The sequence below is a fragment of the Pithys albifrons genome, chromosome 4 (genome assembly GCF_047495875.1).
Source record: "Pithys albifrons albifrons isolate INPA30051 chromosome 4, PitAlb_v1, whole genome shotgun sequence".
NCBI classification, from domain to species: domain Eukaryota; kingdom Metazoa; phylum Chordata; class Aves; order Passeriformes; family Thamnophilidae; genus Pithys; species Pithys albifrons.
Genome location: NC_092461.1, coordinates 74,977,895 through 75,266,252, shown reverse-complemented (window position 1 = coordinate 75,266,252; position 288,358 = coordinate 74,977,895). Strand labels below are relative to the sequence as shown.

General features: G+C 39.3%; 1 protein-coding gene across 1 annotated transcript; it reads right to left on the bottom strand.

Annotated features, from left to right (window-relative positions):
* Positions 1–148,405: 148,405 nt before the first annotated feature.
* Positions 148,406–265,863, bottom strand: CDH2 (cadherin 2). Its single transcript, XM_071554625.1, has 16 exons — positions 265,043–265,863; positions 254,388–254,502; positions 186,569–186,795; positions 184,645–184,791; positions 183,399–183,554; positions 181,506–181,650; positions 180,281–180,453; positions 174,914–175,051; positions 174,394–174,579; positions 172,305–172,561; positions 170,801–170,943; positions 169,361–169,594; positions 168,804–169,037; positions 167,428–167,567; positions 156,900–157,064; positions 148,406–149,823 (listed from the first exon to the last, which is right to left on the bottom strand). The coding sequence occupies exons 1-16, from the start codon at positions 265,115–265,117 to the stop codon at positions 149,617–149,619; spliced, it is 2,742 nt and encodes a 913-aa protein (XP_071410726.1). The 5' UTR covers positions 265,118–265,863; the 3' UTR covers positions 148,406–149,616.
* Between the last annotated feature and the right edge of the window lie 22,495 nt (positions 265,864–288,358).

The window sequence follows — 288,358 nt, the reverse complement described above, 5'->3', positions numbered from 1 at the left end:
CTTGGTGAGCATGCCTAGTTTTTATTTCTTTTTGTAGAAGTACAACAAATGTGTAATTATTCAATGCCATTCCATCTCTCAACATCCCCTTTGGCATAGCATATTCCATTTCTGAACTCCTCTAGACAATAGCTAACCTTTCTTCCCATGAAAAATACTGGTCCTAAATGCTGCAGCAGGAATTCAAGTGTTGACAGAGCTGTCAAGAAACAAATACCTTTTTCCAGACCTGACAGCTTTTCTTGTGAAAATTCAGTTATGGACTTATGGAGACAAACAGGAGCAAACACAGACCCAAATGTTCCTTTTTCTCTTTTAAGATTAAAACAAAACAAAACAAAACCTTAATGGAGAGAATATTTTTTCTGACAGAAATTTTTATTGCAAAACCATGCAGTGACAGCAGGGGTCAGATGGCCCATCCAGGTCTCATTCTGCTCTGCTGCTTCACAACAGGCTAGTCTTATACCAGTGCATATTTCTGCTATAGATCCTGTAGTTACAGTTGCAAGGTGGGAGGGATGTCAAATCCTTTATGTATTATCTCATTCTGGGCTGCCAGATGTCGGATACCTGTCCTAGTCTTTAGGTAACTTTAGGCTGAAGTGCAAGGAGACAGAGAAGCTGTGTGCCTGACTGAGCAGAGATGGTATGGTTTCCAGGAATGGAAAGCACTGGTGGGCAAGGGATGCCTGCACACCTCTGTGCAGGCACAGAGCATGGATCACAGGGTACAGGAGGAGATTTCTGACTTAACTGTTGAAACAGTTGATTCAGCTGAACAAAATCAAGTTCATGCAACACAAGCCTGACAGGGAATTGAGCTGGAAGAAAGGCAAGGCATGCAGGCACTAGGAGCATATTCATCTTTAAATATCAAAACTGTATCAGAAGAAATCTAAAATCTTCCAAAGTCACAGGGGCACAACTACAGCACAGGGTTCACTCACTCCCTGCTAAGTCTGTCTTCTGGGATATATGATAACTGCCGGCCACATGCTGCCCCTGTGCCAGGAAGAATCCCAGGTGTGCACTGTTTTCCTTGCCCTGATTTCCCTGGAGAAGAATGTAGCAGCTGGGAAGGAGCTGTGTTGCACTCCCCTCTCAATGTTGGGAGGCTATGGGGGGTATGGGATAAGCTGAATCAAGCACTTCCTCTGCAATCTAGATGTAGGGCAAAGATTTTAATTTTTAAGGGCAGAAAATCTGTGCACATCAAGTTGCTTCTTACAATCTGGAAAATACAACCCCACTGACCCCATTGAGCTGTATGAGATTGCTTAGCAGAGAGGAAATGGAAGTAGTTCATGACTATTTTTAAATTTCATTGTAAGAAAGGCAGCTTCACCTTGAAAAAGACATTCATAAGACCTTAGGCACAATAGGATATGATAGTATATGATAGTAGGTGAAAGATTAAGACATACATGAATTCTAAGAAGATAAATATCTCTGTACTTCTCTTGTACCTTCCAATAGGTCACTTAATGAGCAATGGTAAGTCAAAGAGCAAGACCGCTCTGACCTTGTATGCCATTTTTAATTAAATGGCAGGACAAATATTTTGAGTATTAGATGTGGATGCTCACTATGGTATCCCCCCATGGATATAACAAAAATGATTGTATGTTTGTTTATCTCTCTCTAAATTGTCCACTAAATTCCCATGTCTCACCCATCATTCTTCCATTCCAGTGACATTTGCAGCCTTTACTCACTCTCCACTTACCACATACCACTTTGTTTCTCTGCAATATTCACACCAACCTGCTCTTCCAATCCATGCCCCCAAATTCTTACAAAACTATTGTGATTATCTCTCCTGGACTTAACAGCTGAAGAAGCCGAACCAGTCCCTAAAAGACTTCATAGAATCTGTGGGTCCAGACCCATTGCAAAGGTCCTCTTCTGATCCCTACAATTTCAAGGGCAGGACCCATATAGTTCTCCAAAATGGGAAGGCCACAAAAGTTATTTGTGTTTAGTTCTCTGAATTGAAAGAACGGAGAACTGATTTTCTTCCCTAGATAGATACTGTTTCTTTCCTGCAATGTCAGTGCAATAGCAAAATAGTGTAAGTATAACAGCAAAATAGGCTTGTATTTGGAAAGAGGAGCACAGAGACAAGCAATTGCATTGCAACAGCATCCAAATATCAATGGCCTCTCTCACTGTTTCTTTAGAGTTGGTTATCATCATCATCATTACCCTGTTTTTCTGTCCTTCACCCTTAATTACCCATGGTTCATCTGAAGAAGATGATAATAACTATGGAAATGCAATCATGTGCTTAACAACACCAAAAATGGTCATTCTGAAAGATTCACACTGCATGTTCAGTCTTACAGGTGAAGCAGCTGAGATCTCAGAGCTATGATCTCATAAAAGCCAGCTGCTCAGAAGCCAGCTGAAAAACCTCCTCCTGCTTTCCCCATTTTTCTCAATCTCCTCTCTCTGTATATTTAAATAATGTGCATTCTATGCACATCTCCCCAGTATTATATTAATTCCTAAGAGAAATATTTCTCCACTAGACATTGCTTTTTTCAAGAACAGATCCTTGGAAGAAAACAGAGAGTAGGTGTGGCAGTTAGATGGGCTAGACCTGAAGCAATGATGCGGAACATCAATGCCTCTGGAGGAGCTCTAGGAATGAGTTTAGCTTCAGTTGAGTGCTTAAATTTCTGTAGTAGAACTATGTAACACCTATCAATATCAAAGCTTTAGAAAAGCTTTAGGTACGTTTTGTGCATCTCTTCCAATAAAATGGTGTTTGGGTCTTAAGAGGAAACAAAGTAATGTTTCAAACTTATTTTCCAGAGATTGCTAAGAAAGAAAAATACTATAATCTCACAGATACACATATTCAATTACCATTGTTTTGAAACTGTCTGTAATACTACACTTCTATTTTTTACTTTAAGGCACTTTCAAATATTTGTTTTCTTGCACTGTCTTTAACAAGCCCTTTCAAGCACTACATAAACTTCACTCTCTGGTTTTGAGATATTTCAGGGTACCAGGCTGCACTACTTTCATCATAAAACATGATCTTATTCTTGCAGACAGCCTAGTGAAGAAGAGGAATGCCATCTACTCTATGCCAATATGGAAATTCCGTTCTATAGCTATGGAATACTCTTTTGCTGGTGGTAGTTACAGCACCTTTTTGTTTGGTTGGTTTTTTTTTTTAATTTATCTGATGTTTGTTAAAAGTCTACGATACTTTGGTTTCCAAAGTAACTCCTGCTTTCTAATTAAAACTGGCACTTCTTGTGCCACAAGTTAAAATTGTAAGTCATCAATCCTCTTCAGAAAATAAATCTTTACTGTACAGCTTCTAAAGTTAGCAAAAGTAACTGAATATTAAATCAATGGCTCAGCAGATGAATAGATAATATTTAAACAAGTTATATTCTATTCAATAAAGAAATATTAATGCTGAGAATGTAAACATGTTAGATTCAAAGAAATTCTTCAATGCCATAAGCAAGAGAACAAGTCAAGGGCAGTGGTCTCTTGCAGACTTTTCCATATGGTTTGCTCCTCCACTTCAGCTATCCTTGATAGGTATGCTTATAGTTTGCTCCTGTCTTTTCTGTTTGATTTCAAAAATCTTTTCTAGCTTTTAGCATAGCTCTCCCATGCACCGATGACCTTTTAAATAATTAAAATTCTAACAGTTCATTCAGCTATTATGCAACACACTCTTCAAAGTAGCAAGCAAAGGATCAAAACTGGGAGAAAGAAAACCTTTCTGTGCTACTTGGTTTTGACTTGCTTTGTTTTCCTGACAGGTCTGTCTGAGGAGACCAGAGACGTGTGCTTTGTTACTGGTTCAATAATCAGAAATTCTCAGTCTTGTGTCATTATTCATCTTTACTGTTTTGATCATTTAAGCAATCTTTTCATGTTGTTTTCCTTCTGGATATATTATCTGACATGCAACAACCAGATTTTTCATAAAGCCCTTTGGTGCCCGTGGCTACACACATAGCTGATGCTTGTTTAAATGGCAGTTTCACAACCTTCAGAGGCATGCTGTGTCATCTGAAAAACAACAATTGCAGCACTATAAAGCTCAAGACACTCTTAAAATCATTTGCTCAAAACACTGACATAACTAGGGAGGAGAAGTGGAATCTAGGCAAAGTACAATGCTAAATTAAATACTTTGGACTTACTTCTGAAAATACACCATTTATTTGGTTATATCAAATCAACAGGAATCTAGAAAAATAAATCTAGAAAAGTAAAATGAAGAGATCTTGATGTAGAAAAAAGAAGCTGGTAAACTTAAAAACCAAGAGATACAGAAACATTTTCTTCTTGGCTAAATAAAAGAACATGAAGGCTAAGCTAGGTACCCATAAAAGTGGACAATGTTTCAAAAATGTTAGCACAGCTGCTCCTTCCCAGATAATGGGAAGTGTCAGTGCTGAGATGCCACAGTTCTGCTACAGTGAGAAGTGGTATGTGAGTCTTAAAAATGTGCAGGATTGGGCAAATAAACAAGGGTTGTCTAAAGAATCAAAAAAAAAAAAAAGTGTGTTGATGTGACTGGTACCCCTTGCTCCTGACAGTTACTTTTATAAATTTTGATAGCTGCACATGCATTTATGCCTCTATAGAATCACACATATCAAGACAAAGTAATTTGGATTACTTCTGGAATGAAATTCTTCTCAGAAGCAGGAATTCCTGCTGCATATCTCCAAGGTCCCAGGAAAAATTACCAGATAATAAAACCTAGATAGCAGTTTTGCATATTATGTTTTAGGCAAGTGTGTGTTGATATCCAGATTTTCACATTAATTTTTGCATTTCAAGTTCTACTTTCACCTTGAATGTCTTAGCTGTGAGAATGCCAAGCCCTTACAATTCTGTATATATGTATGTACATTCTCTTGCTTCAATACAGCGTCAGCAAAAGAGACAGCCACCATTAACTTCATTTTACAAGAGGAAAAATGCATGCAGAGCAATGAAGTAGTTTAACCAAGTATATTCATAAAACCAGTGGCAGTGCTGGGATGGAATGCAGGAATATTGAAACATTTTTGAAGAGTTCAAAGTTAATCATAATGGCATCGTTATTTTAGTAGTTAACATCTTAGGAAGTCAACATGAGGATATATGTTACACACAAAGGAAAACAAATAATTTAATGACTCTAATATATACATGCAATATTTTAACATGGAATTAGTAAGAACTTAAATAAAAAACCCAGAAGAAACTAATGAAATTTGGACTAATGACCACTTTCTCAATAACTTTTCTTTCTTTGTAGCAAGACATTTGAGACCAAATGAAATATAAACATTTCTATAAACGTGATGCAGGCCCCAGCAGTATCTTCTTGGCTGAGAAGACTAATTGATCTCCAGGGCATTTAAGTCTAATATCAGAAGAGTCATTGCAATATAGGGAAATTATAGAAAACTGTCGGAGGAGACCAGACTGATGAGGAATTCACCAAGTGGCAGATATATTACAAACGCTGGGTAGACGAAGATGCGGAGGTCCAAGACCCTGGGAAGCATGTGCAGCGGCTGGATCAGGACCGTGGGGGCTTTTGGATGGACACTTCCCCAGTTTAAATGTTATACCCTTAATGTGGCTACCCTGGTTATTTTTCCCTTAGTCGTTCCTTATCCAAGTTTCCTCTTCCCACAAAACCTTCTGGGTCGCAGCCCCCTGTCCTGGCGCGCCCTGGCCAAGGGGGCGGTTGCTGGCAGGGCCGCCCACGAGGCACTGCTGGAGCCCGGGCGGGGGCTGTCCCTGCCTCGGAGTGCCGGAAGCCCTACGGTAGAATTTCCCCGCCCACCTCATTCTCCTATTGGTCCTTTTGCTGCTCCTCCCCTCCCTGCTTCCCTTCGTTTGCATGCACCCAATGAAGTGCGTTACTCAGCCCCGTCTCTGCCCCTCTTCCCCGCCTACATCTGGGGAATTCCCATGCTCTCCTTAAAAGCTAGCGTGCACCATTAAAACTGGCTTTTCCTCATGGACCTCCGGCTGGTGTGGACTTATTCCGTTCGGGGTGGTTGCCAGGCTGAGAGCGGGAGGAGCCGACCTCGCTTCTAAGGGGCCTGATCCTAGGGGGGCCCTGCTTGCCGCTTTGCTAGCCTTGCTCCTGGAAGCAGAAACCTCTCCACCGTATCAGTGGGCCTTTTACAATCCGCTGATAGAAAACTAGTTAAAGACTCTCAGTGGACACTATGACAGAATTCTGTTCTGTCTTGTAACTCTCCTGCTGCCTAGATTACCCAACAGAATGAGATGTGGCATCAGGGCCAAGCTTTCTATGGGATGCAATCCCTGAAATTACTATAAACACCTCTTGCTTTTCTTGAAGTAGTGACAAGGTGGTCATTCGAATTATGAAGACACTGGTTTCTAGAGGCCCAGCCTGCTTTCTGAAGGCCAACATGACATTGTGGCTGTCATAAAACAAAATAAAACAAAGCATTCCCTTCCACACCACAATGTCTATCGAAAGAAGGCAATAAACATTAATCTCTAGGCAAAAAAACCAACTAAACAAGCTCCTAAAACTTTCTGTGAAACATAGTCTGAATAGGCTTGTTGTATGCACTGTCTTCTAAATTCAAGCTGATAATTCAGTATAAAAACACTACATCAAATTCTTTTATCAGTAAAAGAACCACTCTCCCAAATTATATACCAACATTACAAATGACATTTTATCGTAACTCTGAAAGGTCAGTGATTTGGCTTCTTCTAGAAACATAATGCTGAACAAAACAGAATACTGTGTGATCCTATGCATTTTAGTTCCAATCCATAGTTTTACCTAACATTTCTGCTTATTTTTTTCAGGACTTCAGCATCTATGTTTTCAATTCTTGGGATTGCTAGATTCATAATGGTTTTCACATCATAGACCTTTTTGAAAGACGTATCCCTGTGTCCCTGAATCTCTGCCAATACCTTATTTGTAACACATAATTTTGTCCAGTTCAGTCCTAAAAGCAGGGATTTTCATCACCCCCTCAAACACTCAGTTATTCTTTAATTTAGCAACTGATTAGAACCCTAATTTTGTGTGCTGGTTTAAAGGTAAACTGGCAGGAGAAACGAATCCAATTCAAAGAAAATTGCAAATCAGAATTACAAATTAATAAACAGATTACAATAAATACAATGATACAGAGGAAAAATTGGTTTTAACGCACAAACCCCAGATGTATAACCCAGCACTCTGGGGCACAAAGAGAATGATTCGTTAGACCCTGTGCTGAGACCCACATGGTCCCCCTGAGTACAAAGTAAAAGGAAAGGAAAACCTGTTGGTGAGGATGATGGTCGCGGTCTGGTCAAGAGTGGCAATCGCAGTCCTGTTGAGGTTCTGGTCCTCCTGTAGATTGAATGAATGGTATCCAAAGTCCCTAAACCCCAAGATTATATATGCTTAGGTTCAGATGGGAAAGCCCAGTATCTCCCCCAGGGTGAGGAGTTTCACAATGGGTGATGTACTCCGTGAGTCATGGGGTATTTTTGGAATCTTTGATGGCCCATTGGCAGACCTGATCCCTCAGGCTGGATGTGTGTCTTGATTTGAGGGGAAAAAACCAAAATGTTTTACCCACAAGCAGGGGAGGGGCCTCCTCCACGATAATCACACCACTCTTTATCAAATTTAAGAAAAGGAATTTTAATACAAGAAGGATAACTGCTATATATATATATATATGTAAACAGACTAGTGCAACCCACTTCCCCAACACCACAAGAGAGAGAAAAAAACCCAACAAAACAACAACAAAACCCAGCAGGTTTTCCTCCGGGAGAAAAGGTTATACTTAAGTGTCCATGTCACAGCCCGGCTGGCTGCAGAGTGAGTTTCAGTCCCTCTCCAGCGAGACAGACGAGCAGTGAGCTTTCAGATGGACTCAGTCTCTTCCCCCTGTGTTCCCCGTCCAAGAAGCAGAAAGGTACGAGCAACCAGCAGCAAATCCAAGGCAGGCAGCAGCAGCAGCGCGGCACAAAAAGTAGTCCGGAGTAGGCAGCAGTGAGACAGCCAGGAGAGCCCCAGCAGTAACCAGCAGGGCAGCTGCCTCCTTGGAGCCCCCACTCCCGCGTTCCGCTGAGCCAAGACTGGGAAGAATATCCAAAAAAAAAAACCAAAAGAGACAAACCTGCCCCCACCCGAGCGATCAACAGTTAATTGCTTCTTTTGTTAACTGCTGGCCTGGGCAGTTAAGTGGCAGGGGAGAAAATTTACATAATAATCCCAAACTACAACAATGTGAAGGTGCTAATGCCTCCCCGGAGGGAAGTTATCACATATTGATGTGAAAATACTCCCTCATTTCCCAGTGTTCTCTAACACCCAGCTTGCAGCCTGAGGTGTCAGGTGTGTCCTGGTCAGCTGCTGTAAATGATCCATTATTAACAGTTCAAGAGAAATGACACAAAGGGTGTAGAATATAAAGTTTTGGTTACACCCTCATAGTGATAAACTTGGTCAACTGCTGAATTACGACACTTTGTTTCCCACTTAATTGGGACTTTTGTAAATCTCAGCAGCCTGCTCTTGGTTAGCATTTCTCCATTTACCCTATTTTGTCAGGCAAGGAATAAGGGTCAAAGTCTCAAAAAGGTCAGCCTGGTCTGTGAGAAGCACCAAATGCTTCACCATTTCTTTGCTTGTTATTCTTTGCAGACCACAAAACCTAGAAATAGTCGAAAGGACATGAGCTTTGGTGAAAACAGAAAGAAATGAAACATTCTGTGCAGGCTTAATTCCTGCAACTGGTAACTGCAGATGCTTAATAATGCCTGCGTCTGTTGTGTGTATATGTTTCATTGTGCCATGGATAGCTACAGATGACAGATTTTAGAATGGAATTTTCTTTTTTTAAGATCGTAAAGTAGAGAAAATAACTTCAAGAGTAATTGAATTAGTAAGTTCTTCAGAAAATAACTAATTTACATATAGAAAACAAGTCAATACACTGACAAACTGATACAGTCTTTAACACATTTAAGAACATACTTGAACTATATGTATACTATAAGAGATTTGAAACCAATTTATCAAAGGTCTTATTAGAAGACCCTTGCACTTATTTAGGTGGACTTCCAATTTTACTCTAAAGCTCTATCATCTCTTTTTGCAGTAAGTCACTGCTTTATTTCTTCCACAAAACTGGTTTTTAAAAGCTCTAAACCTATTTACTGAGTTCTTCTCCAGCAGAAAAGTTTAAACTCAGGATATAATTTTACATTTTGGAGGCAGCCTCTTCTGAAGCTCTCAGGACCATAACACTGACAGGCCTTATGATACAGACAGGAACAGTAATGTAATTGGCTTTGTTGGTGTCATTGCCTGACATCAGATAGAGCAGGGAGGATTGTAGAGACTGATTCCTTTTTAACACAGAGCTTGTCAATTTTTTTTCCTGGAGGAAAGGTAATTTGCACTGTTTTTGTTGTTAGTCATTAATGGGTTGCTGCAGTGTGTAGTCAAGCTTCTAAACAGTATTTGTTTTGTTTCCTATTCTTGCCTGGATTCCCCCTTTAACCTTATTAAAGCAGCTAAATTTCTTGAACCTATCAAGCTGAACTGTGGCAGCATCTTTAGATAGTCACTGTTGACATGGCTGAGCAAAGCTGAATTGATCTTACAACCCTCAGGACATCCTGCGCAGCATGTATGCTCTATACTACCACCAGATGCCTGATTTAAAATCCAGACCTTTCCAACTTGTTGGCAAGGTAAAATGGTTTGTAACACTAATGATATTTAAGATCATTCTGTTGCCACAAATGTTATCCCAGTAAGTTAGATTGTATGCTGAAGATGGAAAAAGAGGACAGTGATGACATGCTTGTTTGCATTAAAAGCAAAACAACAAAAAATTCCCAACCTTAAACAGTAACAACAACAGAAAACATGGTTCAGGTTGAGCTGTACCTGTCTATCTGAGAGACCAGCAATAAAACATGGCTTGTTACATCAGAGAACAATGTGTGGCTGACAAAGCTTCCAGCTACTGTCCATGAAGAACTCTACAAGTGAATGGCTGTTTTCCAAGCTGTTAGGCAGCCGAGTTACTGCATATTTGCTTGTATACTATGTTTTCCATTAGCAGGCACATATGGTGACAGTAACCCTTAAATCATAAGGATCCTGTCCTTAGCACCGTGAGCACAAAAATGCCTGGATTTTGAAAAATATGTAACTTCATAACCAGGTCACCAGGGTCATCAAGAAGCTTAGCCTGAGAGTATCAAACAATCTTAAGTACTGATTCTGTTTACTTCATTCCTCAATTATATTCATATCTCCTAACTTTTGAGAAACAGAAGAAAATTCTCTTAGAGCAAAGAATCACTTTGTTTTTCAAAGGGTCTTTGTTTCTATATTTACATGCCTATCTGCTTGTGTGCATTTTAATTAATGTCTGTTTACAGAGTGACCCCAGAGAGGTCACTGACATTTATCAGTGAGCTAATTTCAATGCAACTACTAGATGAGTGAAAAATGCTTAAGCTTGTATAGTGGTGTCCTATGAAGCAAGGCCATTGATAATAGGCAGAAAAAGTTACATCTGAAAAACAAAGGACCAAACCTCATCACAGTGTTTAATGTTCCTGAGGGAAGATGGATGTGCAGAAGACTGCACTGCTTCTTGAACAAAATGGAGCACACTGTGCTTCAGCCTTAGGGTTCCTCCATTACTAAAGGCACTAGTTTGGGCCATCAAAAACCTGTGAGATTGAGCAGAGTTTACTAGGGCTCTGTGTGCCAGAGGTGAACCACTTGTGCTGGGATGCAGATGAACCACTTGTGCTGGGGTGCATAAAAAATACTGGCCACACTGCTACAGAAGCAACAGCAATCTGGATGTCTAAGCAGTGTTGAGGGGGTAGGAGACAGTGCCCACAAGCCAGAGAGCACGAGAGAAAAATGTTCACTCAGGGAGACTCATGGCCAGAACTCTTCACTCTGAAATCCCGAGGCTTATATAGGGTTCTGAGGGGAAGGTGCTGGAACTGGGACAAGATTGAGTATGGGCTCGAGTGGAAGGGAATGAATTAGGTACCAGCTAGCTAATAGGGAAAACCGAAGTATCAAACCCAATAGAAACCCAGGGATTGGGGATAGACGGGTGAGATAACCAATGGGGTTAGGATGGAGACAGAAACCGACAGGAGGAGAGGGCGTGGCGCCCACGGCTACATCGGCATCTCGAGGCAGGGCGATGTTGATACAGTGCCGCCCCCATCCTGACTGGTGGAGGAAGCCCCAGCCGGTCCTGGCTGCTACCTGCAGCAGCAGCAGCAGCAGCCACACCAGCAGCTGAACTGGGAGTGAGGAGGGGGAGGGATGCCTCCCAGGCAGGGCAGTCCCGACCCGGGAGACAATCTTTTGCACCTCAGTGGCGTGGTGACTCAGAAAAAATGCCACAGGGGGAAGACATGAGAGAGGTGACAACCGTGCAGGGGGCGTGACAATAAAACTTTTTGAACTCAAACCCGTACAAGTAAAACGAATAACTTTTAAACTCCCACAACAAGTGTCTCATGTTTGTAGCTGGTCAGGTCCAGCTGCTTCCCAGTACCGTTCTTCATGTGGGTCTATATTAGACCTTGTTCTTTCCATATTTTGTAGTCTGGTTTGTTCCCCACAGATGTCCACTTTGCAGAATCTAAATAATCATTAAAGAAATGAAAAGCAGCAACCTTACAGCAAATTTCATATATTAAAGTTCTATTTATATAACCATAGACAAAAGTCTCTCCTTATGTTTTTTAACTCATAAGGTCTTTGGGATGCTTTTTTAGTGCAGTGTTAAAATGGAATGCCGAAGAAATGGAGTTTGTCAAATAAGATATGTGCACATTCTCTATGCAGCAATTGCCCAGAGAAATAGTCTCCTGAAGTTCTTAAATTATATAGGAAATGAGAGCCTGTATTTTTTTTATTTTTTTATTTTTTTTGTGCTAGAACAAACAAGCTACTGTGACTTGGGAATCTGGCAAGCAAAAATATGCCTGTTCTCTGACTCAGTGAAGACATGCCGTCTAATATCTCAGAGAAAATGGAGTAAATAGCAGTGAAAACCTGTCCTCTGACACAAACCAGAAAACAAATAGTGATTAACAGAGCAGGAATTAAGACAGATTTGAGGACTGCTTCTGAAATGGGAATTTTCAGCTTGTGGAAATGAGAACATTGTAATACCAAATCACAATCATGCGTAATGGGTACTATAATGTCAATCATCTTATTATCAATAAATAGACTGGTGTTATGGAACAATTCATTCATCTCTCAAATTATGACTTACTGGAGCATTCTGATTTCAGAACTTGATTTCAAAAGCATTTCAGATCTCATTTTCCTTAACACCAAGGAGGACTTTCATTTATATATTACTCACTTTCACCTAAAAATCAGTGTTTAATCATCTTTCATTATGCTTTTATTCAGAGTCAAGGAATACACTTTACCTCTTTCACGGAGCAGAAGGTCTCAACTAGAACTCTATTAACTTGTATGGATGTAAATGGTTTGGAAAGTAGTTTTATTTTTATCTACATTGTGGTTCATGATTGTGATTATTCCAGAATCCACTTGTTGGAAAATTTATATTAAATAAAATATACATTATGATGATAAGTTGTCTTGTTTTCCCTCCCTTACTTAACCAGAGTAGGAAGCCGGTTAAAGGTAGTGAAGATTTGTAACTTTATCTCTGACTGCAAAGGCAGTGATTTCCTTAGTAAGTCAGTTGTTGGGCATTCAGGTTATAGGCAATAATAACTTGTGCATTATCCTTTTGTTTGCTCAGTCATAATGCTAATCTATAAAATTCCCTAAAATCTAAAATCACTGCCAATGCATTCTGCACTGGAATTTTTCCAGTGATGCAGGAAAGAATCAAAACAACTGGAGTAAACACACACCCCCCAGAAAAAATCACAGTAATAAAATTAGGAGCTTTGGTCCGCAATTCACCTATAATTTGTAGAAAATTGCTAATGTGATAAATTATTGTGTATGAGCAACACATAAAACAAAAGTGCAAGTTGTTTTTTTTGTTGATCCATAGTTACAGAAGTAAGCAGTTCTGTACTTTTACCCTCAAAATAGTAAAGGAAGCCCTGGGGCAACTGAATGGTGTGACTTGCACAGAGGCAGCATTAACATTCCAAGGAATTTGGAGGAACAACATCTCTCAGGTAGACCAGCTCATAGATGTTTCCAGGAATATAGTAAATCAGTGGGATTTGAAGACAGTTTCTGCAGTAAAGGCGTAGCCAGACCAACTGATACTCCCTGGCATTTAATCATATTAAATCATGAGTTTTGGTCAGCCATAAAACTAGTGTTTGCTGTCAGTAGTGGCTCTTCCTACTTGGACTTTGGAAGAGCCAATATTGTCACAACAGTTAACAAACCCCCCTAAAAATCTTGTTCCCACATGGCCTCTGTACTACTCAGCTATTGAGAGCTGGTGAAAAACAACACCTCAGAACTACTCCACTTACGGTGTATTTAATCTCTCATGGAGAAAAAAAAATGAACTGTTGTGGTTTGAGCAAAGTATATTCTTCTACTGAAGTATCTGCTCAGGTGTTTGATCAGGTATCAATTTCAGGTGTCAATTTCTCAAGAACAGTTAAATGGAGAGATTTGTAAAACACACAGTCTGTCATACATGAAGTTTTTACTGCTGTCCCATATCTTGCATGTATTTAGAAAGTTTTATTATGATATTTTCCTGGCTTGCTGCAATGGGTGAAGAGATCAAAGGAGGACAGTATATAGTAGCCCTGTGTCCTGAAGTGAAATTATGATTCAGTTATTAGCTCTGCTACTCAGAAGCATAAATGAAGTAATGCAGCATCTATCCAGTTTGCCTTATCTATTGTGACAAGCCTCTGGGGGGCTGATCCACAAGAAATTCATTTCACATCTCATTCACTGAGTGCCTGGGATTTGAAATACCTTTCTGCTCTTCTAGGTTTCAATAAGACAAACTGCACAAACTCACTGCCAGCAAAAAGTAAGAAAGTAAACTCCTCTATAGGGATGGTGCTTTCAAATTTCCTGTGATGCACTGACATTCATTTCAGGATTTGTGCACCTGTGTACCCAGACAAGGATGACTAAGACAATAATCATACTTTTCAGACCAATGGAAATATATTCATTTTTGTTACAGACAATATTGAAGTTTATATCATATTAAGTAAGAAATATAAAATATTATATTCAGTCTGAGATGTATGACAATGAAAGCTGATCTTTTTCCCTAACTGAATAAAAATGCCCATGCCTTCCCTTAAGAAAGTTGAACTATTCAGTATTTGGCAGTTTATACTCAATTTCTCTACAAGTTTTACTGATGAAAGCAGTGCAAAAAAGAGCACACTATTTGTCCAGAACTTTACTTTTCATATTTTTACACAAAAACCTAGGAGAGGAACAATATTGCTAGAAATATTAGGGGATTTCCTTCAATATGAAAAGGCTTCACCAATAAAACCAATTCCTCTCCTCTTTTCTCTACTCCTTAATCAACCAAAACTCACTGCTGGAACACACAAATCAACACCTCCAGCAACGTATAGGCCTAAAGGAGATGGGAAATTAAAGGTGTTTCCCTGTCTTGCTGAACAAATGAATGATTATCAGAGGCCAAAGTGTGAGCTACTGTATGTTTTTATGCACTATTGCTAAATCAGTTTGTCAACTAGTACAAGACTTAGTTCTAGGGACCTCACCTACAAAAAAATATGCACCCAAAAAAGACTGAGATGGACATTAGTTGCCTTCATTTAAAGCTGATGTATTTTCAGATTGCCTGTGTGTTTTCTCACCAGAATTGTCCTCAGAGTGTGGATAGAGCCCAGATTACCCCATGCTGGGGTTCACATCAGAAGGCTAAAGAATCAGGTTTAATCTTGGCTTTTCTAGTTCAATGAATCTTTCAAAATAAATTCACCTATTGTGTCCAGTTAGCAGAAACAAACACCAAAAATGCAATAGGGATTACTGACAGTCTGTAGCTGGCTGGAAGCACTAGCAAAGGCTCAGTGTTATTCAGCTGAGAGATCTATACAAACCAGCTGAGTTACATGGGATAAGGAAGGGAATTTAATAAACCTGGATCCTGAGATTATCAAAGGACTGCAGTGGCAGACTTATGGTAGTCAGTATCGACAAGAAAACAAACTCATTCTCTGTGACCAGGTTTTCCTTTTACATCTTTACCCTCAATATTTGTCCAAGGGATGAGAAGAGGAGGAGGTTTCATGGTCTCATGTCTGCAAACCATGAGACAGAAGCAAGCAAAAATGCTTGCTGCCAACTCCTGAATTGTGAATATTTCACACATAAAGAATTCTGAGGTGATACTCTCCTTCTCCCATCATCTGCTGGGCAAAGGAAAACCCCTGCAGGGGCCAGGCTGCAAGTCTACTTGAAGCAATGAGGAGAGGCAGTTTCTCAGTGAGAGCTGAGTCTGTTCTATGATCCTCACTTGTGTCTGTCCCCTTGTCCCCTGAAATTACCTTGGGTGCTCAACAGCTACCTTAGGAGACCTATAGATGGAAGTCAAGATCAGAGCCCTTCTCTCCTCAGTAAAACAGGCCAAAATCAATCCTTAAGGCATCATACAATATAATAAGCAAAATCCTATCAGTGAAGTAATTTCCTTCAGCTAGATAATAAGTGCTCAGTCTAAACCTGGAGTTAACAGTACCACTGCTGGAGAAATGGGAATTCTCTTATGAGGTATTCTACAATCCCCAAAATAGAACACATTCTGAATATTTTTTCTAAATTCTTATAAAACAAAATTTAGAACTAAATTTGTCTTTAATTTCAGTATCAACAATTATTTAATTAATTCTTCCTAGTCAACTCTTACATGCAATATGCTCTAATATAAATAATTGTAACATTCACAGTATCTCTAATAATGTGTTCTAGGGGGTTTTTAAATAGGAGTTATCAAAATAATTTTACCATTTGACCATGTGCAATTTCTTCAATAGTTCCTAAATTACAAAACATGCAACTTAAAGATATCTACAAATAAAGAAAGGAATGCAACAAAACCATGGGACTCTCTTTGGATAATGGCCTCCTCAAAAGTGTAATATTCTTCTTAAAGCCCTTTTGTGTTTCTTAGTCTCCAGCACTTGTTCACACACACACATTCTGTTTTCTAGTGCTGATTTTATAAATTAGTGGTAGATCTTCACAACACTCCCTTTCTTTAGGCACTTGTACCAAGATTGTACCTTCTATCCTTATATCTTGCAGTTACTTTGTTTATAATGTTTTTCCAGTTGCTAGCATGCATACACAGGTTAATGTGCAACTCATTATATGCAACATTTTTTTCTTTAATCTTGAACTTATGAACCAATTTAAACATTGATTTCCCTTATAATAAAACACAAGTTTTGCTTCCAATGCAGTCATTTTTTCTTCATAAAATGGGATTGAATCAGCATGAGACTGCACTGTAATCTTTCAAAAACCTATAGTTAGTGAATTGAGATGTTTCCTGGCAAAACATGCATTATCTAAGAAGTTATTAGCAATTAAAACAGTTAAGCAAATTATCATTGTTAGAAGTGCTGTATTGCTATTGAATTGTTTGGTGTATGTACTACATAGACCTGATTCTTAGAACACTGTACTGAAATACTGTGACACTTCCTTCAATGTGGGACAAAACTAATACTCTCTTGTAACACAATAAATTGGAGAATATCTATGTTGTAGTTTGGGATTATTATGTAAATTCTCTCCCCTGCCACTAACTGCCCATGCCAGCAGTTAACAAAAGAAGCAGTTAACTACTGATCACTTGGATGGGGGCAGGTTTGTCTCTTTTGATTTTTGGGGACATCTTTTTTTCCTTAGCTCCGTGGAAGGCAGGAGCGGTGGCTGCCGAGGAGAGAAGTGGCTCTGCTGGCACTGCTGGGGCTTCTGGCTGAGCTGCTGCTTTTTTCTCCTCGCCGTGGCTGTTTCTCCCGGTTCCTGCATCTGGGATCCCGGCCTCTGTTGCAATCTGACCACCGCCTGCACCGTCACAGCCTGCCCGCCCCGTCTGGGGCAGTGACCCAGGAGAGAGAGAGGTTTGCAGCTGCTTTTGCAGGACACGTGGTGGTTCCCCAGTTTCAGCTTTCTTTTTCCTTCATCTGGGACAAGAGACACAGAGTTCATCTGGGAGCTCACCACTCGTCTGTCTCACTGGAGAGGGACTGGGAACTACTGGGAACTCACTCCGCAGCCAACCGGACTGTGACATTTGACACTGCTTAAGTATAACTTTTCCTCCTGGAGGAAAACCTGCTGGGTTTTGGTTTTTGTTTTTTTTCCTTTCTCTTGTGGTGTTGGGGAAGCGGTTTGCACTAGTCTGTTTATATATAGCAGTTAAGAACAGTTATCCTTCTTCTATTAAAATTCCTTTTTTCTTAAATTTGATAAAGAGTGGCGTGATTATTGTGGAGAAGGCCCCTCCCCCGCTTGTGGGTAAACATTTTGGTTTTTTTTCCCCTCAAACCAAGACAATCTAGTAACTGGTTCTTTAGCTGACAGTGCAAATCATATGAAAGCACATACACATATACTTTAAACACCTCTCTACAAAGTCTTTACACACTTAAGAAGATGTTCACAAATTGAGAAAGTGTGCTCTATTAGTATATTAAAAGTTTATATTTAACCTCTTGATGGTTTAAGGGGAGCATCTCAGTCCCTGGAGGGGTGCTCCCAGGAACCATTGTCAGAGGCCAAAGAGACTCCAGTGGCTCCCTGAAAGTGCTCAAGTCATATTTATGGGGTTACAGAAGAATGGAGCATTATGAAAATGACATGGCCCTTCTTCGCCACAGCCTGTGACACCCTGTGGAGATCCAGGGAGCCAGCCCTCAGGCATCTGTCTATTACCCCCCAAATAGAAATTATTAGTGAGTATAATCACTCAACCTACCTAAATAAAAAGGGTACAAAAAGAGATTGGACATGAGAAAAAATTGGGGAGAAAACTTCCACCATCTCTGGGAGGGCAACTAATGCGCTATCCTGTCTCCCCCCACCCCATCGGACATTGCAGGGGTGAGCAAGCAATTCTTACTCTGTTTCCCTAAGCCTTACTAATTAGACCTTGCTATAACTCATCAGATATATACATGTTAGTGGGAAGCATCTGTATTCTTCCTTTTGCTTTTGCTTTGGGTTCCTGAGTGTGTTTAAATGTGGTGCTAAGCTGTTGTGTTTCTGGTTAGTAGTTTCCTGTTGTTAGTTAAGTGTGGGGGGTGTGCTGCTGGAGTTGCCTGTAGAATGTGTTGTGTGCTGGTTTCTTTGGGTTTTTTTGTCATCAATTAAATACAGTCATGCAGCTAAATGTTATCATCGACTAAGCAACCCATATAGGCATTGTCACATACTTGTATTAAAAGTTATTTTGGGATGTCATATAGAGAAATTTATTTTCTTGCTATTAAGTGTGATCTCATAAACAGAGTGTCAAAGACTTTTCCAAACAGTGTACTGTCCAGCGTTGTCTCTTTAGGTGAGATGCAACAGGCTGATCTGGGCTATAAAGTTTTAATGTTCTGGGGACACTTACAGCTAATATCTTCATAAAGAAAGTTCCCCCTGGCTGAAGTGTGGCACTCACAAGAGTGTTGATGACTCATCCAATCTGTGTTCTATCCAGTGTTAGGCAGGCAATATTCGATTCATAAGGCTTCAATATTCTGAGGGCGCTTATAGCTATTAACTTTGTAATAATACAGGTGGGACAAGAATTCTTTGCATTTCTGTCCATCCTTTTCATGTGACAATATTCTACATAGATTTTCATGCAAGGCAGATAAACATGGCCATTTCTTTCTGTACTGTATATTTACCTTCTGAGATTGTGCTCTGCACAAAATTAGTGGGGTCATGCTCTGAAAAAACATATAGTATTAGAGAGCAGTTTATTGTGCATACAGGCAGACTTTATACTACCTTGAACTTTTCAGTTCCATGCTTTTGGGCTTATGATTTTCTTATGAAAACATGTCAGATACATCATGTTGGTTCTTACATTTAATTTTATCTTGTAATTTAGCTTTTTTTTATTTAAGTCCATTACATTGTAATTTTTTAAATGAAATTTACTGAAGTTAAAACAACATAATATTTGGAAATACACTGCATGGAAAAAAATAGGGAAAAAGCATTTGTCATACATCTGAAAGTTCAGTATCCCAAGCACTATACAAACCTCTGATTCACAACTTCTTAAAAGGCACGAATTTTTGCCTCCATGGAGGAGGGAACAATATGGAGTCTTTTCCTCCATCTTGTACAAAGTGTGTTATCTGTTGATACAGGAACCTGTGTTTACCCATATTTTATTAACTCAGGTTAACTGATTTATCTAAGCCTTACATAAAAAAGGTAGCGTTTAAGAATTGAGGCAATCCACCTTCTAAATTAGCTGTTGTGTCTGTATACACAGACAAAACTGTGGATACACCAAGTGCACTAAGGCAAAGACTGAGGGGACACTTCATTGTAGTTACAACTTCCTTGTGAGGGGAAGAGGGACAGGCACTGATCTCTTTGTGGTGACTAGTGACAGGGCCTGAGGAAATAGCCTGAGGTAGTGTCAAGAAATTTTAGGTTGGATATTAGGAAAAGGTTCTTCACCCAGAGGGTGGTTGGGCACAGGAACAGGCTCCCTAGAGAAGTGGTCACAGCACCAAGCCTGATGGAGTTCAAGAAGCATTTGAACAATGCTCTCAGGCACATGGTGTGACTCTTGGGTATGGTTTTGTGCAGGGCCAGGAGTTGGACTCAATAATACTAGTAGCTCCATTCCATCTCAATATATTCTATAATTTGGTGAAATTAAGCTAAGAAATGAGCTCATTCCAAGCACAAAAGGCTGGGCAGCGAATGGATAGAGACTAGCCCTGAGTAAAAGGAAAGAAATGTGCCCAGCAGGTCAAGGGAGGTGATTCTCCTCCTCTTCTCTGCTCTTGTGAGACCACAACTGGAGTACTTTACCCGACTCTGGGACCCTCAGCACAAGATCATGGACCTGTTGGGGCGAGTCCAAAGGAGACCACGAAGATGATCCAAGGGCTGGAGCACCTCTCCTATGAAGACAAGCTGTGTTGGGGCTGTTCATCCTGGAGAAAAGAATGGTCCTCAGAGACCTTAGAGTAGCCTTCCAGTACATAAAGCAGCATAAAAGAGAGCTGGAGGAGAATTTTTACATGAGCACATAGTGATAGAACAAGAGGGGGTGGCTTTAAACTGCAAAAGGGTAGGTTTAGATTATACATTAGGAAGGAATTCTTCACTATGAGGGTACTCAAATTCTAGAACAGAAGGCCCAGAAAGGTGATAGATGCTGCCTCTTTCGAGTTACACAAGATCAGGCTGGGCGGGGCTCTGAGCAACATGATGCAGTTGAAGATGTGCCTGCTTACTGAAGAGGAGTTGGATTGATGATCTCAAAAGGCCTTTTCCAACCCAGATGATCCCCTGATTCTATGATTTTGTCCCCCTCTATCAAGTATAGAATGCGGGATTTTCTGATACACTTGAGGGTTCAAAATATGTCAGTGTCTGACACTAACCTACACTAACACAAGGTGAAATTCCTGGTGAAACAGCACCCACCTGGACTGCTGGAATTCTCTTAATACCATGTCTGCAGTGCAGACATAACTTTTAAGTCTCTTGATTTGACCAGAATACATGGTTGAGAAGAAAACTACCCCCTGGGGAACATGTTCAGAATAAGTAACAGAAGTGTCTCAATCTGTTGTAAAGAGCTTGTTAGGGGACTAAAAGGACAATTAGAGCTGGGGACCACCTTTTGTGTGCAGTGCCATAAGCAGTGACCAGGCTGTCATTCTCAGGAGCTTTGTGAGCTGCTGTTCCACAGCTGTAGTCGCTGTTGGCCAATGACATTTCAGTTCTCCTCCTTTATAGTGGTGGCACACCATTCTCAGCATGGGCTGTGTGCACTGACCCGATTCTGAGATGGAGACCTGAAAGCAGGTAAAACAAGACATACGACTTGTATTAGCAGAAGGAGACAGCATGATCCAAGTTATTTTAATACTTTAACATGTGCTGTCATCCCTTATCTAAACAGCAAAAAGGCAGAGAGTCCTGAACCAAAATGTATACTTCCTGCTGTAATAGAGCTGTAGCAGACATGTGGATGTGTTCATCTCCTACTTAACATTACCCCAGAGGACAGTTTTGTATTCAACACTAAGAAGTATCAGCATAAGCAATGTTTTTCCCCTTTAGCATTACAGAGTTCTTTCAAAGTCTGCTCTGGCTCCAAATTTCAAGTGTGGTCAGTTTCTCTGAGCAGGTACCTTGAAAGAACAAGCCCCAAAACATCTGTTATTCTGTGCTTTTATTCCTTTTTCTGCAGATTTGAATATATGCAAGGCATCGTTTGTCCAGGGAAGTTTAATTAGCTAAGATCACAACATAATTGTTAAGATTAAATTGCTTGTGTATATCTAGCACTGTGATATTTATTTATAATTAGTATTGAATTTCTGACATAAAAGCATTTCAACTAAAAGCACTGTTATCGTTCAAATGCATATTTATGTATTTCAAACCCCAAACCTCCAACTATGCTGAGAAAACGTTTAAAGTCACAGTAAGACTCAAAACAAAGGAAATAAATAAAACATTAAGGTTGAATATGCAGTCACGAAATTATGAGCTTCTTGGAACTAAGGCTTTCCTCCTTATGAAGTATCTCGTGAAGTGTCTAGCAGTGGGTATTACTCAACATAATTGTTATCCTCTTAATGTAAAACTTTAACATCAGGTTTTCTGTGGGTTTATATTGTATTTTTCTTACAGAATCACACTTTTTGAAAGATTTCTGTTAGACCCTGAGGACTGTACAGGAGCCTAGGAGCAATTCTGAGGCTCATGTTTTTAAACATTTGGGAAGGTCTTGGTGCAAAGCCACTGGAATATATGGATAGAAAATGCTAAATGAGTTTTTATTTAGATATATATCACTTAGGGCACAAATATCACTGGCTTTTGCTCACATAATAATGCTTCTTGGAATTTTCTTATTGCACATCACATTTTCTGAACGTCTGCCCAATATTCCTCGAGGATTTTCTGAATTTTTTGCCCTGACTCCTACAAAAATATGAAGAGTTTTCATCTTCATGGATTAGTGCTCTACAGGACTTCTTTATCCTAAAAATGTGGCTGTGTAAGGACCAAGTATTTGGGAATCTGTCCCCCAAAGAACTAAGGACAAGTTAGGCCTTTATCTGTTTTGAGAATCTTGGCCCAAACCACAGTGCTTCCCACGCTGTTGCTGCATGCTGGCTTCCAGTGAAAACTACGGAGAAACATAATTCAGTATGAGGAGGAATTCTCAAAGACAAAACACAACTCAGAAAATTCCCAAGAGGCTGTAGACTGTGAGGTGTCTTTTCTTGGTGTATAATTCCCCACATTCACATTTCAGAACCTCCTGAGTTGAGATAGCCTTGAGTTTCAGCAGGTGTCTCTGTCTTTCTGATACTTCGTGATCCCCACTCATTTAATGTAATCTTCTCTTTGTGCTCAGAATTCCAACTGGGTTACACAAATCCATGTATTCAGTTACATATTTCAATACACCTAAATAGAGTCATGTCATCTATGTTAGATATAGAAAGAAGGAGTTTGCTTAATAAACAGTGGATGGTCAAGACTGTCCTCTTTGCATTGCTTTCAGCCAGTATTCCAGGCTCCTGTGTGGAAATGGCTGGAGACCATCCTCCCTCTAAATATTTGACTCAAATATTACCCACACATCCACATAGTTCATTGGCACAAGTGTAAGCCATGTAAGAGCTGGAAACCAACTGGCTGCAAATCACACTGCTGCTAAAGAGAAATTAACATCTCCTTCACTGCCTTCCAGCAAGGCCTAGGAAGAAAAGCAAACAAACAAACAAATAAAGTAAAACTTTGTCCATAGCTATATAGTTTTTAAAAATAACACTCTCCAGTGGCTATGCATTCTTCATGAAACATTCTAGGTTTTCAAACTGAGGAGATTTGCTGTTGCAGTGTTAACACACTCTCCAAGGAAACTTTATAGGCCATAGGAAAAAAAGAAGCCAGGCTATAGGTAATCCTGAACAGTCACTCATACTATTAACCTTTCCTTCACAAAATGAAAGACAAGTGCCAGTAATATTGTGATTCTTGCAAATCCAAATGCTTTCCCCTAAAAGCATGAGTGACAGGTGAAGGTATGTAAGAGACAGATGTAGAAAAGCTGGCAAGACTCGGTTTTGCATAGACCATGGCTAAATTTTAGATTTCTGGAAACATGAATGTTGATGAAACATCTTCAGCATGGCAGTTAGAATTATATTCTAAATTTTATTAAATGAATATTTACTCATAAACACAATGAGAAGTTGCAAGAGTGAACCAAAAAAGTATTCCCAATACATTCACCAAAATTACTTCATGAGAATCCAGAATAGTCTATTAGCAAAATTAGGTAAGTGAGCATCAGTTTCCCCTGTAAGATATTTCTGACCAGAACCAATTTTCGCTGTCCTAGCCATAACTTTAATATCTGACCTTTCAGGGCATGCAGAGAAAACTCAGGGGACAGATTATATTACCAAACAGAAAATCCTGCTCAAAACCCGAACCATGAAAAAACTTAACACCTTTCTTCCTTGAGGAGTTTGGACATACACACTCTTAAAGAATTTAGTTTATCTTTTGAAAATGGGAATTCTGCAGAGAAAACCCTATGTTATACGTGAACATGCTGTTGTGAACAAAATATCAGTGATTACAATAGTGCAGAAAGATGGGACATGCATTATTTGCTCAAGCAGTTTCTAGAACAACCAAGAGTAATGCATGATTCTGTGGGGCAAGCATGAAAATTGCTGAAAGAGGAAGTCAGTTTGACCTTCAGTCACACACTTCAGAAAAGCTTAGCATGATGATAAACACTCAAACTGAGAACTGCTGCACGTATTGTCTGTCTTAATCTGTTATAATCTTGGATTACTTTTCAGTTCTTCCCTGGTTTAGCAGCATCTGTCTGTTAGGCTGTAAATAAAGGCGTTCTTGTGGAGATTTCTTTTACCGGTCATGGAGATGTCACTTGTTCACTGACTAGCTGGCAGGTTTTCCTGGCAAGTCTGCTCAGTCACTGGAATTTGTGCCTGTTGCCTAAGTGAACAGTAATCCACTTGAAGAACGAAAAGAAGTTACTGAGGTGCCAAAGGACTGTGTCTAGAAGTGAGAGATATTTGACAGTGGAAAAATAGGTGTTTGTGGTGGTGTTTGGTTCATTTTTCCAAAGAGACTTGAAATTGCAGAAGGCAGACTGAGATCACTAAAACTCTTTTGCGCATGGATGAACTTGTAATTCACTTACTCATGCATGTGGGAATACAGCTACTCAGGCCATCTTCCTTCAGCAATAATACGGTTTTATGCTTCTGCGCTCGTGTTCTAATAAAAGTCATGAGATTAAAAATCCTCCCTAGTGACTGCCATCTCAGAACTGAAAGGTAAGAAAATGGATTGTATGTGGTACCTAGAAACCACAGTGACTGCACTTTTAGAAAAAAAATAAGAGATCAGTTGTAATGTGACGTGGCTTCTCATGGGATATACTAATCCTGCTCAGAAGAATTAGCTTACTTGACTCAATTGCTCCTTTGGGACTTACAAATAATGTATATTTAACTGATACATATTTGCATGGTATCAAGAACAGTGTCACTTATGCTTTAAGGTGTTCCATAATGTAAACTCTAGTTAGGGAGAATATTCTAATAACATTAATATAGCCATATACTAAAGCAGTAAATATTTTACAGAAGAAGCAATAAACTTTCTTTTACTTAGTGTTTATATACATTCTGGTCTGAGACCATAAGAATAAATATGGACATTACAGTTAGATAAACAAATCATGAGATTTAGAGGTTACAGCAAATCTCTGCTCATCAAGGTGCTTAAGTTTTAGTTCTCCCTGCCCTAACTAACCAAATTAGTCATTCAACTATGCAGAACTCTGCCCTCTCACTTTTAGAGCAGCATCTTACCCATGTCTTCATGATTGCACTGCTCTTACTCTTTTGAGTAGTGCCTGGTAGGTGAGCAGGCCCATAATTCCTAGTAGCAAGAGAAACTACTTTGTGTGAGAGAGAGTGGTAGAGTGGATCCTGAGAAAGGGAAGAATATCTTTACCTTTTATTGGCTTGCTGTTGCTCTGACAGCTACAGATCTGAGCATTACTATGGGAAGCCACGTGAAAAACAGATTTAGGGACACACACACTCGAGTGTATTTCATGAGAGACATGGAAGAACAAGACAGAGGAGATAATCTCATTCTTTAGGGAACATAAGACAGGCTGTTTAAAACAATGTAGCATTATCTGCTTTAAGTAACGTGCTAACGCACAATAGAACAACCATTGTTTACTGTAGGAAGCTTAATTACTCTTCAAAACTTATTCAATACAAAATTTCTCAAGCTGATTGCTTCAGCTCAATACCAATGCATTATGTCCTAGCAACTTCAGTAGAAACTGCAAAGTAACAGCCAAATTTTCTCCTGGTCTGTGGCACTTGATGAAAAATTATTTCATGAGCTGCTGCAGTCTGCATCTATGTAAATAACTTCCATGTAAACATGCATTATGGATGATCAATGTGGCTTGCCCAGTGCTGAGAATAGTCAGCAGTTATGACTGCATGAAGTGCTTAAGGCTGTTGTGAGAAGATGGAGATTTAGAGTGGATTCTGCAGTGATTTACATTGATTTAAGCTTGGCTTTCTACAGACCCTCTCTCCCCATCCCTCCAGACATCCTTTCACACATCCTCCTCCCTTTGGCTACTGATGAGGCTCTGACCTCACCTTCCTTTCACATGAGTGCTGTCCGTGGCACCAGAGGTGCACAGATCTGCAGCTGCCAAGTAACTCACACCACAGAAGAGATGTGTGGTGATGGACAGGGATGCACAGTAGGGGCAAGGCAGAGCAGGCAAAAATGAGTAAGGAAATACAGAGAAATATCAAGAAGAAAGAAGATTCTGGGAGAGGTGGCAGCCTTGTGGTGCCACCAGCAAAATGGATTAGGTACTAGACTAGAGACCTGGTGGATGCTAATGTGGGCTTCCCAGGGGACTCAAATGGAAGGATTTGTGGGGTACCTGAAGCACATGGCATGACAGTGGGATAGAGGTGGCACAGAGAAACAGCATGCTCTTACTATTAAGAGTAGCAAACCATAGGCAGAAGGCGACATGGAAAAGAGATGACATTTCTGAGCCCCTTCTGCCCTGTTTTAGCACTATGCAATGTATGTTCTGCAAGGTTTGCAAATATTTCTGAGTAGAAGTCTTGCCTGTTGTTTCTTGTCAGCCATATAGCCAGCATATATGCATAAATACTGGGACGGTCCCATGGTGTAAAGGAGAGCACTCCAGACACTGAATTCCAAGGACCTGAGCTCGAGTCTCAGTGGGGACCATCTCCTGGGCAGTTAAATGCCTCCCTGCCATCTGAGCCTGTCAGATCTCAGATGCAGGGTCAGCCCCGGTTAGTATTGGGTGTTGTAGACAGTCCCAAGGACTTCACTGTCACTGTCCAACCTCACTTGGCCATGGCAGATGGACTTTATGACTTAAACGGTGGGGCCAGTTCTGCACACGCTGTGCCTCACCTAAAGAAAAATCCACTGCGCAAGCTGGAAGGGCACACCTATGTGGAGAGAGCCCTTCACAAATCTTCATTCGCGAAGTCTGGCCATACATGCATACCATAAATCCTATTATACTGTACATAACATATATTTCTATTCTTTTAGGAACAGAAATCCATCCTCAGATCTTGTTTTGACATGATATGCAGCAACATTTTTCCCATGTGAGGCTGAACCCAACTTTCACAGCACATATACTTGTGGTGTTGCTGCTGGTAAAACATAAGTAAATTCAGTTTCTTCGTGTCCAATTTGGTTGTCTAAACATACCCACTTCTCAGTACTTGACAAACAAAACAACTGGGTTAATCTTAATTTTTAATCATTAAGTCCCAACAGACTCTGAGATAAACTCAGTTGGTCAGAACATGGTGCTAATAATGTCAAGGTTATGGGTTTGGTCTCCATACAGGCCATTCACTCGAGTTGGACTTGATGATCTTTGTGGGTCCCTTCCAACTCAGAATGTTCTGTGATTCTGTGGCATTGCAGAAAATTAGTTGTTCATACTTCTGGTCACTAGTACTGTATGAGTAGCCAAATGTTTACATTTACCAACAGTATCCTTATGCGTATTGCACCTAATTATGTGTACCTTCAAGTCATTTAGGATTTGGGATTATCCACATTGCCATGAACTGAATGGGCTCAGATTCTGTTCCAATGAATTTTGAGAGAAAAGAGAAGAGCAAAGAATTTTTGGAAGGCAGTAGATGACTTTCAAGATATTAGCTGTTGAACTCAAGTGTTTTCACTGCAGACAGTCACATCACCAATCTCTGTAAGAAAAGCTCTAACTGTGTTTTGAACTGTGGCCTGACCACATTGAAAGCCTTGAATTTTCAAGAAGATTTTACAGTATGCACAGGAATCTGCTACTATGAAAAGATTTTGGTTTTACAGACATTGTTGTCATAACTGCTTTCACTGGCACTCATGGTTTTTGGGCATTAATCAGCAGCAAAAGCAAGACATAACATGTTACTCTGTTGGACCTATGTCAGCTAAACCACTGAAAGAGAAGTCTGAGCAACTAGAGGAGTATGAAGTACTTGGATAATTTTTGTCTACTCTCGTGAAGGAAAAACCCCCAAAATAATATCTTGAGCCATGCTACTGCACCACTGATATTAAGAAACAAAGTTTATCCTGTTTGTGCCTGAAGTCTGCTTAGGTGAATGGTGAAATGTATTCTGAGGTGTGTGGTTTCAAAATTCTACATCCCCCACTCATCTCCATCCTAGAGTATATTTCAGTCTCTGTATTTCTAGAAAGCAAGTGCATCTGGGAATTATCAGAACAACAGGCAACGTGTAGGTCCGAAAAAGTAATAGGATGTTGGCTTTGGGGTTTGACCACATCCTAATCCTCCTCAGAAGGAAGAAAGCAACTCAACAAATTGTCTGTGCCCAGGGCTCTGCTCTCAAGTACCAAGTGATGTCCGCTCAGATGGGACCTGTCAGGTGATGAAAACTCCCTGTTAGAAGACAACAGTTAGCAGGCAGCTTGCTACCCAGGTCTGTCATCTGCCCAGCAAAGTTTGCAGTAATTACACAATAAGTTTGTGAAAGGGTTTCTTGTATTATACTTGTCACAACTCTGACATGTTAAGCAGGACAAAGACCAGGACAAACATGATGTATACCCTAAAGACAAATAACTGTCCAATTTTCCTCCAGCTACAAAGCACTGGCAACAGTCCCAAATTGTCAGCAGATGATACATACATGACACATCCTCCTGTATGACAAACCCCAACAAGTCTGTCATTTTTACAGCAATTACAATGTTAGGTTAAGCTAAAAGAAGGAATCTAGGACTGTGAGGCATGAACAAATGACAAACTGAAGAAATTTGGCGTTGGATAACATGCCAAGCACTCTATTCTGAAATCAAAACAAAATGAATTTCTACGTCTTCATTACTTGTGACTACAGCCTCACTATAGCTCAACTCACTGGTTGAAAACCCACTGCTGCCACCCGGTGTTATTCTGCCAGCATCAGTCTGCATTTACTGGAAGCAAGGACTGGACTTGGCATGCAACGCTAGGAGTTCCAAGACAGGTGTTTACAGATTCTAGCAAAATAGAGAAAAAGGCAATGTATGTACATATTTGTGTATGTGGATATTGATTCCAGGTATCTAAGGCATCATGTTGGGATAATCTTTAAAAAAATATATTGCACAAAACAAGAGGAAATAACTGTGGTTGTTCAGTTATTGTCTATGAGAAGCTATCAGTAGATAGACTATTTTATTTAATTATCACATGCAAGTATATTAAATCTTCATGAAATGAATGAGTAGCAGGTGACTAACAACAGCATACCTTTTTCATTAAAATAATCCACTTTCTTTCAAGTTTCATTTTATGAATTTTCTTCAGTAGTGCTGCTTTGCTAAGCAAAACCTAATGCATTTGTTACAGCCTGGGAAATGAGCTGGTGGTTGAAAGGTAGATTGAGAAGAAAAGCATACATTCATTGTGATTTTCCAGGTGATCAGTAATACTCAGGAGTCTAACTTACCTTGCACTCCAGATTGATTGTTTTACCCAAGATAATTAAAACCTACATTCTCTGAGTGCAGCAGCTGCTTGTGAATGTCAATGTTTTGGCCAGAAGCCTTTTCTCAAGACAATTCACAATGCAATATTGTTAATATGCTGTCCTGTGGGGAGCATGTTGTGATTGAGAGACTTCTGCTCATCAGACCATCCTCATTATTATCAGTTTTGCACTGAGTTATTCTTCTGTGACAGGTATGGTTTCATTTTGTTCAGAGGAAATCAAGCTAAACATTGTTTTCTATCACATCCTCTTGAGAAGGAGCAATGTAGGAATGCAAAAATAGGGAGGAGAAATTTAGCTCTATAGAGCTTCCTGGGCTTTTCTTGCTTGAAATAAGAGAGCTGCTTGATTGCTTGAGCATAAGGCAGTTTGTAATAGAAACCTCTGTCATCCTTAGGAATGGCACAGGATGTAGACTGCAAAAAAAATTAAAAATAAGTTGCAAAATATTTTATATTGTGGAAGACACCTCCAATTCTTAGACTTTCCCAAGCCTGCCATCAAATTTGACAAAACCACAGGCAAAACAGGAGAAACAGCTTGGGTCTGATTCTTCCAGCTGGCTAAACCAAACTGCTGTCTTCTAGCTCTTCCATCCTAGCTGGTGAGTCTGCTTCCCTTGCACTGATTCCAGTGACTGGTCCGTCCTCTAGTGAGTCAAGTCAGTTCACTAGAATAGCAAAAATCCACTCAATGCTCTATTATGCCATCTTTAGCAAGCTGCACTGGCTCACAGAAGTGCTAGATAAGCCTTGCAAATGGCAGGCAGAAAACAAGGCAAGGGGCAAGTACCTCTGCTATGGTACTCCAGTCATGCAACTCCTCACTGTCAATACTTTGGTTACAGTCTTATTAATTGGTAGGTAGAATTTTTGAGACTGCCCAAAGACAACATTAAACACTGACAAGACTTTCCTTCTGGGCAGAAAGTTACAGAAGAGTATGCTGTCAATACAAATTTACTTTTGGCTTTAGAATCTGAGCAGAGATTGACAGCCGCACCAAAGAAATGGTGACATCTTCACTGATGTTGGTGTGATTGGAGGTGATTATCAGCTCTCACAGCAGGGAGTGTATTTAATTTTTCAGGAGGTATTTTGACCTTGCCAGCTAAGAAATAACTCAAGGAAGATACCTTCTTATGAAAGTTTATATAAACATAACTACCTTGCAGCTTCTGCATTTCCAACTGCACACTCTTCTTCTCTCTTGGAAGGAGGAGAAGGATAACCAGCCCTGGTGAACACTGAGTTGATAATCTTTTAAGCTGTTAACTAGTGAATTCAAATCATCATCTCCTTGAGACAGGAAATCATAGAATGGCTCATACTTGACATACACCTGGGGTAATTTCCTCCAACCCTTACCTCTCAACAGGGAAGTCTGATTTTCTAGGGCAACGTTAAGTGTGATGGGGAAAAACAAGGGGAAAAGCTCTAGGAAAAAAGGTCTTGATAAGGAAATGTCCCAGATACTTTGTAAATTTAGCGTCCAGGCCTTCAGAGCGTAGTCAACATCTGGATGTGTCTAGAGAAGGACAATGAAGCTGGCAAAGGGTCTGGTCTGGACCACAAGTCTTATGAGAAGTGACTGAGGGAGCTGGGGTTGTTTTGCCAGGAGAAAAGGAGGTTCAGGGTGGACCTTACCACTGTACAACTACCTGAGAGGAGGTTGTGGCAAGAAGAGGATCAGCCTTTTTCCCAAGGCAACAAGTGACAGGTCATAGCCTGAAGCTGTGCCAGGGAAGGTTCGGGTTAGACATCAGGAGGAATTTCTTCATGGAGATTTCTTCATGTTGTGAACATTGGAAGGGAATGCCCAGAGAGGTAATGGAGTCACAAAACCAGGAGGTGTTCAAGAAATTATAGGATGTGATACTTAGTGCTGTGGTTTAATTGACATTGTGGTGCTTGGTCATAGGTTGGACTTAATGGAGGTCTTTTCCAATTTTAATGGTTCTATGATTCTATGATCAAAGCCATTAATGGAATTCAAGCAATTGTCTGTAGTAGTTTAATCAGAGCTTTCATAAACCCAGGTAGCTCCTATAAAAATATGGCTGAGGCTCAATGTTCCTGTTAAGCTTCCAGTCACAAGCAAGTCAAGTCTTCCTTTGTGCTTTTCCTTCCTCCCACAATTCTGAAAAGTTAACATTTAAATTGAGGCTTTATTATTTCTGTAGAGAAAGGGGCTTCAAAACAACATGAATACAGCATACAGGCAAGACAATAAACACACATGATAGAAAGTGATAGCACTGACAGCACATACACAGATTTGTATGCAAAGAATGACATTTTAAAGTCTAAATGTAGGTGGTAAAATATGGGTCAATGTTCATGTCTTGTTGCATTTATATTGGAATGCTATTCATAAATAAGTATCAAAACGTTTTACAAAGAAATGTTTATTATCAGTTTTGCCTTTTGTTTTACATAAAAGAAAACTGAGGCCCAGACCTTCCTAATGCCCCAGTGACCAGTGTTAACAGTGTGTGAATTCTGAAATCTTAGCACTTAAAAGACTGAAGGAAATCTCTTACAAAACTCCCTCTCTTCCTCCCATTCTGCAAGAGTAGATCCTGGAGTTAACCAGCTCCAGTTCTGTTTCCCTGTCTTGTCTCAGCCTTCATTCATTTTGAAAGCCCTTTGGTAATACTGTTTCCACAGAAGCTTTGGCTCTTCTAAGTAAAATGAAAAGCTGCTTCTTCATGGCAAGTTAGCTCTACTTGCTCTACTTGATTGATAATAAACTATGATAGACCATGTAAGAACTACCTGATGTAAAAGTAAGAAGGATGTAAAAGTAAGACGTTCACAATTAATTCATACTAACAACATATAAAGTCTTTGCAATGAAAGAATGATTCAGGGAACAATCTGAAATGATTTTTTATTGCATTATTTTCATGACACATCAAAACCCATAAAAATGTAACAGGAAAAATTATGTCACTCTCTGCTAAGCATGGGCATGTCAGATTTGATCAATAATAATTCAAGGAGCCTTCTGCAATTCCTGCCTAAAAGAGAGAATGAATCTATTTGGCAAACCCCATATCAAGTTGAGGAGAGAAAACCCCTTGGACTAAAAGAAAAAACCTAATAGAACACCGCATTTACATTTGAGCAAAAAAACCCAAAAACCCATGACAGGACTCCAAACTGGCTGGTCAGTGAATATTAAACGTCTCCAAGACCTACCTTGTGATTATCCAGAATTCTTTTTGATTCTGAGGCGGCACAAATATCCATGTAATATTTTGATTCACCAGTAGAGGCCACCACACGCTTCACAAAACTATCAGACCGCCTGGTCAATCAGTTCACTCATTGTGAAGGTGGATGAGAGTTCCTTGCTGGGTCCCAGCAGGGCCATGCTACCATTCTCATACTCCAGTAGAAGTACCTGCTTCTTCAGAGGCAAATTTTTTCTCTAGTATTTTCCCCTTAATTTATCTCCTTTCTTCTACACCCCAGAATCCAAGTCCATACCAGTTCAAATTAATTCTCAAGACCCCATCTTTGCAATCTGTTCCCTTGCATTTGCTGAACAATTTCCCTCACGTTGTAAGTGCAATATGGCAAGACTTGTCTGCGTGGCTTATCAGTGTTCAGTGGGAAAGATGGCAATCCTTTCTCTTCAGACAGTGATATACAACAAAAACCCATCGCCAAAACTATGGCTCATTTCCCTCACACATTCTATACACAAGCTGGAGTTTTTAAGGTCCAGTAATGAAAAACATTGTTTTCTATTTATGTTCATCACACAACCTCCTAAAGGATAGTAGCAGTGTTTGTTTCAAGCAAAACAGTTCTCCAAATATACATACAGGCTCTAAGTTATATTTGCACTATATTCATCAATACATACCAAAGATTATTTTCATACTTATTTCCATTACACAGACATGTTTGCACCTGTAGAAAGGCTCTCTTTTCAAGGTTTATCTTGGTACTAAATAAAGGATGGGAAAAGGCATTTTCAGGACAAATACAACTGAGATATTTTAAATTTTCACTGCCAGTTGAAATTCATGCATTGAATTGCACTAAAGCAGTATGCTGGTCTAAAGGTGAACCAGCAGGGGAAATGAACTCACCACGAGAGAGATTATAAGTCAGACCTAAAATTTAATAATAATATTACAATAACAACACTGACACACACAAGGGAAATTGCTTTCAACTCACAAAACCCCAGCAGTATAACCCAGTGTCCTGGGGCACAAACCCAAGGGGGTTTGTTTGCCCTTGTGCTGAGACCCCTGTGGCTCCCCCAAGTCCAGAGCAAAAGGAAAAGAAAAACCTGTTGGTGCAGGCGAGGGCTGTGGTCTGGGCGAGAGCGGTGATCTCCTCCTGTCAAGGTCCTGCTGCTGCTCTGGATCCGACGAGAGGTTCCCGAAGTCTTCTTACCCACCCCTTATGTACCCTCAGGGAGCTCTCAGCCCCTCCCCCTGGGCGGGGACTCACACAATGGGTGATTAACTCTGGGAGCCAGGGGGTGTTGAGCTGTTGATGGCCCATTAGCAGCTCTGCCCACCTCAGGCTGGGTGTGAAGGTGATAATGGCTCCCTGGGCAGCTGCTGCTAATGGCCCATTGACCTTGGGGAATGAATAGAGGGGGTGGAATACACAGCTTTGATCACCCCCACACAGGGTTAGCTGGTCCCTCCTGCTGAACTAGGACAAGCAGCCAGTTAACAAACACAGCCTAAAAAAGAAGGAATTTTTCTGCTGTCTCTAAAGTCTATTGTTACTGTTATTGTCTAAATCCAGGGCATGTTTGGGAGTTCTTATTGACAAATACTAGACTGCAAACACACAGCTGTGTCTGCTGAGTGTAAAATGGGAAAATGCAGGTGTGTCTAAAAGTCCAGTAGACAGTGAGACAGGGCCTTTGATTCTTTAAAAGATGCTGTCAGGACCCCAGTAACTTTGAAAGAGCTTCTGTAATCTATTAAAATACACCTTCTCTTTCAGGAGGAAGGTGTAAGTATCTTGTAATTGAAGTACATAACACATATAGAGGTGTGGCTGCACTATTATAAAGACCAAAGTATGTCTGTGATACTGAAATGCCAGACAAATAGAAAACTGAGTAGTAGAAGGATTAACAATGAGTGATAAAGATGGTAGACACTCCATAAATGCTGTTTCTGTATAGAATTATTGAGAACATGAAGCTGAAACCATTTAATAATGTACATCCCCACAGTGAAATGAGAAAAATGCACCCAGTATTAGGCTTTCTAAGCCAATGTACAAAACATGAGGAATGTCTTTTCACTAGGCAAAGAGCAGCATTATGTCGTCTCGTTCAGAATGTTGTTTCCGTTGTGCTTTCAGAAAAATACGAAACAGGAAGAATAAATAAGAATTTTAAAAGATTATTTTGATTTAACTTTAATACCTTAAACTCACTTAGTTTCCATGTAGAATGAATCACACATACTTACAGTAAAAGCCTGAATGGGCCTGAAGTCTAAAAGGAAATACAGAGTGTGTGTGTATCCATAAATGTGGGGGTTTTACCTTGTTCTGTTCAGTAAATGCTATCTGCTCTCAGAAAAGAGAAAGAACTGGGAATTTTCTGCTGCTGAAAACAAATCTTTAAACAATCTGCAACAATTCCTGAGGGTTAGCTCTTCAAAATAGTGATTACTGTGCTTAAACCATCTGTATCTTAATTTCAAGTACAATTACACTTTGAACTTTGTGAGAATGCAGTCATAAATTGGTCAAATGTATTCAAGAATGAAAAAAAATATGTCTAAGTTTAAGGTACTTCTATGGATGTAGAAAATGGGTTTGAACAGATGTAGTTTGTTAGGTCCAATAATCTGCTGTTCTAGAAACTATGTTTTTCTTAAAACTAGGTAAAATGTTTTCAGAACAGTTCTACTTTTTTGGTTTTCCTAGTCCCTATTCTTAATGGAAGATCACACCAGACCTCATTTCTCTTACCAGAAGTCAGTTAATTCTAATTTTTGTTCTGAATTCTTTTGCTGGGAAACTGCCAAAGTTCTCTGCTACCCTAACTTTTATTTCCTGTCAGAATTTACTTGTGTGGTGCATGAAGAGTGATATCCCTTCTCCTCCTTGTCTATATCTGATATGGTTCCCTTGTAAAACAGGATCTTGTAAAATATGATCTAGAGGTTAGATCATTCTGATAGCTCTTTTCTGAATGTGTCCCAGTTTCATACATCTTGTAAAAAACCACTGCTGTGTACAGCTTTCTGATCAACTGTGCCAGTGTCTTGCACAACAGCATCATGACTTTTATTCTCTCTGCCAAAAACAATCTGCCCAATGCATATGCCTTTTGTATGTTTACTTCACTTTCTATAGGAGATCCTGCTCTACCATCTTTAATTGATAAGACTTTGAGCTTAGATATTGTTGCAACAATTAGTTGGTGTATTCCTTGCTGTTATCTATGATCTCATTTCACTTACTTTCGTTCTCACATTTTTTTAGCTTTTGTTCATGTGATTTTGGTTCCCTCATCCAGCGCTGCTTATGCCTGTACTTCTCAGCATTGTGTCATCCACACATGTACTCATTACCGGTACATTTATCTTTTCCTGCTTTGAGCTACTAAAATCTAGCTTTGAGGTAGACCACAAATAACTTCTCTGTGATAATTTCCCTTGCAGAGTGTCTAACAGTGTAACTGTAGAAGTTAAAAAGATATCACACATCTCCTTACTGTGATGGCTGCTGCTATACAGAAAGTGTGTCACCACGTCAGTATCTGGATGAGCTGCTCCGGGTATGCACTTTAATTAAAGAAAAAAAAGGAACTTCTAAATTGATGGCAATGGCATCAGTTGGAAACAATATGTATTTTCTTGGACCTTTCTCCTCAGCACTTCATTTAGCCTTAAACTTTCATCAGCCTTGACAAAAATCCAAACAAAACAAGATATTTTATGCTTTCCATCTGTAATAAAATAAGACAAAAAGTCTGCAGTCTTCTAAAATCAAATTCTAGCATATAAGGTGCAGAAGTTCACCTTATGCAGAAGGGATTTGGAAAGGAGAAAAACACCAATAAACATGCAGTATCTCAGCAAAGCCAACTGTATGTATTTATAAATCATTAGCAAGGTCTACAACACCTCTGGTCCCCCAGGACATGAGTTTAAAAGCCATTTTAATTCAGTCCCATAAAACCTAAGGAAATAAGAGATTATGAAAGAGGCAAATGTACAGTATAAAAATATTCATATGTGTTGCTTAACTATAAAAATGCATCTAATATAAGTGCTACTGCTGATCTGCCTTGCTTTGGATTCAACTTTGACTGAAGTCTATGGAATCAGAGGAGCAGAGAGGAGGCCAGGGAGGTCCAGCAAGCCAGCTGCAATGCCAAACGCTCTTATGTCCTGCCTGCTGGAATCCTCCGTTTTTTCATTTTAAGAAATTCATGTGATGGGTACCTGGGTATTGGGGGAATGTCTGGGTTACTCAGGCATGAGTAGACTGTTCCTATCACAGTCTTGCACCCCAGGAATGACAGAGAAGGTCTTTGATTATGTCCAAAGGTCTACATTGTCCTGCTACACTGCCTTCAGGCTAATACCATTTTCATATCCAGGAGGCATGAAATGGAAAATTTTTACAAATAGATATAGAGAACAATTCTGGAAATATTAATATTCTAGTGTGATATATATTATATAAATAATCCCAGGGATATAATTCAGGAATCCACAGAGAATAGCTAGTCAGTGCTGGATAGCAAACATAAAAATGGACCCTCATAACTGCTTGGGATTGATCTAAGCTCGTACATCAAAGGGCAAATGGAATGGAAGCAGCAATTTCATTACCGCGTCTGTCAAAAGAATGTATTAATTGATCCAAATTCTTTACTGTCTTTAATGGATTGAGCTGCCAGAGAGAATTAATGTCTCACAAATTTGGGTGAATTATAGGTTAGGATGCACACAAGCTTGTCAGAAGAAAAATTATCTCTTTACAATGAAACCGATGGCTAAGGTTAGTTTCTCCAAGTGCTAAAAAGAAATTGTGCTCAATGAATATCTTTAAAATTGAAAACAAAAGGAATAAAGGAAACAAGTCTTTTGCTATCCAACCTTACTTTAAATAACTTGATTTCAAATTTAACCATCCATTTCATAAAGATCTGAAGTACAACACCACTGCAGGCTGATATTTAAAGGAATCATACTGTTAAAGGTTCAGACACAGGAAGGTGGTGTTGGGAGGAGCCCCCTCAGATTATTTTTCTCACCATACCAATACAAAAGGTTTAGGTTTGGAGTCCCAGGAGTGAGGACAAAAGATAGCTGATGACTTTCAGACTCAAGCTGAATGGTGGGGTGGAGGTGAAAAAACAGAACCCCAGCACCTGGGGGTGGGGGTAAGTTTTTCTTTCTTTGTTCCCTGTGTGCTGGTTTGACTTTTTGGGGGGTTTTCTTTGAGGTAGCTGCAGAAAAGGAGCCACTGCTCACTGGTGAGCTCTCTTTTTCTGGCTCTGCTCTTTGCTTTTCCCTCTCCATCTCTGGGCACCCTGAGCTTCAGAGAGAGGAAATGGGAGAGAGAGTGAGGAGAGTCACGGCTGCTTCAAGACATGCTGCAGACTTTTGTTTTCTTTTCCTGGGGACCGACTTAGACTGCAAGGAGATTCCTGGGGATTATCACTATTTCCTCCACTCCCAGCCTTTCCTTCTTCGTTTGGAACAAAGGACAAAGAGAGAGAGAGAGTCCACTGAGTGTCCAGTCCTAGTCTCTGCCTCGCTGGGAAAAGACTGAGAATCCATCTTGCAGCTAGCCAAGGTGTGACACTGACACTGTAATAAATATATAAATATAAACTGCTCCAAGAGGAACCTACAGTTTTGGGCGTTGTTCTGTTTTGTTTTTACTTTTGGTGTTGGGGGGGTAGTTTGCTCTGGTCTGTTTACAGTTATATCTATATCTACATATATATGTAGATATATAGTAGTTAAGAACAGTTATCCTTCTTATATCCATTTTCTAATTAAAGTTCCATTTTCTTAAATTTAATAAGAAGTGATATGATTATTGTGGAGTAGTCCTCTCCTCTGCTTTTTGGTAAACATTTTGGTTTTTTCCCTCAAACTAAGACACATACCTTCTGAATGGACTAGAAGACAAAACTTACCATTACTTACATGCAGGGAATTCACACTATTTTCTTACAAAATAAGGAAATTCTGTGCATAGAAATAGTATCCCTCTATGGACTAATCAGATAGAAACTGAAAACAATGTTCATAGTGAAAAATGTCACTGACAGATCCTGCATATAGACATATGACTTGCTTTCTGTGTGTGGTTCAACGTCTTAGCTTCTGACACCTTTAGAGCACTCAGTGCTCAAGGACAGGCAGGGATCTTGAACTGATACGGTGCATGGATTCTTTCCTAAGGAATGCACTTTCTGTACTACTGCTATAGCCTGCCTGTGCAACTCTCTCCTTATAAAGGCTTTGTTTGATAGCCTTTCTTCCTCTGTTGTCCCATGTTTTGGGCAGTGATGCTTGTTTTTCTGTATTTTGGTCAGAGAGAGAGAGAGAGAGAAAGCCAGAAAGAAGTGGGACTGAAATGAGAATAATCTTTTGATGTGTAGTGCTATTTGTCCCTCTTTACCAAAAACAGCAGAGGTGTGGAAAACATTAACTGTCTGGAAAATTTTTTCCCACCTTGTAACAAGAAGTCCTTATGATGCATGATCTGCCAGTAAGTGGGATTTTGGTATAAAAGAGGTCATACAGAACTCAGACACTTTTATTTAGAAGTCTTGAAATGAAGCTTCATAGTTAGAGTCAGCTAGCTGCTTTCCTTTGTGTAACCACCTTCTTATTGGAACTACATATATGACCATGTGTCATATTTTCCTCAGTGAAATCCCTGCCCTTGGGGAGGTGTAACAGAGGACAGTCACCTGGGATTTCTGAACCATGGAGGAAATACAAGCACACTATAATGCAGAAAAAAAGAAAAAGAAGGGAAAAAAAAGGAAAAAAGAAAAGAAAAGAAAAGAAAAGAAAAGAAAAGAAAAGAAAAGAAAAGAAAAGAAAAGAAAAGAAAAAAGAAAAGAAAAGAAAAAAGAAAAGAAAAAAGAAAAAAGAAAGAAAAAGAAAGAAAAGGAAAAAGAAAAAGAAAAAGAAAGGGGCAGGGGCAGCAAGGCAAGGTTTGGAAAGGCAAGGTTTGAAGAGGCAAGGTAGGGAAAGGGAAAGGGAAAGGGAAAGGGAAAGGGAAAGGGAAAGGGAAAGGGAAAGGGAAAGGGAAAGGGAAAGGGAAAGGGAAAGGGAAAGGGAAGGATATCTGGATCCAGTTCATCAGATTTGCCCAAAACCAAACATTTCTGCCAATTAATTATCATTTTTTTGAGGCTGGTGTCAGTATTTGCACACATTCTTTTCAATCAATTGCTATTTGCACTCTTAGAAATACTATTAAAGGTGGTGTTGATGTAAATTATGTTACCTCTCGAGGTTCGCCTGACAGCGGATCCTGGTTTTATAAACATATGTTGGGATGACAGGTTCTTGTCATCTCCCTGCAGTCTTCCTTAGGGTACAAGGACTTGAGTACCAGTGGAATAGGGAAACATCATCAATGGTTCCCAGGCAAGAAAATCATGCTGTCTCTCTGTGGTCCTGCTGTGAAGACTTCTTGGGATCCATTACAGATCTCCCCAGGATGGGGAGGGCTGGGATGTCACAGGTGACCTGGTACTCACTAGTGATTTGCCTCCTTCATAACTGAAATTTTCTAGCAACTCCTGGACTAAAACAGCTTGTTGCTTTTCACAGGACAAGGCATACAGACTGCACTTGAGCTGCTCAAGAATAACTCACAAATGTCCACTCTTGCCCTAAACTGAGAAAATCATTGGACTCCTCTCAATATTTTGTACGGCCTTCAAATGATATTAAATAGGTGGAGATTTTAATTCATAGCCATTAGCTTACATGTTGTCAACCTGTTAGAGAGGCTGACATAAAGAGCTGAATGTTACATCTTGTCTACATTGTTCACAGGGTTAACTTTTGTCTTTGAAGACAAACCCAGTTTTGTCCACAGACATTGGAAATCAGTGAATACAGTCTGGTTGCTGCTCACTGACGCCATAGTCCACAGGCAAAGAGGTGGACACTGACATAACTAGGACCTTTCCATTCAGGGATTTAAACCTGAAGAAAGACACTTTCAGTCCAAACAAAAAGTGCAAATAGGTCTAAGAAAAGCAAAGAACAACTGGCTCTCTTAGCTGTCTGGTTTGGAAAATGTGCATCTGCATCATAGATCAGTTAAGCTTTCACAGAGGTAGTTTTGGTACATCCAAGAAGAAAGGGTGGCAATAATCCATATTCTAGAAAAACAAAAATTTGGATTACAGAGGCTTGGTTCCTCTCTAAAGCTGTATTTCTTTGCTGTCCATGACCATTCTGTTCAGTGACTGTAATAAGCACCAAAGAATGGAGGAAAACTTGAGTGACTGAATCCAGTGCTATAATCCCATCTGTGAGGCTATGCATGCACATTTTTCCTCTCACCAATGATGCCCCCTTTTTAAGAAGTTACAACTCTCATTTCTTTGCCTTGAACCAGGTCCTTTCCACCTCAAATCCTATTTTTCAGTGAATTAGAATACCATTCATGTTTGATATTTAAGACACTGTAAATGGATATTATCTTCTGTGACACAATATTACATGTAGGTTCATCGAAACAAAGAGAAGTGGAATTCAGCAGATGTTTTCCAGGTGAGAGCTTTTGAGGGAGGAGGTAGAGGAAGTTCCTAATAAGCAGTCTCAAATCTCTCAGGCAAGTCAGCTACATCAAATGCCATGTAAGCTAAAACAGTCATAGCAGCAAGGGCTCACCTGCTGGTAGCCCTAAGCAGATCATCTATCAGTGGCAAAGGACTCTCTGTCTCTAGGCCTAGACGAGCAAGAAACCTCCCTGGCACTCAGAGAAGCCTAATGTTGCAAAATGTGCTCCACCACCAGCGCTTCAGTGCCGATGTGAAACAGGACATTGCTGGGACTGTGAATGGCACAGTGGTCAAAGTGATGCCTCCTAGAAACAGGAGGTATAAGTTAAGAAGGGGCAAATCAACAAGGAGAAAAGAAAACAAGAAAGCCCACAAATAGTTTCAAAGCCCTTACCTAATCTGTAGAAGCTGAGCTGCTATTTTAACATAATTTTTCTGTGAAGCTAAGCAGGCCCAAGGCTAAATTAAAAAAGCAGAAAATCCTAGCAGGATAGCGAAAAAAATGCACCAGTGAAAGAAGGTCTTGGAAGAGAAATAGATGTCCAAGTTTTCAAAGTCAGTGAGAGTTCACTAGCATAACAAGAGAATTCATTCCCTGGCCACCAAATCATGGTATCTCTTTTTGCAGCTAATTATCATCTCTGTCCGAAGTTTGAAACTGAACTGCAAAGCTTAAAGCAGTGGCTACATATCAGCCTCCATTTCTCAAAAATGCTTCGTGATTTAGAACTACAAGCATAAAAATTTTATTGAAAGATAAAGCCTAGGTATCTTACCAGGAACTTTGTAGATTTGACTTCTGCAAAAGTAGCAGGCCCATGTCGACAATAATTTTCAACTTTAGCACTTGGAAAAGTCCTAAAAACATATTTACACTAATGCTTTTCTAAGTTTTGTTAACTCTGCTTGCTCAACAGCAGCTCTGTTCATTTTAAGTTTGGAAAGTAGCTAGAATGGCCTTGGCATTGTCAGAATTTGCGAAGCTGTGCTCTAAAAGCTTCAGACCAATTTTCATTTCAGCGAAGGATGATTGGCAAATGTCGGCAGGCTGAGGGCATTTAAATCGTGTGATGATGAATGCCAAAAACATTAAAGAGGGCCCCTGCAAAATTTAATGGCTGCTTTAGACACCTCATTTCTTATTAGAAAAGGTCACCTATTGTCTTAGCTCACATGATTAATGTGAGCTCCTATTGCTTTACAGGGTATTTCTACCATATGTGCTTTGTTTGTTCTTCATTTCAGACTATTATCAAGGTTTGCTACTCAATGTGAATTTAGATTTGTTGTTGAATATAGGCATTTTCCTCCCAAGTTCATGTAAGCCATCCTACTGGGAAGATGCTTATGTCTGGGGCATTAACAACACTTGCAACCCACTTTACTTCTCTGGGGACACCCCCTTGTCATGGGGGAGAAGCTTGCATGCTGTCATGAGGTTGTGTGCTATGCTGACGGTGGTATGTGCCTCCGGTAGGGTCTCCCATGCCAGACAAGTCTCAGCTGAAGGGTCAGAGAAAGTGTGTCCATGGGAAGGATGGACTCACTAGCCCTCTGGCAACCATCCTAGGAGAAGGACAACTCTAACTCCAAAACTGGGCAGATGGGGCTCGCTTAGCCCTATGAGGTCATCCATCTAAGTGAAGGATACTCTAACCAAATCTGTGTCCTGAGATATTCGCTGTCACCATCCAAGCTCACTAGGCTCTGGCAGATGAACCTTGGGAGTAAAGGGTGGGGCCAGTTCTGTGCATGCTGTGCCTCACATGAAAAATCCATTGTGCAGGCTCGAAAGGTTCACCCACATTGCAAAGCCCTGTAAACGGCAGGTGATAAGAAGCAGCTGGAAGCCACAGACCCAACCCTGCATGCAGTTGGTTCAGGATATGGGTCATTAGAGACTTGACCCCAGAGATGACAGTCTCTTGCGGCGGCATCCTGAATGACCAAGCAGCCTTTTCTAGGGACAGCACTGCTTGCTCCACACAGAGAGGAGCCTAGAAAAGGTGGCCTAAATGAAGCTCATCTCCTCACCCAGCTGGATAACCGCAGCCAACCGGCATCTTCAGATGTGGTCCAACAAAAACAAAGACAAAGAGAATTCAAAGGCTTACACCTGCCTCCAAAGGCGTGTTCAAATTAACACTTGCATGTTGGAACATCAGAACCATGTTTGATACTGTGGATAGTGGACGTCCTGGGTGTCATTCTGCTCTAATTGCCCATGAACTGTCACGACTCAACATCGACATTGCTGCTCTCAGTGAAGTTCATCTTCATAAGGAAGGCAGCCTTAAAGAACATGATGCTGGCTACACACTCTACTGGTCAGGCAAACCCAAAACCGAAAGTCATCTTTCAGGAGTTGGCTTCATGATTAAAAACTCCATTGCCTCCAAACTTGAAAATTTGCTGACAGGTCATTCCGATCGCATTATGTCCTTACGCGTCCCTCTACACAACAAGCAACATGATGTTCTTTTTAGCGTATATGCCCCAACTCTCCGAGCGCACCCAGCAGAAAAAGACAAATTCTACACCGACCTGCGCCACCTCACCCAAAAGGTTCCTGAAGATGGTAAGATCATAATCCTTAGTGACTTCAACACCAGAGTAGGTAAGAATTCTGAAGCCTGGAAAGGAGTCCTGGGCAAGCATGGCGTTGGAAACTGCAATGACAACGGATGCCTCCTGCTAGAGTTTTGTGCAGAACAGCAGCTCATCATCACCAACACTATCTTTCATCACAAAGACAGCCTGAAGACAACCTGGATGCATCCTCGATCCAAGCACTGGCACCTCATTGACTATGTCTTAGTGCAACAGAGAAATGTTGGTGATATCCCTCATACCTGTGTGATGCCTAGTACAGAATGTCAAACAGACCATCACCTTGTGCATTGCAAACTTAACCTCCACTTTAAGTCCAAACCTAAGAGAGGTGGTATTGCAAGGAGGAAGCTCCAAGTTAACAATCTTCAAACAGCTACAGTGAGAGACAGCTTCCAGGGAAACCTTCAAACAAGACTTAACGATAGTCCCATAGGTCCCTCTCCTGAAGCGCTTTGGCAACATATTAAAAGTTGCATCCTGCAGTCCTCTGAAGAGTCCTTAGGGTTCTCCTCCAAGAAAAACACAGACTGGTTTGATGAGAACAATCAAGAGATCCAGGAATTGCTGAAGAAGAAGAGAACTGCTCACCAAGCACACCTTGCTCAGCCATCTTGCCATATAAAAAAGCCGCCTTTCGTCTTGCACGCAGTAAGCTCCAACAGAAACTTCGAGACATCCAGAACAAATGGTGGCTCAACCTAGCAGAAAAGACCGAACTAGGCACAGATTTGGGTGACCACAGAGGATTCTATGAGGCCCTGAAAGCAGTGTACGGACCCAAACACCAGGGTCAAAGCCCCCTACTTGTGACGTTCAGATCTGCTTAAGTTTTTATGCAGATTGAACTACAAGTTCGAATCATTCTCTTGAGCAAAATTAAAACTCAAACAAGTTATCTGTAAATACCAAAAACTGATTTTTATTAATTGATTGCGAGAGAGATGCGAAAGGAAAAGAGGAAAAATAAGAAAAGTTAGGAAAAATGCTTAAGATTATTTATAGAAGCAGAGAAAAGATACCACCATGAAAAACTACTTGAGTGCCTCATCGATGTAACTGAGAGGAAGGGGGGGGAGATGCTGATGTTCTCTCTATTTCTGTCACGATGTTATCTCTTGGCTGCAAGGGGATTGTGAGTCTTTGAAATGCAAAATGCAGTTATTTCCCCTCACGACCGGACCGGCTTCTGGAGTAGCTGCAAAAGAGGGTGCTTTATTTTAGCCTGTAAGAGAAAAATTCAGAGAAAGGATATACCTCCACAGACAGTCACAGACTCTTCAAGCTGGCAAGCAGTCTCGTTCTTAGGCCGATGCCCTCTCTACAGGCTGACAAGCAGTCTCTCCTTCGAGGCAGATGACAGCTGGTGGTGTTGGAAGAAAGGTAAGACGAGCTGAGAGGAGAGATCCGAAGAAGACTAGGCGAGGCTTCCTAGTTTCTCCTCGTCTCTTGTTCCTCCAACTTCTGAATTCATTTTCAGGTTTTTATAATGCTTTCTTAATCTCTACACATGTTTTTTGGCACGTAGTCAGGTCCAGATGTGGGAAACTGATCACAAAAGCAGGATTTTCTGGCAGGAAGTATTTCCTTGAGAAAGCTTTTCCACTAAAGCTGACATGGCAATGCTAGCAGAATGTATTGAGAGGCAGAAAACAATGGAGAAACATATTTTTGACTTGTTTACCCGCTACACTACTCAGTGCAGATGGTCAAATGCTTCTAACAGATAAAACCCCCATCCTGAACCTATGGTCTAAACATTTGCAGACTCTCTTCAGTGTCCTCCGTGTAGTCCAAGGCTCACCAATTCAGCACATTACACAACAACCAGTGAAAAATGAAGTGGACATAGCCCCTACTGTGGGAGAGACACTTGAAGCCATACAGCAGGTGAAAACTGGCAAGGCAGTTGGGGTTGATGGAATTCCACCCGAAATCTGGAAGCATGGAGGTCAAGCACTCCATGCTAAATCTTGCAAGCTTGTTTTGCGTTGCTGGGAACAAGGGAAACTACCACCAGATCTCTGTGACACAATCCTCATCACCTTGTACAAGAAGAAAGGAGAAAAATCAGACTGCTCAAATTACCGAGATATTACTTTGCTCTCCATTGCTGGTAAAATCCTTGCAAGAATACTTTTGAACAGATATGTACCTGCTATCACAGAACTTCTACCTGAAAGCCAGTGTGGTTTCAGAGCCAATAGGAACATCACAGACATGGTATTTGTTCTCAGACAACTGCAAGAGAAGTGTAGGGAACAGAACAAAGGTCTCTATGTAACCTTTGTTGACCTCACCAAAGCTTTTGACACTGTGAGCAGAAAAGGCCTGTGGCAGATTTTGGAACGCTTAGGATGTCCCCCCAGGTGCCTCAAAATGATCATCCTGCTACATGAGGATCAGTGTGGACAAGTCAGATATGGCGATGCACTCTCTGAGCCCTTTCCAATAACCAGTGGTGTGAAACAAGGTTGCGTTCTTGCACCGACTCTCTTCACAATCTTCTTCAGCATGATGCTCCAAAGAGCCACAGCAGACCTTGATGAAGAAAACGGCATCTACATCTGATATCGTACCGATGGAAGCCTCTTCAACCTAAGGCGACTGAAGGCCCACACCAAGACCCTGAATCACCTTGTCCCTGAGCTGCTTTTTGCTGATGATGCTGCCCTCGTTGCTCACACAGAAGCAGCTCTGCAGCACTTAACATCCTGCTTTGCAGAGGCTGCTGAGCTTTTTGGGTGGAAATTCTCCACCAACCTGCACCTTAGGAAGTCTTCCATCATCCTCACATCACTATAGGCAATTCAGAGCTTAAGTCAGTCCAGCAGTTCACCTATTTGGGAAGTATCATTTCCTCAGACGGTAAGATTGACAAAGAGATAGACAACAGGCTAGCAAAGGCATACAAAGGCTTTGGAAAACTCCATAAAAGAGTCTGGTCCAATAAACACCTGAAGAAAAGTACAAAGATCAGTGTCTACAGAGCCACTGTAGTGTCTACTCTTTTATATGGGTCTGAATCCTGGGTCACCTACTACCACCACCTGTGGCTCCTTGAATGCTTCCATCAGTGCTGCCTCCGTACAATCCTAAACATTCAGTGGTCTGATTACGTGACCAATGTGTCTGTTCTTGAACAGGCAGGGGTCAGCAGTATCGAGGCCATGCTGATGAGAACGCAGCTGCGCTGGGCAGGGCACGTCTCCAGGATGGAGGATCACTGCCTCCCGAAGATTGTACTCTATGGTGAACTTGCCACCGGCTGCCGCAAGAGAGGAGTCCCGAAGAGGAGATACAAGGACTCCCTGAAACAACACCTCAGCCTTGGCCATATTGACTGCCACCAATGGTCCACTCTGGCCTCTAGTCGGGATTCCTGGAGTCACACCATTCACAATGATGCTGCTTCCTTTGAGAACACATGCAGAGTCAGTCTCGAGGAGACAAGACAACACAGAAAGAACTGTTCCTCGCCAATATCACCTAAGGAGAAGTTCCACTGTGCCTTTTGTGACCAGACTTGCCTATCCCGTATCGACCATTTTAGCCACCAGCACGCTTACAGCAAGCGTGGGTAGTGCCCTTCCCAAATCTTCGTTTGTGAAGCGTAGCCATGATGATGAACCCACTTTAAGACAATTTATTTCAGGGCGATGGCTGACATTTATGATTATAGTGCCATTTTAAGTAAAAAAATTACTAAATACCTATAGCACTCATCTACCTGAATTCTGTGAACTTGAAACAGGATTTTTTTTAATCGTTATTATTTTCCTGAAGTCTGCACAGGTTAATGCCATCCATACAAAGGGAAAGCATTAACAATTCGTAGTTTCCTCATTCCAAAGACTTTTACCTTATATCAACAATCTTAACTCTTTTACAGTGTCTTATTTCTGGGATATTGAGCAAAGAAAAACTCGTTTCTTCTAACAGGAAGGGACGAGGGACTTTGAACAAGAGCTGGGACAAATTGGTAAGTAGGAAAGGTCACATTTGATGTAGGAACCTTAATTTGAATTAGAAACCCTCAGTCAACTACTGTAAAGTACAGTTCGCACTTAAATACTTAGGCTCAATATCATTTACTCAGAAGTCAATCTCTAGACAGTCAAAAGGAGATATACAACAGTGAAAAATGGAAGACAACAGTGAGTCTAAAAGCCATGAGATCTTTAAACTGACTACACTTCCCAATTCAACCATATTCCTTAATTATTTCAGAGTCAAATTACATTTACATAAGACCTATTCTACCCACAGTCCCTCAATCTGTACTTAGCAACAGTATTTTCCCCTTTGCCTCACAGGCTTTACAAAGGGAAGGCACTAGACAAAGTCTAAGAGTTGAGCTAAATATCTGCCACAGAAGTTAAAATTATATAAGGTGTATGTAATACAGCCATATCCACAAGATAAAACATAATTTTATGACAAGCTAATATCAAAGACAGGTTATCCTTCCAAACTCCTGAATTATTAATATGTACACCACTTCTAAAACAGGCATTTATAAAACAATTTTCAGGTTATTAGAAATAAAATAGAAATAGGGGTAGAAAATAGAAATAAAATAGAAATATTTCTATATAAGAAATAAAAGAGAAATAGAAATAGGGATGAAATGTTTCATATATATTATGTCTCAGCCTGAGAATCTTCAGCTTGATTTCGCTTCTGATTTTTGAGCCCCAAGCTTTGTTTAGCCTCCATTTATTGCTGTAGCTACACATACACCTAATCCAGCACAAGCATTAAAGCAAAAGAAATGACTCAATGCTTTTACTCAATATTCTACAAGGTTTTACAGATATGTCTCCAATTAAAATAAGACTGGCTTATGTTGGTATACTAAACTGCTGAATATGGATAGCAATTATTTACCACAATTTAAAGACATTAAGGACTTGTCAGAATCAAATCAATTCATGGTTAAGTAAGGTACATTAATAATTGCCAGTTGATGAAACTAATATGGATTTTATTTTAAACTGAGAGAGAAAGAAAATATTCATCATCCTTGCCATTTTTATGGAGTTATTCAGAGAATGAATTATTGATTATAGGTACAGGACAAGTGAATAGAATGTAGATATTTAGGTTCTTGTCAAACTAAGAAGTAGGGTTGCAGTCAAATGCAGAATTGCAACAAAACAGGTGCAGTGTCTGACAGCTCAGTGCTAGTGGAGAACAAGTACACATGGTTTGAAGTCATTGTATAGAACCAGACAAAATAAGATAATTTGTTTTAGAGTTCTGCACAATTCAGGAACAAAGGGGTAGTGTCAAAACAATACCAAAAAGATAATCCTCCCTCCCCTATGTTTTATGTTTCTGGGAGAAACATCCAATTCACGACTAGTCTCCAAAGCAGCCGCCCTGTGACAATACAGATCTTCTTGTGTTCACAGAGGAAGGAAGCAAGGGATGGAAGGAGAAAGCAGAGCTTGGGTAGTCACCTGCTCTGAAGTTTTGCTTTGGCACTGCAACTGTCCTCATGGGTAGGTCAGATGCAATTCCATAGCCATAGGTCAGTGTACATTGATTAGGGATCAACCACTAATTTTTGTGCAAGTGCCTTTCCTGTGTTTTTATTGTATTTGAGGGAATTATTAGAAAAAGGTTGCCTTTAACTGTTTACTTGCTATCAAAGGCCATGCTCTCTGCATTTTGGGCTACATGTTATAAGTCATGATCTTTATGAAATAATCTCTTCACTAATTCTATTTTGTCAACTCTGCTTATTAATAGTCACACAATGATGTGATTTAGGCAAAAGTGTAATGATAAAATAAATTGTCACATTTGGCTGCTGTTATAATTTGTTGGTGCAGCTATGCATGTGTGGTTTGAGTGACCATATTCACAGAACTGTCTAGCAAGCATAACTTTTGATGCTAAAAAAGATCCCAGTGTTGACATTACAACTGGAATGTTTTCTTGAGGCTGCTGAGTGACATAAAAACTACACTTGGAAAGGTCATACATATGTGTGTATTGATTTAATATTAGAGTTGCTTTCAGCAATCAAGAGGTACAGGATTCTGCAAGCATCTTTTAAAAACTCCACATGGTTCCTTTTATAACTGCAAGTACAGTGTTCACAAAGCTAAACTAAAACTGTGATTTAATTCTAATTATGTATCTGCCCTTTAAGAAGTATGGAACATTGGGAAGAAATTCAAGCTCATTTTTGTTTGGAAAAATACATCTCAGTAGTTAGACCACAATTACAGTTCTGCTTTTGGTCACTGATCCACTGATAGAGTTAAGCAAATAATATTTTACTATAGAACATTTACACCACCTGTAATGTGTTATATTCCAATATATTTCAGACCACTGAACTGAGATTTTTTAAAGCCAACTATATAGATATACAGCTGCATATATTTGAAAATTTAGGAAGATGTGTTCATAGGAGTTTACCATATAATGGGAAAGACTCTAAATTTTCATTTGCACAAATACCATCAAAATGAGATAGTATATACTTGTCAGTTGCAAGTAAATAAATCCTAATCCTTCAGGGTGAAATGGGCATTGGATTATCCAGTGCAATAACTCACTTGTCAGTGTATTGGATAAACTGATGATTAAGGAAAAGCACTTTGTAATGCATGATTTAACCCTGCTGATTTGATTATAATGATCTGAATGAGACACATATGATGAAATGACTTAAGTCTCATGAATCTCTCAACTGTAAAAGAAGAAAGCAATCTGTAAAAGAAGTCTGGTGAGACACGATCCTACATACACAACTTGAGAACCTGCTGATCCTTTGTAGGTTTGTTGTGGAGGAAAATGCTGAGGGCTGGAGCCTAAAGAGGACTTTTTGCCAGTGGAGGTGTTACATTATTTAACTTACAGTGCTTGGTCCTCCAAGCCTGGCCCATAATGTTGCCTGTAGTGACAATACAACATGCAGGAAAATTAGATGCCTAAGAATGAGATTCACAAAAAGCTTTCCAATCAGCTCAAACTCCCTGCAGAAAATTATTTCCATAAAAATCCAGGGGGAAAAACCCCATGTTATTGCACTTTTATATATTAATGTTGGTGAGGTAGCTATTGCAAGAGTGCACCAGGCTCTGTGCAAGCTTCTCTGAAGAGAAAGAAAACAAATCATTACCAGATTTGTGCACGAACTGGGATCTGGACTGCTTAACCACATCTTCTATGTGTTCTGTTCATGCTCAAAAGCAGATCCCGATCCAGAGGGAACCTGCAGCAGCCCAGGTACAGTGGAGCTGGGCAGCAGCCCAGCTGCAGTCCTGAGGATTGCAACTTTTCATTGAGAACCGTAAGATATACTTAAGTGACTTTTGGTATTTTTGCCCAAGTTTCTTTCTGGCATTTTCTCTCCAGCTTCCACATATAACTGGAGGGCTTTTTAAGGGCACTTATAAAAAGGCCACTGAGGGGGCCAGACAGCTAAGACTGATACGGAATGGGAAACATGAATGAAGTCAAAGGCATAGCTGATGGAGGCTTGAACTGCAATGCACCCCAAGGCCGCAGTGACATTATTTCCAGTTGCCAGTGTTCCTACACTGGTTGCTTAGCTGTCACAATCTTCTTTGTAAGCTCTGCAGAGGCAAATATATAGAGGTGAAACTAAATGTTGTTCCTGAGTTCAATCCATCCACTGAACCCAGACCCCACTCCTAACTCTACAGCCATGGGTACAAACTATTATCTGTCATCATGTGTTCATCTTCCTGGGACAGATTCTTCATGGTTGGAGAAAAGAATCTGCACGTGGATTGGTCTTTTCAGGTATATAACCTCTAGGGCAGAATCCAATTCAAAAACATCTTGCCCCTTTTCTTTATATGCCCTTTTAGTAATTTCAAACCTGTACACCTTACCTTCTTTTTATGGCTGTTTTTCATACAACTTTTAATTAACAATAACTTTTCACATTAAAATTTAATTAATTTTTCCCCCATAGTGAATCATTGGTCAACATTTCACAGCAAGTCTCATTAAAATCCGATATAATTACTCTCTGCACGTCCTGAGAACATTACAAACACTTGGTTCTTATGGTCACAACGATTAAGGAATTGAATTTGCTGAATATTATTATTGAAGCTTACTCATCCACCAAATCAAATGTATTGGTCTTTTGTGTTAGACTTGTAAAAACTCCACTTCACCCAGCCAAGTTACTCTGCTAAATCCTTTCTATCAGATTGGAATTGGAAAGGACTGTGGAGTTTGCAGGAAAACTTGTGAGTGCCATTCTTCTTTTTGTTCTTACTGCTTGGATTGCCAATTGTATTCTCCCCTGTCTGCCTCGCTGGATTTTCCACCAGGGATTTACAACAGCTCACCATATAAAGCAGGAAAGAACAGAATAAGTAATGACCCATTGATGCCTGCCAGTTCTGAAGAGGTTATTTACCCGAGGCTTTCATGTATTTCATAATTATGTGACGCTATGGATGGCTTTTGCCAAGTTCATGTATTTCTGGACGCCTGCTGCAGACTGCACAAATACATTCCAGGGTTCCAATTATGCACCAGCTCAGCCCAACACGTAGCTCTTCCACTCAATTTACAATGCTAACAGGTATTCCCTAGGATTCAGTGTGCATTCTGCCACTCATCACATACCTGCCATCACTTCTTGGGTGTCAAAGGCTCATTTTGCCTTCTTTGTCCCTCCTCACTCTCCGTGCTTGCACATAAATCACCTGTATGCTGGCAAACCACAAGATTCTTGTCGTGGTGCTTTGTGGAGACCTCTTCATAATGAGCATAGAAAATAAACAGGTAGAAATTAATTATTTTAAATATAGAAGACTTCTGATCTATGTTTCTAAGAGCTGGCCCACATTTTCAAAGCAAAACCCCTGGTTAGAAGACCTATAGTAAATGCACAGAAGAACTCCTCAGCATCTGGATTCTCAAAAGCATTTAAGACAGAAAGACTCCCACGCTGCCGAGTGAGGATCAGTGCCCTCCCAAGTTTGAAGGCAGAGTGCATTGCTCTTGCTTTCCTTATAAATGATATGTGTTGCAGACCCTTCACATCCATGTACTGCCCTACAGGTATTGACATTTAACCCTGCTCTCTTTCCAGATGGCCTTGACATTGTGCTGGTAAAGGTGTCTTTTTGGGTATCAGTGCAGGTGATGAGGACATTGGAACCTGGATTTACAGAAAAGAAGATACACAATCTGTCTCCATTCTCAGGTTAGTAGCAAGTTTCAGATCTATATACAGTCTCTGTATAGTGACAATAACAACAGTAATCTAATAGGCAAAAAGCTAACACATCCAGTCTGTCATAACAAAACGAGAATTAAAAAATGTTGCCTTTGCCACCAGTTTCAAAATTCAGTGTCAAGGCATTTAGGTGCAAAGATCTTTGTGTTCAAATTATTCACAGAACTGGCAAAAAACAACAATAGCCTTCAAATTTCTAACCCTTTAATGGAAGAATCATGCTAGAATGACTGACAAATCCCTCTATATGGACCGCTCCCTATGAGCTAGGTGTTTCTTTCAAAAAGAGGGAAGATAATTTCTGAGATTTTTGTCTAGTGGACATTATCCAGAGGCAGATTTCCTAGGAAAAAATTATAGTGCATGTTTGAAAAGATGACTAAGAGATAAGGGGGAAAAATACCCCAGAAAACACAAAAAGGAACTGCTAAGTCATGCTACTACAAAGTTTTCTTCCAGTCAAGATCTCACAAAAGAAAATGTATTAAACCAGCCACCAGGGGAAACGATTGCAGTGAGCTTGTGTGCTTTTTGCTGGTGTTGTTTTCCTTCACATCAGTGCCTTCACTATCACTTATTAGGCCATTCCTGAAAAAGCAACATAACCAGGAGATGTATTTGGACAGAGATAGAAATGTAACAGGGAAGGACAAGATGGCAGTTTTTCACAATGATTATCTTTAGATCAAGTAAGTAAAGATTGTAGAGAGGACAAGGGACTGGAAAAGGGGGTTATATTAAGTAGGACATGAAAAATAATTTCCTACCAGAGATTTAAACTAACTAGTTTCTTCTTTCTCTTTTAATGCCCTCCAGTATTAACTATTTTCTTGAAATCTGAAAGTTTGATCAGGTTTCATCAGGAATTTTTACTTGCAAAAGGAAGAAAAAGACATTTTCTAAATCACAGCTAAGATCCACAGTTGCTGATTAAAAGAAACCAAAACCTGCATTTTGAGGACAGACAGAAAAGCATGATGACAAAAGTTGTGTGAAACTTGGTAATGCCAACAACAGCAGTCTGCAAGGCTGAGGCAGGGTTTTAAACACCTTTGCTCTCTGTGCAAGCTCACAGCAATATTCATTTCTAGTTTTGAAAGTTGCAAAAGAAAAATTACACCCTTTACCTGTGAATGAAATTGCAGAAAGGTACTGTCAGCCCGTGGTAAACTTTCAGATGGAGGAATTCTACTCTTCCAAACCTGCAATGCTAGGTGAGACTTGCACATCATAAGCAAAGCACAATGCAGCTGATAAGATTTTCCATCATGTGCTTTTTAGCACATGAACTCTTGCGTCTTTAAAAATACTTACATAGTTAATTTTGATGCCTGTCACATGAGCTCTTAATAACAGGACTAGAAGATGGTACCAACACAGTGAGTTGCAAGCCACACTATTTTATTGCTAAATATTAAGTGTAAATATTAAAATGGGATTGGAACAGACCTTGCTCAGTGATGTTTAATATCGAGTTTAAACTCTTCCCTTCAGAGAACAGGTAACTTGTTTCTCTTTCCACATCAGTCTTCCCTTATGTGTGTTTGATAGGTGTGTAAGTGCATTCCTCAGTCCTCATGAACAGGTGCTCATATAATACCCTCAGAAGGGCCACCTTCCATTGAGAAAGAAATGACAGCAGTGGCAACTGCAGAATGAACACAAGTTGGCTGCTGCGGTATTGTCAGGGCAAGGATTAGTCTTTATGAGAACTTTATTACTGTTTGTCATACCTGTGACTAGGCAGCTGGGAAAACATGTAAGAAGCCCACACAGATTTTCCATTTCCTGCCAGCTCACAAAACCAAAACAGTGTGGCTGGGAGAAATGGGGTACAACATAAATTATGAGGTAAAACTTAGCAAGCCTGTTCAACTTCATGGCATGCTGCAGGATGGAGAAGCTCATGATGTTTGTAGTTATCTAATTCTCCAAGGCAGCTAAGTTGAATATCACTCAATGCTCCATTGAGGGAGCTCTTCTTTTAGCATTGGTGAGCTGGGGAGCTGGAGTGATTTCAGCCTATAAACTCCCCAGTACATGCCGATCTTCATCTTAAAACTTGGTGACAGAAGCCTTTGCTCATTCTGGATTCCAAACATATTCCAGGCCCACCTCTCCCTCCTTGATTCTTGGGCTGGAAAAGCTGGTTATGTACAGCCTAGCAGAGAGTGCCCTGAGCACCTGGTTATTTTCATTTCCCATCTACACCTTTCCCACTTCTCTCACTGCTGCTCTGATTGCCTAGCACAGCTGCAGAAGAAGATTAACAAATAGAAACAAGCTAAACGAGTCTTCTTTAAAAAAGATATGAGTATTTCACTGCAGTTTCATCATCTCTGTCTTCAGCCCTGAGGTAGCAGCAAACTGAGAAGAAAAAGCAAAAGGAGTAATAGAAAGGAAGGAAAAAGTGGTCACTGCTGCACTACAAATTCCCTTAACACCCTAATCTCCCACAAAACTCTGCAATTCCCTTCCTCTGTTCCTAGGTAATGAATATAACAGATACCCACCTGCCCACAAAAGCAGAAGGCTTTTACTAATGCAGCCTGATAAAATAACCTTCAGTAATTCCTAGTGGGTTTTTCCCCCTCAGTGAACAGAACTTTCTCAGGAACTTATCTGAATAGGTTTTCCAGTGAACTACAGGCAATCCTAGCACTTTCATTCTCCCCTAGGAAGTGTACAGTAGCTTGCATATAAAAAAATGAAACAAAAACCCCTTAGCAACCAAACAAACAGAAGAGACATTACTGTCCATGCCCTTCTGCAGAAGAACAAAACAATTACAAGACAGATGGTAGACAGGTCACTTAGGAAATGCAGAAAATGCTCAAAGGTTTTGCTTGTGAATGAAATATAAGACTCTGTGGAACAGAAAATAGAAATGGAGGTTGAAGATTTCTATGGGATGGTTGGTTGGGTTTTGGTGTTTTTTTCCCAGAAAATTGGAATCATGTTCCCAGTACTGAATATATTAAGCAGCTTCATTTTCACTTCACTTGTGTTGACTATGCATCTGAAAGTCTACTGAGATGGCATTATTTTGAATTTCCTAATTTCAGGACTTTACTTGTTTCAGGACAGTTGCCAGAAAATCTAATTGAGATAGCCTGAGATGATTTTAACATGTCCTTAAATATCACTGGGCTGCTGTGCATCTATCACTTTCCCTTAATGAAGTCACTGCAACAGAACATTCTGTCATCCAGAGCAGCAAAGCCTCATTGCATAATGCAATAATTTAAGCTTAGCTGTTTTTTAAGATTTAATATCTTTCCTCTTTTTTCTTGCTCTGTTTCATCTCTTTAAGTCATGGTGAGTATCTACATTAGGAGTTTAGTTCAGCTGTTTCACTACACAGATCTGTTCCTACTGAGCTGCATTTCCTTGTGTATCAGCGGTACCCATTACCTCTACTAGATCTGTCCCAGCTGTTTTACTGAGTTTAGCTTAGTACACTTTGTCAAATTGTTATTTTACAGTGTATTGCCTGTTTATTTTTTAAATGTGTCATAGAACTTCCCTACCTTACTCTAGAAGGAGACCCTATTATTAGTGGTATTGCTTCACATATTATTCCCACATATGTTACAAACTATGAAGTAGTCCCAACAAATATGCCAGTGAAAGCTGTTCTCTGATCAGTCTTTCTTTTTCTGCTAAAGAAGTTTCTTTTTTGGACAAGAAAAAGTCTTTAGGGATATTTTCACTCAAGTAAGAAAACAAGTGAGCAAAAGGTCGAATCAGAAAAAACCAACATCAGATAAAGTGAAGCCACAGACTCCAAATAAATTACTGTCAATAACTTGTTATTCATTTTATTGTTGCCAATCTATTAATTTTTCATTGCATAATATTGAGATAAGAGATTATTGTTGGGAATTGCAAGAAGGAAGACAGGAAGAATAACATCCAGCTATTCAGGCTGTAAACAATCTTGAAGTCAGGCTGCATTTGCAAAAAACTTGGCAGTGGCATTAAACTATACTAGGATCATGAGAGCAGCATAAAAATGCCTTGAATGAATCCTGTGTACCTATCTGCCTGACTGGAGGCTAAGCAGTGACAGGTATAGGGCAAGGACACATCAGTCTCCTTTCAGTATTTCCCAAGCTACAAGCAGCCCTCAAACACAGAGAGCAAATAAGGTATTTCCAGGCTGGAAAACTGCTAGGAGAAACTCTGCATCACAATCCTCCATGCACATGTTGTAAAACTATGAGGTAATCAGGAGTGAAGAATGGTAACCCTGTTTAAGCTCCCTGTGAGCAAAGGGAGGAGTGGGCTTCAGACAGGTCAGTCTCCCATGTGGCCATTGCTAGAGACTGAGGGCCAGCAGACTGGCAGGTTTTGCTCAGTCCATGACCCTTTGTGTTATGTTAAGCCTAATCACATGGCATGTGCACGCAAGAGAAGACCCAGAGCTCTCTGGATTTAAGCAAGTCTTTCTGGCCTTCAGGGAGTATGTGAACTTCAATGCAGCTCTGCCATGAAAAAATAAACAGAACCGTTCTACTATTTGTTTTTTAAACAAGCAAGGGAGCAAACAAACCTCTGTGTGTTTCACATCTGTGAAGTAATTCTGTGCATCTGGCAGGTTGAGAGCATGTTCTCCACCTGTGAGACGGTAGATATCCTAGCAGTGTCTCTCCTTGAACAGACCCTGGGGCTTTTACGGTAGCTGAAGTCCTTGTCTTTCCAAGATAGCTATTACGGTAGCTATTCCTGTCTTCCCAGAAGTGATCACAAACCATGTCAGACAGGGAGAGAGGTTTGATATAGCCTTCATGCAAAGGTAAACACAGAGAAAATTGTAACTGCAGTATCTCGGGATAGTGATAAAGACTAGATTAAAATTCCTTGAATAAACCTCAGACTTCCATGCAAACTACTAGTATTTGACATCTTCTTGTGATGATTTGTAAGTGTTGATTCAGAACAAGTAGCTGGAGAGGATTACCTGACTCCTCTGGTCCCTTTCCGCATCAACTGGACTTCACAGTCAATGGCTGGATGCAACAGGTGGACTTGAGGATCTTAGAGCTCTTTTCCAACCTTAAAAATTCTCTGATTCTAATTCATACAGCCAGGATAGCAGTGATGTCAGTCCATGCAGGGAAAATTCACACCCCAGCTCCAAATTGCAGTCTGTGTTGTACACGCACAGAAGATAACCAGCAGATTGATGTAAGTTCAAAAATATTAAGGGCTTTGCATAACATGCAGATAAAGTTGAAAATAAGACTGCGACTACACAACTGGCTAAAAAAACCTATATTCAAGGGAGCTAGTAATGACATCATTACAGTACTCTGTAAGTATCTGTCTTGTGTCCGCTAGCTTTCCATATTGTTGTTAATGGGCTGGATAACAGAGAAGATAATGATTCCTAAATCTACAGGTTACACTAACATGGAAAGAGAGAAAGCGAAGAAAGAAATGAAAATTTGGACAAACTGGAAACACAAACTGAAAAAATAAGATCCACTTTATTAAGGACAAGTAGAAGGTTCTAAACTAGGCAGAAACAATCACTTGCATGAATACAGCTGGTGAAAATCTGGACAGATAGGAGTTTTGCAGAAAAGAACTTGGGTATATGTCATATGAATAATATCAGTCTGTTGTGAAAAACAAGCAAATAAACAAAGCTTGTTGCACTGCATAAACAGAAGAAAACCTAAATGAAAATTATGTTTTTCTTTCCTTTGGATTGTAAAGATTCAGATAAAACACTGTATATATATTTTAGATACTGTGTTAGAAGAAGGGTAGAAAAAAGAGTGATAGTGAATAGTAATAGATGCATCTTGCAGCACAAGATCTTTGGCATAGACATCAGGGAAAATATTTCCAGTGGTAGGAATAGCAAGGCACAGGGATAGATTTTCTGGAAAGCCTCCCAAAATAGATTGGCATATGTTAGCTAATGTTGTAACTGCAGTTGACTGTTGTGGGTAAAAGGATGGATGGGAGGGTCTCCTTATTCTCTAATTTTTGACAAAACACAACATTTAACTTACATTTAAGCAAAAGCAAAAAATGCTACTGATTTCAAATGATCATGTTAAATTGCACGGCTTAAACTTCAGTTTAAAGGAAAAGCAGAAGAGTTTTACAACTTATTTTTAATTATTTTTATTTAAAAGAAAAATGCATAATGAGTTATGCATAAGTTCACATGCATTATGAGATGTTACCATTTAAATGACTCCAACTGTGCACTTAATCTCATATCTTCCAGGGAATAAGCAGTGTCCTCTCTTTGACTAACTAATATTTGCCTGGAGAAAAATTATGTGTGCACATGGCTGTAGTCTCACAATGAAAGACAATCAATGTAATAAGAAGAATAATGGAGTACAAAGTGCTGGAGGAACTATTATTATTATTATTAATATATCTTTTTTCAGATAGAGGAGTGGTGTGTTTGTACTTGTGTGAATATGTGTACATGCACACATGCACAGGTAGTGTTTCTATGAATGTACTCATTCATAACTACATTCATATTGAATAATGTAATGTTTTATTTTGTTGGGGTTTTCTTTTGGAGGGAAGAGGGGGTTGCTTGTTAGTTTTTGTTTTAAATGATATTAAAGGACTCTGACTTTACATCTTCATACCATTTATACATTGCTAATGGCAATTTTAGCGTGTTGGTCTCAGTATCAGCCTCTTTTCTGCACAGGCAGAAGAAGTTTTTATAGAGATGGCTGGAAATACTTCTTTGCACCGAGTTACAATCTAAGCAAAACACTCATTGAACACACACAGAGGTGGTCTTATTTTAAACCTTTTTCCTTCATCTCCAGCCAAAGAAATCTCTACCAGTTGCTATATCCAGGTCAAGCTTTCATCTTTAACTTGTTGTGCTATATTATTCTACTAGAAAAACATAGGAAGAATATTTGGATAATGGATTATACTTTTCAACCTGAGGTAATTCAAAAGGTTGAAGGGATTTTGCTCAGTGTTACATACAGTAAACAGAGTATCACCTTTCAGCACAGCCAAGAATGGAAATGTTCAGCTGAAAATGTAAACATGTTGGTAAGTTATGAATGTGAAGAAAGGAAATGATTTTGCTTTGCTATGAAGCTTCAAAATAACGACTGAAATGGCTCTAAGCAAACCTCAAATCTTCCATTCTGATGCAATTGTCAACACTTCTTATTTACCTTGCTGCTAGGACTGAAACAAAACTAAACAAACCCAAAAAACCAAACAAAAAGATTTTTATATTAAACTGCTTTTCTCTTTTAAAGAGAGATTCCAAAATGCTTTAAGGGCTCGTATACAGAAATCAAAGACAGCTATGGAATGAAGCCACAGTTTTAGATGTGCACAGACTGTATGCACCAGTTTTCCTAAATGCTAACTAAAACCTGAAGTTGCAGACCCAGTAAGGGCATGGCTTATCACCCGGGTGCCTGGAAAAACATTCTGTTACTGTGACATGAAGCTATGGGCTGCAGGGTCATGGCAGGCCAGGTTCTCAACTCATGGCAAGGTTCCCTTGATTAACTAAATAGTCCAGCTAAGAGATCATTTAAATTTCCTCCAACAGTTCTGAAGTCTACAATTTCACAAAAAAAACAAACCTGAGCTAGGGTGTAGGTCTTGATAACCATATTCCTGAAACTGCCTACAGTCCCTAAATGATAAAATCTTCAAAAATGCTGACATTCTAGTGCTCCCTTGGAGGAAGTTTACTGCACAATATGCTAACAGTCAACTCCTGCACCTATTCCACTCACTGCCACATCTGCTCAGATAGGTTCCACCCTTGTGCTTGCACAGATCCAGGGATATTTTGGCTGGAAGGGGCTGCTGGAAAGGATGGTACTATCTGCTCAAAACAGGGTCCTGGTCCAACCCTAGGTCCAGGTCAGTAGCAGGTGATACAAAGTTTTTTTACATATTTTCCTTTTTTCATCTCTCTCCCTCTCTGTCTTGGCTGGGCTTCTTAAGGTAGTCAGGAATTTAATGAACACTCAGACCCACAAATACGTAGTTTTCTGTACCTCATGGTGTATTCTATATACAGATTTATCACTGAGCCATTGGCATGAACAGCTAAAATAGTGATAATACACCTCGTTACTAAATATGTATGAATGGCTGCTCAGGTATGCAGGAGGGAGTGGAAACTCTCACATTTGGACCTTCAGGACTATTAAAGTGACCTCTTATTAGGCTGGCACAGTCTGTAAATATCATTCATTCATTTTATCAGCTTATTTGTTAGAGCTTGAATCTCTTTCTGATATGTTTGCCTACTCCCAATTTTCAAAGGTCAGTTTAGCTAGTATGAATTGTATTCATGATTCACAGAACTACGTTCTTCCACACTGCTGCCAAGAAAACAAGCTGAAACACAGTATAACAGCCCTAGGACTAAAATTCAGTCTTTACCACTTATTCTGGGGGTTATCTCTAATGCTGCAAGAAGAAACCACTTCTATTGCTACCATGAGTATAAAGAAGATTCAAATTCTGGTGAGAAAGCTTTCTTTAAGCTTGAATGGCTACTGTTGTTCATCCATTAACTGTAGATCTTACTCATAGTGTCCCTTCATGGTTACTGAGTTTTGCTTGCTTTGGCTGGGTGTAACAGAGAGACTGTGGTTGTTATCAACAAACACTGTCAATCAGCTTATTTGTTGACTTTGGTGCAGAAATTCACTGGCCTGCCTCCATACTCTGTACACAGCCCAAGTAGTGAATTGGTCTGTAAAACAAATGTGTTCCTCCATAATCTCCGTTTTTGTTGCCAAATCTCATAGATACTGAAACTGTGTCCTGCTATATGGTGATAGAAGGAAACACACAGGCACCACGTTTAATCCACAGTATTTTGTTTCTTCATTTTCAGTTTACAACTGACTGTTTCCAAATGATGGATCTATCAGAGTTTACCTTCAAATTAAAAGATGTAACTGCCTGGAATTTCACCACTAGATATGAAAGCCCTGTAGTAAACATATTGCCTTTGGATATGAAGTTTAATAAGCTTAGTGTTATTGCTCTGTACCATTAGGGATTAACTTGAATGCCACTATATTTCTAGATACAGAAATGTTTGCCCATTTAACATTATGTATTAAAGACATTTACTGCAGCCTGGTAGTAAGGTAAGTAAATATTATTTTTCTCTCCCCAGTGCAGTTATCAAGGAACATACTGTTTCATTAACCTACTATGGACAGTCTGCCTGCACCCAGGGCTGTCTGTCCACGCCCCACAGCCATCTGCCTGCGCCTCATGCTGCCTGCTGGGCATCCCACAGCCTTGCGCAAGTGATAGGCACCAAAGACATGGGACTCTGACACTGAGTGTCTTCGCTTCACTGTGAAATTGAGGTCTCATCTGGATCATAGCAGTTCCTGCTTAGGGTTTCTCACTATATTTAAGCTTTTCTATTTTCTCTTGCTGTGCTGCACAGAATGCTGTGCAACTTCAGTTTTCTAAGTGTCTCCTTTTCCAAGCACTATGCATGCCTGGCTGCCTGCAGATACCTTCCCCATGAGTGTGAAGTGCCAGAAAAATATTCCTTGGAGAGGTTTTTGTTCCTAATGGTCTTCTCAGACAGGCTAGAGTGGAATTAGGAATCAGCACAGTGATTTAATTGGACAGCTTGCTTTATATTCTACACACTAGAGATTTTCCCTCCCTCTTCTTTCATGGGAATCAAAACTACAATCCTTAAATGGAGGAGCTGATCTGAAATTAGTGTATTTTACTAGCATGAGGGTTAAGTAGAAAAGAAAAAAATCCCATATTCCGAAGTATTATTTCTAGATTATTCTCAGAGAATCAAAGCTGAATGCTGTGAACTGCCATTTTGCTCTTTCTTACCTTGGTACAGACCAGGGATACCTCTTCTTCAGCCAAATTTCACATGGTGACATCTGAAATGTGGCACGAAATACCCTTGCTGGACTTTGAAAAAGACCTGAACTCTTTCACTCTGTCAGTGTTAACCCCTCAAGCTCCCTTTTCACATTTGCAGAGTCCTAATGCTTCATGGTTTGCCGGTGATTTGCAGTGCTAATAAGTAGTAGTCACTTGAGAAATAAGAAAGTATATAATTATGCCAGATCTCTTCCCAGCTATGTTTAATGATAGGTTAGCCTGTGTCTTAATACTCAAAGTGGATTGTAGCAACAAACCATGTCAGGACTAAGTGCAGAAATTGGCTTAATTCAACGGAACATTTTATATGAAGGCAAGGGCTAATGCTACTTTGACAAAGTTAAGATAGCATTAAATCAGAGATGGACAGCTTCATGGAGAGCTAACTAGATCTATTAATATCCTGCTTTATATAAACTAACTTTTTCTATAAGAAAATATCTGCTGATAGACTAGTTCTATTTTATTCTTCAGTCAGAGAAAAAAATATCTCTGGATTGATCGAGAACATTTCCATTTTGAACCACATTACTTAGCAGACATTGATTTTATTAGTCACATGATGTTGTTCTATTACCCAGCTGAGTGCATATTCAAGCTCCTTGAGCAACAGTGCTTGCTTTGGAAAAACACAATATTTGGTTTTCAAGGACACTTTAAAATAAATTGCTAAAATTGTTTTTCTACAGATGTGGAGGACAAAATCCTTTTCACTTGAATGTTCACAGAAAGAGAAAACAAAAAGAGAAAACAAACATTTTTGCTTTCAACCCAGCTCTACATTACAGCAAGCAAACAGAAAATGCTTTTATTGTCTCCAATCCAAGGTTTCAAATGTCTCCCCTTTCTGGATTAGGAAGGAAAGAAAACATTTCAAACTAGGATGAAAAAGAAGTCTCAAGACCGGGCAGTGAGGGGCTCTGGGGGATCAGATTGAGCCTCAGTAACCATGTTAACTTCACAAAACAGAACTGGTGACGGAAGATCTCAGTTTATACTCTCACAGCACAGCTGGTGGCAAAGGTTTTGGTTACTGATTTGAATGGAGGAGTGTAATCCTGAAAGCCCCTGGTTCTTGTGCTAGCATAGGGTTATTGCTTATCCAAGGACAGGTGCCTTGTTCCTTCCAGAAACTCCTTGTTCCCTTGAAAAATTATGAAGTTGAAGAAACAAAAATTCCCAGCAAAACCCCACTTTGTCAGATAGCAGCTATTTTAAAGGGAGAAGATTGTGAGTTATGTGAAGATTGTCCCCTTATACCCAAGCTAAAGTATACCAGTGGATTTTGACATCCAGTCCTGAATGAATATAAGTGTGACAGGGAAAGTTACTTTCTAGAGGAGGACAAACAGCATTTTTAAATTGTTTTGCATACAGATGACTTGCTATATCAGGATGGTGCTTTACATGGATACTACATAAAATCAGCCTTTAACAATCATACTTTCCACTCATCCGAAGGCAAAAGATCACTCCTGATATGCATTAGGAATGGAGTCTTCAACACAGCAACAATACCAGAAATATTTTCTTGTTTAACTCTGAGTATTTCTAAGCTTTACAATTTAATAGATGAAACCTCTTCAGATGCAAAGCTTTCTACACAAAACAGGCACCATTAATAAAACGTTCTGTGACATTTGGCAAATCAGGAAGCTTCTGGCAATATTAATCAACAGAAAGCAATCACTTCAAAAATCCATATTTCTGACTAAATGTGTGCATGCTGAATTAATGTAAATGGATAATAAAAAAATATTTTCACACTTTACTGACAAGTAATGGTAAAAATCATTATCCTAATGGCTTATGAACTTTTTATGCTAGACTGATGTACAGTGGAAATATAATGACTTTCTATTCTGCACTTGACATAATAAATTAGTGGAAATTATTAATGCACAGCATTTCATTTCTGTGTATGTTTTGTGTTATTTACAGAGAAAATACAAGTGATGTTCTGTCCCTCAGCATGTCTTCACCTCAAATCTTCACTGACACTAGCATAACAGGCTCTCTAGCTACAATGGACTAAAACCAGCACAGCTTCTCTAATGTGGATGCAGTTCTATCTTTTATACCCATAGAGCTGTTCTCACAGGACCCAGAGAGTAAAGTGGTTTTATATCTTATCCCTATCTGAATGTGTGCCATTGACAATGGAGACCTTTTTTATTTATTTATATTTCATTTATTTATAATTGTAATGTGATTGCCACTTTTGGCATATAAGAATAGCTTTTGTGGTTGCATTAAACTTCAGTTTCAAATTGACATTCGTGTTTTTCCATTTCTGCCTCTACAAGCATATATTAACTTCATGCTGTGGCTAATGTTTTCACCATTGATATTTAAGACAAGCATTGCTGTGCTGTTGGGAATAACCATTGGTGTCCACAGGGACAGTGGAATTGTTGTGGCTTAAACAACCCCCTGTTACTCTACTATGTTTGGACATGCAGAAATCTTGAGTTATGTACTTTGCTGGAAGTGTTTAAGGTGACGAATGTTATATTACCATAACTTTCACACCCTCTGCTTGAGGTGGTTCTGCTAGTAAAATCCCAACACAGACAGTTAAAACCTTGATATTCTTGTCAAACTCCCTTAGGCTCTTCTGCTGCACCACCATGAACCACTTATCTATTATACAGGATTCACCTGTAGTTAAAATGCCACTATGAATATATTAAAAATTAAGTTCTATAGGATCTTTAGCTCATATATCTTTGCCACATTTTTGGGAAATGGAGACCGTGTACCAGCAGAGTTATAGCAGAGTAAAGAATATTGCTTTACAGTCTGTAAAAGAAAATTTTGGGGGCCAGCTGTCTGAAAGAAAAAGAAGGGTGTTGAATTTTCTGCCACTGTCCTGATATGTTATTGATGGAAAGTAAGAAGAATACAACCAGCTTCATGTAAAGAAAAAGAAAAGGAATAAAAAGAATAAAAATAAAAACAAAAAGAAGAAAAAAAAGCAAAGGGGAAAAAAGAGAGAGAAAAATAGAATCACTTGTCATATTTTCAGAAAGATGTGGTGATCTTTGCAAAATCTGTAAAAAATTACAGCACTTCAGTTAGACCAGAAGGTAAAAAAGTTTGACATTCAGAATCTCTCTTCCAAACAGCTTCCCCCTCAGCATGTCCTCCCAGGTAGGTAACCAGCATGATAGGTCAAGGAAGCTCTTGTGCTCCTCATGACAGCATGATCCCAGTGGCCTGTGCATTCACAGCCAGAAGTGGACAGAGTAGATGTCACCTCTAGGGATGCTGACAGAAATAGCCATTTGTGTGTAGGGTTTTGTTCTTAGCAGCAGGAGAAGGCCTTTGAGGAATAAAGCCCAGGTTGCACAAAAGCATAAAAGCAGAACTCCTTTTTTTGTCTGCAGGTACTTCCACTAAAAAGTTAGGGCCTGCTGCTCACATAGGTTTCTGCATAAATGAGAGTCTGCCCTCGTACCACTGTGGTGGAAGAAAGGAGTCTCAAAGCAGACGTTGTCACGCACCAGTGTTAAAACTCCTTGCAAAGGCCATGTGGACAGCAAAAGACATGTGCAAGGTGCTCATTCCTTTCATGTATGTTCACACACAAGAACTGGGCACTGAGCTTTGCCCTGGGCAGCCATGACCATGTTCCCATTACAAAGCCACACAGCAGCAGCAGTGGCATGACACCACAGCCTAATAAAAATATCATGAATTACATGGCTTTCATGAGACAGGTGACTCACAACCAGCTTACACACAGCACAGTGTTCTTCCTGCACTCAGCTTTGAAAAAGTACCCTTGGAGACACTGCAGACTGCTACTACAAACAAATAAATACAGACAAGGAACTTTCTTTTGTAAGTTTCTGTCTCTTCCCTTTATTTATCTACCAAGTGTTTTTGTCTTGCTGTGTATTTCTCAAAAACCAGGAAAGACTAATTTTAGATTCTCTCAGGGATAGACTTAGAATGAGAACATGCACAGTACTCCAGGACAAAGAAGAAAAAAAGCTTTTCTGGCTCACATTATGTTGGACTTTTTAGTTAAATACAAATTCTCTGCAATTATTGTCTGGTATTTCAGCTGACTCAGCTACTGTCTATAAACACCAAAGGATGTTGAGCCTCTAGAACAGTCAATTTAAAAAAAGGCTTGGGTCTTGCAAAAACATGGTCAGAAACAGCAGCATTTAACAGAAACTGAGAGGAAATAAAGCAGTGACTTAGCGCTGAAAGACTTTGCAGAGAGACAGTTCTGCTTCATTCACTGAAAGAAGGAAACCTCATGTATATCACACAATTTGAAGATCAGAACAATAGGCAAGAGTTCATCAGCTAATACTGAGCAAAGTCCAAGGTGTTGCTTTACAGCTCAAGAAGACAGACAAGGATGATACAATGTCTTCAGGAATCTTGACATGATTCATATGTGCCCATATTCCCAAGTGTAACAGTACAAAATAAAACCACAAAAAGTAAACTCTAATCAGGGTGTACAATAAGCACAGTAGCAGAGCTGGTTGCATTCCTGCTTTGTCAAGGCAGGAAAGATTGGCTAACACACCAGTGGGCGCAGTGCTACTTAGCTAACATAAGTGAACTCTGCAAAGTTGCCATTAAATAAAACAAAACAAAACAAAACAAAACCCCAAAACTAAACAGTCTGTCAAAGTACTATCAAGAGAAGAGGCAATGTCAGTCTGGTTGCCACCAGGCATGGCTTGATGTTTGTGGAGAGTGACATTGTGAAATGCTCCTAAGAAATCTCCCTTTGGCATGGGGAAGAGTTTTCACATTTACCCTAGAACCACTAACTGAGCTATTTACACTCATTGCCACAAGAGTTTCTGTCAAGAGGACAGCTGGGAGCTCTGGCAGAAAGTGTTTCTTAGGGTGCCATTCACTAAGAAATACATGATACAAGCAATCCAATTTTTCTGGGTTGTTTCAACTGTGATGAAAACATTACCCCGCTAGAAAACATGGAGATGCTCTGGATGGAAAGTAGAATGTTAATGAGACTATAGTGGAGCCAAAACCAGTGAGTGTCAGGAGGAACATGTACTCCTTTTGCCCTGCATGATAAGGATGAGTTAGTGCTTCAAGAACCTTTCTCCTTTCTGCAGTTCCAAATTGTAATTAAAGGGAAGATAAAAATATTTTCGTGAGGGTGAGGAGGAAAGAGGAGGGTTATTTACTTGCTTGTTTAAAAAAAGAAAGCAGCTAGTTAAATAATAATCTTGGAAACAAGATGAAAGGCACATTTCCAAAAATGCCGCCTTTTTAGAGACAAATAATCTACTGCTTGGTTTACATATATCCTAATACATGGTCATTTTTAACTAATGCTTATAATGTGGATCAACATTATTAATAATAAGTAGTCAATGCAACTACTGAATGGTGCTTGACAAGGTGAACTGATTAACCGTGTTGAAAAGTTATCTGTCCCTTGATTTCCTAGACTTATAGGTAGCTGTTTTTTCAAAAATTGATGGTTTTAATACCATATGTCTAAAGCATCATAGTCCAGCTGATGTGCTACTTAAATGTTTCTGTTCCTCTAGGTCATGCTGGGTCATCACCTGACTGCACAAAGTTCCATTCTCTAAGTGACAAAACTTCCCATGCCTTTGGATACAGAGTTAGGCTTTCAGAACAAATTGCTTGTCTTTTGCCAAATTATTGTGCAGAAGTGGAAGCAGCGTGTCTGGGCATGTTAGACAAAACCTTGCACTTTAATGCTCTCTCTCCTTCACAGTTCTTTCTCTTTAAGCAACAAAATCATCTATAAAACATGCTTTCTATTAATTAAGACAGTGATTTTGGCCTTGCTGCCCTCCGTACTTCGTTTACGTGATCTATTGAAAGTCTCTCTGCTAATGCTAATCACATACTGCTTTGTTGGCAATCTGATTTCTGCTCAGATAATGCACTTAGATTGTAAAAACCCTAGATTTCATTTGTCTAGCACAAAACCCAATGCTACCTGCAATTATTCCCAGACCAGAGTGCTTCATTGAGGTATTAGTTAACTTCTTACTTATTGTCCTAATGCAACAGCATCAGGTAATTGCTATTTTGAAGCACTCATCCCAAACCCTGGTTGCACAATTCACATGCTCACTGTATATCCCCTCTGGATTTTAAAAGGTAAAAGCAATGGGGTGTATTTGCAGCTCTGTAACAGTGGGAATTAAAAGCATAAATCCTCACCTTGTACAAGAGGTTTGTAGCTTAGTTGCTCTTAAGTGTGTGAAAAATTTGGAATAATCAGGCCATCACTGAGAGGTACAATTTGCAGGGGGGCTACTCAGAGTAAAATATAATAGGACTTTTTGCCTTAGTTTGACTCTATCAAGCTATTTAAAGGATGTTAAGCGCTTTGTTCTTTGCAATTCACAGTCCATAGCTCATATCCTCTCTTTTATCTCTGAACAAAAAGACAAGAAAAAAGCAAAAAGGAGGGGGGAAAAAACTGCTCCATCCTCATTACAGTCATATGGCTGATGCTAATGCTTTTTACAGAAGTGTCACACCTGGGATGTTTTACTCTTTCTCCTTCGACTGATGTTATTAAAGGTCTTTGGAGATACTTTTGTTTCATCCTTCTGTTCTAGTTTAGCAAGGGTGATGACATACCAACTGAAATGTCTGGAGGCTTGTTAGCAAAAACCCTGTCACTGGGAGGGATCAAAGTGTTTTTGTGCTGAGTCCCTGGGGCTCTGATCCTGGCAATATAGATAGACTCAGATGCAGCCTCCACATGGTCTAACATGACAAACATCTGGATCTTCAAGCCAACAGATGGAGAGTTGTTTTCTCAGGACAAATAGTGTTTCCAAAAACCAAGAGGTGAAATGAGCACCATTGCCAGAAAATCTTAATTTCTTTTGTGATATAAGGAGAAAAAACCTTACTTCTTTAATCTTATTGAGAAGAATAAAATGGTTCCATTCTCTGAAAAAAAAAGAAAAAAGAATGAGGATCTGAGCAAACTCATCACTGCACATCAAATTTTTGAACAAGAGAGTTAGGAACAATTCACTACTTCCATGAGGCCAACCCTCTGTGTTGATAAGTAATGGTTTTAAGCTGAAAATAAGCCCAACACTCACTGTTAAATGTATATGTAATTTTTGCAGTCTAGTTGAAGGACAATCCACAAACACAAGCTGGCTGTACGTCCGTAATAAAATAATTGACTGGCTGACAACTGAAGCTGGTATTTGGCTTGATGCCCCTGACTAGACAGGAAATGGCATTTTCTGCATCTTGATAAAGTAGATGTCACTTGGTCCCTCCAGCAAAATGCATGGCACCAGGGGCATATTTAGTAAAGGTCTCTTCCAACACATGTCATAGAGGTCAGTTAAAAAATATCCTCCTGCAGTTTCATTAGGCAGTAGCTTTTAACAGGCTAAACATTAGAAGAAAAAATTATGCAACAGATATATCTTCATAGCTGACTACATCTGTTGTAGTGCTGCTTTCCCAAGCTAGTGTTCCTGTTCTCATTTAGTTTGTGCCCTTTCCTGTGGACACACTCCCTCTTGCACTGAAACACAGCACTTTCTCAGGAAAGTGGGTATACAGCAAGGACTCATGAGTTCAGGGTGACTTGTGAGTTAGTTACAGCTTGGTAGTCCTAAACTAGTTGTTTTGCAATCTGTCTTGGTTTCCATTAATTTAACCTACAAGCTTTCATTCTTTGTATGGCTTCCAGGTGCAGAAATAGTAACTATTGACTGCATTTAGTAAATAGTATATGATTGATGTGTTCCAGTTTGAATATGTGCCTTTCTCTGAAAGTTTACTAAATAGACATGGATTAAACTTAAATCCCTAAGCCACCTCACACGTTGTTTATTTGATTGCTCAGCACTTCAGAAAGTCTCATGGAAGGTAGAGTCGGCCTCTCTGGGGATATCCAGACATGTGGAGGAAGCACTGTGCAATACACGCAAGCACCAGACTCTTCTGTTTCTATGATTGCTTTTCAATTGGTTTAATCCCTTGGACCAGCTCCCCTCAAAATCACACAAATACCAGCAAGGTAGGAAAGAGAGGAGATGAAGAAGGGCCAGGGGGTCAGCTGCAATTCCAGATGACCGCTCCCCCTGTGTATGTGAGACTGGGCTTCCAGCAGACCTCTATTTATAGACTTTCCCAGAGGGAGGGGAGGTAGTTTACTTTTGGCCCTCTGGGAGAAATAACAGCGCTGTGATTTTGCCAGAGCTCAGTGCTATCAGTCTGTTTTGCCAAGGAGCATTTGGGACTGCAAAGAAGATGTTCCCTTGAATCCAGTGCACATTCTGTCTGTGACAGCAGACGGCACAGGTTCTTCAGAGACTAAAGTCCTCGTTATAGGCAGTTTAACAGCCAATACAGTTCTAAAAGCCAGTATGCAGACAAATCCCTGCAGTTTTCACATTTGGAGTTTGCAAAAGCTAAAGCTCAAAGCTGACCTTAGCACTTGGCCTAGAAGAAAGTGTCAAAACCTCATTACCTTCAGAGCTTGTGCAACTAACAAACAATAAAACAGAATGAGTACTAGAGTTATCTGCACAGTTACACAGGAGTGCCCTTAAAAGACACAGCCTTTACTATTACATTTAGAGGAGACAGGTACCTCTTCCTGGGGTTGCTTTTTTGATTCCCACTCCAGGTGCAGGTGTCTGAAAGCATTTCTCCAGGATGAGTTCTGCAGTACTCCAGATGCAAAACATAACCCCTGTGTGATCCATCAGGCTGGTTACGGCACTTGGTATGCTGCAAGAATAGCTAAGCTGAACCTGAGGCAAAAATCGATTCATAAACAACGTTTAGATTTGAAAACTGTCCAAATGTTTACTGCTTGGGTGAAGATAATTGTACTTGCATGCATTTCTGAAATCTATGACCAGGGTGAAAACAGGTATCATTCAATAACTCATCTCTCAACAGTAGCTGTAAATATAGTGGTTGATCTATAAAGGTGGCTTAGATTACTTTTTTGTGTTCCTTCCTCCAATAGTTCTTCATTGCCTCCTTTTTCTTTATTCTCCTCACCTCCCTGGAACTCGTTTTGATTTGCACAATCTCTGTAGTACAAGCATGTCATACACTTGCACTGCAGCCTGTTGCCACCCATATGATGAACAGAAAAGGCTCAAAGCTGTTACAAGCATTAATGTGTGCAAGCAACAACGAACAATGCGAAGGACTGATTTGGAAACTGGAGGCAAGATCTAAGGGGCTTTTCATTCTGGATCAATGGGACTTATAGAGATTTCTAGGCATGTCTTTGGACTAAACAATGATTTAGGCATAGTCTGTAATCAAGGGCTGTATATAGCTCACTTCTGCCGGGCCAGAAACAACATGAAGCACTCAGAATGTTTAATGAAGCTGTGATTCCTTAGTAGATGATGTTGATCCAAGTCAGCTGTGCCCCAGCCCAGCATTGCATTCAATAGCTCTGCTCCCAGCTGTGATCTTGCCCACTCCATTGCACCAGAATTGATACCAGACAGCTGCATGAGATGCTTGTTTGGGGAGCTGAAACTAACCGCATAAAGCTATAAAAAAATCTTCGGGAGCATTCAGTTAGTTCAGATCTCATGCCATGACCTTACAAGCAGAAGCAGCAGCAAAAAAAGGAAGGATAGGAACATAAAATTGGGGTCAGAAGGAATAGAGAAATCAGAGCAACCCTGTTTCAGAGTAGCCTGTCCTGCATAGCATTATATCTCACCCACTTCAAGGCCTACACTTAAACTTTTTTCATCAGACAGAGAGACTTTAGCATTTACCAGAGTCCCCCTACCTCAACACATAAGGGTCCCCTCATGCCTCCAAATACAAACAAATGTGTTCCCTTGAAGGAAGGGACTTGAACCAGGCTTCTGGTAACACTGAGGATAATGTAGGGGTTTGTGATGGTTGGTGCCCCTAGTCCAGGAGGAGAGGTGCAGTGGGAGATACAGAAAGGCATCTGCATTGGTTTTGCCTGTGCACCCCTAGTCTACAGTTCTCCTACTTGCATATACGTATCACCTTGAGGATACTCAATTAATGTATAATTTTTTTTTATAAATTCTTTTCATTACCTTTACTAACCCATTCATTAGAGCAATTTCCATCCGATGATCTGCAGAAACCTGGTGGTCTATACCACTTAATCAGAGTCTACAAGGCAATTGTGGCTCTAGGGCTTAAGTCACCATAAACTTACCTTGCCACGAGATAATTACTAGGACAGCAGATTTGCTTGCCTACTTTGTTTTTTCATTCCCGTCCCCACATCATTTTCTCTTTTGCATGGGATGCAAGAAAGGAGGTGATGTAGAGGCAGGACCAAAAGGCTGAAGTATGGCACAGCTTCATCTGGCTGTGGTACTGGTCTTACGCTATCTGAAAGCAAATGTGAAATAATAGACTAAGAAATGGGTATATTGCTGTAGGCTAAAATTTGCTGAGGATATCCTGCTCCTCTAAAAATACTGTCTATGGGTTCACAGAATAGTGGAGGCTGTAACTCCATGGCATTGCACTATTCTGTGTGTATCAGGGCTGCTTCAAAGAGGAGGAGAACAACTGCCTTCTGACACAATGCAATCAGACCTTTGGTTTCTTCTCCATGCCTTCGGGATTTAAGGTCTTTCAGTTTTTTTTAACCTTCAATTCTCCTGTAAACCTAATCTATCTCTTATTCTACACAAGCATGTAAAGGTTAAGTTTGAGTGACACAAAGTTCATAGAGAGGCAAGCATCTATTATTACTTCTATGCATCAAAAGTCAACTTGCTTCTCTCCTGTCCTCATGTTAACATTTCACCTTTGTCTAACACAAAAAGAGTTCTGCAAGACAGCACAAAGCACATGGTAGAAGCCACAAGTATATGTTAAACTAGGTGTATTCACTGCTTGCCTCTCGAGCAGGGTGTGAGGTACTAACAAAATGCTTCATGTATTAACCTGGTTTGAAGTGGTATAAATGACTATGTGGCAAACAAAACAACTGGGGTAGGGGGGAGAAATACAGATATGTTGTATTCCTTAGCAGCTCCTCTCTAACATGAGTTCCACAGTGCTGTATTACTGCCTGCAAACTGCCCAAATCCTGAATTAAACAATCATGTACTGGACTGCTGACCACTACATTCCTTTGCAGGCTGGGGCCACAAATATTCATCCTGTTGTCACTTCTGTTTAATAATAAAAGCCCTTTCTGCTTTGTATTGTGCTACGTGCAAAACCAACAACAGTGAATGAACATTGTGGCACAAAGACAACTGTTCAAAGGTTAGGAAATGGCAGGTTCAAGATTTTCTACTCCCCTTCCACTTACAATACAGCCTTTCTTTATAAGGCCACATACTATTTTTTCTGATGAAACCCTATGCCTCACTCAGTGCAATAGATGGTGCCAATGCACAGCTGTGCAATGGATGGTTTTATTCCCTTCACCTACCATCTAGTTCCAGCCCCTGCTTAACTGTGCACTAACCAAATCCCTTCCTTCTGCATAAAATAATTTATCTCTTCATGGACTCTCCTGTGGTGCTTTTCAATATGCCACTTGAATGCTTCAGAAGCAAAAGTTAATTTATCTTTAAATTAGAGAGGAGTTTATATTCCCTCCATTTTAAAGATGGGAAGCTGATGAAGTGAGGTGGCACTTACAAAGCATAGCGACCCACCAGAATGTACCCTCACACACCATTTCCTCTAGTCATCTATCCATGCACCCTCGCTGGACCACACTCCAGTCTCAAGGTGTGCACACAGAGTTGGGTATCCGCCTACAGAAAGGGGACTGTCAGGAGGGAGGCAGATACCTCCACTTCACCTCTCTGACACGACGCTGCAACACAGCACATGCATCCCCTGATGATGTGCACTCCTGTCTTATACACTAACCAGTGAAATGAATTGCAAATGCCAGCAGATATTTTTCAAGAGTCACACAAACAGATTCCAGATTTTTAGCGACCTTTCATTTCAGCAGTGTCAAATACGACCACTTGTGATCTTATGTACAGCCACAGCACTGCATTTTGGTGGAGGGTTGTAAAATCTCCAAGATTTCCAGTCAAGGAATTAAGGAGCACAATCAAAGCCTCTCTGCTGCTATATTTAGTCCTGCATTTTTCCAAATGGAAGGGTATCCTCATATAAAATACAGACTTTTTAGAGTGGGTCAGACACTTCTGAGTGGCTTAAACCCTCCTGAACAGTCATGAAGAGCAATAGATGTACTGTTGCTGAAATGGAGAGAGAGCCTGTGCAGAAGGGCAGTGCAACCATGCCACAGTAAGATGGAAATCTCCTGAAGTAGCTCCATGACCTCAGTGGCACAGGTTATCAGGGCCCTGGAGTCCAGACAACTATCATGAGCACCTTGGTTTGCAGCAAATACCTCGTAATAATGACCTGACCATTTGGTAATTAGATCAGCAGCAGAAAACACCCACTTCCTCTGAAGGAGGATTCATGGATGTTTCTTAGCCTCAGAAAAAGATCTGTGGATCCCCTCCCAAGCACAGGTCCCCTTCCCATGTGTCCTGATGGCCATAAGCACTCTTCTTTGTCCTTTTGATGCTAGCCTAGACAACAAAGCCTGAGTTTGGCTCTTCCCTATGCTGTCCATTTTTTCTAATATAGCGTAAATAAAAAGCATGTGTTTAGTTACTCAGAATGGAATTTTTATCACATGGTTTCCAGGCCTTTTGTTAGTGTGGTTGTTTCCCAATGCTTACACATTGTTCACCTCAATGACTTGTAAGAATCTTCTTCCCTTTCAGATCTTTAATTATCCTTTATTCATTTTTTGTTTTGTCTGCCTGCATCTCTTCCCTGAAAGTGCTGACTTGACACTTTGTCACATTAGTTTTTCTAGATTTGGGATTCTTTCAGAGGTGGTCTTTTTTATTTAACCTTCAGATCTCAGAGTCTTTCATAGCCTTATTGACTCCTCTGTATCATCTGAATTTTTAATTTACAATGAAATTCTCTTCAACAAGACTGTAATTATTGTTGCATTTATAACCTAACCTGCTTTCACCTTCTGACATAGTGGTCTGAGCACTGTATTTGGTACCCACAGCAATTCATTCCCTGAGTAGCTGAGTTTATTGAAACATTTTGCTTCAGCCATCGCATTGCTTCCTTGCAACAGTCAGAGAGAGACTTTAGGGAAGACTCCTTGCACTGAAAACCAGTCACCTTTCATTTTCAAGCCTCTGAGATTTCAGAGACTCCTGTAGAGCCAGGAGGCAATGCTATACTAAAAGCTGTAACATCTTAAATAGCAGCATTAAAACAGCTTGTGCTTATTATACCCATAGCCCTTTCCACTCTCAAATCAAAAGGCAAAAGATACTTTTTAAGGTCTGTTCCTTTTCCTGAGAGCCTGTTAGGTGATGTTTATGCTAGAGGAAGGAATCACTGTAATACTCTTTCTTTGGTAGCATTTACCACACAACTTGATGGTTCCTACCCCAGTGATGTGTGTGATCTGGCAGATCTTCCTTTCTACTGTTCCTCCCCCATCTCTAATGAGTGTTGTCCTCTCAGTCCTAGCAATCTAATCCCAAGTTTTCCACTCATTTTCACCTCCCTGTTTCCAGATTTTATTCCATGGTGGTGAGCGGTAAAGTGATGTCTTCCCACTCCCTCTGCATGGAACAGGTGCTCCACAGGTCATTCTGTCCAGGACTGGTGAATCTGTCATTTAGTGTTGATTTCTTAATTTTCCTTTTAATTGTCTGTATTTCTGTCACAAAGTTTGGGGCACATTTTCTATTTCTCAGTTTTGAATTTTTTCTCTTTTCCAAATGAAAAAAAAAAAGCGTAGTGGTCAAGTGAGACTCTCCCCTGCACCACATCACTCAATAACAAAACATGCATCTATCAAGCTTCCCAAAATAAGACAGAACGTCCAATGAGGGAATTACCTTCCCTGTGGTCACAGTTCCTTTTCACCCCATAAACAAGACTGCTCCTACTCAGTCTCCAGCTGCGCCCAAGACAGCTGCAGCAGTGGCATGGCAGGATCCACAGCGTGTTTCTGGGCATGTGGTTTGCCATGCAGCCAGCAGCTGGGCATGCAACTCAACACAGGTGGGACAACAGGGCTCTGCTTGCCTGCAGACAAAAGGAGAGGAGAACTAAGTTTTGCTGATAAGCAGAGATGATAAGAGTGAGAGGAGGCAACCTCCGCAGAAAGGAAGAGGGAGAAAGGATTGAAAAGCAAGAAGTAGTTTTGGAAGGAAATGAAAAATAGAACCTCTTCTTAATTTCTAGACAGTGTCCTTCCCAGCCCCCTCCACTTATCACCTATCACAGCAACTAATGATTTCATCAGATCTCTCAGAAGGAGGAAAAGTTGGAAAACTAGGAAAGCAACAGATTGAATCCTGAGAAAAAGTCTCTGCTTGTAACCTGGCACTTCTCTCACATTGCTGCTGGCTGACACTAGTGCTTTAAGAGAGTAATAACCATCTTTGCATCTGTTTATGTGGAAACTGTCTAATCCAATCACTTCATCACAAGGAACAGGCTCTGGCACCCCCACCCACTCCAGCATGAGTCTTTCTTTTGCCTTCCTTCTTCATGTGGCAGCAGCAGGATCTTGAAGTAGTCTCTTAGTCCTCAGTTCTCTACCCAAGTCTCAAAAGTCATATTTCACTGTAACAAATACTAAACATGAGGTGACATTTAATTTTCAGCACAGGTACCATTCTAGTGCAGTGATCTACAGATCTAATACCCTGATGTGTGCTGTGTACCTGTTCAGATTATAACCATACATTTAGAGAAATACCATGGACTCACCATTCAGCTATTTTAAATTAATTAAAAGTAGACTCAATTTTCACATCTGATCCCAAATCCCTTTGCAAATTTGTAACCTCACATTTCTTCAGACACTTCTGTTCTCCTTCTCACAAATATTACCTTTCTTGGAGTACAAGAGATGCAAGATAACAAATTAAAGCTGACTGTTGAGGAAGAAGCTGTGTGAGTGAGCATTCTCACTGGTTGGCCTTTCTTTTGACTCACCCCCACAATATTGTTTGGAGCTCATCTTACTGCATCTGCTACATTTTAAACCCTCAGAATCCAAATAGAAACCAAACTTCAACTTTGGTTAAAAAAATGTAGGCCCATTCCAGGGATGCAGTTCATCCACAGCTTCTAGTTTATCAGTGTATATGCACTCCCCTCCTGCCCCAAAGATTAATCCTGACTTTTCTGGCGTTGGACTCCCAGGCGTTGTTGATTTACATAGATATTCCTGAGGAACTTGAGATGGTCAGCTTTTTCATGCTTTTTTTCTTCTCCTGAGTGTCTGCGCTAATGGTTTGAGCCCTTACAAAGAGAAAACAGAGCAGTTGTACTTCAGTGACATCAAATGTCCAGCAAGTCCAGGACCTCATCTTTAACAGAAGGCGATGTCAGATGCTTATTATAAGCTGTTATCAGTTTATATTAATATGCCAGGATGCACAAATCACAGCTGAAGCCTCTGACTCATCATCTATCTTGTATTTAGGGGCCCTTGTTACAACCCTTACTTCTGCTTTTGGGAGTGGATGTGGTAGGGAGAAAGTAATCAGTTTAGCTGCAGCTATATGTAAGGAGAAGTGAAGCACAGCCTGTAGATTTTTCCAAATTGTTTAAATGTGAACTCCTTCTTTTCAGTCAGAAATTAAACTCTGCCTCCAAATTGCTATAGCTATCTGCCTATCTTCAATCTCCTGCCCTGATCTCAAAAATGAAAGTATTTATTCTAAAAATTTACATATCGTAGAATCACCTGGGAAAAGAAAATGTATTCATGTAAAATAAACAGTAGATTTAAAACACATGGCTGTTTTACCTTTGCTGGCCTGTGCATGCAGGTACTACTTGCAGTAATAAAAGCTGGAATAAACACTGGAAAATTTTCAGCTCAAGGTGATATTTAAGTTGGAAGATGTCCCTTAAAATTATCCCTTTTAGAATAGGATTTCACACATTTGACAGGCTGCCAAATCCCTCAGAAATCCTCATGTATTGTCACCACTGGGAAAGGCTGTGAATGTACAGCTTTCCATAGAATGAGCATTGTCATTTGGAAATGCAGCTGGACAGAGCAATGTTGCCTGGTTTTAGGTCATCTGGTAAATTTTTATAATGGACTTGTATGTGCATCAATAAATTACAAACTCTGATATATCTTGATGAAGCATTGTCAAGTGTTACTTCTTCCAGAAGAAAGATATCCCAAAGGATATGCAGGAAAAGAAAATGTACAAAATCTGACCTGGGTAATATGTTGTAAGAATAGCTTGGTTACTAGCAGATGGCAGGATGGGTTAATATTTTGAATTTAAACTCATGAACTTCATGGACAAGCAGTGGAACTTTAGCACTGGTCCTGAAACCACCACTGCTTTACCACCTTTCCTTTGTTTGGACTTTGGAAGACTATAGGGAAGCAACGTTAGCCAAATTCTGAATGCAGTACTAGATAAAAATAAGAGGTTTGAGCTAAAGGGATATTTTCACAGAAAGTATGCCTTCTCTTGCAATTTTTTTTGTCATTGTCAAAATAACCAAACACTTGGACAGCACCTAAATTCTCTCAATTCATCTCTGAAAATCATTCCTTGCTCTTCCCTACTTTTCTAGACAGAAAGCCCTATATTTTTCCTTGCATGGAACCTAGTTTTCTAGCCATGGCCACTAGTAGATCAAAATTTTTTACTGCTTTAGCATGTGTATAAATAAAGAGGCTGTGGGACTTGCATGTACTCAGTTTTTTCAAATACATTATCTTCCTTGGTTACACCATTTTTCTTCTCTCTACACCTTATGCCTTCTTTTTGCTACACTGTAAACATTCAAAAACGTCTATAAAACTTGAAGGCAAAATTCATAACAACAGCAGGTTGGAACAACTGTCAGCTCCCAAAAACCATTGTTTAATTGAAAAGTTATAAAGTAAAAGTAAGTAAATGAATAGTTGAAATTGTCTGCATGAAACATTTATAGTGAAAAACTCCATGCCATAAAGATAGATGGAATGACATCTTTTATGCAAAAATAAAACAATTTATTTTCCTGCAAAGCTGACATCTGAGAATGTCTCTGAAAAACAAACTGGAACACAGAGCTGCAGAAAAATGCAAACCCTACTTGCCAAAGCATTCCTACATCCACATGAGTGACCTAAGGGAGGGGATGAGGAGCCAAAGGTGGCACAGAAATGTAATGAATTAACCTGCCTCATCCCATGTGAAGAAATGTGAATAAAAATCAAAGGGATCTTTATCCCACTGACAATATGGTATGCAAGGTCACATGGCCTAATATTTTAAGAGGATTAAAGCTAAATCTCTGCAAACTTTGAAAAGGCCCAACCAAGCCTGTAAGCTTTTCAGTTTAAATGGGTGCACAGCATGACTTCTGCGATCAGCTGGAATTTGGTAGGATGAGATGTAGTGAAGTGGACTCTGAAACAATTCAATCCTGCAGGGATAGGTTTTGCATTGTATCTGTTAATTTGGAGCTGTGCAGGAGTTGGAAACAAAGCAGATCATCAAAAATCAAGCCCATTATGAACAAAATTTCTGTGAAAAGGAAAAAAAATCCTTCATATTTATTACTCATCAAATTAGAACAGCATTTCTGTAGTCCTGCTTCATTTCTAGGAGAACTGCAAACACCTGGGTCTAACTGGATTATACAAACCATTTAAAAAGCACTTTCATCACTCTTAAAGCCATAGTTCTCTGCAAATATGAAAAGCCCTACGTTTGACTGTGAAGAACAGTCTTTCACCAAAACATTTCTATTTGAATCTCAGATGCTATCACATGCAAGATACATGTGGAGTAAATCTATTCACCATATGGGGAAAATTGCTAATTGTCCAGCAGAATCCAGCCACCAGCTGGCAGGCAACTACTGACAAACAAGAAGCAATCCCAATAACCACACATAAAAATAGCATAACAACATGCATTCAACCTGAACCATCAATTGTTGTTAGGGGCACAGCTGACAAAAAAAAAAAAGAAAAAAGGAAATAAATAAAAAACAAAAGAAAGAAAAACATCTGCTCTGAAAACACCATGTCAATTTATGTGCTTGTGTTTTAGGAGTATTGTGAAATTGTTCATTTAGGCTGGAGGCTTAGTTTATTCTTGCCTCAAATCATTGTCAGAGATGCCTCCTCAAAGTAAATGCGATCTGGAATACTCAGATTTCTTGTGCCCACAGTAACAGCCATGTCCAAAGACAACTGTCCTGGACTTGGAAAACCTGTCTCACAAAATGGGACACTGGGGTGGTACTTCTTGATGCATGGCCACTGCTGCTACATTGTTTCTTTACGTGCAAAGTAAATATGACATTATGTTTGCCGTCTTATTTATGTTTTTCCATAAGCAAGTAAAAAAAGTTCCGTCTTTCTAAAATCCTGGCTTCCTTCCAGGTATCTCTGGATAGTTACCTCAAAACTTGAGGCATTGAAAAGGCTGCTTTTTCAAAAAGAAGTCTTTTTTGAAAGGCCCTGCGATATATATTTAACTTAGAACTATAAATATCTTCATTGGACAGCACAACAAAATAGTATTTGAAAGAAACCAATATATTTTCAATACTGAAGAGGCAGAATACTTTGTACTAAAATTACAATATTGACTTTTTTGCCATTACCTCCTTTCATTCATAAGCATTTGAATCCTTCACCTCTGCAAGGGACATCCAGACAGCAGCATTACAGAGCATAACTTATTTTGTTTTGTAACTTTACATGGTATCAACATAATCCTACCTGAAAAAATGTAAGAGGATGTAAAGAAAGGCTGCTAAATTAGTTTCTCTGGGGTTAGAAGTGCATTATGGGTAGCAATTAGAAAATGCCTGCACTAACCATCAACCAAGTGAGCAGATTTAGCACACCACAGAAATTAATGAGTCTCTATGTAAAAGATTATAGCAATTCTTTCCTCAAAACTACCTCCTTGCTTGCAGCACAGCAAATGCAATTTAACCTCTTGACACAACAGGGATGGTTTTCACTGAAAGGCTGAGAGAAGTGAATGCAGATGCCATAATCTCCAATGCCCCAACCTGCTCTACCTTCCTGCTGCTGCCTAAAATGTATGGAAAAAACTTTCCAAGACAATATAATTTGGGTAAGGTAGAGAGGAGTTCTTCACTTACAGGGTTTTAGGTGTACAAAGTATAAAAAGCATACAGAGAGACACACGCCTTTTGCCCAATACCGATCTTGAGTTCTTCAAGCAAGTCTTGAGGTTCTTCATGGCTCACCTGGAAGCCGGAGGGAGGAAGTCCTCCCCCACTATGGGGATACGTGCTACAGATGGGCAGATGAGCCAAGGATCATCAGTTCTCATACATGGGTATTACTAATTTATAACACTACTTGATTATTACATCTAAAGGTCATACCCAATCTAAAAATTGTCTACTCTTAGACCACCTTGGTGTCACTCCCCAAACCTCCCCTGGGTCTGCCCCTTGACATACCCCCATTAGAATTTGGTCTGGGGTCCTGAGACACCTTACTTCATCTTCTTCTTCTTCATCATCATGACACTTTTCCCTCATTGGAGCTTCTCCAAGGTTCCTGGGCCCTCTTTCTTATTTTGACTAAAATGGTACCTTATTATCTTAGTTTTGGTACATGAGTTTCAGGCAAGATATTCTAGCTATTATTTTCCCCATGACACAGAGATCCAGAAATGTGTCCCAGAAGTTAGAAGCTGTTAGCTACCACTTTAAATATAAGAAACTACATAGCTATATAAAAATCTACAAATATATAAAATTCAGTGCAACACTGCAGCTTGACCTCACTGGCCCAGGGGCTCCTAGGCTGAACCCCTTCAGGTTTTATATGCGATGTTCTCAGCAAGATACTTATTTGGTAGAATACTTGATCCTTTCATGCTGTAGTTCTACCTCCCCATTCTGCTAGTGGAATTCTAGATAAGGTCTTTATAAAGGAAAAAAAAAGAAAGGAAAAAAAAGTTGGAGGGTTGGAGGAGAACTAGCAAAGGAAATGAAATCAGAAAACTAAAATATAAGACAAAACATGGCCTGGCCTTGTGCAATTGAGATTCCCATGCTGGTTTATTTCTAGACAATATCAAAGTTCCCCAGGACACATTCATGTGCTAGAGATGGTCCACCTGAAATAAACACCCTGTCTCCTCACAGAAACTGTCACAGGCCTAGAAAACAATCAGCCACAAGGGACTGAAATAAAATGATGGGAAGAGTGTAGGGATCATAGCAGTAATAGAAACACTGAACCAAGACAAAGCAAAGGAGTTTGGAGCATCATCACCTCTTTGCAAGGAACCTGAAGGGAGAAGGCTAGCAGCTTCCAAGGGAAAAACTTCTGTTTGAATGCTCTGCAGGGGCTGGGACTTGAAATAGATCCCTGACACAAAGCAACTGCATATCAAGCTGCTGTCCTCTAATTAGGCAGCTGGCCATCTCTCTTGGTAGTAAGAAGCAAAGGAGTGGCAAAAAGAACTAATATATAGAGTATGAAGACAGAAATTAAACAACTGTGAGACTGTGATTTCCTGTTTCTTACCTCCCATGAAAGATACAATTGTCCAAGGAATGAGAGAATTTTGTCATAATAGTACACAGATCTTGACTGAGGAGTTATAAGGTCAGGAGTTTGTCTTGAGAGATGAGTGGAGAACTGATCTGAACAGAAATATTTAAGTATATTTAAGAATTAATATTAACTATAAGACAATCTTCCATTACTTCCTCATTCCATTATCGACAGTGTCACTGTAGTTGTGCCATGAGAGAATGTGTTTCTAAGGGTTTTTTTTAGCACAGGGACTCTCTTTCCTCATGTGGTCTTTCCCCACTAATCACTCCAAGCCTTTTCTCTCTGCCCTCTAAATATCTTGCTCCAACTGGTTTCACCCTTCCTGAACAGTGGTTTCCTCAGCTCATGATGCATTCACACCTTTCCCCATCTCCTGCAGCCTGCACAACTATGCCCTGCCGCTCCAATTGCTCAAATACTTCACACACACAGCAGTTGCCTTTCTACCCAACTTCATCATGCAGAACTGTGAAATCCAGGAATTAAACATGATATTCTGCAAGAGAGTGATTAGATTAGTGCTCATTCAAAATAGGATTGATGGCAGTAATGTACCATTCAAACAAGGACAGGTGATGGCAGAGCTATGTGCATCAAACATTGTTACAATTGGGATTGGAGGCCTTGCCTGTTAAAAGTTCTACTACTCAATTTAAAGAACAATCAAATAGCTTTCTTTGCCTCTGATGAGTCTACTGTTTGTCTGCCAGCAGTCATACTGTCTCTATCTAAGGGAGCTTTTGCACTTGGAGATTATAAAATATACTTCTTTGCCTTTATAATGAGATAGATTACACTATGCTGAAGTTATTTTCAGACGTGTACTCAAGGAAAAAATAAATCCAGGTCTCCAGAGAAAACCTTCACCTTAAAATGAAGCTGCATAAATGGTGTCTATCTTTTTCCCCAAACCATATAGCACAGTCCTGCAGCAGAGTTTATGGTGGTATGTTTTTACCATTTGTTTTTGCTTCAATAATTATGAGCAACATATAGGTGTTTAGCTTAAGAGAAGAAAAAGTGTTAGGCATTTCCCTCAGTCTGTAATTATGGGTTTGGCCAGATGGGCCTAAATTTAGGTTTTAAAAGTTCAGCTAGGCCTGGGAATTGTCAGCTGACTTGAGCTGGACTGAGCTAGCTAACAGCTGACTTCTTCTGGCCAATAATATTGTATTCCATACCATATTGCATCATCTCAAAAGGGGTAAGAGCTGGTGTGTGGGTGTGGCTAAGGCAGTCGCTTCACAGCTGTGGTCCCAGCAAGACACTCTGCTGTCCCAGGAGGGATGGGGAGGCCCAAGCCTGGAGTACCAGCTTACCATCATGTTATCTTAGGGAAGTAAAATGTTTGTTCTTAGCTTTTCTCTCTGCTTAAGTCTGTCTCTGAAGAATTGACCTCTCTAGAATGATTTGTAGTTAAGATGGTAGAATTTGTGTTTACTGGGAAGTGGGAAATTATTCCTTGTTATATATATGTAACTTGCGTAAGTGTGTGTTATATTGTAGTTTCCTCTTAATTTTCTCCTTTCTGTATTAAATACATGTAGTTAGTTTCAGCATAATCCTGCTTTGAGGGTTTTGTTTTTCCCTCTCCCTCTTCTCTTCCCTTAGCTGGTTGGGGGGAGGAAGAACCCTCTTCACTCTGTCCTGGACAGTTGGCATTTTGCCAGCTCAACCCAGGACAGTAATACATAAATGCTTTATGCACAACATATACTTCTAGTGGAGTAGAAAAGGTTTGTGAGTTCTCAGTATACAAGAATCTCGTCACCAAAATACATTTGCGTCTTAGACAAGCCATGGAATGCACAATGCATTAAAAGAGTGTTGATTTTACCAAAGCAAAACAGTGGAGGCATGCTTTTCTACTCTGTGGCTTCAGTGGGCCAACTCTATGTTTTTAACACTTCCACAACTGGATGATAACAAGGTGGGGAAAAGTATGTTACAACAGAAACAAGGACAAATATTATCGGTTTGAAAACCTATTCAAACAACAGCACCTACTTCAGCTACATCTCACATAAGAGGAAAACTCATCCAAAATTTGGTCCCAGGCTTGTACAGTGCTCCATACAGATGGTTAAGATGGATGTGCAAAGCTATTAAGGTCTACAGAGCAAGGCCACATCAAATCATTCATCCATACTTTCTTCCAAGCAACTTGAAAGGCAAAGCTATATTAGCTCATTGTCAAGCAAATCATGAAGACCACAATGACACAAGAGAAGAGAGTATTTTCTGCTGCCACTTCCAACTGTGTAGACTAGTCCAAAGAGAGAACCAAAGGCCAGAGGAAGGTTGCCTTTTGTCAAAGCCCTCTCCAAGTCAGGTTACAGTTAGAAATTAAAGAAGTGACAAGAAAATTACTGAAACAATTATATATGTCCATGGTGAGAAGAAAAGCAGAGTGCCAGTGCCATCTGTATTGATAAATCATTGCCTAAAACACATCTAGTGTATTCTTACAATCAGGACCCAAGAAGTTCCTTTCCTAGTCATGTGCCTGGTTTTCTGGGTAAAGAGTAACATTTTCCCAAGAAATCTTATTTCATTCTTCAACAAGAGAGGCAGAATATTATCCCCAAACAGCCTGTTTGTTGAAGTAGTCTTGTAAAAGGCAGGCATTTAAAATTACTATCTCTTCAAAAATGTGCTTCACCCAGGCGTCTGATCTCCTGGGTGGATGCTATCACAACTATGCAACTGTGTAAAATTGAGGCAGCATTCAAAGCTTCAATGCTTTTTAGAAAGGCTTACCAGAGTCCTTGTGTTTTGCACAGAACACAAAACTCCTGGCAAATGTGAAAAGCAGGTGCATCAGGAAAACTGGCCACAAACTCCTAAATTTTTAGCTTGTGACCAGGTTTAGGTGGGAGACAGATGCTGAAGTGATGCTGTCAATACAGCAGAAGCCCTGCAAGTTTCGTCACTGAAGCTGCGTATGAGTTATCAAATACCAGGTCAGAGTACAGGCCCAGAGTGCCTTCCAACTACAGAAACACATCAGCAAACAGCTCCAATAAAAATTATTTGTCTGGACAATCCAGGAACTGCCTCCTAAGGCTATGATGCTAAATTTGGATGCGGTAGTAGAGAATTTTGCACAAGAAAACAAAACTGACTACAATTTTTCAGATGAAGAATAGGATAGGCTTTAGGCAAGATTTTTTTTCTACTCTTAGGAACGAAAGTCCTTTTGTGGGGTTGGGTTCTTGTCATGTAATTATGTGGTCCCATATAAAAGATGATATGTCTGACATTCCTTCACCCCATCCAGTGCCTCAGAAAGGATCCACAAGGCACATCACAGGTCAGTGATTACCTTGCTGCATATGCTCAGCCAAGCCCACCTGGCTGGGTGGTGCAGACAGGGAGACAGCAGGGTATTCACCTTCTAAAAAAGAAGCAGTAGACTTTTAGTAGTTGACAGCCGATTTGCTGGGGCCCACATCTTCTCATTGCTGTACTAATGGTACTTTTTTTGTGGACTTAAAATGAAAAGGAGAGTAAATTAAACTGCTGTAGTCCCACTCTTATGTGCTGGAAACAGGCAATATTCAGCAATCAAATTGCACATGAAAAGCTGGGACAGGATCCATAGTCCTGCCAGATTTTAGTTGAAGCTCCTGGTTTCGTTTTTGTACACTTGACGGGTTAAGCCAAAGTTGTCTGAAAAGTGGTCTGTGACAGAGGCCAATCTTGGAAGTACCGACTAACAGCCATGGTTTGAGCTTAACAAAGGATTAAATGACCTCTGAGGGATTTGAAGATAATCATCACTGGCTAAGATTGGGAATAAGATCCTTCATGGCCTCCAACCCTATGTTGTGACACCAGTTAATTACTTTCGTCACAGGGCAGCCAGTGGAGGGTGCTTTTTTTAAACCACAGGGGACCTTCACTCCCTCATTGCTTACCTTGTTTCACCACTTGCTCTTGAAAGCCCTGTCGGAGACTGCAGGACTCCATGGAGAACCAAAACAAATGTGGCAATGAAGGAAATGGAGAAGGAGGAGTGGAAATATAGTGCTATTGTATTTTTTAATGAGAGTGAAAGAGCTTGTTACAGCCCATCATGACAGCAGTTTCTTCTTTTGGCCCAGCTGCCACCTCTTTATTTCCTTACTCTGTTTCTCCCTCTTCAAATTTCTTTAGTCTCAATTTTTCTCCCCCAACAGTGTATCTCCCCTCATTACTGTGACTGAAGCTTGTATCTATACTCAAAATACCTTGAATCTGCAAACTTGCTGTAGCTCAAAGGCAAAAACAAGCTAAGGAGATGGGTAAAATATGCAAGAAGCCACACAGCTCCCAGTAGCTAAGCTAGTGACTTTAAGGCCATCTTAGGTCTCCTTGCAGTTGTATACTGTGCTGTCACTATAGCTGCAGCAGTATCTTGCAGTAATTGGCATTCATGCTTGGATTTTAGTTAGTTTTTTCTTAGTATTTTCAAAGTATTTACCATGAAGGGGTAAGTCCTGTTGGAGAAAACCCCATAAATGTATAGCAGTGGTATTCTCTGTGAACCACTGGTCTATAGGTATGAGAGTCAAATGAATAAGGGAAGTTCAATCTTGTACATATATATGTGTGTGTATACATATATGTAATCTTCATAGAGTTATAGAATGGTTTGGGTTGGAAGGGACCTTAATGGTCACATAGTTCCAACCCCTCTGCCATGGACAGGAGTACCTTCCACTAGATCAGGTTGCTCAGTATGTAATGTATATAATATATATAATATACAAGTATATACTCATATATATGATCCATACATGTATTTTATTATATCCTAGGTCCATGCAAGGTGACAACTGGTCTCACACGTTCTTTCCCTCCAGATTATCTGGCCTCCACATAAACAGAAAGCTCGGGTGCTGAGGCAAACAGGAGACAGAGCTGACTACAAGAGGCAATCAAGAATCAGCTATTTATCTTTTTTTCTTCAAATCAAGTTTTAGAAGACTGTTCATAATCAATTTATTCACATAAGTGTCTGTTTCCTCACTCAAATTCCAGTCATCTGTGGTACAATTAAAAGCATGAAATAAGAGATTTTTCCATGGACAATACTAAATTACTGTCTGCTGGAAAGGAAAGTTGTTTTGATAAAGGCAATGCTGTTGATCTACATAGGCAGAAAGGCATATCATGCCAAGTTTTATTTATGTATGTTTTTATTTTTTCGCTGTTTTGTCAAGCACCCTGCAGCACAGTTCAGTGATAGCGGGTAGTGTTTGAATGAGTGGGTAAAGGATGTCAAACTGAGTACAAGAATGAAAGCACTGGCCTTGACTATGGAAGGTCTGGTTGATTTAAAAGCTAATTCAATGATACAAGCCTTCACTCAGCTTGTTTGTTCAAATATTCAAGCAGATTTTTCTTGTCTTTTTTTCCTTCTTGAATGTGTGTTGCAGGCCTCAGGCATCTGCTCACAGGCTTTCTCTTTCTTCCCATGGAGAAAAAGCTTTTCACCTGTCTGAAAGACAGAGTTCAGACACCACACCACTCTAATTAGTTGTGAAAGAGTTTTCTTGCTTCCTTTTGGTTCTGGGCATGTCTTTTCTTCTGTGTTGCTCATACCTCCAAAAAATCCCTCAGCTACATCACCTCAGGACACTCACAGCCTGCTACAGCAAGTTGTGAGATGCTCAGCATTTGCCTCTGATCATTGCTGGTCCTCTGCGACCAAGCTGTGAGAAGGATGGAGTGGGCATGAGGCAGGGACAGGAGCTCTGGCTGCTCAGGAATGAAGCCAATCAGCTCCTCCTTGATCTTGTTTCCAGCCCACTGGCCTGCAGAATGACAGTCTGGAGGTCATTTGCTGGTCTAGATCTCCAGCTGGGCTCATGATGACACCTAGTTGAGAGCTGGGGCTGTCTCATTCTTTTATATTTGAATCAGTCTTCTGACTTATCTGGACAATGGAGAAGTTCTGTAACATTTGTATATTCCAATACTGTATGGACTTGTCACAACTGAAGTGACCTGTTCATGTAAGAAAAAAGGAAAAGAATAAATCCTTCAGATCCTGCAGGATAAAAATGGCCTTGAATCAATCTTCATCTGATGGTAGTGTAATTATTGATTATTTACCACAGTCCAGCCTTCTACTCACAGCACAAAATTGCAAAGGTGCCTGGCACTAGTAAATTAGATAACAAAGAGGGTGATTTTTCATTACTACAGATCACTAATTCTTTTCAAGTTTAAACTTGCCCTTTCCAAAACCAGATTTCTTTTGAGTGTCTAGAAGATACAACATGCTTCATGCTTGACCCAACTGGTGTGGCTAATCATTGCAGTGGATTCATTCTTCCCTCTCCCCAAAAAAAGCATTAAAAGCTCTATAAAATGTGAACAAAGAAAGCAAGCCACAAATGGACAAATAAGCCTTTGCCTACAGAGACTGTAAGGTCAGGAACTTTATCAGCAGCCAAAATATGAAAAGTACAGTTCTTTCACCTGTTCCTGTGACCAACACATCCTCTGTGCCCTGGCCCTTTAAGAAAAGAGAGCTCTTAATGGGAGATATGAGAAAAATTCGGAGGTCTGACAGAACGGTCTGAACTGGACCACTTGGAAATGATGGCATCCTAAAATCCTTTTCCTTGCAGATGGGAAAGCGTTACTGTGCTGCCCTCTAATGCTCACAGCCTTCATTCACTCATGAATAGTGAAAGCCGAGGTTAGTGTTGCTTAATAAGCAAGCCACTGCTTTTTTTTTTGTCTGCTCTCATCACATAAAATTCAAAAAACAAGGCTTTATGCTAAGTTCAGTGTCACTTTTCCTATGCAAGCACACTTGTTATTATGCAGTGAAAGCATGAATTACTGAGCACTTTGGGGTTGTAATCTAATTTGTGGATATTTCATTTAAAGTGTGCCATGAGTGAATTGTCCTACAGTGATGTATTGATAGGCCCTAGGCTGATACTGTCAGAATTAAAATAAGGCAACTTGGTACAACTGGAAAAAATAGGGGAACTATTGTTTTACGAAATCATGATAGACATGTTAGGTTCCTGTGCCTTTAAATTTTGGAACACGTAGAAATTATGCTCCCTGGTCCATTATATCTTACAGAAACATTTCACAGGATCACTTAATCTTTTTCAGGAGCTTCCCTACACTGAGTTTCTTATTGTTCTCCCTCTGCATCGCCTAAAACACTGTCAAAATTTAAAACCAGTATCCTAATCCAAGACTGACTACCCAAGCTTTGTGCTTGCATACATCCTGTTTTGCACTTAAATAGATGCCAGCAGAGCCTCCTCTTATTTTTCCTTGCAAAGAGGTACAGAAAAGGGGGAGGTGGAAGTGGTCAGGAGCTCCAATTTAAGGCTGATGATCATTCAGCTCTCTTCTACCTACAAAACTTGACCCCGAAGTCTGAGAGCTACGGCAGCAGCCACACGATTATTACCACGATGGAGGTGGAAGGAGGAAGAGAAGAAAGAGTAGGGGTGCAAGCAGGAAAATATTTCCACAGAAACCCAGTGAGGGTCAGGATCTAAACTAGCTTATCAAGTTACATAAATATTAATCGTATCATTTAAGATTATATTCTGCTCCATCTGCAGAGTTTCACTGTAAGTGGTGTCTCTAATAGGGCAAGATGTCTCCAAGCACCTTTTATTAATAATTAAAACACTATATCTCAAATTTCCACCCCGTTCATGGAAGATAATGCTGTGTTGGCAGTGTCAGGCAGGGGAGATCCTAATGTATAATCCAAGGTGAAGGGATTAGGTATGCAGCCTTCTACCTTTCTCATTATTTACATTTCAGTGCTTCCTAAAAGCCATGAGATCATGCCCTTCTTGTGCTAGACTCCTGCTCCACTTCTTTTGCCCATCTGCAAAATGACAATGCTTTCATTTGGTAAGAGTTTTGAGACTTATCAATGAAAACACCAGGGATGAGCTGGCCTGAAAAAGGACTTGTATGCTCAAGATCTTGTTTGTTAGAATATACCAGTGGAGTCAGTAAATGCTAGCACCAACAAATTTTGCCTTGACTGTGGCCTTAGATTGTCACAGGCACATACTAAGAGGTGGTTCTGGAAAAAGAAAATACACATTAAGAAAAGGAAATATACACTTAAGAATTCCTTTCTGCCAAGCAGGAATAGGAGACAAATGTAGCACAGTGATTCAGCAGCACTTCAGCAAGGAGTAATGAAGGGCACTAGCAAGACTCAAGTGGTGACTGTGGAGGAGTGTCAATTTCATGGACTGGCCAGAAAGGTGGAAGTGTGAAGCACCAACTCATCGTATAGCTTGTAGCACACAGAAATGCATGTGTGACCAGCAAAAGCCCTTCCTCAGGGTTCTCTGCCATAAGAAATGAGAGCAGAGTAGTAACAAAGGGAGAAGATGCCATCAATCCAGATAAAAAATATTTTAATTTTGAGTTTGGGCTATTTATTTTTCCATTGGAGGTGAATTTGCATCTGGAAACAGGCACAAAAGTATGCACAAAGGCAGGTGCTAGGCTACTGGTCTGCCATGACAATAAAGTGAAGGGAATTAAGTAGAAATGGCCACACAATGCAAAAGCAACCTTGGAACAAAGATGTCTAAGAAAATGATGATCCGAGCATTATGGTTAACATGATGTCATCCCTACTCTACCAAGATTATGGGTTTAACTCTGGGTGTAGTGATGCTTGATTGATCAAGACTCTGCTAGAGTGTGGCATTACAATGCACCCACGCGTGGAGTGACTTCTCCCTGTCCACTTGTGATGTCCCTGGATCACTCTCGGCTCTGTTTTTAATCCAAAATTAGCAGAGCAGCTCAATTTGTGAGCACCTGTAGCTCAGTGTAGAACACTTAGATCAGTGCAAGTGGGTCTTGAACCTAGTCATGTTTGAAATTCCTCAAGTCAAAAATCTATTTTTCTGTCTGGAATGGTGTAAAAGGATTTCAGAACTGAGCTCACATTGTTTCCAGAACAATGTCTACAACATTTTTAATTACTATACAGATTTACTTTACATGGGGGCATGGGGTGAATCAGTGATGAGAGTTGAAGTCAACAATGCAGCTTTTAGTGAGCTACCTGATTTTTCCAGACACTGAAAGCCACTTGTTCTCATCTGCTGTAGTCATAGCATTACTTTAATTCTAAAAGGGATCTGGCTGCTAGATTTATTAGTTAACAAATCTGGAAGAAGTAAAAGAAATCCCTAAGAAGCAGATGCTGATGAGATTGTTTAGAAAAAGGTTTGTTTAGAGCAGACAGTACAACAAGGTACTCACACAAATGGAGATGAAACTTTATATTTGGTTTTGGGTAACTATTTTGGCACACATTACCTTTTTTCCTTCCCTTTTTTGCTCCTCTTGTCATTGTTTTCTAATTCCATTTTCTTGGATAACTGGTTCACAGGAGGCTCTTAATCTTTTAGCTAGGTGTTGCAATTCTGTGAAAATGAATTAGATAGCTAAGTTTAGGGACAAGAGAATTAAGGGACATGTCTGAGGTCACACAATAGGTTAATGGCTAATCACAGTTTGAATCCAGGAACTTCTAGTTATTAGACTTTTTTCTGCAATCAATTGTGTTGTCATCTGGAACTCTGGAGTGCTACAAAATCACTTAAAATTGATGTAAGTGTTGCATAGGTGAAAATTAAAAATGTGATCAGGAGAGAAAATTTGAGTTATTGGGAATCACTAACAAGCATCCAACACTGATCGTTTCTTAAACAAATAGACTGGACTCTGATAAGACATATTTGATACCCTCTGAACAATTAATCAACTCTCGAAAGTGGCAACTGTCAGTAATAATGTCTTACTTATAGATCACTGATTATTCACTGATGACTGTGCTTGTAATAAAGTCTTTCTTCCTTTTGTTTCCTTGGTGGAATATGTTGGCACTTACTGCTCTGCTGGGAATGTTATTTGGGAGAAATAAGGAAGAAGGCAGAGTACTATTCTCCTTTACTTGTCTCCTTTCAATTAAACCTCCATGGATTTATGTCTTAATGAAATGGCAATTATACTTTCTTTTTTTCAATTCATCTTTGCTTTTAAAAAACCGCTACTCCAAACATAATAGATACTATCTGCAGTCGCTTAAATTGGACATAAACATTTATTGCCTCCTTAGCTAACAAATGCAACTGTGCTATTCACAGGAGTGAGGAAAATTCCACTCAAGGTCAAGGGACCTCGTGTTTTCAGGCAGCCTCATTACACACATTAGCACTGTAGAAGATGAGGCAGAACATCTGGTAGTGCCATAAAAAAGATAGAGATGTGTATGTTTGCTTTATCTCTTCATGTCAACATTGAGCTCATTGCTCCCATTTTGGGGCAATGTTCTGAAAAACTGCTAGAGTCTCAGTGTTTAAGATTAAGCTCAAAATGTTTCTTGCTCTCTGAACTTCCCTATGTCCGAAACAAAACCATGGAGATACTGAAATTGTCATCTTTTGCTTCTTGGCAACACTACCAGATTTCAGGCAGAGATGGCTTAGGCAATCTGATATGCATTTTGTCTCCTGCATCTGACAGCTGCAAGGTAGCTCTTTACCGAGAGCTATTAGCAATCATCTGTCATCATATCTATCAATGAAGTTTTCTCACCATAATTAAAATTAGTTCCAAAACTGGAAGAAGAGAGGATGACTTCACAGCATGACAATTTCTGTGCTCCTTTCTTTCTGCCCTCTAATGATTTTCTGCCCCAGTGGCTTTGCAGTATGTTTTTCAGATTCTTAGTAGGGTGTGGAAGGGCAGCAACATCTCACCAGTTCCTGCAGGAGCAACCCTCCTTATCTCATTTGAGGTGCACAAGTGGAATTTAAAGAGCTTCTTGGTTTTTTTGCCTGACTCCTACTCTCATAGCTCTGGATCTATTTTGCAACTGTAGGTTATGGTCACACACTGACAGCTGAAAGACATGTCTTTCTGGCTTTGCATTCCTCCTGAAGTCTGACACATCTGAGGTGTGGAAAGAGGGAATTGCAAGATCTGGCTCTACAACTCCTTGTCATATGGAAACACTGCTGTTCAGAGCATCTTAGTATTGAACTTAGAAGAGCTTCACCTCCCTTACAGGCAGGGGAGCACTGCAGAAGAGTGGTGTTGGGTTGAAAAGCTGCCTGAAATACATCTACATCATGGCCCATCTACACTGTGTGACTGCTTTGTATCCCATTAGCACTCCAGTTCATTTCAGTACAGTGCAAATGTCTCTATTCAGCTTTCAGAAACTCCTGCTGCAGGTGCTATGACCATCAAAATCTGGACCTTTTGTAATCAAAAGACCCCAGAAACTTACTCCCAGAAGGTCCAGAAACAAGGCAATGAGAACAGAGAGTTATCTACCAAAGGGTTGCTGTAGTATGCTGTGTTAGTCTGGACCTGTGATGTAGAAGGCAGACAGGAAAAAGGGGAGAGCCTGGTGGGGAAGTGTCAGACATGAAACTTGTCCTCTCCCACTCTGACTCATTCCTTACCAAGCTGTGTGTTTTCAGCTAAAGTGTAGAAAGGACAGGAAGATCATCCTCCACTGAAAATATTTCAGCCTCAGTCATCATATTGTTCTCACCAGGGACAATAAACATGAGTTCTATACACCTCTGATGACTGGTTGGAAACTGCTGTAGGCAGGAGCATAGGAAGTGTACCCTGTAATCAACAGTGGGTGATGCTGCCTTTTCCAAGGTGGCCTCAGTGGATGTCCATGCAGAGATGTGAAAGCAAGATAATATAAACCCACTATTTTACTCCATATGTTGTATTGCCTCTAGCACACTTCCTTACCTGTATTTTAAAGTGCTTAAATTCAGAGTAATTTAAAACATCAGTACTCACTAGAGGGTTGGAGTTTAGAGCCTCAGTTAAGTCCATGTGGATGAGTAATAGGAGAAAAAAATCACAGTTTCCAGTGAAGAAAAAGAAAGAAAAAAAAAGAAGAAAAAAGATTCTATAGCCTAGCTATTCAAAAGCAATTATATTTTTAGTTACATGGAGAGACATTTTCAGACTTCTAATTGCTCCAAATCTATCTGCTAAAGAGTCATTACATTCTATTTTAACCTCTCTCTGACACCAGGAACTAATGCTGTAATTGAACTGTGTCACCAGTGATCTCAGTTCAAAATCATTAGAGGAGTTGTTCTTTTTCATATTTGCTCTAATATTGCTGCTCATTGCTTACAGGCGTGGGGCCAGATTTGCTGCCAGCATATGTGGGTACAACGCCACTGAGATCGATACTGTTGTGTTCAATTAGGCCTGTGGTGAGGTTGGCCCCATGTGTTCTGAGCCTTCATTAACCAAAATATTCCCATTACAGACTGTGATCTGTTCACCCAACTACATCATCTTAAACATGTGGCATTGCACTAGAATAAAACTCAGTAAGGTCATACTTTCAAATTCTCCTCATTTTTTTTTATATTGGAACACCATCTTTGGGCAATTTCACATCCACACATGATTCTGCTCAATAAAGGAACAATATTTTAAAACCACTTGGTTGCAGTGTGCTCTCGGATTCCTTGTTTATATCAATGTGTATATGTAAAGCACCCTGGGTTCATTTTCTTTCCATGGATCCTGCTTGAAGAATGAAAGAAACTGGATCAGAATATCATGATAAACATGTTAATAAGGGTACATCCAGTTTACATATTAAAATACAGGTTTTGTTGTACTTATGAAAAAGAAACATTAAAGGTCAGGGACATTGCTAAATGCAGGCCTATAAGGCGATATTTAACCATAAACAGCATGATAGCTATTGGCAACTGATAATGTGAGTCCTATAGCATCCAGCTAATTAAGATTCTACACACATTTCTAGTTTAAACTCTGCAATAAAAATATGCTTTGTACTATAATCTGGAACACAGATTTTAGCACAGCAGTGCTTTTTGTTTGTTTTGTTTTTAACTCCAAGAAATCATTCAGCCATTTTATAGCTGAGAAAGACAAAGCATAAGCTAGAAGTTTCCAAGCCCTCCGTTGTGATCTTTCACAACTCATCTGAGCTCAAGATTAATGCTTGCAAATGCAATAACTCAGTCTCATTCCCATGGCATTTGACAGCTTAGAGCCCAGTATTTAGTCAGCAGGTACTGGAGGGGGTTGCTGGTGCCAGTGTCTATCAAACCATTTGATTCCTAATTCGCCTTACCACTCTGAGCATGTGTAGTCCAGACATGTCATTATTTATGACCTGCCTTTGCCTGTGGACCCTGTGATGGAGTGTACACCATTTGGCTGTGTTAGCCCATACTGCAGTGCTCTTGTCAATATAACACTGGTTTAAGCGCAGTCATACAACTAACCTTTATTGGCTCACATCTGATTAGCTCAGAGGACAGGAGAAGGTGGTTTGTGACCATCTATACATGATCGTGTAGATAGAACTTGAGGAGAAACAGCTTTCTGGGCCAAACTGTGGCCAATGACCTGTTGGAAGGGTTACTCTGAGTTGAGTATCCCCATTTCCAATTTTACTTTCCTCATATTGAAACCAGACTCCCTAGGGAGAGAAAACTGAGATTGTATCTGGGCCAAGATTCTGGCTAAGTAGGTCACCACTGTGACTGTGCCACCTGCAATCAGCTTAGCTCCCAGGGGAACACCAAATGCTATGCAGTGACACACGCAATGTCACACATGCATTCAACACTGCCATCAAACAAAACAGTCCTGCTTTGCTCTGACTCAGGCAGCTGGTGGCTGAACAGCCCTTTCCTCTCTGAGGAGAGAGCATCAGTGCTAGTGGAGGCACACGGTGGCATGGAGTGGGAAATAGATCCTGAGTAAAAATAACCTGGAGGCAAGTCAAAAAAGAGAGGACATAAAAACCATCTGGATTTAACCTGCTTGTATTCCCAATCTTATTCCCTTTCAGCTACACCAACACTTACGGCCTCATCCACCGGTAAGATCTGACACCAGTCCAGTAGGGGAGTGAAGCTGAGGAGAGTGTAGTGTAACCTGCTGTAACAGCACTACTGACTGACGGCAATTTAATGTGTACAGGGAAATAGGGAAAATTCAGATGGAATGGTTTGGAGATGACCAGCATCACTCCCTAATCCACTGTGTCTCTTTGAGAACCCAGTTTTTGAATCAGGCTATGACCGATACACAACAGAGTTATATGTGATTGACTTCGCATACCTTTGTACTGGTTCAACTTGTTTCTTTCTTTGAAGCTTAAGAAGAGATTTTACATCCTTATTACACTATATTTACATAAGTTTTATTATTATGTTACTACGAAATCAATATGGTCTTTTCCAGTATTTGCTTAGCGTAACAAAACCTGAAAAATTAAATAAAAAAGCAAAATTAAAGAAATTCCCCAAGCAAAAAATGGAATTAAAAGACTATAAAGACTACATATTCACATCTCCTTTCACTTTATGTAGACATTAGCCTGAGCTTTTCTAAAGCCCTCAGTACCATTTTAGCTTACCCCTGCCCAAGCTCAGCACCCATCCACAGAAACAGCCCTGGCCCTTTCCTGGCAACTGGGGGGCAGCTGTGTGAAACATTCCTAACAGCACCACTCTACAGCAGGTCACAGACCTGCTTTTCCCCCATTTACTTCATTCACCGAAAAGATAGCTTCACTTCAGCCTTACTAAATGCACCGAGATCATACAGGAGGTGAGACACCAGTATAAATGCAGAGTGTTCTTATTAGCTGTTGGAAAATAATAATTATCATTACTTTTCCAAAATTAGGTTCCACATTAATGTCTTCCTGTGGTGCCCTTTATATTACACCATAGAGGTTTAATCTGCAACTAGTTCTTCTTGCTTCTATGGGATTATTTTATCACCTCAATGTTCCTCTAATAGACAGTATTTTTGCCATGTGAAATGATGAGTGTGTATTGTAAACCAATTAGACTTATTTAAAAAAGAAACTGTGATGGGCCATGAAAAGCATCATGAAGCACTGAGAAATGCCTGAATTTCTTGATAGTTCCTGCCATCAGAATCTGTCGTTTAGCCAATCTGCTAAACCATTGGAACAGTTTTATTTTTAGATTATATGGCTTCTGTGCTAACATTTTTCTTGCTCTATAAAACTAATTAGCATACCATATACTATTGTATGTACCTTCAATTTAAATCAAAATTTAGGTTTATTCAGTGATTCTTTCTAAAAGAACAGAAGACAAAGATATACATGCCCTTGAACTAACATTGTTCTGAGGAAAATTCCATTTTACCTACCATCATATTTTAAAGAGTTAATTTCCATTTTGACTGTGTTTTATTATAGGCCACTGGAAGCTTATAAACACTTCAAGGCTTTTAAGAGTGTGTTTTTGTTAAAATGATTAATTATGCAGTGTTATGTATTATGATGCCCTCTTTTCCATGGTTTCTGGACTTCTTGCTTGTTGTCATGTAGCTCCAACAGTTTGATGAACACAAGAATATTTTTTCCCCTGTGTGTTCTAAAAGAAAGTGTGGTTCTTTATAAAAGACATATTGCAAATTGAAAACCTGCCACTCACACAGTCAGGTTGTCCTGTGGTGTATATCATATGTAACTCCTCTATACTTTCCCAAAGACTAGTTTAGTACTTGTGCAAGACCCCAGACTATCAGCTGCAGAGACTGACAAGCCTAAAGTCAGCAGGGACAGTGGTAATCATCAAGACTGATTTCCCACAGAATACATGCTATATACATTCCCTCACTAATTCTGGCAAAGGAGACAATTTTTCTTCCTGGAGCTTAAGAGCTGTTTTATCTCTGCGACAGCAAAGGGACAGTGTTACCTTCTACTATGTTGCCTCATTTTTTTCTGAAACAATGTCTGAATAGTTTCTTTACAAAAGGGGTTCTTAAATTCTTTATGGACCATGTGAACTGGAGCTGGGTAAATCTTGAAACAGGTTCTTAATTACTAAAGACAGCATGTCCCAGTCCTCCTAATACAGATATATCTTTTCTACTGTCTTCATGAGTATATCACAATCAGTGGATTTATTCCCAGGGGTATTAGTGATTTTGTTCAGTAAACAGACACTGCAGAGAAATTACACAATTAATTGCAAATTCCCACATTAGAAACCTGATCTAACAGGCCTGCTCGACTCTGCTTGAAGGGCATCCTTGCATTGCATCAAAACTGTTTTACAAATGCAGGAAGAAGACAAGTGATATGCCAGAAATTGTGCATTGATGTTGCCTGTCTGCAGGGTGGTGTGATGGCCAAATGCATTCATGAGCCCTGGGGCTGCTTCACCGATGAGGCATCAACAGAAAGATGCACTGATCATGAAGAATCACATTTTGACCTGGCCTGTCCATCCATGTAGAGAAGCATGGCAGGGAGGTAGAGAAATCTCTTGTTCCCCTCAGGATTTTTCTTGTTAGAGGAGACCAGCAATTTATGTCTTGTACAGTAAACAGGCAGACAGGAGTGCCCATTCTTCTTGTCCCTGATATAGCAGCAAGCTCAACTGAGCTTTCATGGACAAGAAAATAGAAGAGCCTAGAAGGCAAAAATGACCTATCTCCTCTCTAGTTTAGGACTGAGGGAGGAGGGGGTTGCTGTGACCTATAGTCTGGCACGCACTTTTCACACAAAGCTGGACAGCCACATGAAGCCTTTCCTCCAGGGACTCTGGGAGATGCAATTCTTATCTACCATGAACAGTTAGCATAGAAGCAAGCCATTTACTTTGTTTCATAGCTAAAAGGAAGCAGCTATGCCTGCCATCACTCCTCTGTTAGAATCGGACATAGCAATTCATAATCACGCTTTGGCTTTTCTTTGTGCTTTTCACCCTTATTTTTGGAGTAGTTTGCACATGTTGATGAATTCTACCTTGCATGAAAATCAGAGAACAGCATCAACATCATGTTACAGACACCAGAGGCAAAGCATGCTGACCAAGACAGTACAGACATATGCTGATGATGGCCAGGCTTCATGAACAAAGATATGGGAAGGGCTCTACACACGTGGGTGAGTCCTTTGAGCCTGTGCAGTGGATTTTTTAGGTGAGGCACAGCATCAGCAGAACTGGCCCCACCATTTAACTCCTAAGGTTCATCTGCCATGGCCGAGCAAGCTTGGACGGTGACAGTGAAGTCCTCAGGACTAGAACCTTCAGCCACTGTTATTCCTAGGAGGTCTCCCATCCAAGTACTAACCTGGGGCTGACCCTGCTTGGCTTCTGAGATCTGACGGGATCCAGTGTCAGGGTGGCATTTAACTGCCTGCAGATATATGACACCTTTAAAATATACCTAAGCTGACAGAAGGAGCTGCTGCAGCTAACCCAGTGCCATGGTGAATCACTGCTCTCCCAGTAGAAGCTACTGCTCCTTCGGGCTCCCTTACCTGCTCATGGAGAAGCTCCCCAACACATTTCAGCCCAAACAAGTGGGTCCTGCTTTAGAAGGCAATGAGTAAATCTCTGCTAACCCATTTGGGTTCAAGCATACTCCCAAAAGCAGCTCAGGCTGGATTGCCTGTAGTGAGGATGGGTAGCTAGGAGGCAGGGTCAGGCTGGTAACCTCTTCAGCTGGCAACGCTGCTACAGCTGGAAAAAGAATGTGTGTTCACACAGTGACTTGCCCAGGGTCAGACTGTGGTGTAAACAGACTTACAGTTGCTCTAGTTAATAAGCAGAAGATAAGCACAGTGAAGGCAGGAAAAAGTTCACAGCAGAACTTCTGCCATGCAGTAAAAAGAGAAGAAGCAAGGGAAGCAAAGGGGAATAAAAGTTTTTCTTACTAGAATTAAGTCCCTTATTCAATATTAGAAGAAAGCACTTTTTCTGTGATTCTTCACTTCTTGCAACAAAGTCTTTACACAAACAACTCATAGTTTTATGAGGCAGCAACCAAACAATCCTTCGCCAAAATTGTCAGACAGTGATAATTAAAGCTGCTTTTGAAGAGACTGGATTTGAACCACTGCTTGACAGGGAGAGAGTATTATGCAGTACCCTGCACTCCCTCTGCATCATACAACCCTTCTGTTGCAATGAACTCACTAAAATGAAAGTTAAATCACATCAGAAAAACACATAATGAGCTTGTTCTGCAATGTTTAATAAGTTAATCAAGTATGTTAATGATACATATTTACAAGAAAGGACTGACTCAAAATCAAGTCAGGAAACAACAAAGGCTAGTAATAAGAACGGCTATGCATTGACAAAGTCCAGATGAATACGAGATAATTTAGGCATCAAAAAGGGACACAGAGAAACTTGTAATAGTTGGAGCCATGAAGAAGAACTGAATTTCACAGCATACCCAATTACAAAAGGCATTACTGGTGGGAATAGCAAAACAATTTGTCTATACAGTATATGAGTAGAACTCAGTGGATAAAATTGTCTAAATCTGTACCACATTTCATATTTATTTTTAACAGTGGCTAGATATGTGGAATTTGAATCTGAATCCCAAAGTCTTGGAAGATCTGGAATGTTTCAGGTATTTGGTTGGTTCATTAGAAACTAAGGCAGTTGTAAGTTTAGGGTTTCAAACTTTATTTCCCTCTTTACAACATAAAGCATGTTTGTTGTGTCTCAGATTGAGGTGTCTGTTTTTCTGGTAAATTCTCATGTCAAAAAGAAAATTACCAGAGTAGAATCATCTCGTCATGAAAGCTCCCATTTTAGATAAAGTGATGGACTGACCCTGGCTAGGTGCCTGGTGCCCACCAAAGCCACTCTATCACTTTCCTCCTCAGCTGGGCAGAGGAGAGAAAATACAATCAAAGGCTCATGTGCCAAGATAAGGACAGGGAGACTTCACTCAGTAAATTACCATCATGAGTAAAATAGACTCAGCTCGAGGAAATAAACTGAATTTATTACAAATCATAGCAGAGCAGGATAATGAGAAGTAAAATCAAAACTTAAAACACCTCTCCCCCCTCCCCCCCCTTCCATTTCTCAACAGGCTCAACTTTGTTTCTACATTCTCTGCCTACTCCTTCCAGTGGCACATGGGGACAGAGAATGGGGGCTGTGGTCAGTTCATCACACGTTGTCTCTGCTGCTCCTTTCTCCTTAGTAGCAGGCCTCCTCATACTCTTCCAATGCTCCAGTGTGGGATTCCTTCTACCGGAGCAAGTCTCCCATGAATTTGTCCAACATTCCTCCCTCCAGCTGCAGTTGCACTGGGTTTCTTCTGTTTTTAACTCTGCTATCCAAGAGGCACTACCATAGTCACTAATGAGCCAGTGGTGGGCCCATCTTGGAGCTGGCTGACATTGGCTCTGTTGAACATGGGGGAAGCTTCTAGCAGCTTCTCAGAGAAGCCACCCGTGTAGAACTCCCAGTACCAAAACCTGGCCATGCAAACCTAGTATGGATAAGAAACATCACCCTCTCTTAATCTCGTAACTGTGAGACTTATTTAGATTGTTGCAATAAAGGACGACAAAAGGGCATCCCAACAGGAACTTAACTACATGTCTTTCACTGAAAAGAATTTTGTTTCTACTTTCTCTCCTTTAAGGAGGAAAATTATTGGTCCTTTCTGTCTTAAGAGTTTAGTGTTCTTAATTTCAAAAAGGCATGGGAGGAAAGAACTCATTCACTACTGCAAAAGTGTGAAAAAAAATGGTTTCTTTCAGTGACATCAGTGTGCTGGGTGCTGGGCAGATTGACAGTGAACGCAGTGGTACTGTGAGGCACAGTGGCCTCCCTTGTGTACTACCCTGCTGTGTGGCACTCCTACCCCATCACATGTGGTTGATTCAAGATGCATGTTCATAGGCCTTGGTGTCCCTCTGATGTGAGGACACTACGGTCGATCAGAAAGCTTTGTGACTCTGCCAGTCTACAGTACCTATTTGTCTGCATTCAGTAACATATTGATGCAGAAATATTTCTTCTCCTTCTGGTGCTAGCTTGAACTAAATCTGAGCAAAACACCTCTGAGCTCAGATGCAGGCCTGTTATACTGTATAATCCATTTATACCTGACTCTGGTTGCACCCACTTTGCTCAAAGGCATGGTACTGGGGTCAGATGGATCTCGCCTACAAATGTGTATTTAAAGAATCCACATTATCCTTCTTCCAAGTCTTTTTCTCCCTTGAATTTACTTAGGTTTATTGTCAAGGGTAGTAATTCAAACTTGGAATTCAGTGGTGCTCCAGCATTTTGAATTTTTTACATTTATGTCTATTATCTTGCAGAATAACATGTATTTTGATCTAGTAATCTGGTTTTGTTTTGCAGTATTTGTTGCCTATAAATACCCATTGAACATCCTCCCAGGATGGGGGCTGTTCTCAAACAGCCTTTGTGACTGGTTAACTGAATGGTAGAGATTGTTTCTGCTCCTTCACCGGTGGGTAGAAACGTTGCAACCTGGACAGTAAGGAGTAAGAGAGCTCTTTGGATATTCAACATCAGTTGTGATTGAGTATCAACCATTCCAAAGGACTGATTTATTTTTCAACATTAACATTTTTAACAAAGTGATTGTGAGCTGCCTAATGTTTTATGTCTGAAATTCAGCTTTACTTGTATGAGAGGCTGCACTGACAGCTACTAGCCCTTCATCAGAAAGCTAAACATCTCACTGAAGGGCGAAAGGCATCGTGACAGTGCTTGAATGGTTAACAATGCATTTCTCTAGTAAACTTCATAACCCAGGTGTTAAAACCACTTGGAGCTCTAAAGGATGACTCATGTCATGATCACTGGCTTTCAAATGGCAGCTTCATAAAATACCACTGAAGACCAGCAGTCAGCAGGGTAGGTCATCTGTGATGCCTCTGAAAGGTTTTGGTTGTGCTGCTTTGATAGCCAGAATTCAGCATGCCTCAGACTCTGTCAGAAAGGGAGACTGCAAGCGACTGTCTGCATAAAGGAATGGAAGATTTCCTAGTTCTGCTTCTCTCTTCCTTTGTTTCTTTCCTGTTCTCATCTTGAAACTATGTTCACTTGGTCTTTTTGACAGCTGCACTTTTGCCTCCCTGTTCCTCTCTCATCGGTTGTTCTGCTTTTTAGACTAAAACACATAGACTAGGTGGCAAGGAGATGTTTTATGAACTGCAGTGAATATCTTTTTCCTTCAGGGTTAACCTCGCTAAGCACACAGAAGTTTTCCTGTACTGTCCTTGGCTTCTTTTTTACTTTCTCTACACTTAGCCTCAAAGTACGTTTTTCTCTCAGCTCTTGCAACAGGGAAAAAAAAAAAAGCAGCCATGCCATAGCTTTAGTTTTTAAATTTCTTCCAGTTGTTGGAGAGACTATTTCTTTTCCACTAATGCAGACTGTCTGTCTATGTCTAGCTAAAAAATAATGGAAAATAATAGTAAAGCAGTTAAACGCATTGAATATTTGTGCAAGGCATGCACTTCATCCCAAGTCTTTTCTGCTCTTCATATGCTCTTATTTAGTCTCTGTTATTGTTCACTCAGCATTTTACAATGACAAGCATATAAACATTATAGAACTGTGCAGCTGGAGCATGCCTGAATGCAAATTACCTTGCACAGGAAATTGTGTAACACTCTCAGTACCTGAAAATGAAGATTGAGATAATGAACATGGAGAGAATTCTTTGGATGCAAGTGGAATTACACTAATTTACAACAGCTAAGGATTTGCTTATGCATATACATCAAAAAGCAGGTGAAAACCAGCTATTCATAATTGGTGTCTTTCTTGGCACAGTTCCTCCCTCACCAGCCCCCCAAATTTAGATGTAAATTTCCACCCTTCCCTCAAGACTGAAATGCTGGGGCTTGAGGGATTTCACTTGGACATGATTTATTTAAGTGCACAGATGTGTCAATCCAGCACAAAGGTTAAATTTCTTCAGGGAAAGAGTCTTGTCCCTTGCCTTGAACCGATGTGTCCTCCAGATAAAACGCCAGACAGTTCAGGAGGAAAGGAGCACATTTAGAAAATTGCAATGAAGGGAAGACAGACTCTTCAGCAAGAAACAGATGCACTGTAGCCACTGGAAAAGCATGTCAATTGAGCTATGATGGCAGAAATTGAGCCCTTCTCAGTAATTCCTTTCTCTCCCTGTGCTTTACAAAATTTAAAAGGTTTTATTATATCCCCTGGACAACTAATAAAAGCAGACCTAAAATTAATTAAAATAGAGACACCTTTCACAAAGAAAATTAGTTTTGCACCAAAGCTTCACAAACAGTTACTGTTTCAGATATAGGAAATGGTAGTAACAAACACTACAGAGAGAATAGGTTGGGCTAAAGTTTCTGGTGATTTGGCTTGTACCAAATATGTGCTTTGTTTTAATTACTGATTTGTGAAAAACTCCAGTTCCATCACCATAGAAGCCTTAAGGAGGGATTTGTAGTGTTTCTTGCCCTTTGGTTTTCCTCATGGAAAATGTTGATCTGTCTGCCTGAAGAGCCATTGAGGTTCTGAATCTAGGCAAGAAAGGAACAGAAAATACCCATGCCTTCTATACTGAGTGGCTGTTTACACTTCAACAGGAGCAGACAAAATCAAAATGACACTTTCTGATACTTTGTATTATGCAAATTATTCCACAAGGGGTAACAATAAGATCCAAAGACTCACAGAAAAAGACTTGCACAGTAATTAAACGTGAGCTGAGTGAAAGGCTACTGGTAATTCATAGGGTGAAGGGCTAAATGTCTTCATTTTGAAGCATGTGGAGGAACATTCAGGAACAAGACAGCCACTTAGAGGAAAATACAGCCTTCACATAAGCCTTTAAAGACATTGCACAGGCACTTAGAATGCAAGAACTATGTCATAGCAGAATACATTGTCCTACCATCACACAAAAAAATTCTCACACCTTTAATAAAATGAGTGGAGATATATTCAAACGATAGGTATGAATTCTTCTGTACCAAATTGCCTGGAGCATTATCATCCTTGGTTCATCATAACAGCAATAAAAAGCATGTTGCACACAAACAAACATACAGCAAGTTTTGCTGTATGTTGGGGCAACAAGGTGTCTGAGAGCATAACACACCCACCCTGCATGTCTCCACTCTTACTGTATTTTCATAAGTTTTGTTAGAAACCCTGAATTCATTCACACTCTAAGAGGGACTTTGCATGTAAAGAAAACCAGAATGAAATTCAGAAGTTACATGGTATTACACACAAGCAGTATCCAAGTAATATTTCACCTATCCAAAAATGTAGCAGAATATTAATTAGAAAAACACTTAAATAATGAACTTCAAAACCTAATCTTCATCACCATGTAAATGGTATTCAGTCATGATATACCTCAATCTGACCTGAAAAAACAGCCTGAAGGTTCAGCTGGACTATTGTTATTCCTTCTTCAAACAGACTTGAGATAAAAGTGAGGTAGAGAAAAAAAAGGAAAAGAAAAAATTATGCTCTTGAATGTCTGTCTATGTCTCTTGGTAACATGACACCAGTTGGGTGAACATGTTGGTTTTAAATTGCTTGAGTGGTCACTAAGCAAAAAGTGCAGAAAAGTCAGGGTAGCACAAAACTAAAACTGATTCTGTTGCTACTTCTGTTCTTATCAGCTTTCTAGCAGGAACTGCTATTTCAGCCTCAACAAAGAGCAAGAGACAAGCAGAGCTTCTTTCTGAGCTTGTCCTCTATGGCACATTCATAATTTTAGTTTATTTTGGAAGACTCCTTTTGTTATACTACACTAGCCACCAAGACACTTTAGCTGGCTTTTGGGGTAAACTGTATATTATCACAAAATCATAGAATTGTTAAGTTTGGAAAAGACCTTCAAGACCATAAAGTCCAACTTTTAATCCAACACTGCCAAGCCCACCACTAAACCATGTCCCCAAGTGTCACATCTGTACACCTTTTATATGTCTCCAGTGATGGTGACTCAACCACTTTTCTGGGCATCCTGCTCCAATGCTTGACAACCTTTTTGGTGAAGAAATTTTTTCCTAATATTCAATTTAAGCCTCCCCTGGTAAACTTGAGGCCATTTCCTCTTGTTGTATTGTTTGTTACCTGGGAGAAGAGCCCAATCCCACCTCAATACAAACTCTTTTCAGGCAGTTGTAGAGAGCAATAAGGTTTCCCCTGATTCTCTCCCTGAAGTCCTTTTCTACCGGGCAGTTTTCCAGACACTGTGCCCCCAGCTTGTAGCACTGCAGCAGTTGTTGTGACCCAAGGGCAGGACCTGACACTTGACCTTGTTGAACCTCATACATTGGCCTTGGGCCATTGATCCAGCCTGTCCAGATCCCCCTATAGAGCAATGTTGCTCTCCAGTAGATCAACACTCCCACCCACCTTGGTGTCATCTGCAAACTTACTGAGGGTGCACTTAATCCCCTCATCTGGATCATTGATAAAGGTATTAAAGAGAACTGGCTCCCATACTGAGTCCTGGGGAACACCACTGGTGAATGGCTGCCAACTGGATTTAACTCCATTCACCACCATGCACTGGTACTGGCCATCCATCCAGTGAAGAGTGTGCTTATAAAACCCATGAGCAGCCAGTTTCTACAGGAGAATGCTATGGAAAATGGTGTCAAAGATTTTACTAAAGTTCAGGTAGACACCATCCCTCATGCACTAAGACTGTCACCTTGCCATGAAGCCAGGATGGCTGGGACTGATCCCCTGCTTGTTCTGTCTGTGCTGCATGAGGGCACTCAAGACAATCTGCTCTGTGACCTTTCCCAGCACTGAGGTGAGACTGTAGCTCCCCAGATCCTCCTTGCAGTCCTTCCTGTAGTTGTATATTATACTGTAATTTAGTGTATTGAAATGTGCATTTATTTCAAGTTCTATAGGGTCAGCTGAAGACGATATTATTAAAAAAATTTGAAGAGTGGTATGAATAGCATGGCATGTTTCAGGGTTCTATGGTGGTCCTGAATCCATTAACATTTATGCACAAATTGTTTGTGATAAACAAGAGCAAAATCATATAGCTAAACTTAGCGGGTGGTCATAGGAAGAGCCAGCAAGGCATGTTGCAAGATCAAAGCTAATGCCCCCTCATCCTTGGGGAACTTATAGTAATGGGAAAACAGAAATGTGAACACGGGATTTTTCTCCACGGTGCCATCAAATCCCTGTTCTGTTTCACTTGATTGAATGGGATCTGCATCAGGGACTTCTTATACTTCTGCCTGATCAGGTGAAAATACAATGAAAGATGTGACTAGCCATCTGTAGGGAACAATTTCTGGGCAAGAGATAGGAGCACACATTTGACTTGCTATAAACTAATTCAGCCCAGGATTCATCACCCTTCCTGAGGCCCTGCTTCAAAATTCACTGTGATGGATTATGTATGCCATTACCAAAAACATTTGAGAACATGTCCGTGTGGGCTACATTTATCAACAGAAATACAAATATTCTTGGTTACAATGGATCTCGCACCTAGTTGAGGTAGAAATAAGGGTGATTGCTGCAATATCTTGGATTTTTGGAGCCTTTTATAGTGGGATTGCAAAGACATTTAGGAATGAAAGTTATTGTTGCTATTATTTTATTATTATTATAATTATTATTAGAAAGGAGGCATAGGCCAGTGAAAATAGAGATCCCATGAGATCAGATGTGAAATGTGCCCAATCAGTCACTGAATGGTTGTTTCAGATAGTGGAAAGAACAGAAGGAAGAATCTGCCACCCACTTTGGAGACATATAGAGAAGAAAAGAGAGGAAATAAACCCAAGAGGTGCAAAGAATAGGCTGAATTCAAGGGAATGTGGTCTTACTGTGTGTCCTGGATTGAGCTGGCAAAACGCCAACTGTCCAGGACAGAGTGAAAGGGTTCCTCCTCCCCCCAACCAGCCAAAGGAAAAAGAAGAGAGAGAGAAAAGAAAAACCCTCAAAACCAGGTTTATGCTGGAACTAACTACATGTATTTATACAGAGAAGAGAAAATTAAGAGGATACTACAATATAACTCACACTTACACAAGTTACATATATATAACAAGGCATAACTTCCCACTCCCCAATTAATACAAAGCCCATTACTCTAAATTCATAAGCACTCCAAAAGACAGTCAGCAAGAAAGTATAACAGCAAAATGTTTCTACTTCCCTGAATGCAAACAAAATGCAAGCACAGGAACAGGAGCAGGGCCTAGCATAGTAGAGGAGCTGCTAGATGTCTTCCTCTTAGTGCAGCCATGATGGAACTAACTAAGCCACTCCCACACACTGGATTTTACACCCTTTGAGATGATGTAGTATGGTATGGAATACAATATTATTGGCTGGAAGAAGTCAGCTGTTAGCTAGCTCAGCCCAGCTCAAATCAGCTGACAATCCTAGGCCTAGATGAACTTTAAAACCTAAATTTAGGCCCACCTGGCTAAACCCATAACACTGTGACACAGCTGGTTAAGAGAAAAGGTTTTGATTGACTGAGAGATTAAGTGATGTGCAGTTCTCAAGCAGCAGCTTTCCACATAAAGCAGAGGTTTTGTTTTATCCTGTTCTTTGTGCTGGGGATACAGGTGTCTCCTCTATTAGCATGTGAAATAATACTGCAAGATAGCACACAGTATGACTAAAGAAAACCTTTCAGACATGGGCCCAACAGTAAATAGCTACTTTTTTTACCATGTATTCAAAATACTTGTTGTCTTTGACACAGCAATGTCTTATGATATGGCTTCTGTGACCATTTTCCGCAAAAGTACAGTCATTTCTTTTTGTTTTAAGTCTCTGAAATAGGACTAGAAGATGTAGCAACTTGTAGAATCCCACAGCAAGTTTGTGAATGATGTATGAACCAAAAGCTCTCTCTGCCTTATGCACAGAGGGAATATTACACAGGCTTGGAAAACAATTGCTGGGCTGGGGTGCTTGATGTGATATTCAGTTCAGGAAAAACCAGGAAAGTCCACAAAGTACATTAATTTCAAAGTATATGTGCAAAAATACAATGAAAAAATCCAAGTGATAATGGTATTACATTGTTTGGCGTAGCGGGTTTTCCCCCCACTTCTTCCCTCTCACTTGCTACCATTCCCTTTCCCTAGGCATCTGCCTTCACAGACAGGGTAAGAGTAAAGAGTTTTCATCACTCCTTAAGGTCTTTAGAAACCTGTAAGGAAATATGCCTACTAAATTTCCAAACAAGGCCTTTTGCTTAAAAACAATGTTCTGTGACCTTTTTAATAATAAAATATCTCAACATATTGCTCATACTAGTAGAGAGATCTAAGAAGCACTGGAAGTTATTTTTGTAGTGAAAAAAACCTCCTTATATTTTCCCCAGTTTTTTCTGCCTTTTTAGATGAAGGAACAAGCAGTGGTAATAAACAACCCAGTTCATATGTACATGTATCTAAAAATATGGGTTAATTCTTAAATGATCTCCAAAAGTGATGCAAAGCCCAGTGAAGTCAAAAGGTCAAAAAGTGTCTTTCAACTTCAAGGTATTCTCTGTGAAGATTTTGTTTACACTATTTTATACATCACTTGGAGTTCTAAATTCTAAGTCACAGAAACCTTGTCTACAAAACAACAATGGAGGTAGAAACTACACTAGAAAATATTGTCTTTTCTACCATATATTTCAGCATAGGTAATTGTTAGTTACCAAAACCTGTTATTGGTTAATAAGCATTTGTAATAGCCCTTAACTGAATTGCTTGTGCCATTGGAGACAGGTGTGAAAATCAATGCACCTGTGAGTCCCAGCAAAGATGGCAAATCAGCAGGCTGAGTAAGTCACTTTAACATGCTTGTGAAAAAGCCCAAAATGGAAATGTATTTTCTTGATGCTGATGCACCATCAAATATTCTACATCATCTAATCTGAAAAAAAGCCCCACTTTTGCTTCCTGCTTCCTACCTCTCCACACTGGTAATTTTCAAAATGTAAGTACTAAGATGGACTACTTTCTCCAGCATTTTGTCAAGATGCTGGGCTGCAAGAACTTTTATTAGATTTATGAAACAACTAAAAAAAAAAATTAAGTACAGATTTTGGAGTTCTGGTAAGAAGCATCATGTTGAAAAGAAAGCTAGAAACAAGTTAAATGTATTTGCTCATGGTTTAATCTAATTTTGCTAATTGATTAGATCACTTGAGAGGAAAGCACTGACAGAGATGTGACGCACACTAGCATGAAGAGAGCTGACAGATCTTATAGAACAAACACAAAAAAGAAACCATTCATGTCCATGAAAATAAGGTCAGATGGCAAGTTGTAATCACACATAATGCAATAGCTTCATTATTGTCCTTTTGAGTAACCAAAGGAACTACAAATTTTAATTCTAAACTTATTATTTGAAGAGATTCGTAGGTCTCCCTTGACGTTTGCTACTGAGGAGCCAGAGTTGCTTTGTGAATAATACTAGAACTGAAGATTTCTACCCTTTATTTGCAAAAATTCTTGTTTCTGCCCAATTTCTGCACATTCGAGTTTTAAATGACAGCACTGGCTGCATGGGATATCACTTTTCAAGATGAGTATATGTAAAATCCAACTATTTTGATGGGTCAATTTATGGGAAAATTCTAGATGTATTCATTACATCATCCAGAAAGGTTTGGGTTAATTTATTTACATCGTCCAGAAAGGTTTAGGTTCATTTATTAAGTATTAGTGCGTGAAAACTTTTCAAGAATTTGTTGAGGATGACATTGTTTGAGAAGTAGAAATGAAATTCTGGAAAGTGGTATTTACATGCATTTCCAAGGTCCCACTTCTGCTGTACAGTGCAGAATACAATGCCTGTATCTAACAGTGGCTAGGTAGAGCTGTGGCTGGAAATAAATTATATTGGCAGATGAAAATGGTACATTCCTTGCTTTTCTATGTCAGTGCACAATTATATTTGAAGTTTGGCCCTTCAGTGGGGGCTGGGTACCTATTTGGTTTTTTGAATTTTTTCCTGGAAATGGCTGCTCATTCTTTTCACTGTGTAATGGCTATCATATTTGAAGCTCTGAAGTAACACAATTTTAATTCAGAGGTGTGAGTGCAGACCAAAAGACAACCTGAAGGCAGTAAACCTTGGGGCAGTTCCTATATCACAATACCCCTCCAAGGCTGATCTTAGTAGCATGGAGAAAAAAGAAGTAAAGCTAGATACTACACAGTACAAAGTCCAGTACCCAAACCCAGTCTCTGGGTATTCAACATATTCCCCTGGAGAGATGCGAACTGACACCTTCAGCAACCCTGCATTTAACACATCTGACACAAAGCAGCAAACTAGCCAGCTGCTTCCAGCTGGCGTTGTTACTGGTCAGGAGAGAAGAAGAAAGGAGAAAGTGGTGTAAAGGAATGCTTGCTGAGATAAAGACAAAAAGGGTGAGAACAATTAACCTCTGACATACAATATAATATACTATGGTCATCACCAGCTCAATTGACTGTGGAGTCTGCATCAGGAATATTCTCTAACATGTGCGTAAACTTTGCAAGGTTCATTTGCAAAATGCCATGTCTTTGCATTGTCTGGGAGTAATTTGCATTTCTGTTCCCCAGTCATTTTCAGACAGGTGAATGCTAATAAAGCTTCCCAGGTAACAAAGTATTAAGAAGATTTAGAATGTGAGAAAAACAATGTGGTTAAGGGTAGTAAGGTTAAAGTGTGGGTCATCTTATAGTTTAAAGTAGGATGCAATTCTCAGGAAAATGTCTCAGGAAAACCTTGCTCTTGAGACGTTCCAGTGACTTGCACAGACCAGCACATAGTATGTTATCTTGAGCCTGGATACCAAAATCATCTTTCTAGATCCATCAGTTGTTTCATTTCCTTGGGCATGATGTTTTTCTATTTATCCTGGGGACAGGGAAAATATTTGTACACAGACGGATTCTTCACCTCCGCACACACAAAGCATCTTGCTGACAGACACAGAACACACTTCAGTGAGCAGGGAAGAATGGGTAATCTGGTGCAAGTACATGGAAGCTGGCAGTAGATGGGTAATATCTGATCAGGTCTTTCTTCAGATTCCTTGTCTCTAAAATGGAGCCATTGAAACTTCACTCTATTATCATACAGTTTCAGTTCATGGGGGTAAAAGCACAACAAAATGTTTGGAATTGCTTGAATTCTGCGTACTAATAGAGTGACCTGCCATCTGCTTCTCTGCCCATGCTTTAGGGCTGTTGCTCCATACTTAAGCATCCATTCACATGAAAGGAATGTTTGTGTGGCAGGCAGCTAGGACTCTATTGTATAGGTCTTTACAAACATTGCACTATGTTTTCCCAGGCAAACATTGCAGTGTGTTTTCTTAATCTGTCTCCAAACACATAAGTTTGCCTGTGTGGCTTTGTTTTGTTGGGCTTTTTTTCCTCAAGGAAAACAAATCTCACCTCTTACTGAGACACTAAGTATTTTCCAAATGTAGAGATGCACACATACCATACATGTAATATTTTAATATATATTTCTATGCATATATACATATGTATAAAAGTATAATTACAGAGAGATGGGATGAATATCAATTTCAGAACTAAGTCCTGCTGTAACTGACTCTAGAGGGAGACTTTAGGGGTAATTATTTGGTTTTTTTGCTGACAAAACTGCCTTGGGAAGTTTCTCAGCACTGCCCTGACCCAGCTGCTGCTCCCCCTCCACTGCAGTTTGCTGTCTCCTTGTCGGAGGCAATGCAATTGTTGGTGGAACGCTCTGTGTCTCAGACCCTTGATACAGTCCAGGGCAAAAAGAAAAACACCAGAAAAAAAAAAGGCTTTTGTCCTTGTTTTTTGTTTGTTTGTTTGCTTTTCAGCACAGATCTCTCTAATCTGGTCCACGAAATGATCCCATGAGCAGTTGTGCTGGCACATCTAAATGAGTGTGGGAGCAGGCATAAAGGGCTGAAGGGCAGTGGAGGAAGGGCAGCTCATTTTGCCACCAAGAAGCACATACCCTGTAACTAACCTCAACAACTCTCTACAACAATGAACCAGAACTTCAAACCTTCTAAACTATTTACTATATTTGATTCATATATTCGATGCTTTAAATATTCTAAGTGTGTGGGTGTATTTTTTTAAAAGATGAATCTCTTTTTTTTTTATCATGAAGGCGTACTGACAAGAGACTGTTTCTTCCAAAATAGAGTGTCAGACAGAAAAATGCAGCTTTAAATGAAAACATTTTTTTAATGTAACATCTTTCTTGACAGTGAAATAAATAACCAGCATGTATTTTCAGTTGGTGCTCAGTTCTGCCTCACATTTGAGTCAGATCTTGTACATTATTATGTGAGTGCCATTGTTCCTGTTTAACATAGGCAGATCACTGGGTGTTTGTCCCTTAGACTTTTTCCTCTAGGATAAATAATTGTGGCCATTTTATTTATGGAAATCTCAATACTGAACATGCTCATCCTAGTCCAGCAAATAATATAAGTGTGTGCTTAACCTCGGGAGTATAATTTCTGCTGCACTCATCAGGGACAATATTTACATGCTGAGAGCAAAGCATGAGTCTTGCTGGATTACAGCCAACATGTTCAGGACGTCCCAAAATTGAGCTGATAACCAACTGAAGTTACTACACGCACTTCAGTAGGAGTTAGTTACCTAAATAACATCAGAGATCTAAGTCCTCTTTGGAATTCTACTAATCTCTTTTTTTTAGTCATGTTTTACATCAGTTCATACAGAGATGTATGCTGTTTATGCTCCCAAACCCACTTTTTTAACAGTTTTAAATTGCTTTCCTTTCCCTTTATGGTGTTTCTGTATTTTTCCATTATGAGAGTAAACAGGTGCTTCTGTCTGACCTTCTCTGTTCTAGTTCATACTGGATATATTTATGCTATGTCATAATTTATTTTTTTCTTTCTAAAGCATTCACCTTTATAATCACCATGCACTCAATAGACATCTTGCTATTCCTCTGATACTTTTTTCTTGCCCTTCTGTGGATGCATTTGCTTTACCCTTTTTGAACTGCTATGCCCAGAATTTTAAACAGTATTCAAGGTGAAGGTACACTCTCAGTTTACATTATGATATTTTCTTAGTGGCCTTCTTTATCTTTCTTAAAATAGACTTGTTTATTTTATTTGAATCTTGCCTTCTGTCAACAGGTGGTTTTCATCAAGGAGACTGTGATGAAGACTTCTTTATTTTTTTTCTGCAGGCATACAAACTTGAACTGCATATAGACTTATCAGTTCCAGTATTATAACATCAATTTGCTTCCCTTCAAATTCTTTTACTACTAACATTTTGTCTTGGATTTAAGTAGCTCCTTCTCAGGCCCTTCTCAACCCACAGGTTCAAACATGGAGAAACAATGGTGCTCATCCACACACCAAATTATACCTCAATTACCATTTAACGTATCCTTCTTTCACCTATTCCCCAGTACGCTTAGGTCATTCACCACATACACATCCAACTGAGGTGACAGTCTCACTGAAAATACAGATAATCAAATCCTCTTTCCCTTCCATTCCCTACACAATGCATGAGGATAAACAAGGAAACAAACAAAAGTCCAACACACACAGATCTCATCATTCCCACGATGCAAGTTCTTTTTCAGCGGCAAGTTCCTCTACCCAGGAATGAGGGGCTTCATTGTCCAGAGATATGGCACAGTGTGTGTTCCTAAAACAGTGCATTCCTTTTTTTGTTGTTGTAACAATTGTATTTTGCATTGTTCTCAAGCTTTGCCTTATCCTCCTTTGCTTCTTTACACAAACACTGATGAATATGCTGAACCCTTCCAGTGAGAGGGGTTTTCTTTTTTTATTTATTTTGCAAGTCAACCCCGCCCCAGGCTGAAACCAAACTGCTTACTACAGCCCGTGTTGCTGACATATTAGCAGTTTCTAATTAATTATATGGCCCTTCTTTCTCATCCCACAAATACAGAGCTGCCTTTATGGTCTCCCAAGGGACATTGTCAGGAAATCTGAAGCAGGTGGGAGAGCTCATGTGTCATTTCCTACAAATGAAGGCTGAGAGACTACTTACCCAAGCTCAAGCACAGAAAAGTACCCTAAAATTAGCTGGGCATTTGGTGGCAGCAGCTGTATGTTGCAATGCAGTGCAAGATGTAGAAACAGATGGCACAGCAGAAAACATTGGTGTTGTGTTTTGCTTTCTGACTGGAGACCTCTCTGAGTCCTTCCTGTAACAACCTCCCAGAGTATTTTGGGGATAAAATGGGATTCCCTTTCTGCCTCTCTTTCCACTGCTTCTGTACTTAGCTTTCTAGAACTTCCCTCCATTCAGAATTAGTCATTGCTACTGTTTGTTTTCTGCTTTTGACTTGTTTTATATTAGAGCCTTCTTCTTTTACATGTACTTTTGCACTTTTTGCATGACTTTCACTTGACATAGTAGTAAAAGTATGATTCCTAGGGGATGCTGACATTCATGATGGAGGAAAGTGTACAAACCAGCATTTATCTCAAAGCAGTAATCTTAAAAATTTTAAACATTTATCCTGAAGGATGCATATGGATGCATGTTCTGCAAAAAAACCCCACAACCAAACCCTGTCCTGAATACATAGAGAAAATATGGATAAAATTTTGGTGAGTTTTTTGTTTGTTGGTTTGGTTTTGGCTTTTTGTTTCATTTGTTTTTATTGCGAGGTTTTTTTACTTGTTTTTCTTTTCTTTTTTTACGGAAGAGAACCAGCAATGGGAGACCTGTAAATTTTTGACGAAGTTCTGGCAAAGTTTCCAATTACTTTTTTCTAAATGGAGGAATTTTTTGCCATTTAGTTGAATTTTAGGACAATTCAATTCAAAGAGATTTCCTCAGAACAAGTCCCTGAGCTCATTCAGCTACAGATACTTCAGACCTGGGACATTCGTTGGCTTTCTTTCTCCAGTAGTGGTATTACACAGCACTTTTTGTTGGAGAGGGAAAAGAAAAGCAGAAAAATTGACTAATTAAAATTACAAATTTAAGAGAAAGTGAGAATATCTACTGTGTCTAAAGGTGTAAGAGAGTGTAGTATACACCAAGGTAAGTGTTTCATGGCCTTCAGAACACGTAGGAGCAGATTGTTGTTTCAAATGCCCCAGCTTAGCTGATCCATCCCCACAGGACACGGTGGCACAACCTGCAGGGAGACCAGTGCTATATAGACATTTCAGCCCAAAGCCTAGCATAAACACACAAAACCTGAGTAAAACACCCATCACTTCCATAGAGCTGGTGGTCTTCCCTCAACAGGATCAAGACCATTCCTCTCCTCAAGAAGAAGACAGCAATGCTGCAGCTAAATCTTCTCTTTGGCCTTCTGCACCTCCACTCTACTGCTCTATGCCTTCCTGTGCTGGTCTTCACACTTCTCCTTTCATACCTTATTCTCCTCACCCTCGCTAAGAGTCCTTCCACGGCATGGCTTTGTGAAGTGCCGCTGGCCTCACTCTGCTTTGTGAGTGCTGATACCTCTCCCAATCTGGTGGCCATATTCTCCTTCCATAGGAGCTGCTTCACAGCTCCTTTATATACCCTCTTCCCTTTGAAGTCCTCCCCTCTGTGAAGGGCAGAAGTTAACTGTGTCTACCCATGAGGGTACAGGGACACTGAGAAGCATCCTGGCAGGAAAATCAGTGGGTGACAAAGGGCAGCAGAAGACCCTCACTCCTTTGCTTCTCCACTTCCTGTGCTGCTCATTGCCTTCCCAGGAAGAGGATAAGGTTAGCTGAGACTGGAGAAGAGTGTTTTACCCACATGCTTTTAAGTGCTCAAATCCTTTTTCTTTGTGATTCTTTTTGTTTATTTGCAATGAATTAAGTAAAATTTCCTCACTTGAGACTACTTTGCCCAGGACACCCTTGCAACTGACCCTGCCCATGGGACTTCCAGTCTACAAAGTGCCAGTATATGTGGACAAAAATGGGGCTACATTCTTATGCTCCATGCCATAGCTTTCCCTGAATACTTTTACCTTATAATAGCTACAGATGTAAGTCCTGTGCACTTGCAAACTAGACGACAAACTTGTGTTCACATACTCCTAATAAATACAAACCACAAAATCCCCAGGCATTTACCAACTTGCTGAAAATTGTTGTGACCTTCACTCTGACATAGGATAGAGTGGCTGGGGGCAGAGAGGACTTGCTGATCTGTGATTGCTTTTGAGGCAGTGAATCATACTTATGTTATCCCAGAACAACAGGGTTGCATATCTTCCAAATCACTGAAAATTTCAATTCAATCCATGAGAGGCATTGTATGACCTGGTTTGATAAGAGCTTCTACCTATCTTTCCATTATTGGAAATAACTAAACTGCAGTCTTCAGACACTTTGCAGTCTTCTTTTACAATTTCTACAATCTTTTCCTGTTAATTAAAGTCTCTAAATGCGATTTATATTGCATTCCAAGATATTCAGCATACAAAAGTCATGTGTGATATTGTTTGTTAACCAGCATGAATATTAGGAACCACAGCAGTGAGGGCTATTTTCTTGTGGAGAACAAACTCTGTGGCAGAATTTGGGGCACCAATTTATAAGTATTTTCTTTCAGTTTAATTTTGGAGAAGTGTTAAGGGTGAAACTGCTTTTGTTTCAGCATGTATAAAACAAAAATTTACATCTTTCCCAAATTCTGCCAGAGTACACAATGAACATAGAAGAAATATACTAAAATTTATAAGTGTAGGCATACCTTAAGGAATTGGATATCAAGGTATAAATGCTTTCTGTTCCTTAGGAAAAAAATATTGTTGCAATTACAGGCTGCAGAAACTAGCAGTTCTTCTGAAACTTAAAATAAATGCACTTTTTGGCTATAAAATATGTATTATTCATTTTGCCCTGGTTAACTTTATTTTTCTTTTAAAGGAGCTTTGACAGTTTAAACTGGCATTAGTGAATTTAGTGTAAATCTTTGCAATATTGACCAGGTGACAAGCTGGCTGCAGAAAATGAGAAATATGACCTGTGGAATAGTTCATTTAAACAGAAGCAGGAGTTAGGGTACAACCTACATGTAAGCACTAAACAAAGTGCTCAGACATCTTTGCACTGCCTTTCTACAGACACTGCTCTATCCCAGTCTCATAGTAGTTCTAGACTTCTATATAAATTTCTTTCTTTTTTCAATCACTTTCCTAAGAAATAAATTTTCAAATTAATAGTGCTAAGTAAAAATTTCCTGAGGATAATCACTTAAATAAAAAATTGAATTAGGTCTGACCATGTTCTAACCCATTTTGCCTTTGTCTTTCAGATGCCTCTAAGCAAGTAAATTTTGCTAACATAGCTGCAGAAGAAGAGTTTTGAAATTCACAGTAGGGACAGTGCATTTTAGGACATTCAATGTTGTTTACTCAGAAAGTGTCTAACCTTCCAAAATCCTTTCACACATCCTTAGCGCAGAGACCAGGTGATGATTCAGGAAATGTTTTGGCTACACCTTCTAATAATTGGGAGTCCAGATGTAGCTATATTACCAGAGTGGTAATATGTTCATTGCAAAGTTAATGTGGGGAACTAGGATTAGGAAGCAGAAAAAAGCAGGTTGAAAAAACAGAGTATGTCAGTACCTCTACTAGTGATGTACGTGTATTATTTTTCTGTATCATATATTGCTGTTGCTTAAGGCTGCAGAAAGTGGAGCTGCTCCATCTCAGTGAAATATTGGAGAACCCATCTGTCTTTTAAACAAAATACTAGAACATAATCAGGAGATAATTAGGGTTTTAGATTGGGCACTGAAGATGTTTTCCAATAAGAGCACTCTAAGCGCACCAAGAGTAGAGTCACAGGGTGGGAAAATATGGATCCCAATCAATTCAGTTGCTGCTCTTCCTTTGTGGTCATAAAACCATACATCTCTCATGTAGAAAACATCTTACTTTTCAACCAATACAGAGACCTCTGCCTCCCCACAGAAGTAACAAAATGAAGTCATTCAGAAAATTTACGTGGGTGACCATGGCTGGTTTGAGTGGGTTCATCCGTGAAACAACACAAGGAGGAACATACCCTTTTTTTTTCTATAGAAACACTATCTTGAGAAAAATCAAGAACTTGAAGCTGAATGTTAACTGAAACCCACTTCAAACTATGAGCAAAATGTATTGTCTCCCAATGTTTAATTTTTTCTACATTGAGCTACATGAGCAGAAAGGGATTACCTAAAAGATACCCATCTCTCTCGTCCATTTTTTCTCCTAACAGTAATGCTCTGAGACCCCAAACTTAGGCAAACAGCAGAGGTTGAAAGGGTCTCTTCCTATACTAGCTGCAAAGAAAATGTAAATGAGGCCAGGCAAAGGATGTCAGATATCACATGATGAGAGCAATAAAAGTGAAGAGGGGAAATTATCCAGCCAAGCAGCTAAGACTAGCAGAATATCTGGTGAAATACAGAACAAACCAAGCAGACTATTCCAGTGCACATCAGCACAAGAGAAAAAGGACTCCAATGGTGAAAAACTGAACTCGCACTGTGCAGGAAGAATGGGATTAAAAAAAATTCATTCACTTTTGAATTTGCACAGTATGAACAAAATGAATGTTACAATCAAAATATTAGAAGATTGTTGCACCCATATGAAAGCGCTGCATTTGCCCATCTGTTTCCAGCAGTAGGCAAAGGAAGGCAAGGCATCTGATTCCTTTGGAACAGCCTTTCAAATATCTTTCATATCGATGTTGTAACATCCTGTAGAAGAAATAATTTCTAATGGAATTAAAGATGATTTTAAAAATGACATGGGTAAGGCAGCGGTAACACAGACTAGAGCATTTATAATCTCCATAAAGTGCATGGAGGCACACCAGGTAAAGAAAAATTTGTGCATGGCACAAGAACAAATGCAAAGGCTGACATAATATTGCACAGTAATCTCTGTTTAAAAAGAAATTGTGTGATAGCAGATCAAGGAAACAAATGCACTCTTGTGTTGAAGAAAGAGAATGAGCTGAGGCAAAAGTCCCCAACAAATCTCAGAGCTGTGAGCAGCTAACAAGATCCTCACAGATGACAACTTTGAAGAAAAATAGTTTTACAGGAAAGGCACTGGGCTGACCCTCAGGAGGTCGGTGTTCCCATTGCTATACTGCTGCATATGTTCTCTGGGACTCGAGAGGGGAAAAAAGATTCAGCAAAGCTTTCCTTTATAGAATGGAGAGAATATTTCCCTTCCCTGACATCCTTTGCCTTATGTATTTATGAAGCATGAACATCTTTGCATTGTGCTCTCAGCTGAACCTGCCAGGAGTTACTGTGGAAAACAGCATTCCAGGGACACCTTACAGAAGAAAGCATGTACCAAGAGAACTGTTCAGAAAACCTGCAGATTCAGAAGGAGAAAATGGGATTATGACTGCCACTTACACAGCGGATATCTTTCATGGAATTGAGGGAGGCTGAATCCACTTGCTTCCTTTCTTGTCAGTCTAGGTACTTTTATGCTCTACAGATTTTCAGCAGGTAAACCTTACAACCAAAATGGGGTTTCTTAAGTCCATTGGCATACATTTAATGAAAGGGACCTTAAATGGTCACTTTGACCCAGCTGTGAGCAGACTGAAAGACATCCTGAGGTCCATTCCAGCCCAACTGATTCAGTGACTCTATTGTTCTATTAAATGTCCAGAATAAAGCGTAAACAAAATTAATGACATGATTTCTGTCTAATGCATGGCACAGTTAGAGTCTGAACTTTTTACATGGCCTGAGAAAAGTAGCATAACACTTACAATGTAGAAAGTCCAGCTCCCCTCCTGAATATCTCCATCAGTCCTGCTCTTAGTCATGCTCTCTTACTGCCCACTTCGAGGTGACTCTTGTAGCAGTAAGTCACACAGCAAGCCACAACAGCCCAATAAGGTGGCAAAAAAGGACATTACAAGGAGTTTCATTTGAGATCAGATGAATTATTGTAAAGAAATAAGGGGGGGAAAGTTGGAATCTGGGATCAGAGATGGACAGGGGAAATGGGAGAGAAGATGGTTAAAGGAGGAGTCAGAAGAAATGTTACCACAGTTTTGTGCTTCAGTCAGTGCTGAACTCATACATCAGCGTGGCCATACTGTGAAAACATATCCTAAAACCGGAGTTAATTTAATTCTGAAAATCATCTCCAGATTATCCCACTCTACCTGTATCCCATCAAGTAGTTGTATGCAGCAAGCAGGGGCTTTTGGACATCAGCAGAACTCCAAAATTAAGTAGTAGGAACAATGCCTTACACAGCTGTTGCTCATCTGTGGCTCCAAAATTAAGTAGTAGTAACAATGTTTTACAGAGCTATTGCTCTTTTGTGCTGTATGATGGCACTCTGACATCATGAAGGAAAGGTCAGGAAAATGAGAATGGCAGTGAAAACTTGGTCTGAGGGGATCAATCCTTTAGAACACAAAGTGTTATGAGCTAGGATGCAGAAGAAACTGAGTTTTAGATCAAGGAAAGGCCTGCAGGACTGAGCTGGACCACAATTTGTCAGGAGCAGAGGCAGACTGCAATGACAGGGCAGTACAGGACAGATGGTAAGGCTATGAGGAACATGCAGGTGTTGGCACAAGGAAGCTAAGGCAGTTACCACCCGCACCTCTGCCTTCTTCCTTGCCAGGCCCAACTAGCAAAGCCGGCCTTCTTGTCATTGCCTGCTACTTCTCACCAGAGGCAGATTTATTTTCACACCCTGCAACCCTGCTACTGATGCTGTTTTCACACAACAGAACAGCTTGTTTTGCTGCTCCTTATAGGCAGCTGCCTGCTTTATTTTTTCCCTGAAGCCAGCCCTACTACCAAATCTATTCCTACCCAGAAAAGTGAATCTGAAGAAGACAGTACACCCCTACTCACACTACAAATTCTGCAAGGTTTTCCAGCATCAATGTCCTCATTGATGATGTCCTTATTGCCCTGAATATTCACAGCACTCCTAATTATACACTTTTCTCTCTGATTAATTCTGAATGGAGCAACATGATGACTGCAGTGCAGTCCTCTGTAACCTCATAACAGGATATGTCTTTCTCCAATGACCTGCCTGTTGCAGGCAAACAATTTTGTGTATGTATTTGTCTTTGATCCCAAGGTGAGGCAGCAAAAAAGCCCCTAACCCCAAAATGCACTACAAAGGCCATAAATGGAAAAAAACAAGCCTTTGACACAGGAAAAATTATACACTCAGTCAAAAGCTCAGGATAATCTAGAGCTGCTGAAATAATGATAATTGGTACAAAAATGTTGGTGATAATGGATACAAACCTTGCTAGGCAGAAGAGCACATGCTGTGTAGAAATGGCTTTGTGAATAAATGGCACAGTCAAACTAGAGATACAAAAGACTATAACCAGTGAGAGCGGGTTGCATTGCAAGGAAGCATCTTCTCAGACAAAATAACCCCAGAGCTCCAAGTATACACTTTGTACTATTAAGGAAAATTTAATTCCAAATAACTGAAAATTACTCACTCCACAATAAAAGGGATGGATTTAGATCACCGAGCTTGCTTCTAAATTTGTTCTTCTTCAAAATTTACAAGCATTTAAGAGCGTGCTTTCAAAGCAAATCTCCTCTTGCTTATATCTGGTAGCTGTGGGACCAGTAGAGCTTAGTACCAGAAAAGGACCACCTTTTGGGGCAATGAAAGGTGGCTGGCTAGGGAAAAGCAAATTTCAAACAGCCTGATTCATGTTGGGACTTAGCATAGGTTTGGTGCACTGATGACTCTATGTCTGGAAGCAAAATTGTCTCTGTTCTGTTCCCTTTAATGTTGTATACTGCCTTCATCTGTTTCTCTTATTTACAGATTATCCTCAGCTTCTTCTTCTCCCCAGTCTGGATATGTGGGATAATGCTTGAGAGGAAGACAAACCTTTCTTTGGTTCAGCAAAACATATGGATTCCTTAACTACCACAGTCAAGTTGCTTTATTTTCTTCACTTTGCAAATGGCACCAGCTGGTGCTAACACAAAAGAACTCTGTGGTCAGCAGCACGGTAGCCTTGAAAAGTTCTAGCAGATGAGCTGAGACCAGTTTTGCCACAGGAGTGCAGTTGGTGCCTCCAGATGCCTGCTCTGCCCTTCAGCTATCCACCCCAAGGCCTCAGAGAACATTTCTGTGCCTCAGAGGTACCCACTTCACAGTCCTACATGTTCATCTGATCTACCAGAGGCAAGTTCGGAAAGATTGCTGGAGAGGACTGTAGTTGTAACACATGGCCCTTTCTATTTTGAGGTGAAATCCTCTGGTAGATGGGCTACAGTGAACAGCAAGGGGAGAGTAATGCCTTCAGGGGCCACAAGAGTTTTCCCACTGAATGAGTGAGCTAGACCTGTATGGGATACAAAGACTGAGTTGCTGCTTGAGCAAGTAATTTCTTCAGAACAGATATGCAGCACATTCTTGCCAAGAAAAAGCACTAATGTGACTTTTCAAAGTTTTTGCCCCCTATGAGGTCAGCTCAGAGAAGAGTTCTGCAAGCCCAGAGCTCTATTTCTTGTCTCTGGATGAATGGCTATTCTAAGTTATTAGTGAGGTGCAATTTAGGAGTTGGTAATAGATGTGCCGAAGTCTCCTCTGTAGAATCGATATTAGCTTGTACTCATAATAGCATTTCAAACCATCATGTACTGAAGTCCTGACCATCTGGGCCAGGAAATGGCAATAGGATTAGCATTTCTCCTCTGCTAGCCCCCAGTATGCTACCCTGTGGCTATTAAAGCCATCTATTTTGCATTTTGGTTCCCCCGTGATATCGCCAATAAACAGTAAAACAGTGCACTTGGTAATAACTTCTCCAAAGGAAAAGGGAAAAAACCCAAAACAACCCTCAGCAAAAAAGCATAATGTAGACACACTCTGTAGGAGTTTCCAAGATGGTTTGCAGCAGCTACTCAGGCATCAATGCCAAACAAAATTATCTGAGTGATAGAAAAAAGTCCCCAAACAGCTGCCACCAGCTGTAGCAGGCCAAGATAGAAATAATGAAAGGAAGATTTTTTTTTCCCTGAGCATTACAAGGAATGGAAGCAGAACTACATCAAGTGTCTGCACCTTCTAAAAACTCTTTTGTTGCACATAATCTTTATAGCAATTTACATATGTCACCATCTGCTGGTACCCTCCAATACTGCATTGCAATATTATGTTACTTTATGAGAAGATGATTCATAAAATTCCCATGACTGTGTTTAGAAAAGAGTGGATTGAAGATGTCAGTGTAATGAAAATGGCCAAACTGGTGTGAAACCACCAGAGCTTGAGATTAGTTTGCAAAAGTTCAGCATATACTTTTGCCTGGAGAACTTCACAAGAGGTATTAGAAAGCCGTGCCTGGGAATGGGAAAAGGGACTGCCACCCAGCATAACTTGCTACAGAACGATAGAGGGATTTGTTTGATTGCTTGTTATGGATGAGAGAAAGGAAAAGGCCTACAGGCAGCCAAGGATAAAGCAGCACTTTAATCAGTTTGCTGTCTGGTCCCTAGAATCCTAGCCTCTCCTTTTCTGTCCTTTTTGCTTTACATCTGCCTGAGTTCATGTCCAAACCAAAGCTTGCAGTCACTAGTTCCAATGTTTTTTGGTTGTTTGGTTGGTTGGGGGTTTTTGTTTATTAACCATCTTCTTCAAGTTATTTCAGGAGATCTTGAAGAATGGCTGGAAGATCCACCTCATAACTCTTTTGGACAGTAAATCTGTCTAGTAATGCTTTCCTTGTCCAGAGATGAAAACGGTCCTTAATGCAATTCCTCACTGTGGATCACTGCAGTGCTCAGAGCTTAATATAGTGTAATGGTGAATCCAGGCATTTTCAGAGGCTCAACATAAAATAATCCTCCATAAATAGGTCTCTGAGTGAAAATATAATACAAAAAAATAGTTAAACATGCCACATTGCAGCTTTGTTCTCCTGCATACATAGGTTTACTTTGTCCATATTCTTCAGAGCTTCTCTTCACAACCAAAAAAGGTGCATTTCTAGATGCCGAGAAATGACTAGAAATGGGCCACCCAGTGACGACAAGTTGAATAACATTTCCTTTCAGGTAAATTTACTCCAGTCTTAACTGAAAGTTGGAAATGGGGTTGGTCTTGGTGAATTCATTATGGTTTTTCTTTGGGATAGAAAATGCTTCCTAGATCAAGGTAAAAAACTCTGCTGGTTTAGTGATGGAGACCAGATGCCAGAGAAGCACTGAAAAAAGAAATTGAATGGCAGAACAGAAATCTCAGAGGACAAAATGTCAAAAATACACCACAATTGCTTGGTTGTGCCATCTTTCTCATTGCCTCTGAAATACACAAGGTGTAATAAAAATGTAGTTTGGGGATTATTTTTCAGTGATGGGGGTATCTTTCCATGGATTTGGATGGAATATCCATTCAGGTACTCCAGGCTTGAAATCAGCTGCAAAACACTGCAACTTCAAATCATCTCTTTAGTTTCATCATCACTTTATAGATATTAGATCGTTTTTGTCCAGGTCTCATTGTATTTTACAAGGATAGAGTTATTTCACCTTTTTGTAGTTTTTCACATTCAGCAGATATGCTCTAATCTTCAGGTAAGATTCAAAGATAACAGTTAAATTCTGTACTTTATTTTAAAGAACAAGTCACGTTTCAGGAACAGCTCTATCTGGAAAAGAATTTTAATTTTTCTGTAGCTTATCATGTTTCTGTTGTATTCAGGCAAAATGTTACCCATTTGCTCAAAGAAAGAAGAGAGGAAACAACTGTGAACTCTCTCATTAGCAGTAGAATCTTCACTAACTTCTTAACATCAGTCCTTCTCCAGAGCAGGTACCATGGATCCCAGTCAAGGAAAATAAGCTAAATAAATTCATTAAATGCTGAGAAACTTTAGAGTAAACGCATTGTTTGTGGCATTAAAAGATCCAGGTTTTTGCAAGCTCAAATATTTTCCTTCACCAGACCCTCCACAAAGTGCAGTGTAACCGAGAGTGCTGCACTGTTGAAAACGAAAATTAAGACCAGTTAGCACGGCGTTGTAGATTAAACAAGAGAAAATGTTAGGTAATTAAATGCTAATGACTCGAGCTGGGTGCTTATGTTTTGGATTACTTGCCTAATAATGTTAGCATTTAAATGGTCAGCTTTGAAGTTAACAAACAGCCCATTAAGATGCAACCGGGGAGTTGTGGGCTCTTTGGGTGCCATTGTTTCAGTCTGGCTGGCTGCAGACTCAACAAAACAGCAGCGATGGGATTTACACAGCGAAGACTATTTTTGCAATTGGAAAGGCTAGAAGTTTTTTCTTTCTTTTAATGAAAGCTCGTATTATTGAGAACACAGCATGTGGGAAAAGCCTAAATCTACTCATTTTCTTCTGAGTCCTGGGATTTCTATTGTCCCTGCTGACGGCTAAAATACAAATCAGTTGGTTCCCAAGCTCTGTACAGTGATCTCCCTGCTGCAGCCATCAAAATTCTACCAGATTGCTGACTCCAAGGTGGTGTTGCTGGATACTTGCAGGGGTTAATATAAAAATACACTCCTGACAGTGAAAGTTAAAGGAGCTTCAGTGATGAAAATTGCATCGCGTAATGAGAAATCCTCAGAGCAGTGGCTACTTAAAGAACAGAAAGAGATAATTGTCAGTTGAACAGAATATTATCCAGGATAAGGGGCTCCTGCAGATGCAAGAATAGCATGGCAAAGCCAAAGCATTTATGGGAAATAATTAGCATGGTACGGCTCAGGTTCTTTCTTCTTCAAAGTGTACAACACTGATCCTGTGGCAATGGTCTGTTATTCTAAATTATTGATGTAGACTTAATTATTTTATGTAATAGAGGTTGATGTGGGAGTTACTTAGTATGCCACTGTACACCTATTGCATTTGGAGTGCCTCTGAAGACAAAGGCCCTGTGGATTTCATCAACTGTTTTGTTATCTCTACTGTGACTGCTAGTCCCAGTACTTTCCATGTGGTGTTAACCAAGGAGAGGTAGTTTAGTGCTATCAAAAGGTAGTTGTGACAGTTTGATGTTGCTTGGTGGCAACTGTAAATGTTGACATTTTAGTGATAACCACAGTGAGAACTGTGATGCAACACGTTAAATGTAATGGGGCTTTTTCACTGAATTTGAAATGAGTAATTTCAAGCCCTTTTTTTGGTGCAGTAGGAGGAGAACTGTTATTAAATTGTCTTTGTTTACTGATGTCTTCAACATGATTTATAAATGCCAGAGCAACCTCCTAGTAAAACTATATAACCTATTGGATTTGATCTTTTGTGGCCTGCTAAAGTGCTTATTAAAAATGCCACAAAATATGTACAGCTAGCTGTCAGATCTTTATTGAAGAAATAGGTGATCTGGGTGTTTAACAAAGACTTCTTTGTGCCAGAAATATGAAATATTGAAATAGTTCTTAGAAACATAAACCAGTTGCAGTAAAACAATTCAGTTCAGTTATTCACTTGCTATCTTCGTGCTTGTGATGTAATTTGTGTTACTTATAGGTTTTTTTCTGAGAAATGTTAAATAGATTTTCTCTATTTATTGTGGTCTCTTGTTCCATTCTGTGTTAACTTAGGGAGACTACTCTTTAAAGGCTATTTCTACATCTTGCCACCCACACATGACATGACCAGCAAAATGATGGTCGTTTTAATGCTGTGTGGGCTGCCTGTAGCTACATATAAGTGCACAGATTTAGTTCTCTGTTTTATGCAAAGGCTGAATGCAATAGCTTAGCAGATTATGTAAAAACAAAAGGGAAAAAAACACAGGAAAAAAACCAAGTTCAAAATATGATAATGACATAGGCAAAGAGAGACCAGTAGTATGGTTAAAGTACTAGCATCCCACTGTTTTATTTCTCAGTGTCTACAGCTGTTATAGTGAATGCCTGATGATTTTTCAACTAGGCCAGTTTTAATTGGGTAGGTGACTGAGAGAGTCATGTAAAGCCTTTTTGACTCCTTTTCTTTTTTTTTCTTTTTTTTTCTCAATGACATTAACAGCACAGGAACAGTTCTGTGACCTGATGCAAGGCCAATCTGCAAAGTACCCACCTCTGTCAAACCTTTTCCAGACATCTCCTTCGAACAAATTATCTTCTTCAGAGATACACCCAGCCTGACTATCAGGTAATTAGCTAGGAGATCACTACAAATAATATGTGATTTTTAAGCTAAAATGCATCTTTCTTTATTCCTGAATGGTTTGGTTCTTCTGTTACTGTTATAGCAATGTCCATAAACTTCAGTTAGGGATGCACAGAAAAGTTTGCTATACTTAGCTTAAGCCCTATATGTGAATCTGACTGTTGGCCTTAGTGAAGATTATGTCATCTGCATCTTGAATTTAGCCTACTTTGCTCCTAGAGAAGTTGATCGTATTTTAGTGCAGTGTATTTACTTTATATATGATGTATTTGTCTATTTCTGACAATTAAGAATCTCTGAGCATTACTTTTGAACAATTTGTCAAACCTTTTATATTTACTATAATTTCTCCAGCACTGTATGGATGACACAAGTAATATAGATTACTGCTGTTTTTCTGTACTGAAGATTTATTATATGTTACAGTCACAGTCTGGAGTCTGCCTCTGAAAGGCCAATTACAAACCAGCTCTGTCTGTCTGCCTGCTAAAACCATGTATTTCATGTTGAAGCTGGAAACTACTGCACTGGCTTCTGTAGCACTTTTTCATGAGTATACGTCATTCCCAGGTTCCTATTCCAAAGATGCAATTTCTTTAATTTTCAGCATCTTGATGGGGTGACTGAAAATGTTTTGAGGACCACCTGAGTATGTATATTTTTCTTGGGACTTCCCAGACAGATAATTTGCAATGCACTCCACTGCTGACACATTTATCCACTGAATAACTAATGTTCTCTACACCGCCTCTTCTTCAAGTCCTTTCTCCTCTGCCAGAATATCAGACTGTGGGATTTAAACAGCTGCTGAGAAGAAGTGATAAAACAAAACTCCAAAGAGCAGCTTTCAGGTGGGAAGATGCAAGCAGTCTGTGAGAGTGTGGCTGCATGTCATGCAGAAGTTTGTCTTGCTAAATTTGCTGTTGAACACACTCATAGATGATGATTTTAGCAGTACTTATAAGATGGGTCCTACACTGCAAGGCTGAAGTCTATTGTCTTCAAGCCAAGAAAGAGTCAATCTAGGATAGTATGTTTCTGCAGGAGTCCCATTACCAAGCTGTTTAATATTTAGACCTTAAACAATTACCAGCACTGCTTATGGTGGCTACAGAGACATTGCCTCCAGAACAGTTAATAATTGACACATAAATATAAACAAGCTATTCTCTATGGCAACTATTGACTGTCCACCTTCAACAGGTATAGATAAAAGCTATATATAGCCATCACCATCCCTTCATTTGCCTTATACTATGCAAGGAGATGTAAACCAAATAAATACAGCCAGAAATTGCCAAAAATGTTGCCATCAAACCTGCAGTAATCACAATTTGAAAATTAAAAAAAATGCAGCTCTTAAAATACTCATTTCTTTGTTTTCTGTTTTACTCAAGGCAGAAAAATGATACTAAAGTTCTGATATTTTATAGTTTACCTGATATTAGGAGAAAACTAGATGTTCTTCTGTTTTAGTTGCAGCTCAAAGAGATAGCAACAAAGGCTGTTCATCCACAAAAAACACTTTTAAAAATACAAAGTAAGTGCTTCAAAATGTTACTTTCTAGGGTAAGGTTATGGAATACCAGCCCAACTGTGTTCTCACTTGGAGGCAGTGGAATGGTTGGCATTGATGTCAGTGGAAATAGTTTAGTAGGTCTAACAGTTGCTGCACTGGGTATAAGAGAAGATAAGGTCAGAAAGCACAAAACTGGAATTTCTCATGCCCCTCTCACCCACTGTTTCTTCAGAACTGTCACTCAGTGCTTTTGCCTTTTTGGCCAGGTCTCTCCTGGTTCCACTACAATACTTTACTTGCCTCTACCATGAGTAGATTTGAAATGTCTTCATGCAAAGTGGCTGACTTTCAAGCTGTTGTTCATTTGGAATCACCAGTGGCTGGGATTGAGTCATTAATTAAAAAAAAAAAAAGAAATCTTATGAACAGATTATTTATCAGCTTAGTAAGATGAAGGTAAAATGGGAGAGGCCATTGGCCCACAGGAAAGCTGTGCCCTCTGGAATACCTGTAGTACTGATGTTAGAGGCACCTGCAGTGGAGGAGAGCCCCCCACTGTTATGTGTGATAGTCAAGTGGGAAAACAGCTGTGCCTGTGACGTTAGGGCCCCTCTACAATTGAACAAACATATCAAAGGGCTGCATCAGATTCTGAAAAGCAGAACTACTTGAAGCAATTCACTCTACTGCCACTCTGTTTTGATTGATATGATCAAGTCTTATCTTCAAAAATATGTGCAGCTAAAGCAAGTATTTCTATAATCACTTCAGATTGCATCTTAGACAGAAGAAAATTTTGCCTCCTCCCTGCCCCTCCTCCTCCTCTCATGTTCCCTCCACTCTGAAAATGTCTTATGCATGGCTAAAACATATGCTAAATGTGGGAGGAAAAAGGTACATTCCAAATCTTCATGTCTGTGACAGCAAAGAAGCTGTATATATCCCTCTTCTTTAACAGTATGAATTAGGGCTGAAGAACTACTACTCCAAAATCTCTTACCTTTTGACAGATCACTTCATGTGTTGTGGCTGTTTGTCATCACCAGTTTGTTAAATTTGAAAGAATATTTGATACTGAAGGGAAGTTCCATCTTTTCTTCCTTTAAAGAAGAAGAAATCCAGGAGGGGAATGACTGTGCTGGCCATGCACATATTTTCATTTGGCTCATCTGAATCACAGAATATTCCAGTTGTAAAGCAACCCACAAGAATGATTGAGTCCAGCTTTTAAGTGAATGACCCATACGGGGATCAAACCCTCAACCTTGGTGTTACTAGCACTGTTCTGAAATCAACTGAGGGCTCTAACAGTCCTTATGCAACAGTACAGATCTTGCAGGCTTTAAAAGGCAGAGTTGCACACTCAAGTATGAAATCCCTACTTCTATCAGTCTCGGTACAGAGACTCAATTCTTGGTCCAGACATGGCAGCAGTGCTAGGGCACAACACTTGCAGTATTGAAAAAATTCCTCCCACAAGACATGTTGAATGTGACCATGGCTATACAGGGAGTGAATCCAGTCCTCTATTTTCTAAATAGGTATTAAACTGATTTTTCAGTCAGGCAATAAAGATTTTGGTTTTAAAAGCTGATACTAACAAAGCAAAAACCTCTAAATATCAGGAGCTGACTATGAAAGCTTTAGGGAGAACAAAACAGGAGACCAATAGCCACAGGAGGATATAAAAATGCAGCAGATTCTGATGAAGAAAAAAGACCTCTAAAGGAACAGCTGTATTTAAAAATAAAGATGAAGAAAGTAGGCAAAGAAATAAAGAGAGTTAACTCTAGGTCAAAGCTGGTTCACAGAGGCTGACCAACTGTATTCAATTGCCCTGTTGGTGGTCTTTAAATAAAGGTCAGACAAAATCGTACCAAAATCCACAGGGGGATTATTTAAATGCTTATTTAAGACAGTGGGTTGCCTGTGGTAGGCAGTGCTAGTTTCATTATGTTTCTAGGAGTGTATAATTAATTTATTATTGCATTTTAAGTTACTCCCTTCTTAGAGAATTTTAAGTCTTTTTGTACTGTTCAAAACTCTCTTCCATCCACATTTCTTCCTGGGCCTGCAATAGAAACAGAAAGATTTTAGTTTAAATTCTGTATCTTCATCTTTGTATCTTATCAAAGTTCTTAGGCCTCACCAATAAGCTCCTATGCAAACAATCAATCAAAATATTACCCTTTGCTCTATTTGTCAATGCTTATCTTCTGCTCCTGATATTGATGCAACATGTCATGCACTCCATGCACTTCAGAACCTTGTCATTCCAAGACTGATGATGAAATCATGGCTGTTTACCTTTTGGCAAGCTTAGTTATCAAAGGCAAGGTGATAAAAATATTTATCTAGAAGTGTCTGCTGACCTTCTCTTCACATAGAAGTTGGATAATTGGAAAATGTGCAGTAATACAGTCTGTATGGTTGCACAAGCAACAAAAGGCTGTGAAGCTTCTGAACGTAACCTACATAGGTTGAGAAGACTCTTTGGAGCACTGATAGCATGCCTGTATATTCTCCTTGTTTCTGTAACACACAGCAATGCTTTAAATCAGGTATACATATTTGGGAACAATTTCCCAGTGGTTGAGAATTCAGTGTCTCCTTGCTAAAATACCTCATCTCCTTATCCAGTTAATGGAGAAGCTGAAACCTTTCAAAAGGTAGTCCTGTATGTGATTGTAGACCATCCAAAATACTTTTTTTCCCCCACTCCTGCTCCTCAGACCTGTCCAAGGCTTTGCAGCCAGACCATTTCAAGCCTCTGGATACAATTCTTCAGCCTTCCAGCACTTAAAGAAGAGCTAAAAGAAAGCTGGAGAGGGACTTTTTACACAGGTAGATAGTGATAGGGCAAGGAAGAATGCCTTTTAATTGAAAGATGGTAGGTTTAGATTGGATATTAGGAAAAAAATCTTAACTGGCAGTATGGTGAGTCACTGAAAAAAAAGGTTGCCCAGAGAGGCTGTGGATGCCCCATGTCTGGACCTGTTCATGGCAACATTGGATGGAGCTTTGAGTAATATGTTCTCTCCATGGCAAAGGATTTGGGACTAGATGATCTTTATGGTCCCTTCCAACCCAAACCATTCTCTGATTTTAAAATTCTATGAATAAGTGAGCATAATGGCATTGTGAAAGACTTATGCTGGAAATGTTGCACTTCTTCAAGCAGCTTAAAATGCATTGGGTTTGATACTCAAAGAGGATCTGTGTTTAGCCCACACAGATGTCCTTCCAAAACTTGTTCTCACGTTTGTTGGGTAGCCTTCACAGCCTAAGAGCACCTCACCCCCAGCACCTGGCACCATCAGTCTGCTCAGTGCTGCAGGCACTGGGGGACTGGAAGACACTATTGAACAACTGTTGTCACTGCCCATCTGACACAATGAAAAATGGAGGGAAAGAGCATTCCATGAGAAACACAGAGATAGCTGCTGCTTGGACAATTGCCACGCTCCTATTCCACTATGTTGTCCAGTGCCAGGTTATGTGCAGGATTTGAACTCATTGGATGTAGCATGTTGTTTCAGACACTCATCTTTTTCTCCTGGCAATAAAGTTGCTGCTCACTGCAAGAAGCACACTGAACTATCCCTAAAAGTGCCAAAACTAAGCTTGCCTTGAGAAAAGTCTGTTCTATTAAGGAGAAGATATTTTTTAGGCATATTGGTGTAGGAAGTTAGCCTCTGGTTGTAGAGAAGAAATCAGCCTGAACAATACTTTATAATGGAGCTACAAAGAGCAAGCATATGAACATCCTGGAAGAATTTTATATTTTGTTTAAGCTGATGCATGTATTGTAGGGTCTACCTGGATCTTTCAGGACAAAAATTCTCAGGATTTGAACAAACCAGTCTCCATTATCCCTACTGGGAGTTTAAGCTTAATATTACACAGGGCCTGAAATGGGACTTACCTGTTGGGTCCTTGTACTGCTCACTGTGATATAAGTACATAAGGAGCACAGCAACATACAGACCTACTTTAGGATTGAAACTACTCTGAAAATTGTCCTTTAAGGCAAAATTGATTTCATAATATGTGAGTACTGCAGGGAACATTTTCCCCTTTTTTTTACAGATAATGTGCAAGTTGGTCTCTATCTTTCAGAAAATGGTATTGGATATGAATTATTATTAGCTGAAAAAGATAATCTGTTCAGTGGAACATGCTCATTTTCTGGTTCTAAATTCTCTCTGCTCCCTAAAACCACCAATCCCACAGTAATTCGGATCACAGGCTCTGCTAATGTTATGCTTGATGCACATATTTATCAATCTGATAATTATGCTTAAAATGAGGGAGGGAAACAAAAAAGGCTGACTAAGAAAGAATTCCAATCAAATGCTAGAGGCAGACACAGTCCAGGTCTGCTAACCCAGAGGTTTACAAGAAAACAGAAAGATAAAATGCAATCTTACATTTTATTCAGTGATGTTTATTCAGCTCTTTTTCCCTAGGAATCATTATCAATATTCTGAAGTTATTTATGCTCCCATTTCTGATGAAACGTGGGCTGAGTCAGCAAATCTTTTCCAGAATAAAGCATTCTTTTTTTTTATATTTGCTCACAGATGTTTTAGGATGAGATATTGATTATCCTGCAAATGGACAAGAAAGCACTTGCTTTTGAACCGGAGGGTTGTTTTCCTCATTACAGCTCTAAACCACTTGCTGTTTTTTTAAACCTATACATTCCCCTGGTTCTGTTTCATCATCTTCCCTTCAGGGTTGTCTTTTCTTTTTTTGGCCTCTCCTCACTCAAATCCTTAAGGTTGCAAAATTCCTAGGATATTTCATTATTTTATTCAGGCTGCACAGAGCTGAGAGAACTAAGGTACAAGTATGTGTTTTTGTTTCTATATATGTTTTGAAAAGTTAATGATGCAGTGATACTGCCACTCAGATATTATTGGTGGTATGTTTTTGTGGTAGGCTGACCTTGGCTGGCACCAGGTGCCTACACAGCTTCTCGTTCACTCTCCCTTCTCAACAGATGGGGGAGAAAATAAGACAGGGTCATGATACAGACAGGAAGATCACTCACCAATTACTGTTATGGGTAAAACAGATTCAACCTAGGGAAAATTAATTTAATTTATTGACAGTTAGAGTAGGGTACTAAGAAAACCAGACAAAACTAAAACACCTTCCCTCATTCCTCCTTCTTGCCAGGCTCAATTTCACTCCTTCACTTCTGACTTCTGGAGGAGGGAGGGAGGAATGAGGAATGGAAGCTGAGGTCAGTTCATAACACTTTGCTGCTTCTTCATCTGAATTCTTCACCCTGCTCCATCATGGGGTCTTTCCCATGGAGTGCAGTTCTTCAAGAGCTGCTCCAGTATGGGTGCCCTGTGGGCAGCAGCTCCTTCCAGAAAGCATACTTCTGCAAGGGCTACTCTTCATGGACTCCAGCTTCCTTCACTGCATGTTCACATGTTCCACTGTGGTCCTCCATGGGCTGCAGGAGTAAGTTCTTCTGCAGGACCTGCAGGAGAATTCCTGCTCCATCATCTGAAGTACCTCCTCCCTCTCCTTCCTCTCTCACCTCGGTGTCTGCAGGGCTGTTCTTTTGCACATTTTTCACACTCCTCACTCTCAATCACCACTGCTGCACTATTTCTTTATTCTTCGTAAATATATTATCACAGAGGCATCAACTACCTTGCTGAGGGGCTCAGCTTTGGGCAGAAGTAAATTCTTTTTGGAGCCAGCTGGGAACATATCTGGCCACATGGGACCAACTCCTGTTGTTTTCTCACAGAGGACACTCCTACAGCCCCACATGCTACCAAACACATGTAACATAAAGCAAAGATATTTCTTGTCAAACTTCAAAATAATATTCAGTTTGGAGTGTGGTGGCCATGAAGGACACCTTTGAAATCTTAGAAATCTGATTTTTTTTTCATTGGTATCCCAATACTTTGAGCTGTGAATCTTAAAAGTAGCAGGCTGATAGAAAAAACCTAATGTGTCTTGTTTTCTTCTTAAACCAAGAAGGATTGGTTTCATGCAGAAGTAATTTGCAGCCTTACTAGTTTCCCAAAGACCTGATTGTACTAGATAATAGATACAGATAAAGCTGGAAGTTTATGAGTATGAAAAACAAAAAGTCATAGGAGACAGTGTGAGGGCTGAAACTCAGCTAACAGCAGTAGAGAGCTTAATAGATTTAAGCAGCAAAACCTTTGTCAACAAGGGTTGATAGAAATCCCATCACCAAGGACCAGACACTTCCTCACAAGACCTGTTGATGTTCAGCCTTGTTGATTAGCCTGTCTCCTGCAGCAGGATAAGGAACGACTTTTGAGATGATGTTATCAAACATGTTGAAAGCCTTTGTTCTCTTCTTCCCATGTAAATCCTGGTTATCGAAAATATTAACCACTTGTGCAACTGTAGCAGAAGGTTGTGTAGTTCCCTAGTTAACATAAGTTACCATAACCCATCCTCGTTATTAGCATGTCCTGGCCCCAAGACCTTTAATTGCATTTCATGTGTTCAGTAAAGGATTCCAATTTCTACCCCTGAACTGGGATTGGCTAGTTGTTAGACCTTAACAAGACAGGGAAGTGAGGGCTAAAATATCAGAAGAGCAAACAGGAAAAAGAGATTTGAAACAATTTCCATTTATTTGTGCATCTTTGGCATCACGAGAAGATCTGGGTGGCCATGGAGCAAATATGAGGCAGCAGTAGTCTTCTGAAGTTTCTGAACTAGAAAGTTCATTGTAAGAATTCTCTTATTTGATTTTTTTTTAGCCAAATACTTCATTTTCCAAATGCTGCAAACTTTTCCAATGGGCATCCCTATTTTCAAGTGAAAATGTGTGAATGAAAACAATCTTAGCATCTTTAGGCTGAGGGGCAATTTGGAGGATGAGGCAAGGATTGCTTTTGGCAGAAAAATACGTTTGATGCAGGAAGAGATTAAATATCCAGAGGCTGGTGTTATAATAACCGACAAGTGTTGTAACACAATACCACGTAACATCTGAGTCTTATGTCACCAGCATTCTCTTACACAGGCAGGCATGGGCTCAACATTTGCCTTGCAGTAATAAAAATGAGTAACAGGTCTGTTAAGTTACACTTGTGTAAAAATTGTGTGATTAAAAGTTGTCATTTAGAAAAGTGATTAATGGAATCACAATATTTTTAAAACTGTTCTTGAAGGAAACTCGAGGCATCTCCTTTAGTCATTGCTTCCTAAAAAGCATTCCCTTAATGAATGCATGACAACAGCATTTCATATCACCCATGTGAAAGGAAAAACTATTTGTGTCTTCTTAGCTCTTCCATGAGCTGGACTAAGAGTTTGCTATTGCAGTATCCTACCACATACTTCTGGTCAGTGAGAGTAAAGCACATTCCACCTCACAGGCTGAAATAAAGCAGCTCACCAGGGTGCAGCATGGAGGGTTACTTCCTCTCCTAGCAAGTGCTATCTAAGAGGCAGCACCCTGCCTTGCTGTATGCCCATCACCATGTATAGCTTTATACCTCTTCCCTTTCCTTTTCTCTGTTTACAGTGGGGCTGTAAATGACCCCTACTATTTCACACCTCCTTTTCCTTGCTGAAAAGTGGCTGAACAGCTTCCAGGCTCTGGTAGCACCCCATCTCCCCACCAAGCTAACACTCATACATCAAATTCTTTGACACTTAATACCTACAGCTGTTGGAAGAATTTGGAGAATTTCAACAGCAACAAACGATTGGCTTGGTTAAGATTTTAAGCTGACTAAACCAAACCAAAAGTATTCACATGCGTTTTCCTCGTTTCCTGAGTTATGTTCCAGGCTGAGTTGTCAGCATAAGACAAAGACCTCTCAAAGAATGTGACATAGAGTGCAGTAGGAATTATTTTGCTCTTTCAGGAAAGGACATTCTTAGCTAAAGAAGAGCCATCAGGTGAAAAATCTTGTTTGTGTGGAGTGTTTTGAAGGTTTGGAAAGCAGTTTGTGTATGGAGGTGCCTATGAGAGTCTGGAGGGAAAGTCCGCCTGGGGAATACATCCCACATCATGAAAACTTCACTCTCAGAACTACTAATTGATTGACATCTGTAAATATAAAGCAAGTGAAATAAATAAAATTCTCAGCTAGTGTAAATCAGCCTAGCTGGAATTGTTTCAGCAGCTGTGCAAAACTAAATAAAGAGATTGGGGATTCTGCCCCAATATACAAAGTATTAAATAGTACAGTATATTCCATACATGCATGGGTATGTGTATAGGTGTGTGTGTTTATATCCATAAAACCATAATACAATAGCAGCACTCTGTTCTAATATTTTTTAAATTCAACCTCAAAATGGACAAAGTTGATGATATTTTGAGGATATCAGGTTTTATTAAAAAAAAAAAAGAAAAAAAAAGAGAGGGAAATGATTGAAGCTCTCTCTCAGCAATAATGTTTCCTAACTTCGTCAAGTACTCTATGTGGCTACTCTTCAGAGATGAATTGGAGCAGATCTGAAGTTGGGTGTCACTAGCACGGTTCTCTGACAAAGATGAGCTGTTCAAAAGTGGTGTAATTAAAAAGAATATGCCGTCTTCTGACACAACTGCATCCATTACTTTGCCTACCAAATGACAGAAAGAAGTACTCTACCTAGAACTTTTCTCATTTCTCTCAGAACTCCAATAAAAGCCTCCATGATTCCTTCCAGCTAGTGAATTATTCTTGCTTTTAAAACCTCTTCCCTTTAGCTTCTGATGATTAACTCTCCCTGTAAACTGCTTTGTAATACTCTGTATGGAGGACAGTATATAAAAATAAATTGCATTGAGTTTGATCCAAACCTCATTTGACTCAAAATTACACTGAGGTTTTGGACTGCTTTTTTTTCACCTCCACATTTCTAGGTGTGACTGGCAACTCAAATAATTTCTATTTGCTATCATAAAGGCTAAATAAAAAGGCAAACAACTCAATGCTTTTTCAATAAAATTCACGTTATTTCAAAATGTAGTTCTCTGTCAGCCCCCACCCTCATACACTCATTCACACACAAAGCCACTTGGATTGCCCATGCCTTTGCATATTAGAGAGTCTTCAGAAATTATGGCATCAGGTTCTATCTCTTTTGGTAAAACTGATAACTGAAGAAAGAACAAGTCTGTTGGAAAATTAGCCTTTATTTACAACACTGACAACAGTGAAAAGATGCAGCTTCATGCTATTGTGCTGAGGTTATTACCTTCCTAGTAGTAAATCTCTGGACACCCAATTAAAGTTAAGTTGCAGTTTGCAACAAGCAGCCTGTAAAGTTTGCTGGAAAAGAGCTGCCATATTTTCATTCAAAGTACTTTATACTAAACAGTACAAGACAGCAACAAAACACCTAATTATCTGATTACACTGCAAGAATAGTTTTTTACATGCACTGTATTTTGCATACCATCAACGAAGACTGTGTTCATCAGTTACTCATATAAACACAACAAAAATGAAAATAACATAGAACAATGGGCTTCTGCTACTATTGTTCCTAAAGTTCAGAGATATTTTTGCTAGTACTTCAAAATGACAGTGGAAATTCTGGGAACATCCAGCTCAGGAACAGAAGTTTGTTCTGTTCTGGTTTTGGACCTGCACAAGGTGTGTGGTGGCCAGAAACTGGCCATCTTGATGGCCACCACAATGACAGCTGTGCACCAGGTGTTTGGCAAAGGTGGTGCTCCTTGGAGTCAAAAGATTATCTATGAGGAGATGAAACAAAAAAATGCACATTTAAGCTTACTATTTCACATTTGCCTGCCACTACTGTGGTTCAAGGAGCCTTTTGCAGGACAGCTGGGGTCAATACATAACTTTCTGTGGTGTGAAGGAGAGTGGGGATTAGCAGCTACTTCATGAGAAATGCCTGTGAGCTTTCTCTTATCCTGGAAACATCCCAGTATAACCATCCAGGAGACCCAGTGAAAACTCAGACACAGACAGTTAAAGAAAATGGATAAAATTTAGTTTTAGGTGCAAGTTTACCTCACAGCTGGTCATTTGTCTGAGCAATTCAACAGGTTACAAAAGCAGAAGAGCACCAGCAAGGACACTGCACTATTTTCCCATCAACTTTCCTGCTGATTAGTCTTACCACAGCTGGCCTGTCAGCTGATAGCACAGACAATGTATATGGTACTGCATATGCAAAATTAAACCTTAGGGTACTTTCATTTCTTTCACTCCAGTTTGGGGCAAGATGGTGGGAGAAAAAGAGGGGTTTTCATATCTTATGAAAATACCAATTTCAGTGGAAGCGGTTTCTACTGTGCCACTACTTCTCTGTATCTTCACATCAGCCATAACATAGTCCCACTTCTTAACAGTCCCAACTCTATACCATTAGACATAAATCTTGGCCTCAAAAGACCCCCTTTCTCAGAAAGGAGAAGCAATTTAGCCTCCCTAACATATCAGTCTCCAGCTTGTCCTGAAAAGGCTGTCAATTGTGCTGAATTATGTATAAAATCAATGTGAGGTGCTGTCTGCCAAAGATGGGTTGACATTAGCAATTTCCTTTTCACTGAGGGTGGGTCACAAGTCCCAAATCTTCCCAAGATCATTCCATCCTTATTTCTCTTGTTCTAGAATGATACCCATTTTGACTCATTTTTAGAATTAAAAAAAGGTCACAAGATGATGTTGCTATGAAACACCTCTCTAATTGTCTCTGATGGGCAATTTATATAATGTTGTTGCTGAAGTGCTATTATAAACTGCCCTTTTTACTCTAATTTCATTATACTCTTTCAAGGGACATTCCCAAGCTTGCTTTTTTTCTTTTTTTTTTTTTTCAGGGAGGTATCCCACACAGTGCTATATTCAAGTAATAAAAATTTATACTCTTAAGATTTACAAGGATTTTCAAGTGGTGAAAATCTCTCCTGCAATAAGATGCATAAATACACAGAAGTACAACATATTCCTGTGTGCTTAGAGAATAAATAACTTTGTGATGAACTTAAAAGAAGCTTGATATTTTATTTGAGACTGAATATGAATCCTATCCTTGTAAAATCACCATCATTGTACAGGTTGCCACAGACCTACAATAAATACTTACGCACTATATAGCTCATGACCCAGCAGTTTACTATATGCTTTTTGCTACACTACGTATGACCTGAGCAGTGGTGGAATTTAATTTCACAGCACCATCTTTTCCCTCTCCTCTGGAACGGCAGCCAATCTGATATTCCTGTGACAGCTACTAAAAGTCTGAGTGTCTAGTGGTCTTTGAGACCATTAGCTAGGAAAGTTGTCATCAAAATTCTCTTCCAATCACTCAGTTCTGAAATAGATTTCTGTAAAACCTCATTTAACAGGGTCACCTGTCATTACAACATGGTCCAGAGTTCAGCAAATGTAGCACCTTTGTGAATACCGTGAGTTGTAAAAAATATGAAGTCATTAAAGGACATTTTTCAAAAGGAAGTCAACTGACGGTAACAACTTGGAATTGTTATGTCAGTCTCTATTTTCTGAAAGAAATGCATTCATGCATATATTACTGGTGATTCAAGGTTGTTTATCTTTAAATATGGCTTCAGGTGTATTACAGATGTAAATGTTTTCTCTGAGCTGAATGCTGCTTTGAGGGTATCCACAATGGGAGCATCTTGGTTGACTCAGGAGCTTTGAATCTGAACTCACTTTCAAAGGGCTGAGTTCTGCCACTCTCAGTTATGTTCTCTAATGCATTGCTCCAGTATGTACGTTGACAATACTGAATTTCAAAGGGGCAACATTTTTCATGAGAACTTGACCTGACGGATTGCTATTCAGCAAAGAGGATTGCTTTCCAGCCTCTGAAGGACAAGCCTGAAGGCTGGGGCTCAAAATATTTCCTTGTAGACATCATCCTATATGGAAACTTTTATTGCCATTTCAGTTTTGCCTCCGAAGAACTGAAGGCTAAGTGGAAATGTCCATAAACCCATTTATTTTGTAAATAAATGCAAAGAATTTGCAATCTGTTTCCTTCACAAGAATATCTAGAGCTTTCCAGAAATTTTCATGTAAAAGCTCATTAGTTTCAAAATAATTGCATTCACTCAGCATATAAAACACCAAGGCACAGTTTCTGAGCATGGACTGGGGCTTTTTACATCCCAAACAAGTAGTTTAGGCTTTAAAGTATTTTCTTAGGAATAGCAAGTATTTAATTAGTCATACCAACAAGGAACAACAGGAAGCACCAAAGTTACTAACTCAAAGTTAGAGCTTGGATTTAGACACTGCAGTCAGATTATTTGGGCTCTAGTCAGTGTGAATTTTTGCCACACAAAAAAATGCGAAGATCAAAAAACTTGGCCATAGCCCGGAATTCTTCTGTTTAGAAACATGACAACAGAGCAGGTCTTTGAAGTTGCCTCTCCCATTCCATGAGGAGTTTTTAAGGGTTGGGTTTTACTGTTTTTGGTCATTTTGTTGTTTGCTTTCATTTTGCCCAAATGAGGAAAAATCAGTTTCTCAGAAAGGGCACTGAATATTGCTTCCTGACTAGGTCAGGCTAAAAGATTCATTTTTGTTTATTTCTCAGTTTATCTTGAAATAACCATGCTGAGCAAACCACTCTTTGTTAACTTCAAGTCAAAACATACCAGTAAATGATTCTACGTTTTTAGTGTAATTCCCTCTAATCATCCTAGCACATTGCTTGGTTTTGTATCTGCTTCACACAATGCTACCAGTGATGAATGTTCTAGAATTGGAACATAATTTTGATTATCTAGCCATTACTTTTGATTTATGGCACGCAGAGACAGCTGGGTTTTTATAAGCTCACTCTGCAGTACTGCAGATAACAAATATAATGTAATAATCAAAATTCTGTAATTTGGAACAGAATGTGTGGGTCTATAGATCTGTCTGTCTATAGATACCCATACCATATCAACAAATTTTATCTTCAGAAGCAGAAGTATAAAGTAATTCGCACATTGCTACTATTTATCTAGAGCAAAATATATTGCTTTCAGAATCAGTATTAAAGCTCTTTGGGAGCAAATGAACCACCTGAAGGTGGTTTCATGAAATTACATAAATGTGCACTGTACCACCATGAGGTTTATAAATGCATTAGTGCCTTTTTTTTTAAAAAAAAAAAGGCCTCTCAAAATTAATATATTTTAAGAAATAAATATAATCCATTGCGGACAATGCAAAATCAGCTTTTTTTTTTTCTCTAGGTGCAACACAGGAAAATAGGAAGTCTACAAGAATGTTCTCCATTAGGAGGAAAAAAGTAGCCACTTCAAAGAAGAAGTGGTTGGCCATTTTGTTTTGTTATAGGACATTGATTAAAGGTCTGAAAACAGCAGCAAAAGAGATGGTTACAGAAATTGAAAATCGGAAAGTGAAAACAGAAATGAAAGCAGTAGCATTCTCTCAGCCTTGCCAAGAGAACTAAGAAAGTGGAATTTGTTTATGCAAAGAAAAAGGTCTTTAAAACTATGTATCAGATGGGAAATGCATCAAGCAACAAGAGTAATTCATAAACCAGAGTGCATTCCCTTTGTTAATGAGACAAATGGTCCTAAATGCTTTCTAAAATTTAGTCTCTCACAAGGTAGTGGGAGGAGAAGATGGAAGCAAACAGAAAATAATGACCATCTTGTTGAGGAGTAACCAACTGCAAAGGTGGCAAGGCTTAAAGGAGATGAGATGCGTGGGTGCTCGTGAGGTCCAAGTTTTGCATTCTAGGGGTCCTGCATGGGTGGCTTTTGTGTGCCCAGGGAAGAGAGGCAAGAGATTTGTGACTATGCTTAAATCTTCTGAGTTGCAATAGTTACACACGTACAAATGAATTCTCTGCAGCCAGAGCTATGAGAAGTGCAGCTCAGAGAGCATGTCACCACAGCATATGTCATTCTGTGAGAGAAAAACCAAGAGTATACAAATACTAGATCTGATTATAAGTACCTACTGTATCACTGGCAGTTACTGCATTTTTAGATGCTCTAGAAACCCAGAGAGGTGTCAGGCATAAAATACTGTTTCAGACATTAAACTTTAAAAAGGAAGAAAAGTCTTCCCAGCCACTGCTATGCTGAGAATACATCCTCAGGTCTACAGCAAAACAACCAGACCGAAACAAGACTAAACCTTGATTCTTTGAGACTGCAAACTGAAGAATACATAGAACCCGATGTGAGATTTGGCACTGTTCAACTATCCAGGCAAACTGAGGGGGAAAATTGGAAAAGCTCAGTGCTGGAATGTAACCCAGCAGGAAAGGAAGCAGCACTGACACTGAGAGCTCCAGAGAAGGGGCATCTCCAAGTTCTGTTATAGCGAAAAGAGCAGTTTGGCCAGTACAGATGCAGCAGCTTGGCTGGAGAGTGTCTTGCATTGATTGATCAAAGGGTCCCTAACAAACGAGATGCTCCTTGCCTATCCATATGATGGAAGGCATCTTGAATCCCTATGGGAAACATTTACTTTTTTCTTTAGCTTTTCTTCTCCACTTGTACTTCCCTTAGCTTTGTTGCTAAGGAGAGTTTCCTTATTCTGGTAACATATCTTAAGTAAAGGGCAATTATTCCATGCCATAACAAAATTCCTACGAAAGAACCTTGTCTACAGAAAGACTTTAAATTACAGCTTATGTAAATATATGCAGAGGAAATGAAAAAAGGACATCATACAAATCTGTATCATCTGCCAGCTGAAAATTGATACAAAATATACCATTGTGAATGAATTAGGTATCAAAGCATTTGTGTGACTTTTTTGATTTTTATTTGAATGCTAAATATTGACTGAGGTAAAAGCAGGGACTTTGCTTTCACATTCATGATCCAGAAAGGTAAATCTGTCAATACCATGCTACTACTGCTAGCAGGAAAGCTCCTTAGAAAGGTGGGAATAGTTGTATAAATGAAGAATTGGCAGTGGCTTACATGAGACATCTTTAATGACTACAGACAACTGTGAAAGAGCCTTTTCGGGATGAGAGTCCCATGACCTGTCAGAAGAGGTTTTCCCTTTGACATTGAGGTGAATGGGACCATGGCAGAGTAGATGTAAATGTTCTTCTGGGTAAGGAATCTGGTAGGATTAAAAAAACCCAAACAAACAAACTTCAGAACTCCCAAGGAGTATCCTTCATGTGGGTTTGAGTGACTTCACTGGTGCGGCACCAGAAGAACCACTTGGAGTTCAGCTATTTGGAGGGAGTATGGTAAGCAGATTTTAGACTGTTATGGGATGAGTATTAGCATTCTTCACTAGTATTTGGCAATCCCAGAGAAAATACAGTAAGCTAGATCCATCCACACATGAAGTCACTGGTATTCATTTAAGATGTTTATTCCCCAAACTCACCCTTCTGCACCTTTATCGACCAGAAGTTCAGAAGGATATAGGCTATGATGAACTATCACTGGAAGAAAATACAAATTGTAGAAAGGCTGAGATGTGAAAATGTTCCTAAGGTCTCATTTCTTGCCAGTAACTAACTTAGATATAGTTCCTACATGGCAAAGATACTATGTACAAACTGCCAAATCCCATTTACAAATTAGGCTGCCAAAATTTCCCTAAACAACTGTAGGGTTGAAAATTCAGCCATCTTCCCCCCAGTGCAGTCCTCTGATGGGGATCGAAGCATATACCATGAGTACAAAACCTGGTTCTATGTTTCTAGAATAAAAACCAGACTGAAAATTAATGAAAGAGGATCAGTTCAAACATCTTTTTTGATCTTGTATAAGCTTTTGAGATGCATAAAAATCGTTTACCTTTTGTTATGTTTAGCAGACCTAATGCTGATCTAACACTAGGTCTGAGAACTGTTGCTACAATTTCAAAGCAACTGTAGATACATAGAGCTAGTAGACTGTCTGATCAAGATAAAGCTCCTATTGCTGTGCAGAAGAGCCAAATGCTCATAAAAGATGACCTCTGCTCATTTTTAACAAAAAAAAATGTACAACAGTTGAAACCAGAAATCTTTCACAGAACTTCCTCCCTCTGTGTCTTTTAACATTCAATTTTAGTTGAATGAAATTCATCTAGCATTTCCAGTTTGTTGGTTCCAAGTAATAATAATAGAATTATTAGGCTTAAAATACGTATTTGCATTAATTATATAAGACTGAAAATCAATGTGCTAGAAGTGGCCTTTTGCTTATTTAAAATCATTTACCTTAATTAACTATGCATTATCAGATTTTCATTTTTGTGTCGTGATCGACATCTGTTTTTCCTCACATTGCAAACTGAATATGGAATTAACTTAAAGGTGGTCCTGATAACTTTTGAGACATTACTGAAAAATCAAGGCTTTGTTACAGCATCAAGCTATAGTTGCGAATGCATGAGATGAATGACAGCCAGGTACGCAGATGTGGAAACAGTACATCACAATCTGTGAGGATTGCTACCTCTCACCTTTCATCAGCAGCAAGAGGAAGGAAGGAAATATGTCAATGAAAAGCGCAGTGGAGTTACCCCACATGCAGCATTTAATGCTCCCCGACTTGAATTTCAGTATTTACCTCTGGGAAGTCACAATCAAATATGAGTGCTGAGGAAGCACTGAAGTGGCACCAGTGAAGAGCATCCCCCAGCTGGACTCTGCTCACCCAGTTGTCCCAGCACAGAAGGCTGCTATGCCAGTCCTGAAGCCCAGTCCCCCTCCCACTGCTCCTTTTAACTGACTACAGAACTGTGATGTTTCTGCAGAGCTTGAGCTTCACACTGTTCACAATCAGGTCCTTAATGACTGCAAATGTAGATATTAAACCTTGGCATAATGCTGCAAGTGAACAAAGACAGAACTGCTGTACCTACATATGTTTGTTTGCAAATAAATCATCATAACAGGTCAGAAACTTGTTTGGTAATGATTTATCTCTTAATGGGGCCTTTTGTTAGAGCTCCATGACCAGGAGGACCTCCCTGATGGACATGATTTGATGTGCACTCAAGTTGTCTTTACTTCAGTGTAAGAAAGTCCCGGTGGCAGACGATTGCCACATCTCCAAATTATTTCATAATCACACAATCATTAAATGTCAGTCTAGAAATGAGCCAAAACTATTCAAGTTCTATTATTTAGATAATTCACATTACACCAAAGAGGTAGCCATCCATGTCGAACTAAAAACTGTGAATTCCCAGAAATCCCAGCGCAGATAATTTTGCTTTTACTGGGGAACTTGCCTTCCAAATTTGTGCAGGTACATAACTTCTCACAAACATATTTTGCGTAGTTTTCATTTATTATAGTCAGGACTGCTCAGGTAGAAGAAAAAAATGCCAAACCAAGCACCAGATCCAAAATTAGCATTTTATTCAGAACGTTGGGGTCAGAGGTGTATCATTCATATTCTGGTACACAAGACAGAGGCAAAGCTGTTCTCAGAAGTCTCTCCAGTTTGAAAGCTTCTTCCCCCTTCCCTCCCCACTCCCAAAACGTACTGTATATGTTTTCGTGCCACTGGTATCAGGCCAACTCCCTCCCATCCCCCTTTTTTGGTACAAATTATGTAAAACGTTTTTGTGCTAAGAACTTTTCTCCCTCCCCAAACAAAAAAATAATAAAAATAAAAAAAAAATTGAGTACTCTAACTACAGTTCAACAATTGAATCAATGTCACTTGTTTGCAACCTGTTTTGTAAATACTTTATCCATAACGAAAGATATAAACATGCAAAAACCTGAATCCATAGTCCAAATAATACATACACGTGTTCTGAAGTTTCTGCACTTCTCCACAGACTATGCCAATAAAACATTATGTACACATACCAGTTTTTTACAGTGAAGTGGGAAAAAGTACTAGAAATTAAAAAAAAACCAAAACCAAAACCCAACCCAAAAGTGTACATGGATTAAGACCAAAATGTGTCTAACATTCTAGCATAAGAAAAAACAAATCAATTCTGCTACAAACTGGTGATATGAAAACTCCCTTTATTTGCAACCAGCTGCATAAGTTTTAGAATTTTAGTGAAAAAAAGTCCCCTAACATCTAAAACTAGAAGTAATGTACATTGTTCCACCTCATGGTCTTCTCTCCCAGATAATAAAATTGTTCCATGAGGATTTTTTTGTTTATTTTTAATCTCCTTATTTTAATAAAAGCAATGCAATGTAACAAAAGCATGTTGAAGCACAGCGTTTCACCTTACTCCTCCCCACCCCAACATATTTTGTCTCTTTAATGCATCATTTCATAAATCAGTACCATTAAAGCCTTAAACATAAAACTAATTCCGATCTGAAAAAGGTACAAAAAGGCACATAAAATCCCAGTGCTTCTGTACTGTAAAATTCAAGTGTAACTGAGCTCAATATTTTTTTCCAAACAGCATTGGATCACTGATATTCCACGGAGCCCAAATTGGTTTGCAGCCTAAGCCAAAGCCTTCAGCAAGCACTTGTGCTAGTAGACTACAAAGTTAAAGCCTAGCTTCTGTATGCTTTTGGGGAATATCAGTTGAAATGTTTGTACTTGTCCAAAACCAAAGTTCACTTTGAAGTTCAGTCATCACCTCCACCGTACATATCAGCAAGTTTCTTGAAACGTGGGCCCCAGTCATTTAGGTAGTCATAGTCTTGCTCACCACCACTACTTGAGGAGTTAAGAGAGCTCAAGGATCCAGCAGTGGAGCCACTTCCTTCATAGTCAAAGACTAAGAGGGAGTCATATGGTGGGGCTGTAGGGTCATTGTCGGCTGCTTTAAGTCCCTGTAAGAAGGAGAGGAAGAAAAGAAGGTAAAGTTCTGTATCTGAGAGCACAACAAAACGTAACTGCAATGCTGTAGTGCAGCTGTCTATCAAGCACCACGTGAGAAAACAAAGTTCTTCTCTTCTGCTCTTCAGTGCAAAACATGATTTGTACTTTTGTAACTCCTTTTAGAATGACCAGGTTTCCAGCATTACAGCACTGAACATTTTGAATGTAGCTGCAATTACAGCTAACAAAACCTTGAGAGAGCATCACGGCACTGGGACCAAAGCTAATAAACAGTTTTGGAGCTATACTGCTCACTACCTGCGGCATGGGCAATATGGGAATGGCTAAACAGACAGATGGGGAAGGAGAAATATGCATGTTTTCAAAGATTCACTTTAACAGCCATCTCTCATGGCCAATAACATATCCACTGACTTTTCTGGCTTGCAGTCCATCTGTGTGTGCCAAAATCCATATTTAGTCAGTCCTGTAAATTCAGGTACCTCTGTAGGCTGCTGTGAGAAAAAGATACAATATGCTGGCTTAAGCCTTATGTGTTTCACCACAGATACCCATTAGATTCCTTCAGAAAAAAACACATATAGTGACATAAAAATTAAATGCAAGATTATAAACATTTTTTCCCCCTAATTTCAAAATACTGAAATTATCAAAACAGGAACAGTGGGTCTTCAGTAATTTTAAATTTCTAGTCTATAGAGCTTAATAACTCAAATTAAACCCCACACAAACAGCATAAGAGAAAAAGCCGCAAAAGAATCACCCTACTTCCAGACAAAAGCCTCTTCCCTCCCTGTTGTCTTACGTAAATCCAAACCTAAACAGTTATATGGGTAAGTAATTTTAGAATATCAGACAATTCCTCCATGCTTATCTGGAGAAGATTTACATATTGAATATAAAAGGCTGAAGTCTGAAGTTAAAAAGCCCTCTTATGCTTTGTATTTTTCAACCTCACAGTTTCTTCCATAGGATTAGCAATGTTTTTTCAAGATCTTCCACTTTGAATAGGAACTACTCTGGCAGCCACTGACAAGGAATAATCTATCTTCCAGAATTCTGTAAGGCTGTGCTAAGACTTAAAATTGCTCATTATTAATTTTAACCAGTGCTATTTATGCTGGTTTTACTTTTAATTTTTTAATGTTTACTTATTTATAGAATGGCTTTATAATACACTTATATGAAGGAAAGAATGTGCCTACTTCAAATTATTTAACATAGTCTGGTTTTAGAAAAGTATGTTTTACTCTCAATTGTGTTTAGTCTAAATGTGACATAATGGAACCAGATGTTGATTTTTCTTCTAGAAATATGCACCATAGCTAAACCCATTAGTTAAAGCATATGGCATTGACAAGGTAGAAGCAAATCCTGGTTCTTTATTGCCTATCTAAAATAATTCAGACGTGTGCAAAATGTATACCAAATAATTTGCAAATCAGTGGTGGAAAGGCCCAGCATATTTATCAAACTAATGACCTCTAATCAAGAACACACTTTGGACTTGAAACGATCATTTCATGTAGTGCAACAACAAGCAGGTTATTAATAGCCTGCATTAGAAGCACAATTTTGAATTATCTGATAAGAGTAATTGGTGATGCTTGTTATCTCTCTCTTTGGCATTTTCTATCCTAACGGCCGTAATAAGCACAAAAGATTTGAGATCTGAAAAGGCAATTGCAACTGTTGGAAGATTTCCCTTACCCAGCTTCAAAGTCACAAATGGTTCTAAGGCTTTCTCTTAATTTCTGCTGCTGAAGTACAAATGCAACTTTACTTCTTGGGCAGTAAATGGCCTTATGGTACCTACATCATTCCTTAAGCCTGCCTGTGGGTGACAGACACCCATGTTTTTCGAACACAGGTGACAGGGGAGAATAATAAATATACCACTTGAGGTTAAGGAGTGCTGAGGTATGAATTCCAGGTATCCATGTGTGAAAGTCATTTAGAAAGTTGGTTTGGAGAAGAAATGCTACTTTCCTGCAGTTCTGCCTACTTACAGCCAGCCAGCCACAGGATAACAATTTATTTTAAAAAATCACTGAAAAACCCCTTTTCCTACATCACTGCAGAAATTCTGATACCTATCAGCCATCCATGGCAAGAGAGAAGGCAGCCTCTTTCCATATGGTCTTCCAAAGGGGAGTTGTAATTTATTTTTTCAATTTGCTGTTGGTATCATGATAGCATTTAAAAAGGAAACTGGTTTGAGCTACTCACAAGATAGGATCTCACTAACAAATTCACTGTTTCAAAGGTTGTGCCAGAGGTATAATATGCATTTCATTCAGAGAACGTAGCTACAGGTCTTGTTATGGAGGTATTGATTCAATCACACAGCATAAGTTACACTGACATTTGCCCTTATCTTCTGGTTAAAAATTCCTCAGGTTCCTCAGATAGTGTAAGGACTGAGCTTAGAGTCTAACTCTTCAAATGATAACTAAGCTTTCTACTATGTTTGTGTGGCAAGTTATATACCAAAGAAAGAAAAACTGTGATGCTTACACTTTCCCCTCTTCTAAGCCTATTCTTTGAACATACCTGGTCTACTGCTGTGTTTGCTGTTGGGTTCTACAGCATGTCTGCCAGCTCTGGCAGTCATCTCAGCTTATGAAGCTCCTTTTGGTTTCAGTATTGCCACATTTTTTTTGTTTATTGTGCCATTCCCTTCAGTGGGTGGTATCACAACCTTCTGCATCTGCACAACTGAAAAGGCAACAAATGGAGTTCTACTGATTTTGCTGCCATGGTGTTGCCAGCCACTTCTGAAGAGAGATGCCAGTTTTTGCCAGATGTGTTCAAGAATCCCAGAGCAGCGGAGTTGTTAAGAGTTACTTGGTTTACAGTTTCCTGATCTGAACCCCCAAAGTTTTCACTAGAGAGAGAAGCTCATTCAACAACAGAATTTCTGGGGCACATACTCATGAGCAGAGGAACCTGTTGGGATAGTGAACTGTCACCTTTCCTTGCATTTTTTATACCACCAGTGCACAACAAGCAGTCACATAAGAGCCATGGCAACACAAAGGTTAGCTTGAGACCTAAGACAGTAATCTCACTTTCTTCCTTTTCCTTTTTTGTATTTATTGTATCAACTTTCACTAAAAAGGAGATAAGGAGTAGAATGGAAGAAGCTACAGTGCAAGTTATACTTGCCTTAGTATGTGTAGCATTCTCAATTTCTCTCAAATCAAATGAAAGCAAACCCTTCAAATCTTGAATTAACATGAAACATTAAAAAATCTGATGCTTTTCATTAATCCTACTAACTTAATCAAATTCAGCAGACTTGATGAGAAGGAAAGGAAGGGCAGAGTCCTCTAGGGAAATACATAAAAATGGTTTATATCTGGAAAAATTTTTTAACTTGATAAAAGAAAACAGAAAACACCAAGGGACTCTATTCTGTGTGGAGGTGCACTGTATCAACAACCATTTACTAAGAATGAATTGAGGGTCCTCCCTGTCCTCATGGGATGAGACCTTTAGTTTGTATTTTAAATTTAGTTTACCTCAGGCTATGTCCTCTATTGATTATGAACATATTCTTAGCCACAAACTCTCCACCACAATGTAAGTTACTTGAAATTTCTAGGGACAGTATAGGTGGTTCTTGAGAACAGGATTGACAAAGCTATGTCAAAGAGGCCTAATTTATACTGTCCTGGAAATCCTGACTATTCTAAGTGTTAATTATGCTGCACACTCTGCAGGTTATGCTTTAAAAGGTTCAAAATGGTAAACAAGGTCTATAGAGGATTCTTAATAACACATGACTTATTTCACTGACTTGTTTGTACACTGGACTGGAAGAAAAGGAGGTTTTTCCCTTCCTCTCTTAAATTAGAGATTCATCTATCCATTGAAACAGACAAAACAAGAAAGTCCCTGAGGTCGTTTAAGCTGATGACTGCAAAACATATTTTGACTAGAAGACACCTCTGGAACCTTCTTATTTTAGTCAGTTCATAGCTCTGTATATATTATCTCAACTTTCTAAGTGTAATAAAAAACACATGACTTTTTATCATACTTGTAACTTGTTTTTCAACTGAGAAGTCATTAGAACACTACAAAATACTCTTATGTATGTCTCACTGAGTTAAGTAGATTTAACATAGTGGATGACAGCTAGAAAATAATATACAAGGAGGAACAGAGTACTGTTAAAACCAAAGAAATCCCAAATGATCCACTAAGTCTTTTTCACTTTTTGTTTTATGACTCTGTAATAAAAAAAATACAACAAAAACCCCAACATGCTTGCTTGGCAATGGTAGCTAAACCCTGCAATAACTGAAATCAGTGACCTTCTTTTTTGTCAAAGGCTGGAGTAATTCAGAGGCTAATCTGAACAGTGCTGGCTGTGTGTCTGAAGTCCTGGTGAGCATTCAACAGACTAAATTAAATTCCCGCACATGGATCAGCATTCCAAATGATCAAACTGAGCAGCAACTCTAGGAACAGGGTCAAGTCCTCCAAAAGAGCAGACTGATCTCCAGAATGTTGCATCTTTTCAAATCAAGGGGGTAAATGCAGACTTTGCTGCAGAGGTACTGACAACTCAAAGCCTCTCCTTGCTCAGCTAGGGACTGGGCTAGTTTTGTGGGTGGTTTTGTTTAGAAATGCCCAAAGGAAAAATTACATCTAATAATAATAATGAAGTTGGATGCAGAGAGATATGAACTTTGCTCTTTCTTATCTTGCTATGTTGCTTTTACAGTTCAGCCTATCTTCTGTATGAATTGCCCAAAGAAACATCTGGTACAGGTTATACTTGAGATATTTCTTTCATTTAATTCAAGTAAAACTGCGAGAAACTTACCAAATTGTTTGGGTTAACCTTACCAGGACTGCAGGGGGAATTCTCTGAAGAGAGTCTGAAAACCTGTGCAATCTGAATTGTTTATGCTCTAGATACTGGTTTTCTGTAATGTAACTATAATAGTGAATACTACTGTGAAAGACCTATTTTCCACTCACACCCAACAGACATTTTAGAATCACATTTGCCATGGAAAATTTTAACATGAGACATAAATTAAATTGACACTATTTTAGAGAAATAAACTGCCTATTTTGTTCAGACTTCTGGTAAAACAGAGCATGGACAACTTTTGGGTGGCTACTGTCTTCTGCAGAGAACCTTAGGTGGAATGTCCCACAGTAAAATGATACATTGCTGTGAAATTCTAAGAAAGAAATACCTCATGAAGTGGAGAAGCTAAATATAGGATGCTTAAAACACAGAAACTACCTCATATAGTTTCTTTCAATCAGAGGATAAAATTAATTCTGAGCTAACTTGCAGACAAGAAAATTGCCATGTTTTGTTTAACCTCATATGTATTTCCAAGGTTTATCTTAGAGTCAATGACATTAATTATTTTACTGTGTATGAACAGCTGAGAGAAGCTTTCTTTTTTGGCGGATGGCAAGGGGAAGCATAAAGGGAGGTACTGATATAATACAATAGACAACAGGAAGGAAATGACTCCACACTTGTCTGCACTGCAATATGAACATATTGGGTTAAACCGAGACAGCAAGTATTGTTTCTTCAGTGCTAGGTGTACACACTGATGGTCTTGCCTTCAAGAGTGATAATCTACTGAAAAATAACACTGCAAAAACAGCTTGCTAAGTAATTTAAAAATTGTGGGAGGTCAGACTCTGGCTCCTTTCTGGCTTTCCAGAGAATCACACCATTCCTTGCCTTTGCTCTGTAACAGAGCTTGACAGCCACTTTCAGAACAAGAAAAATCAGGGTTCTTTGTCATTGCCTGCCAGGTGGGCAGTGTCTGGTCACAGCTGTGTAAGAACAGGATGGGAATCTCTGTTTGGAAAAAGATGAGGAAGCACAAGGAATTTCTTGTGTGTCCACTGCCTTGCCCAAGTATGTGGGCCTTTTATTGTCCCATGTCTCCACTATATTCTAGAAGCCAATTCTAACTGCAACATTTAGAAGGGTAAGGCATGTAAAAACCCAAAGACTCAAAATATAATGTCTTAAAAGAGTATGTGTACATTTCCTGCTAGTCAATTTCCTGTAGGTTTTTTTAAAATTGTATCGCTCTATACCATAAAAGGTGCAAACACAATTTTCTGCAGCTTTCTAACACAGAAGACTTTAGCATATTAGCCTGATTTTTCTTCAAGGCAAACAAGAATAAATATGTTGGCAGAAACACTTCTGTAATATGTGTCCAGGTCTAATTGCCAAGGAAGCAACTGGAGAAAACTAGAGAAAATTAACTTCTATTCACCTACAGAATACAGTAAAAAACAGTGGTAAATTTTGGCTTAGCATTCTTTTTCTATAACCAACAAGCACAAGAACACATTTCATCCTACATACCACAACACCAATAATTTAAGACTGATCAATAATACAAATAATGAAACAAATATTTGTAGAAGCATTTTTTTCAGAACTGTGAGTAGTCTGGTATAGTCTGAATCTTAATTACATTTACCTTTAATAGATTAAAGAATCAAAAATAATGCAAAATCTTTGAAAGCTCTATGACAAGTAGTATTAAAAGCACTTACATAACATTTAATTTAGTTGCCCTGCTTACTAATCGTATTTGATGGATTCTTTTGGCCTTATTGAAGGTACTAAATTTCAACTATTATCTGGATTCAGAGGGTAATGTATGAGGAGAATGAAAATGAACTTCTTCCATGATTAAATTACTGTGAATTAATACATGAATTTAGGGTATACTATAATTTTGTTAGTCTGTTTATTACTTGGAACCCACTGAATAATCCTGCTTGAAGATATTGTGGTTGCAGCTGATAACATATTATGAATACAATTAATACAAATGTACAGAAGTTAATTGATATATCTTCCCTTTCTGTTTAAACAAGTTAATTAAATTTGCCTGCACTTTAAAACAATATATTTAGTTCTGTCTAGCAAGACAATTTTAATTGTCTAAGAATGTTTTAAAAAGTTGTTATGTTCTAACATAACAGCTACTCATGCGGAGTAGAAAATAAAGCTTATCAGATCTTAGGAGGAAACTATTTTTCACTCTTCTACCTCGTTAATGAAGTCCCCAATGTCCCCAGGATGAGGAGCAGCTGATCTGACTGGATATTGAGGTTCTGCATGGATTGGCCTTTCATCAAGACGTCTGATTCCAACAGGTTTGATAGCATCTGGTTCCACAGTATCAGGCTGCTGGAGCTGGCTCAAGTCATAATCCTGCAAAATATGAAACAAAAACAGCACATTAGCAGAATTTCAAACCATATCTGTCAGAGGGAAAATGAAGAGGAAAAAAGGGAAAATGCAAAGTATCCTTTCACTTGAAGTCCTATTTTCAGGATTGCAATGCTTACTGAGAATAAGTCACTACCACTGTTATTTGCATACCAACAGGATGTTATCTGATTTATACTCCCTGAATCTACCATTTTGATTTTATTCCATCAGATTTGTAGAGCTTCTTATAAGTTTTCCATTGAGAAGCAAGGATTTGAGTAGTACTATTAAGAGCTAAACACTTTACCTAGTAACAATGATTTACTGCATAGAGCAAAGATGCCAAAGCCAACACTTATTTTCCTAAGAAAATAAATACAATACATTCTGAGCAAAAGGTAAGCACAGTGCTCTGCAGTCTTTTCTAATACCTTCAAAGAATGAATTTAAGACTCCTTGCTGATTTCATGTGGCTTCCATAATATAAAAGCCAAAGAGGGAAAAATGTCATAAGAAGTACAAAGCTCCTCAGATTTGGCCTTAATTCTAAGCACTTTCCAGAGATTACTCATGCATCTGTTTCTTAAGTACTTGATGCCACAATTTCAAACTGTGGCAGACTGAAGAAGTTAGCATAGCACTATGAATTCCAGTAAGCAATATGTATATATAAAAATATTTTAATTAGAACAATGTTTATGCATTTAAGATAGCTTCACCTTAATTCTCTTTGCACAGTGTGATGCACTTCAGCACTGTCACTCACCTGTGCCCTCACTGTTGTCATATCTAGAAGGCAGTCATGCTCTAGGGTGCTATTCAAGAACTATCAGTGGATGGAGGCTTGTGCCAACTCCACCATATTCCGGAAACGCTCCCCCACAAATAATCCAAGCAGTTAAAAAGCATCCTAAAAAAGCTACTTTATCAACCATCAATATTCATCTTTCAACAGTGTTGTTCTGGTAAAAATCTTATTTATAATCATGACTTACTGGAAGTCATCTTTTCAGACAATCAGATTTTTATTAGTTCCTTACTGGCTTCCAAAGCAAGGAATGCAAGCTTTTATCTCTGTTGTTACCTCATGAGATGTAGGTCCTTTTTCAGAGTATGACCTACTGCAACCTCAGACCTAGACTTTTGAACAGGAGAAGTCTGTTGGCAGCAGTGATGGTAGTTTGTGGCGAGAATAGTAACTGATTATCAAATCCTCTACACCTTCTAATTTGTTACCTAGGTCCTCAGATGACTGCACACAAATACATAGTCAAAAAAGGTGGAACAGCTCCACTGAGATCTGAGAACGCAGTTTCATATGCTTTAATTAGATTACAAATTCCTTGGGGCAGAGCTGTAACTCCTACCCTTCGGTACTTCATGTACCAAACAGAATAATAAAAGATCTCCAAGAAGCAGTATGAATCGGAGAAAAGTAAACAGAACAGAACTTTTTATCCGTTTCCTTTTTATTACATAAAATAAATCAAAATAGTTTAGACACATGCTATCAGAAAATCCTATCAAACAGAGAAGAATGTACTTTTTAGAATTTATAAATATGTAATGCAAGTACTTTTCATACCCACCCAAGAGATAAAGGTGAAAAACACCAACAGGGAAAAATGAAAAGTGCTTTTTTTTTCAATTCTAAGCATTTCATTACAAAGGAGTTCAAACTGGAATAGTTAAAACTAACAACATATAAAAACCAGAAGAACCTCTTCGGTCATTTCAAATCTACAAAATGGTTTTTTTCCACCCACACACGTATGTACCAAATTCTGGTTAGTGGTCATACAGAAATGTAAAATGAATCAAGTTAGTCAGTCTAGTATCTTCACACTTAAGGGCATCCTTTTGTGTGTTATTTATAGTTTTGAGACATATCCAGGATCTAATATCTAAAAAGAAAGCAAAAATTGCCATCCCCAAGGTAACAGCAGTGCAGAGTATGTCCTTACATGGACTCCCACTTTGGTTTTCTTTAGGGTAATTTATGACACTGCCATTTAGCCTTCAGTGAGAGGAAATTTATTTTTCAGGTCTGTTAAGTGTCCAGACAGGAAGAGAAGATCTATTGTACTTATTACCCAAGACTCTCAACCCCTTCGTATCCTTAAAATCAATACTAGCTGTACATCAGTTGGGTACGGCCAAGTCATCCACCATCTCCCCAAACTGGTTTAGTGACAGGCAAACACAGCACCATGCAATGGCTCCAGCTGTTTCAACATTCTGTCTGAAGTCAATTCTATTCAATTATTGCAACATAAAATAAAGAAAAATGTTTCAAAGTGCCAGGATATAAGCTCTTTAGGGCTGTTTAGGTTCTTCACTCGGTGCTGCTTTCACAGATAGAAAAGAGGGAAAACTTTTCCCATATTACTCAAAGCTTCCGAACAGACTTTAAGGTTAACCTCAAGTAGAGTTTGTTAAGACAGTTAACAGCTAAATGGAAAAGTGTTACATCATAGAAAGACATGCTGGGGTAGGGTGAGACAACCAGCTAACCAGCTTTGAGCAATGTAAATCTCTTGGTGCAACCACCGGCACTTCTGTCTCTTTCGTTAGCATCTCTGGCATCACTATTTGTCCTTGCTGAAAAAAACCTTGACATCTGTACTGAAACTGAAAAACTTCTGGTTGTTTTAAATAACAATAAAATAAAATAATAAAATAGAGTAACTAAAAAGGCATTTTATCAAAGTTACATCTTGTGAAATCGATGCATGTCAAAAAAACGTTCTCAAAACCCTACTAAGCCCTTCCCCTCCAAGTTGATTACAACGTTGACCTTATTAATTTCACTTAGAGTTCAAGACAACTTCAAGCAGACTTAACACTAGTTCACACCTTACACTCCTGAAACATGAGATCTCAGTGAGACAGTGTTAAATGTCAAAATCAGCTGGACAATCCCTGTAAATTAACTGCATTACCAGATATGAATGCAGAAGTGTCTAGAAACTCCAAAAGCACTTCTTTAAAGAACATCTACACAGTAGTTGAAAGCACAGTCCAAGTATCTCAACTTGAACAGAAGAAAAGGCCATTTTATATTCCCTGGTAATCACCAAGAAACAATCTAATGCAGCCTTCAAAATCTTTTCCTTAAACAACTTCCTCTTGGGCAAGGCAGCTATTCATTGAACAGCGCCTGCATAATAATTCCTCATACAGCAGTCATCAGTTACAGCAGGAGAGATTTTTTTTTAAAGTAACTAGTTTTCTGACTTATAAGTTATCAGATCCAAAAATCTCTGAAAAAAAAAGAGAGAAGATAGACCAGGAAAAAAGAATTCTCAGAAACTTCTAGTTTTATATAGCCTTATTTTTTTTTCTCCTAGTTTAGCTGTTCTAAATTAGAAGATTTACTTGGACAAAAAACTTAAAAGTAAAAATTCTTACAGCAACTGAACTTGCCTTATATGAATGTATATTGGAACATTAACAAACAGAACTGCAAACAACAGAACAAAACTACAACTTACTAAAACTATAAAATGCTATGCATAAACAGGACTGACTTTTTCTGAGACAGGAAAACTCTGAAAATATTGTAATATATTACATCTAAATTGAGCTTTTCACTACAACAGCCTAGTTCCTGGAATCTGACTGACATTCATTAATGACCTATGAATCTGGTTTCTCATTATCTCAGAGCTCTTTATTTTCTGGATGCTCATGGAACTGTGTTATATACTTCTAGGGGTGACTTGGGTTATTACCTTCTACAGAACTTAAGCCTTGGGTAGGTATGAACATATGGGTAATATAACAAAAACCTACACCTGTTTCTCATTCTCAAAGGATGCAGCCTTTGAAAAGAAATATGAAAGTTCAGATCTATCCTCATACAAGAAATAACTTATCATCAGATCACTTAATTTGATGGTATCATTCACTGAACACAATCAGTTGCAGTGGCTTAAGTGCATGTAAAGCAACATTGGCAGAAATTTGCATTTCACCTGTGCCTTTTACAGGGCGATGCCTTGGCATAAACTCTTTTGTTTTAGTTTTTTAAAGAGAATTATTACTTGAAGTACCTATGGATAAAACATGTGTTCTGCTTTGCCTTTGTGTTCCAAAGACAATTACTGTCTACTCCAAGAGAGAAATGGGATATGGAAGCAAGAGAAGAAATATTTTACAGCTGAATGTTCCCACTGAGGTATATTAAAAACAAAGGAAGTGAAAACCAATTCTGCTGTATCTTACCATTCTCCCCCCCACACCCACCAAACATCACCCCAAAAAACTATTAGGAAATAGCACTTAAATTATTGCCCAAATGCTACAAAATGCTCCAATCCACCCTAAATCTTACATTTACTGAAATAATTGGGACTTCAAGAAAAGAAAAGCACAGAGGACTGACTTGATGTAGGTGGGAAGCACTTAAAATGCCTGCACCAACAGTTGCTCTTTATTTGCTACTCCCTTTTAGATTAGTTTCTGCCATACTGCTTTTCCCATTTATTTTTATTATGGATGCATCAGGAGTGTTACAAGTTAATAATTTTTAAGATAACCAAGATGCTAGCTTATCTTTTTGAATAATAAAAAAGGTGAAAGTTAAACTCCAGCTGCTCATAAACACAGTAACAGGCAAAGGTCCTAGTTATGATAAAACAAAACAATTTTGTAATGGAATTATGGAAACATCACTTTTCATATGATGAGATAAAGTTTCACAAAAGAATAACAGTAGATCCTCCACACAAGCACTGTATGAGTCACTCATTCAAAAAAGTGAAGCTAATGGCTTAGTAAGCAAATATCCAAAACAATATCCAAAATAACTACCTTTTAATTATAATACTGTACATTCATAGGGAATATCTTAGCAACTGTTATTTCATTCATTACCTGTAAAATTTCTGAACATAAAACATGTGCCATTCTTAATGTAATGCAAAATAAAAGTTAGAAAGTGAGAGTAAATGATCTGAATAACACTCAGAAGGGGTGATGAAAAACAAAGCATCATCACATGGATTTACGAAGTTTATCAAGTAGGTAAGGACCATTAACAAGATAACAACAGAGGTTATAACAAGATCCATCACAGATGATTAATGTAATCTTAAAACGTAGGCATACAGAAAGTTATGACAATAAGAAAAAAACCAAACCACACATATTTGGAAGGATTACTTAATTTGGTTTTATCTATGACACACAAATGCTGGAACAAAGCTACTCTTTCTATAAATAAGCAATTCATGTTTAGAATTTAAATCCTGTACACATAACGATAAACCATTCTGCTTTTATTTTTAATGTTATTAACACCATTAATATTAACACCATTAATTAACACCATAAATGCTACCATTTTCTTTCTTTACACAAACATGCAATAAAACATGACAAAAAGCAAGCTATTGACTAATGCCAAAAAAAAGAAGTGATAGAAGAAGAACCACGCAGAATCCCCACAAGGAAAACTACTTAAACTATAGCAAAATCATTGCATTGGAAACTTTTGTGCTGAAGAGATTTGAGGGTTAGATTAACATACATGTTCAAAACAGCTCATCTGCAATACTTTCAAAGCGTACACTGGCTAGGGCAACTTGCTTTAACAGGACCACCTGCAGGAGCAAGTATGACTAAAATTCAGACAACATAGAAATGAGCTCAAAGGAGAGGAGAGAATCATCTTGTGCACTGAGATGTATACAAAAGCAATTAAAATGAAAAAAATCAGGCTGACATATGCTGCACATATCCCAGTCAAGTACCCAGTCAAGTGCCTTGATTTAAGTCACACAAATAATGACCCAAGATATGTGATGAAAATGAATTAGTGATGCTTATGTGTTGTGATGTGCTATGTGCATGAACTACGCTGCAGATACGCGCTAAGTGCTTTAATACTCAGCCAACAGCATGGTTTGGTATCCAGACCTGAGAATGGTGTTACAAGTTCACAGCACATTCTATCAGTGGAGAATATTTGTCATTTGTACCTCACACCTCCCAATTTGCTAAACAACTACAAGCTCTAGATCACGTGTCCATTAATAATCAAGACAGTCACTACCAGCTTCATAGTTTGAACCTTGACAAGGCACATCTGTTTCAGAATATAACAAACCATACTGTCCCCCACTTCAATGAGTTTAAAATTAATTTTAGAAAAAAAAAACACAAAAAATTCCCCAAAATTAAGGTTTAACAAAAAAACCCAAAACTAACCATAAAATGAACAATGCTTCTCCCCACCCCAAATCAGTCCCACTGACTTCTGTGGAATGATGCTGTCTCAAAGTCTCTTATGGCCCACCTCCTGTAAGGCAGGTACTAAACTATTAGAAGTAGAAAATAGTGAACAAAATCCCGAGAAGAACCCAAGTCTTTATCTGGAATACCTTTGCCTCCTTTCATTCCTCCCTTAACCCCAACTTCTGCTAGTAAAGTGATCTTTTACAAAACCAAGAAAGAGTTACTGCCTGGAACAACAGTAGTGCTGTACAGCTTTTGGAGCTTGTTTTTCAGCCCTCTTTCCTGAGAAACACAGGTTTAGGTGAAAAAAGTCCAGAACACTTCCAGTCTTGACAATGCTTCTCAGTGGTGAGCACACTGACTTCAGCTATGACCCACAGATCAAAAGCTTTTCTGGCTTAAGCGAATTACAAGCACTTTTCTGAAATGCTGTGGAGATCACACAACATCAGGCTAGAGGAAGACTATAAATCATTCAGGATCCTCAATTTCTTTACAAACATTTAGTCTGTCAGAGTGAACAAAGCTGGTCAAGATGGCACCAGATGGGATTAACAGAAGACGTTCATGATGGAATAAACTGCTCTTTTATTGCATATTTCATATCATAATTCCATGGAATTGCTAGCACAGGAGAAAAAACACAAACACACAAACAAAACCAAACAGGAATTCCACCTTGTTTCTGGCAGTTGCTATGACTCAGAGGAACTAGCTGGAATTTGAACTCATCAAATTTGTTATGGGAGACATTACTCTGATAGAACATACAAAGAGTTTGAAAGGAACATGCTGAACATGCTTTAGATGTTTCTAGGTCTGCCATGACAGCTAGGGAAACTGAAATGCATAGCTTCAAAATAAATAAATAAAACCTCTCAAATAATAAATAACATAAAACCCACAAGTTTAAAAGTAATTTCTTTCAGGATACAGAGCATCCTAAGTTCTATCGCTTACCTTCAAGCTCTACCAGACATATATTTAAGTTCCCTAAGCACCCGGGAAATATGAGGCCACACAGGGAAAAATCTTTTAAGTATTCATCTAGAAAAGCATGTGATTTCAGAAAGTAATTTGCTGGCTATAAACAGAAGCAATGGTAACGATTATGAAAATGTCTGAGGCTTTTAAAATATTGTTTTCACTAAGATTCACGTGAAGCTTTGAGAATTCTCTTTATTTCACTGCATGAGATGCACTCTGGGTTGGATGGCTTGGTGTTTGAGTTACCTTGTGAACTGCCTTCCACTGAAGCTGCTTGTTTAAGTCAGTCCTGAGGGTTTAGGGGACAGTGCATTCTGGGGACAGTGCACCATAAAATGTAAGTAAATACTGAGACAGAGCATTTTCCTCTGACATTTGCTGATGGCTTCTGGATCCAAGATTGATATTAAATAGTTTTTCTTGATTTTAACAGAACAGTGGCAGTTTTATCCTATGAGGCCTCATTCTGAAAATACATTTCTGATGTCAGTCCCATGCTTTTTAGAACACTTTTAACTTTCACAACTGAATGCTTTCCTTGACTTTGACAAAAATGCAGAGATCTTTACAGTCAATACCATTTGCCCACAATGTTCTGCATACAGGTTTGCTTATGCAGTATTTTGCTAAGTCAGAGTTTGCAAAAATGAGATTACTACTTGTAGGAAACTTGTTAAGACATTTGAAAAGCTTTGCATTCCAAATTCTTAAATCTCACATAAAATGCGTGCAAAACCAAATAAAACCCAAAGAAATACAATCTTCCCTCTTTCCCCTGGGCATAGGGGTAAAGAGGGGCCAGGAGGGAACCAAGAAGAAACAAACCTAGAATTTATTATCACCCAGTTAAGCAAGGCAGAATTTAGATTTTACAAAATGTCAAATAAAAATAAGTATAATAACCTCCCTGAAAAGCAAGATAGAACTTATTTACATCACCCACTGTAGATATAAAAAAAATGCCTATGTGAAAAGATTGTGCTCTCTTTCTTCAGCCATTCTGGACAGAAATGAATTCCTAGCTTTGAAGTGATGGTAGAATCTATCCCTTTTTTGCCCTAGTAGCGGTCTAAAACTACAGAAGTAGTTATAAAAGCTTGTTATACTTTGTATGAGCTTTTATTTTCTTTTTCCTGACATGTTTGTTACATTTGGAGTGTTTAAAGATGTTTTAGACCCTCAGAAACTGGTCTACTGCTCAATGGCTCAGGAAAGGAACCAGTGTACCTGAACGAGGCTGGCAGCAAAGATAATTAAATTGCAATAGTGGCTTTAAAATTGCCTTAAGAAAGTAAGTATGGTTTCTGTGGCTAAAACTCATTCAATCTTTTGTAAAGTCCTTAAATCTTTCTGTGTCTAGGTGCTTTCTATGCTCACTGTGTGAAGAAATTATACTAATTTCACATTTCTTACTATTTTATTGCTACTCCGCCCATTAGCAGTTTTTCCTTTCATTGCCTGCACTATGCTCATTAACTGCAGGTGAAAGCTTGCGTTTATGGATGGTTTACATCATGCTAATCTCTACGGCATTCATGGAATGTTACCTCCTGCCACACTATCCTAACTATACCTCTCACAAAGACAGCACTTCCATTTGAGAGGAGAACACTACAAGATGGGCAGAGGAAAGGCTTCAGAGCCATTTCTATTCTACTCTCCTTGTGAAGTGTTACGATGCTTGAAGTGTCTGATCTGCACAATCTCTTCCAACGCTACCGTAGCATCACCTATGACTTCCCAGTGGAATATACTCAGAGAACCTTATTTTGTTATGAGGGTTGTGTGGACAATAATTAAAAATCAAAACTCCACAGCAATTGCTGAACAGATCCTCTGGGGAATTCTGGGTAAGCAAGAGCTGGGGATACGTGAACTGAAACATTCATTCTCATAGCACTGATTTTTCTTAGTTTTGTAAAAAGACTTGTAGCTCTCTTGAACAGTAACAGATGCACAAACAGGATGCAGTTCTTGTACTCAAACTATGTACAAACAACTGGCATATATGCACAGACTCAAAGAGTTGTTTTCACTTTATTTAACAACATAAGCAATTTTCCAAAAGTGCATAAACTGAAGTTTCCTCTGCAAACTGCTTAAAAGGAAGATTATGCAGAAGAGTCAGGAAGTAGGAACAGTACTTGGGGAAATGCAGGAAGCATGGAAATTACGAAGGGGAACACAAATTTCAGACATACAAACAGATGAGCAGAAGAAACTGTACAAGTTTGTGCCTGTGAAGTGAGACACTTTTCAAATAAGTGCCAGATGACAGAGATATGTGGCAGAACTACACTTAATTTTTCAAGGCTTTTAACTGGAAAATTTCTTACGCTCTACTATATGCACTGTTCTCTTTGTAATTATTACACTTACTTCTACCACTAATAATTTGCATAAATCTACTGTTTGTCATGTTCATAAAGCACTTAATAAAAAACGCCTCCGAAGTAAGGAAATCACACTAGAGAGGGGGAAAAGAAGCTATTCTTAGCATATAAACATCACTCCTAGTCCTCTGACATATCAGCAGTGGTTCAACCAGAGGTGACAGGAGAGTAAATGCATATGGCACCTGCCTGGAAAGGTATTTGAATAAACACAGATGTGGCCTGACAGCTACTTGAAAGCTAAATACTTTCCAAGCTTGAAATCCCAGTGGTGGCCAATCTGTCAATAGCCAACATTACTCTATATCTAGAAAGGCATTCATCCACCATCAAGAAAGGGTCTTATTTGGATTAGACACTGTTAGACATTCTGAGCTGGTGATTCTGTATAACAGGATCCCATACAGAGAAGGAAGAAAGTTTACAGACATAAATGAGAGTGGATTTTAACTTTCACTTAAATATAACAGCCTTGGCTGGAATCTGGTCAGAATGTTGTAACAGAACAAGATATTAGTTTTACATCTTACCCAAGTGGCAAGCTATTGGTATATCTGAAACTGCAAAAAAAAAAACCCAACATGAGACAGCAATGTTTTATTTAAAATTTTGAAAATATCACTTATTGCCTTCAGTATTTAATGTAAAAATTAGCTACCTATCATAATATGTCAATGGAAACAAGACAGATCAAGTGCAATAAAGTACAAATCTATGCATAAAAACCACTAATCATTCCTTACCTGATCTTCTTCTCCACCCCCTTCTTCATCATATTTCAGAATGTTGTCCCTCACATCATCTTCAGGATCAATCAAGAGCTGCTTTGCCTGACGCTCTTTATCACGACGTTTCATCCATACTACGAACATTAAAACTAAAACTGTAATACAAAAATGGAAGACACAAAACCATGTCTTGATTCTGATATAAGGCCATGGAAAACTGTATAAATTTAACACCAAGATTTAACAAAAAAAAAAAAAAGCAGCCAAGAAAGTTGGATTTGACTGTTCTGGATAAGTTACAGTTTTTTTAAAATGAAAAATCTAACAGGAGACAGCTTAAGCAAGAGATGTTTAAACTCAGGCCTCTATAGGCAACTGATTTGGAAATCAATCACATATTCAGGGTTGTAAGTCATAAATCCATTCCATATCTGCAAAATAAACTTGTCAAGGAAAGAATTAGGACAGATTATGCCTCATAAACCACTAGATTCAGAAAGGAATCTCTCCTTCAATAAGGCTCTGTTAAATGAATACTTACCACTTTAGAAGTATTTTGTATCAAGGGAACAATTCTACTGTGCACTTGTGCACAGTCATGTGCTTAGCTAGGCTAAAATATATTTATTAAAAGATTATTTCTTTCCATATTTTCTATATTCTAGACTGGTGCACAGTATACTATGAACAGGCTATTCCTTTCCTTGTGTTCCACCACAACTGGAAATCAGTAAACTATAATGTGGAGGAGCACTAGCATCTAATTTAGTACACTGGACAGACACTTAGTCATGATGTTTAGTCATTCCCCTTACTGAGTGCACTTGACACAAAATAAAATACTAGCATAGCTTTATGCAGTACTTAAACATACACATTTTTGTTCCTGTCTACCTGCCTTTCTGTTGGGCCTTATGTGAAGGGCTGTGATGTATTACTTTCCAAAATCATCCAACTTTAATTAATCTGAACAGCAACATTACTAACACCAGAGAACTTCTTAAAACCACTGTTACTTGCTGTGACTGGCATCAAATCACACAATACCAAGCAGCACAAGAGAGATTAGATGTTTGGGGACTAATCACATCTTAAACCTGGTCACTCACTGACGTAACATTACACCCACGGGTATTATTCTCTTTCACAAACTCACTGTGGGGGCTTAACTGCCAGGCAAGTGCTAATTATACCGTATACAGTTATACAGAGTCCAAAACCTGTACAATCAGGAACTCTTCATACTTGTCCAAACCACCGAACCATGCAGCAACAATTCCTGAGTCTTTGATAACTCCCCTTCTTTGTCAAGGTACCTGAGACTTAAATGTAAGATTGTACTTGCAAAAGGAGAATAAAGGAGTCAGGATTTAAGAGAGCTATCTACTCACTGAGCAAGATGATGATACAAAGCAGAATTGCAATGATAGCACCAGTGCCCAGCCCCGCACCAACGATACGGTCAACGTCAGTGCAGTCTCCATTTATGTCACATTGGCAAACTTTCACTTTCAGCAAGGAAGTGCTAGATGCGTGTGGATTTCCAGAATCTGTAATTACTATGGGCACATCGTAGATACCGGCCTCCAGGAACCTGATTCTTAAGGAGAGCTGGGCGTGATCACCTGTGTGTGAAAATAAGGTACTTGTTAAAAAGTAATGTACTACTCATAGGGGTTTAAAATAGTATTGCCAAAAATGACTCATCTTTGAGCTCTGTGTTAACTTTGTGCTCAAACTATATATGACACTCATGTTCACAGTAATCCAGAAGTCTGTTACCCTGTTTTCTTTCTTAAAATTTCCTGTTTGGGGAAATCACACTAAGACGCTTTTCTGTTCCTATTAACCAAATTCATGTGTGTTGTGAAAAAGCAAGAAAACCAAAGTACAATACAAGAAGACATAGTTATTAAAAAATTATTACGATTTCTAAAATGTTAATTACCACTAATTCGAACAATGGTCCAGTTCCTCTTAATACTAGCAGGTGTGTCAGGCAGTTCAAAGGCAAATGGGCCTGCATTTGGATCTATGTCAGGATCTACAGCAGTGATGTTGATAGCATTAGGCTGCAATGTTTCACAAGTTGTGGCTTCTTTTGGATGCACTTGGGGGGCATTATCATTGATGTCCAGCAAGTGTATCTGAAGTGTGCCAGTTCCACTCATTGGGGGTATTCCTTAAAGAAAAGGAAATAGTATTAAGCTGTTTCCAAATGCAAAGTTAATTAAATGAAGCAATACCAACAACATTCAATTACCATGTACACGTTTACCTCAGTTTTGGGATTCTGTTTTTACAAAATCAATCTAACACTGTCACTGCTCCTGATAACACACTAATTCTTATGCAGTCTGTTCTCAGAGAAATGGCTCTACTCAGCAAAACTCAGCAAATAACTGCAGATACACATACCAGGGACTCAACCACTTCACTGACCAGACAGACAGTTAATCTCCAGAGATACTCCACATCAAAAGTTTCAAAGAAGAAGGTGAAAAATTCTGATAGTTTGAACAAATAATTTTGTAACTCTGAAGACTTACAAGCACCCTTTACCACAAGCATGCTATTTAAATTCTTTCTAATATGGACTTTTGGAGTGCTACTTCTATACCTTCTTCCTATCCATAATGAATGTGTGATGCTCCACAAACCATGCTGAAGTCACACATTTATGTGAACATTTGGAACTGAATTTCTGGGTATAATTAATAATGCTTCTCATTCCACCTTCTATAATGTTGCAGTTCCAACTGTATTTTCTGCAGAACAGAGCCAAAGTGTAGAAGCAGTTGATCTAGCTTTCAGTTCACAAAATTTGACCATTTGTCTCCTCTCCAAGGCAAATAGTCCCAGTTTTTCAGTCTTCCCCTCTAACGTGAGAATGCTCCTAACTGTGCCTGTCCATCTTTCTGCTATCACCTATAAATAGTACAACACTCCAGCCAAAATCAAAGGACTCATTTCTGAGCAGTGTCAATTGTCATTAACAAACTGACAATGAAAAGATACTTTTCCCTCTGCACTGCTGCAGCCTGAATGTGGCAAAATATGAAATCACTCTGCCAACATGTTACTCCCCATAAAGTCCGCTCATGCTGTGCACTCACTCAACCTACCACACTTCCATGCAGGTTTTTTGCAATTTTCTCTAAATTCAACATATGTAGCTATACCCGTGCCTTTCTACAAACTCAGAGAATTATTTTTCAGCCCATTTCTCAAGTAGCTGGAAAATATACGAAGTCTGATATGAATAAATACTTCCAACTGGCTGTACTCTAAGTATATCCTGTTTTCTGTCCCAGTAAAGCTGAATGCCATTCAACCACACAAAAGAAAGCTTTTTGGAAAAAAAACAACATACAATATTGATAAATACCATTATCAGAGGCAAGAAACGTTGCATTATACATATTGTTTTGCACATATATAGACTCTCTGTCCAAAACAGCTGTAGTAGTTATTTGTCCATTAACAGGGTCAATTTTCAGCCAGTTTGCAGGATCAGAAAGTTTTGAGTACCTGTGTATTTAATAATAAGTTGAGTTATTTATCTGCCAATGTAGATATTGACAACAAAGACAGTATTAGTATTTTAATTTGCATTCTGAACACATTTTTTGAATTTGAAGATAGTATTTTGCAGATTTCCATTTATCAAACCCTGTAACTAAAGTTCTTGAAAACACATATTAAAATCAGTCCTGCATTTAGATTCTTGATGTGCCTTGCCATGTAAGTTATCATAAAACTGGAGGATTATACACCTATCATGAACTACGTAACATTAATACTCGGACTCAATTAAAATCTACATTAAGGATCTTTTTTGGTTGTTCTATTCTTACAGAGCTGTTCACACTAACTTTCATGCAGTGCTGAGAGCAAGAGAGGTAAAAACTGATGTGTTATAGTTGCACTAACTCACACTATTCTAGTACTTCAAATATCACTTAATTTTCAGAAGCTTTGGTTTTACTTGCAAGTTTCTCATCCTAATTTCAAAGACGAGTGTCATTCTAAACCATCCTTCTGTCTGATAAATTTTCCCTTTGATATTAATCAAGTGTAAGCTCTCTTAGTATCTAAGTCCTCAGGATGTCATGTTTACAATGGTTATGCCCAGAAATGAGCAAAATATCACAATGAACAGCAAATAAAATTGCAATAATCTTGACTTTGGAAGGAAAGACGGAAAGTAAGTTCTGGAATTTCTTCTATATGAGCTAAAAAATAGTATTGGATAAGTTGAGTTCTGACTGCCATAGCTTTGCAGTTAATGACCATGTTTTATGAAAGTTATGAAAGTATGCTTTAAGATTTCCATGTTTTCTCTTCATTTGTCTCATTTACCAAAGTTTTAGACATAAGAAAAGTTATGATCAAATCATGATCATAGCTATCAGTATAAAGAGTCTTCTGAGAGAGACAACAGCAGCATTTTGCATTGCTGGAGAATAAATGAAAAGAAAATCCTTCTGACTTGATCAACAACCTGATGTGGTTTTGCTCCCATGTCAAAATTACTGGTGAATTTAAATTGCAAATAATCTCAGTTCACACAAGCACATGTCTGCTCTGACTGAATATGTTGAGGTGTAACACACACTTTAACACAGATACATAAGTGCATTCTACCTTGAAAAAAGGGGACTCAGGATTACAAGGCGACCCAGTTTCCACATCTATGAATACTGGTCAGGTCAGCTTCTCTACAGCCAAAAACCTATCTAGAGAGAGCTGCACAAAAGCCACCGGATGTATTAGCTATGTGCTATGGTAAATCCAGTCATTTCACTTGTCATCTTTTTTGCTCCCCACCCATTCCATAACACAGATATTGCATTCCCATTGATAAATAGCTGCAAAGTGTTTATACAGACCTTAGAGACGTTTGCTGCATGTAACGATCTGGGTCCTGAGCAGTGAAGGTTGCCAACATGCTACCAGCAAGCAGGCCTTCTTCTTGGCGCACAAGCTTAGGGTTTGGAACAAAATATGGGCTCTCATTCACATCGATGACTGTAATGGACACAGTTGCTGTTGACTGAGGAGGATGCTGAATCCCCTTAGCCAAAGGCACTTGATTTTCCGCAGCTACAGTAAGTACAAACAACCTGTTGGTCTCGAAGTCAATAGGCTGGGAAGAGCAAAGAGCAGGAAGTGCTAATGTTTACCCACAGTAGCAATGGACACACAATAGCAGTTTGAATTTAGAGTACATTTTTAAACATCACTTGTACTGCTTTTCTCAAAAATGAGCATGGGGTCTAAAGAGAACACAATCAATGCATCACCTCAACACAAGACCATGGGCTGGGGTTTTGTTTAGCAGCAGTTTTGAAGTCAGAACAGTTAGAAAGCTTGTCATTCTTGGATTTAAGTTACTTTGGTACTGCCACAAGAGGTAAATGAGAAAACCAATAGTTTAATTGCAAAATGAGGTGAAAACTCCCAGCTTTGAACCAGGCACTCATATGTGCCTCCTGAGGAGCTCTCCTGAAGAGAGAAAGCTGCTTCTTTGTGTTAGAAGGATGAAAGTTTCCTTCAAACAAGTTAATGTTCATACTTAGCCCAACAGATCAGATACTCCCATGCCCTTAACGTTTCACTAGAAAGATTCTTGTTAATTCCAGCTAAGCCTACTTCTGGTATACCTAGGCCTCCATCTTGCCAGTGCAGACAACCTTGTTTGCAGACATCCTCACTGAGCCAGAAGTCTAATTAAAGGAGGAATAAGAATAGATTGAGACTAAAGTTCCTCTGCTATGTGCATAAGAGTGAGGCATTCCTGGAGACCTGAGTCACCTCAGTCCTATGCACTGTACTACTCACAAAGATTCTAGACTTGAAGAACTCCTGTACCTTACAGGGACAGTTAGCACGTGACAGTATGAAGTCAGTGACAGGAGACAATCCAATATTCCTTACAGGCTTACAGATCAACTCATTGCACTGCCAATAAAAACTGTGGGCAGGCTTCCAACTCTTCCCATGTCTGGGCACTTAAAGGAGTGCTAAAAAGCACACTCATACAATTTGTGCTGGAAGACTGCAATGTAACAATTAGTACCTCTGGGGAAGAGCAGTTATAAAACAGAGACAGTTCTTAAAAAAAAAATCCAGTGTGAATTACCCTTATAGCCGTACAAAGTCCTACCTTTTTGCCATCTAGATACTAAGAAGATTAAAAACAAACAAAACTCAAAGAGGAAAAGAATGGGGGAAAAAAAAGTGAATGTTTTGATTTCCAAATGGGAATACTGGCCTCTCACGTTTGGCTTCACAATAGATCGGCCAAAACCAGAGCAAGCCAACTCAGAGATGAGACACTTCTTAGGGGGTCATGAGGAAAGGTTGCTACTGCTTGGCAAGGTTTAATTATAGAATCACATTGTTAACATCATTTGAAGTAAGTCAACCATCAACACAGAGCTTTGCTGGCTAGGCAATGAAGATAAACAGGTTATTCCATAAAACGCATCTAAATGAGGTTTTAAAAATAGCCAGTGTTTAGATGTCTCTTGTAGAAGTAGCCTCCCACCTATCACTTTTCCTCTCTGATTGTGCTTTGACTGCCTTTATCTGTTCCTTAATGGCAATATTTTGACATAAAACGTGCAGACAACAAGCCTGACTACTAAGGGAGGCCAGGAGGTATGAAGTTGTTCCTTTAGACAAGCAAAATTTTTAAGCGAATGCTTTTTCACAGACTAATTTATAACTTTTGGTGAATAAAGCTTCAAAATCTGTCCCTAGCCTGATTTTTAAAACTTAACAGTGGGAATACTACAGACTGCATAAGCAAGGTAACACTCAAGGAGACAGACTGCTAAGTTCCACGAGACAGCCAATGCCCATCTATTTTCTTTCCAGATTTGTGCTCGCCTCAGGAGCTTGCATTTGCCCCCTTCAGTGGTCTCCCACTTATTCCACCTCTGCTTCATTCTTGGAAATGCAAGCATCTCTTACCTTTACAACAGTCACCAGCCCATCATTGCTGTTGGGATCTGTCAGGATGGTGAATCGGCCTGTTGGGTCTCCTCCAGTCATTCGGTACATTGCATTCCAGGCAGGAGTGTGGGGCTGATCTTTATCTGTTACCGTCAGATTTGCTACAATCACATCCACCCTGTTTTCTGGCACTTCCCCGTAGAACTGCAAAAGAAAAGAAAACATTTTACCTTTTCTGGAGAAGCACGAGAGCGCCACATCATACTGAATATTCATCAAAGTCAGGGAGCGTATCTCTTTTCATTGGAGCTCTGACAATTTACCTAATGAAGTTTACCTGAGGCCACCTAATGGCTTGATTCCCTTATCAGCTTTTGCCTTTTGGCCAAAGGGATATATATTCTGCACATATTTCAATTGTGCCTGTCACTACAGTATTTAATAAGCAATAAATATTTACTGTCTGTGAATATAATGAGAAAAGCGGAGAACAGTTATAAATACGCGCATCCTTCAGTAACTCCCATCCTGTACTTACAGTCATGGCAGTGAACTCTGGAGGATTGTCATTGACATCTGTCACAGCGATGACAGCAGTTGCTGTGTTTGAAAGACCATATGTTGGGTTTCCTTCCATGTCCGTAGCTTGAATTATTAATGTATATTGTTGTACTTTCTAAAACACAAAATGACAACATAAGTTTTAGACAAAACTAACATTACCATAGGACAGGTGTTCCCAAAATTGCACTTTGCTAAGCAATGGAGCCTATCACACTGTTTATTCTAGTTAGCATCACCCAAAATAACAGGAGCAAAGTTTATGCCACAGGAATACAGCACCAAGTTGCACCTAGCTATACGGAACTACTGTTTGACTTCCTTCACATATCACCAAGAAAAGGACAAGCTGACAGCTTCCTACTCTGGAAATCAAACCACTTTATACAGTTAATACTATGATCACAGGTTAAACAATGCTTTTCAAATGGTGGAAAAAAAAAAAAAAGAAACAGAGTGCAGTTTATACTAGAACAGGGTAAGTCCGCAAAAGCATTTGAGAGTACTGAGCCAAGGTAGGTTTGTCGGCCAAACGGCCACAACTGCCAAGGTTTTGTTTCAGCCAAGCCCGAGTATAAAACCGCTGCTATAACTTCTTGCAATCTCTATGGAAACCAAAGATTTCAAGGCTAACAGAGACAAGTAAGGGCACTGGGAGAAAGAGGGGGGAAAGTGCCAAACAGGCTATTTCCATAAATGTTAAACACCCTGACCGAATATGGCGGCCATGGCCCTGCTCTCCCCCCGGCATGCACGGCACCACTAAAGCCTCACGCCAGGCACTCGCTCCCCGCCCCCCCTCCCCCCAGCTGGAGTGGGGCCAGGGTCCTTCAAGCATCAGAAATGCCTGGCAGAGACCTGACCTCAGACTGGTTAGATGTTTAAAACAACGACAAGGTTCTATTAAAAAAAAAAAATCAGAAAGATGTTTTCTGTGTAGAGTTGCTGCAAAGTTTATTTTAACTCACTGAATGCAAATATTGTGCATGCTCTTTCATTTACCAGTTCACCTTCCTCTCTCAGACAGAGGTGTTAGCATGCAGTTCTTCCCAAACGAAAATGCACAAACATAAGGAGCTGCTTCATTACTTTGAAATACCACTTTCATGAAGGTTTTACTAGCACTGGCAAAATCCTTCTGGCAAAAAGAAAAATGCTTCAAGAAAATAATATTTTTATGATTTTTAGTTTGGTCTTTTTGTTTGGTTTTTTTTCATGTAGTACCTTATTTTCTCCCGCTGTCTAAAGACAGGGGTATATGACAGATTACTTCTGACAGAAACAACTTACAGAATCATGGAATATGCTGAGTTGGAAGGGACCCATCAGGATCATCGAGTCCAACTCTTGGCTCTATACAGGACACCTCAAGAATCACGATTTACAAAAAGAAACTACAGGTATTGATACAAAAGATAAGCAAAGATAACTCCACTGATAATATCTAACTTTCTTTCAAATTTTGGTCAGAAAGTACAACAGACATGAGTGATTTAATGGTTATGCACATTTCCAAGCAGCAAATATCAGTCACTGCATAGAAAGTTTTTAACAAAAACTGTATGAATCTTTATCTGCAGTGAAGGTAATTTATACTGATGTCCTCTTTCATGTATAAACCCTTACAAGACACCCCAATGTAAACTGCTATATATGCACCTCATGGTTCTTTTAAAAAGACCAATATTACATATACAGAAATGCAGTATATACGTTTAAGAAAGCATAAATATGTATATGAATTCTGACTTGGTAAGTATACTTGCAAATTGACCTTCAAAAGCCTTAAATAAACATCCTACAGGTTTCTTTCATGACACCAACAAGAGAAGCAGTCATGAGGGAATCAAAGAAATACTTTTACCACTTTCATCCAGGAAAAAACCCGTACTTTTCTTATGGTGAAGCAATAAAAACTAGAGCAGTATTGAAGCAAATCTTGCTGTCATATGATTCTATGTTATTGAAACAGCAGGTGCTTCTGATTCATCTGGGTCTTAAAACATTGATCCCAAGAAGCAAATTTCATTAAGGAAACTCCATTATTATTATATGGAGACTCAGCTTTCTTACAAGCTTTTTTATTTAATTCCAAGAGAAGCCGCACACTAGAAACTTTCCCCCTAAAGTGCCCCAAAAGAGAGTGTATTTTGCTTGGTTGGTTGTTTTTTAACCCTCTTCCCAGCACTCATATAAAGATCAACTGCTGAGAATGAAATTTCAGAAATCAACAAGTACACAGCTTTCCAAGCATGGGGAAATTCAGGGAGGTGGGTCTCCTCTTTTTACTGTGGGTTGAGAAGCAGCCAGGAATAAGCTGTGGAGCATGTGTCAGCAGCCTGCACAGAGACTTAGCAGCAACACATCCAAAAATGAACTGGCAGCTTCAAGAAAGAACACAGACCTCATCAGTTCACATCTTTCCACTTCAACACAGGCCAAATAAAAGAGCACTTCACTGAATTAACCTCACGTGAGGCAGGAATGTCAGTGTGTAAATTTAAGTACCCTGCCTGATTTTTTCAGCAACTCCAGCAGTAAGGCAGATGTTTTAATGCTGAAGTGAATTCCACAAAAATAGTGCAAGAAATAAGAACAGCTGGATCTCATGAAACAGCACCTTTTGAGATAACAAGTGAAAGAGTTCTTCTGCCTTAAGCTGAGTTCCCTTACCTAAGCAACTCTCCTCCTGTGCATGTTAGCATAGATAATGCGTTGTGCATGTTAATCTAAAATACTAGCAGATGACGAATGCTATCAGAGGAACCACTCTTATTTTTTTAATACCTATAACACTTATTCTCCCATGAATAGTGTGTCCTTTTATTTAAGAATCTAAAATTGTGTCTAGTGTTTTATGACCTCAATTAGAGCTTTACAAAGACAGACACAACTTGAAAGAAAAGGGTGGAATGGCAGAAGTGGTCAGACCAGCCAGGGTTCATGGACAACAAGGGACTCCCCTGCCCACTGTCAGATGACCTGTTCAATTCAGATCTGGCTTTCTAGACTCCCGGTAATTTTAATTTAATTGTCTTCCACAAAATGACTCAGGAAATGGAGGAAGCAAAGCAGTGTCTTGGGAAGGAAACCCATTTTATCTCATATTAGTCTAATCTAATATTTGAATGATTTAACATTAATCATTACTATTCAACATGGTTCAAGAAATGTTTACAAATACTAATTTGGGTATCAGCAGAGTAACCCATCAGGAAAACAATGGCAAATGACAAGGCTTCTCCAGCTGCTAATGTGTGGGTCTAAGCTCCACAGGCAGCTAGTTTCTTTCAAGAGAAATCTCTCCAGTGCAGCTAGTCACTAAGTGATAAAACCCAAGATATATCGCTATGTCCTTCTGAAAGTTCATCTGTCAAAGATGGTCAGGGGATTTTAAAAACAAGGACAAAGCTGCCCATCATTCTTTTAATTTAACAGGACAACACTGTAAAGTTCAGGGTTTTCCTTCCTTCATATCCTTTCTCTTCAAAACCAGCTTAAATAGAACAAATGTTAATAAAACCTCAAAAATTAATTGCAGTATCTAACAGTCTGTTTAGCTTTTCAAATCTTCTGATTGCCCCTTTCAAACTGAAATGCATCAGAATATTAACAGCCCACCCAGAACATCAGAAAGCATTTTTATTCTCCGTTTTAAATAACTATAAATAAATAGCTAAAAAATGAACAGCAAATCCAGTTTCAAAAAACCTTCAGATTTAATGAGCTAAAATGAGGTTAGTAAAACAGAAGCTGAAACGAGATGTGTTCAAAAGAGATTTGTTTGTATTTTATAGCTTGTTTATAAAATAATGCTTATCTCTTGTTAAGTTTTCAAGTGGTTCAAAAGCACAGTTAGTCCATGTGACAGATCTGGAGTTGGGAGGGAAATATTTTCATTCCCAACCTCACAGATGGATGAATCAGAGCAGAGGATCTGGCATCCTCCTTCCCTGGTGCAGAGCACAGTGAAGAACTGTCTAGACAGAATGGGACTTGCCCAGCACATAGCAGTGAATTACTGATAGGTTCTTTATTTTTTTTAAAGTTTCTGAATGTATGTCCAGTCCTCTAGACAAGTCTGTATCTATCAGCTTCCAATGCTGATTGATTTACTTTTTAGAAGCATGCTTTTCACAATTTTAATTCGGTAATACTTTTCCTGGTATGTTTTAATAAGCAAAATTCAGATCAGGGAATTACTGTAGCAACACAGCATCCATAAGACTTCAAATATTTACTAGCTCTCTGTGAAAAGAGAAATAAAGAGGATAGAAGGAGGACAAAAACTTTCCTGGAGCTTCCAAAATAAATTATTTAGCCAAATTAATTTTCCATCTACTCTTTGCTCACAAAGTTGAGCAAGAGGAAAGGGCTGAAGCTTCTCCCATCTCAGCACTGAGGCCTGAGGTTCTTAACTGCATTTCTCCTTAAAAGCAAATAGACTTATGGGACAAGATCCTTTCCATGACCCTACGGAATAAAGATGTGTAGGTCCAATTTTCATACCTAATGTAATTTTCTCTCCTCTGGGTTTTTGTACTCTGGGCCTAGGACAATGATTAGTGTCAATAGGGTGAGAAAGGCAAACAATTCAGGCTGGGGGGGAGAGAAACATTTTAAGTATAATAAAATGTTTTGGGTTGGAAGGAACCTTATGAATCCTCTAGTCCCAACCAGCCTGCCATGGGCACGGACACCTCCAACTACTCCAGGTTGCTCAGAGCCCCATCCAACCTGGCCTTGAACACTTCCAGGGATGGGACATCCACAACTTCTCTGGGCAACCTGTGGCAGTGCTTTAGCACCCTCACAAAAGAATTTCCTCCTAATGTCTAATCTAAACCCACGCACTTTCAGTCTGAAGACATTTCCCCCTGTTCCATCACTATTTGACCTTGTCAGAAGTCCCTCTCCAGTTCTCTTGGGGGCCCCATTTAGGTACTGGAAGGCTGCTCTAAGGTCTCCCAGGAGCCTCCTCTTCTCCAGGCTGAACAACTCCAGCTTTCTTTGCTTGTCTTCATAGGAGAGGTGCTGCTGCCCTCTGATCATCTTCACATCCCTCCTCTGGACTTGCTCCATCAGGTCCATGTCTTTGCTGTGCTGAGGACCCCAGAGCTGGATATAGTATTCCAAGTGGGAGTCTCACAAGAGTAGAACAGAAGGGGAGAATCACCTCCCTAAACCTGCTGGCCACACTTCTTCTGATGCAGCCCTGGATACGATTACTTGCAAGTGTGTATTGTCAGCTCACGTCCAACCTCTCACCCACCCGCACCCGCCACATTGCACGTCTTCACAGTATTAAGTGCAACTCAGCCTACAGGATTAAGATCTGCCATACCTCTCTGTCAAGTCCAGCTGCTACAGTGATAATGTCACCGGTTTCATTGTTGATTGTAAACATGTTAGGGGAGGGGCTGCTCGGGGCCTGTGACAAGATTCGGTATCTCAGCATCCCATTCTGTGCATTGGGATCATCAGCATCAATGGCAGTAACAGTCATCACATAGGTTCCTAGCAGCAGGATAAATAATTGATGTTAAATATACAGTTTACACAGTCAGATTACACAAGATCACTTTACAAGCAATGGTCAAAGCATGTATTTCTTTTGGTAAACTCTGCACATTCCTTCCTTACTTAAAAACAAACTGGCCAAACTCAAGACTCACCAGCAGAGTAATTAAAATACGTAAGAGAAGATAAAAATACTCTGTGTTTATAAAATATCAGATTTGCTTATAACTGAAGAAGCTCCACAAACAATGAAATCCTACAATTCTGCCACAAATAACATTTTTGCAAAAACAGAATGTCTCATGTTTAGATACAAATGTTATTAATTGGGCCAAAGGAAATATACTTAATGTTCAGAACTGGTGCACATACTGATAGTGGCTGAAAATCAATATAAATAATGCTCTTTCAAAGGTCTCTGAAATACAACTCAAAAGCCAAGTTAACATTGCAAAGCGAGAAAACATATTTTTTGTGCTAACCTTTCTAAAAAATTCATTTTGCACTACTGACAAATTAAGGAAGTCGTCAGCCATAGTGCAAACTTTAGTCTGAGTTGATTAGAATTTTAATGAGATCCGAACAACACTTAGGTTTTCTTGAGAATTCAAATTTTGCTGATTTCAAATCCCAGTATTTCCAAAGCCTACGAGAATCAGAACTAGAACTGGATTTGGTGACGTTTCAGAGGTCTCATACCCTGACCTGTCAACTAAATGAATGTCAATGTCTATTAAAAACAAAAAAAGCAAGAACTGTGACATTATAAATAAGATTTTCAAAAACACAAACCAGAACTTATATTCTTAAAGCCTTCCCTGTTTTAGGTCATGTACATAGTCATTTCACCCTATGGAAATAAATCCTAGTATGCGAAAAAGTGAATTAAAAATAGGCTGAAATAAGAAGATAGCACCCGAGATTTTGCTCATCACACTGAAGTCACCTTTCAAAGTATTAGAAGGCACTCCTTTCAACACCTGCAAAATGATACTGTAAATATGATACTGCAAAATAACACCTTCATCACTCAAAATCTCATATATTACCTGGCTTTGATCCTTCAGGGACTGTCCCATTCCAAACCTGGTGTAAGAATTCAGGTCTATTGTCATTCATGTCAATGACATTAATAACAATGTCAATAGGATTTTCCACCTGGTTTCCATTTACATCCACTGCATGTGCTCTCAGCTGCAAAAATCATTAAAAGTATTAGAATTTGCACAACATACAGGTGCAAATAGATGTAACAGTGATGACAGGAAGTTTCAGGCCAGACATTTTTAGCTCACTGTATTTTGTTATCTGCTAGTGCTCCCTCATATCAAACTTTTAATGCTTATGGAACTGCTGTCCAAACTTCCAAAGTATTCCAAGTTGCAGACTTCTTTGATTTACTGAAAATTATATTAGATCATGGAATTTTGATGAGTACCAGTGTCTACTGTTACATATAATTCTGGTTTTAATAATGACCATTAGAAAACAGACTCTAAAATTATGCAGATTTATATTAACTGGGTAACATCTTACAATTGATAGGGAATGAACACCAGCATCACTTTCAAAAATTCTTTACTGATATTATTTATAGTGAATGGTTAGAAAAAAGCAAATAGAATAAATTTGTCTTATCTGAAATGCCAAGGTAGAGTTTGTGATAAATCACTGCACCAGTAAACAAACTGAAATTCCACTCTAAAATTAAGCTGAAGTTTATGGACTGAGTTTCAACGTTACTGACACTTAAAATTTAATGCCCTGATTGTCAAAAAGAGCTGAGCAACTAACTTTGACAGTTAGGTTTACCTACATAACCCTAAATTTGAGAGTTTAAAAAACCCAAAAAACCAAAAAACCAACAAAAGGAACACAGTACTTTCTGAAAATGTAAACCTACAATTTAGGCCAGAGCATGGCAATTGCTAGGGAAAAGAGCAACTTTCTCCTGTAGCATCCTGCTGATGCCCATTATATATACACAGGAATACAAACACACACATATCTTACAGCTACAAACCATCCAAAAAGGAATACGATGGCATTATTAAGTCCCCACTCCGGAAGTGACTCATATAAATGTAAATTCCTAAATCAGTAAATCTTGAATTGCCAATGCCAAATGTTCACTAAAAATCTTATGGATGCCAGAGCTGTTGCTGAGAAAGCCTTTCCTCCACACCCCCCATCACCCAGATGTCTCCCGCTGTGTCCTCTATTTGGGAGCAGCACTCAAAGGGCTTCTCAGAACACAAGGCAAGGAGTGTTTTAATCCACAACATGCTGGAAAACTCTCTCTGGGAGCTGAGCGACTTCTGCAACGATTTCAGCATGGTTTCTCAAAAGCATAGACAACTTTAGGTCACAGCCTGGTCTCCCCTTTCCTTGAAACCTTCATTTTCCACTAATACTGAAATCTGTGGTCTATTTCGTCAATTTCTTTAGAGCAAAGAATATCATTTTCATAAGCTGACAGACCTAATTTACAATTCCATTAAAATGCTTAGATTTGCCCCCAATATGAAAATTGGTACGTTATTCTTCCCATCCATTTCTCAAATCACAGCTGCTGCAATTCTTATAGCAGTCACATCCTAATCTGAGTTGCTGAATTAAAAATAAACTTTTGAAAAGTATACACTTCAGTGGAGACTGTGATCAATGGCCTGTATTTGAAATATAAGCTACAGTATCCATATTTCAATTTTTTAAAATTAACTTTATCTAAATACACTTAATCACTGTTTACATATGTTAATTTATTTAAGCTGCTTAAATATAGTAAGAGTTAGCCTTATTAACTACAATAAATACAAATCTGCTACAAACTCTTCAAATCTTATCTCACAGAAAACTAAATGCTGGCTGCTCAAGTCATGTTTGAAGCAGATGTTCATCTTCAATTTGATAATCTGATTTATTGTAAATAAAACTCTTACATGAAAAGAAGCAATCTGTTCCCGGTCTAAAGGCTTTGTCACAGACAGCTGTCCTGAGATGGGGTTGATGATGAAGATGCCTGTTGGAGGTTGGTCAGCTCCTGGGCCAGTCACACTGTACCGTAGCGAAAGGCTTTTATCACGATCGGACCTAATCTACACATCAAAAAAGACAAAGTTTACATTAGCTACAAACAGCCACTGGATGTGACTGCTGCTGAGACAAGCAGCAGATCTATTATTTTTCTGCTCGCTTTTTAAGCTAAACTTGTAAAAGTAATTACTCTGGAAAAAGTAAAAGAGTTGGTATAAAGCTTGAAGTTTTCAACAGCACTCTTTTTTAGAAAGCTGTTCAATAAATTTTCAGGAATGTAAAAATATCCCTGTCTATTTCTCATAATAGAACGAACTGTATTAAACCAAAACGAATAAGCATTCTTACCTTAAGCAGAATTATTTAAATCTTAGAGAAAACATATACTACCATAAAATCATACAGGAAATAAAAAATCTCTTTTGGTTTTTCCCTCCTCCTATATCTTCCCAGACCAAAGCTACAGACTCTCTTGCACTACTGACAAAAGCTCTTTAGAAACTTTACCTTTTTACTTGAAGACTGAACATTTGTTTCATCTTCCATGGAAAAAAATTCAAGGGCAGTACATCTGTGAGTAGTAGGTAATCACCAGCATACACATCAACAGAACACAGCAGAACTGTATCCTATCAACTTGGGCTAATGCTCTTCCAAGCTCCAATAAATTGATCATGACCAGCCAGATTGGAAGCCAGTCCAGGAAAGGTGCTGGGCTCCTTGCAATGGGCACATCTGGGCTGCAAAGTCCTGTGGAACAGCTGCAGTCCTCACCTCATCAGATCTTACTTCCTTACGTCTCCTGGTGTATTCCTCTTCCTGCCCACCCCTACACCCTTCCCCAGGCAGAGAACTCCAGTGCAGGAGACTGGAGAACTGCTGAACCAACTCAGATATCCTTGACCACTTAAGGAAGTCATCACACACTTACCACACAAACCCAAGTCACCTTCCACCAGTACAGAAGCATAGGGACAACTTAAACCCCAGGAAATTAGATGCAGCCCAGCCCGCTATGTAGAGGTAGCAACAAGAAACCAGCCCTCAAGACTCTGATAAACGTCTGGACAACGAACAAGACAGCATTTACACAAAAATTCTTCAAGAGCTCTCTGAGGGACACTGAAACCACACTTCTATTAACTTCCTTACCCTAACTAATTCCTGAGGAAAAGGTCCTTTGGAATTTTCTGGTAGGTTGATTGGAGGAATAACCCAGTCTCTCTTCTGCCTCTTCAGAGGGCTGCTGTGCTTGTACTGTTGCCATGGAAATATGATGTCTTCAATTTTCCTTTGGTCCTTTCCCAGATACAAGATAAAATTAAGCACGTAAGGAGAATTACTAGTAGACATTATAAAGTAACTCAGATACAATTACATAATTGACTGAAAGGCTGTCTCTCCCTCATGTTCGTATAACTATTTGCATTCGCACTGCAGTATGAAAATAACCCCTATTATTTACAACTACACTGTCAAATTATAAGAACTCCTTTTTCCCTTATTCAGCTTGCAGTAGAAAGGGAATTATACACCATTTATAACATGGCACTACTGTATAAATTGTTCTGCACTTTTTGAAAAGTAGCTAACATTTTGCAGAATTTAATAGTATGCTTTTATGTATTTCTCATTAGCTAGAATTTCAGTTCAGGTAATGTGCTACTGTACACTAAATTTAGATCTGAGTATGCTAAAATATAATTTGAGTTCCAAGAGAAGTTTAATATATACTGGTAAGGAATGTCTCAAATATTTATGACCCTATTAAATCCCATAGAATTAATGCTGTAATTATTTTAAACCTATGTCAGCCATGATGGATGCAGTAGATGACCCACTTTACACATTGGGCATTAATCTCTTCTGGGTGTCAACATTCCCTTCCTATTCCCTTCTATATCAGAAGTCATTTCATCCTTTGGATGACACCACACACAGCCAGCTTGCCTAAGGTTGGAGACAGGGTGACATATATGTTTTCCAAATATTTTAAAAGAAAAATAAACCTAAGAGGCCCAACTGAAGGCCAAGTTCTACGACTTGACATTTTGTTGATGGAAAGGATACTGGAACTATGTCTTTGGAATGAGCATGGCATGCTCTGGCATATCTAACCATCTGCTCTTCTACTACCCTTCCATGAACAAAATGACAGTACTTCCATTGTTAAAAAGATGCACTGGAAGATTTAACACGATCACCAAGTAAGCAAACAAAAAACTAAGGATTACACTGCACTTGTCTCCAGTGTGTTTTCAGGAGAAATGTCTTGCATAACCACACTGTCTATTTTGACATTATGCTTAAATCTTTAATGTGTACCTATTACAGGAATGTTAATCTATGAATAAATTTTGTTCTTCATCTGTAAACTAAGCATTTTAAAAGAGAAGGCAAGAAACAGCAGGCAGCAAGTAATACAACAGAAAGAGGCAGACAACATAATGTGCTTTCCTAAAGTAAATACACTGTTAATTGCATATTGCTATGTCTGATTTTTGTTACAGTACATGGTTTATCCTATGGCAGCTTCCAGCAGAGGGAGACTATTTTCCTTAACAAGTAAGTGCTGGAATCATGAATAATTTACCATCTCCAATTTGATTATGACGGGACAAGACAAAGACAATATTCCCTGCTAGAAGTACTTTCCTACTTACTGCTGTAAATCTACAGCTCCCATCTAATACGTGTGGCTGATTCTATCACAGAATTGTTTATTTTGCAGTTATATTTAATTGCTTGAATAAATACTATAATACTTTCAGGAAATTTAAAATAAAGAAATTGCTTTGTGAGACTCCGATTCAGGTACAAATCTAAAACTATACAAACAAAAAGCTTAAACATAAATGAATTCTCTATAGTTAAACAGGGATGTCTTTCCATGTCTTAGCAAAGCTACACAATAAGACTACCGAAGTTCCCTCTACGGCTCCAGCTTTGCAATGCACTACAAGTCCATTAATAAGCTGGCTCAGGGAGAGGTGTGTGACAGGCACAGTCAAACCCCTACTTTTAGGCCTGTTTGTGGAGACCAAGTTATACAGGCTGGATTCATTTCCTATTTTACCTTTTCTGAAGCTCCAGTGAAGGCTGGTTCAGGGGTTAGCTTTACTCTCATTTGCCATTCTTGCTGGGTTTCCTTGTCTTGAGCAGATACAACAAACTCTGTGGGCTCTGCTGAAAGCTGAAAGCTTCGCTCTGCATAGACCACACCATCTTCACCTACTCTGAAATCTTCTGGCTCACTGCTTCCAAAGTGTATTTTTTTGTTTCCATCACAGCTTCGAAACCTCACTGTAAAACAGATACAAAATGATGAACAAATAAAAAAGAGAAAAAGCAGCCCACTTGAACTCAGTGTGACATAAAATGCATTAAGAACAAATTTAAAAGCAGAAATACTTACCTTGTTGCTGCCATTATCACATACAATCATGAGTTAAGACTTGGTACTTTAGTGGTGAGTCCATATAACAGTGATATTCTGTGGACTGCTAGGCAGATATTTTAACCCTAGACAGGCTGCCTTCTTTCCAAAGCTCCCCCCTCCGGCCAAGAAAGAAAACCATCTCCCATCCATGTCCTATGCTACATTTCAGTCAGTTTGCAGTGGATAGATGCAGGGATTTTGCACCTCAACATTCACAAAGATCCAGTCACGTCAATTCATTAAAAACACTCAAAAAATTTAATTACACTGCAACCAAAACTGCAAACACAACTGTGTTTTCAATACCTTCTCTGCCAATATGGGTAAGACAGAAACCCAGAAATCTGTTGAGAGGTAGACTTGTGCCCAGCTCAACCTGCGATTCAGCTTTGTCTTCTCAAGTAGGTTACTTATGAGCTCTGGGGCTGAGTTTCCTCATCCCTCATCTAGAAGATGGGAGAGGCAGAAAATACTCACCTCACAAAAAAAAAAACTTAATTAAAGACCTCACCTTTTTTATTTATTTTGTTGAAAAGCTACTTTGTGCACCACACATACCCATTCACCTGCTTAGGAGTTACTTATTCTTGTTTCATTTCCTCCCTCTTTCCTTTTGTCGTGTCTGGAAGATGCACATTATTGGAACAAGAAATCAGTAAAACTGATTGTACAGATAGGGATGTGAAGTGCACAAAACAGAACTGATAACAGGCTACTGCCTTCTTTATCCAATTCTTTTCACCGCCACTTACCTTTCGGCTTACTGCAAATAGCAGTAAGTAAAAAAATGAAAGTGTGCTTTTATAACCAATGATTGTTCTTTAATGTTTCCAAAGCATTATGAAATACTTTGATTGTATGAGCAACAAAGTGCAAAACATCATTATGAAGGTTGTGCTCAAATCCACATAGTGAAGATGAAATGAGGCTTTATGCCTCATTTCAGTTATTGGACTTTTTATATTGTGCTAAACCATGCACAAACTCTTTAGCTGCAAAACCTAAAGGTCCGTCTCAAGAAAAATCACTACTGAATATCATGCATCTTATGCTTATTCCTGCAATGCACTGTTTCCAGGAAGGTACTGAGAAGAAGAATCATACTATTTGTATTTCATACTTTTTTGTATTTGAACTTCAAGGACCAAGCTGATGTTCAGATGACAGACTGAATTTTTTTCCTTATTGCATCCTTTCAGTTTTTTGGAATCCCCCATTTGCCCTCTCACGACAGAAGAGACTGTACAAAAATGAGACAAAGTACAGTACTCTTCCAAATAAATGATACAGCATCAAACTCCTTAATAACGAACTTGCTGGACTAGGCTGGGATACTGCACTTTCCAGATGGCTTGCAGAGTTTGAAGGTCTTCCTCTGTGAAATGCTACCCTCATCTCGGGCAGAAGAGCATGCCATGACCACAAAGCACTGAGCCTTGGGAAAAAAAAAAATCTGCCTGGCTAAAAGGCTGAAGCCTCACTCAGCAGGGCTCCTTCTGTAGTTCTTCTCAGAGATGTTGCCTTAGGTCTTCCCCATAAGGAGAGAGAGTGCTTTTCTGAAATCCTAATAAATACTCAGCCTCTCACATAAGTTTTCCTATATATTACTCTCTAAGCAATCCCTATGGCCCCTCAAGTCCATCCTACCTGCTTCACCAAGTACAATGACTCCCTTTTCTATGATCTACAGGCTAGAGGTCTGCAGAATTTGGAAAAGTTGCCAGAACTTCTGGTTTGCTGTTCACATGGGAGTAGCAAATTAATAGACAGAAGGTCCAGCTCCCAGATGTCGACCATCCCAATAATCTCCCACTTGTAATAAAACTAAAAAATTAACCTTGTAGTTTGAACCAGCTCACTGAAACACTGTTAAAATGCAACAGCTGACTAAGAAAACGCAAGATTCTAATCCAAGGACATAAAATTATCAGTTAAAACATCTATTTCAGAACCTAGAAATATTTACTGCAGTCCTGATTTTGTAATTCTGATTTGTCCATCCTTCAGAGCTGGATATACTGTATTGCCTAGCACAAAAATAAAAAGATGTCCAAGAAGAACATACTCAAAAGTCAATACACTTAATGATTTAAAAACTTAAAAATTGGACTACCAAACAGTGCTACTTGTACTTGGTTTCAGAGACACAGATCACCCAGACCCCAGGAAAAACGGAAGCTAGGCATCCTTGAAGTGCCATCTCCGCTCACAAACAAAACCCCCAGAAATAGTTCACATTAAGAGACTAAGTCAAAAAACTAACAAAAAAATCCTGAACCTTCCCCCAAACCAAAAAACCCAAATAATAAAAAAAGAAACACCCCCTCCCTCTCCCCTCCCAAAAAAATTAGAAACCAGTCAGCAGTATAACCCACAGCTCTGTGCCTCTGTTGACCTCTCAGCTATGGCTGCTCTCAAAATCTGCTCTTCAAAAGGGTGTCTTGACTGAAAGGATGAAGAGCAAGCCAGATCCACCTCTGGCTCTTCTCTGACTTACTTCTGAAAAGCAGGGAGTTGGAAAGAGAATGAATATTAAACTAAACTTTGATCATTAGTGTTTTTCAAAAAGGTAAAAGCTAAAATCAATATTATTCATTATGGTCGAGAAGATTAAAATGTAACTCTATTTCATAAAAAATTATTATCCAACTATCGCACAGGAACAGAATATATTCATATTTTAGATATGCAAATTCAAAAAGGAGAGTTCTTTTCCCTCCATCTTATAACATACAGACTCCAGTAGCAAAAAAAATAAAACCAAGGAAAAAACACCCTGCTAGCCATTTCATTTATATTCTTCCTCCAGGCAACTGTGTATTATGAAATTCAATGAAAATCCCTTTCCTTTGACAGTAGCCTGGTAAAAATGTATAAAATTGTCAATGCTTTGCGAGAATAATTCTCCCTTTGCAAGGAGAACATATTATCAAATTATACTCAAGTATAACCATCTATAATTAAATTCCCTTGGCAGAGTACAGGTTGTGCAGTAGCTACTCTCCCCCCAACTGTATGGTTATCAGTCTCGTAAATTTGATTTAGATCACTTTGCTTCATTTTTCAGTGTTCAACTAGTATGAACAAAGAGTGATTTCTCACAGTAGGTTTTTAGGCAGAGATTTTTTGCAAAAATGCTACAAGACTTTTTTTATTGTGAATAACGACTATTTATGCAACCATGTTCTTTCTAACAACCACAGGAAAGGGAGGCATGCTTTCCCTAAGTCACTTTATGTTGACAGATCAATTACATTGATTCTTTTCACTTAAAGAAAAAAGTTAACTAGATATACTATGGAGAACCTTAGTCAGTTCATATGCAGTAAAAAGAGATTATGTATCTGATTTTACTGGTTTTTAATAACACTCTGCATAAATGATCAGATATGAGTATCACAATCTGTAAAAATAACTCGTAGATTTTTAAGTATTTTTCATCTGAGTATCTTGTGCATATTCTGAAAGTATCTGCTTTTTAAAAGTATATTATCTGAAAGCCCTAGGAAGTATTCAATCATAATCGGAAAAATAACTATTTTAAAGAGAATACCTTCAGTCAGATCAAGGCAGTAATATGCAACACAGGAGCAAACGCAATCAGTTCACAGGTTCAAAATAAGGCTGTATATGAGGACTAATAAAACTAGGGTCTTTAACGGAAGAAAAATTGCATTTAGTATTATAAGATTATTATTAAGTATTATACCCTGAGACAAAATGTCATTAGTATCCTAATTTGTGAGTCTTTTCTCGTCCTAAACCCAACACAAGTATATATTATTTAAAAAAAATAATAAAAGAGGACCTCTGACTACAACATACTAAAATGAAAATTTACTGCTCTGTGGTATTAAAGGAAGCTTTCAGTTTAACACTTTTGCCTGGAAGTAATTGCAACATACACATACATGTGCAGTGTACAAAATGTTAAGAACTAGACATGCAAATTCATTTTAAGTGCACCAGAGATCTTTACCACTCATGCGCGGGTCTAATGAAATGAATGATTCAGAGTATCTACAAAATACATGTCAAACCTCGTGTACCTGACTAGTAATCTTCAATTACCTAGAACCATTTCACACACAATAAAAACCCTTTTTAAGCTACTCATGTCAATTTGCATTCTTTGACAACCTGCTTCTGTTCTTTTTATCTTAGGCAAATAACATGAGAATTACTTGATCCAAGCAAGGACTGAGCAAAAAATGATATAATGGGATATATTATTAACATCAATTTTCATGAACATATTTGTGTACAATATAAATTATTAATACAGACTCTTCATTACTCGCTTCGATTGTGAGACAAGTTGCACTGAGTTTGCCATCTAGATTTTTTGTACTTACAACACATGCAATTGACTTCTTGATAACATTCACATGCATAAACACAAACAAGTGTTCTTCCTTCTGTATATCTGCTGGAACGCTTTTACTCCTCTTGAATGCTCTTCTCAATGTCTAAGCATTGACCTAAAGGCAAAGGCTCACTTAGAGAACATTATGGAAATTGCAATGAATGCCAAGTGCTTACAACACATGTACTTCAGCAATACGGTTAAGAGTGTACATCATAACATGGAAAACCTAAGGGTATTTAATCCACTTGGGATCATTTCGCAGCAGACAAAATAAATAGAATAAGAAAGTATCTAAGATCCAAATACATACTAGATACCACTTTACCTTTGACAGAATGAGAAATTACATGGAAACATTCTACTTGAGCTGTCTAGCTATCTGCATACATAATATCTGAACACTACTTTCTCGAAGAACACTGTTATTTAACAAGTCTTCTCAGACAAAGAAGCAGAAGAAAATTACACAAACCCCCTCACATAATCTCCTATCTTACTTTATAAATTAGTAATTTATACAGACTAGTTACTTCTGTAAGATGATCTGTTAGTTCTACTAACACAGTGCACATGCTCATATTTCAGTTCATGGGATTGCTGGAGCGGCACGTGAAATGCCCATGAGACATCCCTTTACTACAATTATAGATGACCTTCAAGAGAAGTGTGTTTCTGACATCACGGTGAACTGTTACAATCACAGAGAACTGAACTACATTCTAACTTGCCTTTTCCATCACCAGCAGCATCTTTAAAATGGGTCTGATTTTAGAACATCCTGAAGCCAGCTTAAAACAATTATTTAATATCCGAGTTTTGATACATGGGTGGTCTACAGCAGCCAGAAAAATGTCTTGTTTCCACCTGTAAACTGAGTAAACTAGCTACAGAAATTGCAGATTCAAAATAGATATGGAATATCATCGGGTTATTTTAGGCAATAGCGTTTTCCTACCTGTATCTTAATTCAATTTGTCATTATGGTCTTTCAAGGTACTTCAATACACCAGCATTATTTTTAGCAGGTTCTTCTAGTCTTTTTTCCTAATCCTCTTTTATTTTATACTTTTACATTCATGCACTTAGTTTATCCTGTACTCCAGTCTACCCAGAAAAATCTCAAAAGCTCTACTCATTTTGAGCCTTTCTGTGGTAACCAACCTGTGACACTTCAAAAGAAAGCCTGGCTGTCAAAAGGCAGCTACTTACAACTTCCTGAAGGGCAAGTCTGCTAATTTAGTAATTGCTTTGAAGACCTCCGCCTTTGTGCTGAGCACTCCTTTCTGCCACCCCAGCCCACGCCAAGCAGAGGGCTGCTTCAGCAGGTCACACAAACCCAACTGGAATTTGACCACTTACTGAGGGCCAAATACGGCCATTTGCTTCTAATTCCTTTTTTCACTTGTGTTCATAAGCTTTACAACCTGGTGCCATGCGAAAGACAGGTTATGAGGCTCACAAGAGGAAAAAAAAAAGCATCACACCAAAACGTTTCAACTGAGATAAAACCGGGGATAGATTCAAGATATTTACCAGCTTAATACCAGCTTAAGGTGTTTCATGATGTGACTAACAGCAGCTTAACTTTCCACATTTCCATGTTGTATTGTTTGTTTAATTGTCTATTCAGGCAGGAAAACAATAATTAAACAATTAAACAAATAATTTAAAAGGAAAAGTGATTGGCAAGAGTTAGGTTTAATTCATACTCTATGCTTTTTTCATTACCTGAAAGCAGTTCGAGTGAACTGCAGCATTAGGTAAAACTTAGTACTAATATATGACTTTACCCTGTGGAGTTTGGTGTTAAGTAAGTAGTCTACTGCAAAAAAGCCACAAAACTTTATGAAAAGTTGTATGATATGCTGGTAAAAATAATTAGTGCTGGTTACTACAACTATGATTCAATGCAATTCTCTATCCTGACCCACTCCCCAGACTGCTAGTTCTAGATAGATAAATATGTACGTTTCCTGAAATAACATACTTTCAAAGCAATCAGGCAACCTATCTGACAGAACAATAGCAGATACACACTTCCCTCTTCCAATTTTTTTTGTTGTTGTTGTTCTTAACTTGTACAATTGCATTGAGATTTTTATCTTTTAAAGTATTTTGTTGCAGGGTACAACTGGGAAATGTTAAAGCTGTGTCCCACATAACAAGACTGCTTCCTCATAAACTCCAATAATTCAAATGCAAATGTCTATTTTTAAAGTATTTTCTTTCACAGGTAGCTATCACCAGACTGCCCAATTCCTGCATTCACAGAGAAAGACTCACACACAGTTCTTTAATAAAATGCCATCTAGTTTTCAGTTCCCATAATCCTCTTTGTTTATAGAACAAAGTCGTAACAGGCATGCCAGAATGAAAATGGGGATAATGTTCTTTCTATTCGATAGAAATGCCTCTGCAGCTTTTCAGTATGGGAATACCAGCCATCAGCAAAACACAAGACTGGTATCTCAAACAGAGTCCAAATTATATCTGATTCACTGATCCTTTTCAGTCCTTGCCTCTACCACTCACTGGCACAAAGATCTTCTGCGCTTTCACACCCCTTTTGTCTTTATTTTAGAAAAAATAAAATGCAGAAAAAAAGAGAATAAACATCTTCAAGAAGGGGAAGCACTTATGTTTCGACAACTGCTTTTGTTTTAAAACACAAAAAGGTTTCTTTCTCTTATCCTCCACTGTATTGTTTAAGGCAGTTTCACTATAGATGAGCTATAGGCCCCTGCAGTGTTCTGCACCAGCCTTTTGTCTAAATGATGCTAGCTGAAAGAAAACTTGGTAATAAATGTCATTTCTGTACTCTGGAGAACGCAATGCACCTTTAATACTTTCCCTAGTATGCCATTCTACACAGTAATAAAAGGAAGGATTAAACACTAATCTCTTATACCCACAATGCATCAACTGACTACACCTGCTAAAATCCAGTTTGGTAATTAAAAAATATATCTACTGAACAGCCAAACCAGCAGACTAAAAGGAGAGTACTGTCTCTGCCGATAGACAGCAGAAAACAGTTTCAAAATTGAGGCACTTAATAGAAAGCTATTTTTACCCCTATTCATTTTTATGTGACCTTAAGCAGTGTAAGAAACAAATACCTACAATTATGGTGCAGCAATTAAAGGGCAGTTTTAGTGCTACAGTAATGACTTAAATATCTACTAAAAACTAGATAAGCAGCTTTGCCTTTTAGTCTATCTTTAGAAAATGAAAAAAAAAAAGTTTTCTCTCTTTTTTTCATTTGGTGTTGGTTTTGTTTTTTGGTTTGTTTTTTTTGTTTCTTTTCCCTTGCTAGAAGTAAGGAGAGTGAGAATAAAGAATAGATGCTTTTATATGTTCTCTTTGCTAACTGCTCCTGGCCCAAAGTTCTTATAGGCTTCAGGTTTCAAGTTTTTGGCTAGCTCTTCTTTCTTTCTCATTTATTTTTCCTCCCCCTGTCTCTCTAGGTTCTTCTAGTTTTTTAAAACTTACTTTATTCCCTGATGCTCTCATTTTTCCTGTCCCCTTTTTCAACTGTGCTCTTGACCGAGGTGCAGAAGTGTTACTGATTTCAGGCTGCAGCTCAGGCTTTGAGCACACCTAGGCAGAGAGATCACTGGAGGGCTGTCTTTACAAAAATAAGCAAAAGACCAAAATAAATACGCAGGCTTCTGGAGTTTCTGTAAAGAGGCAGAACTTGCTGAAATACCGAATGGGTGCATACTTCAAATGAGCTGATGATCTGTTTCATGAACTCAACCGCTCAGCAGTTTTTTTAGCAGTGGCTTAAGCCCTCACATTAAAAGGGGTTTAGGAACAACAACAGAACATAGAAGAGAAGCATGTATCGCTTCCAGGCTATATGTCCCTTCTTACCATGAAAAGAAATACAGTAAAATAAAATTAGGGTGGTTTCTGATTAAATTACAGGACTGTTCAGGCAGAAGGAAGTGTTATATATGCATTGCATTGCACCAAACAGAAATTCCCAGCACTGACAAAATGGCAGCGATCCTGTCTACATGCCGGCTTCCCGTTAAAAAAAACCAAAAAAACAAACACATCTTGAAGCAGATGCAAGAACATTTAATATTCTGTATTCTGCTGCATACCCCAGGATACCACCTGTTCCTTGGACCACATTTTGCTGTCCCTCCTATGTGGCTATGGATGCTGCAAGGGCACAACTACCCCTAAACTTGCCTGTCAGCTTCACAAACCAGTGCACAACTGAACTCAACAACCCTCCACAAACACCAGTACAGATTTTCCTCTCCTTCCTTCTTTTGTCTGGTCTGTCTAAACTGGTGGCTTTTGTACCTCTCTCACATTATTGCTCTGGGCGTGCAATAATTTTCAAAGCTACAACTATTCTTTATGACTTTTAAAAGGTCCTTAGTCGTACTCTAGTTGCTGTGGCACCTCTGTGTGCCCACTCTTCTTAAAAGATGAATGCTGTTATCTTGGGGGGAACCTGGAGAACCTTCCAGCCAACAGAGCTGGATATGGACACAACTGCACCAGCATGCCCACAGCAAACAGCAGACACAGCCAATCTCAAAGCAGAATCACTGTGTAATGCAGGGATGCTCATTAGCTCACCAAATAGTAACAGTGAAAAAATACCCTTTTTGCTTGAACACCGTGTTTTTGTATCTAACAGGCACAAGAAACCTGCCAGTTGCCAAAGGGGGTGGAAGAGACAGCAGAGACAGCCTAGCAGTATTTACACTGATGGGGTTAGATAGCAATAAAAATCATAAATCCCATGGATTACATTATCATTGGATCATGGTTTAGTAGGCTGCAGGCAGAAAACTAGTTGGCATAGCAGCTTAATAGTCTATGTTTTTATCACTATTATTCTTAAACAGAGATATCTGATCTTAAAAATAAAAAAAAGCACTTGGTGACTGGTGTGGGCTAGTATAGAGTATTTCACAGGCAGACCACAGTAGTGCTTCCCATAAGAGAGGGCTCAAAATCCAGGGTGGTATGTCTGCCTCATTATGAGGGAGTACCTATGGGTGACGGTACCCTCTAGATGGATATTCTCTCCCTCTATATATTGCTTTCTACACTTAAAATGGCAAAGGTGACATGCTAATAAATCATTAACTGATTATGAATGAAGAAGGGGAAATATCAAGGGAACTATCAGGAAAATGCCTGATTTGACCTACGTGAAGATACCTCTGTTATCTGGGTCATTCACAGAATCTTGTTATAGCATCTCTCCAAATATGCTTCGCATTTCCCCTAGATGCAATAAATGTGTTTGGATACCTTAAAAATAAATGAAGGATCACTAGTATTAGAATGAATCAGAAATATATAGGAGATTACTTCACACTGCTGACCACGGAAGCCTACCTAAAACATTGCAACACCACAGGGAAACCTTAATGTTGTAATCAATGCACAAATGGTAGAAAAGAGTAATTAGTATATATTTTACATGCTTTTCCTCATGAGCTAAAATAAGTATAATGATCAGAAAAAAAAATCCAGTGATGGAATACTTTCTAGTGACTGGCACTTCGAGAATGCTCACAGATGATTATTAATTACTTTTATCTTCTTGGTTGATAACTTAAACCATATTCTAAATGAGATGAAAATTGCCCATCCTTGCAAGGTCACCAAACCTCAGCAAAAGGAAAAACAAAGCAGGAAGAGAAACTTGGCTTCTACAGAGCTGAGATTTCAGGCTTGAGTCTTTTCAAATTACTATTTTATTTCAAGTATGGATTACCTGACTCTAGGTAAGTTAGGGAAACACCAGCTGCTAGTAGAAGTAGTATTGTTACTTCATGTTTGACTGCACTGTACAGGGCAAACTCCTTAAAAGGACCAACATGAGGTCACTTGTGTAGAGCTGACACAGTTTAAGTCAAAATTCAAGTGACAATACTTTCCTTCAAGATCTTTTACCATTCTTTAAATATCTTGTCTAGGCATTAGAAAATTATGAGGCTGAGATAATCCCCTTAAATTCAAATTGACAGTAATAGAATTGACAGAAATAAAAAAGGCGTTATGCCAGGGAAAAAAACACTGATAAAAAATGTTTTCTTCACAAGATGCAGACAAGTGTGACAGCAGCACAACATGGTACCAGGATTATTACAGGAAGGAGGAAAAGAATAAAGCCTTGGATACATATGCAGACAAATGAGAGAGATACAGACAGACTTCCTTCTAAAGGGAACTTTCAATAAAGCCACTGCAAAATTAAGACATACTTTAGGATCCTATGCCAAGACAATGCTGTGCAAATTTATGCAATTTATTCCAGGTGGAAACAGGATAGGGAGACCTGGCTGAACAGACTCTTGTTTTACAGTTAGGATTCAGTCTAGTTACAGAAGAACAGAGAATAAAAAGAACAGATCTTCTGATACATTTGAAGATACACTTCCTATGATAAATGCAGCCTCTTTTTCGTTTGTGTGTGTGTCTAGACTTTCCTGTGGGCCTTGTGAGTGCAAAAGACAAGACACTTGACATTCAAATTGTGTTATATTGGAATAATGCCTGAAAATAGCAGGGTCTTGACTGATTGAACTAGAACTGACAATGCTGCTTTTAGCAAAGCCTAAGGATGACAGCAGGATATTACCTTTCTGAAACCCTTTGTGGGACGGAACAGTTGCATGAGCTTTGAGACCAAAGATTACAGTTATAAATATCTCAATGAAAACCCCACATGTGATAATGGCTCCTAAAGGGAATCATTAGGATTCATTTCTGAATGTGGCAATTAACCTATTACAGTCTGAGTCAAGACTGCTTTGCTGAGAAGCAGTGAGCTATTGCACTCTATGCTGTCCTGATTTTTCAATTATTAGTCACAACAACATTCTAAGTTTCTTACAAAAGATTACACAGCAACATCTTCTAAATGCCTAGACTGCAAAGTGTCTGTATCGGTATAATGGGACTGATGCTTGCCTAAGAGTCCGAAGGATAAGATGAAAATAATAATAACAACTTCTAACATTTAGATGAATCAAACATGGGTCCAAGACCTGAATAATGGAAACACTCAGTGATAACTTGGCCAATCAATGCATCACAAAAATGAAACTAAATTTTCCTTTAGAAACCAAGTAATGTCTTATTGCAAGAGGAAGACACTCCTTGCTTTGCTTACCAGCATACTAAATACTCATTTCCAAAAGGAATCTGAGTGGAAAAGTCCCTCTGTAATAAACATTTCGCTATTTCAATGGCTACTTCTATCACAATCTGTATTCCTCTCAATTTTACTCAAATGTCTCCCTAAAAAGACACCTGTGGCATTCATTTATGCGAACAAACATCTCTTTTCACTTCCTCTCCCCCAAAACAATGCCAGTTTGCAAAGGGAATAAAGAAAGTCATATTACACTTGCTATGTTACTTCAGAAAACACCACTCACTGTGTCCTACAGTAGTGACTGCTGACCCAGAGATATTTTTCCTTAGGTTAGGCACTATCATGAACATCTTTTGCAAAGATCACTGAAATGCTGTACTTTGATAATTAATACAAGCAGATTCATGTTCTAGCTAAATGATTGTGAAAGCTACTCCAAACAAAATTCTTTCCTTTCTTGGTACACGATGCACAGTTCCTCTCCAATACTATAACCCAGGCATGTTTCTGTACGCATGTGAAAATGCTGTCAGTCCATAAATGCAATAGCACCTAAAGAGAGAAGACAAAGTCATCCAGTGAAACAGCATACTGAATTTCTCTTGAAACAAAACTGTAGAGCATGAAATAGCAACCTGTCATCAGATCTTTGGAGTCTAATATTCCTCAGTAGCAGATAAAAATCACTCTCTCTCCTTGCTAGGTCTGAGAGAACTGACAGCCATCTGCCTGCAGGTCTGGCCAGTCTACTGCCCGCAGGCAAGGACTGGAGTCTGCGAGGCTGTTTACGATCTATTTCACTACGGTTTAGTGCTCTGTTCCGGAAGTTTAAAAAACAAACAAACCTACACCTAACAAAGAACGCAAAACTTACCAAAATAAAAACCCAACCCAAAAAACCCCCAAACTAATCCAACACTAAAAAGCCATAAAACAAACCCTCCCTCCTGCCTCACTCTAAAAATCAAACAAAAAACCCCAGTCCCTGTACTGCAGACCTTCCTGCCCAGTGAAGGGAGTCCATATGGCTGGCGCATAACAGTTTGATGAGGTAATCAGGCAGGTTAGCAAGCAATATAATCAATTTGATCAGCCATCTCAGCCAGGCATTCTGAGTCCAGAGTAACTCTTACTAAGTTAGGAAATACCTACAGTAAACAAGTGATGTGTTACTCTGATTTGCCTCTCAGGGCCAAAGCTCATGGAATCTAAAGCTCACCTTCCCATGAGAAAAGGATTTCTGCAAACTAAAAGCAGCCTCTCTGGCAGCAGGAGGAGTAGCAAGTGAAATGGAACAGATCTGACCTTACAATAAACATCTGAGCTACATTTTAAAATACTGGCACCAAAATTTTATTACTTTGCTTTGATATGCTGCCAAGGGAAAGCAGAAAGTCATTGAAAATTGAACAGCATTTTCAAGTCCTGTCCATTTTTCAATAATCCTTGTAGTACTGTGTACTTAACTTCAGAATGTTACAAATTGCAACAAAACTACAATATCATAAAATAATATTCATGTGAGGTTCTTAATAGAGGTTTTCACATTTAGTACTGTCATAAATCAGAAATATGACCAGAGAACATAGACATGATGCCACATATGAAATACATACAGTAATTTGGGTATGAAGAAAGGTATATGAGTAAAATTAAAGAGACTTTTGGCATACAAGCACACAACATGGCTGCTGTTCCTTATTAGAAGTTAACAATTTGATAAAGTTCACTTCAGTGTGGCTTGGTTTATTTTTAACTGCAGAGCTGTCACTTTTTATGTGCATCTGTTGGCATTTTGCCTATTGTAGACATAACTTACAGATTTTCAAAAAAACTGGTATTACCAATCAACAAGTTTTTTTCCTAACTCCTATATTGTTGGATGTCTCCAACACAACAATTCAACTTTTTCAGTGGGGACCAAGGAAACAGTAACCTGAGACACCTGAAATTTTAGTCATGAACTGTGATTTACCTATGGTACTCTCAACAAGTCCCCAGGATAAAAATCAGTAATTGGATTCAATCTACTTACAAGGCATATTCCACTGTCTCAGGCACAGCTGCATAGCTTTGTTTTTATGTTAGTTTACCTTCAGATCCGACAGATTTCTACACTTTTGCCACGTACTGCAATGTTAACTTGCTTCGCTATTAATTAATATCCTTAATACACCTTGTCTACACTATGTCTTTTCTTAGTCTGCCTTCTAACACGTGACAGAACCCAATTTTCCACCTTCACACTTTTCGGCTAGATGTCTCCAGGAGGTGTTTGTCATAAAATCTGTGTTTTTCAGGGCAACTCAGAGGTCCTTTCCCTTAGGTGCCAGTGAAATATTTTCCATCATCCTTCCAAGAGGGAAAGATGAGGAGAGAATAAAAAGTCTCAGCTCTAAAGGTAGCTGACCCAATGGTCTTCCCAAAATCTTGATGCAGGGTGGCAGAGCCAGGGCTAACAGCAATACCTTAAGCAAACAGAACGCCCTTACCTGGGAGAGTTTACCTCACAGTATTCTAGGAAAAAAACAACATAGGGCATATCACTTCATTCCACTATTCTGTCAAATGCATTCTCCTCATCCCAACTTGAGATGCTGTTATCTAATGATGGCTGAAGAACAAATATAGAACTCATGCTGTGTTTACAGAAAATTCAGAAACAATTCTTAAATTAATTTTAACAAACAGGCCAAGACCTAAATGCAGAAGACTTCTAGAAAGTAATCAGAAATCAGCACAAAAGTATGTAAAACTCAGTATGAAGTCACACTGAGCAATCAAAAAATGAGTGAGTTAAAACAACACTACTCTCTAAAAACTGTCCTGAAAATCTGTCACCACTTATGCAATGTATAGAAATCTTTGTCTTCTTATTCAGCAAAAATAAATGAGTATGATTCATGCAAATGTTTCCTTTCTTGTCAAAGAGAACCATTCTTTCTTTATAGCCTCATCAGGTCAAAAGCATAGGTGAGCTTCTGATGCTAATTGATCTGAAGGAACAACTAAATGCTTAAGATCAAAAAAGTTATATAATTTATCTAGATGAAAACAGAAAGGATTTGTCTTTTTGTAAATGTATTCAGTCAGGTAGCAGTTATTATTCTTAAAATATTTGATACTTCATTGCAATCATCACCTGCAGAAGGCTGAGATTTGGGAGCTTTTTATTTTAATGTTAAGAACGAAGGCTTTGTCCTTTACTTTTTTCAACTAAGCCTAAAACAGTTAGAAAGCCTAGTCAATACACTGAATTAGAGAACTGGCTCATCAGAACTAAACACAGTTTTGATACTGTTTAATTCTGTGTTGTAAACTATTCCTATTTCCCAAAATTAAATTTACTAAGTTTTTAAACAGTGTGTTTAGGTTTCCTGCCATAGTACTTTACTACATTTACTCAACCAATAGCTAAGTCTGCATTTCTCATTTGCTTATAAACATCATTCACATATAGCAATGCTTTGACTATTTCATTTTTTTACCACGGAAAATAAATTCAAACAAAAACAAACCCCAAACTTCTTATGGTTTCAAATTCATCTACTATAGAACATAACCTAAGGAAAACTGTCCAGTAAAGGGGGAAGGGAATGAACAGGGAATATGCCTATCCCTGCCCCTATTAATGATACTTTACTGGGTGACCTCAAGGAAGATCCCGCCCCAGTCAAACAGGAGGAGTTCCCCTGCAGTAGCAAAATGGAGATGGAGAGATGAGAGGTGATGAGGATCCACTGCTACTGCTGTCACGGCTGAACTGGGCAGTTTCACACCACACCATCTGAGCCTAACCACAGGCAGTGACTACTCCTGTAATTGCTATAAACCTCTGTCTTTCCAGACAAGAGAAGCCACCTCAGCCTCTCCTCAGACAAGGAATTTATGCTCTGACCCACAAACACACAGCTAGAGAATTCAAACCCAGTGTCACTGAAATGCTATAGTCCTGAGTTTTCCAGTGACACCGCTGCAGGGACAGGTCTGCCATGTAGGCGGGACAGGGGGTCACACAGGTCAGCAAAATATTAAGGGCAGCAAATTGTTTAGTGACTATTTTGTTTACTGTGCAAGTGGCTTTTGACTAGGAGGGGTGGTAATTCTTTCCAGCTTGCCTTGGGCAGTGAAAGCTATGAAAGCATTTGTACTTGACTGGTGTCTAGGGAAATTGGGCTGAGCCCTAGGTCTGTTTCTCTATCAAGTTTGCCAAGTGCCATGCAATGTGTAGCACACTTATTTTTTCCTCTCTCTCCTGTCTCCCGAATTACTCTATATAACATGTCCAGATAGAGTATTAAGCATGCCAGTTCAAAAGCAAACAGAAAGCAGGCAAACAAATCTCTCCAGAACTCAGTATTTACCAAGCTGTTTTTGCCAATGTTTACAACTGGAGCAAGAATCTGCCCTTATCTTCATAGCAAGACACAATGAATGCCACATAGACTTCTCATAAGAAAAATCTCTCTTAGGTTAAAGATTTGCATGGCAAGTTGAAGGAAGCAACATATGGCTGAAAAATAATTTTATTTACAGCTTGGCAGAAGTTACATAACAGTGTCTACTAGCAGGCACTACCAATGATAAAAACAGAAGCATGGATTTTTAAAGTTTATTTATGGACCATTGTGTAGTTTATGCTGCACCACTAGTACAAGTTAAATAAGAAATTATAACACAGCTGGTGACAATGGGGAATTTCAGCAATAACATGAAGCAATCATTTTATCTTCCCCCCCCGACCCTATCTAGGAAAAAGTGAAATTTTTGTCAACAGTCCTAAAACCGAAGTCAACTAAAATACTACATTCTCAGAAAAAGGTGACTTTGGCTAATACTGATCTATTTACAGAGAGGAACAATCCATCTTTCAAAATGAAAACCTCTCTATTTAACATGAAACACTGAAATGATTAAATATTTAACAGATTATAAATTGTGATTATTAAATGCATTGCAGAACAATAACTCAGGGAAAAGTGCTTTGTCTTATAGGTTATTTTGATAGCACAATAGATTGAAACTAATTATAGTTTCAAGGTCTTCATTATTACGTAACTCTATGCCCTCATCAGTCAATTTACTAAAAACATTACATACACATGAAACAAATTATTCATGGTGCAACTGAACAACTAAAGGAGGGCAGCCACATTATTAATCAATGTGAATTTCGTGATTTTAAGCAAGACCTAAAAAGTCTGAACCAACGAGCCACAGCCTGTTAATATAGTAAGGCCAATCATATCAACCTTAGGTTCTTACAAGTCTCTATATATTTTAAGCCTCCCCCAGAAATGTGTCATGTGTCTTTCTCTGTCTCTGGTTCAACTTCAAGGTATTATTTACTCCACTGCTCTGTTAAAACTGTTGCATGGTGTCTAAAGGAAATGTAATTTCATATTGTTTTGCAACTGACCCTCCTGCCAAAAAAAACCCAAACAAACCAAAAAACCCTGACGAATACAATGCCTCCCCAAAAAAATCCCAATCAAAAAAGCTAAAGCAGTACAAAACCCACAACACCTCAATGATTGAAAGCATTAATCTTGGTATTATTTACACTTGCTTTAAATGAGGCAAGAGAGGAAAAAATGAACAGACTGCAACAGAAAAATGCATGAATTTTCACTTGTGATTTCATTTGAAAGTTAAACAAAAAACCTTCCTGAACATGCATCTCAAATTGATACTTAATACATAAATAAAATGTCAACAACCAAAGACTAGCTTTTCCAGAGTAAAGCCACTATGTTTGCAAAGAAAGTACCAGAGAGAAACAAGTAGATACCAGAAAACCCTCTGTACTGCGCACTGTTATTAACTTGGGGGCGGGGGGTGGGTGGTTAGTATGCACAAGAACTGCAGGAATGCATCCTGGGGAAATGAAAAGGAGGTACAATACAGTTTCTGATGCCTGAAATCTTACCACCAAATGGAGGATTTGCTCCTGTGGCTTTTCCCAGAATTTCTCATGACTAACAGAAAAAGGGGAGGATGGTGCATGTGTCTGGTGTGTTTGTGAGAATCAAGGCTGCTAAACTATGAAGAATGTCCCAGTCTCCCCCTTCTCTATAGTATATCCCCCTGCCCCTTAATTATACTGCTCTGCCAATACGCTGGTAGAAAGTGAGAGGAAATGTTTCTAAACACAGTGTTAAGGGAATACATGACTGGTCTCAACAACACACAGGCAAGGGGCAATGCTTCTGCCAAGTTAGTTATGGCCCTGGTCATACACATCAGGGGTTGCTCTCATTCACTTCACTGCAGTCTACACCTGCACTAATACTGCCTTACTACCACACTGCTTTCTTACTGTCTACAGGCAAGTCTTTGCTTATCCTTTTCAACTAGACCAACACAGTGATTGCAGAAACTGCCACCGCTCAGTCTGGAATTTGCTATGAAAGAATTTTATTTTTTTCTTGTCTCAGCATGTGGGTCTCAGACATTTTAGAAAATGACAGTAAGTAAAACAGCTGCCTTACTCCTCCAGATACTCATCCTAACCACACTGACAAGGCCCATAGCAGGGATGGGATGGTGTTCTTGACTGAAGCAGCTATAAATCATAAATAATTCCATGACCTTTACCTACTCTTCACCTCAGCTGAAACAGATCAACCTTGGTCCAGCTCTGTAAGAAACTGTAAGGAAACAGAACAATGGTAATTCCCAAAGCCCCTGAACTCATGAAACTGTGTTTCATTCGCCAGTTTTCTTTAAGCAAGGGGAAGAGCAGTACATTACACAGAAGGGGACATAGAGGCCACAGATCTGAGCAGATTGTGCTGATGTTGCTCAGAGCACACATACATGAATGATCACTCCCCCTCCTCCACCCAGTTCTGCAGATTTGCAAATATGCAAACTGACAAGACAACTATATGAAAATCATAAAACTAAGTATTTTGACTCTCTCAAATTTGAAACTAGTAATCATTCAAGAAGGCAGCACACATGGGCAACCAAGAAGAGGTAGAACACAAAATTCAGTACATCTCTATTCAGCAGCAGGAAGGCATCTATTATCAGATGCAGAATAGGGGCCTGAAATGCAAAGAAAGACAGCATTGTTGCAGCCTGTTACTAGGAACATCCTTACTACTTGTTACAACTATTCAAAGAAAGACGAGCTGGGACAACCCCAAAACAGTATCTTTAAAACCAGTATCTGATAAATCAAAGTTTAATTCTTGCAATAAAGCTGAAACTAAAGGAAGTGCATAAAGTACTGAGGTATTACTGAGAAAATCATGGATTAAAAAAACAGCTAGAGGTTGGCATTGGCCCTCACAGCCAAACTCACTATAGAACTGCAGTGAAAGATGCAGTCAGCCTTTTAGACATGGTTGTCTTGGAGACACCAGAACACACTGTATTGATGACAAGGGAAACAAAAAGCTGGATGCACTTTCTAAGGCTTTTAGTCTGCACTCTTTCATGTGGAGTTTACAGAGGAGGGCCTCCCTGGGAGGGGTATGCGGGGAATGCCAGCAGCAGGACCAGCTCACTGAGGTAGAAATCTGCACTTGCTTAGGAGTTTCATGCAGCCCCAGAGCAGCCTTTATCCCTGGGAGCAGGAGCCAGCAACATGGCAACTCCAGCAAATGAGACTCACGTTTGCTCACTTTGAAGGTTTAGCCCTGAACAAGCACTAAAACCTTCAGGCTAAGATGGAGAAATAAAGCAAGCAGTGTCTCCTGGTTTGTGCAAGTGCCCTAGAGCTGTTCTGGGGGCTTTGTCCATTTACTGGAGTAATCTGCTATGCTCCTTCCAAACCTGAAGCAGAAATCTAGCACGTACTTTGAGATAACTAGCAGAAAAATGGCTAGAGACATTTAGACCACAACTATGAAAACTACAAGTTCTATGTCAGTGTAATCGAGGTAAGCATGGAAAAGAATGTAGGTGGATGTTTATTTTTCAACAAGGCCATGAATAGTGAATGCTTCCTATTCCAATTACCATGTAAGTCTTGCAACACTGAAATGTGTAACTTCCCAACCAGACTCTGTCAGATTCTGGCTTTGTGAGGAAATAGGACAAGTATGTAATTTTTGTACCCTGTAACCTGCTTGGAGATGAAGGATATTACCATGAAGCAGCACTCGGTTAGACTGGACCTCTTCCATATTGCAGTGTAACATGTGCATCGTGTACAAGGACCTTTTCAATTTGCAGTACTTTTCATTGATGATGCAATTCAGACCGTATCAGAGGATGCCATGGCAACAATAGTAACTACTGGCTTTACATACACACTGTCACGTGCACCTATCAGTTCCTGAATTAAGTGCCGACATTGAGGTCTAGCTGCATAGTGCGATTGTCTAGCTTATAGTGCAACGTTTCCTGTCAGGGTTCTGCCTTCCTGTCTCTACATCTAAACATCCTGAAGGACAAGCATGATGCCTACTGTTCCGTGGAAGAGTGCAGGGACTTTAAGTATTTCTCACAAAAAGAGATGGTAGATCTCACCATGCCACAGGTCACCTATTTGCATGAAAGTTTATAAATTTCCTGATTTCACAGGCTGCTGACTTTTACATGTCCACTTTCAAATTCTATGAGTACACCAAAAATTGGGCATGATATATCAACACTTAGGTCTGACCGGCAGTAGGATGGGTGAAGATGAGAAAAACGGGGGAAAATGATTTTTCACATCATACCCTCCTCTTCTTTCATGCTGCTCTTCTGTCTGTACAGTGGACTGAAGATGAGGTAAGTAAGGAGGCTACACAGATAGGTGTTAAATCCTTGCTTTCCCAACCTCTTCTTAAGAGTTATAAAACAGACAGATAATAGATACCTGACAATGGGATATTGAAATAATCAGCACCTCAATATCTTTAGGTAAAACTGTGTATCTATAGTAGATCATTGCTACCCTCTCGTAAGTATGACTGACAATGGCAGAAAACCTGAGTCAAATGATGCAAAAGACAGATGACCTCATGAGATCCACTGCTACCAGTAAGTTTCCAAATCAGAGCTGCCTACATCATGAAGTAGTGTTAAAACACTGTTAATTCTGACCCATTTGCCTTGCCACTAAATGAAAAATGGTATTAACTGCTGACAGCAGGAGTGATTTTTGAGACCACTAAAAATCAAACTATTTATAAAATATAGTATGGATTTTGGAATTTTGTTCCAGGCATCACACAGCTTAGGCATAAGGTGTATACAGACCATGTCAAACATCATCAAGGCAGAATAACTCTCAATTTAAGTGTCTATGATTTCAGCAAGGTTTAAAAAAAAATAAAATCCACAAATCCTGTCCTCAGACACCACCTCAAATGCTGGCTAACCAAACCCTTCCAGGGCTTAGGCCTGTGATGCTTGCTTTTCTGCTAAGGCAGCAATATCTTCTTGAGAGGCATGCCATCAGTAGGACATACTGCTGTCCATACTGTCTCTAAACACTCACATTACAGAGCTTGCCAGGTCCCCTTCTTGTACGTCTGTAATGTCACACGTCTGTACTTGAAGCAAAAAAGATCTATGCAGCATCCCAGTGTTTTCTTGAGTATAAGCCAAAAACCCAAGGAACTTAGATGGATCACTTATGGCTGCAGCATCCTAATGACCAATGTCTGGTCATTCTTTCTGAAGCACAGTCTTTGACTTGTCAATCATCTGTATAATGCAAATCTGTCACTGCTGCCTTAAAAAAAATCAGTAATGCAAGTACAGATCTGAAAATTGTGTTAGTTTCCCAGACTGGGCCAATGTAGCAGAGAAGAAGTCTCTTTGATGAATCATTTAGAGGTTCTTTGAGAACGAGTAAATCCATATATTCCATGTGCAGATGACCTATTCCTTAGTGTGGCTGCTTCATGCACCTGAAGCATGATTTATGAGGATAAAAAAAATTCTATTCCCTGAGTTAGGTCCAAGTGCAAGATCCTGTCTCCCAGTCCTCCAATATGGACACAGGTGATTTTTGCACTCATGGCATTATGATTCTTGCAGTGAATTTTATAGAAACTAAACAGTCAAGCTGTGCTATCATCATTTTGGACACTGATCTCAGTAGCAAAGACTGGGCTCAGAAACACAAAAGTATGTTTTGAGGATGATGAATGAGGCAGAGCATACTACATAACCTTCTTTCTCCACTGACTTCCATTTTTAAAATATACAAAATATTGCATGAGATTCATAAAAAACAGCATCCATTTTGTGACATTGCACTACAGACACATTCTAACATGCAGGCAGAGCAACCAGAGGATGAACAAAGTAGGGGACTCGCCTATGCTTTTGCATCAAAATCAGTCTTCAGGTTTGAGGTCCATCTGCAGGCTACCTCATTCTGTCAGAGGAGGCTCTCAAATGCTGCTCAGAATTGGGAGGAAAGATACATTGAATCCATGGACATTTAGTAAAACAATTCCATGATGACCATGATGCATGTCCATGGCAAGGAAATTTTTAGCTACCGCTTTAATCTTTTCCTAGATCTAATTCAAAAACCTCAAAACCACACACAAAAGTCTCCTCTTGACTCCTAGACATAAAAAAAAAAAAGTTCTAATCCTACTTTTCAGGCAAACTGTAATTAAGATCTACCACATTTATTTATAGGCAGGTGCAGTTGAAGAGATAATGTCCTTTTACTGACAGCTGAATTGTACCATTGTGGCCATGGTGTATCAGACATCTATTAAAATTATTTCACCATAACAAAGCTGGGAACTAGCAAATTGGAGGTTTGTTCCTTAAGAGTGCATTCCACTCTGCACCAGCTCAAAACCACTGCAGCTCAGTTTACCAAAGCTTTTTTTAAGGACCTGTGCTTCATATAGCTTATGTACACAGACTGCCAAATTTTCAAGTTACCACTGACCCATCTACCACCTTCTGTCACAACAAAACCTAAAAGCAACAAGAAGGGACATAGCTGTAAAAAACAGAACCTGGAATATTTTCTTTCTTCCTTTCATCACAGAAGAGACTGAAACTCTGTGAAACTATTAACATTTAGATAATAACCCTCTGCATGTTTTCTGTATTTGCGATAATCAGCCAATAGACTTAAGTTTTCACATGATCAATGCCCCAAATAAATATTTGCAAACTAACATACTGAAACTTATATTAGTAAGTAGAACAGGTTTTCTCATTTTCCACAGCAGAAGCCACTTGCTTCCATTACTCTGTTTTATGGGAATTCTGTTCTTTATTTAGACTTGAGCATTAAAGGCTGCATGGTTTATGGATACAATTATAACCGCAAGTCTGTTTCCAGTTTTCCAAAGCCAAACCTTCATTGTAACAGATGAAGTCAAAATTATAGGAACAAAGCATGACCATGGAAGAATGCCATTTGTAAGGTAAACAGGCAAGATATTATACTACATGATCAAAAGGTGTATTTTGCAGCCTTAACTAATACAAATCACCACAAGGTCATTTGTAGGATTTGCCTAATTGACTGGAAAACAAAGCCTGAAACACTAAAATAATTTTTGTACTAATACAAATACTCTTGGACTACTCATATGCTTCAGACTGGAAATACACATAAATCATTGTGGAGATGCAGTCCTGGACTGTTAACACATCTCAGTATTCATACAATAGCTGAAAAACTGACGTTTTATACTCCTGCTGCTAACAGAACATTTATAGCTCTAGCTGGTATTTACATCCATTCTGTTCCTATGGTGGAAAGTGGCAAGATTAAAAAATTTGGTAAGAGATTCTAGTAAGAATGTATCTATGACTGATTGCTTTATTTAGTTATCTGCTTCCAAAATAGCAAAATCACTTCAAACCCATCAGAGTAGGCTCTTACTCCTATACTTGAATATTACTTTCTCTAGCTCATTTTCCCTTTACTTTTTTAAAGCTGCGTATTATATCCCTTCCCCATTTTCTCCAGCTGAATCCCTCTTCTATTGTGCAGATGCAAAAAGAAATGCAAAACAAGCCTGTATTCCTTCTGTGGGGTTGTGTCACCAAAGCAGAGAGAAGGTCAGTAGAATTATATACTGTCAGCTCTGCTCTACTCCCATTGACACCCACGGAGAGCCTTACTGTACAGGAGGGAACAGAGGTGCAGAGCTCTAGCATACAGCAAGTATCTGTAGGAGGGGAGGAAAACAAAATGGGAATTCTTGGCATATAATAAATATTACAGACATTGTGTGCATAACAGCTTGCTAAGCAGAAGCAACAGGAATGCTAGTTCTATAATCAACAGTCTTCAAATTTGCTTCCAAATTAGAGGTGTGTATAACTCATGGAGTTGGGGGTAAATCACTGCTTAAACTCAGTAATGTCAAATAAACTATATATTAGCAATTAAATGGTTTTCCCCCCTTCTAATGCAATATTCATAACACCAAGTCTGACAAGTTCCTTTTCAGCTCAAATCACAACTAAATAGACTTCACAGAAGAGATCTGGTTGCCTGCAAAGTTGTTAAAGACTCAGAACCACTTCAGTTCTCGTAAGAGTTTCTTATTCAAGTTTCCAATGGCCACGAATCTTACTTCAAAGTAATTTTAGTATTTACGACTTCAAAATACATAGGTTATTGCTACACTTACTCCAAAGTGGACACATTCCTCCATTAGAAATTCTCTGTTAAAAAGTCAAAATTTACTAATAATATTAATACTGGAAAAAAATTTTGATTTTTTCAAAGAGTATATCTGTATATTAAAAGTTCCATTTCCATTTTGAGAACAGAAGAATAAAACACAGTGAATTGAAACTTTTTGTATTAACTTATTTCCATTAAAAATGTTTTCTTTAGCCCCTTTCCAAATATAAGTACTAGATACATAAACGAACCTCATATATATTCTAAAGAACCATCAACTAGCATATTTTCAGAATTTCAGCTTACCCTTAACAAGATTGATATTGTTAGGGGGTACAGAAAAATGCAGAATGTACTCAGAATGTAAAACTAAAGGCTTTCCTGTATCTTAGGACATTTGTATTGTTTATATATACATGGATGCCCTACACACACATACTAATAAATATATATGGATGCATATCAATGCCTTAGGACACCAAGTTCTGTTTATCTCTGCCCTAAATGAACAGTGTATTTAAGTCCTTGATACGGGGATATATGTTGATACAGTATTAATGCAATGCCTTGTGTCTTCAGGGGATCCTCAAAAGAAGCAGACTTCCAGAAATGATCTGGCATATCCATTACTCCATCTTCTACTCAATTTATCAAATACTATAAACATTTTAAAGACAGGAACAACCAGTTGAAAATGGATTTCATTGCAACCAAGTTCAAGCATCTCATCATCTGGACACTCTCTGTACTCAACTGAAAGACAAATTGCTTTGCCAAAGGGTTAAGACAGACTGGGCAACCTGCCATCTAAAAATAACTCCCTCTTGCAATGGAGAGGCCAGAAGCCCAGACAACATACACTGGAAGCTTAACAATGAATGATAAGTTTTAGATGAAGAAGTATCTTTCATTAGGCCAACTCACATAGTTTTTAAAAATGACACAAGATTTGGGGCACACAAAGTCTTTTTTGTTCTAAAATCTTTCCAATGTTATTTCTCAGCTGGGCAAGTATTCTTATTTTTGAGTTAAAGAAAGGCTCACATACAAAGTCAAAAGATTTGCCCTGAGCTACTCTGCAAACCACCAGCAAACTAAGATCAAAGATCAAGTGGTCCTAGATGTAGACTGGGAGGGGGTGGCTCCTCTCCCAGCTAACATAATTTCTCTGATACTTTTGGAGAGCTTGCACTGAACAAAGAGAGACTGCCTTAAGTGAGTTTGTGCAGGGCATAGTCAAATTATAAAGGTACTCTGGTGTCATCTACCCAGCAAATACATTCGCTGCTGATAATAAATGACACCAGTTTTAGTCACTCAGAAACCCAAATTCCACCAATATTGTCTAATTTTTTTAAAATGACTAACCCACGTATGCAGCTATGCCCACGCAGTCAAAGACCAGACATCTAAAAGGAGGAAATTTTTTTTCCTTGAATTTTGTGGTTGTTGGGAGGAGAGTATGTTTAATAAAAAAATATAACCTTATAAGGAAATAGATTTGTTCTTAATAAGATTAACTGGACAGAAACAAGAGCCTTCTTTTAGGCGGCGTTTCCGAAAAGGAGAGAATGAGTCAGTACAGATCAGAAGTGGTTTATACATACAGATATCCAGAGGCAAAAATGACTGAAATATTTGTTTACAGTTCTTAGGTTGAGACTGCCTACAGGTAAATAGGGTGATGGGTCTTTCAAAAGTCTCTGATCTGTTATAATTCTTCCACTGAGCTACAGCTAGGTATCTGTGTACTTGCCCCTTGGGGACTCATACATGAGACCCGACATTGAATGGATACCAGCTGGACTAGCAAAGGCTCCTACCACTGCATCCAAAATAGCCTTGATGATATACCCAGTGTAGGTTGTAATTAAAACTGCCACACAATGAGGAATAAACATCTTCTCTAGTCTGCGTTGCAGTTGACAGTCACAAACAAAAAGCTCCCCATAAACTGTTGAGCAGTGTCCAACCAAGCAGGAAGAATCCAGAGGGAAGCTTTAATAGGCCATTGAAGAAAACTGTGATGAGCTAAGTATGAAACAGCAATAGAAATAATAGTGGAAGATTCCAAAACGAGGGCATAAGGCCTAACATGAAAAGATGTGCCAGCAGGAAGCAGAAAGCAGCTAACACTAGAAAGTAGATATTGCAATATAGTTCTTAGAACAATGAATCATAAAAATACCAGGTTCCTATTGTCTTTAACCTGGTGATGCATTTAGTTTCATTGCATACCTAGGGATGCTGCCTCACCATTTGACTGTGCTCCCTGACTGGCTCTCAGCAGCTGGCAGCACACTATGCCACCAGCTCCTGCTTCTCATCCAACAAAGCGTTCCACAAACGCACGCTCAACCTTAAGGATGCTCAGTGGGAACAGACTGATGATCACTTTACCTTCTCTTCTGCTTTCCACAGCCTGTAAGATACACCTCTCAAATATAAACCTGAAGTTTAAGAACTGGACATTTTCCCACTAAGCACTGCACACAAGCAACAACTCCCCAGAAAACACTGGCTACTGGTTCTGCTTCTCTTAGTACAACCTCACAGTGCTACGGTGGCAGAGAAGCTATTGAGACTAAACGCCAGTGAATAAAGATCAGTTAAAAGATGGTGTGAAATGTCCAATTCATGTACCGATGAAAAAAAAAGGGACTTGCAATTACAAAGGGTAATCAAGTACAATGGGAAAAAGATGACATAAGGTTTTCTCTAATTTTCTGAATCTTTTTATGATTCTGAATATATTTCTTCCCTCTGTATTGCTAGAATCTTACATAAACACTGAAGCTACTGAAAACACACCAATTCCCTCAATTTCCAAGCAGCCAAACAAAACATGAATTTAGGCAAGTGTAACAAGGCACTTCCCAACTGGGCCTCATCCTGGTTTAAAATCATAGAATTGCTAGGGTTAGAAAAGACCTTTAAGATAAAAGAGTCTAACCATTAACCTGACACTGCCAAGTCCACCACTAAACTATGTCCCTAAGTGCCACATCTACGTCTTTTAAACATCTCCAGGGATGTGAAGCAACGACTGTCCTGTGCAGGCCGTTCCAATGCTTTGACAACACTTTCAGTGAAGAATTTTTCTCCTAATATCCTATCAGAACCTCCCCTGGCAAAACTTGATGGCAAAAAGCACCAGCTGCTGAACACTGGCTAACAAAGACACAGAGTCTGGCACTTCTAGTCTTACAAAAGCCAGTCTTAAAGTAATTTCTCTTTGAAAATTTATGAGATTTGAAGTAAGGTATGCACAGAGACATAACGGAGAAAAATTAGAAGCTAGAAGCAGAGCTCTTCAGACAAGCTGGCAGAAGAGAGATCACATACTTTCAAAGACTATCTAACTGCAGAAGATACACTGCTTGAAATTAAGTCCATCCAAGTTATGTATGAGACAGGTGTCCCTGCTATTTGTGCTTCGAGACTAAGAAAGAAATCCTGTATGTTTGAATACTTCCTCATTTATTCTATTCATACTCTTAATTAATTTGATTCAACCTCTTCAAAAGTCATTCTTCCACTAACAGGAAGGAGAAAAGCATGTGCCAAGACACAGGAGTAAGTACCAGGCTGGGCCTGCCACAGACAGAAACCTGATAACTACAGACTTAACTAGGGTTATATTGTATGTTCTTCAGCGTATTAGATTAGAATCAGATGATACAAAAAGTGGGGCATGAAGGACATAGGTTGTTTCAGGAAGGCTCCTAGCTTGGCTCCAGGATTTGATTCTCAAATTATTTGTATAGTTTATAAGAGTTCTTATTTAATAAGCATTTCACTAAATGGCCTACATAGTAAACTGATTGAGCAGAAAGAATCAGTGTATAATTCTGTCCTGCATCAAACAAGAATCACATCAATAACTTCTATAAGGTTATTCTCAGACAGGAGTATTGCAGTGAGAAAAAAAATGCTTTCCATCTGTAGAAAACATTCCCACAATCTGGATAATGAAACGTTTACCACTGGTCATGCAAAAATTGTTATTAAAATAAATATCTGCTATCCCTTCTGCATTCAAAAATGACCTTTAGTGGTAACAGTTATGCCCTTCCAGCTGCATGGACAAACATGGTATCTTCCATTTTGTCACTAACAGATTGTCACTCTGATGATGATTTACAGTGACCATACATAATGAGTAAGATTGCATAGTGAAGAACACAATGTTTCTCTATCAACTTGCTGAAGAGGCTAAAATGAGATTTATAAGACAAACAGTTTGAGATAAGAACAAAAGAATTCACTTAGTTCAAAGAAATCATTTTGCTTTTCTAGGACACCTCAGAAAAAGTTTAGGTTTTATAATTCTGTAACAGCGGAGCTGCAAGACAGCTGCTTTCAGAGGCACCGTTAGCACTTACAGAGAAAATATGCCTGCAGATAAGTATGGGCCCGAGGATCTTACTTGCCTCTGGAGCATTAGAGTTTGTGAAACTGTTTCTGTCTTTTTTAGGTTGTTACTTCAAAGGTAGTTCAAGGGTTAGAAAATGAGTATCAATTAAAAATAAACCCCAAAGGAATTATTGAGAGTTGAGCAGATCATACTTTTGCTTTATCAGCCTTCAGAGAAATGCAACATTTATGTTTCCTGCATTTCAAACTGTGACATTCCAACTGGTAAACCCTTTTTAAGTATTCTGTAATACATTAGGTATCAGTGGCCCAAACTAACCATTTCATTATAGGTTTTCAACTCCATTCCATTTTCCTTACAAAAAAAGCCTGAAATTACATTCACTGATATTTACTCACAGGTCTGTGTCCTCCCCCTACCTTCTGTTGGCTTCTGAATGGTGCTGAGCAACCTGCTGTTTTGTGCCTTTATTAGTACTTCAATAGCTTTTTTTGGCTGAACAGTCTAAACATCAAGAGGAAAGACCAAAAGTCCCAGTTTCATTACTTATAACATTAACAGAAGAATAGAAAACTATTTTTAGAGAAACAGCACAGAAGTTACAAAAAGATTTACTGTTTGGCTCTAGAAAGTACTCACTGTACAGCTGGACAGATAACAATGCAGGAACATAAAAAATATTCACCATGTTAATCTTCTAGGGATGAGCCCAACCCTAAGATTAGCTCAGTTGGTTAAAACTTGGTTGTAATAATGCCAAGGTCATAGGTTCAATCCCCTATGTGGGCCATTGACTTAGAATTGGACTTCGATGATCCTTGTGGGTCCCTTTCAACTCAGAACAGTCTGTGATTCTGTGATCATTAATTCCCTAAAACTAGCTCTTCCTCATTAGATATTACCATCCAAAAATAAATGCTTCTTTAAGTACTTCCATGTCTTCCAGTCTCTCAAAATTGACTACTCCACTATCTTGCCTCTGATCATCAGCAGGTTATGCTAATATATTACTTCTGAATTCAACCCTAGAGAGAGGACAAAATTAAAATGACTGTTTAAGTTAGACGCTTGTTTAGTGTTACCACTGGAGAAAATGCTAGTGAAGAGGAAAGACTGTGCCTATTGCTATTTACCATCAGATGGACAACAAACATTCCCCGTACCTAGACTGTGGAAAAACAATCTTTTCAGCTCTGAATTTGAAGCAACCAACAAGCAAAACTGCAAAATGCTTTTCAGAAATCATCTGTAGTGCGTTAAAGCATCTTTAAAGTCATACATTTTATATATGCCTAATTTCGCAAGCAATGGAAAAAACCACCAGAATTTAATGTAAGGATTGTTAGTGTGAACTCAAATTATTAGTTCTTCTTGAATAGATATACATGTAAATTCATTTATTTCCTTAATGCTTTTACAATTCTGATTCTAAACCAGAATTTTCAGGACACTGGATGCTAACAATTGGTTATATATATAATTGGTGCAATATTTTTAGCTTGCTTACGATAAAGAGATGATAAATACTATGAGAAGCCCAGGGCTACCCCAGGACCATGAGCAGCCAGGGAATACTTCAGATATCCCTTTGAACTTTTAAGAATTAAAAGCTAATCGGCTTTTTAAAACGGAGATTGCTTAAAGCTTTCTGCAGTAGATAAAATCTTTACTAGATGAACTACATCTGTTCAACACATCATTTACAGTCAGCCACACTGGTCATCTTGGAATGAAACACAACAAATCTGTGTGGAGGTTAAAAAGTGATTATTCGGACTTCAGTCTTTGCACACGCACAGTTCAGTGTGAGCCCCCTGAGCTCAATGGGGGCTTGTGCTCAACCACTCTTTCCCAGCCTATGCCCTCATCTCATTACAATTTTTGTATCCTCTGGTCCTGCAGAACTCCCCTTACCTTCCTTTGTGTTAAGGCACTAAAGACAGTAATTTACGTCTAATTAACGGAACTGAGTCATAACAAGCTTTTCTTTTACGAGACTTGAATGCTAAATGTCCAAAATAACCAATGAAACCCGGCTTTTAGTCCTGCTCCATGTGTTAAGTTCCTGCAGCACAAAGCTGTGATTCAGGCCTTGCTTTGCATACAGTCGGAGGGTCGGGGGTTATTCACACTGATAAATTCTTCAGATGGCACACACAGAGCCACCAGCCTTAATATTTTAGCTATGCAGCCATTCTGAAACAGGCTCACCCTTAGGGACCCGCTGACTTTCTCCCCCAGGCCTGGGAGGGTATCCTTTTATCCCTGGCTAAATTTGACAGTGCCCTTTAGGAGGGATCAATTTCCACACTAAAGAAACAAAAGATGGAATGAAACTTGGAAGCCAGGCTCACAAGGGCTGTGCATCTGCCCCCTGCAAAAAGCATGATAAAGTAGTTCTGCTGTTGATCCAAGATGAACCACCAAGATGCCACGAGGTAAACGAAGGGTGTCAAAGAAACCAACTAAAGCAGGAACAAAAGCATGCACAAAAACATAACAAGAAAAGAAACCGAGCTTCTCACTCCCTGAAAGCAGCAACTGTAGCTGTATAAAGATACTGACATTTCATCCCAAAAGCCAGGGAAAGTTTTTCTATCACATTTTCATCAATCAATGTGCTTTAAAAGTTATATAGACAATGGCAATGGTGCACATATTACGTAAATACTAGTATCTTACTACAAGCAGTAGGGTGGTCCCGTGGTGTAATGGAGAGCACTCTGGACTCCAAATCCCAAGGTTGTGAGTTCAAGTCTCAGTGGGGACCGTCCCCTGGGTAGTTAAATGCCTCCCTGCCACCCGATCCCGTCACATCTTGGATGCTGAGCAGGGTCAGTCCCAGCTAGTACCGGGTGCTGTGACAGTCCCGAGGACTTCACTGTCACTGTCCAAGCTTGCTCGGCTGTGGCAGATGGACCTTAGGACTTAAATGATGGTGAGGCCAGTTCCGCGCACTCTGTGCCTCATCTAAGAAAAAAATCCACTGCGCAGGCTGGAAGGGCACACGCACATGGGGAGAGCCCTTCCCAAATCTTCGTTTGTGAAGTTTGGCCATACTACAAGCAGTAAGACAGAAAAACAGCCTAAGTAGGACCAAGGTCGATGACCCACCCACAGTCTTGGACAACTTTGTTATTCCATGTCCACATAAGGTTCCAGAATTTTGGAAATGAAGTTCACCTTCACAGCACAGATACCTCTGAACATCCACTCAACTACAAATGGATGCATGCAAGAAGAGCTACCTATGGTACTTTTTTATAGTCTTGATCCTCCCTGCTTGGTTTTACAGAAAATTAGAAATACAGACTCTTTTGTGGGTTACTAAACGCAGTTAAGACAGAGCATTATAATCACTCTGTATTAAAGTAATTCTGTGTGTTCACTGTACTACTAGATTTCAAAATTCTTTTTCCAAAACTAACTTTAGGAAGAGTATTAACATTCAACTATTGTGCTTGATGTCAGTGACACATAAATAGTTATACATCTACCTACTCACTCTTACCTGTAGTTCACCTAAAGTGCAAGTAGTGACAAAATAAAATCTCAGACTAAGTTACAAATATTGAGATACAGTTCACATGGAAACATCAGATTTTGTGTCAGTATGGTCCCCTTACCAGCAGTAACCTCCATTTTCATACATATTGTTGCCTCTTACTTTGAACTCAGCCTCTCCAAAAATGTCATGAAGAACAGCTTGAGGAGTCATGGTGTTTAGTTTTCAGCTGTTCTGACTTACCTTCCAAGACTCTCTGCATCACTCTTTTAATACACAAAGTTATGCTACTAAGACAAAATCATAGTTTTTATACTACGAAATCAATTTGCTTAGTAGAAAGAGAAAATTATTATTTTTCAATTGGTTAAAAGTACCACCTGTTGAAACTGAATTACACTAAGAGCACTTTTAATTTTACAATCATATGAAAAGAAAAAACAATGTATATTTAAAGAATCACCCTTGTCAAAGATTCATTTTGTTAATGTACTATTTCAGTCTTCCATGTTAATGGCTTATTAAATGCACTTTTCAAAGGAATGTACCATATAAAGAAAACAATTTAAGTATATCACAGTATATTAAACTAATCCTCTTTTGAAAAAATACTGGTAATGACTTAAGTTAGTAAGCGCAATTTCTTTCAGAAGCAATACAAGTTCTCAATCAATTAAAGAATTGATTACTCAAACATGGATATCTTCATCAAATTACTAGAGTGTCTTCAAACCTAACCACAGAAAGATATGTAGCTTTCCATTTCTCCCCCCATGTATTATTTTTCTTCTTTTTGGCCACAACAACCCCCTGCAGCGCTACAGGCTGGGCACAGAGTGGCTAGAGAGCAGCCAGGCAGAAAGGGACCTTGGAGTACTAATTGACAGGAAGCTCAACATGAGTCAACAGTGTGCCCAGGTGGCCAAGAAGGCCAATGGGATCCTGTCCTGTATCAAAAATAGCGTGGCCAGCAGGACCAGGGAAGTGATCCTTCCCCTCTACTCTGCATTGGTGAGGCCACACCTTGAGTACTGTGTTCAGTTCTGGGCCCCTCAGTTCAGAAAGGATATTGAGATGCTGGAGCGGGTCCAGAGAAGAGCAACAAGGCTGGTGAAGGGACTGGAGCACAAGCCCTATGGGGAGAGGCTGAGGGAGCTGGGGTTGTTTAGCCTGGAGAAGAGGAGGCTCAGAGGTGACCTCATCACTGTCTATAACTACCTGAAGGGAAGTTATAGCCAGGTGGGGGCTGGTCTCTTCTCCCAGGCACTCAGCAATAGAACAAGGGGGCACGGGCTTAAGCTCTGCCAGGGGAAATTTAAGTTGGATATCAGAAAAAAATTTTTTACAGAGAGAGTAATCAGGCATTGGAATGGGCTGCCCGGAGAGGTGGTGGATTCACCATCCCTAGAGATCTTTAAATGCAGATTGGACGTGGCGCTGGGTGCCATGATCTAGTAAATGAACTGGAGTTGGACCAAGGGTTGGACTCGATGATCTTGGAGGTCTTTTCCAACCCAATCGATTCTATGATTCTATGATTCATATGTAAATATAGGAAAAAAGACAACATATCAGGAACCACAGATCGTGAGTTTGTCAAGAATTCTGTTCCTCTGTCCTTAATCATTCCAGTTCTGCTCCTTTCAAACTGAGTCAAATGGATTTGCAAAGGTTGATTATCATCATTTGCATGTAAAATGCATTTTTACTGGAGAAGTACACAGGGCAGATAAAAAGCCAAGGAGGAGGGAAACTGCTAATAAAAACATACACCAAACATGAAAAATTGTCTCCAGAATTGTTCTCCCTCAATATAAGCATACAACTACGGCACAGAAATGGCAATTTGCTAATGAGACTACTCTGCTTGCTAAGAGCGTAAGGTTCAGGCTAAAGTGTACCATGTTTTCTCAGAAATTTCCAGTGCACAGTTGCCTGGAAGAGATGTTATTGAAATAATACACACAGTATTTCTACAAACTATGTAAGTATGGTGCACCATAGATTACATGACTGCATCCCTGAATGAATAAAAGCCTTGACCAACAGAGTTACACAGAATTTTCTATTTCGGAACTTGCAAAGGACTTTAATAATACCACATTTGGTTTCTTTAACATTCATTTTATCCACATTATTTTCCACTCAATCATTTTAACATTTTTGAAACATTACTTATGCAAGTAAACTGAATTATGAAGAAAACCCTGGCTGACTGACAATATATCAACAAACGACATTGTTGTGCTAAACTCAAATTGCTTCAACAAATTCTGTACTGGACCTGAAAGCATTTTACCTTCTCCTCCACTATGAAAATTGAATATGAAAGCCTGCTTCCTCATGTTGCTAAGAGTTTAATTATGTATAATAGGTCTACTCCTAAAATTTAGCAGTGGTGGTCAATGAAATTTTAATGCTAGACAAAGATGCCAGATAGGATTCATTTCTGCAATTTAAGTCTCAAATCTCTTTAATTTATGTAGGAAACAGGGATAAAAATGGATGGAACACTGCTAATAAAATTGTGTGTTTTGTTTAGTTTATAGATGCTTACAAATGGGAAGCTCCCTCTTCTCCTGGCTCTTCCAAGTACCAAGTTCTTCATTCTCAGTTACTGGTTCCACCTGGTTAGAAACTCTATTCTTAACTTGGATATAAAAGCCCTTTTGTTCCTATACTTAGCAAATGACCAACAGGAACAACAATGACAACAAAAACTCAGGCTGGAGAGAACTAGTTTTAGGCCTCATCTCTACAAAGGGTCTTTTTAATTGCTCAGATTCCTTTCTTTCGCATTTGTGCCCAAATGCAGCTGCACCAACTGCCAGACACACACACCGTAATGATGCAACATTTTACAGCAGTGCAAAACGTGTGCATCACTACCACAACATTACAGGGGATGGAATTTTCAATGAAACATCAGTGCTGTTTCCCACCCCGTTAAGTCTTTGTTTCATAAGGCTTCTCTCTGGGACAGACAATTAATTTCAAGTATATTAAATAAAGCTTTTGACAAAGGCTATCAGTGCAGGTGTTCTGTTGTTTTGGGGTGTTTTGTCTTGGGGTTTTTGTTTGGGTTTTTTGGTAGTAATTTATCTTTGCGTATTATGGTTTCATCAGAAAATGTGCAAATGCTCTGAAGAGCAAAACTGTGGCCGATGCATTTTTCCATTTCTAGGAACAAGGAAACATGCACTTTTCCTATACATAGCAAGGTATTTTGCAGGTGTTTACATAGTCATAGAGCCAAGATCTGAGAGCTGGATACCAGATCCACTTTTAAAACACTACCTCTCATGTCAATGATAGTTAAATAGCAAATAAAGAGTATTATGCAAAGAAGTTTACCACCACAGTAACAGTAAAAGCAAAATTAAATAAATATGGACTTTTTTGCCAATATGAACCTCAAATATTGCTTTAAAGGTGCTCATCTAGGCTTTTATTAAGGACATAATAATAACCACTGAACCATACAAATGTCTCTGCTTTAGAAGTGACTGCTAACTTAAAACTGGGAGAAGTCTAAAATGTAACAATTAAAGGCATTTAAAAAGTCATTTCAACACTTTGGGACACAGCAAATCAAAGAATAGACTTTTTTCATTTCTGAATAATTATACTAACAGAGATACAAAACCTCTTTCCATAAAGGCAATGTATTATTGCCTTCAGAGCAGAATTCACATTGCAGTATGCATTTTTGATGAGTACAGGACTCCACTGAATAATGTTTTCACACTACTGCAGAGCACAGTATAAATCCTAGGTCACAATTAAAGTGTCCCAGAGCTCTATCACAACAGCTAAAATTCCTTGTGTGACCAAGCGGAGTACAGCTGGTATGTGGTGAAGGGACAGCTAGGGCAGAAACACTGTGTTTTGACTGAGGCAGAGAAATATACTGCATAATGCATGGTTCGCTCTGGTGCTCATTTCAGAAGCAAAAGCACGCAGACAAAAAAAGGAAGTACTTCATTTTGGCCAAAATTAAACATGACTCCCACCAGCATGACAACGAGAACAGAGCACAATCAACTACTTCTAAAATTGCTCTGCTACTTTTTAGGAAAAGAATTACAATTCCAGGGAAGATCCTTCTCTAGCTTAAAGTATTATTTCCTTGGGGTTTCTTAAAGTCTTTATTTCATTAGGTAAGAAATTGACATGCTGTTAGGTAGACCAGTCAAGTAGACTAGAATTTAGTCTTTTTAACACAGAGACTAAAGTTCTGCTGAAGGTTTTGCTCTTTGTGGTTCTTCAGTTCACTCTGTATGACATCACCATGTGCTATTAATGTAGAGCTGAAGTGATGCGCCCATGATATAAAAAGAGCAAAGAAAAAATCTCATTTTGAAAATATTGAACTACAAAATTCCAGAGAAACTATATTAATTCATAAGGTCTACACTTATCAGGGATTTTTTTAACTTCCATAATATAAATTATTTCCCTAAGTATTGATTCTTTCAGATATGAACATATAAAGTTACACAGAAGCCAGAGTTAATGGATAAAATAAACGTAAATCTAACCAGTCATCTTCTTAACTATAAGGGATTGTGCTGCTCCATATGTGGTAGCAGATACAATACATTGTTAATGACCTACAAAAAGAGATAATCATGCTGGAAAAAGCCAAAATATGGTGAATGAATTTTATATAAAAATATTTTCCATGTAAAGAAAATGGTGTGTTTGCAAATAAATATTTGTTATCCTGAATACTCTCTGTTCAACGGTATTATTTATTATTAAATAAATATCCAGCATCTAACATCCAAGCAGGTTTGTGGAAAAATATTTTGCATAAACTGTAGTGTCCAGTGATTTACATTAAAAAAACCCCAAACAATGTCAGTGATTATACATTGCCATGTACCAACTGCAAGTCACAAGAAAGGAAACACAGGATTTGGAAAGGGGTACTAATTTCAGGATGGAAGTTCAAAATTCATAAAGAATACCCAGAGTGACAACTTTTTTCCCTTCTTTCCCCTCTTCCCCCCCCCCCCCCCCCCAGTCCAAAAGGTGGTTTCCAGAGGGGGGAAAAAATGGGCTGGACATCAAGAAAGAGCTAGGAACACAGGAAAGCAGGCAGCTGACCCATTTTTTTCTTCCTATTTGTGGAGGTCTAAAACATTTTCCACTGAACATGTTCCTCACCATCTAACAAATTTAAGTGTCCTGATAATATAATTTCTTAATATATCTCCACCAGACCTCCCAAAATATACAAACAAGAAACAGAAAACACAGTAATTGAATAGCTATTTTAGTGACAAGTGAGATATAGCTGGCCATAGAGACAAGGAAGCCATGGTTAACTACTCAATGCATTTCAAATCATGTTATATTTATTGTTTCAGTGTGCTTTAAGATGTTTTTTTTAAAAAAATCCACTATACCAGAAAAAATCTGAGAGATTTTATCTATCAGATAACAATTCTGGAGGGCAATAATCCTTTTATTTGCTTCAGTCTTGAGATCTGTCTTTCCCCAATGGTGCTTACTTGCACCCAGTGGGGCAAAGGAAACTCAAACCCCGTATTTCTTAAAGGGCTGCTGTTAAATTTGAAAAAGCATATATTATTTGGGGGAAAGAAAAAAAGTCATTCTTCCTTGCAATAATTTCTTGCAGACAGCTGCCAGATGGGACAATTCCCCAGAATGATTTGCTTTCCGATTCTGTTTCAGATACCCAGCTTTGCTAATTTTAATTGTCTGACATAAAAAGTCTGGCAGTAAGTCATACATATTTCTTCTGTAACTTGCTGTAAAAATTCTAAGAGTTCTCACTAGAATAAGAGTTGTCATCATTTGTATATTGGTAACAACTCTCTTCCTTCCTTCTTTCTCTCTTTTTATTTGTCTCTCTTGCTTTCTTTTTCCTTTCTCTCTTTCTTTCTGTCAAACTGCTCCTTGATCTTTGTTTTAAAAACACATTCAAACACACAGAGATTAAGTGTTAGCAGGTCAAGAAAATACAGCTACAAAGGGACTACAAATCTACGACGTCTCTGATAACTGGAGTGTGGCTAAGCTGCTATGTTTCTTCAAATCAACTTTGCCACCATCAAAAACCCCACCCTACAGTCACTGCATCTAATAATCCAATAATACTAGAGATGACTTTCCTCTTCTAATGACTTAAACCAGAGAAAAAGAACACATAGCTACATCATTCAGAAAGACTGGAGGTAAGACAATTAATGATAAAGGCTCAATATATTCCATGACCTTCCCTAACTAGCACTCCAAATCCTTTGTTTCTCCAAATCTGAGAAAGAGGAGAATTAAGAACAAAAGAAGCTAAGCAACAAACCTAAGAAGAAGCCTGGTAAGAGCAATCAATAATGGATGATTAAAGAGCTGAAGAGAGTGTGTATATTGGCTAAGCAACAACAGAGGGAGGCATGATATTATCTGTAAAGTATTTGAAGGACAGAGATTAGGGAGAAGGAGGAATTCTGTAAGGCTGCATGACCCATGAGGCTACACCAAGTGCATTAGCCTGTCTAGATAAGAACAATGGAAGCAGAGTATCACCAATAGTCTTTAATAAGAATCATCATGTAGTTATATTTAAAGAAGTAGCACTTCCCCTGACTCTCTTAACATCCAAAACCTTGCACCACCTCTGGAGAAAAGCAGCCTTTAAAATGGGAACAGTTCTTTGCAACCAATGTGACAGCACCAGTCTGAGTTGTTCACCTGCAGATTTGTTTTGTTCTCTGCAATTTTGGTGCTATTCCATACGGGCTCTGCTGGTATAGCGGGAATTATAAAACATGGATTTAGAAAGCACTATCACTGACCAGACAAATAAGAGATGATTTTTTTTAAATAAAAACCACAAACAGGAAGAGCAAAATAAGAGAGCCTTTAGAGAATCCTTCTTGGACATGAAAAAAACCCTAACTATGAATAAAAAATCCCACACCAAACCTATAAAACAACAACAAAATCCCCACCTACTTCACCAAAAGAATCTGAAGAGAATACTCTCACAAGCTCCAGGGATGAACAACTTACCACAAAGAGGTAAGAGAAATGAACACCATCCTTTTTATCTTTTCCTAGTTTGTTGAGTAAGAGTTACATCAACATCTAAAAAGTAACCATAAAACTATTTTATGAACCACTTTCTAGTGACTGCATTGAACAGGGCAGAGGCAAAACAGCAAGGTTGCTGAACCTGCATATTTATGCATGTGCCAAAGAAGTGTATGATTGGGAATATGACTGTAAGGCTTAAATCCCAGGACTTCTGTGTATGAATTCCCTCCCACTGGATTTCTAACTAGTATTGGTTCCAAAAAACAGAAAAAGAAAAACATGAGGTTTTTTGCTATGTTTCACTCAGAAAAGCCTGTATACAACTCCACAAGATCAAGGATGAGGTATCTGCAAAGGTTCAAGGTTAGCAACATCAATGCTTCAGGAGAGCAAATTTACATCCAGTCTTTGAAAGGGTCTGTGGTTCTCAGATTTACTAAACTAGAGAGAGAGAGATGCAAAAATAAATCTATCAAAATAATTGGCCATAAGAAAATATACCTAATTGTCCAGGAAAAAAAGAAAGCAACAAAACAACCCCAAACAGCAAACATCTCACTGGATATGCGCACGCTTAAGGATGAAGGAGACACTTATTATCTACACAAAAGGACAGACAAAGCATGGTATTATAGCATCCTATCTACAAAGATGCTTTCCTGAAGAAATTATGCATTGATTAAAAATGATAAGCCAAAAGCAAAAAGCCGATCTATCTACAGAAGCATTAAAAAAATTACTTTTGGATGGTGATGGGATGGTTTGTGTAAGTACCAAGAGAAAACAATTTCTTTTATTTTATAAGTATGCACTGTATCTCTTATACAGCTGCACCAGCACCACTGGGCAAACTTGCCAGGACTAGAGCTGCAAAAATAAAGGCTTAGCTGAATTCACACAAGTTTTAATATTGAAAATGATAAAGGAAATTGCACTTTAAACTTAGGCTCTAGATTGAAAATGCAAGCCTAGCAAAGAGAGGGAACATAATTAAACTTATACAGTAAGCGTATTTGATGTAGATCTCACTGCTGAACAATACACTGGGAAGAACAAAGCCATTTTTACAGACACACTTTCCAGAATACACACACACACAGACACTGACTTTAGGGTGAGACCAAAATACAACATTCTCTGTTGACGTTTTGTTAGTTGTCTGCCTCATTCTTCCACACAGCACAGCTTTCAATTCAACCTTTAGAACGAGTCCTATTTGACAGGATATGCTATGCTTGAGAAAATCTCTAACATTAGATAGAGTACCTTTCCCTCCACCCTAAGTGGTTGTATTTAAAAATTCCACTCCTTAAGTATGGTATATAAACCTCCTAACTGGTAATAGCTTGTTCGAATATCCTAAAGACTGCTCTGGTAACACTGACCTTTGATGATTGGTGCTTACAGTAATTATGTTTAGAAGGAGAAAAGCATCATTACTTTCCTCTAAATGTGATAGTTATCTCTTAATAGCTGGAAATATAAAGAAGGGGCCCAAATAATGTCAGATTTATATGATGCTTTTTCCTGAAGGGGAAAAAATATTTCTAAGGTAATTTTTATTTAAACAAGGTAACAATCATTTTAGCCTGCCACTTTTATGACAAGGTGCTGTCTCTAAGGACTCCCCAACAGCCTTACCATCAGCCTGCTCAGATCGCCCCCACTAATTTTTCCCTGCAATTTAGGCACAGTTCACAAAATTTACATTTCCTTTCTTGGCGTCAAATATTTTTAAGTCTTTACTTAATATAGTGTCCCTTGACTCCACACAATAGACAGCAATTAGATTTATTTGAGGGATAGCACTCACACTACCATGTGATCACTCCTTAATTTGACTGCTGCCCACTTTAACAACCAAGTTCTTAAGAAAAACTCACATTATTTTTCTTTTCTTTCTATTAAGTAATGTTTACTTGCAGACTCCAATGCAAAACTAGAGAAAGATATGCACCCAAGTTAGCTGATGGACAAATTCTGGACAGGCTGTCAAGTAAGATGCTTACTTACAGCCTGTCCTTTTAGACAGTGCCAGGATTACATTTCATCCTTTTCCTACCCTCCCTTCTCCCACAAACATACCTCTGGCAGAGGTTGTGAAGTAGAAACATCTTAAATGGGGCACCTGCATGGAGTGAATTCCATCCACAAACCCCATTTACTGCTACTCAGTATTTGTATATTTTGTGCATGAATCTTCTACTGTGTAATTTATGAAGTCAGTTCAAAAGTACACAGAAGTCATTAGATGCAGCTGAACATTTAGTCTACTCAGATTTATGTTATGGAAGTCTGAGCAGCATCAGAAATGAGATTATCTGATTCACAACGGAAAAGAGAAGAAAGCATGGAGGAAGGGTCTTCAGTCAAACAGATCCTTGTTTTCCTGAGCTAACATTATGTATTTCAAGTTTGTTCTCTGAAAAAGAAATTTAAAAAAATAGTTATTGCAATACGACATAGCACAGCATTTTGGCCACTTCCTTTTTGTATACTAAGCCTTAAAAAAATCAACAACTCAAACTTTGTGGAAAGCAAGAAGAACCTAGGTCCAAACAGCTGACATCAAGGTGGGAAGCATAGTTTAGTATCAAAATGGCCATTACAGAAGTCAAAGAGGTTTCAATTAAGAAAAAACAAAAATCCTAACTCAAAACACCAAACAATTCTTGAACAGTTTTGTAAATACAAGTCATTAAAGAAATTAACCCTTCTATTATTTCTCAAGTTAGTATAGGTGTGAAAAATAATAAAAGAAACACAAGAGAGCTCATTTCATTAATTAGAAATTAGTTTCAAGAAAACTAAAGGAAATTGTATTACTTTGTAAATTTCAAGTTCTTTTGCAATAAAAACACGCTGCAGACAATTACGTAGGTACATTGATTAACACACATTCCTAGAACTCCATACAACCTAATACAACTTCCATCTCTAGCCAACCCACACAAAGCAAAAAATTAGTGTTTACAAATGCCTCATTCCAAGGTAATACTTTGTTGAAAGCGTTAAGCAAATACTTTCTCTGTACATTTAGCTAGCCAGCTTGCAAACCAGAAAGGACATGAAGACAAACTGTTAACATATTCTGTAACTCACCTTCTCCATTCTACCAAAAGATAACCCTCCCGTGCTGGGTCCCAAAAGAGTGGTTTTCCTTCAGTATTTTTGTAGCTACTGACAAGATTTATCTTGAAAAAACTCCTTGTTTATAGTACACGTATTACTTTTCCATTAATTAAATGCAATTATCCAGATTTTCTGGGGGTTTTTATTGAAGCTATTTAAAAATCCTCTAGCACTAGTTTGGTCTACAAATAAAGCAATAACCCACAACTGGCAGGAAGGGACTAGAGGGATGGGGAATGGAAAAATATGGGAGGAGAGGGGTCTTGCAAGGCAGTTAATTAAAAAAAAATCCCAAACCCAACTTGTTCAGTGAGCATGACAAATGGCAAAGAGATAAACTGACTCATTTTCTAACACTTTAATCTTGGCACTTGATCAAGAAGTCCACTCCTGGCAAGTGGCCCTGCAAGCTACCGACATTGAAAACATCTGTAAGGATAAACTTCTTCTGGACATTTATTAATTCCTAACATATGAGCTCATTAACTTATTTTCTAGTTGCAATCTGAGTAGTTTGTGTTGGTATTTTTTAAAGAAGGACAGAGGGAGAGTACTGAGCTAAATAGGTCCAGCTGATGCGACAGCAAAGCAGCTAAAATGCAACTGCCCATGCCTGGGGCTCTGCCAGTGCACCCCACCTGCCTGGTGCTTGGGCCTTCATGACACAGTTGCTGCCCAACTCTTTCTAGCCCATTAGAAGAGACTTCAACAGCAAACCCAAACCCAGATTTACTAAAACATCAGGTTTTCACTGAGCAGAAAGGTGGTTGGGCTTCTTTGCTTCATTTGTGCTGTAAAAAGGTATAGCATTTATCCAAAAACTTTTCAAAACTTATAGTATCTTGTTTGTGTTGGATATCTTTGTAGTATAATCAACCAGTCACACTTTCCTCCCTCAGCAAAATCACCAACCTAAAATGTAGGCTGACTTCAAAGTCTAGTTAGTTAGCCTTACCATTGTCACAAAATTAGAAGTGGGGAGTGAATTTCCCTCTCTGTTTTTAAACTGACATCAGTTCTCCCCACCCTGTAATCTCACTTTAAGAATGAGCACAGCCCTTTCAGTACTGCCATCCTGTGGAATGGCATCCTGCTAAGCAAAACCACAAACATTTAAGTAACTTGCTAGATTATACAGTATGAGAAAAAAAGTTAACTTTGGTCTTGCACCACATCCCAGGAGAGCAGCATAACCTCTCATTACTCCCTCAGAACAGTTTATGTCTCTTTGCTGTTTAATCCCTGCACTTCTGCTCTTTCATTACACATTCAAGAATGCACACCATGTCTTGTAAGAATAATTCCACTATTCAACATGTAATTTAAACATAACTCTTGAGAAAGAACTAAAACCAATGCCTGCTTCACCGTGAGTCTCATGAGATGATCAGTTCTCAGCACATAAACCTCGCATGGGCCTGATGCCCCAATACCCAACATTACACACATCACAGGGCTGTCTACAAGAGACAGGAAAGCTGTATAAGTACAGAAAAGTATTATCTGGTGTGTGACCTAGTTCAAACCAAAACCTCTAGAAATACATACCTTACACCTACAAATGTTTTTCGCATATGCTAGCCATGGACAGTAGCATTCAGTTTGTCACCTCCTGGATGTGCCACCACTTAAGCATATGAACAAGGAGGTTGTCAGCTGCTAAGTGGCAACGGTAATCTGTTCCCGTAGGAGAGTATTGTTCCAACAGTGCTGAAGCAAAGGTGCATCTGGGTATTGAGGTATGCACTCAAAAGATGAGGCCTCTGGTTTGGCAGGTTGGGGATACAGAAGAGGACAGCAGCAGGAATTGTGACAAAAGCAATGCTGGGGTCTGCATTTAGGAAAGCAGCAGGAAAACGTGCAGAGGAGCAGGGCTGGTTCCTGCTTTCAGCAAGGTAGGAATGTAGAGGGAGCGTAGGGAATACAGATTTGGGAGCCCTTCAAATAACTCCAGAGCCTCTTGTTGGATGGCATAAACGTAAGTAAGAAAGGTCAATTCAGCCTACGTGCAACTCTGAAAACAAATGAGGAGTGAAGCAAGATGACTCAAAAGAAGTTTGGGGCTATTTTTGTAACACTGTTGTTAGTTCTTACATACAGAAGACCCTAGAGAATGTCTTCCAACGTTTGCCACAAAGCAAAACTAGCTTTTTGAAGAAAATTCAGCTATCTAGTAAAAAGGATGGAATGAACTTTACGTGGCATTTCAACAGCCCTGTCCTGTCAGAAGATTACAGACATCACAAAATATGCATACTGCGCAATGGTTAGACCACGGATCGTGATAATGAAAGCCTGCACTACACAAGGCTTGTCATTGTCCATGAGCTTTGCAAACAAAAAAAGCATCACCACAAAGGTCCTAACAAAATTTTGTCTGGAAAAATATGAAAAAGCTTTAAACCCCTGACATCCTCCTCTCAACTTTCCTTCTTGAACCCATCCGTCTTTAGACTTCAGTTGGCAAGTAAATGTGCCAACTTGAGTCTCTGCTCTCAGGGAATGCAAAATATTAAAGACGACCATCTTTGAGTGAATATAATCATACATTAATTGTTTCATGTATTGGTTCTGTATTAAAACTCTGAACCACACTTGCCAGTAGTTCACAGGTCTAGCACTGAGAAATGGAGAGTGGAACCTTCTTTTAGGGCATGGAATATCAATGCAGCCCCTACAGAACCAGCAGTGTCCAGCTGGTATAAGAAGGAACATAATAATGCCCACCCAACTCCCCTTCCCCAGTCAATGTATTTCAGCAGTAACCTGGATCTGTAAAAGGAAAAAACCCCTCACCCACAAGAATGTCAGTTGTCTCCAGCTACTAAAAAGTTTAATCCTGCTGCCAGAACTGTCACAGTTCTGGTTTTGGTACATAAAAAGTAACAATTGCGGGGTGCTGTACCCTCAGTGTACTACTCTCCTCCCATTAAGTATTTGCTTCAGGCATTTTAAAAGCTAAGTTAATTAAGTAGTCAGAGGATACAGATCACTGGGCTGCATGTCAGGTCTAACCACCTAAGGACCAAAGATTCTTTGTATTACTGTCTGGTAGCTTTAAATTACTGGATCTACGTTATTTTACGTGGATGGACAGACAGACAAATGGTAAGTACTAGACTTTTGCTCACACTGTTATGAATTTTTTTTCCACCTTAAGGTTATGTTATTCTTTTTAACAGTATTTTTTGTGTCATCTTCACATTTTTAATTGTCATATCTTACAGACTGTATCAGTGGAGAAACAAATGAGAACTTCATTCAGCAGCGCAGGATTTGGCCCCAATTCTTCCTCTTTTAGCTATAAGGATGCCTGCAGAAACATGCTCAGCTATTCACTACTATTAGAAGTATTCAGCATTTAAATCTACACTGCTTGTTTCTCTTGATGTCTTAATTTTTGCTTCACTTTCAACTCCAAATTTCACTTCTACCTTTTAACTTATATGAAACAATAATGACTACCAGCAAATAATTCCCCTAGCAAAAAGTACAGCCAAAATCTATATGCTGAAGTTTATGGAAAACCTTGTCATCACCTGCAGCTAACTTCTTAAATCACACCCACTACAGGCTCCTGAAGGCATGCAGTCCTTTTAGTTTCCTATCTCTGCTCTGTGTCCAAAGACAAAGTCATTGGACTAAAATAAACCACAGTTGCTTTCCGCTGTTACCATCCTGGGAGCTGCCAGGAGATGACCAGAGGTGCCTTCAGCATCTGACCTCGGCACAGCTGCGTCAGGATGGTGGCCGGGCATATGGAACACGTTCTGCACACCCAAGTCCCATTGGATCTGACACTGAGGTGAGGGCTAGAGATAGGGGCCATCAACTCACTGCCACATCTCTTAACTAATTTGCTTTAAATAGCCTCAGTATCTAGCATTCAAAGAGAAGTTTGATGCACGTGCACTTTCTGGTCTCTCTCTGAATTCACTCACTAGATTCTTTTTTTAAGTCACAGAAAATAAAGACCAAAAAATAAGAACTGTATCAAAGAACAGACAGTATCTGGTAGCAACAAAAACCTCCCTTCTCCAAAGCGTAACAATAGATTAAGGAAGGGAAAAAAAAAAAGAGGGGCAGAAAAGAAAAAAGAAAATAAAAGGTTAAACAAACATCCTCAACTTTCTCCATGATGAAAATAATGACAGGAAAAGGTTAGCAGTTACCAAAATCTGTCTTGTGTATTTCAAATCAAAGGCTCTGCTGAGGTGAGGGGCATTCCCCCATTTTTCTAACTTCTTTATCTTTACAAAGGACTATTTTGGCTAAATATATAAAAAGACTTCACGTGTGGGTTTTTTACATTGGTTCTTATGGGTGAAACAGTGTTGCTCTCCAAAAAGACTTTTCTTCTTTAAAGACTATTTTACTTGAGATAGTCTCTGCAAGCTTATCCTATAGCCAGACCCTTCTTAAATTACCAGCTTTGACACTTCCTTTTTATTCTTTTTTAAAATGAACTTTTAAGATTGCTGTTGAGCCTTCATTCCTGGTGCAAGGGTGGAGCATGGGTCTAATCTCCTTAAACAGAGATTAGTCTTGCTTGGTAGAACAGGTGGCACACTGTGCCTCAGTAAACCCACTGCCCTTGCTCCCCATGGCACACCAACACCACCATGCCTGGGGACTGCCCGTGCCTCTGCCTCTCCATCACACCCACGGCTGGGCAGCAAGGCCTCTAGTACCCGTGCCTTTCTTCAGAGTTATCTGATTGCAGAGCTTTCCTTTCCAGATGCACAATACAAAGCTTTTTAGATGAGCCCTTCAGACTCACAAAACATAAGCTGCCTTGACCAATGATACAAAGCCAAGCACTATGACAAACTGACAAATTACAACATTTAAGGAGGCAATGTTTCATTAAAGGCAACCCACTGACTTCCAACAAACCTCATGCTTACTTTAGCTAATAGTTTTATCCATATGGTAGTCTCCTGCATGCACATGATGCTATCTTTGTAAGAGCAAAGGCTGCTCCATGAGAGATGACAAACGGGAGTAGATGTCAGAAACCCATATTGCATACCGACCTGTTCAACAGCACAAAACAGAAGACAAAGGCTGCATAACAGATTACATAAACCCAAGGGGTTTTTGGTTTTGTTTTCTTAAAGTCAAAGCCTTTAGTACACAGCAGAATTACTGCATTATTGAAAAGCCCATCCAAATCTCAACATTTTTAGCAGGAAGTTTTCCGGCATAATTGCTCTGAACTATGAACACTGCCCTGCATTTTCTAAACCATTCTTGGCATCCTGTTCTAAAAATACTTTTTCCTCCAGGTCCTCCAAGGTTGTGCCTACTGTCTAAGTCAGCTCTTACTATCTCTTTAAAAGTATTCCCAAATATAAAACACTACAGCTTTTGAAATTTAAGTAGTGATAAACTTAAGCATGAAGACAGAAAGATGACAAAAGCACTCAGGAAACATGCCAAGAGAGTAGGGTGGCTGAATAAGGGAAGAGAGACCTTTTTGGCCACTGCAATCTCCCAGCCAAACTCTCCCACAGCAAGCACAGCAAATTCTTCACCTCCAAATCACTTTCAACCCTTTGGTATTTCTAATGACACACAAAAGGATGTGGCTCTTGCTCCCTACACCATCAGTGACTATAAAGTGAAAGGATTTCTGCAAAGTAGTGGGATGTTCCCTGTGGCTCTTACACTAGGACCAGCTGAGAAGATGTTCTATTTATCAGTGCTGTATGCCACAATTCATCTTCATTATTAACCATGAATTGCCTGACTTTGAGTTTTAAGAACACAGCTTTTCTGCTGACTGTTAATGATGAAATTTTACTGTTTTCTGCTGCTTCAAGAACATAAATGAAAAAAAATCTAATGAGAGCTGAGCCTTTAAAACAATTATCATTGAGGTACAGCATTTATCATTTGAGAAAAACAGACGCCCTTTGTTTTCACATCTATTTCAGTTTGACAGAACTAAGAAAAAGTTAAAGAACTAATGTCTAACTACCAATCTCAATGGTAAGTGTGCAGGAAACTACTGATTCCCATACTTTGTCTCATCATAGATTTCCAAACTTGTGAGTTGGAATAAAAGAAAAATCCATGGTGAAGTCAATCAACTGAGATTTATACCTCAATTTTTTTCTTGTGTTTTACTCCTTCCTCACCTAGAATACTTGCAGTAAGACTGAGGTGTACATTAACAATCATGAAATACTTATTGATCTCTGCTTCACAGGTGCACAGCTGCAAGTGTATTAAAATTGCTTCTTTTAAAATGTAGCATTTCAGAAAAGCTGAACATTATCAAGTATCTAGTACTCCTTGAAACTGCTCCATTCTTTTTAAATATTACAGTTTACTTCTGAAGTTTTGCACTCTGACAAGTATTCACCCATGCAAAGCAGGCAGTCATTGAATTTGGATGAAGAAATCATTCTGTACTACATCTGTCTATATACTTCATGTTTATTTTCATAGTGTTCTCACAAAAGCACAAAATATTTCTATATGAAGGAAAAAGAGTAAAAAAAAGAAATGTCTTCATTAAATTTTTGATGCAACAATGAAAGCTTGCCCCTCCTCCCCTTAAAGTCTGCTTAGAAAATTAAATTTATTAGCAAAGCCACACTGTATTTCATTGAAAAGCCCCCTCTGGCCACAGCTGTCAGCTTTTACTTTCAACATCAGGATCTGCCCATGGCCACACAGATAGCTTGTAGCTCATAGGCTCATTACAAGTCAAGGGCAAATAAAAAAAAATCCATGTAAACCACTAGGAAACACTAATGTAACTTTAGATGTTTGGATTATGCAATTGCACATCAGTATTCTAATAAAAAAGGTACTAACAAACATTCAACTTAAAGGGAAAACCCACACCAGGAAAAGCAACAGAAGTCCTGACCACTAGGTCAGATTAAAATAAAACCAGGTATGAAAAAAACCCCTTCATCTGAAGAAACACACCTATGCCATCAGATATATTCTCTTCTTCATCATACACAAAAGCACACTAATTATTAGTCTTTAGAGACATCTTTATTCCTGTTCATCCTCCCTGACATTCCCTGTAACATGCATACCACATTCATAAAAATAACCTGCAAATCTTTTCTAGAATGTAAGGACCACAGCAATTCTACCAAAGCTCTCTTTTCCAGTTAAGATATTGCAAAATTAAAACCAAACAATACCCCAAACCACTAAATACAAGAAACTTCCTAAGTTTGTGGTTGATTTTAGACTATCCTGATTTGCCTTAAATTTCAACTATTCTCAGAAACTCTGGACCTAGTTTCCTTCTTTCTTATACCACATACTTATGTAAATCCACTGGTTTTGATGAATTACTTTTAAGCTGACCACTAATTTAAGAGAAGAGATAGACTGCGCTATTTAAAGAACTTAGTAGTAGATAGTTTACTAGGCTGTTACCCCCCCCCCCCTTCCTTAATGGGCAGCTTTAAAAATGCTGTTCAAAACAAACCATCATCTTCAGCTTAAAAGGAAATATTTCTGTTGTTTTGAACCCAAATGTAATCAGATTATTACAAATCACAGAGAATGCTTCTCTTTAACCCCAGTTGCCACAGTAGAAGCACCTGGAACAAGCCTTAGTTGAAGAGCAGCAAGCCCAGCTACTGCAGGAACTTACTGCAGAAAGTGCTGTAGAGCACTTTTCGAAGACCAATTCAAAGGTCCCTGTGACCAAATAGGGAGCCCCAGGGCTACTCTGACTTCCCACCACAAAGCACTATCTTGACTCTTTGATGAAGTCAGTGCTGAGCAAATCCTGCCACCAGGGCATGCACATCCTTGTTTTGCTGCTCTCATTCTTGTGTTGCTGCCTTGGCGTTAGCACATCTTTACTGATAATTCACAGGAGGCTCTGACCCTCAGAGTAAAGCCCAGATAGGTAGCCTGCATCACCAGCCTTGCTGCAGGATGGAGCCTCCAGCAGAGAGTCAGTGTGGATACATGGAGGTGTTAGGATCCTCTTATTAAAAGATGCCTCTGCCCAAATTAAGGTGCAAACCTTATGCCAAAGTCAACAGTTTGGATTTTATTTAACACTAAGTGAGAGGTAGAGAGAGAGAGAGAGAGAGAGGAAGTGGGAGAGGAGGAGAGCAAGAGATAGAAATCAAGTAAACCTATCACCATTACATGGATCCCTGTGGCATTCTGCCAGTCCTTCTTCACCCTGGTCTGCTTTCTGGTGGGGATTCCAAAGTCATGCTTCTGGGGCACTACTTTTACCCAGTCCAAGTCCCAGGTATTTACACGGGTAGGTGTCATCCTCACAACTTGGGCTGGCATGTGCAGAAGGACTTGCTTCCTCTTCCACAGCTTGCCATGGTGGGAGTTTTGTCGGTGTGCTTAAATCTGCAGGTGGGATGTTTGCCCAGATAAGTTACTAAAATCGGCCTTACGAGGCCTTGCTTCCTATTGTTGCTGGTCTGGGCTTTCTCACAGTTGGCGCAGTGCAAGTCAGTCCAGTGTGCCAAATCCAAACCTTCACCTCCATTTAGGCCTTGGAATTAACACCTTCCTGTTTGCCATCTGTGTTTATTTATTTTGGTGGCTTATCTTGTGGGAATTTCATTCTTGGACAGTGTTTTGAGACAGTTCACTGTGCCCTCTGTCCTTACAGGAGGCAGCAGCATCCTCTGTTACAGCAAGAGGCTCCAGCAGAACTGTCCTTTGAAGCTCTTTACATGGAAGAGTTTGAGGACCGAGCGTGCTGCTGAAGCCCCTGGAGTAGCCCAGGTACATTGTCAGGTGACTAAAGAAAGAGTTCAAGATGGAGTGCGTGCAAAAATGGCTTACAACTATGGTCGTCATCTTTGCTTCTTGTATTTTGCCTTTGCAGTAAGAGACTGCCACTTGTTTAGGTGTTTACTGCTGATTGTCACTGTGGAGGAACAGAGACTGGACAGATTGGAGAAAAAATGCTGCACATCATTTTCTTATTTCACAGGCTTGAGTTGATGGTGAAATATCCATGATTTATACATTCATAAAAAAGTGTAATCACAGTGAAAAGGTCATCTCATTTGCATACTAGATGCTCAAATGAACCACCCTAGTTATGCAGATCTAAAATGACAGCAAAGTAATACAGTTGGCCAGTGAGAGACAAAGGAAGACCTCAGTAGAAGATGAGCAATATTTACAGACACAGCTAGGATGTACTTCTGGTATGACGATTAAAATGATTTAGGCACAAGATTTTGCTATAAGAAGAGGTCTTGCAGCCCACAGTCTCATCTCCCTCTTTTCCCAGAAGCCACTGCAGTGCAGCTATAGAAGAAGTTGATTCATCCAGCTGATCCATGGGAATATCACTTCTTACACTCCAGAGGAAGCCTGCTGTTTGATCAGCCCAATACAGCTGAGGTTGCACAACCACTATATCTAGCATTTGGACCTCTGCAAAGGGCTAGGAAGACAAGGTAATTTACCCTTAGATCACTTTGTTCTAGTACAAGACTTAGGCCTTCGACTTGAGAAGTAAAACCTGCCTGAGCTCTTCTACCACCAGTGAAGATGGACACTGGGTTGTCTTCTTTTCTGCAATGTGACTCATATCAGGACAGGTGTACCCTTCAGTTCCTCTGAGAAGCATCTTTTTCCCCCTGCCCCCAAGACTACCACCCTTTGGTCTTACTACCTTTTACAGTAGCAAAACCAGACACCAAGCTTTCATTTAGTCACTTCACCCACTACAATGCAAGTGTCTATGCACCACATCTCCCAATGCATTTGGGTCTGAGAAAGTGAGACACAAGTAGGACTATTATCAGCAAACTTGATTTTGCTGCACATCTGTTTTATATTTGTCTCTCACTATGAAGATGCACTTCTCTACTCAGGAGCTGCTGATGCTGCTCTCCAATTCTTACATATTCTAAACGAGGAGAACTGTACTCTTACAGTGAGGGAACTTGAGGCAATCAGTCTTCTAAATTGGCCTCCTACTCTTCCAAGCAGCTGTCAATAACCCCCTTTAAGTCTTTAAGACAGTGCCCTTTAAGTCTTTCAGTAACAGATGAGTTAGCTTTTTTTTTCAAAATCACAAATAGTGCCTGAAATCTGCAACATCCATCTTGGAGGGCTCTGGACACCTGATGATTCAAATCAGGAAACTGCTAAAAATTCTGCAGCCTGTAGCAAAATCTTTTTACAAGCTAAACTTTGATTTTAAGTCACTGTAGCAAGGAAAATGTATTTTGTATTGCTCTATTTTGAACATTTGGTAGGAACATCAGTTCAAAAGATGAGAAATGCCATGATCATTCACATGCACATTCCTGTGTTCAGCAAAGAGACTGTGTATAAATGAGTAATAACCCCCCAATCACTTTATCAGAACTAATCTAAGTACATTCTGAAACAACCAAAATCACTTGCCTGTCTCTTATGATATATTAAAGATCTCACTGTCCTCTTGGCATCTCTTTCTAAAGACTTTCCTAATATTTTTTTAATAAAGAATTTACTCTTTTGTTGCTGGCAAAATTAACAACATTAACATAAACTATGTGATATAAAATGAGTAACATTATCAACATAGTCTGCATTAGTAGCACTAAAGTGACCTTCTCTCTTAGTTCATGGCACGGTACACCCAGAATTCAATTTATCCTGTTACAGATCTGTGCACGGCTAGCAAAAGTTTTTAAAATTTAGGACAGCAAGATTCTTACTAAAACAGTAATACCAGGACTCTAGAACTCTAGCATCAAATAAAAACAAAGACCCATAAGCAAAGAAACTACATTTTGACCTTCAGTGACATTTTGACACTATGCATAGTCTGGAAAATTCTCTACATTATAAATATACATGGTTGACAGACATTATTAAAACATTGGTGTAACAGCTTACCAAACTAATTATTTATCTCTACACCTTCTACAAAGGTGGAATTGTAGAAGTTATTGCAATTAAAAAGTATGTATCAGGAACTACATAAACCCCTTACCAGACCTTGCTCATCTGCTGGGTTCACATCCACAATATTTTAATTGTTTGCAAATTAAAAACATCAACTCTGACTCAGAGGAATAAACACAGACCACCTCCAATAACAGTCAGGAAACAAACTGACAACCAAGTATTTGAAAACTCTTCTGCCTTTCTTTCTAACTAAAGTCGTTATTGATTTATTTGATGGTATTTTCAAAAAGAAGTTACGAAAACCACGTAGCATCTAGCTTACAGATAAGCTCAGAGTTCATCTTACAAGATTTCTGCAGTTTGTAGAGGCAACTAAGAAGTTACTCAAATCCTACCGGAGAGAAAAAAGTCTTCAAACCTAATTTTTTGTTTGATTCAATGCAAAAAAACAGGAACCTTCCTAGCACACTCCAGTGATCCTTATGAGAGAACTGGAGCACCGAGTTCATTACAGTGTATTGATCTCCCAACCAAAGGAGGGCCTCTTTCATCCAATCAATCAGCTCCACCCAAGGCTCGTGCTGCTTGCATGGCCTGACATGGCACAAAGCTGTGCGTCACTCAACAAGACAAGCAACACAACACACTGGATCCAGGCAGAGCGTTCTTTTACAGGATGAAACAGAAGTCACACAACCATCTCCAAGCACAGCAGTCAGTCTTCAAAATCAGCTTTCTCTGAGACCTTATTCGGTTACCCTACAAAAAGTTTAAGTAACACCTGAAAGTTGACAGTCATAGGAACAAATGTTCAGACCTTCTTCAGTCTTCTATGTCCTTGCATGATAGAGCTTAAAAAACTGAGAATCTTTGTATACTTTTATTATTTTTTGTGAGGAACACACAACTTAATACTACTAGGACTAATAACTTTCATTTTAAATCAGATGAAACGTAAAAATCACAGACTCTGAGATGGTGGCCACCTTAAGCCAGGCTTCACTACTGCATTAAGACCTGCCCAGCAGACTGGAGCAGCCATGTTCTGCCAGGATCTCTCTTGCAAAACTGGGTCCTAAAGCAAGATGCTTTTGTAGCTTTGCTTCCTTTAAACAGCAAACCCAGTAAAGATAATAAAAATCATCCATTTTAGTGACCACTCTGGCTTCTTGGGGTGCATCTGTAAATTACAGAGCCCTTGTTGCAAAAATCTGAAGGATGAAATAATTTACAGATCATTTGCAGCTGTAAAAACTAATAAAATCACTTCGTTTAAGGAAAAAATGTTTAATTTTTATAAAGAATGACACATATAATTCTTAAATATTTAATTTGCACACAGGCATAATGACAAGATTTTAATTAAATGAGATCTGACACGGTCAGAAGCGCAAATAGTGACACGCAGGCTAAGAATGAGAGAGGGTTTTTTTGCTATTAATTTGTATTTTAAGTTTCAACGTAAGAGAGACTTCATTCTGGTTCTGGGAAACACACTGAACCAATTACAGGTAGGCAAAATCATCTCCAATAGATATGTTAGATGTGCTTTTTGCTCCAAGCTGTTAAAACTCCTGCCCTAATATATCTCAGCTCTGCACAAATGTACTCTAAGAGGTTAAAATTCCACTCTGTCTCATTGCTTCTCTCTTCCAGACAGTTGGGAAAGCACTGTGATATTGACCTTCTCCAGCTACCTTAGTACACATGAGCGCTCCCTGCCTGCATGTGCTGTCCCAGTTTCCACTAATTTCAGCAGTATTTCTGCTCTTATGTAATAAGTACCTTTTCAACAGAGACTCCTTCAGAAGAAACCAAATCAGCCCAAGCTCTTTTTGCATAACCTACCAAGCAGCTGTAAGTTACTGGCTACTGGACACAGGTGACAGACTGATCTGAATCTGTGACCTCCAAAGGATCTACACTCCCTCATTAGCCATCCCCTGAGTACCAAATCAATCAATTTTTTCATAAAAGCATGAACACACACTAAAGCATTGTAAAGGGAAAATTGTGGTTATTTGAACAGAAAAGCACATACTGAATTGGAAAGCCAAGGACTTTCACTAATGTATTACTTCTATGGTGTAAAATGCGTAGTTTGTGTAGTTGCTTTGCAGGAAACACAAGGGTTTTTTGTTTGGGTTTTGTTTGGGTTTTTTTACCCTTGAAGAATTCAGATGTTAATCAGCACTGAAAGCTAAATCTATGCAAACATTAATTGCATTTAATGAATGCATAGTGATAAGAATTTCATTTAGGGAAGTGCATTCCAAAGAACTTTCAGCATAAAAGATGAACAAACACCGTGAGCAGCTGATGGAAGCAATACAGGAGGTTGATAAAACCACATGGCTGACCCACTGATACAGCCACACTTCCATCTGTCAATAAACAATATGCTTACAGAAGGCAGTTAGCAAGTTATCAGTGTGTCAATGACAGAGATGTTTTACAGATTACAGAGTAAAGACATTACAAGAACCTGAAAACCAAATTTTAAATGTATAATCTTTAATTACCTTTCCCTACAACAGTTCTTATGCACCAGCTTTACTGTATGGTTAGGAAGAAATTCTCTCATGTGAGGGTGATAAGATACTGGAAAAAATTGCCCAGAGAAGGTGTGGATGCCCCAGCCTTGGCAGTGTTCAAAGCCAGGTTGGATGGGGCTTTGAGCTACATGCTCCAGTGGAAGATGTCTCTGCCCATGGCAGGGAGGTTGGAACTAGATGGTCTCTTAAGTTCCTTCCAAATCAAACCATTCTATAATCCGATGATTCTCCTACTTGAGCCAGGCATTAAATTCAAATTTAAGAACCTGTACCCTATGTTGCAGAAAACCTTACACCATAAACACCAATAATATTTCATGCATGCAGTTTCTGGCATGAGGCTTGAAAGCTAAATGGCTACACCATATAGGAGTAATTTTAATAATGAACATAAATATGACACAAATCCAGGAAACTCAACAGAATAACTTCCACTTACTCAGCTATGTATGAAATCTGTGCACAAGTTGACAAAACCTGAAAGAAATTAAGACAGGAAAAAGCTCATACACACTTAATATTATGTTATTAATCTTCAAAAGCCACTCACTTGTGGAATAAAAGGAATTTATTTTCCTCTTTTCATGTGCTTAAACCAAAATACTGACCTATTGTAACCAATAAGCCACTATTATTAAAGGCTCCATGCTGAAAACAACTAAGAGCTTACCCTTCACCCACACAATCTTGATACAGGTATGTTAAATGCAACACCAAAGTCTACTTACATAGATGTTTTGCTTGTATTTGATTGCCAGTTTACCTGTATTTGAATATCAATTTGCTAGCTAATTAGAGAACATTGCTGAGCCCATTACAGAAAAATAGTGCTCCACCATTAACTGCAGTGCTATCTCACTAATTCCTTCTAAGATTGGCTTCAAAACACCATCTTCATCTCCATTCAAAACAATTAGTGTACATTTATTTCACATTTTAAACTGCAGCAAATCAAATTTTTAAACACTTTAACAGATTGCACTGCTATTTTGATAGCTTTTATGTTACAAATTGTGCTTTTAGGGATGCGTAACTTTCCTATTTAAGATAATGTTAAGCTGGAACTCACAGAGGGCCTTAAATAATTCCTACTCCCTACAACCTGAAATCATATGCCATTAAATTTCAAAACCAAACAAAATCTACTTCTTAAAAGGCAGCACAGTGCACAAAAAGAGCTTGCTCCTGCAGGCAAGCAGACAAGACCATAGTATCTGCCCCCGTTCCCAGGTCTGCCAAATTGCAGCAGACAGTAAAAGAGAAGAGAAAAAAATCACAATGGGTCACTTTCACAAGCTCAGCAGGCAGCTCAGAAAAGGAGGAGATGCACCCAAGTCATGCTGTGCTTCTCCTCTGCCCACAGGCATCAGTGTCCATGGGCAGGCAGGGGCTGCAGCCAGTGGGGTGAGGATGGCAGCAGCGGGCGGCGGTCAGTGCCCTGGTTCTCCAGGATTATCTGCAGCCAGGCTGGCGGGTTAATGGGATTGCTGGCTAAGAACTGCCGACACAATTCACTACTATGCCTGGGTAGGGCTGGGATGCAGTAGGCAGCAAGGGATGGCAGGGAACTGATCCTCAGCTGCCCAGTCCTGGAATAAATTAAAACAGGAAGAAAGCTTCCAATTGCACTGCAGGGACAAAGAGGAGGTGAAAAAAACAACCAAAAACCTAACAGAGAATCCAACACAGTGGAGTTTCATTCAGTTATGACCTCCTTTTCTCTCATCACCACTAACAGATGACATTTCTCATTACCTCCTTTTCCACAGCATATCCCAGTAAATCAACAGCACAAGCTGACCCAAAGAAGAACTAGCCCAGCAGATAAAACAGGAACAATTCTGTGACAGATCATCTTTCCGCTAACTCACTCATCCTGCAGCTATATCATTCTGATGTATTTATAAGAGAGAGTTATATTTTTGGTGTTTTCATATGCATGTAAATTGCACATTCATAGACAAGGTGAAAAACAATGAAAGAAACCACTGTTGGTACCAAATCACATGTAGGAAGAAAGCAGCAGTGGGTTTCAAGATCACTCTGCAGACACTGATGGACTGAGTGCTCAAACCCAATGGTGCCACCAAAACACTGGACAAGCCAGGATGTGCAGCTGTAGATACTTCTTTAGCTAATCCAGTGCCTTGGCTATAAGATCCATTTATTTTAAAAAGGCTCTGCCCGGTGCACACACTGACCTTGGCTGAATATTCAGATAATTAAGTTTCTTAGCATTAGTATAAATTGCAGAAAAAGGGAAGATACAGACACTGTGTTGGCATTTTGGTGTCAAGAAGGCCTAGCTGTTTCTCCTAGAAAACCTCCTCAGCACTAGCTGCTCACTTTATTCACGTTGGTGAGCTCCACTGGGTCTCTTGCATTTCCTTCAGGGTGTGTATCAGATGCCCATGACTAACTCAAATTGGGTGTCATGAAGAAATCTGGATGTACTCCAAGATACTTTCCTTTCTGTCTTAGGTTGCTTCTGCCCTCTTTTTCCAACTACTGCCAAATTTCTCTGCTCTTTCCAGGGTTGTGCTTTCCTCTCTCCCTTGAATGACAGCAGGGTTCATTCCTTCATTCATTCCACCACCCTTCATCACCTGGATTCTTATGTTTCCATCATCTCCCCAGCCTCAGCTGCATTTTCTGCTCCAGAGTTTCACTCCATTTATCTCCCATCTTTATTTTCCTTGCCCTCTGGAGGACACATCAACCAGCTGGGGCATATGGAGACAAGTGGAAAATCATCTGTGCTGCGTTGAATTGGAAAGATTTAAAGGGTACCAAAGGGCAGTTGCTCCTTCTACGGCCCAATTAGAAGATAATAACAATGCTAATAAATTTCCCTTCCATCCAAAAAATCCAACCCTGTTCCTTTGCACACTCTTTTTCTTCTTTCTTTCTCCTCAGTTCAGCAAGGCTGACTGTGATGCCTAGGTCGTGTTGTGAAAACCTGGAAGTGAACTCTTCCAAAAAAAGTTACAATTTCAAGACTAAAAAAATGCCCTCACACTGAGTGTCCCAAGTTCAACCAAAAGCAATGCATCATCTCACTGCACTCAATCCAAATGAGAGGAGTTCAAACTGTACTTGGATTTCTTGACTCACATCCAAGTCTTCAATGCGGCAGTATTTGGTTGGATGTAGTCTTTAAGTGTTTAAATACTACAGGAATTGATCTGTATCTAGTATGGTAATATGTTTGACAATAAAGGACATTTTCTTATAATTTCAGTAGGATGCTCTAGTAATAATTTGTCTTCTGGATTGTTAGGAAAATGACAAGTCAAGAAAAGATGTATTGTAGTCTTAAGCGAGAATTTGAATGCATAATTATACATACCACATGTCTCATGTCATGCTAACATAGATGGTCTCACCTGAGTTTTTGCTCCATGTATTCCATATACTTATGTACTACACAACAAAACAATTTTTTTTTCATGCAGCTCTAGACAGTAACTTTTCTTCTATCACTAAATAAATCACCCATACCTAAAGTCACCTTTGCCTGCTGGGGAGGCTTTCTGCACAGCTTTGCAATCACCACTCCTCCCAGCCTCCCCTACAGCACCGGTCAGCTTTGAAGAAGGTTCTAACTACAGCAATTCCAGGAGAAATAATGGCCCCTTGGGAATCAAAGCCAGATGGCATAGTTTAAAACTGAACTGAGGCTACACTAAATGGTGTTAGAAGCAGCGTAATGCTAGACCCAGCTTCAGAGGGCAGAAATGAACATCTCCTTTGTCATTCTCCGTTGAGCCATGCCCAGAGCTTACTGGGGCAGCTGACAACTCAGTTCTCATAATTCATAGTTCTGCAGAGAAAGGACACTACTTTTGAGACCCTCGCAAGTATCCAGCTGAATACAGGAAAAGGGAATATGTACTAAGTAATACAGTGCATTCCAAGTAAATACACCGCAAGGGAAATTACTATCTGAGCTGGACTAATTCACTAAGATAGTAATTTACAGATCCCAGAACACTACAACCATTCAAGAATTTTATAATTTCTCTGTATGGGTATTTTTCTTTTTACTAAGATGTATATCAGTCTACACTAGAAATAGAAGCAAGGAATAAGGGCAAATGATGTTTCTTCTTTGGAAAAAGTGGACAGAATAGTTCATTTAGGATTTAGCTACAAAAGATATTTCCACCTTTAATCCAAATATGCCATAAAAAGAAAACCTTTTGTTTAGTACATGTTCAGAGGTTTCCTTAAGAATCACTTCTAATCTAGAACTCAATGAATTCTTTGATAGTGCATATACAAAGGAGTCACCATTCAAATAGGTATTATACCACTGTTCATCAAGGTGAATATAAGATATGTGTACTCCAGGATATATTCTATGCTTAAGGAATGAGGAAAAGGGAGTAAGGAAACCAAACCTCAAGAAAAGCAGTCTCTTGCTTCAACAAAATAAAACTCTGATTTTTAAGGGACAAGTATCTAAGAATGCATTAAGAGCCTGGTACATGAATGGACAACAGGCACCATAAAACAGGTACTGTTAAAGCAAACAGAAGCAGCTCTTCCAATCCATGGTAGTAAGCTCAAAACTGACACTGGAGAATTTAGGATGCTGTGTGGTACGGAAAGTGTACACACAGGAAAGCTGTTTGAGAAGAGATGAGGAAAAGGATTAAAAAGGCAAGAAACCAAAAACTGGAATGCAACTGTAACATATAATAAAACAACAAGGCAGAGGACCACCAAGTAACAGCATTAAAATTTGTTCTGCTTCACATGGAAGAGGACAAAACTAAATGTACTACATGTTAAGAGAACTGAGGAGTCAAAAAAAACCCCAAAACAATCAAAATATATATTCCCAACATAAGCTTCTAGGGAAAAAAAAATTTCTCACTCCCACTGGAGCTTAAAAGAATAACTAGAAGAATGGTAGAATGGTGGGTTGTGGGATTTTTTTTTTTAGGGGCAAGCAGGGTTAAGAGTATAGGAAACGAATTTCAGAAAACAATACATTTGGGAAGAATTGAAACATTTTTTCCCCAGCTTGCCAGCAGCTCATAGAGAGACCCCATCCATCTGAGATTCTTTGGCTGTCTGCCTGGAAGGAACTTGTCAACTTGTCTTTTTGCTTAAGGCAAGGAGACTTCAAACAAAGTGGTTACCATTTTCTTTTTTTGTTTTTTTCCATGGGAAAAAAAAAAGAAATGCCAATTTTTTTTTCCTGGGGAAAGACTAATTTCCCTCTTGGAAAATATGATTCTGCTAAAAACATTTTCCCTGGCTCTACAGTTAATGTGCATAGGAATATCAAAGCCCCGAGTGTATGCTGCCATGGTAGGAATACAATTGTGTAAGAGCTGTTTACAGAAAAGAACAACACAAGTCTAAAAGATGTGCTGCTGTCTTCAGTTTGAAGCATTATGAATTTTTAGAAGGAATTTTATTCTTGCTGACGATAGACATTTGTGTATGTACAATAATAAAACACCACTAACAACAAAAAAAAAGCCAAGTGGTTTCACTGGGATAGAGACAAGCATCCATGCAACCCTCCACTACTACGTCATGAAGAAATGTTAGTTACTCTTAAATGCCAGGCAGTGCCTGAATGCCACACACTCAGCAACACATTTCTTGATTGTTTCAAACCAAATGCTATCTACAATGGTAAACTACAAAATAAGTCTGTGGAAATGCCAAAATCAAGTTTTGTCACTGAGTTTGAAAGCATCAAAACAAGTATTTTTTAAGAATTTCAGTGTTAGAAGAGAAAAGGCATCAGGGATACCATGTCTCTGTTTAAGCATATGAGGTCTTTGAGAAAAAAAACCTAAAGCAGTAGGAGCGTAAGTTTACCTCTTCAGTTTGTGGTTTCATGAGCACTTGGTATCAGCCTTAAAGAGGTGGAAAGGTGTAAGTATGCCTCTTTTGGCAAAGCTGACACTGATGCTTACTGTGGCTTAAAAGGCTCATGAACCTGCGGTGTAAAACTCATGCACAATCACTGCTTATCTCTGTGATCAACAACCAAACATTTTTTTCTTTATCACTTGGAAATATTTTATAGCAACACAGCTCCAAAGACACATTTAGAAATGAATTTGCTTAGCGGAAAACTGAAATCATGAACTCAGTAACAGGACAGGCAATGTTAAAATAACATCTCTGAAAGGTAAGAAACTGCTACTCTAAGTTATCAGAGCAAGAATTCCTAAGAAATGATTCAGCAAACAGCCATTCAAGTAACTTACCTAGGTGAATAATTGTAGCTGAAATGCATTATTTGTATCTTAAAATTTGCAGGATATAAAACAAAGATTAGATAAACAGGTTGGACATATTGAACTGCCACAAGTACTTTTTCCTGGATGAACTACAAAAACGTGATAAAACCAGCACAAACAAGGGCATTTAATATATTAAACAGAACTCTATCTTAACCTTTTCTTCTCTGAATACTGCATCTTATTTATAGCCCTCCAAACAGTAATCACATTTTATTTACAGAAACAAGTCATAAGTACTGTGCCTGTAAATTTATGTTAGATACCTAGTTTTGCTAGGTGATGCCTGGTGAGTTATTTGTCTCTTTTTTTTTTAAATGTTGGAACATTTAAGTCCTAAAATAATTCAAAGTATATTAAATTCTAAAAACTCCATGGTTTTATTACTAAAATGCTTTCTAGCGGTGCATGAACTTTCTTTTAATCCTTTTTCAGAAATTATTACTCCCTTTTTTTCCTCCCTTTACAAAAATTAAGGTAGTAGTTCTAAGCTCACCTAGTTCTTTGGTAAAAATCATGGTAATTTCACTGAAGTGATTGGCACCAAGTGGAACACGTAAAACATTATCAATAAATTCAGAATCAGGCCTATAAGACTGCTGAAATGTGTACAGTGACCTGAGCATATTGTATGTTGAAGTCAGACTTGCCAGACATTGTACAAGACAAGCTGTAAGACATCAACTTTGAAGAGTCTCCAAGGCTACGACCAGTGAAGTGTGTTTCAGGGGAACACGGGCGCATGGGGCATTGGTGATACTATTCCAGAATGAGGCAACAAAATACAGCCTATATAGTGCAGGTTTCTTCTACACAGCTCAGTCATAAGCTACTAAAGGAGTGGTTTCCAACTTCTTTTGCTGTGACTTCTCAGCTAGATGCAACTTTTCCTGGTTTCCTCATCCTGAAACTAAGGACAGCAAGGACAGCTATCTTTCTCCTTTTTTTATTCCCCTCTACTCACATTAATAAATGTACAGTTTCTTTCACCATTTCCAATTTATGTTATTCTGAATACACACTGCTCCACCAATTTTTCACATACTGGGACAACCGAATAGCTGGATAACAACTGGAAGTGTAGTTGCCTCTCATGCACAAATTAGTAAATGACATAGGAATGCCCTAACAATATGAATGAACAAAGCCATTATCAAATATACTTTTAAAAAAATTAATGTAAACAAGTCCAATCCTCCCTCAAAAACAAGCACCACCAAAATACAGGAATGAAAAGAAACCTCTTCAGAAACAAAGACCCCAAACTTATCACGTACTGCGTGGCAGAACCCTGCTGATATTTTAAAATAAGGATTTCTTTCACTAGTGCTTTCCCTCAAAAACAAGCACCATCAAAATACAGGAATGAAAAGAAACCTCTTCAGAAACAAAGACCCCAAACTTATCACGTACTACGTGACACAACCCTGCTGATATTTTAAAAAAAGGATTTCTTTCACAGTGCTTTAAAAGACATACATCCTATGTTACTGTAACAGCTGGAATGTAGAGATCAACAAGTCATATGGTAACTCTAATTTAAGTTTTGGTAAGATGGAACCCAAGGAACTTAAGAGAGGTCTGTCCCCCACTGTACTTGACAAAAGCAAATGAACAAGACAAGTAATAAACATATTTTTTGGTCAGTATTTTAAGAAGCAACTTGTCAAGGAAGCACCAAGTTAGGTTCAAATTACTGTGTAGGTATCTGCAAAGTCCATAAAGCCTCTGTATTTATGGTATCAATGCACAAAACCAAAGAAAATGAAGGCTTTTGTCTCTAAACCTATTTATGGTATCAATGCACAAAACCAAAGAAAATGAAGGCTTTTGTCTCTAAACCATACAGGAACTATTATAAGCATCTATAAGGATGTCACAAGGCTATACAGGCAGAAAATCAGAAGGGCCAAAGCTCAACTGGAACATAACATGACTACAGCCTAAAAGACAATTAAAAATGTTTCTATAAATCCATCAGCAACAAAAGGAGGGATAAGGAAAATTTCCATCCTTTGCTGAATGTGGGGAGAAATGTAGTGACAAAAGATGAGGAAAACACTGAGATATTTAATGCCTCCTTTTCCTCAGTCTAATATTAAGATCAGCTGTACTCCAGGTACACAGCCTCCTGAACTGGAACATAGGGACAAGGAGCGGCATGAAGCCCCCATAATCCAAGGGGAAACGGCCAGTGAACCTTCTACACCACTTAGACACACACACGTCTATGGAACTGGATGGGATCCACTTAAAGAAACTGAGGAAAATAGCAAAAGTGCTCAATGAGTGACTTTCCATCATTTATCAGCAGTCCTGGATAACCAGGGATCTCCCAGTTGACTGGAGGTGAGAAAGTGTTATGCCCATTCACAAAAATGACTGGAAGAAGGATCTGGGAAACTGGAGGCTTGTCAGCTTGACCCAGGTGCTGGGGAAGGTCATGGAGCAGATCACCTTGAGTGCCAGCATGTACAGGATAACCAGGGGATCAGGCCCAACCAGTGTGGGTTCATGAAAGGCTGGTGCTGCTTGACTGAAAAATCTCCTTCCATTACTTGGTGACTCACTTAATGGACGGTATCTACCTGGACTTTAGTAAAGCCTTTGACACCATTTTCACACCATTCTCTTGGAGAAACTGGCTGCTTATGGCTTGGATAGATGGTAAAAAAATTGTCTGGATGGCCAAGTCCAGAGCATGGTGGTAAATAGTTACATCCTGCTGGCAACTAGTCACTAGTGGTGCTCCCCAGGGCTGTGTTGGAGCCCGTCCTGTTTAACATCTTTACTAATGATCTGGATGAGGGGATCAAGTGCACTCCCACTCAGTTTGTATATGACATCAAGCTGGGTGGGAGTGTTCACGTGCTGAAGGGTAGGAAGGTTCTACAGAGGATCAATGGGCCACGGCCAACCATATGATCTTATTGCTCTCTACAGCTACCTGAGAGGAGCTTCTACTGAAGTGCGAGTTGGTTTCTTCTCACAGAAACAAGCAATAGGACATGGAAAATGGCATCACCTTCCATGAGTGGAAGTATTAGGAAAAGCTTCTTCAGCAAAAGGGCTGTCAAGCAATGGAATAAGCTGCCCAAAGAAGAGCTGGAGTCACCAACCCTGGAAGTATTTAAAGGATGTGTAGATGTGGTGCTTAGGGACATGGTGTAGTAATGGATTTGGCGGTGCTGTGTTAATGGCTGGACTGACGACTTTAGAGGTCTTTTCCAACCTAAATAATTCTGTGCAGTTAGAGAGACAAGGCAACAGAGATCAGAATCAGGCACACGATTATCCCCAAGAAGCAAATGTCATGTAACTATACTTAACTTGCAGCATCATCTAAATCTAGTTTAATAACCAGAAAATAGGCTTTTGACAACAATAGTATTTCAAAATGACAGTGTAATTAAATTTAAGTCAAAGCTATGCAATGATGGACTGTATGTTTATGTGTAACCAGCAAATTATATGCTTTTAAGCATGTCAGAATTTTCAAAAGAATTAACCACTGCAATAATTCAGCTGAGGAAACTGTGGTAGGAAATGACTCCCTCAGGTCATTTTTCAACCAGCTGATATGGTGTGATACATATTGTTTGCTTCATACAGTGTTTCCAATTCCTACTTCCCTAAAATGCTATGCATTTTAATACCATTCAAGGACAAACCAATAGTCATGCTTCACTCGCTTCTGAGAAGCAAGGGGACAGACTGGGGGAATGGGATGAGTAATAAGGAAGGAAGTCAGTCTGTCATCCTACATTACTAGTTCAGGTTCAGCTAAGACTGGTCAGTCATTATCATCAGGTTTGCATCAGCAGTGACAACTGACAATTAGTGTCCAGTCCACTGTGGTTCACAGTTGGTGGGAAAAGAAAGGGGAGAAATTGTAGAAAAGGTCTTGATTTCATACAGACTGAACAGAACTTTCATAAGACAGAGTAGATCTCTTAACTTGTGTGATCTCCATTTTAAAATGATGGCATGACAGTTCACCAGTAACAAACATCTGATGGTTTCAAGGTGGCACCTTTGGAAAACACTTGTCTGTTATGCTCTTTGTCCATGTTTCTGTCCCCATCTGTGTTTGTTCATCACCCACCAAGGAGTTCCCAGTGCTGAGGCCTACTAGAGGAGTCTATATTAGAGCCATCTATCAAATTCCATTTGGTGGGAAAGTGAGGAATATTCTCTTTCCTTTTTATTATTTTCTCAATTGGCAGAACATTTACTTTAATACATAAATCGCTAAGCTATCCTTTAATAAAATAAAAATGTGTGGTGGTAGAATATACTTCCTTGAAACGGAACAGAAAAAAAGCTTTAGTAACTCAAGTGTAAATACACTAAAGCAAACCAATTCATCCTGCATTCAAGTTTCCATTATACTTCTAACAAAGCACAAAACAGGTCTGGAAAATACAATTAAGAAGAGACTGCTACATACAGCATGTAAAATCAAGACTACAGCTTTTACTTCATTTGTTTCGCAGACTCATTAGAATTTTTTCATTTATATGTCTTGAACTGTGTAGCCAAATTCAAACATGAAAGAAACAACAAATTAAATTAAATTAGTCCTTATTTAAGCTCTATTTGAAGCCATCTAAAACTGATGTTGTTTCACAATTTGTAAATTAGATCAAAAAAAATTATGTTAGCAGTTCAGAAAACAGACAAATTAATGCACATTTTAAAAATGTTGTACTTCTGCAAACTTGTATACTGAAACTTCACTGGTTGGGAAACCTAGGAAAGATACAGAGCATGTGCGTCTGTGTCCTACTCTGTTCCTGAAAAATAGAGACACAAGAAGAACAATGAACCAAATTCCCAACCTGTACAACGCGTGGGCAGATGTACTGACTGCAGAGCATCCCTGGTGGAGGCAAGTGCTTGTTCTCACTAAGCACAACTTGAGCAGGTCATTCTGAGCCTGGGCACTGTGCCATTCAGATACAGGTAGGTGCCAGGGAGAGAGAGCAGTGCACTGTCCATGAGACAGCCCTGGCACTGTCCTGCCTCTCCTGGCACAGCTCCTCAGATAGCCCACAGTGCTGTGGTCACTGACCGAGGGGTCACAGACAACCACTCTCTCACGTTGCTGCCTGTCCTGTTACTTGCTTTCCATAAGTCTCTCTCCTCGGGTTGCCATGAATAAGCAGGAAGGGAACTATCTCTGCGTTAACACGAGGGCTAGGACTGGGTATAAGTGCAGTATTTTTATGAGAGATGTAAAGCAGAAAGGAAATTTTCATTGCCTCTTCATCATACAAACATGGCTCAAGGTATAGAATGAAAAACCAGTGTGATTGCCGTGCTGAAATAAGAATTAGTGGACAATAACAGGAAGTTTTTCAACACTCAATGTTTTCAAATTACAGTCAGAGGGGCACGTGCTGCCACTAATGCCAAAAGATTTTCCAAGTCCTATGACAGTAATCAAAAAATAATCACAGAGCAGCTGATGTTCTTTTCTGAAAGAGTTTGTGCCCTATTTAAGGACGAAAATGCTCCAGAGTGATTTATGGTTACAACTAGAGGAAATGAAAAAAGAAAAAAACCCTCAAAATATGCTTTCTAAGCATACCATTGAGAAGAGGCTGTCCTCCATGTACACTCCTTGACACCACTGCACTGTGAACAACTTCAGGAAATCCAGTCTTGCATGACATATCTTCTTCACAGGTTGCTTTTATCGGTGCCTGAAATGCAAGACAAAATTTATATAATACTTGCAACCTTCATTCACCAGAGAAACATTCCAGTTGGCACATAACTCCATTTTGCCACTGTCCTGTACAAGCAGAATCTTTGTTTCTGAATGACTGCAATTAGGACCGCGAGGGCAAAGGGTTAATCTTTCTGATAACTGGAATGGAAGGAACAAATCCCACTTGTCTGGTAAGATCTAAATAATACACAATCTTGAGTCTTCTGACAACTGAGCATTTCCACTAAACCAGGCATCAAGACTGAAGGGGAATCGTAAGGGGAACAAAAACATTCCTTCCTCTGGAAATAAACGTTGCACAAAACCCTTTGGCAACTTTTTCACAGCCAGATAACTTGAGAGGAATGACTTCAACCACTGCTTTAAAATGCTTTATTTAGAGTATTTCTCTGTGAGGCTGCACCAGAACAAGTAAACCAAGATAAAAAGTTACATTTGCAGCAAGTTAAGAGAATTTACATTTGTGTTAGCTATCAAAAAGATACCATATAAAGCCAAATGTTTCCAATGCAACCTCCTTCTATTTCAAGGGAAATTAAGTTAAAAGCAGAGCAGATTATTATTAAATATGCGCAAGGGCATTGAAACTGTTTCTTCTCTCACTTAAGAAAGTTTACCCTCAAATCACATTCGTAAAACAGTTTCATAAATGCTTTTTTATTAAGAAATATAATACAGAATTTGGAAGCTTGTTTGCTCTGTAGTCTTACATGTTCAGAAGATACTTTTAATAGCTAAGCTATCCAGAACAGTTTGTTGCCTATTTGGAAAGAAAAATAAAATCCCATCTTCTGTGGCAAAGGAGTCAGATTTCTTTCCAGTGGATTGTTTTTGTCTCATTTCAGTACTGCATAAGACAATGACCCACCTTACACGTGACTATGTGAGCACACACGGCAAAACCCCATTCACACTGCAAATGGAAGAAGGGCCAGTTCCCATGCCAACCTGGGCTGAGATACATCCAAGAAATTGCAAGAGCCCTTGCACAATCTTTACTCCTACACGCCAAATAAAGGCCTATCCATGCACATGCCCAGATGAAGTATATGGTCTTTGAAAGCACCAACAACTGTGCTGTTATATCATACTCAAATCTGATCAAGACTTAAATTAGATATTCCTTTTTTACTTTTCCAGATGGGCTTCCATCAAGCAGACCTATTCAAGGCCATGTAAGCATGTCTGCATGCACTTGGCAAAGAAAGATCTACAGGAAAAAAAAAAGGGACAGAGAAAAAGAACATGATGGTGTTATACCCATTCACCACAGTAACCTCAAGGAAAGAGTATTAAAGCAGAGGTGGGACAGGAGCACATCAAACCACTAGGGTTTCCTCAGAGAAAAGGGACTGGAAGGAGGCATAATCTCTCCACTGACACATATGTCCAAGGTGAGCACGTCAATCCCTATGAAAATAATTTTATCACTAATATAAGGAGACATCATTTGTAACACATTGCATTACATTAACACCAACACAGTCCTAAATGTGCAACTCAACACTGACACTAGTAAAAACAAAAAAAATTTGAAAATTTACTACATAAGTAAGGCTCATTTAAACTACTGTATAAGAGGTGACCTCACAATAAATGTGGTGGAAAAGAAAAATAAATAGCCTTTCATGGTATCCTTGAAGCAAAAAAGCACTGGGCGGCCGGATGGGCAGCTGAAGAGATAACAGGATTTTTAACAAGTCTGCACCAGTGTGCCTGGGAATCTTTCTGCCATTGCAGTAATCTATATGTACTAAACAGCTCTTATAAACTGAAACAATGCCCACTGAAACAAAGGCTGGGGGACATGAATAGAGAGCCTTCTTTATTCTTTCATTTGCAGCCATCAATTTTATCCGGAAACAAAAGACTGTACTCTGTTCTCCAAAAACAGCCCTTTGTAAAGATTGTTTGAGAACAAAAACACAAGGGAAGGAAGAATTCAGATTTTCAGCAATTCTTAATTGCCCTATGTTAAGCATTCTGAATTAAGTTCGAGTTGCAACTTCAGACACACTAGGTCATATCAAGTTCAGCCTAAGAGTACTGCAAGACTTAAACCATTTTAACTCCAAACAAAGAAGGATACTGAAATATTTTTATCCCCTTATCTGGAGCAAAAGGTGAAAGCTAGTGAAGATTATGGGACATATTATTGTAATTTACAGGGATTTGTGTAATTAGTACAATTCCCAAGACTGTTTCAAACGCAAGATAATATTACTTGTATATTCATCTACAGAAGGACACTACTCTAAAAAAATCTTGTCTTTTAGTTGGAAAGCACCTACCTTAGTTTGCATCCACATAAAGCCTACTCAAAGCAGTTACAATGCTTTGAATAAGTTCAGCACTTGGAAAATTCTCCTCTCAAGTGCTAACAGACTGCTAAAGCAAAATAGTTACTACTGAAAAACTACTCTGCTTTCCTCATCCTTCAGGAATTTAGTAATTTTTAACTGCAAAATTAGTAATAAGCATTGCTATCTCTCTAGCACTACTAGCTAGAGAGCTAACACTAGTCAAACATGGTGTCAGACCATGCATATAAACTCAGTACTCTTGGATTTCAGATTAAATGCAACATGCAAACTGCAATTAAGAAGCAGTATGATGTAAATTAGAAGTCTGAATTTGAATAACAAAACTCTTATTCAATCAATTAAAGTAATTCACTATCTTGATATACGTAGTTAAGCTTGCAGTTTTGATACCCTGCTCCTCAGTTACCTTAGTTTCATGTCTAGAAATCTGTGGTTTAATTCCAAGTTTGTATTCCAGTTCCATTAAAAAAAAAAAAACACAAAACCACCACAACAACCTGTTGACAATCTCATTCTAAAGGATTCGCATTTATGTCTTTTTCTAAATATCACCAGTTGTGAAAAGTTTATAAACAGAAACAAGATTAAAGCCAGGTATTATTTCTTCACTGGTACTGAGAGTTCTGGACTAATAACCTTTTCTAATGTTCACAGTTTTTTCTAAGTAGACACATTTAAAATGCAATTCCAAACATCTGGAAACACCCATTTAAAGAAACATCTGTTTCAAAATGTAAGCTCACCACCTCCTCTGTATATGCCATACACCACTGGAGTTCAGTAGTAGCTGTTAATCTGAAATATCAAAGTCTCTGGTCTTCTATTGTTTACATCTGCACGTACCACAACGTAAGATTTTTTTAACAGCAATTGTACTAAAGTGCAAGGGAAGCTGTTTTTGAGAGACTGCCTTCTTTTATCATCAATGTAACTTACTCCTATAGGAAATTAAGCCTAGGTAGTAAAATGCATCAGAGAAAATATCATACTATAGAGTATAATTGGACACAGTACAGCTACTAGTTGCAAAGTCCAGCCAACTCACAGGACATTATTGAGTGAAGTTCAAAACAACGTCTGACATAATTATATGTATGACAAAGCAGGAAGGGGGTATTTGAGCTCTTCCTCCTTAATAACCAACATTAATTTGCAGTTATGACAGTAATATTCAACTCAAGCACAGATCACAAACATTTGTGACTCTATTTAAAGACTGGGTGTTTCTTCATTAATTTAAAAGGATGGTACCCAATACTCACTTTCAGCTTAGGTTACAACTCAAGGGACTGTTCTGTCCAGTTTTAGCTTTGTGCACAGACATATGACACAGTGGAATATGCTGTAAAAGGTGGGTGCTATTTTATAATAAGTTTCTACTTACTTTCATAAGGCACGCAAAAGATACTCTGCAGGATGATAGAAACATCTCTGAAAAGCTTTATATGCTAAAACAGAAAACGTTCAGCAACTCTTGAGAAAATCTCTGACTTACTGCAAAGGAAAGCTGCAACAGTTCATACCTCTACAGTACTAGCACTTCAGCAAATGCAGCCAAGCACAATTTGTTTTCAACCACAGAGTGCAATTGGAGAAAAAGAAATATGCCTTTCATTCAAATTGTTCAGGAAGCCAAAAGCTTCCAAGGTGAGTACCAGACCTCCTCCTGGAGGTCATTCGGTTACAGTAGAGAGGGCTTTAGTTATGCCATCTTCACTTCCAGTTAATGCTCTCCTTCATGGACCACAAGGTCTTAGATCAGAAAATCCAGGTTCTTAAACCAACAGTTAGAGCTCTCAAGCACCTTCTCCAAGTAACAAAATCTGCAACTTCTATGCTACCATCTGGTTTAAAATAAAATTGCTTTAAACCACCAAAGGTTCATGGAATCATAGAATGCCTTGGGTTGGAAGGGACCTTAAAGATGATCTAGGTTTCAACCCCTCTATGATGGCCAGGAACATCTTCCTTTACACCAGGTTGCTCAAAGCTCCATCCAGCCTGGCCTTGAACTCTTCCAGGGGATGGCACATCCTCAGATTCTCTGGGCAACGTGTTCCAGTGCCTCACCACCCCCAAAGTAAAGAATTTCTTCCTAATATCTAATCTAAACTTGCAGTCTTTCAGTTTGAAGCCATTCCCCCTTGTCCTGTCACTACCTTGTAAAACTCTTTCCATCAGTTACTGGAAAACTGCCATTAGGTCACTGAAGCCTTCTCTTTTTTCCAGGCTGAACAATCCCAATTTTCTTACTCATTCCTCTATCCCTTTAACCATCTTCATGACCCTGCTGTGGACTTGCTCCAATGAGTCAATATCGTTCCTCTGCTAGGGTCCCCAGAGATGGATCCAGTAGTCCAGGTGGAGTCTCACCAGAGCAGAACAGGGACAGAATCCCCTCCTCTTGACCTCCTGGTCACACTGCTTTTACTGCAGCCCAGGATATGGCTGGTTTTCTGGGTTGTATGCAAACATTGCTGGCTCACGTTCAGCCTCTCATCTACCAGCACCCGGAGTCCTTCTGAGCAGGGCTACTCTCAATCTCTTCATCTCCTAGCTTTATGAACCATGTTCATAGCCTATTCTGTTAACTCCAACTGAGAGACAATGTTCATTTGCTTTACTAAACAAAGACTCACTTATTTAGTATATTCAACATAGCTCAAAACCATCACCCAGTGTGGACTTTCCTCCTCCCTCAACTACGAGAACATGGAGTGCTGCATCTTTCAAAACATGTGGTTCTTCAAGTTAAGTCACAGCTCAGAGTAGGATACCTTAAAATTTCAACTGCAGTAACAAAACCAAATAGAATTTCCCAAATCTAAGTTACATTTTTTTGATAATAATAAAAAAACCAAACAAATCAGTCCTGTACTGGACCATAAACACTAATTTCTCTATGAGAGGAAATTACCTGTCTCTGATTTGGTAATAGCCATTGTATTGCTCACACTGAACATCTCAGCCCATGAGAACTGATGCTAATGTGTACAGGAGGATGGTACTTTCTCCTGACCTTTGGGGAGGCCATGCAAGGCCTCTTTGGGGGGGGATCACAAAATTTTAACTATGTCTTCAGCTTCTGCTGGGTGATAATTACATGCTAATTATAAGGAATGGAAAAGTCCCTAGAGGAGCCTGTTGGTAAAAATATATTTTTTAAATATGTCAAGGAGTGCCTAGAGGAGAGGATAAACACGCCTTTTGGAAACATGATATTTAATTAAATACACGAATACCGACTAAAACTAAATGGTTTAAGTGAAACACTGGAAAGATTTGGCAGTGATATACCTTCCATCTTGGAAGCTGCTGATCCTGTATCTGTTTTCATAAGCCATTTAAAAATAGAAAGCCTAATTTCCCTTCTTTATTCAAATGGAGCTCCCATGATCTTTCAATGAGAACTGCAGGATCAAATCAAATGATGAATCATGCAGACCTGGTTATACACCTTTCAAGGTGAACAGCAACACAGCCTGGCACTCAGCTGATAAAGGTCCATCTCAGACCACTGACAAACTACAAATGCACTTTAGCAAAATACAAATCTTCACTGAACTCATCCTGCAATAATATACGTCTTTCTTTCCTCTCAAGGCTCGCTTCTTTGTTTGCCAGTATTAACTTCGCTAATGAGTCAGTCCCAGTTCAGTGGCAGATGGTACTTTACCATCTCTACTGAAAAAGACGTCAAGTATTCCTTTTGCTTTTATTACTCTCCACCACTGACAAGTCTCACCGCACTTTAGCCACAATTAGTGCCACTGGGTTAGTGGAAGTGCAAAGACTACTCGGAAAGGCCACTACGGGTTCCTCCCATGCTTTATAACAAAAAAATAAAATAAAAATGCCAGGGAACATTACAGGTTGCACAGCCTTTGGGGAATGAACTTGTGTTTTGTATGTGTACATTGTTTGAAACAAATTCTCATCCTAATGGAACACTAGTGAACTACTAAAACTATTGCAAGTTTACTAAACTTTTCTGTTAACATACAAAAGCATTTACAAAACCTACGAGAAACAGAAAGAGTTTAACTGGCAAATGATTCTCTTACTCAGGCAGGAAAAGCCATTCAAGAACTCCTCCTCCTTATCACATGACAAAAAGTCCCTTACACAATACTGTCTGTATTGAGTAAAAATAACTTTACTCACAGTTCCTCAAGCTATTTTTAAATATCCACATCCAATTCTGTCACAACTAAATTGTCTTGTGTTAGTGTTTCATTACTAAAAAAAAAAATAGTACGTTATATTATTGATATAAAAGCATCAATAAAACCAAGATAGAACATGACAGGGTTCTTCCAGTGACATTTCTGGAAGGTCCTCCAACTTCTGGGAGCAGAAAGGAAAACAACAGTTAGAAAGTTTTTGATTTACACATTCTTGACTAGATGTAGGTCAAAAATATTATAATTTGGGACAATATTTAAAAACTGGTGTCGCAAAAATTATACATTCATCTTTCTAGCATGCTGAGTTGCATGTCTAGGTAGCAGTATTACCCATGAGAGAGAGAAGTAGAAGGCTTTCTAAAAAATACACATTTATTAAAAATACATATATTGAGAACACAAGAGAACATACAATTTCCATTATATAAGCAGCATAGTATTTCTGAGCTTGCTACACTATCTGGGCAGATAATCAGATCTTGTTTAGTACACAAAATTATCTCCTGCTTTGTCAACCAATGATTTGAATTCCAAACTTATTGTTGAACCGGACAACCTATCTATCCTATAACAGATACAAAAAGTAGATTTTAAAAAACTATTTTAACAAAATATATATTTAAACAATGTATTTGGTTTAATATCCAAACAGATTTTTTTCCCTTTCAGTTCTGCAATTATCTGAATTTTGAGGATGTGTCAGTGGTATCACTATCATCTAGACCAGACAGACAAGGATTAGCGCACTTTGCTGCAATATCCTGCCAGATTTAACTTTTCAAATATTCTTTAAAGACAAAGCAAAACCAGAACAGAAATACCTACATCCAAAAAGGCTAAGGTACTCTCATATCTATCCTTGTCTGGGGCTTATGAGATGTGTCATAAAATGCATTCAGTTAACTTCAGTTCACTTTGTAAGGAGTTAATGATGTTGGAGTCTGTTAATGGAGTCAATAATTAGAGACATCTTAAAACTCATGCTTACACAATCATATATTGACTGTATTGCTTAAAACAAACTAATAAAAAAAATTCAGACATGGGTATATTGTGAGAACATGTACCCACAACAGGAGATCTCACTGCCACTTTTGCAGAAAACCATGCTAATATTACTCATACCAAATCTGCCAGCAACTATTGCTTGGTCTGATTACTAGAGGGGTAGACCTGGCAAGAAATGCCATTGCCTGATTCCCGGCTGAGGCAGCTTAACAGGAGTGTCATTTAAGGTAGTAGCTTTATCACCTGGATACATTCGCTAAGACCTGGAATAAGACCAAAATTGCCTGCAGAGGGTAATAACTTTAGTCCTCTGTCATCATAATTCGAATTCAAACCAGTCACCTAAGCTTGAAAGGCTCCAAAACTGCTTTATGGTTTACTTGCTTTTGATTTAGAAACAGACAACATCCATGGAGGGCTTCAATTACCTTGTATATTAAAAAAATTATTCCCTTTTTGAGCACAATTTCTACTCCCCTTTTTTCCAGTTTGTTTCCAACAGTACTTTCATCCCTGTAAACTCATGCTAGCTTTCCCATTCCTTCTTCAATCCTGTTGCATTTGCACTGTTGTTTTAGCCAGAAAAATAGGACTTGCTCCTTTTATCGTCTCTTCTGTCAGGATTGTTTTCACATAAAACTCCCAGACTCATACTGATCTGCTAACTAGTAAAATAAAACGCAGTCTTCATTCTCTTCTGTCTTTCACAGGTTATATATCGCCAAAACTCTAAAGCCCTATTTCCTGTACATAAACAACATCCACAGATCTGCCTTAAAATCTGGTTCCAGTTACAATCATTCAAGTAATTCCATAATGTCAGCTTTTCTACACCACTAATAAATAACAAATTGATTCATAACTGTAGAAAATAAAGGCAGATAGCTATTGTGTTGCAGAGAGGAAAAACTAAGAGGAAAGGTTCAACATTTCAAAAGAACCCCATGGAGATACTGTCCTACAAACCAAAAGTAGTAGGTGCGATGACAGGGGATTAAAAAGTTAGCACTGCACCTAGCTTGTGACGGTTCTTTGCAGTATGCATGAAAGAAGAAGGGAGAAGGAAAAAAGAGCTTTTCAAAATGAAAGTGTTGTACAGACACAGGTCTATAAATCTGATTTCATACCCAACTTCCAATTTTGTTACACACTATTAAAAATCAACCCTAACCTGATTTAATGGATACCCAAACAAGGGGGAAATTGGATTCCCCAACCGTAACGTGCCAGTGACACCAAGTGATACATAAAAGCAACATGGTTAGTTCCTGTCCTTAATTCACAGCTTGAGCTTCAATTTCAAACCTGCCTTGGGTAGGGAAAAAAAATTGAATAAAAACTTACTGCAGATTTTGAGCTTTAAAGATTTATTGAGATAGGAAGACTAAACAGAACTGAAAGCACATACAGTAAACAGCACGTAAGGACTTTAAAAAAACCCCAACCAACACAACAGCCGGTAAGTGGCACATCCCAAGTTTCTGAGCAGGGTGGCTGCCCTCACATGCAGCCGCTCATGCCCAGCCGGACGCTCCCGTGTCACGCCAGCCAGCCTGCTCTGCGTCCTCCCAGGACTCAAGGGAAAATCCCCGGCTGCCGTGGAGCAGCGTTTCAGCACCTCGCCTGCCGCAAGTCATCAGCCCCGAAAGTGCCTCAGAAACTGCGGGAGGGACTCAACCCCGCAGGGAGCCTGCGAGGGGACGGGGGTGTCAGGGAGACGGAGAAGCGGGGGCGGACGGGCTGCTGCTGCCCCCGCTGCGGCGGAGGCGGCGGGGCCGCACCATGGACAGTGGCTGCGGCCCGTCCCTCCCCCTGCCCTGCGCCAGCCGCTGCGGGAGGGAGGCCCTGCCCGCCCCGGCCCCGCCGCCGGCCTCGCCTCAACCCGCTCCCCCGGCCCGGCAGAAATGCCCCAACCGTAAATACCATTAAGAGGCGATGATCTGCGCCATCTGTCCCTCGGACTTACCGCCCTCTCCACCCCCGGTGCCGGATACGAGAGCAGCGAGCACAAAGCGAGCGCGAAACCCACCTCCGCTGGCGCTGCCCCGGCCCCGCCGGAGGGGAGCGCAGCCACCGCCCGCGGGCACTGCCCTCGCTGCCCCCACCCGGACACCCATCCGGGTCGCCTCCCCGTCCTCCCCCTCCGCAGACCCCTACTTTCTGCACCCCACGGGGAGCACATCGCGGCCGGCGGTGCCCGGCGCTTACCCCCACCACCTGCCCGGGACCCCGTCACTCAGGGCGGCGCAGCCCGCCCGGAGCGCCCCGGCGAGGCAGCAGCAGGACTCTGATAATAACACATTAAACACTTCGGAGCCCGAGCCCATCCCAGTGGAAATTCACGTTAGCAGCAGGGGGTGGGGAAGCCCGGAGCCCTGGCGAAGGCTGATTAAATCTTCCCGGGAAGGGATTAGCGGACACGGGAGCCGGCGATAGCCGAGGCGCGGGGCCTTGCCCCCTGCTCCGCACCGCTCTGGCACCGCGTCCGCCCTTCCCCGCGTGGGGCGGAGGGGTGGGATGTGCGGGATGGGTGCTCCATCCCCCTCTCCGTTACTTTTGTTGCCCGCACTCATGGCGGGGTCGAGCTCCCGCGTTCCGGCCGGCCCCCAGCCAGCGGCACCTGCTCTCCCGGGAGCGAGGGGGGGAATCCGCGCCCCCGTCGCACCTCGGGGACCACCCTTTCCCTCTCAGCCGGCGCCAAACATGAGCTCCCATCTCTGCCTGGAGCCCGGCGGGGCAGGGCTGCCCCGAGCAGGTGGCTCCGCACGAGCGGCCACAAGACACCGCGGGGTACCCGGGCGGCCGCTACCACCTTGCTGTGCCCCCTCCCCAATACGCCCCCTCCCCGAGACCCCCACCCTCCCTGAGACGGAGCCTGCCCGTTCTCCCCCCTCCCCCTTTCCCCCGTGGCTCTCCCGCCTTCCCCGGGCATCGCCGCCCGTAGGGGAACAAAGAGCCGCAGCCCGGCCCGCTCCTCGCCGGCGGTGCTTACCTGCTGCAGGGCCGCCAGCAGCATCAGCGCTAGCGGCGGCAGGATCCGCGGCGGCGTTCCCGCTACCCGGCACATGGAGGCGAGGAGGGGCGGCGGCAGGGCGGCCCCCAGCAGTTCGGAGCGCGGCTGGAGCCCGCGGAGCGGGGCGAGGGGAGCGGCGGGGAGGATCGGGCAGCGGCAGCTGCCGGGAGCTGCGGTCGGCGTCTGCCCTCGCCTGCCGGAGCCGGCTGCCGATCTAGCTCATGGGCAGCGATGCAGCGAAGGAAGACAGCAGAGAGAGCGGGGGGCGGAGGATGGGTGAAACTCAGCTCTGGGTCAGCCTGCTTGTTTCTCTGCCGAGCCCCTACGCGGTGCAGAGGGTGGGCACGGAAGAGGAGGAGGAGGATGGGCGAACAAAAGGCTGGGAGATAAAGAAGTAGTCGCTGCTGCTGCGAGGCCGGTGCGGCGGCGGCTTCCTTCGGCTGGCTGCCTTCCCCACGTCTGGATCTTGCCCACCTCGCTCCTCCCGCCGGTGCCCCCGAGCGAGCTTGGGCAGGCGGCTCCTCTCAGCGCCTCAGCCTGGGCACGCCAGCACCGCCGCTTCGCCAGCCCCAGCCCTGCTGCATGCTCGCCCCGCACTTTCTCTCCCTCTTTCTTCTCCTCCCTCCACCCCTCCCCCTGCAGGCAAAGCCCTCCGCCGGACCACAATGATAACAATACCCCAGCAGCCTCTGCCTGCCGTGCGCCTGTGTACGCGCTCGCCCGGTGCCTGCCTGCTTCCCTGCTGCTGGCAGCTCCCTCTCCGCCTCCCGTCGCTCCCTGCCGGCCGCACGGCCAATGGGAACGGCACGGCACAGTGAGCGCCGGGGAAATTCGCCGCTATGCCTGCGAATAGTGCTGCCCCTCCCCGGTCCCCGGAGAGCAGCGGCGCTGGGGGTAGCGGGGCAGGCGTCAGCGCCCCTTCACCCTGCGACACCAACAGCCAAAGAGCGAGGAGCGAAATAAATTCCAACCCACACACTTGATGTACTGAAATAGTTTAGGGGTGGGGAGGGGGGCGAGAACTTTCTGAGGAAAGAACGAGCTGCCGTGCTCGGCAGGGGACAAGTCGGTGCAGCGAGAAGTTGCGGCGGCGCCGCTGGTGCCCAGCCCGGGGACAGTGGGACGCCCGTGCCCGCCGCCCGAGTGCTGGCGGCTCGGCAGGTTCCGCTCAGCTTTTAATGCTTAGCTTATTTGGGGGTTTCTTTTATGCCCCCCCCGCCCAGCTTATTTTTTTTTACGCCCCCATCCCCCACCCGGCCCATTTTTTGTTGTTTTTGTTGGTTCTATTTTTTTTTTAAACTACCTGCTGAATTTTATCAGCGAATATTTTCAAAAGCTTGGCTGGGTCTGAAGTGCGCGGGTCCAAAAATGCCAGCGTGCGGAACGGAGGTGGGGAGTGCTGCTGAGCGAACAGTTAGAGACGCGAGTACCAGTGCTGGGTCATTTGCGGAGCTGGCACGGATTTTCTCTCACCCACAGGTCAATCGGCAAAGTTGTTTTTGTGTCTATGCATCAGAGCTTCCATCCTGGGACATAATGAGGGGAGGATTTGTAGGCATTGGCCCCTAAACAATCTCATGAAGTGGTAAATCAAAATGGTGCATTATTTATTTTAAAGCATCATGTTTGACACTTGAACTTGCAAGAAAAATACCCTTTTTTCCCCGGTGCTTTAGAAAATAACGCAAATCGTCATGCTCATGTTTTAAAAGGAAACAGCGGATTTGCTTTTATATTTTTGTCGGGGAGAGGCGAGGTAAGTATGTGCTTTTACGATGCTGATTTCATTAGCCTTGAAATTGAAAATAGGGGTCACTTGCGAGCAGCGATGCAGCTGCGTACCCAAGTCAGGGGACAGGGAGAAGAGGGCCAGAAAGCGCGGGGCAAATACGCGCCCGCCGGAGCCGCCTGTGCGGGGCAGAGCAGGGCCCGGGCAGCGAGCAAGACACGCACCGCACCACCTGCAGGTCTGAGCAACCAAATGACACTCAGTTGTGCAAAGGCAGCCTCAGCTGGAAAAACAGACAACCCCCCGCCACACCCCTCCCTTCCCTCGCACCCTTTAAAGTTGTAGCCCTGAGATTGTACCGATCCCAAGAGTTGTGAAGAACAGTAAGTGAGGGAAAGAAGGGCTGGTCATGAGTTTCTGGATTAAAATTTAGCCAAAGACTGAGGGGAAAGGAAGCAAGAAGGCCACAACTGATGTTTGTGTACTGTTACAAGGAAGAGTTTCCCAGGTTTGCACCTGATGGAGCATGTGTTTGGTCTCTTTAGCAATTCTAACGAGAACTGCTTGGATTTGATTATGAAACAGTGAGTTTCCCTGAGTAACAGATTCCTGTTTGTATTTTTGGTAGGTAGGCAAAATATTAGCACTTACTAATGCCTGTATTTGAGCACTTATTCACTCTTATAAGTGGTCTGCAAAATGCAAAGCACACAGCATAAACAACTCCATAAACCAACTGTCCGATGAGAGTAATTATCTGTCACCTAAATGAGCCTGGCCCCTCACATCCTTCAACCCATCCATCCCTAGAGGCCTGAAAAATAAAAGACTCTGCAGCTTAGCTGGAAAGTCACCAGGTCTGAGCTCTGGCTGATGATTCTTCAGGTTCTACTGCTGCCTTTAAATTTACATAGCAGAAATAGTATCACTGACAGAAAAATTGTTCTCACCAGCATCATTTTACTGAATCTTCTAGCCTTGAACATGTTTTTGTCAAGCAGTTGGCTTCCTTCATTTACATTATAACCAAAAGATCCCTCCAGCTCATAGTTTCTTATTTTTGAATATTGTGATAAAAGGGTAAGGGAGCAGACATGGGTAATATCTGTTAAAGTATAATCTCTGTATTGCTTTATGGTAAGAGGCATATGTTTGGGAGAGCAGAGTAGAAAGCTGTGCATTGCTTCCAAGCATAAATTATTCCTCAGGGTTTACGCTCATCATCTGTGGCATAAACCCAAGAGAACAGCTTTTTTTTCACCCCCCTCAGAAATAATCTAGCATTAAGTAGGCATAGCTGGAAATTCAGAGTTAGAACTGCTACTAGATTGAGATTGTCACCCTTTTTATGTATGTCATTCAAAAGCCAGCAAATGGTGGCAATTTCTGGCCAAGATTCAAACAAGTGGTTTAGATCTCAAAAGGCTGGTCTCCCAACTTGGCCTCAGATTGCATTTATGAGTGTGTTTTAACTAGTATAAAAATAATGGACATAAGTTAATGTTCAACCTAGGAGATCTCAAGGGCTTCTAGAAAAACCTTGTTAAAATTCCATGATTAAGTTGAAGAGAGGATTAGGGTAATTCCCATGTTAGTCATGGAGTTTGAGTCTCTCTTTCAACTTGTCCAAATTAATTTTCATTCCTAAGGTTCATAAAAATTCTGTAAAAAATGAATGTTTTCAATTTGGAACATACTATATTGCTTACGGCTTCAAATATTTTGGAAAAAAAAGACCCTTTCCCTGTGGGTTTAGTCTTACATTTAATCTGCCAGGTACTACTCTCCTCAATTCAAATTATGCAAATTAAGCATTTTACTGACAGTTTAGGCCTTGATCTGACATTTATACATGTGATCTTAGCAAATTGAGTTACACTGCACACGTGCATACCCCTTGTTCATATGTTTAAGTATTTATAAGATGGAAGGATAAATGTACTGAATAAAAGTATTAAGGGCATATTAGTTTGTCCAGTTTTCTTGTATTCTCCATGACATATGAAGAAATATTTTTATTTAAAAAGAAAACCAAAACCAAACCACACAATGGATCTGAGGATGTTCAATGCTTATTAATGAATCTTACTGCAGTAGTAAGAAAAGCAGTGAATGTTTTTTACTGTGACACAAAGGCTACACACTATCAGCTAATCCAGGTACCCCAGGATATTCTTTTAACAGAAAAGGAAGAAGCACTAACAAACCCAAAACTTCCAGCTTTCTAGGACAGTGGTTTTTAACTTGGGGTCTGTTGTCATCTTAAGACCCCAGATTTATTCTGGGTAGTCTGTCACAGGCAATGGTGAAAAAGCGTGTTTGTATATTCTATACAGCAATTTCACACATGTAAAATTCCTAAGGGGAGGAAGAATTTTCTGAATAGTAAGATTGTTAGTCATTGGCAACACATAAAAATGATTTATTGTTTTAGAAGGTAAATAATAATGTATGGCCAGGGACAATGCAGTCTTATGTAGATAGCATCAAACTGGTAAGAAAAACTGCATGGCACAGGTACTAAAATAGCTTCAATCTTTTAAAAAATGAGATAATTAAAGTGTTGTTGTTACTGCTACTGTCCTTCTCTGACTTCAGTAAAATAAGTATGACTCTGAATTATTTGGTCTGCTTTGGAGGCTTTTTTAATATGTTTGTTCATGTTGATTACTTATGTGAACTAAACCCCTGATAAATTGTCACTTTATTTAGAGAAATAGTCTCAGAAAGTGTGAAAAAAAAAATGGTGGTTTTACAGTGAAGTAAATATTACTTACTGCTAACTTGTAATTTGTTACAGAACTTAACCAATTTATCCTGATAGGCTTTTCTGGCCCTATCATTATTCTAACACACATAGCTCTATATGTTTCTCCAGTCTTTTTCTTATACCAGGACAATGCAAGATGCAGCATTAGTGGGTTGTTCTGCTCAAATCTGAAAATCAGCTGCGTTTTATATATATCTGATTTGTTAGAAGATAATTATTTTTCCTTTTCCTGATAGTTAAATAGTATCTGTCACCATACTTATATTTCTGTAAATTGGTAATGAATTTTGTAAAGGATTTCTGTATGAAGAAGAAGCTGAGCGTATGTAATCTGGATTTGATACAATATTTACATACTATGTGATTGGCTTTATGTCTATACCCTTAGTGTGGAGATCTGGGATCAACATGGACAAGCTTAGTGCTTGTATTTGCTTCTTTCAGGGATCTCATTCAGCATCACTGCCCAGTGCCTGCAAGCTGTTTGATATGGAGAGTTTCTATTGAAAATCAAGATAGAGACCATCTGATCAGCATAGCATCTCTATTCAGTAGGATAGCTTAAAAAAAAATCTTTTCCAGAACAAGGCCTTAATCATATGGTGTGATAAAGGATGATCGAATTGTAACTGATGATTGACTGAAAGGATGATGACTTACGGCCTATGATGATTTCTCATCCCCACAATAGAAAGTTTTAGAGTTTCTTAGAACTATTTCATATTGAATAGGCCAGTAGAAAAAGGTAAACTCACCTCTTAAAAACCTAATTTCAGAAAATATATTTTGTTATTACTATATATGATTTGAAATGAAGTATTTCTTTTTTCTTGGTTGGCTTTCCTATGATGTCAAGTAATCATTTTACTGTCTTGGGATCAGTGTCTAGCCTTTTTTCTGATTTACAGAGCCTATAGAGTTCCAGACTCCCTCTTTAGCCAAAACCAGAATTCACTGGCGTGAATTAAGCTGTTGGGGTCTCTGAAGAGGTATGTATGTAACCCTTACAGAAAAAGAAACAAAGAAATTTCCAAAGGACCAGTCTTATTACTCCTGACTTCTAGGTAATAAAAATGATGAAATTAGTTGTTTATAGTCAACCAGCATAGATAGAGAATAATTTAATTTAATGAAATTTTAATAATTTGCTTTAATGAACTCGTAAGAGCTATTATGTGGATTGTCACTGTTGTTATTAAACAGAACTTTTAACCCCTATAGTTAGATTTGCCTAATATTTTCTATCACCAAATCTTATTTATTATAGTATTTCCTTTTTTTAGTTAACAAGATCCAATTATCTGGACTGGTTGGTTGTTTCAAGCCGTATGCTTTTTGAAAACTTCAGTAAAATCCTTTGTCCTTTTTGGAGAATGAGATCAAGAAGGGTGTGTAATTTTGGTTTTGTTATAAAATTCTTACTGCCATTTTAGGGATTTTACTCTAGGCTCTGGAACACAGACTTTAATTTTGGGAAAAGCATGATTCTTATGCTGAGGTTGTGCCTTTTTTGATTGCTGTTAAACCTGACCAAAATCTGGCATATTTACAGATCTGAAAATTATATTGTTATAGTTCAGAAGAGTTCCACAACTACATCCCCTGACATCTGTCTGCATCTAATATACCTCTTATTCCCCAAACAATTGCTGCATTGCAAAAATTCTGCAAACAAGCCATCTTCATAGAACAAATCAACATCCTCTTATATGGAGACTGGAGGAGCTGCTCTGGAATTTCCAATACTTTTGTTGTATTAAGCACCTGAGAGATGGTGGGGGCTGTCTGTATTCATGAGTTTGTTGCTCCCCCTGCAAGGCCCCAACATCATAGGTGAGGAGCTGGTTCTGGCTGATAATATCAAAGGGTAAGCTGAAGGGAAGGGTTGAGACAGTACTTCACTTGGATGCAATACGGGGCGGGGTGTGTGTGTGTGTAAAAAACATACTGCTTAAAGATTTCCTCACAAAAGAACAGAAATGTATGGCTTCCTCCAGTGAAGAAACTGTGTTGTCGATATAGACTGCAGATACACATTATAGATACCTTTCTTTGTCATAGATTATAATAGCAATAATTATGCTTTCCATTGTAAACATGAAGGTAGAATATAAAATGGCCCAGAATTATAATATAATTGATATGCTGTTGATACCCTTTTCTGCTTCAAGGAAAAAAAATGCAGTTATAAAAACGGAGTTTTCAATCACAGTCAATGTTCCTTAAAATTGCAGAAGGATTCAAGAAATTTAGAGCAGTTAGAAAGTTAGGAAATTGTGCATTCAAGCATCTGAAAAATTGTTTTTATTGATAAGTAGAGTAATAATTGTAGTTCTTTTATTAAAAGCATTTACAATTTGTCTGCAAAAATTCAGTTCAAGGTAAAGTTAGACATGCAGTGAAGTAGCCATGCAGAAATATTTTACATACTTTCAGAGAAATCTGATGATTAAAAAAAATCTTCCTGCTTTTTGAATCATTTTTACATTAGTAGAATTTATAAAAGGCTTTCATCTTTAAAATGACATTTTGGACATCTTCTTTCTGTTTTGCAGCAATGCAAGCCTAAATTATCCCTAAATGTTATCTGAATTTACATGACCGGATCATTAACCTGAACTTTAGGAAGTCTCTAAAGATTTATTAATAGGAGAAGAATATTCTCCCTTGGTTACATTTAGACCCCTGTCAGCCTGGAGACTTGTCATCAGGCCAGGTATGTCCTGTGAAAATTCTGATCTCTGCAGGCACAGCTGTGTCTGCAACTAAACTCTTAAAAAAAAAACACCAAAAAACCACCACCACCAACAACAACAAACCCAACCAAAACAAGACAAAGGCTTTTTCCTGTTACTGGAGTTTGCTACTGTTAGCAGCTGCCCACCTCCTCTCTTCCCAAGTGGTCTCAGTCCCTAGGGCGAGGGGAACATGTGCTTGTACCCCTCTTTGCCGGTTTGTTAGTTCAAAGGCATCAACGGCGGCATGAGCTAAAACAGCTGAGCGCTGCCCTCAGGTAGCTGCCTGGCAGTGGATTAGACAAAGGCATGGTGACTCAGGCCAAGAAGCAGGAGGGTTCTTTGGATTAAGGTGTTAACGACTGCCATGGCAAAAAGAGGCAAGGCTCCTTTGTCAAAGTCCTAAATCTACATCCTTCCTCCTTATAAGCACCACTCTGCTGCTTCTCACCATAGGATCAGTAGGAGTTCCTCAGAGCTTGTTATGTTCAAAAGTTTGTACATTGTTTCCCAGAATATTAACAGAAATATTTAGGCGTTGAAATTAAGGAGTTGTTTTTTGGTATTGTTTTTTTTTTTAATCATAGTGTTAATTTATTTTTTGTGTTAAACAGAATAATTCAGTACATGTGCAGATTCTGTAACTAGTTAACTGCAAAATCTATGACTGTAGTTCTTTGGCTTTGAAATAAAATCTCTTAGTTTTCTCCACTGCTAATGGATCATATCCACAGTTCTTTTATATTTTCTAAAGTCAGAATAATTTGTTTGACTTCATCAAAGCTCAGGCTTAAGAATATTACCTGGTAGTTTTCCTAACAAAGCCAAGAACTTGTGCAGAATAAGGAACTATTTTTGAGGGAGACATAGAAGCTTGATTTAGAGTGAGAGAGTCCACCACAAGTCTTGTTACAGTTACACTTTCCCAACCAATGCAGTTCTCATGTGAAAAGTCTTACTTTGTAAGTCAGGGACAGACACTTTCCTACCTAGGCCTTTCTTTGAACCACTCTCGAGAGGGTGCAGTATCAGCTGCTGCTACAACCTTGTCTGTTCACAGTTCCTGAGCTGCAGGCAACAGCAGGGAGCTCAGCATGGACTAAACACCCAAGTATTCGCTTTGATTTGCAGAGGGATTTTGCATGCAGCACTGAGCTTTGTGCTGCTGCCACCTGATCTGATGCTAGTGCAGTGGTACCTATATTGCTCTGCAGTTATTGCACAGTCAAGAATAGCTTGTGGACAAAAACAAATAAATGTTGAAAATGCTTTTATGCCTCACAGGGTTTGTAGTCAGGCGTTCTTTGTGCATGCTTGTGATTCATCTTAAAGTTGTTACATTGGAAATGTTGCTGCCTAAACTAGATATTTATTTTTTTCCACAAAAGAATTCTAATTTTTCATTTCAAAATTACTGTAGAGTCTAATGTCACCTGTACTAAGTTGTTCCAAGACAACAACAAGACAAGGGGATGGTTACCCTTGTCTTTAAAAGTTTCTGTGTCATAGAATCATAAAATGGTTTGGGTTGGAAAAGACCTTAAAGATAATCCAGTTTCAACCCCTCTGCCATAGTCAGGGACACCTCCTTCTAGAACAGATCTCTCAGACCTCCATCCAGCTGGGCCTTAAACACTTCCAGAGAAGTCATGAGTAATCTGCATTTATCTAACTTGTGTAATCGCTAGACATTCACTCCTGTTACTTCTTTCAGCACTGAAAGAGTTATTTTCTCATGTGTCTGTTCACTGTATTGGAACTACAGACCAGTTACTTTTGATAAGGCAAAGCTTTTCCTCATTAAGCTAAGTGAATCAAAGTCCTTGAGTATTTCATTAAAACACATTTAATAAATGTTCCAGTTCTTTCCTGACCCTCTAATTTTTAACATGCTGCTTGAAATACTGGTGCTAGAAGTGCAGGCTATATTTCACCAGCAGCTGTAGTCATTTGAAAAACAGAATTAATACATGTACCAGACTCCTACTCAATGCTCCCATGTTAACAGATACAGTGATCATATTAGCCCTTTCTTTGGGGTTGCTTTGGTTATCAGATGACTCCCCAGGCAGAACCACAGTTTCCCAAAACAGTATTTCTTGTTCAGTAACACACCCTTCAGTATTTGTTCCCAGGCATCTGACTTTTACAGGAAGAATCTTCATTTTCTTTTGCACTGAAGCTTTTGTAAATACATTCTTTGCAGTTCCACTTCTGGCAGTCTTCCACTTCCATCCCACGCTCATCACTGTACATCTCTCTGTATTTTCTTCTGACACTGATTTGGAGTCAACATGACCAGATTGCCTCTACAAATAAATATCCTTGGGAAGTCAGGAGTGCCCCAATCCACTGATAAGTATTACTGAGTTTCCAGATCCATTAAAGCAGCCATGTCCCTTTTGATTCTTCTTGAACATATCATAGGCTTCTGAAGACAAGCATGTGTAATCTCACCTGGAGATGAGTCAGTAAATTGTAAACATATACAAGATTTTCAGAACTAGTGAAGAAATGCCTCCAAATATGGGGCCTCATGTCATTGGCTAAGAAGTAGCGGCAAAGAAACTGAAGGATGAGGGGACTAGGAGAGGACTGCTGATAATGGACATACCACAGTTTGAGGAGCCTGGATTGTTGTTACATCAAATCAAAGAATTATGTGGTATTAAGTTACTCATCAAAACCATGACTGATATGATCCTGGATGTACCTTTACATGATATGCACTAAATTCCAGGCCTTGGATTGGCTTGGAGTTTTGTTCATGCACATTAATTTGCCTCACATCTGTTTCTTCCTGATGTGGTTACTTCCCTAAAGTCAGGCTGCTGTGTAAGCCCCATAAACTTTAGTCTGAACTGGAGGACTCTGCTGAGCAGCATTTAAGTTTTGAAAAGGGTTCATTCTTTCTGTGGCTTTTGCACATTTTGCATACGCATCCATATGACTCAGTGCCTCTATTCACAGTAGTGGCTCTTCTTGAGATGTGCTAGGGAAACAAAAGTCTGGCAATAGTTGCTGCTGAAGACAGTATTTTAACAGAATCATAGAATTGATTAAGTCTGACTGAGGGTGCACTCTATCCCCTTGTCCAGGTCATCGATAAAGATATTAAACAGGACGGGCTCCAACATTGAGCTGTGGGGAACACCGCTTGTGACCAGCTGCCAGAAGGTGTAACAGCATTCATCACCACTCTGTGGGCTTGGTCACCCAGATGGTTATTTTTTTTTTACACAGCAGACAAACCCGTCCAAACTACAAGCAGCCAGTTTCTCCATACTGTGGTAATTGGTGTCAAAGGCTTTTCTAAAGTCTAGGTAGACAACATCCACAGCCTTCCACTCATCCACTGAGTGGGTCACGTTGTCATAAAAGGAGATCAGGTTAGTCAAACAGCACCTGCCTTTCCTGAACCCACGCTGACTGGGCCTGATCCCCTGGTTGTCCTGGACTTTGCCGCATGATGGCCCTCAAGGCGATCTGCTCCATGACCTTCCCCAGCACCTGGGTCAAGCTGGCAGGCCTGCAGTTTCCCAGATCCTCCCTCCAGCCCTTCTTGTAGTTCGACATCACACTTTCTCACCTCCAGTCAACTGGAACCTGATTGGTTATCCAGGACTGCTGATAAATGATGGAAAGTGGCTTGATGATCATATTTGCCAGCTCCTTCAAGTATCCTCACGTGGATTCCATCTGGCCCCTTAGACTTGGGTGTTTTAAGTGGTGTAGCAGGCCACTAACCATTTCGCTTTGGATTGTAGGGGCTGCATTCTGCTCCTCCTCCTGTCTTGCAGCTCAGGGGCTTGGTACCCAGAGAACAACTGGTCTTACTATGAAAGACTGAGGCAAAGAAGGAATTAAGTACCTCAGCCTTTTCCTCAGCTGCTGTCACTGTTTTCCCCCACATCCAGTAAAGGATGGATATTCTTAGCCCTCCTTTTCCTGCTGATAGATTTATAGTAACATTTTTCAATTGTCTTTTGGGCTGTTTAGCCAGATTATGTTCCATTTGGGCTTTGGCCCTTCTAATTTTCTCCCTGCATGACCTCGTGTCATCATTGTGGTCCTCCTGAGTTTCCTGCCCTTTCCTCCAAAGGTCATAAACACTCCCTTTTTCCCCCTGCATTTCAGCCAAAGCTGTCTGTTCTGCCAGGGCAGTCTTCTTTCCCACTAGCTCATCTTTTGGCACACAGGAATGGCTTGCTGCTGTGCCAGCAGAAGTTCCTTCATAAAGAATGTCCAGCCTTCCTGGACTTCTTTTCTCCTCAGCCTCCTAAGGAACGCTGTCAACCCCTCTAAACAGGACAAAGTCTTCCCCTTGGAATTCCAAGGTGACCATTCTGCTGGCACCCCATGTTACTTCTCTGAGAACCAAAATCTCTTATCATTTCATGATCATTATGCCCAAGATGTCTCTCAACCATCACATCACCCACCAATCCTTCACAAATGACAAGCCCAGTGGGGCACTTTCCCTTGCTGTCTCTCTCACCAGCTGTGTAAGGGAGTTCTCTTCCACGGGCTTCAGTAACCTCCCAGGCTACTTCCTGTCCATTGTGTTGCGTTTCTAGCAGACGTCTGGTAAGCTGAAGACCCTCATGAGAACAAGGGCTAGTGATGATGAGATTTCTTCCAGCTGATTATAGAATATTTCATCTGCCTCTTCATCCGGATTGTGTGGTCTGTAACAAGGTTCCTCCATGATATCTGCCTTGTTGGCCTTTCCCCTACTCAACTTTATTGTCACCATCAGTAAGCGCCAGACAATCAATGTAGTCCTTTACATACAGCGTTGCCCCAATGCCTCTCCTTCCTTGTCTGTTCCTTCTCAGGTGTTTATAGCCATTATTGCAGCACTCTGGTTGTGTGTGTCACCCCACTATGTTTCCATGATGGCAATTATGTCATGGTTTTCATGCACAGAAGTTTCCAGTGCCTCCTGTTTGTTATTCATGCTGCATGCATGGATGTAGATGAACTTTGGTTGGGCTATTAAACCCATCTGCAGCCTTTTTATGGGGAGAAGCCCTAATTCCTATGTGACCATTTTGATGCTTCCATGGTTTCCAACACACCAGTAATCCTTGCATCCACGCTATCACATGGATCTCCATCCCCTAGCTCCACTGAGACAATGATAGAAGCAGTTTTGATGCAGAGCATAGGCTGAGTTAACCTCCATGATAGCTGAACTATCATCCTTGTCATCATTCAGTTCCACTTTCAGAGACCCATACTTGTTAGGGGGAGGTGGGACAGTTACAGAGGACTTGCACCTGCTCTGCCATGCAGGAACTTGTCACTACTTCCCACGATCTCTTCCGTCACTGTGTTCAGCCAGGTAGTGAGGTGGGTGCTGGCCAAAAGCAAACTTCTGACTGTTCTTTTTCTTCTCATGTTCCTAAAATGTTTAAACATTTTTGGTATTTTAACTGCTCTGTTTTCCTTTGACAGAAACTTTTGAATGTAGGTAAACAGCCATTCATTCTTCTGCCTTCTTGCATGTTTTATGAAAGAATACAAAACTGTAAAAGGTATAATATCCATTCACAGTGTCTGCCCCCAAATATCTTATAAGTCCTGCTGAAGCAAGTGCTGATGCAAGGTGCTTGTCGAAAAGTATTTTAAAGTTTGTTTTCTTCTTGTTATCATGTATCCAAAGTATCCTGTATAAACTGATTTCAGCATGTGTCTCTTCTCACTGGTAAAGAGAAGCTCATTATGGAATAAGCCTTAATTTAATACAAGGCTCATTATGGAATAGCAATTTCCTTCAATTATTTTCTGTGAGAATCTTTTAAAAGTTGAATTCTTCTGAGACCCAGTCTCCTGGTCACCATTTCTCCTGTGGCAAACAAGCAACTGGGATTACTATGGGCTCAGGTATCACTTCAGGATGAACATGCAATGTGCCTACAGGTCACACTTGGACTCAGGGAATTTAAAACCGTTGTGAGTCCTCTGCTTTTTCTCCAAAAAGTTAACAAGCTAGGAGTTTGGAGGAAAAAACTCAATAAAAAACATGATGCTTTGTAGAGAAAGGATGCCTATTGTGGTAACAGATTAGCATGAAAAATAATGAACATTGCCTTCTGATTTCTTTAGTGTGCTCTGTTTTTCCTGCAAGTGAGCTTTCATAACATAAACAGCCAAAATCACATTACAGAGAAAATTCAGACACATTTTAAGATGTTTCAAACTTCATGTCCTTAATCAAGCACTGCAGAATGCTATTAATTTTACAATGTATTTTGTAATTACTTGTAGGTGTAATAAAAAAGAACTGAAAGCTAAGGGCACAGACTTCAAGGAATAAAAACTTTCCTGTGCCTGCTCAAGTGGTTGCTATTTCCGTTTACTCCTCCAGCAGCTGGAGTGCATCTATGTTTGAGAGTAAGATGAGGAAAAGATCATAGTGAAGAGCACCCTTGTGCATCTTTCCAGTTTGTCTGTTGGCTGTTTTGAATGAGGTCCTTCTATACCTCATGAAAGTGAAAACAGCTTTGATGGTATTAGCAACCATGAAATTAGTTTGCTTTTTTTAATTTTTTTTTTCCTAGCCTTCAAAGTCTAACACCTTGGTGGTTGAAGAACCACCTACTGTCAGAGAAGCTTTATGTAGAAGAAAGTAATTTCAAGCATAGTTTGGCCTCTCAAGGGATGTCAAAAGAAATCCTAAGGCAGAAGAGTAGCTGGAAATGGCTCCCCAAAAGCTGTGGGAAGGGTGGCAAGGGGGAAGAGGGTTATTTTATGTTGTTACCACTAGTATTATGAAGAAGGTCACTGAGTGATGTTTCTGTCATTCTGCAGCTTGTGTAAAGAGGGTAGCTCTTCTCCACTGAGAAGCAGACATCTCCACAGGAAAAGAAAGAAAAGGTCTGTTCAGGGAATTATTGTATTTGCTCTAAGAGAGAGGTGAAGAGACAGCTGAGAAGCAAATAGCTTCTTATGATAGGACCAAGAGATCAAACTGAAGAAAAAAGGGTCAGAAAAGGGTCAAAATGAAGAAGATGAATGGAGATATGATGCCAATGGAAATCTTCAGCAAAAGACTGAGCAGCATGGCCCCAAGCTTTGCTGTCACTGTGGGAAGCTCCCTTTCAAAAAAATGGCAATAGGACCTTCTCTCAGCAATCACTTGCTCCTCTCCTTCCTTCAGTATAAAACAATTCCTTCCACACATCCTTGGGAGAAATTCAGCATTTAACCAGAAGTGATCCAAGAGCATTTTCCAATTTTAAACTAAGCAAAATGAAGCCAAACTACTTTTTTTCTGTCTGAGGAACACCGAGGAAGCGCCATATTCTGGAGAACTGAAAATAAGTCAGATATTCCCTACTGAGGTGCAAATTCTTAAAGCATTAGTATCTGGATTATCCATTTCCTTTGGACACTGCTGGAAATGAATCCTAGTTCTTGGCAATGTTGATGTTTCCAAATTCATATTAGTGGAACTTCCTTAATAACTGATGAAGCCCTGCAGCAAAATGAAAAAATATCTTGTCCCATAGAGGAAGATTTTGAAAGATGAAGGTTAGCCATATACATCCATATATGAATCCTAATGAAATTAGGAATGTAATTGTGCAATGCAATATAGGCCTTCCTGAACATCCAAAGTTACTGATATGACAGAACAGTACTGTTCCTTTCAGTGCTTCTGATTTTCCCTATGACTGCTTCACTGTGATCTGCTCAAATAATTAGCTAAAGACAAGCAAGTAGCAGCTAATTTAACTTTATGATGACAGTGAGATGTAGAAACACCCATGCAGATACACAGAAAAGCAGCCTTTGTCATCATGGATTTTTGCTGCCATTGTTGGCAGCCTCATTGCTCTGGTCCTTGTCAGTGCGGTTAACTTGTCTCAGGAGCAGAAGCCAGGAAAGCTGTATCATGTTCTATGGAATTATCTGCTGAGCCAGATAACCTTGATGTCTGAAAGTAAACAGTTCTGCATGGTGATACCAATCTGCTGTAAAATTCCAGTTTTATGGGCACAGCCTATTTGTATAAATAAGTTTTATGTTCAGAGCATTAACCAAGATTTTTCAAGTGTCCCGAAAGCTGTTCAAAACCAGAAATGGCAAAAGCAATGATGAGAGTGTTAGCCTGAGTCACAGTCTGAAATTCTTTTCTTCAGGGACTATCCTGCACTGAGAAACCACAACAGCCGAAATGCGTAGAATAGAGGTGTGGACTCAGAAAGGTGTATGTGAAGTAGTTCTTCAGTTAGTTTTACTTGGTATTGTATGCTAAAATCTGCACAGGGAAGTCTTATTAAAGTACTGAGAAAGTCTATTTTATTGAATGCCATGTCTCTCCCCTAGCTCGTTCTTGTCTAAAAACTGGGCAAAAGCCCATAAACCACAGTAGTACAAGATCAAGATTCAAATTAACCTTAATGCCACTTAGTGGGATCATTTAAGCAGTTAGAGTCAGTGTGAATTTACACCAACAAAATCCCATTGAGTAGAATTATATCAGTGTTTTGTACAAAATAATGTACATTATCCTAGCTATGTGAAGTTGTGATGGGGTACAGTGCCAATACATTTTAAGAATGCTTTGCATAGTCCTAGCAAAAACTTTAAACATTACCAGTGTCAACTGAGGGACAGCACTAATTTTCTTGAGGTCATGCTGGGTCTGAAGAAAACTCTTAATGTAAAATATTGAATATTAATTATATAAATGAAGGCTTTTGTTTGTTCCAAAATAAAAGAAAATGAAATAATAATAATAATCTAGTTACCCAGAGGCACTCCACCCAGGCAATGATTCATCTAAATCCAAAATAAAATAAGAAAAGTCCAAAATAAAACACTCCTCCACCACCTCCCCCACCCACCACCACAAAAAAAATCACTTTTAAAAATAAATAAACCAAGCAGAGTTACTCTGTTTGTGTTGGAAGGAAGAATCAGAACTCCGGCCAGACAATACATTAATCTACCTACACAACCATCATAGCTTTATAGATCTTTAACCCTCTAACAATCAGTTCTGTTATTCTATATTTGTGGAGAAATGCACAGAAAAGACATGCGGATATCTCCTTAGTCCTCATAGAGCAAATAAATTTTAAAATAAGTTCCCCAAAAGGAAAAAGGATTTTATTTGTGTTATATTAAAGGCATTAAGCAATATCCTTTTAAGTATCTTACCAGAAGTTCAAACATATAATTGATAAAACTACTCCTGTAATCACCTTTAAAATTGATAAACCTGAAGCTGTGAAGGTCTAAGAGGGTGAGATAAAGAAGCCTGCACCTGATTTACATTGCTGCCCTTATGACCAAATTTTTTCAACTGGTAATACTCTATTAAAAAAGATTTAAGTTTCTGTAAGTGTTAAATCAAGCACTGTATAGAGAAATTTAAAAAAAATCAGAAATTTTAGACCTGTTGGAAATTAGGCACTGAGATAACACTTTGACTCACTGAAGAAGCCTGCTGATAAACAGGCTAATAAAATCCACAAGTCACTGGAAAAAAAGGAGCAGTAGATATTTCGAGCTCATGGTAAATGATTACATTTGAACCCTTCCTTCTTCTTGGTGAATCGTAAGCAATATTTGCTTTCTAGGAGTGAGTCCTTTGACTTCTATTGTCTTTACATTTGTCATGATCTGAGAATCTGCCATTCTTCTGGCCCCTCCTACAGGGAATGAACAGTGTGGTCTCTTCTGTATTGCCCTTTAGATGCTTCTTCACTTGCTTTGGTCCTCTATGTCTAAGATTTATCCAAATTCATTGAATTCAACTTAATTTTCATTCAACTCCATTGTAGTTATCTCTTAAATTCTGACCAAATTTTGCGCGAGGAACTTGCTATTACATTATTAAATAAATGCAGCCAGGATTATTAGACTTGGACAGCTGAATGGTGTTGAAGCTCTTGTTTTAAAGATTCATATGGGGGGGTTTTGTTGTTGTTTTTTGAATCTATCTAGAAGCTACATGTTGCTACAATCAATTTGTTTACAGAAAAAGATAAAGACTAATATTTATTACTCGGTACTCCAGCCAGTTATATATGTGTGTATGAATTACATATGGTACTCCTAAAAAAATAAAATTGTAAAAGCACACCATGAGGCAATTTTCAAAGACTAGCAATGCTGACAGTATGTGTCCTTTTAACTGAAAACTTTTTTCTTCAGGACTCTTCAGTAAAAGGATAAGTTCTTTAAAATAACAACATTAATTGTAGCTAACACTGAAAAGATAAATAAAAGATTTGACTCTCTACAGGAGGCTATTTTTTCAACTGATAAAAGGGGAGAGATGTCTGACAGACTAATGGGATTAATTTGAAAAGCATGCTCAGCTTTGGACATTATGTCCAAAAACAATGACATGATTACTGTTGTCTTTAAGAAAGTACAAAAGTTTAATTTTAGGGAAAGCACTGGAAATGCTAAGACAGTAGGCATTTGATTTGCTTTGATGACTTAATGGACAGTTTATCTACCTTTCAAATTGATGGCTGACAATTGAAAAGGGTACATTTTAAATAAATTGTCTGGATTTCACTATCTTGGCTACTATAGGCTTTTTTGGAAATTGTACAGTTAATATCCTTGGTAATAAGTCCAAGTTTTCTTGAGTCAGTTGTTTTGCATATCACCAACTTTCCCTGTCAAGCAGTGTGGGCAAGGAACAGACAACTTTACTGTACTGATCTAAAAGGAAAAGTCAATCACATTTAAGACAATTCTCTTTGAAAGTGAGGTCCTGATCACCTTGAAATTAGTTTACTTTCAAACAATTTAAAATGATATTTTGTCACATGAGCACCAGCTATCTGAAAAGAAACCTTTACATGTTCACACACTGAAGCAGGATAAAGATATTATAAGAAGCTGTTTTGAGTTTCCTGAGCTTCACAGAATTGAAGTTTCAACTTTAATCAGTGCTAACACAGTTCTCCCCCCCATACCCCCCGCCCCCTTTTCACAATTCAGTAAGATTTTTATTTGAATATTGTAGTGTGGGTTGTAAAATCCCAGAGAATTGAAGTGGCAGGTCTCCAAGATCTGACCATGGTAAAGGAAGGGAAGAGATAAATTACCTTTCTTGAAGTAGTGAGGGAAGAGATAAATTACCTTTCTTGAAGGAGTGAGTGATTGCTTCGTGTTTAAAACCTTTCTGCTATTAGGAATGAAAAATAAACCCTTGGATATTGCACTGTGACCTCATTACAATGTCCATGAAGAGAATCACATAAATGTCAAATAAAGTAGGCCTTCACATAGGATGGGCTTTGAAACAATTTCCAGAGAGGGTGGGGGCTTTGACAGCTCAAAAAATAACATTTTTGAAAGATGTTTTGGGGACAGGTGTATTAATATGCATTGCAGTAACTCAAATCTTCCAACTCTTGCTGTTTTAAGCAAAAGAAATGTTAGGAATATTTTAGATTAATTTTAATGTAACTTTTACCGCTTTAACAGAGGACATTTGTAACATCAATAAAGTATGCTTGGAGAAGCATTCTTGTTATACCAGAAACTTTTAAGCACAAATATTGTTATTCTACAGGATTTATCTCTCTCTTTCCATGTAATAACAGAGTATTAACATTAATAAAAGGAACTTAAGTAATATAAGTACCTCTGCTTAGAACATTTGCTCCAATACTGAGTCCTTGTCATTGTTAAATTTTAAATCTTCTTTTCCAAATACGTATGAGACAAAATAAATAATTTTGTATAACTGCAGAAACCTTTCTCCTCCAGATTCCTTTCTTTTCCTCTCCAAGACTTTTTCATGCTATTTTAGTGGTAGCATAAGAAGTTAACTTCTTTGTGCTGCAGTTTGCTGATATGAAGTTTTATTATACATGTTAATATAGGAAAGCTACAAGAAAGCTGCTTGATCTTCTTCCAAGTTTTAAATACCAATTTTAAGCAGAAATAGTCTCATCCACTAATTACTGTTTATTTCTTACATGCTGCAATATTTTTCCTTTTCTTAGTTCTCTCTACCACAACTGAGTCTTTTTAATTGCAGCACAATTTTTCATTCTGCTCAGGTCAGTTCTATTTTCCTCCTTTCTCCAACTTTAATAATATTTACACAGAAAAATACTGAGCGCTGTGTTATTTTTGGCTTTTGATAAAAGTTGGCAATATATTCTAGCTTTGCAGTAAAACTAAGGTTAAGTAGTGTTATAAGTAAGGTGTTGACCAAAACTGCAAAAGCTGGTTAGCTAAAACGTTTTGTTTTTTTTTTCCAAGAGGTCTTATTCATATTCAAAAATAATTCTCACTGATGAAAAGCTGTGGTCTCAATGCTAAAGACAAAAAAAATCAGTTATCCTTTCCATTAATATGTTAAAAAAAGAAACAGAAGGGAGCAACCTTTTTTATTTTTTTAAATTCCAAAGATGGTATCTTCTTGTTCTAAATGCTTTAAACATGAAACAGCAATAGTGTTCTAGCCTGCAGCCTTTCCCTCAACTTTGCCTCAAGTCAAGAAATGGACATGGAAACATTAATGAAGTTTTTGCTTTTATTGGCCAGACTTGGGGTCTCTTCAGACATCTTGGAGGCTTTTCTTGAGCTTCTTAATGCTTCAAGGGAAAGTATAAGCTTCCTTGTACTGTTCTAGTGTTACCAAACTGAACTTTAATTAGTCAAATCAGTTCTTCATTTTGATCCAAGTGTAAAAATTGGTCACAAGTTAATAAAAAAAAGTTCATATTCATTAAATGCTCTGTATTCATTTTCTCTCATCACCTGTTTTCTTCTCTGCACAGTTTTTTCTTCATCTTTCACTATTTCCTATATTGTATTCATAACACAGTGAAATGTCAAGGTACTTAAACTAAAATAACTTAGATAAACCAAATACTAAAATCTTGGGCTCTTTTCTCCCTAGTTCCACTCTTTTTTATATACAAAAGATATTAATGATAGTAATAAGAAACTACACAAAATTTCCATGAGACGTGAAATGTAACTGCAGCTTACTAATGAACTTAGAAACGCTCCTTTGACATGCCCATATTATTGACACTGTTTACCAGGCTTCTGCTGGGTTTAGGGACTTTTCTTTCTGAGCACTATGTAAACAAAGAAGAAAAATAATGCTGAGCTAATGAGGCTAGCTTTAGACTTGTCAGGGGGAGTGAAAGGAGGAAGTTACTGTGCATCTTCAAGGAGGATGGTGAAGGAGGACTGCATGCATTCCATCTTTGAGACCAGCCTGATAAGGTTTGACCAATAATACAGAAGATACTATAGTTGAATGAACCTTTTAAGACAACCAAGAAAAGGAGGCTCTGTAAATTGAGTAGATGCTGTTGTGTGTATTCTTAAATTTCAACGTTCCCAAAACTGAGAAAAGTTAGAGGAAAAACAAGATTTAAGACAGGGCGTTTCAGCAGTCCACTATTAGATAGTACTTGAAATAAACATTGACTTATGTTGCTGAAGTTCTGATAAGTACTTACATTAGAGTTATTTTTGGAACACTCCACTGAAGTTTAAATTAAAACAGACAGCTTGGAAGTGCCATAGAAAGTTTTATTTAAAATGCAACTTGCATATAAATACACATAAAAAGCTTTCAGTAGCTAACTGAATAAATACAGCAGAATACTCATAAAGAATCTTGAAAACCTCTGCTACAATTTTGTATTACTTTGTTGTAACATTTATGTTAAATAGTCATTTTAATCTCACCTCTTTAAGTTCCACATGAGCCCGTTAGATCTTCAGTTCCATCTTCCCTCTGCATACCTACTACTTAATGCGGGTGTAAAAAATTCCTATTTCATTTTGTTCACCAGGCTGGAGTAGAGGACAGGTTTCCATCATAGAGAAGAAAAAACTTTTATAATGACAAAACAATTAAGTTCAGTCTCACAATGTGACTGAAATATATCTCTTTCTAATTGAGAAGCTAACAGTAAATACCACCACTTTCAAAGCACTGCAGTCCCTCTTTGAATTATTCTTCCCATCTCATCACCCTACTTGTCAAGGATTTTTGTTGGCATGTATGCAGCAAACATAAGAAACGTAAGCTGGAGCTATGGTGTGGAAAGCATGGTCTGAAGGAGGTAGACATAGAGGCAATAAACTTGTGTCAATTTGTGTTACTTTGCAAATCGGTAAAGGCAATTAAGTCACAGAATTTGTCCTAAAAAATTAAACCAGTATTGTCTCTACAAGCTCATTTTCACATCTCTTCTACATAGGTAGTTTTCTGTTTTCCAGTATAGTTTTATTAAAAAAAAATAGCTACAAAACCCACACATTGGATCTAAACCAGATACTCTTTCTTTCTAAAGTTGTGGCAGGGTGAACAGCAAAATTATTGTCCTTTCCACTTCCAGTGTCCTTTTACATAGTCCCTAATGTGATCACAACTTCTTTCTCTTCAAGCTTCACAAATATAAAGTTTTTTCAATCCAGAAGTTAATTTCTAAACACACCAACAGTAAGATTTCCTTTCACTTCGCTTGACTTGTTGATTTTTAAATGTCTGAACTTAATAATAATTTAGTCCTGTATGATTTATTTACTTACAGAGTTTTTTATCATTGATGCTTCAATGGCCATTTTGCTGTTCTTGCTGCTGCTGCTGTGTCATAGACTTCTCTGCACTTTCTGTCGAGTCACATGCTGTTCAGCCATCACCAAAACCATCTTCACATTTTCCAGTAATAAAACTGCAGTATAGAGAAATTGTAACATTTATGTCATTACTAGAAATAATAACCCTTTGAGACTTAATATACTGAGGGCAAATAAAACAACATTCCTTAAGATGGCTGAGGCTGTGAAACTCAGCTTGAAAGACTACTTTTTTCTTTATGTTGCTTTTGCTTTCAGACTTTACTGTTGCTTCATCTTGTACTGAAGAACACATAAATTGCCCAACAACGGAGTAAGATTCAAGAGAATTTCTAACTCCTAAAAGGGATTTAAAAGGGATTAAAGTATACTCAATCTCAAGAACATTTGTTAGAAAGCCTGCTTTACTCACATCTTTTGCATCCTCCCACCTACAGAAGCAACTGTAAAAACTGAATTTTATATTAGTATGGGAAGAGAAAACCACACAACCAAAACTGTTAGCGTTTGGAGAGCAGGTATGTGTGCATAATAACTTTTTCTATTTACCTTCTTTATCTTTTCTTTTTCATGATGCATTTCTATGTTGACATCCCCTGAAAAATTCTAATATTTCATAAAGGAAGGAGACTCAAGGAGATCTGTAATTTGTTCTCAGTGGAAAACATAAGATGCACAATTTCTAGGAAAGATTTTTGAGCAGATGAAAGGACTCAGTTTCTTCCATTAAACAGCCCCAGTTTTATGCATCAACCAAGAGGGAAGTGTGGCTCCTCTACCAGGTAATTTGCTTCTGTGGACTACCTGGTGATGCTGCATGCTGCATACAGCTCCGAATCAGTACTGTTACTATGCATGTTACTATGCATGTTACTATGCTTTAGATCCTGCTAGGATATTTATTAAGTGACAGGCTTATTTTCCTTCAATGTTCACAGAAGATGAAGTCTTGGAGTCCCACAGCACTGTATTCCCAGCTGTGTTGGCATTAGGGACCAAGTTATGTCTAGCAAAAGCAAAATCTTCCCTGCCAAAGAGTGTGCGATCAGCACACTGGGTAAAAATAACTCAAATTGAGGTATTTATTCATTCATTGAAAAGAATAAAGAAAAGCAGAAAAAAGATAAAGAGTTAGGCATATGCCCATATTTCTGCTTAGCTACATCTTAATCTTTACTTTCAATGCTTGGTAAACCAACTTCCACCCAGTCTGGACAAAATTAACTAAGCTTCTACAATGTGCTTTATTGAACTAGGTGTAACTTTTCAGTGAGATAGTGACAGCCTTAGGTCAAGAGGATTAAACTGAGCAATGCTCACAGCTGTGCATCATACTGTTTCATCCAGGTAGTGGATGTGCATTTGCCTGTCTCTAAATCTTGGAAAAAGTAGAAAGTAGGTTAAGCATCCCAGCTAGCAATACCAGAGGAGGACATCAGTGCTAGAGACCACAAGCCTGAGTT

Excerpts from the sequence above, each read along its gene's own strand:
- CDH2 (XM_071554625.1), bottom strand. The coding sequence starts at position 265,117 with ATGTGCCGGGTAGCGGGAACGCCGCCGCGGATCCTGCCGCCGCTAGCG. Across the intron at positions 180,454-181,505 it reads CCCTGAAGGATCAAAGCCAG|GAACCTATGTGATGACTGTT; the intron begins GTAATATATGAG and ends TCCTGCTGCTAG. Across the intron at positions 170,944-172,304 it reads ATGCAGCAAACGTCTCTAAG|GTACTCAAAACTTTCTGATC; the intron begins GTCTGTATAAAC and ends TTAAATACACAG.